At 41.7% G+C, this 288,358-nt stretch overlaps 3 protein-coding genes across 8 annotated transcripts in view; 1 reads left to right on the top strand and 2 right to left on the bottom strand.

Moving 5' to 3' along the window:
* Positions 1–42,852, bottom strand: part of LOC134537420 (glycerol kinase 3) — a 65,381-nt gene extending 22,529 nt beyond the window's left edge. The window contains exon 1 of one of the 3 annotated variants that reach the window (XM_063377823.1): positions 42,574–42,852. The gene's annotated coding sequence lies outside the window, so the exon portion shown is untranslated. Of the gene's footprint in view, positions 1–39,744; positions 39,832–42,573 lie in introns of those variants that run through there. The other 2 variants (XM_063377822.1, XM_063377824.1) reach the window with 2 other exon arrangements.
* Positions 42,853–50,645: 7,793 nt separating this feature from the next.
* On the bottom strand, positions 50,646–238,925 carry LOC134537418 (B-cell receptor CD22-like). 3 transcript variants are annotated; one of them, XM_063377818.1, is made up of 15 exons: positions 238,753–238,925; positions 108,677–108,809; positions 95,603–95,811; positions 90,559–90,672; positions 81,822–82,025; positions 79,685–79,830; positions 73,645–73,795; positions 70,671–70,801; positions 62,328–62,487; positions 60,436–60,726; positions 58,970–59,290; positions 55,638–55,898; positions 53,527–53,757; positions 52,533–52,763; positions 50,646–51,185 (listed from the first exon to the last, which is right to left on the bottom strand). In XM_063377818.1, the coding sequence occupies exons 1-13, from the start codon at positions 238,835–238,837 to the stop codon at positions 53,708–53,710; spliced, it is 2,256 nt and encodes a 751-aa protein (XP_063233888.1). In that variant the 5' UTR covers positions 238,838–238,925; the 3' UTR covers positions 50,646–51,185; positions 52,533–52,763; positions 53,527–53,707. The 3 variants fall into 3 exon arrangements, with proteins under 3 accessions (XP_063233888.1, XP_063233887.1, XP_063233886.1); XM_063377817.1 differs by having other exon boundaries at positions 50,646–51,140; XM_063377816.1 differs by lacking the exons at positions 50,646–51,185; positions 52,533–52,763; positions 53,527–53,757 and having other exon boundaries at positions 55,472–55,898.
* Positions 168,009–185,279, top strand: LOC134537416 (lysosomal acid glucosylceramidase-like). Of its 2 annotated transcripts, none has more exons than XM_063377814.1 (11): positions 168,009–168,090; positions 170,412–170,484; positions 174,365–174,568; positions 177,599–177,749; positions 178,309–178,465; positions 179,926–180,086; positions 180,410–180,641; positions 181,492–181,636; positions 182,752–182,828; positions 184,097–184,377; positions 185,011–185,279. In XM_063377814.1, the coding sequence occupies exons 2-11, from the start codon at positions 170,442–170,444 to the stop codon at positions 185,108–185,110; spliced, it is 1,551 nt and encodes a 516-aa protein (XP_063233884.1). In that variant the 5' UTR covers positions 168,009–168,090; positions 170,412–170,441; the 3' UTR covers positions 185,111–185,279. The 2 variants fall into 2 exon arrangements, with proteins under 2 accessions (XP_063233884.1, XP_063233885.1); XM_063377815.1 differs by lacking the exon at positions 168,009–168,090 and adding an exon at positions 168,197–168,370.
* Positions 238,926–288,358: the final 49,433 nt, after the last annotated feature.

The following is a 288,358-nucleotide window of genomic DNA, read 5'->3' as shown; positions in this document are numbered from 1 at the left end:
TTAAGATCTTTCAAATGTACGTTGTTTTTTAAACCAAATATTTTGAAGCTGCCAATCCTCACAAAAATGTTTTATGCCAACATAGTATGCAAACCACTGTCGCCTGTCACATATAACAACTATGTTTACTTATTGAAGTTATGTTTATGCAAATCAAGTACGTTCAACGATGCAGCAGGTACGTTATTACAGATCCTGTCCAGTGCGAAATTAGCTTCGCCCCGGTTCAATTAAGTGAAGAAACAAGTATCTCAAATAATGAACCATACATCCCAGTAAATAGAGGCAAATATGTTTTACAGTGATGTGCTATCTCAAACTATAGTTAAGTGTAAACAATTTTGTAACTTAAACTCTTTAAATAGATGGAGGTGTACTAAACATTATCGCTATTAAATGTTTCAGAGTAATAAAATACAGTAAAAAATTATTTTTAAATTATTTTAAGTTATTTTTATTTTTGAAATGGTTTTCAGTGTTTTACTTTTTAAAAGTCGGTATCAATGCATGCATTTCATATGCATTCAATAAAACGTATCGTTATTATATAATGTACCTAAAATAAAGTATGATACGTGTAATAACTTCATACTCAAACAAAATGTAAGTACAAATATAGTCTTCCGTTACTCAGTATACTTCTTCCTTTGTAACGGTTCTTGTTAAGAAAATAAAAAAAATTAATTTGAATATTTAACCTGAAATTAATTAATTATACTTAGTACACTTTAAATTACGATAACAACTTTAGATTGTACTGAATTACACTACGATAATACTATGTTAAACACTGTGAAAATACGTTCACCTATCCAAAAAGTAGCTTATGTAAAAAACATAACAATAAAATATTCATTGTTTATGTTATAACAGGAGTACATGTCATAGCCTAAGTATGTTTGGGATATGTGTGGTAGACAGATAAAATCTACATTATTTATCATCTTGTGCGCTCATATCATCAATATTGTCCTACATAAATGAATGAAAATCTTTACGCAAAACAACAATTTTATCATTGCTATGCATTGACTATCACTCAATATACACGGTGTAATGCTAAATACCATTGCAATTAAAAATAAAGTAAGAAATTAAACAATTCATATTCACTGCAAGCGCATTAGTTTATTTCAGTTAGTTCAAATTAATTTCAATTTAGTTTCGCCCTTTTGTTTTGAGATTATGTTAACTAAAATTATCACAGGAGTGATTAAATTGAATAATATTATTACTAATAACTTTTAATTATGCTTTAATCTCAGGTTTAATGGTAGTCAGTCAATCGGAAAGCTTAATAGGTAGCATACCTTCGCCATATCTAGTTTTATATCGCTCGGTTTTCTTACATTTCTGGCTTCCCCGTATACTCAAAATTTAAACTGAGTTTTTTTTTGTTTTTGTATTTTTTTCTTGTCTTTGCGCAGAACCCACGGGAAGGAAACCATCTGTGTCAGAGCCAGAGATACTCCAAGCCGTTCTCAAGTACAAGTCGTCATTTCAGCAAGGGGTACCAACCCCTTCAGACAGTTTGTGGTCGGCACTAAGCATTGATTTAAAAAATAGAATCTCAGCGAAAGCAATTTACAATTGTGTTAAATGTAACAGGTACAATATCCATAGTATTCTTGGCATTGCATCCATAGAAAAAATAAAAGACCAAGTTAGTCGCTATGACCAGGGTAGTTCCGATTTAGATTACGATCATAAAGAAAAAAATAGCAAGGTTAGTGGCAAGTATGAAGAATTCTCATTTAAAATATCACGTGAGAATTGGAAAGCTATAGAACCAGTTTCTAACTTTTACGTGGGAAGCAAAGGCACGCGAAATAGGGAACGCAAAGTTTTACCAAAGAGATCATGGACACACATAATTAATTCTGATGTTTGGTATTCAATCCGTAAACCGTGCACATGGGTATACAAGCAAGGCTGGATAAAACTCACAACAGAAACAATTTTTATCTCTGCTGCGTGTAAACAATGTAATGCAAAATTGCAACTAAATATAAGTATTTCACATGAGATGGAAGATGGCAGTAAGCTTTGTGAGGGATTTATTGTAGATTTTGAAGAAAATTTTAAGCATAAACCATTAAAGAGACCAGTTTCTGGGTCGTTGAGAAATGAACTGGCAACCCAGTTGAAATACACGTCGGCTATCGGTCTAAAACGTAAAATTGCAGATAACGTAATTAATTACGGTGAAGCTGAGGCCAGTCACGTCCCTTCAGAACACGTTTTGCGACAAGTTCACTATGAGGATGAAATGAAACACAGTCGTCACAAAGACCCCATAATATCTTTGAAATTAATTAAATATTTACCTCCTTACTATGGAGCTATTCATGATATCGGAGCAGATCCCCTTTTCGTTCACTATTGGAACACCATTCAAGTGAATATGTACAAAGAATTCTGTCTCAATGAAGTATCATCTGTAACTATAGATGCTACTGGAAGTCTTGCAAGAGTTCCAAAACTAAATCTACCCCCTGGGCTGACTTATAAGGTAAAGCCTCTCTTCTTATATCAGATGATGGCAAAACCTGTCAAAGATACATCATTTCCGGTTACACAGATGCTGACACAGAGACATGATGCGTTTTCGATACAGCGTTGGCTAGAAGACTGGATGAGATGCAATGCCCCTGTACCAAAAGAAGCGATTTGTGACGACTCCGGAGCTATTTTATTAGCTATGTCAAGAGCTTTTTGTGGGTATGACAACACAAGATGTTACTTGGAAGCATGTTTTCAAGTATTAAATGGCAATGATCATCAACTTCCTAGAACATTTTTTAAGACTTGATGTTGCTCATTTTATCAATAGAATTTCTAAATGGACGTGTTTCCGCCATCGGGATATCAAGCTTAAAGAGTTCTATATTAGATGCATAGGTGTAGCAGTGAATACTACTTCATTTGAAGAGTTAAAAAATATTTTTGAATATATGATTACATTGGCATTATCAGATATGGTTGGTTGGAACAATGGAAATGTTGTGTTAGCTGAGATAGCATTACAGACTCTGAAATGCAAAATAGCAGGTGAGAATACAGATGATGTAGTTGGTTACAGTATTACAGAGTTTGATGTTACGGACGTAGCAGAAATTCCAAATGATGAATGTGAGTCTACATGGTTCCATACGTTAAAGACTGCAGTTACAGAGAAGTTAAAGAAATCGCCATATGGTGACAGAGAAAATTTTTTCTTTCTCCCAGACTTTGTCAAAGAACTCTCACGATTGTCACTGAAGATAGCACTGTGGTCTGGGATTATGCAGCCATTTTTTGGATATGGAGCAAAAAGAGCTTCTTCAGCATGCGTCGAGAGCTATTTCAAGGACCTGAAATGTCTTACATTTAAAAGTGATAAAAAGAAAATGAGAGTTGATCATTTTGTTACAAAACATTTAGACTCCTTACGAGGGCATATCAAACTTGCAGCAGCTGAAGTTATTCAGAAAAAAGAAAATTCCTACTCGCACATAACAAGATGGCAAGGAAATGTAAATGATGGGAAAGAGACAGAAGATCAGAATGATTTTAAAACCTGGCACTCTAAAGTTGAAGGTAATTCCGGTGTTGTGATCAAAGTTACTGAAGAATACAAGGACAAGTCTAAAGAAACTGTTATATCACCCGATTACTTGAAAAATGTTTCTAAACAACATTTTGAAGACAACATAAGTAGTGCAACATCTTCAGCAGCACCAAAAAAGCAGTTCTTAAAGAGGTATCAGATTTTTCCTCGCATAGACTGTAACGTACAATATGAAGAAACAGCAAGTTCAAAAAACTCAAAGGCCGCTGTGGGGGAGGAAGATAGTAACTGGTGTATAGTGACCGAAGAAGACCTTGAAGAAGAGAATTGGCGTGGACAAAATTCGAAGAAAAGACAACTGCGGTATTCGTACCTTTACCCGAAGAGTGACTGGCTAACATTAAGTCCCAAAAAACTTGGTAGCAAAAGAAGTGCGAAACTTGGGATTCTCAAGAATGGGAGTATGTGCCCACCTTTACTTCTGAAAAAACAGAAATATATGTTTATAAACACGTGTTCTTTTGATTCTGTTATTCAGGCAATGTCGGTATGTTACTGTGATAGTAAGATAGTCAAAAATGCGTTTCATGAGAAAACAGACGTCGAAGAAATTACCCTTGCTATGTGTCTAGCTGAAGGACCTGTATCGAAACCCGCATACGAACTACGTGGCAAATGTCTTCTCGAAAAATTTAATTTTCAGATAGATACAAAATGTAACATACATTTAGTAAACTGCGAGACAAGCATATGGACTATAGTAAGCCTAACTGTTGGTAAGCATTATCCAACAGCCACAGAAATTATAAGGTGTTCTTCTAATAATTGTACATCCCATTATATAAAAAGAAATCTTCCAGTATTATCTGTTGTAGTCGACGATGGTGAAATAGGGGCCTTACAAAATACAATCCTAGAGAAAATCCAAACATCTGTTACTGTATGCAAAATACGAAGAATGAAAAGAGAAAATAAAGAAGACAATCAACTCATGAGTAGAGAGAAAGACTGGGACTGCAATGGAACGAAAACCATATCTTGTATTATGGAAGGGCCTTTTATTTTTATTGAAGTAACGTCCATAAACCAAAATGAACATTATGATGTTGATTTAGTACCTATACATATAACACTCCGAGGGATTAACTTTGAGCTAAAAAGTATACTACATTTCATCGCACCAAAAAATGGTGGCTTAGGGCACTTTATTACTTTGTGCCGTCGTCCACTGGGAAAGTGGGAAGTTTACGACGACTTGTCCAGAGACTCACGACCATCAAATATAGTAAGCGTGTGTCCGCATTTATTGCTTTACGTTAAAAGTAACTGATTTTGTTCATTCCTAATTTTGATAAATCCACGTACCATGCAATTACTGTATTGAAATATTATTTTAATGAAATGCTCTTTGAATATGTAAAAGTTCCAATGTAATTGGACGGTCTCCGGGTAAAAGGTAACAAGTCAAGAATTCACTTCTTGCAGGAGAAACAAAAAACTCTTAGATAAAAATTGAATGTAAATACTTAAATTTTTCTTGCATTATTCTTTTATTTACCAACATATTTACCAACATAGTTGCAAATGATTTAAAATGTATTACATATTCTAAGTATACTTAAGAGTTTAAGTGACTAGTTGACTAAAAATCACCAAAATGTGACTTGTTATCTTTTACCCGGAGACCGTCCAATTGTGATTCTGGAATTACAATGTCATTATTTTATGTTTTTTTTAAAATGATTATGTAATATACTATGGAGCCAATAGTCTTAGGTTGTTTTTGAGGACTGAGTAAAAATAAAGAAAGTGGTTTCGTGTACACAAACAATATTTGAAAGTACGTGTTGTCATTAACTCTTTAATAATAAGGGTAATCTAGCATTATCAAGTATATTTTTTAGAAAAATATGTTACCAGCTATAACTAACCATTCCATAATATTTTAAAATTAAATAATTGTACCAATATACTGAAGAAATAAAATACCTACAATTTTGTGATGTAAAAAATTTTACTCACAATTTTAAAAACATTGTAAAAGAAAAACATAATGCATAAAAATAACATTTTGCTGAAGCCTAAACGAAGCCAAAATTAATACACTAATTTTATGCTCTTGTAGACCTTTTTTAAGCAAAACTCTACCTCATAATTTCGCACAATAGCTTTGGAAATGAAGTACTTTTTAAAAGGTTTGAATAAATCTCACTTTATGTACGCCCTGTTATTGAGAAAAATTTAAATTATTGCTGAAAACATTGTTTACACGAATTTTTGGCTTGTGAATGTAATACCATTTTTTTCCGGCTGCTGTATTTCCATAAGATATAACAATATAACACAAATGTAGCTCTCACCATCAGTATGATAATATCCATTTAGTTGAACATTATTCACTTACAAAGCCATGCAGTATTTTGTGACTGAACGTCACTCAGCTTGTAAAAATTTTTATTTGAAAAATAATATACTACTCCATTGGTTTAATGTTTTGATACATCCTCTGGGTGTATTAAAGTAACAATATTTTTAATGCAACAAAATAACACTTTTAGTAAGTCCTCGGGGTAACAGTAATTCAGTTAGACTTCTTTGGTTCAAGCGATTCTCACTTGTAACCCTCGTCACCAAGTGTAATGTGTGTGACTATTTCATTAGTTAAAAATGAAGCTAGTAAAAATTCGTTCATTGGCTTAACGCAGACCGTTTTGAATTCGACTGTAGATATTTAAGCTAGAAACTAAAAACATCGTAATTTTTCGTCTTCCACACACTTCAGGATTATTCTTAGGTAGATGAGAGTGATTTCTCAGGAATATTTTACAAGAATTCATTCAAGAAACCACTCTCAAAATTTTTCTAATGACATACTTACTACATGGCCTTCGTGTTGCCTTTCAGTTATCTATTGCGACCCTAAATCACAAAATTTTTAAATAATTCATAAATGACGCGAGCCAAATATCAGTTCAGAGATACACAAATGCTTTATTGATTAAGTTCGTATTATTAACAAATACCTGACATAAGTATAAAATGTGTTGGTTTTAGATCTAAACAGTTAACGCTGATCTTAAATTTAACTTTCATAAAAAATTTGAATTAATAATTTAGTTCAATCGTTACTCTTCTACATATGAAGAAATTGAAATACTTATTAATGTAGCATAATTGTTGAACATTTCATATTCTTGGTCCTAATGTTCACACTTTTTTTAAATTTATTTTGCTCAAAGTAGATTCGAAGACAGTTCAAATATTTTAAGGCAATAAAAGGAAACCATTTTAATATCATTGGTAAAATTATACTTCGAACATTGACCTGAATTGTCATTTATCCGTATCATTAGATATTTTTTACGCTTAAACTGGATTTATGCATTTTGCTTCCACTGCAATATGTATCCTTCAGTAATTTGTAAGTAAAGTAAGAACAGATTTACTTTTTTACTAATTTCTAAACAAAAATATGTATATAAAATTCCAATGTCAGAACGTCTGTAGGTAGTATTAAAATATTTAGAAATTTCAATTCACGTAAGGAGGAATGAAAGGATTTATTTAGCATAAAGCAAGTACAAGTCGTATTATTATTAATGTAAGGTACCTAAAACAGATTAATGATGCCCCAATACATTTTGATTGGATTTCTTAACCATATTATACTGCAAAATATTTTTTAAAATAGTTTATTTCCTTACCATACCAAAAAAATATATGTGGTATGTTAAAAACAAATTAAAGGTGAAGGAAAATATATCACATTACTCATTTAATTACTCTATTATTAATTTTAATGAGTGAATGCATTGTTTAGTTTACATTATTCGCTCAAATACACAGTTTGTATGGTTCATATTAAGTATATTGTTGTATTAGGGTTAATTTTAAGTAAAGATATTATAAATGTTTATGTTATATGAAATAATACTTTGTGAGTACAGCATGTAATGTGGCATGTCAGTGAGATGTGCAAAGTACAATGATTGTTATCAATTTCACATTACGCACTGTGTATTGTAAGAACAATATGTATACCAAATATGTTTTAAATGCTTAAAATTAATGAAAATTAAATATTATATGAATCGAAAATATTATCTTTCATTAAAAATGCCTGCGCGTTATAAGGTATGTTAAAAGTATTCTAATGATTTTATTATAATTTCATTCTCTCTGTATACTTTGCATTTTCATTAACTGATTAGAAAATTTGTTGTAATTATGACTACTTTTCATAGTTCGGGAAGTATCTGGTAATATTTATTTACATTTGTAGAAATTTAAACATATTTTATTGTACCCATGTATCTTTATTTTTATTACAATGTTATATTTTAATTGAGTTGTTTTATTTAAATTGAAAAAAAATATCATGTATTCATTAACCAGAACCTGCAAAATAAAAAATCTTATAAATAATGCTTGTGTGAATATTAATATATTGAACGTACCTTTTGTACCTAGTAGTTAGATGCTATCAGGCTTTCAATATATTGTTTTAATTCAAATGTTTTAATGATTTTTTCTTTCCTAATCTAATTGATAATATTTTAATAGTAAATAGTTTTTATTACTATGTCGATGTAAACACTTTATACATTAAATTCCAAGATACCTACATTAAAATCAGAGTTCAGGACCACAAAAATTCTCTGAAATAAATTTATTTTTATTTTTATACTTATTTTTCATTTAAAATATAAATTTATGCAACCATATAATACCTGGCGAAGGGTGGCGATCTGGAAATAGTGAATTGGTGAAATGAATGGATCGAATAATCTGTATAACAGAGTAAACACAGTAATCACGGTAACATACACAAAGTTTCCCATATGCTGAATTCCCGGGTTCGACACCCTTAGTAATTCAACCTGATTCTTCTTAGTGTGAAGTTAGTGACCTGCTGACCACTCGAATAATCGAATAACGCGTTACTGCAAGCATTAAGGTGTCAGATTCAGTGGTCGTTTATCGTAGACACACAAATAACCTGAAAACTTTACAGTAGTGCTTATAAACACAGAAAAATGTCCTTAAATGTTTGAAACACATTTTTCCATGATAAATATATACAATTGTGTAGTTTTAAATACAGAAAGCAGATTGTGATCACGATTATCTGTCTCCTCTTTTATCATTATAATTAATTTGACATATTTTTTAGATATTTTTTGCCTGTTTGTTCCTCATAACGTTGGTTAAATTAATGACTTGGCTACATACTATTACAAAGTGTAACCCATAATGTAGTACATTTTATTTCTACATTAACTAATATATCTATGAAGTAAATTAACACTGGTAAAGACGATAGTTATACATGTTAAAAATTCCGAAAAAAAAAAAAAAAATTTGAAAATTTCTTTCGTAAGGAGTGTAAAGGGACTAGGTCTGACAAATGAAGAGAATTTTATATTTCCTGATTTACTACAACGAGAGGTAAGAATTTGAGCAGGAGAGACATGCATTCATTACAAAAAGTTATTTTGCGACATTTTAACTTTTGTCTTTATATAAAAATTTGATAGCTCAGATCATAAATTGAAGGGTAAGATAATAGAACAAAATAAACTACGAAGCACTAGTACCATTTCTTTTTACAGTTAGCGAAATTCCACAGCTAACGGTGTAAACAGTCACCAGTTTACAGGTTGATTTCATTATCTCATGTTTATTTTAAATCAATTATTATATATAAATATGTATTTGTATTATAAGTTGTACCAGCAATTACGCTAATAGGGATAGCTAATAGTCCATTGAAAAGTTACATTTGGGGTTGCGTTTTTTAGAGGACGCAATTTTATTTTTTTGATGTGTAGGGGGGGGTCAGTGTAAAGCTAAAACCAAGTTTGTGGGGTCGCCAACCTTGTCCCACGGCCGCCATCTTGAAAATAGGGGTTGAAATGGTTTTTTCGATATATCTCTTAAAATATTTATTTATTAAAAAAAAACATTTCTTAACATTTCTTGTTGCAAATTAAATTCTCTACAACGTTGGTCCAGTAACGTTTTGTCGTAGAACTATAAATAAAAAAGTTATAAGCGAAAATCTTGAGAAATTCGAAAAAAAAAATTTATATTTTTCGATATAACTTTTTTTTATTATTTTACGAAAAAAACGATATCTGACCATTTTTGTAGATCGCTTTTTGAGGAACAACTTTTATTCGCATCATTTTTTCATTAAGTCAATAGATAAGGTTTTACAGCGCTCCGAAGTGAGTACTATTTTTCAGTACTCTTAAATATACCTATATTATACGTGTGTACTAATAATATGTCATCAGTTATTGTATTTTTTTAAATTTTGTTATTATAACTTTTTTAATTACAAATTTTTAATATTATTAATCATTAATTATTGACTCTTTTTAACTCCATAACAGGATTTAACAATTATTGATTTTTAAAATAATTTTAAATCTGATGGCCGTTACCGAGAATACTGTTCAGGTAGAAAATACCCAAGTGACCAAGGATACAACTACAAAATTCGTCAAATATGTACAAGAACACTTCGGGCTCTCTGAAAGCATTGTGTTTGACGGTTACTCAGACGACCCTGATGTCGCAGGAACAAAGTCTTGAAAACGTTTGCGCCGCACGAAAAAACACCAGTCGACAGAAGTAAAATTTGACAAGACCACCATACCGACATTATCACAAGAGAAATTTCTTGGTAATGAGAAGAACAAATCTAACTTTATTATACTTCTTAAAACTGTATTCTCGGAAACGGGTTTCACTGTTGACCAAGCAGAATCAGCCGCAGACGCTCTTATCGTTCGCACTGCTCTTGCTGCATCTCCATTATTTAATACTGTTACTATTGTAGCTGAAGATATTGACTTACTGATATTGCTCACATCACTTGGCAGAGAACAAGCAAATGTATTTATTTTTAAAACCATCAAAAAGACGAACAGCAGAACAATTATATTGTGCGTCAGGTTTTATGTACGGAAATGTCATTGCGGATAACTTGCTGTTTCTTCATGCTTTTTCCGGATGTGACACAACTTCAGCTCCTTACAATATCGGTAAAATGAAATTTGTGAAAAACCTGGAAAAACATTTAGAGTTTGCAAGTGGAACGGCTTTGTTTCTCAACAAGAGAGTTGACCCTGCTTTGCGCACTGTAATTGGTGAACGTTTTTTTATCTCTTTATACGGTGGTAATAAAGATGATAATTCTCTTGACAGGCTACGATACAAACAATTCGCCAAGGCAGTGACAAAAAGTACATTTAACTTATCTTCACTTCCTCCAACACAAGACACAGCTCACTTTCATACTTTCCGAGTCTACCATCAGGTCCAGTCGTGGCTTGGTAATTATAATGATCCTGAAGACTGGGGCTGGAAAAAATGTGTAAAATTATTGATGCCAGTGCAGAACTCTAAACCTCCAGCACCCCCTGAGCTTCTAAAATTGATCTTTTGCAAATGCAAAGGAAACTGTGGAGCGATGTGTGGATGTCGAAAAGCAGGGCTGAAATGTTCTGCAGTGTGCTTCCATTGTTCTGGAGAGACTTGCAGCAACTTAATGGAACTCTCAGAATTAATAAATGAAAGTGACTTTGATGATGAACCGCCGACATTAACACCCCTTCCTTCTCCAGTTCTCTTACTGGTATTTAATTCAGAAAGCCGATCAGATGCTGAGCCGCAGCCTGGTCCATCGAAACGACTGAGGACGGAGTAGTTCTAATTTAGAAAATCACCGTGGATTATGCCTATTGGGGATACCACGTAAAAAAAAACGCGCCTCTAGACTCTACCTCGTGGGTGGTGGGGAAAAGAGCCAATAATTAATGATTAATAATATTCCAAAATTTGTAATTAAAGAAGGTATAATAACAAAAAAGAACAATAACTGATGACATATTATTAGTGCACACGTATAATATAGGTATAGTTAAGAGTACTGAAAAATAGTACTCACTTCGGAGCACTGTAAAACCTTAGCTATTGACTTAATGAAAAAATGATCCGAATAAAAGTTGTTCCTCAAAAAACGATCTACAAAAATGGCCAGATATAATTTTTTCGTAAAATGATAAAAAGAAAGTTATATCGAAAAATATTAATTTTTTTCTCGAATTTCTGAAGATTTTTGCTTATAACTTTGTTATTTATAGTTCTACGAAAAAAAGTTACTGGATCAAAGTTGTAGATAATTTAATTTGCAACAAAAAATAAAAACAATTTTTTTTATCAAATAAATAGTTGAAGAGATATATCGTAAAAACCATTTCAACCCCTATTTTCAAGATGGCGGCCGTGGGACTAGGGTGGCGACCCCACAAACTTGGTTTTAGCTTTACACTGACCCCCCCCCCCCCTTACACATCAAAAAAATAAAATTGCGTCCTCTAAAAAACGCAAGCCCAAATGTAACTTTTCAATGGACTAGATTGCTCGCTTTATTTATTGTGCTTGTGTTCGCAAGGGCTCAGAGACTGTGGGCTGTCGCAATTTAACACGAAGTTCGCGGTAAATTTGTGCGGTGAATTGCCTGTCGCAGGGCTGTATATTAGGCTGGAAAGCTGTTTCCAGTGTGTCGGCGAAGGCCTGTGCCTTGTGTTGGGGCTGAAAAACTACGCCGTTTGTTTCGAGAGGCGGGATTTTATCCGTTTTGTTTAGAATTCGTTTAGTCAGGGCCCAGGCACTGCCGTCCTGGGTCTAGGATGACTTGATCATGTATATGCAGTATGAGTTGGCTCCATTTCATTTAGCTCTCTTTGACGAAGCTGGGATACGCAAAACCAAGAAAGCAACCCCGTACATGTTTCATGTGACAAGGGAGAATTTGGACTTGGAGAACGCTGACTTTGTTCTTAATGGTGGATTCTTACTACACAGTCATAGCCGACAAGTGCTACTGATTCATCTATTTGCCCAAAATATGTCAATTACATTATCATTTCCTATTTATCATGACTGTTGATGTGACATTCCGTGCAGACCACTGAACAACTGTAACACAAAATCATAAACATCGGATTGAATTTGAGCACATGATTTACTTTGACTGGGCTAGTGTCTTCCATGCTAATTTTTTTTCTGTATACATAATAAAATATTTTGGAATTTAAATTGTTCATAACTTAGGTAACAACAGTAGAATTAAGCATTTTAAACAGTTTTAGCTACTTAAAAAAAGTACTATAGTGGTTGTGTGGACCAATTTTTACCACGTTTTTGTTTTTATTTTTGTATAAAACTAAAGTTCGAACTTATGTTTTTCTTACACTAATCCATTTACAAAGTACGTTCTGTGGTAAATAAACGCAAAATTTTTCACCTGACCTATTTTAACAGCGATCATTAAGCTACTATAATCTTAATATTGTAAAGTAAAAACAAAAAAAATGCTAATGCAGCTGCAGTCTATCTACTCACAAATAATTATTGTTTAGTCATTTCTTAAGCACATTTTGCAATCAATCTTAAATTTTTTTTTGAAACGCTTGCCAAACAAATGCATTTTATGTGAAACAGACGACGTGTGTAATACTTGGCTAAAACTTTGCGTTCATTAAAATTTACATCGAAAATTAAGTAGCGTTCACTCGGTTTTAGTCAAAATGATGTAATAAAAATATGTGTTTTTTGTAATCTAATTAGTTTTTTTAAAGTAATTAAAACGTGGATATTTTAAATATAAAAGAAAATAATTCTATACTAATTCATATTAAATAATTAGGACCTTCCTCGCATACTTGCGTCAACTTTATCTTTACACAGTATCTAACTGATACATAATGTAAAACAAAATTGGCAAGTTATAATTCACAACTTCCCTGTCATTTTTAACTGGAAAACGGAACGTTGATGTGCCTCGTGAACTGATCCTCGTATTCTGACAGCCCGTGTACGCACATTTCTTACCCGTCAAAATGTTTGACACTATAAAATTATCAATGCGAAATGAAGTTAAAATAAGTATGTATTTAACTTTTAAATTAAATAATATTTTAAACTCAACACTGACTGTAGGCCTGATACAAAGTTCTTAGGAGCTAATTTTCACGTTACTAGGGTACACAATCCCTCCATACAGTGATCCCAGTGACTTGTCTTCTCCCGTGGTTCCGTGGCTCTCAAAGACAGTAGTGGTAAGGAATACTTATCGTCAAAGTCACCGAACTGTGCTGATACCAGCTTCCCGTATATGGGAGGGTGACTGGCTGGTTAACCTAGTACGCCCTAAGACCGCTAGGGGCGTGCGCTGTCGATACCCAGCGATTGAAGCGTTCGCAGCGGCGGAGCTTGGAACTACAACAATTCTTCTGAGAAACCGGGCAGAAAAATTAACCTGGGCTCGCGACTTCTATACATTATATATATTCAATGCTAAAGCTCAAATACCCCTATCAGCACAGAGTTGTTTCTTCTTCTCGTACCGACATAGAAAGCATAATACCCAGCTGTTTAACTCGTGGGAAAATAATGGGAATATGGCTTTTATCAAATATACGCTTATTGTTTTAGCACAATAATTATTATTACATTTATGACAATCTTGCTGTATATAAAGTTTACGTTAAGTTTAATTTTGACTGTGATTAGCATTAATTGAGCACTAACTCGTAACAAAGAATTTTTCAAAATAATTGATATTTATAACGGCTGGTCCCAAATTGACGAACGTACTATACGCTATAACGTTTTATATAATGCAGTCGAAATTATGAAATTTTGTCTATTATCAGCAACATTTGAGCACTAATTCGAGATATAAAATTGATTTCAGAATATTAATATTTTTAAGAGTGTAGCCAAAATGAAGTTATGTTGGAAGGTTACATACTATATGCTATAACTTTTTATGTAATATTGCTCAAATTCTGTTCATTACGGCACAAATAAGCACAAATTGAGCACTAATTGTGGACAGATATTGAACGCAAAATTCAAAAGTGTGGTCGCCATATTAACATTCGTGTCGCACGCTGTTTGTTTCCTATAAACATATCAAAGGCTATATCTCCTTTGTTTACATAGCACAAACTTTGAAATTGTAACAGTAAGCTCCTTAAATTGAGGACTAATTCGTGATATAAACTTAATTCAAAAAATTGATATTTTCCTTGGGTGGTCGCCAACTTGACGTCAAGTTGGCGACCAACTTACTATATGCTATAACTTTTTACGTAATGCAGCACAAATTCTCATTTCGACGGCACAAATTAGCACAAATTGAGCACTAATTCGTGATGTAAAATTCATTCCGAAAAATTGATATTTTCCTTGGGTGGTCGCCAACTTGACGTCAAGTTGGCGACCAACTTACTGTATGCTATAACTTTTTACGTAATGCAGCACAAACTCTGATTTCTACGGCACAAATTAGCACAAATGGAGCACTAATTCGTGACAAATTTTGACCTTGAAATTCCAATGTGTGGTCGCCAGCTGTCAATTCGCTTCAAACATATCAAGGGCTATAACTTTTTAGTTTACGTTGCGATAAGCTCGAAATTTTGGCATCTGGCAGCACAAATTGAGCACTAATTCGTGATGTAAAATTCATTCCGAAAAATTGATATTTTCCTTGGGTGGTCGCCAACTTGACGTCAAGTTGGCGACCAACTTACTATATGCTATAACTTTTTACGTAATGCAGCACAAACTCTGATTTTCACGGCACAAATTAGCACAAATGGAGCACTAATTCGTGACAAATTTTGACCTTGAAATTCCAATGTGTGGTCGCCAGCTGTCAATTCGCTTCAAACATATCAAGGGCTATAACTTTTTAGTTTACGTTGCGATAAGCTCGAAATTTTGGCATCTGGCAGCACAAATTGAGCACTAATTCGTGATGTAAAATTCATTCCGAAAAATTGATATTTTCCTTGGGTGGTCGCCAACTTGACGTCAAGTTGGCGACCAACTTACTATATGCTATAACTTTTTACGTAATGCAGCACAAACTCTGATTTCTACGGCACAAATTAGCACAAATGGAGCACTAATTCGTGACAAATTTTGACCTTGAAATTCCAATGTGTGGTCGCCAGCTGTCAATTCGCTTCAAACATATCAAGGGCTATAACTTTTTAGTTTACGTTGCGATAAGCTCGAAATTTTGGCATCTGGCAGCACAAATTGAGCACTAATTCGTGATACAAAATTCATTCCGAAAAATTGATATTTTCACTGGGTGGTCGCCAACTTGACGTCAAGTTGGCGACCAACTTACTATATGCTATAACTTTTTACGTAATGCAGCACAAACTCTGATTTCTACGGCACAAATTAGCACAAATGGAGCACTAATTCGTGACAAATTTTGACCTTGAAATTCCAATGTGTGGTCGCCAGCTGTCAATTCGCTTCAAACATATCAAGGGCTATAACTTTTTAGTTTACGTTGCGATAAGCTCGAAATTTTGGCATCTGGCAGCACAAATTGAGCACTAATTCGTGATATAAAATTCATTCCGAAAAATTGATATTTTCCTTGGGTGGTCGCCAACTTGACGTCAAGTTGGCGACCACCTTAATATATGCTATAACTTTTTACGTAATGCAGCACAAATTCTGATTTCTACGGCACAAATTAGCACAAATTGAGCACTAATTCGTGACATAAAATTCATTCCAAAAAATTGATATTTTCCTTGGGTGGTCGCCAACTTGACGTCAAGTTGGCGACCACCTTAATATATGCTATAACTTTTTACGTAATGCAGCACAAATTCTGATTTCTACGGCACTAATTAGCACAAATTGAGCACTAATTCGTGATATAAAATTCATTCCAAAAAATTGATATTTTCCTTGGGTGGTCGCCAACTTGACGTCAAGTTGGCGACCACCTTAATATTTGCTATAACTTTTTACGTAATGCAGCACAAATTCTGATTTCTACGGCACAAATTAGCACAAATTGAGCACTAATTCGTGTCAAATTTTGACCTTGAAATTCCAATGTGTGGTCGCCAACTTGACACACGTACACCAGTGCTGCTGAAGTGCAAGGTAAGCATGAAGCGGAGACCAGTAGCGGCAGAAACAGCGGGCTTTGCAATTCCCGGCTCGCGAGAGCTCTCCAACAACGCTGCGTTGCCAAACAACCCGCCGGCAGCGATCCGGTGTTGCCGCAGGCAGCGAACCGACCAATCAGCCGCGGTGAACACGGCAAGGTATATTTGCATAAATTTATCCAATATATATTTTATAAATAAAATCAAAATATACATTTATTATTAGCTTTGGTATATATTTGTTGTACGGTCGAAATTTTGTTTCTATTTAATGTTATTTTTAAGCTGTATAAGATGGCAGTGATGCCAATTATGAATACTTGGGTGTCTTTTTTTTTTTTACCACATCTGGGGAAAAAAAGTATTGTGGCCAAACAACAAATTAAAAATATCTACTATTATAAATTTCTAGAAATAGCCCTTAAGGTGCCCACCTAGTCAGAGGTGTGTGTCTCTGTAAGTGTGACGCTCGCCGGTGCCTCTAGCACGGTATCGCCTCTAAGCGCAAGGCTCTGAACTGGCGCGCAGTTCGTGCGCTGGGCAAGCATGATGTATCTGAGCGGTGGCCATTACATCACACGGCAAAGAAATGAAGATGAGGGTGTAATTCACATCCCTTGAGTGCTTTTAAGAACATGCACCGGATGAATCACGTCCACAAATTAGTCTGAAAACAATACGTCTCTCTGAAATCCTCACTCTCCTAAAAAAATATATATATGTACATATATTTCAGTCATCAAGTAGCTTGGCTTCTGGGTTGTAGCCGCGTCCTTGGCGAATAATTCACCGACGTTTCGGTCGACATTGCAGTCGCCATCATCAGGGAGCAGTTAGCTATATTATGTTCTCAACAAATCTTACGCCAAAGCTATATATATATATGTGTATGTATGTATGTATGTATGTATATATATATATGTGTGTGTATGTGTATATATGTATGTGTGTGTGTGTTTGAAAACGAGGAACGGAAACAGGTCTCTGGTCCGCCACGCCGCTTGAAACCACGTGGTGTGAGCCCGGGTGAGGCGAGGCGCGGTGTCGCAGGAGAGATGCGAGGGGGAGGAGGGGAGGGTAAGCACGCGACGCCGCGGCGGCTGACGTCAGCACACGGCGGGTCTAATTCCGGCGATCGAGGGGCTACTCGCTACTGGTATTCGCGAGGCGGCGGCGCACCGGCTCCAACGGGAAGCAGTGGGCGCCGGCTAGGAATAGCGAGCGGTCGGACTGCCAGACCGCTGTTGCTTTACACACGTACACACACTCCACACCACACCACGCACACAAACATACTGCTTGATAGTAGTGTCACGATTTATGATGTACACGCTACATTAATTACTAATATTTACATTTTTAATAAATAATTGTACTTAATAATGTCCCATCGCAAATCACTGACACTTAAAAAAGTTTACTCGTAAGTCACTCGATGTCTGTCAAGTCCCACAGTTCGCACTCCTCACTGGAGCCGGGCTCGACAGTGGTTTGCCCCTTCACCTCGCGCCTGTCCGCACACACGCAGTCTCGCGCCACTCTCGAGGGGGTCTCTCGCCCTCTTCGCCGATGTCGCACTTCCCTTCGCCCACGGAGTCCGGCGTCGCTGCTTGAATACCTGTGGCGCCCTTCTCGAGCCGACGAGAACGGCTGTGAAGAGTCGCGTCATTCTGGGCTGACCCGACGCCCGAAACATCGAGAACGACGACGCTCATTCACGCCACTACACGCGGCGGCCTCTGAAAACCCGGGATTGCAAGGCCGCTAGAGGTGACAATGGCCCGAGGCGGGACGACACGAGGGGATCGGAGGGGGGAGGGTGTAGCGACGACCCTTGTGATCCGGCCAGGCACGCGTGACATGCCTCACGTCAATGGACGGCGCGTGACGTCAGTGGAAGTGCGTGGCCGCCAGCCAGCTCCGAAACTGGCGCGCCTGGATCACGGACGGAAAGTAACATCAGAGAGTTTTTTTTTAAATGGCACCATTAATCTGAATTTTTTATTTGGTGTTCCACTTTAAAATATACCGACGTTCGATAATCCAGCATGTCCAAGGTCTCAGACGAGCCGAATTAAAGACATTTCGCTCTACCTGGATAAGACTTGTAACCTAGCGTCCTTACTGACTAAAAAAAAAATACATTGTAAGAATAAAACAAAATGTAATAGCTGGATACAGCACAGTTTAGTTGTTTACGGCGCCAGGGACGTATATCTCTCACTCCGCCGAGCGCATTTACGACCAGACGACACTCAAGGTTTCCTCAAAAAGATTCTAAAAAGAAAAATCTTGACGCTTCAGTGCTTATCGTTGATTTTTTTTACCGTCATTAATACCAAACCTTACAGCTACTGGTGCTTTGGCTGGTAGAGCAACCGCCATTTATAATTCAGTGAAAAAATAACACAGAATTAGAAGAACAAAACCGACATTATTTAGCAACAGAAAATAAATCCGAACGCATTGCTGGCGCTGAAAGTGGTTTAATCGCTAAGAGGAAGGCAAAAAAAGATAATGAACTTATCATTATCTAATTTCGATACCAAAAATTAGTAAAAAAAAATTAAGGTTAATTATCGCGGAAGTGTTTGTATAGTTGGTGAATTACCAAATAGAACGAATAAAAATGATAGCGCTATTGTTCATTTATACATTGTGTCAAGTGCCGGTGTTGTTTGAAGGAAAACCAATGCTATTTATTACTTAGATACATCTGAGAAAGCCTTCTTTTCACAGACGAGAGAGCCAAACGCCCGATCGTGCATCTTCGTTTTTTTTTGTTCATTGTAAAAGGTTAGGTTAGCTACATTATAAATAATTTAAACATTTTGGACGGTTGATTTGGTTAGGATAGCTACATTTAAGATACTGTGAAATCATGTAAACGGTTTCCTAGCCCTGGATAGCTACATATTAAAAAGGTTATTTGCTAAGCAACCATAAAAAGATTTTACAGTATTTTTAATGTAGCTATACTTACCTAATATAAATAACCAACCATCCACAATGTTTTAAAGTATTTATAATGTAGCTAACCTATCCTAATCGACCGCAAAATTTAATGCCACGCCGGTTTATACAATGAGATAGAACGGGGGGAAAAAAGCGAGCATGAACTTCGGGGAACTTGGTTTGTGTCTCTCTCGTCTGTGAAATGAAGGCTTCCCTGAGGAGTGAGGAGTGAGGAGTGAGGAGTGAGGCTTGCAGACGCGCGGGCAGCCTCCTTGTCCGAGGTCAGCTCCAAGGACGACCTCTGGCTCGCGACGTCACACTGCAGCCGACTTGCAAGCCACGTCCACCTCTCTGCAGTGACGCTCGCTCAACGCATCGATGTATCGTTTGAAATTATATCGATACCGATTAGCGATCGGCCTGAAAATATCGATATTTTCAATACACCAGTCTGTTATAGTACATATACAAACCTATACCCACGATCAAATTATTATTATTATTTAAGCTAATATAAAGGAATTGCGTAATACAAGTTAAGCTCTTTCCAGCAAAAAGTGAATGCAACTTTTTTTTTTCCACCTTTTAATTGTTCATTTTACCGTGCACCGACGTTTCGGTGACATTGCAGTCGCCATCATCAGGGAGCAGTTACCTATGTTATGTCCTCAACAAATCTTACGCCAAAGTTTTATATATATATGTAACTATTATTTGCGTTTTCCATTGTCTATTTCAGTTCTGAATTAAACTTTTTATGTTCTCAACCAATCTTACGCCAAAGCTCTAAAGCAACAACACTATTCCGAATGAAATCGATGAAGGGACGCATCACTGGATGCGAGTGTCGCATCCCTAGAAACCACGTAGGGATGCATCGGCATCCCTCGTGAGAATTCGGAAGCAACGCAAATATTACCGCGTCCACTACGATGCACTCCAACTGGATCTATTGGGCTAGTTATTCGGAAGCAGCATATGTTTAAAAAAAAGATTGGTTGTCTGGTTTACGGACAATAGTTTAACGTGAAAACGTCATAACAACACATTGATGTAATGATTGCATACTTTTATGAATAAAATTGAATCATTTTTATTGAATATTAACTATTTTGTATGGATACAAAGGAGTGAAATGAAATCTATAATTTTACTTTTATTTGCACTCATTAATTCAAATATGTTTATTACTTTAACGAAGAGATTATTTTAACTATAACTTTTATACATGTTTGCTATTTAACTTCTTCCAATCTGTGTTATTCTGTTAAGGATAGGACGATGATAGGAAAAGGAGGAAACGAATGGGAGTGTTTCAAGTTTAATGTGCCTCGAAAAAGTAAAATATTTGGTTGTTCCAATCGAGTGGAAGAGAGATAGATGCGGCGCAAGCGTACAATGAGCGTAACGGGACACAGCGTAACGAGACAATGTGCGTTACGGGACACTTTTTCGTGCATACAGTCGGCGTTCATCGATTTATTAGACGTTGTCACGTCAAAAATCATATGTCATCCTTCAACATGCAGACGGTAGATTGTAGTGAGGTGCCTTTGCAAAACTTACAATGCCATTTATCTCAATCAGATAAGATTACGCCATTACGTCTTTTTTATTAGGCAACCGCTGATCTCACTTTTCCAGTCTCATAAAGCACGTCACGTGTGCTGAAGTATTTATAACGAACTGTTACGTAAGACCTAGGCTACAAGGTATGCACTTCACACTGAACATGCATAACAATTATTATTATTATTTTTTAAATCTTATCAAAACATATCTACCTAGAATTCTCGCAAAAACGGACACAAGTCAGTGCGTTTAATTCTTTGACGGAAGGTCTAACATTAAGTTACCAAAATATTTAATACCTTTTAAACATAATTTTGGCCAGTTGTTTGTAAAATATGTATCATAACGTTAAAGTGTGCTTTTTTTTTTTTTTTTTTAGTTTTAAAATAAAACCAATTCTAAAATCACTTCAGAAATCTGTAACGCCGCTACAAAATAATAGCGAATAGATTATAATTATACAGTAAGTAAACCATTAGTTTCTGGTAACAGACAAAAACTGTGTCTCGGTGAAAAAAAAAGTGATTTGTTAAAAATAGTTTGCTATTTCGCTACCAAGTTATTTTGATTACCGCTAAACAGCTTGCAGTTCGAATTACTATCACGAAATGTTTTGTGGCAGACACGAAACTATTATTCAAACACAGTCATGAATGACTATAGCGTCCCAGAGGGGTGGCACAGGGGTGGAACATGATTCGCACGCACGTATCGCACGAGTCCATCTTTAATGCACTCGTATTCGAAGATAGATCAGACCAAAACAAACAAACAGAAAATCATTACATACAGACATGTTTACTTCGTGCATGTTTTTCACTATGGGTTAGACTCGAACATCATATACATATAGCTAGCTGCACGATGTATAGCGAACTTCAAAAATCACCATTATTACATGTATTTATTACGACAATTGGCGCACAATTTTATATGTTAATAGATGGTTGATTCAAGCAATTTTTTTTAAACCACGGAGAAGATAATTTAATATTCAACAATTTGCAGAGACAGAATCTAAAGAGTCCCACGTAATAGTTACAAAACTGTAGAGTGTTTACCTCGAGAATATTCTCCAGCGAGTGAGAAAAACAGAATTTACCATATAAATCTGGACATTAATACAATTAGCTGGGTAAGCTCGATAAGGGCGCCAGAACAACACTAATTGAAAATCATCCGAAATAATTCAAGAGCTGAATTCGTATGATTATCATACACTTGACAAATTCCGTGAACAACGAACCTTAAACACGAATCTTGACATATTTTAAAAACAATCAAAATTAATTAAACATGTTTCACAGTTAAACTAACAAGCAAGTTAGGTAAAGATGATCCTAACCGTTGCTTATTTGTGATCATTTGTGATTCAAAATGTGGTATTCAAAAAAATTATATAGTATTAAGTTGAGCTTGATATTATTTAATATACGTATGCTAGAAACTAGAATTCAGTTCTTGAAGAGCAGGACTTCTGAGTAAAAGGTAACTCGAGTTTAATTATTATGACATACTATCAAGTCAGTGATCAATTAATTAGGGAAAACTAAAATGCCATGAAGTTAAAATATTGAATCACTTCAATTGCAATGGTACGAATCAAAATATTCTTGATTAAACTAATGTTGTACCAAGGTACGATTATTTGAATATAAACCGCTAGAACTAATGTAGTTTACGTAAGGATGTTGATGCAAAAAAATTAGCAACAACGAATTAGTCAATCCAAAAAAAAAATGATGTCACAAACTACTACAGACTTACTTGTATTCCTCAAGACAATTCGAAGTGAAAATCGGCTCTCATCCTGACGACAATTAGCATTACGCATTACTCGGCACTAGGGACCGGAAAAATTCGCGGGTTCAATGACCTCTAGGATGAACTCTATAGTTCTAAGTACACTCGGTCAAATGTCACCCTCTCATTGGCTGAGCTGTCTTGTGAAGGTGTCCCAATGTAGCGGCCTGTGATTCGACACAGCTTCGGTCGGGTGTTTCTCACTGGCCCAGAGTCATCCAGGTGAGCTGTGAGCCAATAGCAGAGGCAGCACTGAGGTATAACTATATGAATTTTAGGCTGTCGTGAAATTAATCCGCGAATTTTTTCCGGTCTCTACTCGGCACTCGCCGTCTCGGAACTCCGTCGCCGAAACTCTCGCCTCTTAAGTACCTGCGCGCCCTTCTCGAACCGACGAGAGCGACTGTGGCGAGTCCCGTCATGCCGAGCCGACAACTCGACGCCCGAACAGTCCAGAAGGGTGGGCCGCGGAATTCTCAAGGTCGCTCAGCGACAGGTAGCGGCGCCGAGGCAGGACGATGCGCGCGGAGAAGTAAAAGGCGGGGAAGGAAAGGAGGGTAGCGACGACCCCTTGCAATCCGGCAGGCGCGCGTGGCCTACCTTACATCAGCGGACCGCGGGCCAGCTCCGAAACTGGCATAGCGGTCTGGTCTCTCGCATTCGCCCTGCACACCACACGTACTCCAGTCACGTTTTTCGAGCACGAGGAAACTGCCACTGCCGCATTCCTCCAGCAGGTTCACCCGCCGCGGGCCTTATACGACTGCCCGCACCGCGACTCAAGGACGAGGGAGCTGTGCTTCGAAAAAACATCAATTATGCCATTTAATGGAAGTTATTACACGGAACTAGAAATTCTTGGACATGCACCATTGCAGTTTTGCACCGTTTGTGATGGGAAAAATTCATAAATGCAAAATAAGAAAACCCAAAGTACATTTTACTGCCCAGAATTATCATTTTGAAAGCAAACCAGACTAAATAGTTAAAAATAAACCTAATCAGCAACAGTTGCTACTTACATAATTGTTAATTGATCTTAGTCCCTGAAGCAATTTAGAGGAGAAGAGGAATTCCTAAGCTTGAGTCTGGCGCGAAATTAATCAGCGGTAGTTGCGATACGTGATAATGACTGGTATTCGTCGTCCGCACGGGAACAGGCGTGCCCAGGTTGTGACGGGTGCCGGCGCCCGGGCAGTAACTCCAGACGTCGAGGGTCGCCACCTCGCTGAACCGCGCTGCCTCGTGGACGTGTGCCAACACGCAGTCATTGATCGCCGAGTGACACTGTGGACAGTGGTCCGAATTGGGGACGCACCACAACGCCGAAATACTACAACGCCGAAAACCATAACGCCAAATGCCAAATTGACTACAACACCGACAGCTAGAAAACTGCTGTGTACCACAACGCCAAAATACATTAACCCCGAAAAATGTCATTACAGGACTGCCACAAAGGTTAGGTTGGGTAATGTTAGCACACAAATTCATTCAGTTGATTTTCATTTTGCTCCTGTGCGCCCCCCCCCCCCCCTCCCCTCCCCGCAGCAACATTTTTCGGCGTTACTGTATTTCGGCGTTGTGGTACACAGCAGTTTTCTAGCTGTCGGCGTTGCGGTCAATTTGGCATTCGGCGTTACGGTCTTCGGCGTTATTGTACGTTCGGCGTTGTGGTAAAGACCCGTCCGAATTCCCCTGGTCCGAATATGTTGATCAACTTGAACATTTTGTCCCAATCTGCGTCCTTTGGTAGAATACAAGGACACTCATAATTTTTTTTAAAATTATTTTCCGGTTCGCGTTTCAAAAAAAGCTCTTAAAAATAAAGGAAATTACTAAATATTGTTGAACTCCCACAACTTTCACAAGTTAAATGACTATTCAAAACATAGCTGCGTACTCGTTTACAGTATATGAAAATTTTAAACAAAAACAATTTTAAAAAAACACTTATTTTGGTGCTATATTTACTGCGCTCTGGTGACTACTTTAGAAATCAGCATATTCGGACATCGCGATTGTAGACAGGGCAGTTTTCCGTGCGACAGCACGATGCCTTTCATATAAAGATAAGGGCACGGACCGCCCACAGGTTCGGACGGTTATAAATAGGCCCCAATATAGTCATATCTTACATGGTACGTGGTACTAACTTCCCATGAAAATAATGCTATGTCCGAACTATCTTGTACAGAAGTCAGGACTGCTGGCCAGAGATAAGTAGAGCAAAATATCTGTTTCTGCACGAGAGAGTGACATGAGGCGGAAGATGTAAAATAAAGGGACAGGAAGTGAAATTCAAGTGCCAATGGCTAAGATCTGGAATTCGAGAGTACAGTGGAAATGAAAAAAGTCTTGTATTTTATTGTTATTTTGTATTCAAAAAATAATTTGTTCAAGATATATTTCATATGTCGTGTTTCCCCAAACTCTCACTATCTTACTGCATCAAAATGCTAATAATTACAAATGTACCTACTGAAGCTAAAACAAGTCCAACTGCATCACTTGAAAGAGCATTAGATTTTCTGTCAGCTAATCCTATTTTTAATTTTCAAAGTCTGTTTTAAAAGGGCCAGTAGGCTATCAGTTCAAACAATAAAAAAATTCCAAAAATTGTAATTCCCAAACAATTTTTGTTTTTTTGTTCCTTCTTTCTAAATTCGGAGTCCTGCTAAAACTTACATTTTTTTTAATCACAGAATCAGGAATTAAAGCCGATAGAGCTCTAGTACAAAGCACAACAATCGCTAACAGTGCATCATCATGTGAAGCCATCACACTGGGTAATATAGTCACTACCAACTTATTTCAAAATGATTAAAAATTTTTACGTTATAAGTAGTCCAAAGTTCCAAACAGTTCAATGCTAGTGGTTGTAGCCAGTAACTCGCCATAGGATAGCGATGAAAGAAGCCAGCGACTCTGTCTAAAGCAGAATCGTGTAAACCACCCCCAAGATTACACAGGATCATCCGCGTGGCAACTCACCGCGTGGCGGGGCGGGCCTACTCGGGGTCGGTGGGAGGAACATCGCAGACCACTACTGTCGACGAGTTGCCGTCCGCGAAACTGTGGAAGCAGGGCCTAAAGCCTAGCAGCATCCTCGGACCTGAACCTTGAACCTGAGCGCTGACCTCCGCTATCTGCGTGGCCAGCCAAGCGAGAGAAAACCACGCTCTGCTACCACTGTCGCCTGTACTTCGGACTCAGCATAGCATTGTTAATTGGAGATGACCTCTGATATTTTCGATTAAACATTTTACTACCAAATGTGTATAAAAAATCTTGTCGCCAGTATGATCGCCATAAATAACTTACAAAACCTGAGTGAGGTAGAGTAGTGGACACCAGACCGCATTCAGGATGAACAAGCTCAATTTCCGGTCAAGCACTCGTTATCAGTTGAGAGAGTTTCCCCGTAATTACACCACTCATACCCTATAGCAGTTAATTAATAAATGCCAGAACTGATTCCTCATCAAATTTTCCTGAATTAAATTTTTGGATGTCTCCATTTCTATTGACCTAGCTGTCGACGAATCACAGAGCCACATGAAATAACATTTATTTCCCAGATTGATCAAGTTTCAAACAATGACATCTAATAATATATATTTTTACTTGTAACAACCAGTACAAAATTGGGCAGTGGCAATAGCAATAACTGTAACATAAAACAATATCTGCATAAAAAATTACTATAAAATACAATGCAGAAAGTAGTTTAGAGAAGTATAGAAAGTCAAGAAGGTTAGGAACAGCCATAGGACGTTTGAAAGGGGCACCTACCTGCTTCCACTCTCACATTTAAGTCAAATCGGTGAGCCCCGACTCGGACCCTTCCCTCATTAGATTAAAAATTATTACTGGATTAAAAATTATTACTGGATTAAAAATTCACATTTGAAAGAATGACATTTACTCGAAGATTAAATTATATAGCAAACGAAAATTCTTGCTTTAAATAAGTACTTAAAATTCAAAACATGCTTTTTTATGGTGGATCCCGGTTTGTGTCCCCAACACTCCAACTTTTAACTGCAACTGCGGCAAAGTTACAAGTTATTGCAATGCATTTAACCCCGAAAAATCTCCAAAATAGATTTAAAATGCTAAACTGTAACCGATATTTAAAACTTAACAGAATTTAAAAAAATTCCCACTTTTATAAGAAACCACGATTTAACACAATGTTAATAATCATGGGTTCAACTACTACTAGCGCCGTTAGTTCGCAGACCGCCGCGAGCTTCATTGAGACGTGTCTGCATGACCGTGGTCATAGACACACAAACACAGAGTTTACGTCATTTCTCATGTCCGCCACACGGTCATAAAGTAAGGTCTAGCAAGTTCATATCCTTCCCCTTGGAGAAACCAATCCGCTTAGCGAATCTCGTGACTGCTAGCGAACTAAAGGCGCTAATAACACTTCAGTTTATAACTTCGTCTATGGATGGCGTTCCCTTGAATTTGTAATCTTTCGGTGCGTCCCGGTTTTGCTGATGCTTAGCTTTGATGCACCGAGACTGTGTAATTAATTGGACTTTAAAATCATAAGTGATTTTTTTTTTTAAAGTTTTAAGTTCTACAGCCTTGAAACACGCCAGTGATGTTCCTTACCTTATGTGTTTAGCCCGGGCAACGCCAGGTACTTCAGCTGAGATCACCATTGAGAGGCACTAATGGATTTCACTCAAGCGCGGCTCCAGAAGGGGGGCGGTGGGGGCGATAGCCCCTCCCGAGACCAATTTCATTGATTAGTGTACATTTATGTTTACTTAAATATTTAATTTCATATGTTAAAACTTTTATCTCATCAAAAGTTGCATGGAGTTACTAAGGTTCTGTATTTGAAACCTGTAATTTGTAAATAATATTCCAAGGCCAATATCTGACCACTTTCATTTTTTTTTTTGCAACTACCGACACTTTCTTTGTGCGATAGCCCCTCCCGAAAAGTCATCCTGAAGCCGCCATTGATTTTCACTAAAATGTATACAGTATCTATCGCGCAGGTAGTTGAGAATGCGTGGACGAGGGCGGACAGGCGACCTGGCAAATATTGACCCCCCGCGGGTCGCGACCTCCACTGTCGGCGCTGTCAGTCCGTGATGAATGGGCGGCGTGTTTGCGCAGAGCAGCACAGCTGCGTCGACATACCACCGGCGCCATGCCCCGTCACCGAGAGTCTATACACCATATATGGATGGTGTTATGCACAAATCAGTTACCAAAAAAAAAAAAAAAGTATTGAAATAATTGTGTAGGTAAAATGACACTTTTAATTGAGCTAAAAAAATTTTTAACCCCATTCAACGCACTGCCACAATAATGGTTACTGTGTGTTCAACTTTGAGCTCAATTTACTCAGTTGAAAATGTTCGTGGGTTGAACCATTTTTACATAACACCGTCCATATGTAACCGGTACACACAAAACAAGGCTATCTAAAAGCCCCGTCTCGCACGCTACGTCGATATCTCACACGCTGATGTCATCGCTTTGCTGTGGGGGGGGGGGGGGGGGGGGGGGTTGTGCCTTGCTGTTTGTGTACATTTGAACACGACAACCTCTCTTACATCTGTTGTTCCGCCACACACATCTTCACCAGACATCATACTTAGTAAACATTCGTTACAAATATTTTTGTGGCAGATCAGCAGACGCAAGCGAGGTGTCGTGTAGAGTGTACAGGAGCAACTAATTATGGGAAAAAAAAAAGTATGCGATGTAATAATAAAATTTTTTTCCCCCACGGAACCACTGAAAACGTATGCGTGTTTACCAGCGTTTCACTTGAACAAAACACAATGTACTAAAATGAGACGCTCTGGCGGACCGCCAAGGACAATAATACAGTGTGCAGGAGGGGGAGAGAGATGAAGAAGGGAGAGAGAGCGAGAGAAAGAGAGAGGAAGAAGAGGAAGGGAGAGGGGGGAGCCACGCCCCCACTCCCGCCGACAGCGGTCAAGGCCGGCGTAACGGCCGAGATCCACGTCGAGTCCAGCGTGAGTCGCCATTCAGTCCTCAACCCCCCTCCCACGACCACCACAAGGGCGGGTCCAACTCTTCTTCCAGATACATCCTTCTGTTTTCCCGTAAGCCTCCTGCTTTATATTAATGCATGAAATTTTGCATCCCGCATGTCAGAGCCCAGGGTTTTCCCTGTGTCTGTGCAGGTTTTACCTGGGCTCAACTTATCTAGTTCTAGTCTAGTATAGTCAGTGGCCATGGCTGGCCAATTCCCCCCCTCCCCCCCCTAGCACATGATGCATGCTAACACCCTGCATGATTAGAGCGTATGGGCTGCGGGCTGAGACGCACTTAGTCTAACCCGGAACCCTCCCCAACACACTTAGTTTTAATTTACGTTAGGAAAAAAATCACAAGGGTGGGGCTGGGTGGACCAGCCTAATTGTATTTTACTGTAACTATTTTCATTTTCATCTCAAGTGTGTGAAATAAATATACACACTAGCTGTGGTTATTTTCAAGTAAAATAATTTTATAAATAAAGCTTAGCATGGACTTATAAAATAGTAACCATAATCATACCCTGTATTTTCAGGTTAAATAACATTATAAAAAAAGAATGTAGGTAAGAAGTAACCATGCAATTATAATGTAGCACTTGACTGTAAAATTGTGGATGGGGGGGGGGGGGGGGGGGTTGTCTCTGATCCTGGGTCCAGGGCCCGTAATCGGTTCTCTGGGGTAGATGGCTCCACAGCAAATACTACACAATACTCACGACCAACTGCAAAACAACCGGCCAACTCAACAGACAGCACTGGCAATAAGAGCGCCGAACAGGCAGCACTGCCGAAGCTGCTTCCGTTCAGATCCCAACACATGTTCTCGAATATCATTCTTTGATTTACCCCCCCCCCCCCCCCCCCCAATACAAACACATTATTCTTTAACTTCTTCTTCTGTAGGCGCGTTGTGTCAAAAAAAAAAAAAAAGATGAGAGTAAATTTCTACATGCGCGCGCACCCTGCAGCGAAATTTTCACAGGATAAAAAAAAAGCTACAAGTAAAAATTATACATGTGCATTTAAATTTTATATTTTAGTGATTGATATTGAAAATTTGTCCCGATCATTACAAAAAAAAATTATTTATTGTTTACATTAGTGATAGAAATGGTGTTTATAACTTTTTCAAGTGTATTTACATAAGTGAGGTTATGTTCCCGTATACATATAATTTATTTACACTATAAATTATCACATTATTTTTAAAAAATAAAATTAATAAATAAGAATTAACTTTCAGAATATTTATTTACTTTCGTTATTAATTAAAAATACTTTAGATTATATTACTAAATTAAATAATTAATTTAATTTTATACACGTGTTGATATTAATACAATTGTATTTGTATGCATCCAGTTTTTTTTTAATTATTTTATTTCTATTCATTATTCGCATGCAAAATTAAAGTTGTGTTTTTATTCCGCCAAGTAAGTATGACTTGTAAGGCGCGCCACCTGCATCTGGCACTAGCTGATGCACCAGTGCTTCGCTGCAGAGAGAGAGCTGCTGCTAACACTGTCCTGCTAGTGGGTACGACTTACAATTTTGAAAATAAACTTACGAAAAAAAAAAATGGATAGAACTAAGAAAAACGGGCAGAAATATAAACTATTTTAAAAATCATTCAAATTTACATTCATTTTAGCAATACAGCGCCAAATTGACGGCGCAGCTGACTACAGAGAGACTGTATTAAGCTCCTAAAGCGAATAAAGCACAACAATGTAATAACCGTTGCCATGATTATTGGGAAAATGTGGCCAATAATCGCTATTTTTTTTGTTGAAAATACAAAATTTTGAAAGAAAAAAAAATCTTCCCTCACCCTGGAGAACTCACGTACCAAATTTCGAGGCTCAGCTCCGCGCTACGCGAACTACAGACAGACAAACTCTCTATTTATTAACTTCGATGCAACAAACTATAACACAGTTAATTAAAATATTTTCATCGCCACCTACTTGGAAACATATTTTCTGCATTTCGTACACAGAGGCACAGAATTGCAATCGAATCCGTCCCATTCGGGCCACGAGGCCTTCAATAAACTATCACTGTAAACTATAACAAGTGTATTTTACCCATTAATATGCTGTAAAATTTACAGCATTTTTTGCGTACTTGTACAAAAAATAAAGGGTGCATGTATTTATGTACGCGCGTTAGAATTTATAATCACTTGACGCGATAAAAAAAATTAATTTAATTTTGCATGCAAATTATTAATATGAATAAAATAATAATAATAAAAGGACTGGACTGATATTTTAAATACAGTTGGTAAAGTATAAATTCGTCAAATTAAAATATATAAATAATGAGAGTTCAATATTAATATAAACATGCGTAAAAATCAATTAAATAATTTTAATTATATATTAAATTATAATGTGCCAAATAAATTATTCATACACACTTATACACATATACTTGAAAAAGTTTATAAATACAATTTCTATCACTAATATGCACAGTAAACAAATGTTTTTGATGATATGGTCAGTATTCAATATCAAATCACTAAAGTATGAGATTTAAAAGCACCTGTATAATTTTTTTACTAGTATTTAGCCATTTTTTCCATCCTGTCTGGTTTTTGTTGACTGCTACGCGCGCATCGTGAAAATTCATTCTCGTAATTTTTTTTTGACGTGAAAACGTCTAATAAATTTATGAACGCCGGCTGCACGCACGAAAAAGTGTCCCGTTACGCACATTGTCCCGTTACGCGGTGTCCCGTTACGCTCATTGTACGCTTGCGCCGCATCTATCTCTCTTCCACTCGATTGGAACAACCACCGATTTGACTTTTTCGAGGCACATTAAACTTGAAACACTCCCATTCGTTTGCTACTTGTCCTATCATCGTGCTATCCTTAACAGAAATAACACAGATTGGAAGAAGTTAAATAGCAAACATGTATAAAAGTTATAGTTAAAATAATCTCTTCGTTAAAGCAATAAACATATTTGAATTAATGAGTGCAAATAAAACTAAATTTATCAATTAAATTGTAGATTTCATTTCACTCCTTCTTTGTATCCATACAAAATAGTGTTAATTCAATAAAAAATGATTCAATTTTAATTCATAAAAGTATGCAATCATTTCATCAATGTTTAGTTATGACGTTGTCAAGTTAAACTATCGTCCGTGAACCGACTTTACAGACAACCAATTTATTTTCCTCCCATAACGCGCTTAGAGAAGTAGTAGTTCAGTTAAAAGGTTACGCAGCGGTCGTGCCTGGGCGGCCGGCCAGGTAGCAGGCGTGGCGCGCCCTCTTCATGGCGCCCGGAGGTCTCCGAACCACACGGCGTCCGCGGGCCGGCGTCCACGGGCACTGGCGTCCCGACGCCCCTCGCGGGGAGACGTGGCGCCAAGGTCGGACCCAACCCCCCCTCCCCCCTCCCCAATCCCCCCCAGGGCACTCTTCCCGCGGCGATATCATCCGCAAATAAACTCTTGTGTACTCCCGCTCTTCAACAGGCTCCAGCTCTCTCGCCAACTAGAACTATTTTTCTTCTTCTTATTCTTCTTCTTCTTATTCGTGTCAATACTGTTATTCAAGATCTTCTTTTAAAAAAAAAATTAACTCGATACCTCACTGAAATTCGTTATTCTGCCACATATTTTTTTTTCCCAACAGATTACCTCATGGGTGCCCAAAAGGTCCCCAAGTCTTCGTAATCTTCGTCTCACTTGCGCCAATTTTTATCACCCACCACTACATCACACACCGCGTGAACATTTGTTCGAGAAAATATTTTGCGGCAGATCCACAAAGTAAAGGGCGGTATAAATAGCAGTTTAAAGTAGAAACGTGTGAGAGCACCCAGACAGAGGTGCTTCTGTGTCGTTAATGATCGGGGCGAGCCACACGTTTTCAGGGACGAACTTCGCAACCGAGAAATTCTGTATCTTGTGTCAGACCGTGGTATTGGATAAACGGTAGTCACCCATCTTTATATATATATATATATATATATATATATATAAAACTTTATTTAAAACTATTCACAGGAAACACAACTCTCACAAAGGGGTATTATGAATGTTTGCAGTAAGAATTAATTTATTCTTGTGTAAATGAAGGTGTTAAGGTTCCTATTCTGAGAATATTACTAAAAAGTTCAACATCCCTTAATGTACTTTCGGATTGCGTAGCCCAGAGGTGTTGGAAGAGCAAATAACGACTACTACCTTATCAGACAAGAGTCTTCCTTCCACATTGCCAAGGTCGTGACACCCTTCACAGACTGTGATTAACAGACGCCTGTTAACTCGCTAACTGGTCCGCTTGCATTAATTACAGCGAACATCATAAAACCCGGGCACACGCAACTCTCATTTAAGCAAACAACTCGCTAAGTTAGCATAGCATTTTTTTTACAATATGGATAGACAAAGTTATCAGATTAATTTTTTTTTTCCCCGCGTTTGTCGTGCAAAGAATTTGCTCCCACAAAAGTATAATAGCATGTTTGATTTTATTTTAAATTATCAACAACAAGGTTATTCGTGATAGGGTAGCAAAAATTTGTAGACACAATACCTAATAATTGAGAGCAAGGTGAGATTTTTAAAAACTTAGAAAAAATGTCTATACCTCAAAACTACGAAACTTTTTTTTTAAATTTTGGTTTTCTGATTCAGAAACGTAATTAGTTGGGCTGTAACTGTTCTCGACTGGATTTTTAGTTCTGAAGCACTCTGTGTATAGTTCACCTAAGCATGGCATATTTGACCAATTTCGCACCGAATATAGTCTATGAGTTATAAACTATTTGCAAAAAGGCCAAGCAAATATTCAGAATAAAATATTTTTTTCTTGACAACTTACGTCATGGCCACTCAATGGGAATTAATTCCTTGTTCTTTCACAGCTAAGTAAATAGACGCAAGTTTACTTCTACAGTCCCAATTTCGAAATATTTTCGACATAAAACGTCTTTAAAATAAGACCGAAACATACGGGTACCTGCAAGGATAGAAATTTCGACCGTAACTAAAAAACGTTTGTACCGCCTCGCCTTAACTTCTTAAAGTTTAGCTCTGAAGAAGCAAGTTAACTAATACAATATATTAAATTTACCACTCTCGGTCCTTCCCGTTTACCTTAAAACATAGGGCGGTGATTAAGGCGTATCCGCACATTGACGATATAGTAGTAATAAGCGTGCTTTGGACAACATTTTGGACGCGTCAACATCTAGCTTTCGGTATACAACATTTGGTTAGAGTAATTTCGTGAAAATGAAACGGAAGGCAATGAACGGAAATACAACACAAAGATGACGTACCCGCGTGTAGCAACAAAAACCCGTATATAGTCACGTTCGTGAACATCAGGGTACATACCAAACGTACTGGTGTTCCAAATGAAACTTTTATGACAGTGAAACTACCCCGAATATATTTTGTAAACTAAAATAGTCATAATCAAAAGTAATCTCAAGTTTTAAAATACTTAAGAAAACTGGAATTAAAATGATTCCTAATATTCCAGATTCCTAAAAGGCTTAGTAGCGCATGCAGTAGAACGCGCGCTAGGTAATCTCAAGGGGCGTGGTTCCCATCTCGTTACAGGATTTTTTTTTTTACTTTTTAAATTTCATATAAACATAATTTTCAATCAGCTCAATAAGGTTAAAGTTTGTTTTTAGGAAGTATTTACCATTTAAAATGTTTCAGGTTAATATTTTAGTAATGACATAAAAAAGTAATAACGTGTGCGGAAACTTTATAGTATTAACTGTTTGGTGAATTTTAAAAAAAGATGGGCAGTATTTTAATCATAGGCATGTCTGCACGTCAAAGTTCCGCACAATACGAGATTAAATATATCAAATGTGTCATTCATTCAGTCAGCAGAATTTTTTTTTTCGTATTTATGCAAATAAATAAGTTGCTTGGATCAGATTATATACAATAACATGTGCAACCCTAGCGTCTGGGCGACGAAGCAAATTCGTTACCTCCTAGGCCGCCGCATCATTAACTTGCATTTAACTGTGCTCAAATTATCACAGGCTTTTTCTCGGAATTGGCTGGCCAGTGCGCTTTATTACTTTGATGTGGATGTCGTGCCCTCCCCCCTTCCCCTTGTCAGCCCCGCACGAGGTCACGACGGAACACCAGGCCTCGGGGCAGTCCTTGTCGCGCGACCTGAAGGACAGGCAACACGTGGTTGTCGCGCGCAACGCGGAAAGCCTACCTTCCAGGCGCAACCCGAAGGACAGGCAACACGTGGTTGTCGCGCGCAACGCGGAAAGCCTACCTTCCAGGCGCGACCCGAAGGACAGGCACAAAAGGTTGTCGCGCGCAACGCGGAAAGCCTACCTTCCAGGCGCGACCCGAAGGACAGGCAACACGTGGTTGTCGCGCGCAACGCGGAAAGCCTACCTTCCAGGCGCGACCCGAAGGACAGGCAACATGTGGTTGTTGCACGCAACGCGGAAAGCCTACCTTCCAGGCGCGACCCGAAGGACAGGCACAAAAGGTTGTCGCGCGCAACGCGGAAAGCCTACCTTCCAGGCGCGACCCGAAGGACAGGCAACACGTGGTTGTCGCGCGCAACGCGGAAAGCCTACCTTCCAGGCGCGACCCGAAGGACAGGCAACACGTGGTTGTCGCGCGCAACGCGGAAAGCCTACCTTCCAGGCGCGACCCGAAGGACAGGCACAAAAGGTTGTCGCGCGCAACGCGGAAAGCCTACCTTCCAGGCGCGACCCGAAGGACAGGCAACACGTGGTTGTCGCGCGCAACGCGGAAAGCCTACCTTCCAGGCGCGACCCGAAGGACAGGCAACACGTGGTTGTCGCGCGCAACGCGGAAAGCCTACCTTCCAGGCGCGACCCGAAGGACAGGCACAAAAGGTTGTCGCGCGCAACGCGGAAAGCCTACCTTCCAGGCGCGACCCGAAGGACAGGCAACACGTGGTTGTCGCGCGCAACGCGGAAAGCCTACCTTCCAGGCGCGACCCGAAGGACAGGCAACACGTGGTTGTCGCGCGCAACGCGGAAAGCCTACCTTCCAGGCGCGACCTGAAGGACAGGCAACATGTGGTTGTTGCACGCAACGCGGAAAGCCTACCTTCCAGGCGCGACCCGAAGAACAGGCAACACGTGGTTGTCGCGCGCAACGCGGAAAGCCTACCTTCCAGGCGCGCCTGTCCGTCTCCGGGAACGGCGGCAACTCTTGAGGATTCACCACTCAGGAGTGCTTGTGCTCAAGGGTGGAGGGTGACATGGGAAGGGAGGTGGGGATAACGAATAAAGCAGTCAAACAAGTGAACGACTCTGTGCGTGTTCCTCGTCACCATGTCTGTTACAACTATGTCTGTCGCACATGCCAGTAACATTTGTGACACAAGTTCATTACACATGCATTGCTTTTTCTGCACTTAAAAAAAATATACTTTTTTCTTAAAACATTCTCTCAGCGTATGTTTTGACAGCAAAAAAAAAAAAGTAAAAACTATACATTTAGCCAAGAGTAACTATAACACTGACATGAAGTAAGCAGTGGCGATAACTTTCAACGTGAAAGTTTTAGTTCTGTGATAAGATCAGTTCTCCTTGCAGGTGGTTATCAAACACATTAAAAACAAGCGAAGGGGCGCCGCCAGGGCGTGGACGATTATTCAATTCCCTTTTCTTGTATCGTTTGTGTCCGTCTCGTATGACCCCGTTGTCCACGAAGCGTAGAAAACCAAATTAAAAAAACAACTGTAAACAGGACAACTATCTATGCAGAAAAAAATTGTAACTGGTTCTATTTTACACGCTTTATATTAGCTTCACCTGTATGTTTGTTTGTTAGTATGTTTGTAACCGACTCCTTTGGGTGCGATTTTGACCCCCACTTTAAACGGCCAGATTTCATTCAAACTTTGTAGATTTATCGAGGACCGATGACAATACACTAATTTGATAAGATTATTCCATTATTCAATTTGCAAAATAAGATTTTTTTAACTCAACGACTATTTGTAATTGAAAAAAGAAATCTACGAGTGCTACAATGATTCGTGGTAATTTTTGATAACGAGATAACACGTATCTTAACGGATCTAAACCGCGGGCCAAGCACTCACCTCAAGAGATGCTGCAACGTCGACCAGCAACGTTCAGCGACGGAGTCTAAAAACTAGTTTAACTCGGCGTGCGCCTAGCGGGGCGTCACTCCCGGAAAAAAAACCAACCCACCCCCCACCCCTTGAATCTGGACCTAAAACATCTGATTACGAGGCGACTGTGACGCCGACTTCATCGAATTATACCCTCTCCCCCCCCTAACCCTCACACACGTCACTTGTTTACACTTCCCACACACACACACACACACGCGTGGTATGTATAGTGTCACGAACTACGGACCCGGCATGCACTTTGATTCCCCCGACGTAAACACATCTTCGGGGGTTTCCCGCCAAGCGTCACCGCACTTGTTTACTTCATTCACAATCTCCAGATTTTATTTATTATTTTTTTATTTCTGCGGTTCAGGTCCGACTGTTCCGTCCAGGCCACACCGTCAACCAACTGTCAGTCCCCAGCCGGGGACACACCACGACGCCGAATCTCAAAATTGACTACAACGCCGACAGCTCTAAAACTGCTGTGTATACCACAACGCCGAATCACCACAACGCCGAAATACACTAACGCCGAAAAATGTCATTGCAGGACTGCTACAAAGGTTAGGTTAGGTTAGACTAGGTTAGGTTAGACTAGGTTAGGTTAGGCTAGGATAGGTTAGGTTATATTACGCTAGGTTAGATTAGGTTAGGTTAGGTTAGGTTTGATTGTGGTATTCCGGCGTTAAGGTATATTTAAGAAACACGCACAAATTCATTCAGTTGTTATTTCGGCGTTGTGGTACACAGCAGCTTTCTAGCTGTCGGCGTTGTGGTCAATTTTGACATTCGGCGTTATGATTGTATTTCGGCGTTGTGATAACGACCCCCCGGTCCCAGCCCGCCTGCCGCGCAGCCCTTGGCCGGTATTCCCAGACACGACAATGAGGGTGCAGGTGTTGAATATGCTACACCTGCACCTTAACCGTGTCCCTAGTGCACGGCAGGACACGGTCAGTCCCTTACTTCTAGGGAACAGGTTTTGGAGTCCCTCACGTTGCTGATAAGTTTCCCAGATGCCGCGCATGCGCAGAGCTCACTTTCCCGATGATTTCCTCCAGATGTCGCACCCGCGTCTGGCGCCATTAACTCGTATATACATGTATTCGATTCCGGGAATATCGAGGGACGTACCAAACACGTGTTTGTGTGCAAACTGACACTTAATTACAGCGAAATTATACTGGAACTTAACATTTTATACTCTTAGAAAGTCATGACAAAAAAAAACACAACTTAAAAAGTACCTTCAGAAAATTAGAATAACACGATGTAATTCGTGCGACGGTGCTGCTATGAGGTTTTTTTTTCCGTAACAATTGTATCGTGCATTTTTTTTTTTAAGAAAGAAAATTTGAAAGCATGAATTTAAGTGAACATAGATATACCCTTCAAAATAAAATTAATTTTGGCGTATTGACAACCCCCCGTCCCCCACCGGGCTCAATCGCCAACCAGAGTGGCTTCAACTTTACAACAGTGACCCTCTCGGCGACGAATACCTCCATGGATCTGGAGTCCGTCCAGAGCAGCCCGTGGACCGTGGACCGTGGACCGTGGACCGAGAAGGGCAACATCCGCTAGGCCGGGGCGACCTCGGATTACCCCCTCCCTCCCTTCCTTCACCAGACCCAATCCTCCTTCCCTCCCGTGCCGCGATTGGTCCAGGGACGCACGTGCGAATCCTTGGCTCAACGACCACCTGGGCCCCGGACCACACTAGGACGTCATTATGTTCCATGTTTTCACAACTCGCATCACCGTTACCGTAATTTACAAAGTGCGAGAAAGCGCACGCTTCACGCCAGCCACGAAAACAATTTTTGGAACTAACCGAGTTCAGAAACTTATATCTTACTTCATTGCTATTTTTGTTAACCCGCAACCCTTATTTTTCCCCTCATTCTCTTCCTGCCTGCAAACCACAGGCTCCATACGTTCTTTGAATAATTCTTGCAGTGGAGAAGAATAATGATTTACCACGCCACTGCTGATTTGTGACATTCTCCAGGAATGGGCAAAAAAAAAAAAAAAAACGAATCTATTAACACACGGAAAACAAGCCAACATCATTAGATGATGGATGCTTGAACAACTCAAAGGATTTTGTTGAAAGAATTAAATCAGACGCCTTCGTGTCGTCTGTTTATCTGTTTAGGTTCATCGCTGGGTCGTTGTGCTCTCCCGGGTTGTCGTTTTTCTGTATTCACTGTTCTTGTTGCAACTTTATCTTCGATGTCAGCACTGTGTTCATCAGTGCTGTCATTTTTTTTTCTGACTAAATCCCTTCCACGGAACTGTGTTGTCAACCATGCAACGTTCGACGCAAGCTAATACAGGCATATTTCCCGTGTGTTTGTGTGTCCATCTTTCTTGTCGATTCCTGAGGTTCTTCTACCATGACAACCATTAATATATATATATATATATATATATATATATATATATATCTCCATCCCTTTTTTAACTCATCCGAAAGTTAGTTTTATAGAACCAAAACCAAAAATCAGGGGGTCCAGGCAATTCTGAAATAAACTTTCCCTGGTGGTGTTATTTTCTGATCAAAATTTGAAAATACCTTAATAGTTGTAAAAAAATAATTCACCTGTTTGCAATTTTTATGAAATAAATAAATAAATAACTAAACAAAGATTGGTCCTCACCGTGCTCGCGCGAGGAAGCGACGCGCGGGACACACCTCCGGAGACGTGGCGGCGGCTACTGGCGCGCACACCGCCCCGCCGCGACCTTGGGGCAGGCCGCCGCGTCATCACCGCGTCACGGCGCGCCGCGCACAGGGGGGTCAGACCACGCCCACACGCCACCGAGGGGGAGTACCCGCCGAGCCGCGGTGGGATCAAGGTGGACCGCCGTGAACCCTCCCGCAACCACCCGACGAGGAAAAGTGCGTGTACTACAACGAGGAAAAAATGTGTGTAGGCCTACTACACGACGAGGAAAAATGTGCGTATCGGTTTTGAAAGGCCACTTATAAAAAAAAAGAAGTAACATACAATAATTAAGTTTATTTTCCTGGAATCCGTATTAAGCCCCCCCCCCCTTTTTTTTTAAATCAAGTTCTGAATATCGTATCAGGAAGATCGTGCCATCATCAGCGATTTCCTCCCGAATTTTGCATCTCCAGTTCTTCCAAGGTGTGAGGACGATTTTTTGCAAACTTTTTTCCTTGGAAGAGGTGACGTGGGCTGGCCTGTGCGCTCGAGAGAAAGAGAGAGAGAGAGAGAGAGAGAGAGAGAGAGAGAGAGTGAAGGGGCTCGCCGGAAACCAAGCCAAAACATACTGGCGGCTAGCCCAACCGTAACCCCCCCTCCACTACCGCCAACCCTCAAGGGTTGAACGTAAGAACAGCAAAGATCATTGTTAAGTAGTTCACGCTCGGAATAACTCACGGGTTTTTGAAGTGAAACTTCTTTAGGCGCGATGAGAATAAAATATCAAGGCCGAATTTAAATGCATCGTTTTCGTGAAACATTGTGAAACGTTTCCGACGCGAAAGGGACGGGCAATAGGTTGTGGACGGTGCTAGCTCGAGAGAGCTCCACGTGGCGGCGTGTGGTATAATGTTAATTTAACTGCTTGACGACTAATTACTTAGTAATAGAAATTTCAACTGTGCGAGAAAAACTTAATGCGGTATTGTAATAAAACATCATGCTATGTATAAATTTGTAGAAAATGCAAAACTTCTGGTATGCCACACCACAAAATGTGTGGCTACAAAAATAAAGTGAATTAATTTCCACTGGTGTGTTGGCCTGATAATAGCATATGCGTAACTTCTCACAATCAATGTAGCTATGTTAGTAATATATTATGAAAGCTACTATCTAGCGGATGAGCCCAAAACTACTTATAAAAACTAGGTCTCAGTCTCGGCAGTTAAGAGTTTCTCCCCCATGATGGTCTGCTCGATATGGCGCAACAAGCTGTATTCACCTACTCGCCTAGTTCAACCCCCAACGATTCGAGTCTTATGATCCAGCTTTATGCTACCTCTGTATCCTACCTGGACTAAACAACCTTTATCTTCAGTAAAATAGGGACCCTGGGGGAAAATATAATATAAACCTAACACTGGATTTGAACATCCGTCCATGTTTTATTTTGATAGTTATGGGCCCACCCAACAGATAGCGTCACATGGTTTTAGTTTCTACTGTAAGTGTCACACTACTATGTCTCCCTCGATGTTCTATGCTTCGACTGCCATATTGTAAAGAGGAATTTTCTGGCCGTTGCCTGGCAACCGTGCAGTTTGTCTGGCTTCACTTTAGCTAGCACATGATCCATTTGGGCTCTTCTAAATGGGTTAGTCATTTTAAATGAATGTTAAAAGCACTAAAAAAAATTAGCTACAGAAAGTCTGGTAAAAGTGAGTTTTAACTTAAATAAAAATAACTCGCTAGGCGTGAATAACTATAAAGAAAATAAAATTGTGCACTTTGGTATATATAAAATAAAATAAGTAAATGTAATTGGAAAAATCTTAAATTTGCTATAGTTAAAACATTCCAGGAAATATCTTTTAAGTACCCATAGAAAGGAATAAAACCTGCAGCAATGTCATAATATTAGTAACTGGACTACATTATAATTTTTTTCAGTCATTTAATTAATTCAGTGTATGTATCTAGGTTTTTTTTATTATAGTGACTTTAATACATTAAGTAATTATCTAAAAATTGGGCGCATCCGAAATAAAAACAGCATACAACATTTATGAAAATAATTTTTTTTGTACTTGTTTTTTTCGTATCACACATCCAAGTTTATTCCGTGATACTCATGGCATGATCCTGTCCATATTGATACTGCGGTATTTTTATGAATGCTGTTTTAAGAAGTACCTGATAAAAGCCTGGACATAAAAACGCGAATATCACAATACAAACATATTAAGTCAGGTCTTGTAGAAATCCTTTCTTTAGTATGCAATAATAATTCACTCTTATAGTCACAAGTTTTTGTTATGTCTACGATCTTTCGACAGAACATACTAAATTAAAGTAGCAAACAACACGTAACACAGTAACGTAACAATGTATGTACAGGAAAATCAACATTTACACGTGGTACTAATTCTTGCAAAAAAAAACGTCATTCATGTAGCTGATCTAACCTAACCAACCGTTCACACGCTTTTACACAGTTTTATAGCAACTCACCTAACTTACCATAGTCAAACGTTCATAAAGTAAACTAACCGTTAACTTCTTGAAATACCGCAATGCTAATTTGAAGAACCCTCAAGGATAATTAATTATAGAAACTCAATAATACTATTTTCGATTTTTTTTTTTTACGCCGGAGCCGCTCAAATAACTAACTACCAACATTAATAATACTCAAAGTGCGATTTTTTAATTAAAAAATAACTTAACCCTTAAACTTACAAAAATAGTACCCTTCATTAACAACATGGGCCAGATCAAAGTCGGTCAACATAAAAACAGAAAAATAAGAAACAATACCTTACTGTCGCTTCAATTTCCCATTGTGATTTGTAGTCCAAACTTCTTTGAATTGTAGTTGTACACAAAACACTACTCAACAATTTCTGGTAGATGTTTTAGCAACACGAACAATGGTTCATTGCACCATATATAATACTTTTTTAACATGTCAGACATTTTAACTATTCATATCTTATTCAAAAAATAATAAGCACGTTTCCAAACAATAATTACAAACATTGTCACACGAACATTTTTCAAAACACCACAGCTAAAATTCAAAACAAAATATTTCTTAGATTGCCTTTCAATATACCATACAGCCATAACAAAAACCATTAAAACAATTAATTAAATGAGATTCTTTTGATCAGATTCCAAAAAAAGTTTAAATGATATTAACAACACTTAAAAGTAGTTTAATAACGAAAAGCGTTTCACTAAATATTTTATTAGGTTTAACATAATTAACAAAAGCTTAACTTTAAACATTAAATTTAATTCGTTTTTTAGCACACACCAAAATGGCCGTATGTGAGTGTCAGCTAATACTTGAAAACTAAAACAAGACACAAAATTAACTTAAATTTTTTAGCAAGAAAAATTAGTTAAACACAATAATGATTTGAAATGTGTTTTTTTTTAGCCAAATAAAGAATGTGCAAAAGAAAATATATCTTTTGTTTGTATTTCCAGCTAACAAATGTAACATAATGTAATTTTTATGAAAAAATATTTTCAAATACAATTTTATGTGATAGTTTGACGCCGTCCCCGCTACCTCTGACTATTTAGACGTGATTTTTGCTCGGGTTCGTGATCTCAGGGAAGGTCCGGCCTTGTGGCTAGAGGTAGGGGTTAACGCAGTAGGGCCCCCCGAGCTGTTATGGCCACTCGGGACGCCTGAAGAATAACACAAAGTTTCTGGAAGATAGTTGGTGAATTTAATACAGCACAGCCCAATACATGGTGCTGCCCGTTCTGGCCGTAACGGTTTGCCCGACGCGACTAGTCACACGCGCAGCTCACTTCCTCAGTGGCGGCTCACGATTTTAATGCGCGTGAGGGGCGGATTTGTACACGTGATGCGATAGTTACAAAAATATACTCTGACATGGCGCACGATATCTTGACGAACAATACACTTCACTAATACCTAACACTTAATAAACTGGGCTAGTGGCACGTAGGCCCGTGTCTCCGGCGACTCTACGTGATATCTAGATGTGTCCCAGGGACTGAATCGTTATTATGTTCGACGGCACGCGTCGCCTGCTGGCTGCCCCGTGCGGGCCAAAACTAAGTAGCCTGTAGGCTAAGTTGGGGCGTGAAGCGCCGACGTAGATTCATGTAAACTTCCCACAGTACTTACGTATGACGTAGAACACTCATCTTGGAGCACTGATTTAATTAAGTTAAATACCCATGGTAAAGTGAGGCCGACCGCGGAACTGTACGTAAAAGTTTGAAATGATATTACACTATTGAAAACTACATGTCGGTGAAAGCAAAGGGTGATGGTTCCGCGTTGCGCGCAGGCTGCCGGCCTGGTTGAGCTCTCGAAGGACACTGCCAGTGTCGCCGCGCGCCACCCCCCTCCCCCGCCGGCCCTCCCGCGGAAACGTGTGAATTTCGCGGGAAACTAAACCGGCCAGGTTCGGGACAAAACGCACAGTGAGACATAATTTTGACAGGACTGAATTATTAATTAATGAAAAATAATGTTTAATAAAACCCCGTGGAAAAATACAATTAAAATAATTTGTTGTAGTGCGGCGGAAGGATATGCCACACCCGGCCGGATCCTTCCGCCGGCGCAGCACTCGCATGGCGTTCGCCTCGTCGCACACACTACCCTTTGCTGCGCGCACGGGCGCGTTCGGTGCACACGCTTTTGCGAGACGTTGATGAGGCATAGCGGTCTATGCGACAGAGGAGCATTGGCGGTCGGCATCAAGTTTTAAAATAAATAAGTACAAATTTTAATTTTTAAATAAATAATTTAGTTTTTGGCTGTGATAAGAATTATATATAACCATTTACACTTAATGTGGCTATCATTATTTCATTTTCATCGGGTTGAAACCCTCCCTCTCTTTTCTATGGTTGAAACAAACCCGAGCCTTATGGGGGTGCGGAAAAGTACCATACTGGAAAAGTATCATACTTGAAAAAGGACGAGGCGGAATTGTGCCATATTTTTTTACACACTCCATGGAATGACTGCAACGCCTCTGTTCTCAGAATAGTGTGGCGAATTCGCCTGTAGACAGCGCTGTCAACTCCAACAGTGTCTTCGGTTAACTCAAATGACGCCAGATAGCAGCACGTACTTTTTAAAGTATGGCACTTTTCCGGTATGGTACTTTTCCGTCAAAAGGCGAGGCGGAATTGTGCCATACGGAAAACTATCATATTTTACTACAAGATTCAAAAACATTTGTAGCAGCTATAAATTATATATTTAAGTATAGTACTTTTCCAGTATGGTACTTTTCCGTCTGTTTCGAAGAGGTGAGGCGGAATTGTGCCATACGGAAAACTACCATATTTTACTACCAGATTCAATAATATTCGGGCCAGCGATAGATTGGCTATGATTTTTCATTATTTTTTTAGTATTCATACTAAAAATTTAAATTTATTATATATTGCATAAACTAAGAGAAAATGAATGAAATATCTACACCATTATAGAACAACGATTTTTACTTCCTAATTTCTCATTTATTCATCAGTATTGCAAATACCCTTTTATTTATACAACAAATATTATTGCAAAATGCATGAGCATCTTTATGAGTAGAATATTTCTTTCATCTCTAACATATTTAATTACTATGAATAAAGAGTTACATATTTATTGAAAATATTATTTCACAATTCAACCTAAGCAAGAAAGTTCAAAGGCAATAATTATATTTCATATATTACATATCACTTCCATCTAAATTTTACATGCACATGTTGACGCCGTCCCCGTTGCCTGATCTGAATTTTACGTGAATTAGAAATGTTTTGATTAATTTTGATCTCAAGGGCGGGGTTCCTGGCCTCGTGGCTGCAGGCAGGGACGCGTCGACAAAGGACTCCCCGGGCTGTTATGGCCTCCCAGGACGCCTTATTAATAAAAACACACACGTACTTTTAGCTGGTTTATTCCGTCGCACACTTTACACGTTACACGCTCACGTAACTGGCCGCTTCATCGTCGACATAAGCTCCACGCACGCCACCCTCTATTGGCGGACTTGTTACGGCCACACGGTAACCCGGTGGCAAGTACGTTGATAGGGGTTGTTCCCAGCGAGTTGCGAGTGGGATGCTCGGGCGAACGGTAAGTATGTTCCTACCTACGTGAAAGTCTGCGGAACGCAACGTGAAATGCGTGGGCGACTGGTCATACAAAATTACTTAATACAAAACACTACACTACAGTCACTGTGGTTAGTCCCGGGTTCGGACCAGGTCCGGGTGTCCCACACAGGTGGTTATACAATGGCGGCTACTCCGCGTGGTGGCTGGGGCCACGTTACGCTGGGTACGGACGCGGCGGAATCCGGCAGGATATCGCACTCGCGACCGTGGCACGTCCCAGTTAATGACTCGTCTTAACACTTAGGTTCGCGTTTGGCGCAGTGCCGCCCTGCATGGGCGAAGAACTATTTCCTGAGGTGGGATTTCACTAGCATGAGGCGCAGGTGCCACGAGGGGTCACCTAATTGATTACGTAGCACACGAAAAGCCCGGTATCGGGCTACACATTATATTAAAGGACCGTGCGAAATCTCGAACGGCCGATTCGGGCCGACCGGGGAGCTGAATTAAACGGTTTGACTATATTTACCTATTGTAGTGACTGGTGAAGTTGGCGCGAAAGTTGAGAGCTCCCCGTGCGTGGGCTGCCGGCCCTGGCGAGTGCTGGATGGCGACTGACTAACCTCCCTGGCCGCCGGGACCAGGGAGGGGAGAAATTCCGCGGGAAACTGCGGAGCGCGGGAAGATGATTTCGGCCAGTTTTGTGAATGATCCCAGTTTACAAAATGATTATTAAATTAACATTAATTATTAGTTATTTTACAAGTATTAGATTTTGTTTGTCTTATCAAATGCATGAACAAATTATTTAGTTGTGCAGTGCCACACCCGGCTGGGCGCTTTGCACACGTAGGGGGCCGTGACTGACGTCACGCCGTTCGGGGCACTGCACTATGTTGCACGCACGGGCGCGTTCGAGGCGCGGCACTGATCAGGTGTTGAGGACACATAACGGCCTGTGCTCTCAGAGGGAGCACTGACGGCGGCGTCAAAGTGAACACATCATTTAAAAATTTTCGTAATTTTATTACTGATTGGTACCATTTTCATTTAACAAAAATAACCTAACCTTAAAATAATATTTGATGTGGGTTAAAAACTTGTTTGTAAAATTAATATAATAAATGTTTAGTTAGTTGAATTATTTTTCATTCTTTACCAACTATATTTCTTTACAAACATAACTTCAAGAGTGGACCCAGAATTGACTTCTTTCGTCGGAGGAGGTGGCATTGGTAGTCTGGACCTAGTATCATAGTTTTATGTAACTTCAGAAGTCGTTTAACCAGTGTATATATTATCCGTCTGGGTGGGGTACATGGTCCTGTTACTTCCAATGAATCCTTTACTGGTTTATTTGATTTGACCCAAAAATGAACAAAACGAACAAAATAGAATGACCATCGCTTGTAATTGAATTTCCAACAAACCTAAAAAAAATAAATAAACACTGCTTAGCTGCAAGAAGTTAGGGAAAAAACAAGGAATTTATGGTAAGTAAAAAATCTTAACTGCAGTTTAAAAAGTATAGGTAACTTTATCCGAACCTGGTTTAAACAACTGTTAACGACAGCATGTTGAAATTGGCCCTAAATTAAACAATTTATCTCAAACCATCAATTTTTTTTTAAAAATTTCTTATTTCATTTCGCGATGCCATGAACAAATGCCACAACTGGTGCCACAGGTGGCTGTCGATCAGGATTAAGGCCAGTATTTCAAGACACAAAAATAAGGGTTTAGGTGTTGAAACTGCTACACTTGCACTTGAACCCTAACCATATGCCTGTATCACCATGCATTATCTTTTCCCAAATAAACAGTGGGCAACGCTACTTGCCAGGTATCATCGGATAACCTGCCCACAGCTGTAGGACCTGGTGATGCACTGCCCCACTCACCTGGAATTAATGGGGCTGACCCACATCATCATGCACCATCTCACCCTGGAGTTTAGGCGAGCGATGCTGCCCACTAGGTGTTATCGGCGACCTGCACACAGCTGTGGGACCATGTGTCGTGCTACTCCGACTAGGGCACCTGTAGTCTGACAATTACAAGCTCCTATGGATCTCGGTCCGGCTGAATGGTTAACCCATTGAGGCGCTGGTGGACACTGCGGCAAGCCACACTTAAATTAAGGCCCACCTAGTTCTGAGGCGGAGTTGACACCAGAAATCGGCACTGTGCAGCTGGCCACCATGGATCTGGCATGTCCACAACTGGGCATGTCCATTTAAAAATCAGCATCAGGGACCATATTAGCTATATGTACACCCTCATAGTGCAGGATCTTTAGGATGGGCTCATCCTGGGTTTGCACAGGAAGGTTACATGTGGGCACCCAAGGGCACTGGATGGTATATGGGCTCAATCATCCAGTTTTCCTGTCCCATCAGCTGTCATTGGATTGGCTTACCTACACCATGACATTCCCCATGAATACGCCACCCTAATGGATGGGGTACTAAGACAACACACACAGGTGTTCTCTGCAGCAGACTGGCTCCGACGTACCATCATAATGAAACGCTGCATTCTTTGATACCCCATAATCTTCCATTCAAGAAAGTACATATTTGGTTTTGGGCTCTTTGAGTAGGTAGGTAGTGATTAGGAAGAAGATTGAGGTAATTCTGAGCGATGGTTTCATTGAGCCGAGCAGTTCGCCGTATAAATGTTGGATTATCATGGCCAGTAAAAAGAATGGCTCGCTCAGGTTCTGTGTTAATTTCAAGTCCATTAACAGCATCACTGTCGCAGCATCCCCACCAGTTATCAATATCAATGTGGTCCTCATTGGGCTGGATGTTGCCAGAATCTCACCTCGCTAGACCTCAAGTCCGGATATTGGCAAGTTCCAGTACACCCTGAAGACCACCCAAGAAAACATTCACTTTTCCCGATAACCAAGGCTTCCAGTTCTTCGCTGTTCAGGCTGATAGACACCTGTGACCTTCCAGGCTATGATGGTCAGCATCCTGGATCGCTACATCGACAAGTTTTCCACTGCCTACCAAGACGACATGATCATCTGTTACAGAAATGGGTGGATCATTCACACCATCTTGCCCTAGTCTTCCAACGGCTCCCCAGACTTAGCCTCGTGTGCACTGTGCAACTGCCACATATGTACTGGGGAGCTCGAGTTCTTGGGCCACACTGTCAATGTTGAGGTATCGCATCCTATCCCAGAACAGTTGATGCCCACTGATAAGCAGTTCCCACACACTCGTAAACAGCTACAAAAACTGATGGGTCTGCTCATTTGGTTACAATCTTTCATTTTCATTCCTTACTTTGCCTTCATCACCACACATATGACAGACCTTCTCTCCCCTAAGATCAAGTTCCGGTGGATGGAGGCAGCAGAGCAAACCCTCAACATGATGAAATGGCGGTTTCGGGAGTGCCATATTCTGGTCCCATACGAGCCAATATTTGTCCAGTCCGAAGCTAGCCAGGAGGGGATGGGTGCTGTCCTCTTACAGCTGGGGGGAAGGGGGCAATAGGCAGGTCATGAGTATGCCAGCGCCAAGTTTGGCCCTGTGGAAAAGCACTACCAGGTAAAGGAGCAGGAATGTCTTGCATTGGCGAGGGCGCTCAAATGCTACCGGCACCACCTCAAAGGGTTTACCATCTCGAGTGTGTGTGTGAGGCTGTCTGCTCTTGGGTGGTTGGCTCCAGTCGAATGGTGCATGGGTGTATCACTCTATGTCTGGTGGATACATCTCCTCAAATCAATGAAGCTGTTGGTGGGAGGGTGCTGAGGGAAGGCGTAGTGTGTTGGCAGGCTGTGGCTTACTCACGCCAGGCTTCAACTGCGTTGGCAGTCTCTCGCTCTCGCACACGGCTTGGTCAGGATAGCGTGTCTTTATATTGCTCTTAGTATTGTTATTAGTGTAGGGTAATTAGTACTTCATGTTGTGAACAGGTCTCTTACTGCAGCATTATTTTGTGCTGCAAGCGAGAAAACAACAAAGTACTATTCGCACTTTTTAATTGTGACTTAAAACCAACACTCACTCTACAATCCTTTCTGTTGATACTACCTATTTAACTTTATAACTGAGACGTTCTTTTATGGAAATTCTGTATTAAACTGTGCTTAAACGTGTCTGTTATGGAATAGCAATTGATAGAAATTACTCTTTTTATTTATTTGTTTCATTATCAACATATATTTTTTTGTAAATTGTGTTAAAAAGGCTCAAATTAAGTGATTTACCGTAGTGGGATTTTTTTTAGGTATAAAAATCTCATTACATAGTAATGCAAATATGAATAATATGATAGGTACATGCAGAGAATCTATATCTGTAAATATCACACCTTTAAATATTTGGATCACAAAGGCATGTTATTGACAAGAAGAGTGCACTCAAGCGTAAACGTAGTGGATAGAGGCGAAGATTCACGTGATGTAGGTATGAGCTATTGTCAACCATAGCGCTCCAACACTTGTAGATTTCAGGTTCCCAATCAGGAGGCCTCCTTAACATTCTGTATTTAATGTTATTTTTATATGCATATTTAGGATTTGAAAGCATACTTTGTAAACTTTCCTTCGTGGTAGGTACATATATATTGCATTGCAGATCCTTGCTTAGTGTTACCTTTTTTTAAGCAAATAAAAATGTAACGTAGGTGTTATACTATTCATCTTCACTTCGTGCAGTTGTGGACACAGACAAACATCAAGAGCTCATTAAAAAATTGTACTGAAGAATAAAAAATAAAGGTTAAAAGTTGGGATAGAAAAACTCCACATGTTCAGGTAAGAATTTATTTTCTCTTCCGACACTTTGAAGTAAAATATTTTAAAATGTTTAATCTCAAACATGTTAGAATATTTCCCGAGCAAACAGTTATAGCACTGCAAACCTTTTCACCAGGTGGCATGTCCTCAGAAGCAAGAGTAGAAAACTATATCTCCCAAATAAAATTTTCACCAACAGACAACTACAATAGGTAACCACTGCAGTCACGAAGTATTTTTGACATTTAGGTCTTTTGCGGAAATTAAGTTTATTCACGACACAGTATTTTGTATTTGCTTTCTTATATCCATGAAGTTCTCTGCGAAAAGTACAGACCACATTAATGGCTACCACAGCTCCACCACAGCACCTAGTAGTTCTTCTGTATCCCCGGAGCATTGCAATGGCCACAGAAACCAAGTTGGGGCGAGGCTGGCAGATTAGTCGTGGTTGGGCATGAGACGTCAATATGTAGATTCAATTGAATTGTCTTGCTGTCTGTTGAAACTGGAAAGTGGCAGAAATTTCCTAGTTTAGAATAGTTCTCAATACCTGAAATATCACAAAAAACAAAACAACATATATAGCATAAAATTACATTTTTATTTTTATGGAAACAGCTATTGTAATGGCCAGACATCAGTTAAAGTAATAATTTTGTGGAATACAATAGTTCAATGGTAGGAATACAAAGAACAATATATTTGCGATTGGATTGAAATTTCTTTGTCTCATTTTCGAAAAACTTTCACAGCTAATGAGTAATGAGTAAAAACTAAGTTCTTTTTTGATTATTATGTTGTTTTTGCAATATCACATTTTTGTTGTTATATTGTAGATTCTGCGAACAATAGAAAATAAAGACTATTTATGATTTGCGAGTTAAACCAATAATGACATGAAAAAGATGGTTAGATGATAATATACTGTGGCCGACACACTGGTATTTTCGTTTGATAGCATGACTCGCAGCGGTCGGTGGTTGCTGGAGGACCACACAGCTGGAATAGACGTTACTACACCAGAGAATTTTGTTTTCATGTCATTACGACGAACTAGTTGGCCCCCCAACAGGACCCACAGTGTTTTTTCTGCAACACTTTCCTGGGTTTTGAGGGAATCGAACCCAGGGTCTTGACAAATTCCCTTGACAAGCTCCCCAAATCCTCGAGAAAAGACATTTATAAATAAAAAACAGACAGAGACAAGAAACTTTCACAATTTCTTTTTACAGTATACAGTATATTCGATTATATGCCTTCCGATTAATTGGACATTCAGTTAACCGGGATCGCAATTAAAAATTAAACAATTTTTTTCTGAAGGGGGGTGGAGGGTTTACCAAGGCCGCAAAGTGTAGTTTATTAGGGAATCTACAAGAGAAAAGAAAAACTATATATTATTAATTAGTAATAATCATAATTGTTGGTAATACTGGTAGGCCTACATTTGTTTTGTATAAATTACTTTCAAATTTTTTTTTTTGTATTGTATAACCATTTGAAATAGACCCTTCGTGATTTTTGCTTATTTGTGCTGACCTTCCCTTTCCCTAACACCCTTCCCCCCCTCACAATTACCACAGTGTTAATCAAGGTTCTGCTGAAATTATCTCTGTACATTTAATGAACTGGAAACACTTAACTTTATTGGTTAAAATTCATTTATGTATTTATAGACTTTTTCAGCACATAGCTCGATCAAATTTTTCAGTGTCTTTCACACAAACATGTGTGTTTTAAGGTGGATGTTTGAATATCTCTAAAAAACAAAGTTCTTAAAGGTAATTTCCTAGTAATTGCAAAAAATTGGAGGTATTTGCAAACTGACAAAAATAACTTAAAAACAAACAAAAAAACCTAAAAGAATTTCCTTACCGCTCACAATAGGACCACTTACACATGATAATAAATAATGATTTATTTATTTTCCCCAGGTATTTGTGATTACTTGGTCACACTGCATTTGTGATACTTAAGGCATCTTTCTGGTTAATACTAGAGAGATGTTTGCCAGCAGCTGTTATCCTCATGACCAGAGGAAGAAGTGATCCAGAACGTTCGTGTCAGATATTGCTGTGCCGACTTCAATGTGAAGTATTGTAGATCATCGCAGCTGATGGCACTTTCCCTGTAATAAAATCAATTGGAACACAATCTGTTTGTTATGAATTTTCCTTTGTGGTGCCTACCTGAAAACACATGTTATCTAAGGAACGTATTTTAGTTTTGTACAATTCAATTTACAAATCAGAATACATTCGAAAATTAATTAATTTTCCAAGAAAATAATTAAAAGGGTTGTGAGTAGCCTTGATCACTAAGGCAAAACTCCAAATAGTATGAAAAAACGATTGTTAAATCCCCACCCATTGTAAAATTAAAATTTATTTATTTGACCACCTAGTTGGTCCTTTGACAGTTGTTAAGTACAATTTATAGGTTTTTTCTAAAATATTATAGAGCAGTTGCCTGAATGCTTACTGTTGATAATTGATTTGATGAACAATATAATTGCTTTTTTAAAGTGGTAACGTCTTAAAAATCGATGAACGCCGGCTGCACGCACAAAAAATTGTCACGTCCCGCCTGAGTCAAGCGTGCAAGAACCGGCCAACCACCGTGCGAAAAAATCTTCTATAATATCAAACAGGTTAAGGCGGACTTTTTAACAAATTGTTCGTGATTATATTTAAGCAAATTATTTAAATTAAATTTGCTAAAACTGTAAATAATATTTGAAAATTAAAAAGTATGCAATTTTTCATCAATGTTTTCTTATGACGTTATCACGTAAAATTATCGTCCGTAAACTGACTTTACAGACAACCCCCCCCCCCCTTTTTTTTGTTAACTATAGATAGGCTATAAATATATATCTAAGAATAAGTTACCGAGTGGCTTGTGCCTGCTGAAGATGCTTGTCTCCCTGTCCAGGCTTCCAGGCAGGCAGAAACGGAACTGAAGCAGAGATGTTGCTAGCGCCAGGCGATTGTTCTTGGTCCCTATCCGACGACACTCCGCATCATGACACCTTCCTAGCGTTAGCTGCTCTCTGGTCCAGTTTTACAAGTACTAGAGCTGGGGCGTGGTGGCTTGGGCGTCTATCCTCTGTTCGCTCGTGTCTGAGAACACGAGGCAGAAGAAATCAATTACGGTTCTTTATAATTTGAAAACAAAAAAAAAGACTTAACTTTGCACTAGTGGTTCAGTGGCGGATCCAGAGGTTCACCTCGGAGGGGGGCACTCTAGGATTTCAGAACAGCCAGAAAAAATATGTCTTAAAATTACTAAATTTGTATTTAATCTACTCACACTACACATAACATCCAACCACCAGGTTTTATGATTCTACAAGAAATTCATTAATTATATTAAAATATTTTATTGGTTTCAGAAACAATAATTTTTTTCAACAATATTAATGTAGCAGACAACTAGTTTTTAGGATGGGGGGGGGGGGGGCACTTGCCCCTGGTGCCCCCCCTTGGATCCGCCACTGTAGTGGTTACTGCTGTGTACTGTTACTGAACTGTGTGATTCCCCATTGCCAAGATATTTAGATTTAGTCACTATACATGCAACAATAAGTCTAGAAATGTATCTACAAATTTTGTGCTCTATGCCTTGAATTCTATATTTATATTTTACAATAGCTGTAAATAAATTCATCATTTTCCTTTAGACTCTTGCAACTCCTGGGAGAGAAAAGTGAAACCTAACTGAACAAAACTATAATACTATAATATTCTTACACTTAATTAAAAATGAAGAACAGATTCACAAACAGATGAACAATTGCAAATGAATTTGAATGTACTTAATTTATCAGACTTAAAATGATGGTAAATTATTAAATTTGGGGGGAAAAAAATACATTACCAATTTTACCTATTAATTGATATTTTTTTTTCACAAGTGTTCCTTCATCTCTTAATTTTATGACAGGTTTTTAAAAAATATTATGTCATTGGTGATATATTACCAATTTAATTCAAAATTTCAACTTAGGGCAGCATTTTTTTTATTATTTATTTTCTGATAAAATTCTCTAACATAGTAGATACCATACAATGGTACAGAAATATTAGAAAAATGCAAATGATACAACCAGCATGCATCGATACAGAACAAACTTTTGTAAACAATTTCACAATACTGCAGATACATTACAATGCTTTAAGTAAATTAATGTTGCAATTTTTTCGAAATGTACCTATCTGAAACATTGTGAGTAGTTGAGAAGGGGGCAAGGGTTTCCACATGATCGTCAGTATTATTGCTAGAATATTGGAATGCTTCGCAAAAAAAAAATTAAATTCAAGTTAATTTGAAAAATCATGAATTTGTTTAAGTATATTCATTATGTCAGTAAAAGAGTGAAAGACAAATTAAGTGTACTGATTGTATATATATTCCTACCTACCTACTTCTATTAAATTTCAGGTGGATGTTAACATGTCATTCGAGCAGTACAAATTTTTTTTTGTCAAATTGGTCGTTATTAATACTTCTTTGTTTCATTTTGGGCATTTTTTTTTTTTTTAACTTAATTCAATGATTTGTGGTTTGTGCAGGAAGTGAAATCTCTACTAATTTCTATACTCCTTTGGATAAGCGGAATATGGCCACCACAGTTTTACATATGAACAAATCCTACAAAAATGTTTTAAACGTTATGACTTAAATAAAAAAAATAGTTTCACAAACATCCTTAGTTTTTTTTTTTGTGAGTTTAAACAGTTGTAAGGCAGGCTTGTGCGTTCATTGACAAAACCCGGTTCCAAAGTGTAAATTCAAGTTAATTTGAACAATTATGAATTTGTTTAAGTATTTTCATTAAGTCAGTAAATTAGTGAAAGACAAATCAAGTGTACTGATGTGTCGTGAGTTTAAATAGTTGTAAGGCAGGCTTGTGCATTCATTGACAAAACTCGGTTCCAAAGTGTTTTCAGGTGAGGCGGGTGGTGTGGAACACCAAGTGTGCTGGTAGCGTGCGAGGCACCTCTCGAGGGGTTGAGGATGTCGGGCTTGCGCTCGCACTCGGCGGCCGGCTTCACCACGTACGACGTGACGCAGCCCCGGGGGCCGTGGGCCACAACGAGGCCCGCCGGCTTGGAGCCGTGCTCGTGGCGGCAGCGCCTCCTGCGCAGCGCCAGCACGGCCGCCAGCAGCGTGGCCAGGCTCGCGGCGAGCACGGCCCCCGTGAGCAGCGCGGCGAGGGGCACCAGCCCCAGGCCCCCGGTGCCCGGCGTGCCGGTGGCATCTGCAACACCACGGCACGCCGCGTTTCATCATCTCTGCTAGTTAACCCTTTGTTTCGCAGAGGCATTTCCATGATACCACTTCGAAAAAATGTTACTATTTGCAATGTTTCAGTGGAATCTTTGAATATATATATACTGTATAGAAGTCGCCAGCCCAGGTTAAAATTTCTAATACTGTTTTGAGGTAGTTGGTTAATTCACCGCCGCAATCGCCACCATCTCTAGGGCATCGACTTGTGGTGGTCCCTAGCGGACAAGTGTCGAACTCTCAAACACCCCTTCCCCCTCCCGTTGAACTACCTTGAGCTGCAGTGAATGATAGATGGGGGGTGCGGGGAATGACAGCGGGCGACAGTGCTGCACTTTAACGTGTAAATAAGAACTAAGACGATACAGGGCGTTACGGCAGCGCACTGCAGCGGTGAAGTTCCCAAGCTGCTCATCATACGCTTCTGAAAAACGTAGTGTAAATCCTATCCACTCGCGACTTCTATACAGTATATATATTCAAAGGTGGTATTGCCGAAATACCTCGCGTGGTGCTATCTGGCGATCCTGACAAGAACAAGCAACATTGGCTGCTTTAATTTTTCCTTCCGCCACGTCTGCTGAAAAGTTACGCAATGGATTCTAATTTATTTTTAATATATTTCTGTGTGCCTCAAAGGGTTAAGGGCTGTTTATGTAAATTTAATACTATAACTTTCTCGCATTTGCCTTTCCTGTCACACATATTTTCCACAGATATTTAGTGACTGTGATATAATTGCTGCAAAAAACATATTTTCCACGGATATTTAGTAATTATGATATAATTGCTGTAAGAAGTCGCGCAATGTTAATTAAAAACACTTGCGCGACATTTTACACCTATTGTACAACACTTACTAACATATTGTGAAAACATTTGTGAAAGAATAACGAGAGCAAAAGATGTATGCTGTTAAATTTACAGAAATAGCCCTTAACTTTTCGTGATAACGAAAGAATGAAATAAACTAACATGGTATTTGAGATCCCACCTGAATCCGTGATACATGAAGGGATAGAAATGAGCTATCTTGGTTTCAGAAATTATTAGGACCACATATTTGTAATATTTTATCTTTTTAGAAATATATAATACAATTTCTTTTACTGCAAAATAATGAATATTAGTAAAATTAAAATAGTTTAGTTTTTAAAATGTAATATTTATTCTGCTAATTCATAAAATAAATAATGGTTATATCATAAACATTGATAATATATTTTATTTGTCTAGTCCAATTGTCACAAAAAAAGCCAGATCTAGGGGCCAAATGGATACAAAATTCCCGATGGATAATATTTTGATATGATGACTGGGATTATTTCGTGAATTATTTCTGTCATTTTGTCAACCAAACTTTTCCTGTTAGAGCTGCCATCTTGAAAACAACCTCAAATATTGTGTGAACTTTGTTTTGCCCATTATCTACCAAAAAATGCATCTGACAAAACTATTTGTGCTTTTCTTTCTCAAAGTGAACTAAATTTGCTACATTTTGAGACCAAATTGAGTTTTCTACCTTGAATATTTTCGGGGATACAATTTTCCAAATTGCAGCAACATTTTGCAAAGTAATCATAATGGAAAAATCTTAGCTTTCAGCCAGTTTTTGCCCAGTAGCTTTTAACGATAATTTACTTCAGTAAAATCCAGAGGAAAACTTTTAAACTAGACAAGAGGCCTTATAGTATAGCCCGAGGTTTGGTCCTTTAAAAACTACCAAGCAAGTAATTGGTGAAAAGTTCAAATTTTTCTTCTTTATCACAAAATTTTCTGTAATTCTGAGAGCTGTATCTCAAACTATTCAAGGTAAAAAAAAAACTCAATGTAGTCTCAAAATGTAGCAAATTTATTTCACTTTTCACTTTCAGAATGAAAAGTACATAATATTTTGTTAAATACCTACTGGGAAAAAAACAAGAAAGAACACACAATTTTTGAGTATTCTTTCAAGATAGTGGCTCCAGCACAAAATGTTTTTTTTTTTTTTTTTTTTTTGGCAAAATTTCAGAAATCACTCACAATATTATCTATGCATCATATAAAAAAAATAGCTCTACCGGCAAATTTGCATTCATTCTTGACTATTTGACTTGTTTATATGTTGCACAGATACATCTAATTATCTAATAACATTTAGGGTCTTCAGTGTTAAGGATCGCTGCTGAGATTTGAGAGCACATTTTCAAAGTAATGAAGCATAGAAAGTTCATATTGCTTAAGTTTTCAGAGTTAATGCTTAGTTTACACTGCATGATATTATAATTTTTTTTAAAACATGTAGCGTTAAAAAGTTTTTGACGTGATAATGTCTTATAAATCGATGAACGCCAGCTGCACGCACAAAAACGCATGACTCGTCACGTTCCGCCTGAGCCGAGCGTGCAAGAACCGGCTAACCACCGTGCGAGAAAATCCTCTATGATATCAAACAGGTTAAGGCGGGCTTTTTAACTAATTGTTCGTGATTATATTTAAACAAATTATTTAAATTAAATTTGCAAAAACTGTAAATAATATTTAAAAATTAAAAAAAGTATGCAATTTTTCATCAATGTTTTGTTATGACGTTATCGCGTAAAATTATCGTCCGTAAACCGACTTTACAGCAGGGGCGTAGGAACCGGGGGGGGGGGGGGGGACAGGGAGGACGTATCCCCCTGAACTTTTTGGGTGGAGGGGACTGTCCCCCCCAACTTTCTAGACCGTGATATTTTTATTTTATAACATTATTCTGCCCAACTTTATTTGTAATTTCTTCACTCATAAAATTTTTATCTTAAGGAAACAATAATAATTTTTAACATCAATGTATCCAATGGTTAGATACAAAAACCTGCTTAAAAAGCGCTATTTTGCACCCCCCCCGTTTTAGTAAGAGGGGAATGGGTTTACGTGACATCAGAATCATTATTTGTCCCCCCCCCCCAAATTTATGAACACAGCTACGCCAATGGACTTTACAGACAACCACCTTTTTTTTTTTTAAAGTAATTGACACCCGGATCATAAAAAAATGAACCGATGCAAGAACAGCACCTGTCCTCTTCTCGGCGTCCCCCAGCGTGATGTCCTCGATGATGGCCACCTCGCTGCGGCCGCGGGCGTTGACGGCGTACAGCACCAGGTGCAGCGTGGGCGTCTGCGCGGGCGCCAGGTCGCCCAGGGACACGCGGAAGGCCGGCTGGTCCGCGGCGGACGTGTTCAGGCGCAGCTTCATGGTGCGCGACTCGTAGGCCTCGAGCGCGAAGCGCTGGGGCAGGCCGCCGTCGAAGCCCGCCACGCAGTCCACCTGCAGCCCGGCGCCGGTCCCGTTGCCCGCCGGCCGCAGCGTGCAGTTCTGTAGCGGGCTCGGCCGCACTGCGAGGCCCGGCACGAGACACAACGCTTCGCTCTGCATCCTCGTTGCTACTACCAGGACTTACACTAGTTCACCCGAGGTTTAAAAATGGATTCAATTAATTACTCCTTTATGTTCCAACATCAAATAATTGATGGGAGTTTAAAATTATGATGTTTTTACATGTCAACATAATACATACTAGAAATGACATACTATTTAGGGTGCTCAGATAACAATCGAATTTCGTGAAGCCAGTAATCTTAAAATTAAAAAAAAAAAAAAACTCAGTATTTGTTAGAGGATATTTTGGAGAGCTGTGGTAAATCAATATTAGGATGACAGAACTTAAGACTGGAACCTGAGACTTTACCTAGGTCCTCCCGAATGTAGGCTCAATGTTTTTTTACCATTGTACTGATTCCCTAGGTTAAACAAATCTCTGTATTCAGCATACCGATGCATTGGCTTCAGTACTCAGTGACATTACTACAAGTCAAATCAGGGACGTCGGAACGTTTTCATGAGTGGGGGGGCCAAAAGATGTATCACACTTACCACAGTCCTAGAGCGGGGCGTGGCCCTCCCCCGGAAAAATTTGGAATTTTAGATGCAAAATTGTGCTATTTAATGAGTTTCCGAACCAAAATAATAAATATACCATTCCAAGAATTTGATGACGTAGTATGTAATAAATATTAACGCTCATTCCTAGATCTTGACCTCTCGACAAATCGCCTCTCTCTTGTTCTGGGCCATGGAATGGCTTGATACTCTGACAGTAGATGTAGTACAATTGAAATATAATACCATCCAGGAGTTTTCAATCATTTTACAGTATATATTGACAATCATAAATTTGATTTTATAATCCATGTGATCACCAATGCAACGTTTGTAACTACTGGTTGAGAAAAATGCTACTAGGACCGAACATTTATTCTGGGAAAAGGAGGGGGGCGAAATGCTACTCACACCCCCCTCCCCCCCCCGTGCATAACGGCACGGGGGCGACTCGCCCCTGCTGCCCCCCCTGTTCCGACGTCCCTGAGTCAAATGTAGTTCTTCAATGTCTTAGAGGCTTTGTACATCACAAATTGTTGAATGAACAGTGACCGTCTTCCTGGAAACAGCGTGGGAGATGTGGGAGCCGTGGGAGCGGTACCTGCGGGCAGCACCTGGAAGACGCAGGGCTCCGCCTGCCGCCCCACGGCGTTGCTGGCCCAGCACGCCAGCGTGCCGTAGTCGCGCTCCGAGGCGGGCGTGTAGCCGAGCGTGCCGGCGCCGCCCGGCCGGTGCCGTGCGCGCGGCACGCTCACGCTCTCCCCGCTGTGGTTGAACTGCCAGTCGAAGCGCAGGTCGTCCGGGTCGGCGCTCACCTCGCAGCGCACGCGCACCGTCTCGTCCAGGGACGCCCCCACCAGCTGCACCTCGTCCGAGCGGCACACGGGCGCGTCTGGCGGGGCCGTCACAACATGGCTGCTGCACACTAGCTGATGTACCCGGCGTTGCCCGGGCTGAACACACGGAGCTTTTCGTCTGGGATAGCGCTATGTGACAGTGTGTTGGACGTAGAGAAATGTCACACAATTACTGTTTGTATGTCTATCGGTTATTTATTATTTATTATTAATTATAAATTATAAATTAAGACCATTAATCAAAATAAAAAACCATCCTATCTCTCAAGTAGGAAAAAATTACACATAAATGCCAATTTTCATCGAAATTGGTTGACTTGGTGAAGAGTTCACTGGAAACAAACATCAGGACACTGGATTTATATATATATATTAAGATTGTAACATAAACTTATGTTAACGGTGAAATTTTAAAACACCAGAAATGGAAATGTAATAACATTTTTGCGTGTAATCGGAATAATCTGACAGTTGTTATTTTGTAGACCCGTTAACAGCAGAAGTTTAAAACACATCTGTGGATGCCAGCAGATTCAGCCCATTCACTACTTACGGCACACCTTCACAGACAATTGAGGATGCCTTTGGTAAACAGGCCCTGGCGCCACGAGAAGGCAAGGGGTTTGCCGCAAGTGTCGAGAGTCTTTGTGTTCGCATCGCACACCCTTTCCACGGTTCTGGAGTAACCTGTCTCAGGTACTGGAGCCAGCAACAGCTCCGACACCTCGAGCAATGTTAATCTTCCGCTAGACCACTCATGAAGCTGATGATCACACCGAGTGGACAAGGGAGATGAAGCAGTTTGATTAACTACCGGTGCATGAAACTCACAAGGGGAAGTCAAAAATTTCTCCTGTCTACTGGCATGCATAAAATGTTCTACAAAATAGGGTTTGTAACCATTCTTGGTTCATTTTTCGCACCACTAAGACAAGAATTCAAAACGAATTTCATATTAGAGTCATAGGCGTGCCTACAGGGGGGGCCAGGTGGGCCATGGCCCCCCCTATTGTAATCACTCAGATCGGCATTTTCTCTAATGCCTTCGTTAATATTCGTATATTCCTGGCACTGTGACACTCAAACTGTGTTTTAGTGTTGCAGTGTGATAATTAACAATATTTTTAAACATTTTATCGTTCTGGAAATACAGCCGCCTTAGTTTATTTAAAACACGAGGTCCCTTAAAATGGCCAAGCAAAAAAAAATTAAGAGGTTTGTTAAAGTCCCGTTGTCTGAATTGCTGTGTTTGCATTCACTAAAAAGAAGTTAATTTCAAGGTAGATCTGGACCAAGCTATTGGAAAATTCGAGAGGGGAAAATGTGTAAGTACCCTTTCAACATTATCTATGGAAAAAAAAAAACATATTTTCAAGATTGCTAAAATTATACGGATATAAATATTAACTAGTAAACATATCTTGTCGATACTGCACAAAAATATAAACACGCAATGAGTGAATGTATTTAGACTATTTAACATTCTAAATTCAGCTTCTGATTTAAGAATTTAGCAGGGCCCCCCCTAATGGAAATGTCTGGGCACGCCTATGATTAGAGTGTTGTGTTTTGAGTTGTTTGAGTGGAAGCTCGGGCGACCCTCCTATCGGAACATGTCGTGGTGTAGAGTACTCACACTGCACGCGGAGCAGCACTGGCCGGCTGGCGGTCTCTCCACGCGTGTTGGCTGCGACACAGACATAGCTGCCGGAGGCGTGCCTCGTCACGCCCTGCAGCACCAGGCTGTTCTGGCTCAGGATCACCCCCGACGACATGTTCTGGGTCACCACCAAGCCCTGCGCGCACGCCCCATCTCACGCCACTCCTTCTCCATTACCCTTCTCTAAGTCCCCAGCTGCAGAGTGCATTAATTACATGCTCTATGTTCTAGCACATGTATCTCATAGGAAAGAAATAAAGATTTTAGACTAATTTATTAATTTTTTTTTGATGTCAGACAAAACATTCAGAACAAAGCAAACCATACCTACTATATTAATGGTAACCGAACCTTTTTCAACCACAGTTGGAAATATCAGGATATTCTAAAAAAAAAAAAAAAAAAAAAAAACAATTTAATTAAGTTTGTATGGATATGAGTCAGGGCTTTAGTAATGTATATTAAAAATTTACCCATTATATTTGTTTATATAAGTAGAAGCTATTGTCAAAAAATCCAAAACAAAAAAAAATTCATACACAGTAACTTTCTAAATATACACTAGCACTAATGAAATTGTGCATACAAATATGTACAGTTCTGACGTAAATTTTAAAGTGATAACTCCTTGTTATTTCCAAAGGTAATGTGTCACTTCACTAATGCTTGCCCAAGAGTGAGGACTGGATTGCTTAATACTATTTCCATCCTCATCTCCATCAAATCAAATTCAAATTCAATAAGTTTATATTGACAAGGTCGGGGGATTCGGTAGTATTTATAACGTACTTTTAGTGGGCGCCACCGTGTCTAGGGGGCACGGACCCGGCGAGAAGACTCTGTCTCAGGCGTGACGTAGCCCGTGTGGCGGCGTGACTCGTTTCCCCCTTTCGCAATTACCTTAACCACGCAGTGGGATCTCAGGGCGCCCCACACGCCGACAAACAACACTCGAAGCACGCAAACACAATGTCTCTATGAAAACGCCTTCCTCGGAGAGCCGGAACGGAGCGTCTCTCTTCAGCTGGCGACGGGAAGCGACTGCGCGAGCAATGGCCGCAGAGGTAGCGTGGTGAAGAGGGGGGGGGGGGGGTGTTTGGCGCCAAGCGCCCTGAACAGTTACCCTGTCTCCCGTCGTGCCGCGGACGTGGTTAAAATGCATAAAAATTACAATAAATTTTAATATAAAAACATATGGCACTTGGGGAACAAAACAAAAGATTGCACAGTATTATTATATCTTGGGGAGCGAAGCACTGATTCTACAGCGCCCTCTTGCGGCGGCGCGCTATTTAAAACACGTCAGCCGGGAGGATTAACAGGAAGGGAGGGAGGTGGTGGCACATCGGGCTCAGATGGGCGTAGCCCTGGACGACGTCAATTGCCCCCTCCTAAAGTAGGCCGATGTGATGACATCTCCCGACCTTGAGTGGGCGTGGCATTGTTTACCTCGCGCTCCCTGTGGCAATGTTTACATTTCGCCAGCTGAGCAGCAGCTCCGTGCCCTTGGATGTCTCCTGGGTCGTAGGTTGTACCTTGGAGCGGGCTCGGGTGCTTCTCTCTCTCCTTCACCTGCCTCGGATTCTGCGGGTTCTTCCACGAAGACCCGAAAGTCTGAGTCCTCTATGGAATAGTGGAATGGCCACATCATCTCATGGCTGTCCGGCGACTCTGGTCGTTCGTCCGCTTCGTCTGGCGTCCATATCAGAGGCAAGGGCATACCGTCTCCTCTCGTCGACAGTTCGTCTGTTTCCGCGAACCCGCGGAAGGGAGAGTCCTCTCCGTCTGTCTCTGTGAACAGCTGTCTTGTCAGGCCCGTTCTGCGTGGGGCTGGAACTGGCGACTCCACTTCCACTCCTGGAAACCCGTGGAATCCTGCGCCCTCGTTCTCCATAGGGGTTGATGTCGCAGCATTGGCGTGATGTTGGTCCTCGGTAACTGTGGGGGTCACGGGTTCGCTTCCCTCTCCCTCAGGGCCTCCTTCCCTGCCTCCGTGCGCGATTCGTACATCATCCCGATGGTACTTCGCGGCACGACCACTCGGAAGTGTGACTACGACCGCGGTGGGACCTGGTATGCGCAACACTGCTATGGGGCCGATCCACTTGGGTGCAAGCCCCGCACAGAAGTTTTTGTTTCCAGCTGAGAGTGGATGTAGACGCGCGTACACCATCTGCCCAGGCGTCAGTGGCGGCGGTGGTCGTGTGGTGACGGGTGTGTGTTGCGCCTGGTAGGCCGCCTGCCTGCGACGAGCCTCTTCATGCGTCATAGCGATGTTCCGCCCGCGCTCCTCTGGGGATTCTTCCCTGTCCTCCGCGCATCTCTCTTGCACCCGGTACTGGCCGGGCAGGGGTAGGTTACGTCCTTGCACGAGTGTGGCTGGAGATTCGCCGGTAACTGTGTTCACACGGCGCCGCAGGCAATAAGTGATTTCCGGGATGTGCGTGTCCCACAGGGTGTGGTCTTCAGCCAGCCGGAGTCTCAGCTGCGCCTTTATCTCCTGGTTGCGCCTCTCGGTGGGGTTAGCGCGGGGGTGGTACAATGGCGTGGTATGCGTCGTGACTCGCCACGCCTCGCATAGCTCCCTCCACTTCCGTCCCGAGAACTGTGACGCGTTATCCGTCAACACAACGCGTGGGTAGCCCCAGCGCGGGAAAAATTCTGTGTCCATGGTGCGTGCAATGGTGCCAGCGCGGCAGTTTGACAGCGGAAAGGCCTCGACCCAGCGCGTGAAGCAATCCGTCACAACCAACAGGAATCTCTTCCCGCGTGCTGACCTTGGGTACGGCCCCATCAAATCCAGAGCGACCGTGTGAAATGGCTCGGATGGTCGCCGGGGTCTTTGTTGTTCTCGCCCATCGGCTCGCCGCACCTTTCGCCGTTGGCAGTGTCGGCATCCTCGCACGCCGTCCCTCACATACTTGTTAACCCCGGGCCAAAAGAAGAGGTCTCGTACTGCACGTACAGTCTGATCCGTACCCGGGTGTCCGGCTAGTCTGTTCACATGTAACATTGTGAATATTTCGCGTCGCGTCACTGCGGGTGCAAATGTCCGCCATGGTTGTTGAGTGCCTGCGGTGCGTGCCTGTAACAATCCCTCGAGCACACGGTACCCCTCGCACGCAGCCTCCCCGCACTGACGTATTAGCCCTTGCGTGTGTTCGTCTCTGCGTTGTGCCGCGCGCACGAATGCGTCTAGATCGTCTAGTTCCGCCCCTGGCGGTAGGGTGGGGGTATTGTTTACATCTGTGATCGCACACAGCGCCGCCGCCTGACTAAGTGTGTGTGGCCTAGGTGTCGGTGTGCCGCTCGTGGGTGGGAGGAGCTCGTCCCAGTCCGCGTCGTCCCGCGCCTCTACCGTGTCGTCTGGGTTACGCGACAGCTCGTCGGCCAGCTCGTTCTGTTTGCCAGCGACGTGTTCCACAGTAAAGTCGAGTGCTTGCAGGACCATAGCCCACCGCGTCAATTTTGACCGCCGCCCCTGCATAGTGGCAAGCCATTTCAGGCACTGGCTGTCTGTCCGCAGTATGAAATGCTGGCCCTCTAGGTGTGGCCTGTACCTCCTCAGGGCCCACACCACGCCCAAACACTCCCTCTCATTCACACTGTAGCGTTGCTCTACTGCCCCGAACTTGGCGCTCGCATACTCAATTATGCGAGGCTCGCCAGCATCTCCAAGCTGTAACAATATGGCTCCTATTCCCTGTTGGCTTGCGTCCGTTTGTACAATTATCTGCTTCCCTGGATCTAGTCGGGCCAGCAAGTGACATTGCCGGAAACGCTGTTTCAATTCCTCGAAAGCTGCTTGCATTTCCGTGGTCCACCGGTAGGACTTTTTTGGTGACAGCTGTTCCGTTAGTGGTGCGGCGATGACAGAGAACTCTGGTATGAACGCACGTAGCCAATTGGCCAGTCCGATGAACCGTTGCAGCTGCTTACGAGTGTTTGGGATAGGCTTGTTTACAATGACAGATAGTTGTTGTGACGTTGGCCGATTCCCCTCCGCATTCACGACCAGGCCCAAAAAATCTAGTTCCGTTGTACCTACGTGACATTTCTCGGGGTTACATGTAAGCCCGTGGGCGGCTAGTCGCTCTAGGATCAACGCGAGGTGGTGCGCGTGTTCGTTCCATGTCTGTGACCAAATGATAATGTCATCAAGATATGCGGCCGCGAACTTGCCCGCGTAGTCCCCTAATACACGCGTCATCATGTTCTGGAACGTGGCGGGTGCATCCTGCAATCCAAAGGGCATGGCGCAAAACTGAAACCGTCTGCCGTCCGGAGTCGTAAAAGCGGTTTTAGGGCGGTCCTCTGGGCGTATGGGTACTTGCCAGTAACCCGCTTTTAGATCTAACGAGGAAAAAATCTTTGCATTACCCAACCCCGTGATTGTATCTGCGATGTTCAACAGTGGAGGTGGTGCGTTTACTGTTACCTTGTTAATTGGTTTAAAATTAACGCAGAAACGTAAAGTGCCATCTTTTTTTTCTGCTAGTACGACCTGGAAGTTGTATGGGCTCTCGCTGGGCTCGATAATGCCATCTCGCAACATTTCCCTCACTTGATTCAGGATGGTCTGTTTCCCCGTGTGCCCGTAGCTGCCAGGAGGGATGAACATAGGGGTGTGGGGGTGAGTAGGAATAGAGTGCTCTGCGACCGTCGTACGTCTCAGCGGATCGGCAGTCGCGAACACGTCACTGCGGGGTACAATTACACTCTGGATAGCTGCCTGGTGCTCACGGGGCACCCCATGCTTGAAAGTAGCGAGACTGACCTGGTGTTTGGTTGGTGGCGGTGAGCGTCCGAGGCCATACACTGTACGGCGGCCCTGGTTGCCGACATGTACGCACCCATCGCGTACCTCGATCATGGCACCTTGGTCGTACAGCCACGGATGTCCCAGGATAACGTCGTCTCGGAGGTCGTCGACCACCAACGCCGTGGTGCTCGAACGTTGGTCGCGCACGTCCACGTGCAGCGTTACGACGCCCCTGGTGTGGCAGGCGTTCCCAGTGGTCGCCAGCTGGAGTTGGCCCGGCCAGGCCTCGAAGGGCGTCCCTTCGGCGAACTGCGATGACACACAGTTGTGGCTGGCGGCGGTGTCAATGAGGGCACTGACTGCCCGCCCGTTGACCACGACCGGGATGCGAAGTAGCACGCACTCCTCCACGCTCACGTGCCCCAGGCTTGGTCCAGCTGTTGTTGTTGTGATAGCCGGTTGCGTGGGGGTGGCGGGCCGTGTTAGCGCGTCGCCCCCGGCTGCCCGTTTCCCGACGGATCGTTCCGTTGGGCTGCTGGTCAATATCGGTTGCGCACTGGGCAGTCCTCATGCCAGTGGAAGGTGCCACTCGGGCACGAGTGGCATTGCGGTGGCGGCCCCACGCCAATCTCGCGTCTACGCCACGCCGGTGGCGGGCGTTCTTGCCGACTGTTGTTGGCGGATGGGAAGTACGGCACCACAGCCGTTGCGTCAGCGGCTGTCACGGTCTCTGCTCGTACTGTCGATTTGGATGACCGTACCGACTTCAGGTCATACTCAACGGCGCGCGCGTGTTGCGTGAACTCCTCGGCCATCTGGCGGGTTGCATGTCGTAGATGCGGGCGTAGCTCCGGACGCATCAGCTCGACGATGCGCTCCAACAATCCCTCCGGGCCGCTCGCCGGGAACAGCCGTCTATGTAGCCGGAGCTTCTTGACAATGAACGCCTCCGCCGATTCATTCAGACTCTGTTCCAGACAGTACAACTCCGTCCTGACCTTCATCTCCGCTTTCACGTCCGCGAACCGCGCCTCGAATCGCCGTGTGAACTCCGACCAGGGCATGTCGAATTCACTGACGATGCTCCACCACGTCTTCGCCTCCCCTCTTAGCGCGCCTCCCACGCGCTCTGCCCACTCCACGTCCGGCACGCCGTACCGATTCAGTCTCTCATGACACACTCGCACGAACTTCCCCGGGTCGTCACACGTCCGTCCAGAAAATTCGGGCAGCTCAATGTGACCCACAGGCGTAGGTCGCGCGCACGCATTTGTTGGCTCGACATAGACTCGCGTCCCCGTGGCGAACGCCGCCCCGCGTGTTGCGAACTTCACCTCCCGACATTCGGTGCAGTCGTACCAACTGTCGCGTGAAGAAGCCTGCTCGGTCTGGTCCATACACCGCACGTGTTTGAAGGCCCGGTAGTTTCGGCACCAAGCGTCCTTGCCCGCCTCTCCAGTACAGGTTGCCACAGTACACTTCAAACGTTCTATCCCGACTGAATTCATTCGCCCCGCAAAACCGTCCAGGCGTGGTTCGCAGCGTTCCAGACACACGCATGTGTCCATCCACGAGGCCCCCGTGACGCCCCCCACGTGCCTCGGACGTGCGCACGTGACGCAATACATACTGTTTATGTTAAACACGAGCTCTGGTTTAATTAAGCCCACTCCAGCTGCCGGTCGTCTATCGTCTGCCATGCTCGCATTAGTTCAACTCACATAAGCACTGCAACAAAATTACCGCTACCGGGATGCGGAATGCCTCTGCTGCGCCTGGATTCCTGGAAGCGCGCTAGTGGTCACTGGATCGGTCGCGACGGAGTACCGTTAGGCGCGCTGCACGGACAATGGCTGCTCGGCTCCGACGGAGTACCGTTAGGCGCGCTGCACGGACAATGGCTGCTCGGCTCCGCGCACTCCGGTTAACAATCGCACAACTCCCGCGCATCCGGTCTTGGTGGTTAAGGCAGCTTTTTGTCACGCCCCACGCTCTTGGGAGCCAATTGACAAGGTCGGGGGATTCGGTAGTATTTATAACGTACTTTTAGTGGGCGCCACCGTGTCTAGGGGGCACGGACCCGGCGAGAAGACTCTGTCTCAGGCGTGACGTAGCCCGTGTGGCGGCGTGACTCGTTTCCCCCTTTCGCAATTACCTTAACCACGCAGTGGGATCTCAGGGCGCCCCACACGCCGACAAACAACACTCGAAGCACGCAAACACAATGTCTCTATGAAAACGCCTTCCTCGGAGAGCCGGAACGGAGCGTCTCTCTTCAGCTGGCGACGGGAAGCGACTGCGCGAGCAATGGCCGCAGAGGTAGCGTGGTGAAGAGGGGGGGGGGGGGGTGTTTGGCGCCAAGCGCCCTGAACAGTTACCCTGTCTCCCGTCGTGCCGCGGACGTGGTTAAAATGCATAAAAATTACAATAAATTTTAATATAAAAACATATGGCACTTGGGGAACAAAACAAAAGATTGCACAGTATTATTATATCTTGGGGAGCGAAGCACTGATTCTACAGCGCCCTCTTGCGGCGGCGCGCTATTTAAAACACGTCAGCCGGGAGGATTAACAGGAAGGGAGGGAGGTGGTGGCACATCGGGCTCAGATGGGCGTAGCCCTGGACGACGTCAATATTAATCACAAATTTTTCTCTTTACAGTTTTGGTATTTACAACAAGACACTCCAGCACTCAGTGCTCTTTTGCCTGATCTAAGTTTACATATATATATATGATATGGTAATTGTACAAAACATAGCATTACACTTTTCGTTATGTTCTGATGAGTCATCACTTCAACTTACCCTACTGGCTTTAATAAGTTTCTTTTTTTTTATAATTTTAACTCGTGTAGTTTGTGATCAGGAAAGGGCTCTTCCTCTTTCTAAATCTTGAGAGACTACTTCAAGAACCCTTCCCCTGGAACACTCCTGGAGCTTCCGCTGGATTACAGTGGTGGATCGGAGGGTGGGCGCCAGCTAGCACCTGAGCGGTGGCTAAATCATGGGCACCAGCTAACACACGAATGCCAGCTAAAGCATGGGGTGTCAATTAACACGTCAGTGCTAGGGAAAGCAGGGGTGTCAGCAGGGGCATATCAAGGAGTGACTTTGGAGGAGCAGGCCCACCGGTAGTCTGGACATAGCATGATATCCTGTTTATTACTTCAGAACAGGGGCGCAACAACTAAATTTCCAAAAGGGGGGGGGGGGGGGGCGGCAATATACCTTTTTATAAAGAATCACCGATCCCCCCCCCCCCTATTGAAGCGGGGGGTCCGGGTGTCCTCCCCCGGGAAAATTTGTATTTCAAGGTGGAAAATGGTGCTATTTAAGCAGTTTTATTATCTAAAAATTGATTACACAGCACTTTATTTGCCCCCGTTTGCCCCCACTTCAAGGTATCAGAAGGGGGGGGGGGCAAAATACCCTTGCCCCCCTTCCTGTTGTTGCGCCCCTGCTTCAGAAGTCGTATTATCCGGGGAATATTTGACCCTTCTGGGGGGTAACATGCCCCCGTGCTCCCCTCTGAATGGGCGGGACGGCGCACTCACGTCGTGCAGCCACACGATGCGGTGCTCCCGGGGGTTGGCGCGGATGTCGCACTCGAAGTACACGTCGTCGCCCTCCTTGATGCTGTCCGGCACCATCTTGCTGCCCAGCTGCAGCTCCACCTGCGGCGGGTCTGCAACAGCGCCGTCACGCCGTGTGTGCTGGAGCACCCCTGGGTACGAAACTAGAGCCGAGAGTGGACACACGCAATGAGTAGGGTGGTGAAAGTAAGAAAAATTGAAAGCTAAGCGAAGAAAGAAATAGTAACTATATCAGTATTAACATAAAATTTTATCTTTGGTTTTTGGTTTGCTAGCCAACAATTTGGCACTTATTTCTGGCCACTGGGTATAGGATAGGAAATGTATATAATGAATAAACAGTCATCTGTAGTGAGGGTACAAAAGAAAAATTAGAAGAAAACCACCCTCTATACTGATGGTTGGAATTGAAACCACGACCTCCCAACATGAATCAAACATGCTATAACAAGACCATTGACTAATAACAATTGAAAAAAAATTAATTTTGCATTTTTTTATAATATTTTTTCTATAATTTTCATATTACCATAAGAATACGAAACTATTAACAATAAAATGATCACTTGACCAGACTTTGAAATCCGGTCAAAATTGTGTGATTGTGTTGTTGTTGCTACGGTTGGCCCGTTGACAGTTGTCATCACACTATCCTTTGCCAGAAAAATAAGTCTGATTTTACCTGTAAAACTAGAGTGTGTGAGAAGGCATTCGAAAGCCAGTTATTAATACAAACGGAATTATAAATTAATAAGTAGTAAATTAAGCACTAGTGCTAGAATGCGGGTGGCATTAGACTCCACTTGTTCGAAGTTTGGAACCCACCCGGCGGCAATGGGCCATGTTCCCTCCTCCTTGTTCTTCCTCTCCCTCTCTGCTGAGCGGTGAAACAACCGTGTTCTCGACAGAGCCTGGGGCAGCTCTGAGTATGGTCGGATTCTAGTTTAAGGCAGAGTGAGGTTTCTCTCTCCCTCCCTCCCTCTCATTGTTGTCGTTTTCTCTGTGATACTAGCCTGGCTGAGACAGTGCATTCTTCGCTGTGTCGATCATGGGTACGTAGTAAGTTTGTGATACACGAGCACACACTACCGTATCAGGAAAAGGGGGGTGGGCGGGGAAAGGAGGTGTTTGCCCCTTCCGAAGTGGAATTTTTTTTTTTTTTAAAAAGGAGCAAGGCTCTGTAATTAGAGAAAATGTGTAACTAATCCTCAATGCTATTCAAAATGTTTTAAATAAATATTTTGGCCCCATAAACTCTCCCTTCTCTATGAAAGAGGTTGAATTCCGGATTATGCAAACCCTCCTCTTTCTGGCGGATTCCGAAAAATTCCCTTCCGACTATTTTGAGCTATATACGCCCTTGTGGCACACAAACCCATAAAACTGCCTTGACGGTTTTTCAAAAATTAAATTACATTTATTTTTATAATCTAACTTAACCTAAATGTGTCTCATGCATGTTCTTAAGGGGTATTATCCCCCCCCCCCCCCCAATCTAGGATTGTTCCATATTCCTACTATAATTCTAATTTTGAACTATTAACCCAATTTTTGGCACGCCATAGGTACAAACCATATCTCCCAGATCTTCTGAACATTTACTAACCGGCTGTAGTCTGAATGTATTTCATGCGGGCGATTACAACTACAGTTCACGAGTGTTGGCTTCAACAAGCAGCCTAAGCCTCATGCCACGTCAGACCATAAGGAAAAAAAAATTGCACGGAAGCTTTATTGCACACGGTGTCCAAATATGGCAAAAATGGCGAGGCCTAATACTTCTTAAATCGGAGACTAGCCGTCAATGGCAGCGAATGTCTTATAGCGTTAAAGCTGTAACTAGTCAAGAACACCCAGCACAGCGAGTCTCCTCAAGAGAAGTAAGGGGGCGACACTTGACGTGTCCTGTTTCGGGCAACGTGACGTACCAGAAAAAAAAAATTGGGGCGGGGTCTGTGGTGATCTGAAAAATAGATGAGTTGTTAAGAATACACGTCGCGTCTCGGGCATAGAGCGAGGTGTTTGTTCGTCGGGAGAAAGACGCCGAATAGACACGTGGTTAATTCAGGACGTCCGGCGGGAAGGGAAGCAGTGGGAGGACAGGAGGAGGAACAGTCGAGGTCCTTTACGACCCGCCGCTGCAGGACGCGGCCGACGACAGCGCTGTTTCATTAATCTCCCTCCCCCCTCCTTATCCTTGCAGATCCGCCCTCGTCATGGCGTCTGTGCAGTCACCGAGTGCCTCGTCCCACAGCTACACCGTGCAGGGAAACCTCAGTAGACCACATTTAAACTATACACAGTAGAACCTCGATTATCCGAGACCCAATTAACCGGGTTCTCAATTAAAAAATACACATGGGGGGGGGGGGGGAGGGACCAAGCCCGCGAAGTGTATGTAATTAAAGAAGGAATAAGAAAAGAGTAAAACTAATAACCACGCATTAAAAAATGGACACGAACGGACAAAGAAACTGACTAGAATTGCCGCAGTGAGAAGAAATACTCGTCTCAAAAGTCGTTTTGCCTTAGAAAGAACTCAAAAATCCAAAAAAACCGGCTTAAAAGTACTTAAGAGCTGGCCGCTTTCAGCCCGCCGAGGTCATGACCTTGAAAACTAGGATGCCATGGCGACCATTTTGAATCATGACGTCACCGTTGCAACTTCCGTCACGTCCGCCATCTTGAAAATCTTTATTTATTATCCGATTTAAATGAAATATTTTTTAAAATTTATAAAAAAAAATTAATTAATAAAATTTAAATAAAAAATATTTAAAAAAAACATACTTTTTCGGTTAGGCCGCTATAGCCCTTCGGGGCCCCTCACGTGGGCGGTGTGTCTGTGGTACCGGCTACCACGTCGCGGGGACTCTGACGCCACGGAGAGGAGCATTGTTGGCTCGCGGGCGACTGGTCGGGGGAGCGCACTCACAGAAGACGCTGAGCAGCAGCGAGTCGTCGAGCTGGGAGCCGGGCACGCTGGGGTTCTCGGCGTGGCACTTGAGCAGGCGGCCGTCGTCCTCTGGGCCCGGCGCGAACACCAGCCGGCTCCACGACACCGTCTGGTTGTCCCCGGAGGTCAGCTGCAACAGCCCAGCTCCTCCACCTGCTCCCCAGTCCTCGGTCCCGTGGCAGGGAAGCCTGAGATGCACATCAAGCTCTGTCCCTGCCCGAACACGCCCGAATATTCGCCTTCGGCCAACCTCTGCTTTATTTATATTTCTCTGTTTATTTTGCGCCAGCAGTTCGAGCCGGTTTACTGGCTCGTCAGCCCACTTCTGTCTTAACTGTGGCTGCCTGGACAGCTGTGGCTGGGCCGACGAGTGAAGTCGCCCGCCCCTGGGGACGCATGCGCCCCTGGTTAATAATAACCCAGGAGTTCCCAACCTTTAAATGCTGGCCGCAAGGCCCAAGCACCCAACTCCAGCATGGTTGATTTTTCAGCCCCTCCAACTCTTCTTACCTGGACCCTTCTTCCATCTTGTCCAGTAGTTACCTGCTTGCTTAATGCATGATATTTGATCCCCGCATGAACCGGCCCAGGGTTTTCCCTGTGTCTATGCAGGTTTTACCTGGGTCACATTAGCTAGCTTTTAAGCTAGGCGACCAATGGGGCGTCAGTCATGGCGCCAATCGCAGCCATGGCTGGCCAGTAAACCTCAATAGCACACGATGCACGCGCCCTTGTCCTGCATGGTTAAAAACCCGCATGGTAGAGTGTATAGGCTTCGGCCTGAGACACACCTAGGTCCTCCCCTAACCTGGACCCTCCCCTACACACTTAGAATTAACTTAGGCTAGGAAAAAAAATCTGTTTATTTTAACGTAGCTATACTAACCTAACCAACCGTCCATAGTGTTTTAAAGTGTTTTAATGCAGCTAACCTAACCGACCACTTTCAATATTTGAATTCATTTTTCCTGCGCAAAAATAAAACAAATCCCGAGGTTGGCCGAAGGTGAATATTCGGGCGTGTTCGGGCAGGGACAGAACTTGATGGACATCTTAGGCTTCTCGTTTCAATCACAGATATCGTTGATAAAATATTTTCACAAATATCATAGATATCACTGAAAAAAAATCATCAAATATATCGTTGAAAAAATATCATCACAGATATCGTTGGAAAAAATGTCATCACAGATATCATTGAAAAAATGATCATGTTTAAGCCAAAACATAAATAAGATTTTTTTTAAAGCTTCCTAAGGTTACTTCTGCGATGGTCAGAAAGACGAAAAAAAAGTGGTTCGTGGTCTCACATTCACAAAGTTTGCCAGTACATTCTTGAAGCCTCATACACGATGTAAATAACAATAAGTCCAACACTTATTCAAAAGTTGTGAACTTTTCGGGAGGAAAAAGAGTACATTTTGTAAAAATAAAAACTATCCTAAGATGGAGATGTGCTATAATTAATCATAATAATTAAAACCACAAGTTATGTTGCACAAACGAAATAAATAAAAAAAAAATTAGAATTCAGACAGAAGACTGGAATTATAAAAACATTAAATCATCTACAAAACCTGTGGAGACAAAGTCCTCTATGTCTGGGTCCAGAAACATTAATTCTGTAGTGCAGCTTCTTAAAAATATGTATTTTTTTTTCTTAAAGAAATGGTTGTGATACAAACAATATTATTTAACAAAATATAAACTATGCGTGCTGTTAAATAACGCTTGTATGTATCAAAACGTACTGAAATGTATTCATGAACTCATACGTTTGCCCATGTGGCGTGTACATTTAGTAATGAAGGCATCGCTGTGCAGCTTCATACATGAAATATAATGGATGAGTTGCGTAGTTTCGACAGCTCAGTACAACTTACATCTTCAGAGTCTGGATTAGCTCCAAAAGTAAGGAAAACGAGAGATCTCTTAACAAAACAATTCATTATTTAATCTGTGTAACATATAACCTTGGTAACAGCAAATCTTCACGTTTAAAAAACTTATAATACGAAACTCGGAGACGAAAATTAATGTATAATTCTTCAAAATAATGCGTAAATATACGCATATTGTGTTTTAAATCACATTTCATGCTAAGGTTATGTTGTACAAAAATAATTTTTTTTTTTTTTGCAAAACTCCGTTCCCCCGGAGAAACCCCCGGAATGGCCACCGCATGGGGAGCCCAAGAAAAGAAACGGGCTCCCCATTTGGAAGCCATCTGGAAGGTTTTTTTTTCTGTTCCACCCACCGTTTCTTTTGGTAGCCTGACTTGTTACAAGGGATTGTATTCCTACCAGAGAAAATGTCACCATTTTGTCTGGGCAATCCGCCTTGGAGGAGCCGGGGCGCGAACCCGGGTCCTACAAGTCACAAGGCAGGCGCTCTACCCCAGAACCAGAGCGGTAGAGCGACAACATGTGAAGTCTTCTTAACACTTACACGATGCTATCACACGTGTTTACTTCTGGCAGTTGATTTGGGAAGCAACCACGTACCAACCGGCGTTCCTCACGAAGGAACACAATTAAAAAAATTGGTTGTCTGTAAAGTCGGTTTACGGACGATAGTTTAACGCGACACCGTCATAACAAAACAATGATGAAATGATTGCATACTTTTATGAATAAAATTGAATCATTTTTATTGAATTATCACTATTTTGTATGGCTACAAAGAAGGAGTGAAATGAAATCTACAATTTAATTGATAAATTTACTTTTATTTGCACTCATTAATTCAAATATGTTTATTACTTTAACGAAGAGATTATTTTAACTATAACTTTTATACATGTTTGCTATTTAACTTCTTCCAATCCGTGTTATTCTGTTAAGGATAGGACGATTGTAGGAAAAGTAGGAAACGAATGGGAGTGTTTCAAGTTTAATGTGCCTCGAAAAAGTCAAATCGATGGTTGTTCCAATCGAGTGGAATAGAGTTAGATGCGGCGCAAGCGTACAATGAGCGTAACGGGACACAGCGTAACGGGACAATATGCGCAACGGGACACTTTTTCGTGCGTGCAGGCGGCATTCATCGTTTTATTAGACATTGTCACGTCAAAAAAAAACACTCGCCAGAGATGTGTAACATCTAACCTCGGTAAACGAGCAAATTCACGTGTTATCACGTTCCAAATACAAAGCTATAACAGGAAATGTAACGAAGGATTGTTATAAATAATGCCGAGCGTCTTATATACACGCAAAACGTGTTTTCACGTGAATTTCTGGACGCGCGGCACCCGCTGACGAAGCTACCTCTCCTTTCGAGCCGTTACACTCGCAGACCGCAATTTTAAACTGTAGAATAAAACGGCCGCGATAAACGCGAACGAGACTTGAAAATATACTAAACCCCGGGTCTATGGACCTGATATTCGACAAGGAATTTCAACGGGATACAGCCCATCTCATTAAAAATTTCTCCCCGTGTTAAAAGTATAAATCCATGACATTTAAAAAAAACATATAATAGCACTAATAATACGTTTGTATACTAGTTTTTGCTTAAATGACTGTGATCAGTCTGTAAATACTTCCTACAAACAAACTTTAACTTTACTGAGCTAATTCAAAATTTTATAATATAAAAAAAAAATAATTATTACATCGACGAGATTCGAACCACGCCCCCTGAAAATACCAAGCGCGCCCTCTTCCACTGTGCTTCTAACCCTATTGGTAAATTGAAAGAAAATGTATTTATAATTATTGTAATGCCAATTTTCTTAACTAATTTAAAGTATCGTGATTCCTTTTTACTAAGACTATTTTAGTCTACCAAATATAATTCAGGGTTGTTTCACCATCACAAAGTTTCATTTGGCACACCAATAAGTTTTGATCATGTCCCCTAATATTCACGAAAGCGGCTACATACATGTTTAATTTGCTATTGAAACTTTTTGCTTCCGACAAACCTGGTAAACAAGGGAAGACTTCTTTTCACAGACGAGAGAGCCAAACTCCCGATCGTGCAACTTCGGTTTTTTTTTGTTCATTGTAAATAAATATGGCGGTGTTGATAAAAGGATACTAATGGTCAATTAGGTTAGGTTAGCTACATTATAAATACTTTAAAACATTGTGGACGGTTGATTTGGTTAGGATAGCTACATTAAAGATACGGAAGAAAAAAACCATGAACTTCGGGGGAACTTCGGGTTTCGGCTCTCTCGTCTGTGAAAAGAAGGCTTCCCGTCAAACAATGCTGGAAAGTGTCACACCGACACCATAGCGCAGCCGAAGTGCGGTTTTTTTTTGTAAAGTTGGACGACTCGAACAGATACTTTGTGCGCGTAAAAGGGCAGAACGTCGGAGGTTCGGGAGGGATGAACCATAGTCCGGGCAACCACCTTCGGGAGTTTTGAAATACGACAGTGAATCCCAGGAAGCGACGTGGTGGTGGTGGTGGTGGGGGTGGGGGGCAGGAAGACCCATCCAGATGTCGCCGCTGGGACCTCGCCCCATTTCCCGCCTTGTCCCGAGGGAAACACTTCTTTTCCTGCCGTTTGCCCGCTTTGTGAACTGCTCGGTCGTCATTCGGGAAGCATTCCGTTCCTTCCCCTTTTCCCCTTTCCCACATCCCCCCTCCTGCACCGCAGCCACCGCAGCCGGGGTCGTTGTCGCTGGCGGCGCTCGTATCCGGGACTACCAAAATGGCGGGCGATAACGAAGAAGTAAAAAAAAAAAACCCTTCTGTAACTCGAAGGCATAAGGCACTAGTAACATAAACCATATATTCACGAGAGCGGCTTAAAAAACTTTAAATAGTACCTCACTTACTTACTTAAATATTTTATACCCAAAATAAGTGATTTTTTTTTTACATACATGGTAGATATTAGTATTGTATGCCACTTGAAAGAACGTCAAACGGCGTGTCAACGTTTATGGTTAAAATTCAATTTTGCCCAACAAAAAAAAAAGGGACATAGTGTCATATGCCTCTGAGGTACCAAATATACGACTATGAAAAGCAACGCGCATATCTTCCACAACAAACCTTCGAAACTACCCCCCCCCCCCCCCCCACGGCAGACTTCAACTGCCGACAGTCCCGACCCACCCATGCACCCATGACGTTTCCGGTCACGCCATTTCCCGACGCAACCGTCTCTTCACCCACTACATATTTTTTTTCGAACACGTACAAAGCCAGTGTTACCTGGGCACATTAATAAACATAATAAAATAAAATAAAGTACAATTATTGAATGTTCGATTATAATTTTCATTGTTTTAAAAAAAAATTGAGTTAGTCTTTCAGTTCTCGTTGGAATCTCCTTGCACGAGAGTGGTTGAACGTGGAAGTTCCTGACCGTTGGATTGGTTGTAATGGCGGAGACGACAGAGCTCCACGTTCACATGACATAAACAACGGCATGCGATTTTCTTTTTGACGTGACAACGTCTAATAAATCGATGAAAGCCGGCTGCACAAACGAAAAAATGTTCCGTAACGCACATTGTTCCGTTACGCTGTGTCCTGTTACGCTCATTGTACGCTTGCGCCTCATCTATCTCTCTTCCACTCGATTGGAACAACCATCGATTTTACTTTTTCGAGGCACATTAAACTTGAAACACTCCCATTCGTTTCCTACTTTTCCTATCATCGTCCTATCCTTAACAGAATAACACAGATTGGAAGAAGTTAAATAGCAAACGTGTACAAAAGTTATAGTTAAAATAATCTCTTCGTTAAAGTAATAAACATATTTGAATTAATGAGTGCAAATGAAAGTAAATTTATCAATTAAATTGTATATTTCATTTCACTCGTTCTTTGTATCCATACAAAATAGTGATAATTCAATGAAAATGATTCAATTTTATTCATACAAGTATGCAATCGTTTCATCAATGTTTTGTTATGACGTTGTCACGTTAAACTATCGTCCGTAAACCGACTTAACAGACAACCAATTTCTATTTTATTTCGGGGGTTTGTAAAAGTTGGTGTGTACGTGAGGCTACCGGACGCCCCTCCAGACACGCGGCCTCACCTCGCCGCGGTGGAACCTCCTGTTGTCCTGCCACCAGGTGAGCGCCGCCGCCGGGCGAGACCCCGCCGCCTCGCAGGTCAGCGCCGCCTCCGCCCCCGCCTCCAGGGAGCGCGGCTTGCTCGCCAGCCGCACTGACAGCGGCCTCACTGCCGGCACAAACCCCCGCCCCCGTATCCCTCCGCGCTCGCTCGGGCAGACCTTTGAATATATATATATATATACTGTATAGAAGTCGCCAGCCCAGGTTAACATTTCTAATACGGTTTTGAGGTAATTGGTTAATTCACCGCCGCAATCGCCACCATCTCTAGGGCATCGACTTGTGGTGGTCCCTGGCGGACAAGTGTCGAACTCTTCAAACACCCCTTCCCCCTCCCGTTGAACGACCTTGAGCTGCAGTGAATGATGGGTGAGGGGTGCGGGGGAATGACAGCGGGCGACAGCGCTGCGCTCTAACGTGTAAATAACAACTAAGACGATGCAGGGCGTCACGGCAGCGCACTGCAGCGGTGAAGTTCCCAAGCTGCTCATCATACGCTTCTGTAAAAAGTAGAGTAAATCCTATCCACTCGCGACTTCTATACAGTATATATATTCAAAGGGCAGACACAACCCACCAGCGCACACACAGGCCCGTGTGCCAAACCCATCCCACGAGACACGCACCCCCGCTGTCTACACCAGTGTGTGGGGTGCGCCTGAACTACCATGCACTTGGCGAGTTACAGAAACTTCGGTTTCTGGCCTCGCCCACGCTTGCCGCCCCGGATGGCAATATGATGAATCGGCGGCGGCACAGGCAGCCTTCTTTTCACAGACGAGAGAGCCCAAAACCCGAAGTTCCCCGAAGTTCATGGTTTTTTTCCCCCGTATCTTTAATGTAGCTATCCTAACCAAATCAATCGTCCACGGTGTTTTAAAGTATATTTACAATGTAGCTAACTTAACCTAATTCATAGAGACCTGAAAAATTCGCGGGTTCATTTCTCGATAGGCTAGAATCCAAATACATTTTGCCTTTTTTTTGCTGCTTCAGTGATTGGGCAACAGTTTATCTGAAGGACTCTGGACCAATGGAAAAACGTTCGACAGAAGAAGTATCGAATCACAAGCTTCCCCGTTAACACGTGTCACGAGTCAGTAGCCAATCAGCAGGTGCAATCTGCACAAGTACATAAGAGGATCATGGAGTCTATCCTAGAGGTCATTGAAAACGCGAATTTTTCCGGTCCCTACTAATTTATCAACACCGCCATATTTATTTACAATGAACAAAAAGAAAACCCGAAGATGCACGATCGGTCGTTTGGCTCACTCGTCTGTGAAAAGAAGGCTTCCCCCACTCGCACGCTCTCCCTCCCAGCAGACACATGTCCAGCCACCGCAGTCGACCAACTGCTGGGGGCGCGAAACAAACACAACACTGAAGTATAGCTTTGGCTCCTGGGTTGTAGCCGTGTCCTTGGCGGTCGACACTGCAGTCGCCATCTGGTAGGTAAACTGCTTCCTGATGATGGCGACTGCAATGTCGACCGAAACATCGGTGAATTATCCCAGCAAAGGACACGGCTACAAATCCAGAAGCCAAAGCTACTTCATAACACAAATTGTTTATCAATAATCAAACTGTATCTTTTAAAAAAAAGAATATATATATATTGATGGTAAATGATATATACATAAGGAAAGGGATACGATACAAATAAGTTTTTTTTTACTCCAGCATGGACCGATGGACCGATGGATCGTGGAGGTATTCCTATAAGGCAATGGCGGCTTCAGGATGACTTTTCGGGAGGGGCTTATTGCAGCACAAAGACAGGTCGTAGTTGCAAAAAAAAATGAAAGTGGTCAGATATTGGCCTTGGAATATTATTTACAAATTACAGGTTTCAAATACAGATACTTAGTAGCCCCATGCAACTTTTGATGAGATAAAAGTTTAACACGTGAAATTAAATATTTAAGTAAACATAAACGTACACTAATCAATAAAACTGGTCTCGGGAGGGGCTATCGCCCCCACCGCCCCCCCTTCTGGAGCCGCGCTTGCGTACAAGGAAAGGTGGGTCGCCAGTTTGAAAAGGTTGGGGAGCACTGTGTGGTTGGCGGCAGTGCGGCTGCGGCTGGTACTCACGGTACATCTCGAGGCGCGCCGACTTCTCCAGGGCCGGCAGCAGCTGCGTGTTGCGCGCGCGGCACGTGAAGGCAGAGTGCAGGTGTCGCCGGCGCACCCGCCCCACCTCCAGGCGGCTCACCACCACCCCGCGCAGCCCCGGGGCCAGCTGCCCCTCCGCCGGCTGCTCGTCCCAGTGCCACGTCACCCGGGGCGGCGGCTTGCCTGCCACCCGCGCACACACACTCACACACTACAACCCTCACACTCGGACAGCCTTCATGTCACACACGAGAGAGCCAAAACCCCAAGTTACCCCCAAGTTCATGCTCGCTTTTTTTTCCCCGTACCGCAACAGCTGTATTTATTTGGTGGGGGAAAAAAAAAAAAAAACATTCGCGGGCATTTATTTTCCAAATGCGCGCGTTTAACTACTAAGATGTCATTCTTAAAATTAGCAAGAAGTAATTTAAAGAATTATTCAGTAGGTTAGCTACATTATAAATACTTTAAAACATTTTGGATGGTTGGTTATATTAGGTAAGTATAGCTACATTAAAAATACTGTAAAATCATTTTATGGTTGCTTAGCAAATAACTTTTTAATATGTAGCTATCCAGGGCTAGGAAACCGTTTACATGATTTCACAGTATCTTTAATGTAGCTATCCTATCCAAATAAACCGTCCACAATGTTTTAAAGTATTTATGTATAATGCAGATAACCTAACCTAATTGACCATTAGTTATCATGAGTTGTCAAAAATAAACATTTTTAATATTATTTACAATGAACAAAAAAAAACCCGAAGGTGCACGATCGGGAGTTTGGTTCTCTCGTCTGTGAAAAGAAGGCTTTCCACAACCCTCGGGCCCGCCGGGCGATACACACTAGATAGAGAGGGAGAGCACAGCATTGAGCCCTTTCCAGGTTGGCTCTGTTACGACACACCCCTTGTCGAGAGGCCCCCACTCATTCCCGCCAGAGTGCCTGGTACCACTCCACCGCGAGCACCTTTAACTAACAACAATTACAATCTTGGAAGAGAGTCCTTCTATTAGATAATTACTGGGGTAAAAAAAAAAAAAAAACACTGCCGATTGATTAGGTGAGGATTTTTTTTTTTTTTTAAGGAGCGGCGAACTGAGATCGGAGCCGTGGGCTCTGAGAGCGCTCAGTCCGAATTGCCGTGTGTGGGAAACACGTATCGCCTGTCCAAACTGTCGAGTCCAAACAATCAGTCCATAAGCTGAGAGAATAGTGGCAGACATATTTGTTCGTACTCTAAAAGAGCAGCATGAAAAGTTTTCTTCCGCATTCTAACGATGAAACCATGCATCCAACAGTGACAGCAACACCAAGACTGATCATGTGTGTGTGTTTGTGTGTGTTTGGGGGGGGGGGGGGAGGGGGAAGAATTTCGGCCGTTATTCCAAGACGTTCGGGTGAGGTAATGAATATGCACTGCCTTGGTTGGGTCACAACCGTAACCTGACTCGAGGGCCGTATTCCAGAATTTGTACAAACCGCATCCCCGCATCGCCGTTTCAATAAACGGTCAAGGAACTTTTTTTTATTAAAATACTACTCAGCCACAGATGGACAGCACAGTGGTTACAAATTTCCGTTCCATGCGACTTCCAGTCCGTTCGCGAAAATTACTCCTACAAAATACCTGTACCGAGAGCTAAGGGGTTTGTCTGTAAAGTCGGTTTACGGACGATAATTTTACGTGATAACGTCATAAGAAAACATTGATGAAAAATTGAATACTTTTTTTAATTTTCAAATATTATTTACAGTTTTTGCAAAATTTAATTTAAATAATTTGTTTGAATATAATCACGAACAATTAGTTATAGAAATAAACTGAAATCAAATCAATGTCAATAAATTGTTCATTTGAAATGACGAAATTGGACAATTTAAATAAAAAAAATTTAAATTGCTGCTTTTAAAAAGCCCGCTTTAACTTGTTTGATATTATAGAAGATTTTCTCGCACGGTGGTTGGCCGGCTCTTGCACGCTCGGCTCAGGCGGGAACGTGACAATGAGTCATGCTTTTTCGTGCGTGCAGCCGGCGTTCATCGATTCAATAAGACGTTATCGCGTCAAAAAAAAACCTATTTTAACTTACGGTGGTCTCAAAGTAATATTTCAAATGTTGACGAGCCGGGTGGAGTAAGGGGAAGCCTACGATTCACGCCGAGTATTCGACATGCCCGAACATTACCGAATACCTGCCTTCGGGTGACTTCGGAATTCTTTTGTTTAGGTGAAAAAACTCATTTTTTATTTTGCCATGTGTTCGTGAATGCCTAATTAATTAAAATGGTCGAACAGGTCAGGTCAGTTACATTATAAATACTTTCAAACTAAGCGGACATTAAAAATAATATGAATTATTGTTAATGGTTGTTTAGTTTTAAAATATTTATAATGTAACTGACCTGACCTAACAAACCGGGACAAAAGATGAACAGTAGGATCTCACATATATTTTTTTACTTATTACTTGCGCAACAATATCCAAACAACAAATAAATCTTAAGTTAATTACATACCTAGCATTTTAATTTGATGACATTGCAAGACGGAATCTAAAAGATAAGAATGTTCGTATATTTACTCAAATATTAGTCTTGGTTTTAATGGCTTAATTTGTATTGTTATGTAACTTCCTACCTTTATTTGTTTATGTCCGGCATTTAAAACAGACGTTTTTTTTCACCTAAACGAAAGAATTCCGAAGACACCCGAAGGCAAGTATTCGGTAATGTTCGGGCATGTCGAATACTCGGCGTGAATCTTTGAATATATATACTGTATAGAAGTCGCGAGTGGATAGGATTTACTCTACGTTTTTCAGAAGCGTATGATGAGCAGCTTGGGAACTTCACCGCTGCAGTGCACTGCCGTAACGCCCTGTATCGTCTTAGGTTGTTATTTACGCGTTAGAGCGCAGCACTGTCGCCCGCTGTCATTCCCCGCACCCCCAATCCATCATTCACTGCAGCTCAAGGTCGTTCAACGGGAAGGGAAGGGGTGTTTGAAGAGTTGGACACTTGTCCGCTAGGGACCACCACAAGTCGATGCCCTAGAGATGGTGGCGATTGCGGCGGTGAATTAACCAACTACCTCAAAACCGTATTAGAAATTTTAACCTGGGCTGGCGACTTCTATACAGTATATATATTCAAAGCCTGGAGTAAGCGCGGCAACACTGCGAACTACGCGAGCAGGAGCAGCGTGCGAGACGCGGCGGCTGCTGAATGGCCTCGGTAACGTCCCAGCAGTTCGGCGCGTCGCCGCCAGGGGCGCCAGCAGTCCCTCGGCGACAAAGTCCTCGCCGCCGCCGTCATACATTATACATGAAGGGGCCCAGCCTCTCCTGAGTGGCCGAAATTGATTTTCCTTAAAAGCAGAGGAAATTCCTCGCGAACACCTGCGTAAGAAAAAGTGACGTGGGGGGGGGGGGGGGGGGGGGCATAGAGCAGTTTTGTAAAAAAGAAAAAAGTTCGCGGGCTTAATAAAAAAAAAGGCAAGGGAGCTGTTGTGAAGATATGGCTTCAAAGAACTTCCACCATGTCTGGCCACAGGATGTTTTTACTTTACATGCCCTGAAAGCATGTTTAAACAACGGAAGATCGTGGACAAAAAAAACTTTATGTTCTTCAGACACTTTTGATGTTTGCATTCATCGAATTTTACCGCTTGTGATAAAAACTACAACTACTATTTAACACGCCCGCCTTGTCCTGGGTGTATCTGTGTCAGTGAGGCGGGATGATAAGTGTGTCTCCCCTGAACTGGCGCGCAGTCTTCTCGTCGTACGAGATCTGAGTAGTAACTGTAGCACTAGCACTACATATATGGCGGAGAAATGAAGGTAAAGGTGTGATGCAAGTTCCTTTTAGTTATTTCCAGCGCCGGTTGTTTTAAACTTTACGGTTGGAAAAATTTTACGTCAATGCTCGGGTCTCACTCGCCATGTTGATTTTTTTGTCTCTCCTTTTTTTTTAACGGCTATTCATAAAGTTTTAACTCGATACCTCGCATTCGATACTCTGTCGCAAATATTTTCAACACACATTACACTAAGTGAGAATCTGTTTGAAATATCAGTGGCGGTGGCAGAGCCAAAAATCCAAGGGAGGTATCGATGTACAATTTTTAGAAATAGTCCTTAAATAAAAGTAACGAGAAGAAAAATAGCAACGTGAGGGAAGAACGCCCGAGCGTCCCTTAGCTTCTCCGGGCGGCCCCGGAGTGCGGATAAGGCAAAGACTGAGCCCACCAGAACGTGGGAAGCCTTCATTTCACAGACGAGAGAGCCAAAACCCGAAGTTCCCCGAAGTTCATGGTTTTTTTTCCCCCGTATCTTTAATGTAGCTATCCTAACCAAATCAACCGTCCACAATGTTTTAAAGTATTTATAATGTAGCTAACCTAACCTAATTGACCATTAGTATCCTTTTATCAACACCGCCATATTTATTTACAATGAACAAAAAAAATCGAAGATGCACGATCGGGCGTTTGGCTCTCTCGTCTGTGAAAAGAAGGCTTACCACCAGAACATGTCCAGATGGAATCACAACAAGATGGCGGATCGGCAGCCGCTTTGACAAACGTTGCCTTGCGTGGGGCTGGAATCAGTTGTACCTACACGGCAAGACCACTCGGCGTGGGGAAGCCTGCTGTTCATTTAAGTCTGTTCAACACGCCCGTATAATTACTTTAGTGTAACTTTTTTTGAAGTTACAAAAAAAAAAAGAACGCGTGTAACTCAGTACACGTGATAGAAGTGAAATTTCTTTGGCAATTCATACCTGGACTCGTAAGTTGTTCTCTTTTTATTTCTTTGGCGTCAGAAACGTGCCAAAAAATGTTTCTCTAAATCGTTGCGTTAAAATTCGGCCTTGTAATATTACTCTCATCGCGCCCAAAAAAGGTTTCACTTCAACAATGCGGGGGAATCAACCATTTAAAAAAAAAGAGAGAAAAAAAATTGATAATTGCAGCAGGAATCTTAGTTACGTCACTTGGTACCTGACAGGTAAACAGTAATGCGGGGATTAGCAACTAACTATCAACCAAGCCACCAGGCTGAAACAGACGCCATTATGCTACTGGATATGCTTCAAAGGACAAAAAAAAAAAATCAAGTATGTGAAAATGCGAGTACGATCGAAATATAGAAAAAAAAAGGTAAAAAGTAAAATTTGTTTATACCTTTTATTTTAATCAAAAAGGGGAGAAAAAAAACCAAGCTGTCGTCAAAAGGGCGCTCTGATCATTGATAAACAAAAACAGGGCCGTCCTTTGAATTCCCGTTTTCAAGAAAAATACTTTTTTTTTTTTTTTTTGTAATATCCTTTCCGAGGGCAGATTAGCGTGGAAGTCTCTCAGAATCTGGTTAATATGACATCGCACGCACGGACCGTAAAGCAGTAATCTTCGCGGAAGGAGAAATCTGGCGAAGGGCCGCGAAGAGAGAGAGAAAAAAAAAATACCCGTTGCGCGTGTCGGACACGGGATTGCACTACTCGTAATTAGCCGCGTCCCTTTAAACCCTGGCGAACGCTAGCTCGGCGCAGCTTAGGCGCCGGTAAATAAGGGCTCGCGCAGGATTAACTGCGCCGGTTGAACGAGACCTACAGACCCGAAGGCGAGCGCGGCCCCGGAGAGAGGATAAAAAACCCGCGCCTGTCGCGCTGCCCGCTGGGTTGGTGCCACTGCGTTATTTCCGCGTTCGCAGTGTTACCGCTCAAACAAAAAAAATTTCTCCTCTTCTTAATTTCACACACCGCATTAAAAACATTTTGTAAAATGAGTTTAAATACACCTATATTTTTTTTTTCCTCGCTATCACATAAACGTTACCTGACTTACGAAAATGTTTTATTTATACTTTTTATATTTTTATGTTACAGAGATATTGCGAGATTAATCAAGGTACAGGGTAGGTAACCGTCAACAATGAAACAATCTGGTCATTTTGCACGTAGGTTTGGAGCATATTTTGTCGAATGTGATGCGAGGCGAAAACGATCTTTATTTAGTTAAAAATATGACACAAACAAAAAGCCAAGTTCTTTAAAACCAACGAATTAAGACACCACCACAAAGCAGAACGCATTTTCGTAACAAGAATAACCAAATCGGGAATTTGTAATTTGTTTCTACCTTATTGCAGATAAAATGTAATGACACTAATTATTTTTTTCAAGCAGTTAAAAAAAAATGTTCCGTTAGCATATATATTGCCTGCGAGTGGAGCGCAGTACATTAACGCCACACGCCTAATCCGATTAGAAACGGCGCCTCATTACATCCTTTCCTCCCGCTCACCCCTTTCCACGGCGCTTTACCGTTGATATCGGAGAACTCTCGGCGACTCTGCAGGGTTCGGAACATTCCCTGCGGGAAAGTGGCGTAATTAGAACTCTAATGTTCTGGGAGCTTCGGGTGTCAAGTTCAACCTCGATGGCGCGACGCTTCGAAGGGGTACGAGACCATTCCAGAAGTAGGCCGAGGGGTGTAAAAACGGCGACGCCAGCCTCCGAGGCAGAGGAGTGACCCCTTTGGTGAGCTATGATGGACGACGGGCGACGGGCTTCGAAGACAGAAAGATCCGGGACTGTGGTGGGTGTGCGGCGGTTGAGTGAGCAGTGCGATGCAGTGTGCTGGGTCAGAGGTTAGAGGTAAGAGACGAGCAGCCGTAAGAGCCATTGTCGAGCCGAGCTCCATTGGGGGGAGAGCGAACTGTGGACCTTATGAAAGAGCGATACATTTGTGGATGGACCATATCATTGCTAATAATGTTCGCAGGCTTCCACGGCCATTGTCTGAAGTAGCTTGGCTTCTGGGTTGTAGCCCGTGTCCTTGGCGAATACATAATTCAACAATTATTTGCTAAGGACACAACTACAACCCAGAAGCCAAGCTACTTCTATATCATTACTATAAGTTAATAGTGTAAACATTACGTGCTATATAAAACTGTATTTAATTAATTGGGCTATACTTTTCAAAACCTGATTTTCCACTCGTAACTATATATATATATATATATATATATATATATAGAAATATAGATATATACACATATACACACACAGTAACAAGATACATAGGTCTTCAGCAGAATTGTAGAGTCATTCGCTCTAGTCACCTATTAAGTTTTTAAGGTTGGGCTTCAAAGGTAATGATTTTGAGGTTTTTCATTATCTCGTTAGTAGTATTAACTAAGAGCTATGTCTGTCAGCTTTACACTACGCCTCTATTGCATTTGTGGTTTCTTTCACAAATATTTTAAACGCATTATACTAAGTGTAACTACGACACAGAGCATTACAAGAATTCTGCGTGTTACGGGTACAGTTATGTGTGGACATCTAAGGTAGACTCCACAGTATTGTACATATGCTTGGGCAAATGTACCCTGTTCATTGCCTGCTCACTGCACATTCAATACTTACTTGGTCGAGGATTCCCCACTGCACCAGAGTTCTCAACATTAACTTGTCAGATCACAGAAACAGGCCGAAGGTGAGATTGTTTGAATTTTTGCCCAGTGTGAAATGTTAAGGTGAGTTTTTCCATTTTATAGTTATGAGGGACCTCAACATAGCTGATACAGTAAAATCTTGCGAGGTTCCTCATTGCAAGAGGGATCCATGCTTTACTTAGATAATAAAATTCAGAACTTAGAACAGTCATAACATAAAATCAACGTAAGTTAAAAATGTCATAACTTAGAAACAAACACGTTACAACAATCGTAACTTATACACTCAAAAATTAAAAACTTAGTTAGAAAAACATCATTAGAACTCCCACAGCTTATAAACACACAATTTATAACGGTTGTAAGTTTGAAATTTTTAATTGAAAAACAAACAAATCCGAATCATAAAACTTAGACACATCACCTTAGAAAATCACAACTAACAACTACTATAAATTAGAAACACACAACATAGAAGTCTTCTAATTTTAATGTTGTACATAATTAAAAACAACAAACAACGCCTAATTACAAATTTTAGAAACGTCAATTTAGAAAATCTTAACTAAGCACTATCGCAACTTAGAAACGCACAAAGTAGAACCTACATAGCTTATAAACACACAGCTAAGGGCTATCACGAGTTAGAACAACATAACTAAGAACTGGAAATTCCATCGTGTGTGTTTATTAAGTCTTGTGCGTTCATATTCAGTCGTGCGTTTTTATTAAGTCGTGTGTGTTTATTAAGTCTTGTGTATTTATACTCAGGCGTGCGTGTTTATTAAGTCGTGTGTGTTTATTAAGTCTTGTGTATTTATATTCAGGCGTGCGTGTTTATTAAGTCGTGTGTGTTTATTAAGTCTTGTGTATTTATACTCAGGCGTGCGTGTTTATTAAGTCGTGTGTGTTTATTAAGTCTTGTGTATTTATATTCAGGCGTGCGTGTTTATTAAGTCGTGTGTGTTTATTAAGTCGTGTGTGTTTATATTCAGTCGTGCGTGTTTATTAAGTCGTGCGTGTTTATTAAGTCGTGTGTGCTTATATTCAGCTGTGTGTGTTTATTAAGTCGTGCGTGTTTATTAAGTCGTGTGTGTTTCCTAGTCGCGTGTGTCCTAGTCACGTGTTTCCTAGTTGCGTGTTTCTAAGCGGCGCGGTTCTAAGTCACGTGTTTCTAAGCGGCGCGTGTGCCCTAGTCGTGTGTTTCTGAGTGGCGTGTCTGCTGGGGCTGGACGGCACGTACCTCCCCTGACCTCGCAGGTGAGGGTCAGCTCCGCGCCCTCCGTGAGCGGACCAATCACCTCCGAGCTGACGGGGCGGCCCGAGTTGGCGTACACCAGCATCTGGTGCGGCGGAACTGCGCACCCGGAGGAAACCCCGGTCACACGCCGCCCCCTGCACACCTCTCCCCGGAGCCCACAGAGCGTCTCCCTCTTAGCAGCTCGGGGACATTGCTCAACCATGTGGATGTCTGCTTAACTGTCTGTCGATGTCTGTCAAATTTGAGACAGGTTACAAGTACAGACTACCTTAGCTGGGGGAGAACCCATCAATAAATTGCCTATCCTTCGTGACATAGTCGGTTGCAACACTAGCATCGGTGCGAAGGGGTTTCTGAATTCGAATTCCGTGAAAGCAGTGAGTGCCCTGATGAGCTCAAACCAGCATAAAGGCAGGGCATTGATGAGGCCAAACAAATATATTTCAAAGGGAAAACACAAGTTCTAAGCAGTGAAGACAATTCACCGGGAATGTACGATAACATTAAAACGGGGTCGTTACCACAACGCAGAAATACCATAACGCCGAATGTCAAAATTGACCACAAAGCCGACAGCTAGAAAACTGCTGTGAAGGTACCACAACGCCGAAATAACAACTGAATGAATTTTGTGTGTGTTTATTAAATGTACCTTAACGCCGAAATATCACAATCAAACCTAACCTAACCTAGCGTAATATATCATAACCTAACAACCTAGCCTATCCTAGCCTAGCCTAACCTAACCTAGTCTAACCTAACCTAGTCTAACCTAACCTAACCTTTGTGGCAGTCCTGCAATGACATTTTTCGGCGTTAGTGTATTTCGGCGTTGTGGTAAATCGGCGTTGTGGTACACAGCAGTTTTCTAGCTGTCGGCATTGTGGTCAATTTGGCATTTCGGCGTTGTGGTATTTCAGCGTTGTGGTGCGTCCCCATTAAAAGGCACCGAGTACATAGGCTAGCGGTTCAGAGCCTTCTGAAAACTTTAAGTTACCTTAAGGGGCCCAATTTTTCAATGCAGATTTGTGAAACCAAAAAATGTTCTGGTCCTGGCATGACGCTAGGCCCTAGTGCTGATGCCGTCAGCTACACACGTCGCGCCGACGTCACCCTCCGTGTAGCCGAGCGACGCCGCGGAGAGGCTGCACGGCATTAGGTCGAGGTTCGCGTGCCCGAGAACACAGTCGTCCGGGTGTCGGGAATGCGAGGGAGAGAAAGGAGGGGGGGAAAGCCCTCGAACCGCGCCGAGGCGAGAATGCCTGCTCAAGTATGCCCCGCTGCTCATATCGGCGCGAGATATTGCCAGCCCATCTCCGCGGTGCCGCCGCAGCATTATGAAATTCTTGGATGAAGTTTCATTAATACCCTCTCTCGTTCCGAAACCCGAACCCCCCCTTTCCCCTCCTCCTCCTCACCAAAACGCTTGGCTATCTCCGCACCTCTTTCGGCGGTGATATAACCGCACTGCGTGCGGAGGTGGGTCTTGTACTTCCACCCCTCCTTTCCCTTCTCTCGACCCCATAGCCGCGGGTGGCTAAATGACCCGCGCTTTTATCCGCTTCTTGCCAATGACCTAGCAAATTTTCTCCCACCTTTCTGCAACATCTTCGCTTCTTTTATCCGCGATGATCATCCGACCCTTCTTGGTGCAAGGCCGGCTGCAGTGTCATGCATCTTTCGGCGAGAGAAGACTGCATTGACTGGAGTCTTAAAATGAACATCTGTGACTCGCCCTCTCGCGCACAGTTATACCAACCACAAGAACAACGAGCTACTGTATCTAGAGAATACAAATTCCCCTTCTACTGATACAGGGATACATCACTTTTGAAGGTGTAACCAGATTTGCACAGTCAGAGGCGGAAAAAAAAAGAAAGCCGAATCACACGTGTTCGGGATCGATGATAGAAAATAAAGAACCAACCTCAAATTATCTAAAAAAAAAAGAGACGATGGTTGAGATAGGTCACTCTCATATTTTCACAGGATGAATAATTGAAGAAGTAAGGTCAGCATCAAATGTTGCGGAACAGGTTATGGAGGACGAATAACTAACTCCCTAACATCACGGGTGATTAACAAAATGACGCCTAACGAGGTCACAGGATGGATGATGGAGGAAGTAAGTTCATCTACACAATGTTTTGGGACGAGTGTTGGAGGATGAAGAACTATCACCGGATGGACGAAGCAGGAGATAAGAAAGACATCACCAGATCACACTAGTGGGGATGGAGAAAGTGAGGTCAGCATGAACTGTTATGGGAAGGTCTACGAAGGCCTCACCTGTGGTCACACGATGATTGATGTAGGAAGTAAGGTCAGCATCACACTCTCATAGAACGACTGATGGAGGATGGAGAACTAGCACCACAAAATCATGGAAGGATGATTAACGAAATAAGGACAATCTAACGAGGTCACAGGATGGATGATGGATAGGACCCTGAAAAAATTCGCGCTTTCGATGGCCTTCAGGATAGTCTACGCATTCCCCTGTGCACTTGGGCAAATAACGCAAGTTATTTTGGCTGCTGACTTGTAGTCGTCTCATCTGGTTTTTCAGTGATTCGATCCTTCTTTGGCTGAGAGTTTTTAATTGGTTGAGATTCGTCCAGATGAACAGTAAGCCAATGGCAAAATCATCTAAAAGGTATATGCATTTGAATTTTAACCTATCGTCAAATAAATCCGCGAATTTTTCCGGTCCATAATGATGGAGGAACTAAGGTCAGCATCACACTCTCATGGGATGACTGATGGAGGATGAAGAACTAGCACCACAACATCATGGGAAGGATGAATAACGAAATAAGGACAATCTAACGGGGTCTCAGGATGGATGATGGAGGAACTAAGGTCAGCATCACACTCTCATGGGACGACTGATGGAGGATGAAGAACTAGCACCACAACATCATAGAAGAATGACTAACGAAATAAGGACAATCTAACGGGGTCACAGGATAGATGATGATGGAGGAACTAAGGTCAGCACCACACTCTCATGGGACGACTGATGGAGGATGAAGAACTAGCACCACAAAATCATGGAAGGATGATTAACGAAATAAGGACAATCTAACGAGGTCACAGGATGGATGATGGATAGGACCCTGAAAAAATTCGCGCTTTCGATGGCCTTCAGGATAGTCTACACATTCCCCTGTGCACTTGGGCAAATAACGCAAGTTATTTTGGCTGCTGACTTGTAGTCGTCTCATCTGGTTTTTCAGTGATTCGATCCTTCTTTGGTTGAGAGTTTTTAATTGGTTGAGATTCGTCCAGATGAACAGTAAGCCAATGGCAAAATCATCTAAAAGGTATATGCATTTGAATTTTAACCTATCGTCAAATAAATCCGCGAATTTTTCCGGTCCATAATGATGGAGGAACTAAGGTCAGCATCACACTCTCATGGGATGACTGATGGAGGATGAAGAACTAGCACCACAACATCATGGGAAGGATGATTAACGAAATAAGGACAATCTAACGAGGTCTCAGGATGTATGATGGAGGAACTAAGGTCAGCACCACACTCTCATGGGACGACTGATGGAGGATGAAGAACTGGCACCACAACATCACGGGAAGAATGATTAACGAAATATGGACAATCTAACGAGGTCACAGGATGGATGATAGAAGAACTAATGTCAGCATCACACTCTCATGGGACGACTGATGGAGGATGAAGAACTGGCACCACAACATCACGGGAAGAATGATTAACGAAATATGGACAATCTAACGAGGTCACAGGATGGATGATAGAAGAACTAATGTCAGCATCACACTCTCATGGGACGACTGATGGAGGATGAAGAACTGGCACCACAACATCACGGGAAGAATGATTAACGAAATATGGACAATCTAACGAGGTCACAGGATGGATGATAGAAGAACTAATGTCAGCATCACACTCTCATGGGACGACTGATGGAGGATGAAGAACTGGCACCACAACATCACGGGAAGAATGATTAACGAAATATGGACAATCTAACGAGGTCACAGGATGGATGATAGAAGAACTAATGTCAGCATCACACTCTCATGGGACGACTGATGGAGGATGAAGAACTGGCACCACAACATCACGGGAAGAATGATTAACGAAATATGGACAATCTAACGAGGTCACAGGATGGATGATAGAAGAACTAATGTCAGCATCACACTCTCATGGGACGACTGATGGAGGATGAAGAACTGGCACCACAACATCACGGGAAGAATGATTAACGAAATATGGACAATCTAACGAGGTCACAGGATGGATGATAGAAGAACTAATGTCAGCATCACACTCTCATGGGACGACTGATGGAGGATGAAGAACTGGCACCACAACATCACGGGAAGAATGATTAACGAAATATGGACAATCTAACGAGGTCACAGGATGGATGATAGAGAACTAATGTCAGCATCACACTCTCATGGGACGACTGATGGAGGATGAAGAACTGGCACCACAACATCACGGGAAGAATGATTAACGAAATATGGACAATCTAACGAGGTCACAGGATGGATGATAGAAGAACTAATGTCAGCATCACACTCTCATGGGACGACTGATGGAGGATGAAGAACTGGCACCACAACATCACGGGAAGAATGATTAACGAAATAAGGACAATCTAACGAGGTCACAGAATGGATGATGGAGGAACTAAGGTCAGCATCACACTCTCATGGGACACCTGTATTTTTGCGAATACATTTCGTGTCATGGTATTTCACAAAACACTGTAGCTTTTCTCCTGTGGTTATTGGCTGAGGTCGGTGAGAGGTGTCGTCCCGCTCTTGACGGGGCCAATGAGAATGTGGTCACCGTACTGCTGCACCCTCACAATTTGCCGTGACTCTTAGAAAAAGCTACAGTGTTTTGTGAAATACCTTGAAATGAAATGAAATTGCGAAAAACAGGTGTCCTTACTGATGGAGGGTGAAGAACCAGCTCCACACAGTCATGGAAGGGTGACGACGTCCCGATGGCCCACGCACTCACCCACGACGACGAGGTTGACCTGGTAGTTCCTGGTGGGCGAGTTGCGGAAGTCGACGCGGCAGCGGTAGGTGCCCTCGTCGTCCAGCTGCAGGGCGTCGACGGCCAGGCCCTGGGGCGCGCCGCGCGGCTCGAAGTGCGCGCGGGGCCCGAAGGCGGCGGCGTCGGACCAGTGCAGCGCCTTGGCGAGCGGTCGGCCGCGCACGTCGAACCTGCAACCAGGGTCCGCGCCCCCAGGGCTGGTGCTCTAGCTCTAACCTTTGAATACATATACTGTATAGAAGTCGCGAGTGGATAGGATTTACTCTACGTTTTTCAGAAGCGTATAATGAGCAGCTGGGGAACTTCACTGCTGCAGTGCGCTGCCGTAACGCCCTGTATCGTCTTAGTTGTTATTTACACGTTAGAGCGCAGCGCTGTCGCCCGCTGTCATTCCCCGCACCCCTCATCCATCATTCACTGCATCTCAACGTCGTTCCACAGGAGGGGGAAGGGGTGTTTGAAGAGTTCGACACTTGTCCGCTAGGGACCACCACAAGTCGATGCCCTAGAGATGGTGGCGATTGCGGCGGTGAATTAACCAACTACTTCAAAACCGTATTAGAAATTTTAACCTGGGCTGGCGACTTCTATACAGTATATATATTCAAAGCTCTAACTGTGGGTACTCGGCGGTAACCATGACATTATACAGCGTAATGCTAGTCCCTTGGGTGCTTTCGAGAATCTTTACCAGCCATTTTAACCTTCCAGAAATACAGTTTGAATTCAAAAAAAGGCAACATACCCTCAGCTTATTCACAAACGCTTTTCGTAACCAGATCCCTTTTCGGATATCTCGATCAGTTTTCAAATAGCGTGGTTTCTTGTGAAGCTCTGCACACCGTGTGCGTCATCTTGTTTGAATTATCACTAGAGACCTGAAAAATTCGCGGGTTCATTTCGTGTTATGCTAAAAATTCAAATAATTATACCTTAGTTCTGCTTCTGTCATTGGTTCTTAGTTAATCTGGAGGACTGAGGGTCAATTAGAGACCCTCACTCATAGAAGTGTCGAATCACAGGCCACCCAGTCGAGACGACTCACAAGTCAGCAGCCAATGAACAGTTGGCATTTGCCCGAGTGTGTAGAGGATATTGGAGTCTATCCTGAAGGTCATTTAACCCACGATTTTTTTCCGGTCTCTAATAATAGTGTAATGCTAGTCCCTTGGGTGCTTTCGAGAATATTTACAAGCCATTTCAACCTTCCAGAAATACAGTTTAAAATTAAACATGGCAACATTATAACTCACCCACCCTCAGCGTATTCATAAACACCTAACCAGACCCCCCCCCCCCCCCCGGCACTCTAATCTCGAGCAGTTTTAAAATAACGAATGGTTTCTTCTGAAGCTCAGCACACCGTGTTATAGACCGCTTAAATAGACGCTATTATCTAGTGAAATTATAGCACGGAAATGTTCGTACAATGAATGACACTAAACACCAGTAAAAAAATTGGTTGTCTGTAAAGTCGGTTTACGGACGATAGTTTAACGTGACGTCATAACAAAACATTGATGAAATGATTGCATACTTTATGAATAAAATTGAATCATTTTTATTTTAATAATAAAAGAATAATTACTTAAAATTATACTAGTATTCATATTTTTAAAATGCAAGAATATTTAACCTTTATTGCCGAAATTGTTGTTGTAATAAGCAATGAAAACCACATTAACTTTTTTCACTTCACTTTATAAACAGTCGACGAAACAGTTCACGTGTACATGTAAGTTGTGTGCTGCCGCTGTCTTTCTTCTCCTCGGACGCATACACCAATCGAGTGGAAGAGAGATAGATGCGGCGCAAGCGTACAATGAGCGTAACGGGACACAGCGTAACGGGACACTTTTTCGTACGTGCAGCCGGCGTTCATCGATTTATTAGACGTTGTCACGTCAAAAAAAGTTTGCTGAAACACGTTTCGGTCTCCTTCCGTGCTCTTCGCCGTTCGCTGATGTTCAGCATGCCGTGTTGCGCACGAGTTGCACCACGTGACTGCACACGGCTGTCTTTGGTTCCTGTAGCGGCTCCAGTGATTAGTGCTTGTGCAGTCCATCAAATGAACAATGTCCTTTTCGTTGTAATGCATTTTTTTTTAATTCGTCAAATTACTGGGGACTGGAAAAAAATTCACAATTTCAATAATCTCTAACATGGACTTCACAAAAACCCCAAACGCCACCTTTTTGTAGGAAAGACTCAGTTATGCCTCGATAAACCGTATTTCAGATGTGCAAAAATAACCAAAGCTATGTGGTGTACAAAGTTATAATATCTTTCTTTTAGTATTGCAAACTATTCCATGTCAACTGTTTTCCAATATAATCTTCTGTAAAAGTACTGAAAAAAAAAAATTCTGTGAGTTGTCCAAAGTAATTATCATCTTTATTTTCTGTTCTTGTTGCTAAGGTCTCATCGTTGTTAGCCTATTGTGTTCTACGTAATTTTCTGTCTATGTTTTAAATGTTTTGATGTTACCTGAGTTTCGCTTGTTTTCTGTATGTTTCCTTGTCTGTATTGAGGTTTCTTATGACATAAATTATAATCAGCAATGGTGTGTGTCCTAAATTATATATAATCAATCTCACCAATTGCAAGAACCATTAAAAAAAGAAAAAATATATTGTATTTATTTTGTATTTCAAACCCGTACGTTTGCAAAAAAATATATATATTTGAAATAAAATGTTATATTATTTCGTAATAATCTCAAAATATCAAGTGCAATAGCTTTCCAGTATTAGCTGCACATATTAAGCACGGTAAAGCAAAAAAAAAAAAAAATTGGTTGACTGTAAAGACGGTTTACGGACGATAGTTTAACGTGACGTCATAACAAAACATTGATGAAATTATTGATCCAGAAGAAAATGAAATATCATATTCGGTCTGAGACTGAGCCGTAATAGGTTTTTGCAACCAAACCATTTAGGCATTAAAAATATTATATTCTTTGAGGAAGATTTTTTTTTTAATTTTTCTATCTTTTGTATGATAAAATATACCTCTGCATACTTTAATGAATAAAATTGAATCATTTTTATTGAATTATCACTATTTTGTTTGGATACAAAGGAGTGAAATGAAATCTACAATTTAATTAATAAATTTACTTTTATTTGCATTCATTAATTCAAATATGTTTATTACTTAGTGTCGCGCGCGCCGTATTTATTTTTACAAGTACAAAAAAAAAATTGCCACGGCCGGGATTCGATCCGGTAACCTTTCAAATGGGAGTCAGCGATGCTCACCGCATGGCCACGAGGGTATATATATCAAAATTTGAAAATAATTGTTTCAGATGTATTTGAATATTCAACATTACTTTTAAATAACCATACCGATTGTGCTGAAAATCGGCGGACGATCGTTAAATTACATAATATTAATAATTCAAACGACGAAAATGTGATTGAAAAGTCAAATCGATGGTTCCAATCGAGTGGAAGAGAGATTCCACGCATGCGTACAATGAGCATAACAGGACACATCCGTAGTGGGACAATGTGCGTTACGGGACACTTTTTCGTGCGTGCAGCCGGCGTTCATCGATTTATTAGACGTTGTCACATCAAAAAAAAAAAAAGAAGAAGCCAAAAGTGAATAACAAGGTTAACTTTTCTGTGGCTTTAAAACCAAATAAATAAAATGTTATACAATAACTTCATGCTTGTAGGCACACACATATTTTAACTAAACACACTCTTTTAATATCTAACATTTATTTCAAAATAACTTTACCATTGACATACATAAATTTGTTCGTTACCGAGGTTAGATGTTACTTCACGCATTGCACATGTTATTGACACACGAAACTGCAGTGAACGCGAGTGAATGACATGATGTCAGTGTTAAGAAGACTGCAAGTATCCGCTCTACCACTCTGGTTCTGGGGTAGAGCGCCTGCCTTGTGACTTGTAGGACCCGGGTTCGCGCCCCGGCTCCTCCAAGGCGGATTGCCCAGACGAAATGGTGGCATTTTCTCTGGTATGAACACAATCCCTTGCAACAAGTCAGGCTACCAAAAGAAACGGTGGGTGGAACAGAAAAAAACCTTCCAGGTGGCTTCCAAATGGGGAGCCCGTTTCTTTTCTTGGGCTCCCCATGCGGTGGCCATTCCGGGGGTTTCTCCGGGGGAACGGAGTTTTGTAACTTTTTTTTAGTTTTGTGGCGTTTTAGGTTTTAGTAACTGTAGCATTATCATGTTATAATCCTTTTCTACATAAAATATTTGAATTAAATGTGTATCAGTCAGTGAGTTGTATACCATTTATCGGTATATATTTTCTTAAAGTATTATTGACAAATTTTAGTCACAAACTATTGACAAATACCTCTGTTATGTAGTTTCTTTTTAGACTTTTTGACAAAAAAATATTTATAGGCACATGAATTTTAACCCTAAAAATATTTTTTTCTGAAAAATGTAGTTTTCAATCAGGAAGATCGTCTTTAACACACACAGTATTACGTATATATATATATATATATATATATATATATATATATGTGTGTGTGTGTTTTATTTATCTTACAAATAGACGCTTTGCATATGCGATTTTAATTTCATGATATTAGGTGTTCCGCGAAGTAGTAGTTTATATCAACTACTCTTTAATATTTAATAAATGATATTCAAACTTTAATAGGAATTGATCAAGAAAATATCAAAGCAGTCATGAGGACTGCCGACAGAAGTAAAAACATTTTCGCTATTTTTACGAAAAATTTTGTTTTATCAAGTTAGTAAAAATAACTCCTAAATTGCTATAAAATACGCATTCATAGTAATTGTAGGTATTAAAACAATAAATTATGATGTTCTTAATTTTTAGGAAATATTGCTTTAAAGACTCCGTTATTCAAACTTTATAGCTGTATCCAATATTTTGTGTGGGTCTTCTTGGCTTCCTGTTCCTACCACAGCTTTTGTTATTTGATTTATTTATTTATGTTTTGACATTTTTAAAACGGAGTCAGGAAAAAATCACGAGTGTTGTTCTCCTGCGCTAACAGAGAACAAAAGATTGAGACAAAAAAAGTTCAAGTTGGCACCACCCGATGACGTCAAGACGGTCACGCGGGCCAATCAGCGATCCGATGTCCTGCGGACGCAATTTAAGGACGTTACAATTATTGTATGCGGGCCTTGGTGCGCCATGACCCGCAGGGCCAGAACGAAGGGAAAGGAGTAGCACTGACAGGAGTGCCAACTAAAAGTAAAATAATAAAGCTGCTGGCTGATGCGACGGGATGCTTCAGTGTTTCGGGCGGGGGAAGGTGTTAGAGGGGGGAGGGAGCCTTGCGCGTGTCGGCCGTAAATCGCGCGCGGACAAATCGCCCAAGCGAGCGGCAGAAGCAATTAATTTTCCTCGCTCGATCGCCGTCAAAGCTGCTGCGCGCACACACGCGTTGAGCCAGGGACATTTTTTTTTGTCCCTACGCGTCGGCCCGGGCGGCGGAAACATCCCCCCCCCTTACCTACCCCCCCCCCCCCCCCCCCCCCCCCCCGCGCGAAACGAGGCATCTCCAGCCGGTGACCGGTAAATGCCAGAACATTTAAGAGAATTTCAATATGAAATTGTCAAATAACTTGTAGGCTATCGTTCCTTTTTTTTTTTGTTTTTAAAAATTGATAGGCCATTTTTTTGACTCTCGCTCTGTGATCCAACTTAAACGAAAACTCCCGTAAATAGTTGTAAAAAATTAAACGTAACTTTGCTACCCAAACGACCAAAGAGCGACTAAAACATCCAGGTTTAAAAATGTGTGTTGGGCCCCAAAACAAACTGTAAAATATTAGCAGCTAATGGAGCAGCTAATTACCAAGCTAATGGAAAACTGAAATTCTACCAACTGTAACAAAAAACCAAACAAAAGTGGTCTAATGGACCACAAACTTAAGTACTATAACTGGGGACCAGAAAAATTCTCGTTGTCAATTTCTAGGATAGACTCCACAGTACTCTGAACACTCGGGAAAATGTCACCCGTCAATTGTCTGCCGACTGGCAGGACTTCTCACAATTCTTTGCCGTAATCGGCATTCCTACTGATATTTGAATTTTGATCTGCAAACAAACGAGTTTTATTTATTTATATGTGATACCACCTACGATATAATTGAATTTTTTTTAAAACTTGGCAGTTAATAAAAAAACAAAGATGCATAAAAATGTAAATATCCGAACCTTAGTTTTGCAATCGAAAAAACACCGAAAGTATATTTTTAATTAGGTGCATATTTTTTAAGATGCATATAAAATCGTCTCGTACTAAACTGTAAATATCTAAAGAGTCGTTGGTTTAGAGATACTCGTATGTTCCTTGGTGAGTTTCAGTATTAATTTATTTTCCAAGCTTTTGGTGGATAACATTAAAATCCTAGTAAAAATAATCTCTACTTTCCATGTAAACTGAATTTGACTTAAGCCGATGTGAGAACACTTAACCAGTAACGTACGAATTTAAAACACGGTTTCAGGGCTATCAAACTGTTCTTAATTGCCAAACTTGAAGAGCTCCTAAAAAAATAATAATCTACATTAACCAAGAAGCCGTAATAAGTCGTGATCATCTTTTAATGGTAGGTCGGAAAATAATTAAAAGTTGTTACCGAAGTTTGTTCCCACCCTTTGTTATCTCGTGGAGGAATTATTAAGTTACCAAATGGATTCCGCCAGCAGATTTCTTCTACGCTGTAAAAATAAATTGAAAAGGAATATTAGCCAACGTGGCCGAAATCACCAAGGCAGTGGAGGAAAAGTTTTTCGTGGAAAAAACTAGAGCTCACGATAGATTTCAGTACTGTTTTAACTCAATTCAGTGTCTTCTGTCTACGTGAGGATTAATTGGCTTACTTGACCTGGCCACTGAAAATGCATAGCTTCAAAATTAAATGGTGTTGCCAAAATTGAATCCGCCTTGTCAATCTTATCTATTTATTGCAAGAGTCATTCAAAGAAAGTAGGTACATAGTTTTTTTTCCATCTCGTAAATTACTTGTATGAATTATTCTGTCCTCGCGAGCATAAATATTACAAACATTTATTTAATTTATAGTACATACATTTTTTTGAATTCACTCTATATTTTTTGTTGCGATTTACATTAAATCCTTGGTCTAATAACTATTTCAATCAATTTCTTTTCAGCTGAAGAAGTTTTCGAAGTACCCGTGAAGAAAAGAAACTACCTTTTGCGGTTTCGTGTAATATAATTTTATGTAAGAGTATACGTTTCAGTGTTTTTTTTTATAGCTAAATGGAAGCTGTATTAGCTGGAATGCGTTCCGCCACCATGTGGAAGTTAACTGATATTTATCATGCAAAACATTTTCCATATAATATAAGTGCAAATCAAATCTCCAGACTTGCAATGAATTATTTTTAAATTATCAGTTACAGAACGAAAATATAATTATTTTTTTCCACGTTTCAACAAAGTACAAAATAACTTAACACCGAACATGTTACAACAAACTTCTGTAAAACGTTATTATAAAGATTACAGTTCTAAAAACGAAATTACCTTCAAAATTGTTCCGTATAATAAAAATACACAATGTGTTTTAAACGAAATTCACTTTATAACCATAAACTTGACCACCATTTGACGTCAAAAATTCACATATTTTGTATAGAAAATAGTTGAGTAAATAAGTTAGGCAGTATTTAAAATTCTTTAAACTGCTCTCGTGAGAAATATGGCTTATGTGACATTTGTAGTCCTACGAGGTACAGATATACCATACTTACTGCTTGTTTTTTATAAACGAGTTTTTGTTTGTTCTTGTTAATCATCAATTTTTAGAGGAACGATTATTTTACTGATTCATTTCACTCCAATATAAAAAGCCTTTATAGGATGGGTCGATAATAAAGACACATCCTTTGGCATAATTAGGGAACAACTTCTCCTTGTTTCTAACTGGGCCAGGGTCATCATTGGGTCAAGAGCATTGTATTCCAATCATTAAGGTGAAGCTGATATATGATGAATGAATACACGAAAGATTAGATATCCCATGATAGTAAATTGCCCAGAAAATATTGCGCGCAGTATTAAACGAAAGAGTTATTAGAAGAAAACAGAAAACTTCGCGATATGCTTAAAATTGAGACAAGTCAGCAGCAAATGAGCACTTACTAAAAATTACCCCTAGAAACTTTGTACAACATATGGCTATGATTATTTTCCATATTAGAGTCGATGTTTATATAGGCATATATAATTTAATATTCAATTACTGGAAATTATTTTATTTTATTGTGTTTATTAATGAATACAACTAATAATGGAAAGTCATTCAGGGAACAGTTAAAAAATAACTTTAATTAAAGTATACAAAAAGCATCCGAATCCAGTGTTACAAATATCAGTTTCATTTATAAAAAAAATAAAATACCTTGCAGGAGACTTTTTCCCGAAGTCTTAGAGGAATTTGGGGTCCATCACGGGGTAACGCAACCTGGTGCCTTTTTTACTGCGTGGTTGGCCATCCTGCGGCGGCCTCCTCGAGACCTCGGCAGCGGACTTGGAGAGCAAATCCGAGCAGATCCGAGCAGATCCAAGCGCTGCCGGCCGGACGGTGGATCCGGATTTTATAAAGTCGGCGCTCTTCAATCGAGTGCACTCTATCCCCTCTTCAATTCCCCCTCCCCCTTTTTCGCTGACCAAAGAACGGGGTTGGCCGGAGGGGTGAAGAGGGGTGGGGGCAACAAAAGAATCGCGGCCCGGTCGGACAAGGGGCAGGGCGGGAAACATGACGGAAAGTGACAACAAAAACGGGAATAAACGCAAAAAGGGGAGAAAGTTTCCCTCTTCTCCGAAATCGCTGGCGTCTGCGGTACAGGCGGAGAGAAGACCCGGGCATTGGTTCGCTCAATATCACTCGAAAAGCCGTCATATAACTTCTCCCGTAGAGAATTCCTTTCCATTGTGCCAGAGGCATTGCGCAGTTTTCGCAGAATTGCGTGTTTAATCCTTTTTTTTCCCCCTTTCCCATTTTTTTTTTCAATGGCGGACTTTTCGTCAGTCACGAACGCTAACTTTACGACTTTGTAAGGGTGGTGTTGGAGGAGGTAGGGGAAGAAATATATATAAAAAAATAAATACAGGAACAAGAACTGAGGAATGACAGATTCCGCAACGCCGGTCTGAACTTTCTGCTTTTCACACGATCTCCAGAGGAAAGAAGAAGAAAAATAAAAAGTCGTTTTCCAACCGCAACGGTGACAAAGAAAAGTTACAGGTAGAGACCAGCTAATTACGCGTTAGTTCTTTTTTTTTTTTTTGTAAATTGAATAAAAATAATCATTTCTAATTACAGATATTTGTATATTTACAAGAAAACAACTGTACCACTACAAAAAAGTGATCGCAGTAATACTGGATTTGATTCTTAAACGGGCATTAATGCTTTTTATTGTCCCAGTTCCTCCAATAGTTAAATTTGTGTAAACCTTTCCCTAAATAGTTTTTTAATATTAACTTCGCACATTAATAAGCACTATAGAACAAAATAAAGCCCAAATAATGAATGTTCGAGTACCTTTTCGTGGTTTAAAAAATGATTCTTGAATGAAAAACATTAATCAAAATATAAAATCATGCACCAATTTTACGTAATAAATAATGTTTTTTATCTCCAAAAACGTTTATTATATAAGTAAGGGCAGGCACTTTTCGCGAACAAATCTGAACGCCTATTAGACTGCAACAAGGTATACCCGCACCTGTGGTTTCTTCCTTGTGATTGGCAGCCGTCTGCTAGAGAAGTCGTTGCCTTATTTGACCGGGCCACTCAGGACGCGTTTGCTTCCGCACTGAATCACTGTGATTGGTGGTTGTAACAATCGATATGAACCTGAAAGAAACTCACACAATCACGGCGCACAGACGATGCTATAGTGTTTTAACTTATAACAAATCTCGGAATCTTTTCGCGAAATATGCATGGCCCTATATATAAGCAAAAATAACCATATCCCCCACGCAATTAGAGCTCTTACAACCAGGCCAGAGAGCAGGCACCTTCGAAATACGCTCATTACGTTTGCCAATACACGACGTGAGAGAAAATATTGCTAGAACCGGACTATGGTTTGGGGTTGCTAGGCTTCTTTGTTGCAGCCGCGTCGAATGCGAAGATACCACAGGCAGTTTCCCCTCAATAGTGCAGCGGGTGACTGCTACCCTGAAGATGGCGACTGCGATGTCGACCGAAACGTCGGTGAAATCTTCCGTCTTCGACGCGGCTACAACCCATGAAGACGAGCAACTCCGGACGATGCCTGTGTAGAGAGGCCTGCGATCTTTATGGACTAAAGTTTGTCTGCTTGTTTGTCTCTCCGAGGAACTGAGGGTTTAATGGCGCAACCTTATACCAATCTGCGTCAAACCGCTTGGGATTTGTATGGTGGTGGCGGGGAAGGGAGGGGGTAAACGGGGGTTAAAAAGGGGTAAACGGGGGTTAAAAAGGGGAAGGGGGGGGGGTGGATTGTTATTTCCTTCAATTTCCATTCTCCCGTCGGGCGGTGAAGTATTCGATTGCCGCGTGGTTTAATTTCGTTCCCTGGCCTTCAGAAATGAAAATCACAGCTGCGGCCCCGCACGGAAAAAGATGGAGGGGGGGGGGGCGAACTAAGTTCGTAATTAATATTTACGATAAAATCTGGGGCGGCGCGCTGTAATTAAAGGCGGTCGCTTTGCGAGAGGGGAAGGCTGTGTTCGGCAAAAGGAAGGGGGGGGGGGGGGTGGTTTACCCCATGCAGCCTCGTGTCGTTGTTTCTCTGCGGGAATTCCGGCTGTGAATGGGCGGCATTCGACGGCGGAGTTGAGGCACCGCCAGCCACGAGGCGCACGGCGCGGACTGCTCTAAGTCGTTCGAAGTTAAACACTGTTTGAAATTACAGTAAAATTATGGATTTTCCCAACGAGGAATCAATAGGGACCGGAAAAATTCGCGTTTTCAATTACCTCTAGGATAGACTCCATGACCCTCTATGTACTTGTGCAGATTACACCTGCTGATTGGCTACTGACTCGTGACACGTGTTAACGGGGAAGCTTGTGATTCGATACTTCTTCTGTCGAACGTTTTTCATTGGTCCAGAGTCCTTCAGATAAACTTTGTTACGAATCAAGTTCCGAGCACTTTTATATTTACATTACTGAAATGTACTGTATGTTAATTATTCAGTATTTTAGCATCATTTAAAATTTTTTACTGTTAATTGTAACTTTTACTGTACATAAATTTTTAGATTTTAAATTTGAAATTCATGTTTTCTTTTTTGTTTCCCATTTTCGGCTCTTTTGCGGATTATCCGCGATTTTCACCATCCGCGGTGGCCCTGCCACTTAATTTCGCGGATAATCGGGAGTGTACTGTACATTCTTTTGATAGTCTTTGGGATTCGTGTTAAAAGAAAGTGGACTCAAGTGTCCGCAGATAGTCGTAAATTAACGAAGATGTTTGGATAGTTTGTAACCACTGTTCTTCGTAAATTAATTTTGAAAAATCTTTAACAGATGCTTCTTTGATTTAGTGTTTTCAATTGGCCAGTGACCTGCAGATTAAATGTGAGCCAATAGCAGAAACAGTACAACAGTATAAGTATTTGAATTTTAGCTAACCTATCGCGAAACGAAACCGCGAGTTTTTCCCGTCTCTAATCATAATGGACCGGGAAAGATTAATATTTCAATGATCTCCAAGATGGACTCCACAGTCTATGTAGCTTGGGAGACGTCAAAAAATGGGTGGCTTGCAATCAAGTACTTCTTTAGTTGAAAGTCTGCCATTGCCCCAAAGTCCTCAATAGCCCCAGAGTCCTCCATAGCAAAACCAGCATATCGGCATAGGTAGTTTAATTTTCATTTAGGATCTCTCTTTGGACATCCGCCATTGCTGGTTGTACTGTATTTCACAAGAAACTTCTAAAAAAGAACCTAAAAAATTACAAATAATGAATATGCAAACACACAAAAAACAAGTCGGAATCAGCCAATGTCAAAAGTTAAAAATCATAGACAGTACCTAAAATTCTGTGGAAGAAATTAAACGGGAAAAAAATATTAGAGGACAGACGGACACACTGAGCTGAGGACGAGATATCTGCAGCTAGAACAGTAAATAAAGACAAAAATTAAACATCCTATATAAGTCTTACTCCGTTTCAGTGCCCATTCAAAGAACATAGTTGAATTTTATCTTACCGCGAAATGTAATCGATAATTTTTCCATTGTAGCTGCTAAGGAATAATATAGAGATGCTATCGTTTCGCGATGAAATTTTCTCGAGGATGTAGAAGATTGTGTTGTCTATCCTAGAAGGCCATGTTCAGACCCTAATATAATAATTTAAAGGGAAGGCAATGAAAAAAAAAAAATTAAGAAGGGCGATAAGGCGGGAGGTAATGAGGAGAAGGTAAGTAAGGAAGTAAGGAGGAGGGAGAATGTGCTGGAAAGTAAAGAGTGTAGTGAAAGGGGATGCAAGGAGAAACGTAAGGAGGGATGAAATGAAGGAAGTAATGTGGAATGTCGTGAGAAAAGAGGTAAGAAAGAAGGTAAAGAGAAGAAAGTTGAGAAGGGCGATAGGAGTGAGCTAGTGAGCGGGAAGGGAAGTAAGGCAGCAAGGAGGAGGGAAGTTATGAATAGAGACCTGTAAAATTCGCGGATTCATTTCGCGATAGGATATAGAGTCCAAAAAATACTTTTGACATTATTTTGCTTCAGCGATGGGGCCACAGTTTATCTGAAAAGGATTTTGGGCCAACGAAAAATCTATTTAACGGAAGAATTAGCGAATCACGATCGTTTCAGTCAACAGGTGTTACGAGTCGGTAACCAATCAGCAGATGTAATTTTGCACGAGTGCGTGGAGGATCATGGAGTCTCTGGACTTTAGGGATTTGAAATTGCGAATTTTACAGGTGTCCAGTTATGGAAGGTAAGTGATGCTTGGAGAAGGGCAACTGGCACGAGGGGACGAGACAAGGAGGAAGGCACAGCACCTGTAGAGTGGCCTGCCAGCGCCCTGCCGGAACCACAGCACCATGTAGACCCGGTCCTCCCTGGTGGCTGGCTGCACGTCGCAGGGCAGAGTGGTTCCGCGACCCAGCACCGCCTCCACGTCCACCGTCGACACTGCAACAACCACCACGCACCCACCCGTCAGCCCCTCCCTTACACTGGCTCCCACCCATACCGGCTCACGCCGCTGCAGTTCATCATGCGTAGAGACCCGTGAATTTCGCGGGTTCAATGACCTCCGGGATAGACTCCCATATCCTCTACACACTCGGGCAAATGCCACCTGTTCATTGGCTGCTGACTTGTGAGTCGTCTCGACTGGGTGGCCTGTGATTCGACACTTCTATGAGTGAGGGTCTCTAATTGGCCCTCAGTCCTCCAGATTAACAGTGGACCAACGGCAGAAGCAGCACTAAGGTACAATTATTTGAATTTTTAGCATAACACGAAATGAATCCGCGAAATTCACGGGTCTCTAATCATGCAGAATGTATGTATGCACTGAATATTCTGTCTCGTCTTGCTGAAGTCCGGCCACTCCCAAAAAAATCTACAAGTTTTAACAAGTGCTCAACGTAAATATAAAAATTACGACCCGGGACAGGACATAGGTATCACCTCACGGACGCCAGGGGAAGGTATTGGAAAAAAGTTTCACTGTTATATAATTTTGTAGATAGAAAAGAAAGTAATTGTTGCCAAAAAAGGTTTCTATTTTTTTTTTTTTTCGAAATTCGCGAAGCCATTGTGCCTGTTTATTCTTGCGGACTGACGCCGAGGGCTGCGGAAGAAGTCCCTGAGGTCGCATGTACGTGTGTGTGTGTGTGTGTGTGTATGTGTGCGTGCGAGCACGCATGTGCGCTGCGTCTTGGAGTTTCGGTTCACGTAGAGGGCGGAGAGGAGTAGAGGCCGGGAGGAGGTAGGAGACGCACCCCGCACCCCGCACAGGGGCCTCGTGATTGCGAGGGACTCTTCCTCCCCCCCCCCCCACACACCACGACAATCAGCCCACCGGCACTGGGAGGGGCTGCTGAATATCGCTCGCTTCCGTCACCCGCACTTCCCGGGCCGCAGAGCGCGCGTGAGTCACTCGGTCCACAGATGTGTTGCGTGGTTTGGCAACAACAAATAAATAACACATTTATTCTTAACGAATTCATCTTACAAGGTGTGATAAAAAAAATAACGGCCAACAATTTTATTACGAACAAAGAAATAAGCTTACATCATATTTGCACTTATCTCCTTCAGATAATCTCTTTGGCTAGCCATGCGCACTTATCGCAATGTTGATGCCATGGTTGAAGAAGCATCTCTGGATGTGCATTCGGAAGCGAGGCGTGACACGGCGCGTTGACGTGATGTCTCCGTTTCGCAAGCAAACCTTAATTTTAACGCGTTGTTCGATATACGTGAACATGACGCGCGACAGACACGGAAAACACATCTGTTTCCCGGCTCTGGAAGCCGACTGACAAGTCACAACTTGTTCAAACTTGACACTGTCTATCTCAACGGATCAGGCTATCGGGTTTGTCAGCAGTTGCTGTTATAAAAATACATTCTTTTTTTTTTTTTTTAATATCATTCGTATACACTGATTAGTTTTGCAGTTTTTGTAGATCTCTGGTCAGTTAAATATTATCCAGACGCACTTCCTGTATTATTTTGCAGTGAAGCAGTTGTTCATCTCTAGCTTCAAAGTAGATAACGAAAAAAACAAAAACAATGTGCGTACAGCCTTTTTTGTTTTCTCCCGCGAAAAATGCCGGTCCCTAGTGAAAGGTTAATAGTTCAAATGTGAGATATGTATACCTCTAAGCTACTTCCACTTTTGGCACACAGTTCAAAGGGAATGGAGGAACCATCAATAGAGGCCCGGAAATTTCGCGGATTCATTTAGTCGCAAGCTAGAATGCAAACCTTCACACTCTCGCACTGTGTTCATGATTGGCACGCAGTTGTTTGGACACGCCCGTCTACGACCGTGAGCCAATGATGTCCAGCTAGGAGAGAAGTAAGCGAATCAGGTAGTGCCAAATAACAAGGATAAAAATGTTCTCGCTAAGAAATCAACCAATGGGAAAGTAAACATGGGTCGAGCACACCTATAACTTGGAATTCTATCCTGAGGCCAGAGGAATCCGCGAAATTTCCGGGACTCTAACCATCAACTATAGGATTGTCGAATCGCCAGGACGAGACGTCTCACCAGCCGGCAGCCAATGAACAGGTGACATTCGCTCGAGTGTGTGGAGGACTGTCTATCCTAGTCCGTGCTAGAGGTCGTTGCAAACAGCGCATATTCTCCGGTAGCGCAGGCAGCGCAGGTAGCGCCTGCCACGTGTAGGCGCGCGGGTCGAACACCCTCCCACCAGCCCTGGATCCGTCGAGCGCCTCATGAGAAATACACGCGTGTCGCCGGGCCTGGGAGGGCCTTGTTGGGGGGGGGGGAGGTGAGGTGGTGGTGGTGGGGGTAATATTACACTCGGCAGCTGCTGCAGTCTGCCAGACTCTGCGTCTCTGCGTCTCTGCGTCTGCCGGCGCGGCCCCGTTCAATTATTACAGCACCGCCCCCCTCCCCCCCCATCCACCCACTTGCGAGCCATTTTCCCTGGAAGGGCAGGGGTTCCCAAACCCTTCAAGACTCGCAGCTACTTCACTCCACACATTGTTGGACACTGGAGAAGTTCGCAAGTTCGATGACCTACCCGGGCAAATGTCCCCTGTTCATTGGCTGCTGACTTGTGCACTGTTAGAAATTTGCGGTAAATTTCCTCGATGAATTTAACTCAGATAAACCAAAACGTCTTCGTAATAAAAAAAAACGGAATATTCGTATAAACTACGCCGAATTTCGACTTTCGAGTTGTGTGTTTCGTTTGAAATAACGGTGGGATAAAGAATAGAGCTCTTGCTGCAGACTTAACCATTTTTTTTTGATGTCTTGCTAATATACCAAGAAAAATCATTCGGAATTAATGTTCAAAGTAAGTTAACTCGGTGAATGTAACCGTTAGTTTACGAAGATCCTTGGATAATTTGTAACCATCTTTCTTTGAAGGTGAAATTTTTGAACAATGTGAGACATATGAACTGGGCAGCTAGTGATTCAACGCGTCTTTGATTGAGGGTTTCTAGATTTACAGCGAATCGATAGTATACGCAGAACAAAGATATAGTTATTTCAATTATAGCATATCACGAAAATAATCCGGAAATTTTTTCGGTCTGTAACACATTATTGAGGGCAGATATTGGACACAAGTGTTAACCAATTTTAATCAAGTATAATTATTTTCGGCATGAAATAGTGAAATATTTTAAAAAGTTTAAGATATAGCAAATGTGAGGTGAAATTATGAAGAATATTTGTAAATGTTACAATGTCAAGGCATATGGCGAACTTACACTATGGGAATGGCAATAAACGAAGGTTAGAAGAAGGAACAGCCTTTAGGAGACATCAAGACGCCGAACATACCAGACTCTGCAAGGAAGGGAAGAAAGCTAAGATGGCGGACGTCACCCAGCCTAGTTTTAAATTAGTTTCGAACGTATTCATAGAGACCTGTAAAATTCGCGATTTCAAATCCCTAAAGGATAGACTCCATGATCCTCTATGCACTCGTGCAAATTACATCTGCTGATTGGTTACCGACTCGTAACACCTGTTGACTGGAATGAAAGTGATTCGCTAATTCTTCTGTTAAAGATTTTTCATTCGCCCAGCGTCCTTCAGATAAACTGTGGCCCAATAACTGAAGCAAAATAATGTCAAAAGTATTTGGACTCTATCCTATCGCGAAATGAATCCGCGAATTCTACAGGTCTCTACGGTATTCACTTAAAAAAATAAGAACTTACGGCCGTTATCCGACACAGCCACCCAAGTTTGATTTGAACACCGCGCTAGTCTAGAACTATTTTCGCAAGAAAGAAAATGTCCGCGCCCCTAGAGATGCGCAGCAGCCAGTAACGCCGTGGCGACGCAGTGCGATCATTCTTCCTTTTGCCGAGCGAGACCGGAGCTTCGACGTGCACGGAGGGGGGATGGGGAGTGGCGGTTGGGGCGTCGAGCGATGTCAAACCACGGCCCGAAACGGCGGGCCCCCCCCCCCCCCCCCCCGAGAAATTGAAAAAGCCGCAAAATGAATGACACGTCACGGCACCGGGAGACGGATAAAAAAAAAAAAATGAAACAAATGAAAGAGTCGGCGATGCGGCGGAAGCAGGGGAAAGGGCCAATGAAACCACGTGTGTGGCTGGAATTTGACGTGGAGGCTGTCGTTCGTGAATAATTGTCACTGTCGAGGGGGCAGAGTGCGTGGTTCCCCCTTTCCTCCCCTTCATCACCCACCGCTACTTGTGACATTTGACAGGCGCTCAGGTACGCCGCGGTGAGTGGAAATTGCTAACCCCTCCCCCCCTTCACACAACTTTAGTCGTTTTATTTTTCATCACTTTATCCTCCCACCTTTGACGTTATCGATTTTTATCGCTTGTTTGACTTGCGAAGTGTTTGGTGCCTCCCCGACAGCCGACGGTTAAAGTTGGCTATATCGCACAACGTGTTGGGAACGACCGCAAACGCGACAACGTCGCGTGACCGAAATGCGCGTGTACGCGGACGGGACACGTTGCAACGTTGCGTGTCGAGACTTGACGCGGAGACGCGGTCTTCCGCCGGCACATCAAAGGAAGTCGCGGCTCGACGCAAGAACACGTGTGGACGGGCGGCAAAGCTTGTCTTTCTACTTTCATTTTTTTTTCGGCCCGACTGAACACAGAAAAAAGAAATAAAAAAAATGGTTGTCTGTAAAGTCGGTTTACGGACGATAGTTTAAAGTGACAACGTCATAACAAAACATTAATGAAATGATGGCATACTTTTAAAATAAAATTGAATCATTTTTATTGAATTATCACTATTTTGTATGGATACAAAGAAGGAGTGAAATGAAATCTACAATTTAATTGATAAATTTACTTTTATTTGCACTCATTAATTAAAATATGTTTATTACTTTAACGAACAGATTATTTTAACTATAACTTTTATACATGTTTGCTATTTAACTTCTTCCAATCTGTGTTATTCTGTTAAGGATAGGACGATGATAGGAAAAGTAGGAAACGAATGGGAGTGTTTCAAGTTTAATGTGCCTCTCGAAAAAGTCTAATCGATGATTGTTCCAATCGAGTGAAAGAGAGATAGATGCGGCGCAAGCGTACAATGAGCGTAACGGTACAATGGGCGTAACGGGACAATGAGTCAACCTTTTTCGTGCGTGCAGCCGGCGTTCATCGATTTATTAGACGTCACGTCAAAAAAAATTCGAATTCCCTCGGACGCGTTCTCGGAAAGTTCTCGTACAGTCCACTCACAGCCTAAAACTTGGGATCAGCCATCAAACTCGAATAATCGTACAGCTCTCTATTTGAGAATTACTTTTCACATCCACCGACGAGGTGAAATTACTCTCCTTTCTACATTTGAGCGAGAAGTGTGTAAAAATGTTGGCGGCCACTGCAAGTGAAACCTGTATGTAATCTGGACGGTGTAATTTACTGATTGGCTGCTGCATTGCAATGGGTGGTTTATGCGTTGTATTGTTTACATATGACTAGAGACCTGTAAAATTCGCGATTTCAAATCCCTAAAGGATAGACTCCATGATCCTTTATGCACTCGTGCAAATTACATCTGCTGATTGGTTACCGACTCGTAACACCTGTTGACTGGAATGATCGTGATTCGCTAATTCTTCTGTTAAGGTTTTTCATTGGCCCAGAGTCCTTCAGATAAACTGTGGCCCAATCACTGAAGCAAAATAATGTCAAACGTATTTGGACTCTATCCTATCGCGAAATGAATCCGCGAATTTTACAGGTCTCTACATATGACTATGAGCAGGTCAGCTTTATATATTAGGGTTCGTTATTGGCTTGAAATCCTTTAGGGCGTGTCAAACAACACAGGGACCAATGATAAGAGGTGGTCATCCATTAACACAGCAGATTGAATTCTATTCTCTTTGCCGAATAAACTAACGCGGATTTGGCAAGTTTCCCTACAATCGACCTAAGTTTTTGTAAGGCGACGCCTTAGCCGATACACGGCCACCGATAACTCTCCAGAAAAAGGCTCCGCGCGGAGTCAAATCACTGATAAATATTTCATGCCAGATCGACGCAGCCATTGCTTTATCGCAACAAAAAAAAAAAAAAAAACCAGACCTGGCGAATAAATGGCTACCCGTGCACAGCTCCCTCCACTACCAGATTTATTTTTTTCCCTTTCGAAATATGGTCCGCTGCCGAATAAATAATGCGAAATTTGCATGCCAGTAATTTCGACGTCCCTCTTCGAAATCACGTCACGTCGAAGCTCTCTCGCCCCCCCCCCCCCCCCTTCCCCCCCTCCCCCCTCACTCATTGTGTGCAAATGTGAAAAATCCACCAATGGCCCCCACGTACACAGACCTTTCGAGCTCATCTAAACATTTTGGAATCGAATCCCGAAAGCCATCACTGCAAATATGTCCACAGATTAACTTGACTTAAACATTTCCCTAACTGAAAACATTCAATCTAAGTGTCAGGAAATGCAATTTATTATTTTTAACGCGATTTGGACTGAAATAAAACATTTGGAAAATTTTCAAAACTTTATAGAGTATCAACTGTAGATATGGTGAATTTAGCAGGAATTATTATTTTTTTTAGTTATTAATACGTAGAGACCTACAAAATTCGCGGATTCATTTCGTGATATGCTACAATTCAAATAATTATACCTTAGCGCTGCTTCTGCAATTGGTTCACTGTTAATCTGGAGTAATGAGGGCCAATTAGAGACCCTCGCTCAAAGAAGTGTCGAATCACAGATACTCGGTCGAGACGACTCACAAGTCAGCAGCCAATGAACAGGTGGCATTTGCCCAAGTGTGTGGAGTGTAGTAGAGTCTATCCTGGAGGTCATTGAATCCGCGAATTTTGCATGTCTCTATTAATACGTTTCACGTCTTTTTTAGTATTTGAGAAATTTCTTTCTGTTGCCCTGAACACCGTATGTACGTGTGCCAGGACAGGCGGGGCCCTTAAAGGACGTTATCGTCGGCGAAGTCAAGACGAGGTCCCTAGAGACGACTCTCTGTCCTGCAAGGCGCGACGGTTCACGCCAGAGAGGACAATAATATTTTTTTTAATGAAACTTCTTTGGGCACGAGGAGAGAAAAATTCCAATTCCAATTTCAAGGCCTAATTTTAATGCAAAGTTTTCGTTAAACATTGCCGTGAAACGTTTCCGACGCGAAAAGGTCAGAGAGTACCTAGGTACTTGGCCAAAGAGACGTAAAAAAGAACACTATGCTATTACCTACACGTTGCTTGGCTCGTTTACGTTCTCCTCTTTATGCGTTGATTCGTCACACGCAAAAAAAAAAAGAGAGAACAGAACCGAGAGAGATAGATGAACGAAAGAAAAAGATAGCGAGTGTTCACATGCGCGTTTTTTCCCCCCAGAAAATAGATATAGGTATCCTATACAGTCAGATGTAAATGAACTTGAATTCTATATTTGCGACCAGCACAATCGCGTTCTTCCTTGTTCAACCAGCAGCGTAGAGAGCGCTGTTGAGACAGTCCCTGCATTTCCCGCATATATAGCACTACCTATTATGAATTTCATATTTCCCCCCCCCCCCCCCCCCCCCAGAGATTTGGCGTGCTCCAAATGGCAGAATTGTTTGAAGAAACAGTAACACGCACAATTTAATTCTTTATGGTGTGAGAATTTCATCAGCGAGTTATATTTATTTGGAAAATTGTCATATTTTTTTCTCTTTCTCTCTCTCTCTCTCTCGGCCGTTTTACCCCTTACAGTATTCTCACGAGTCGCTGCTTGAATTGCCAAAGAAGTTTCGCTTCCATCGCGTGTTCTGGGTTACACGCGCTTTTTTTTTCTTCTTCTTCACAACACGGAGGTATGACGGCGAGAGGTCGATTAGGGATTCCGCGGCGTTATTCGAAACGCGAAAGAGCCCGCGGGGGAGGGGGGGAAAGGAAAGGAAGGAATCGGTGAAGGAGGGGTTGGAGACGGAAGGGCAGAGGAAAAAGGAAGAAAGGGAGGGGGAGCAATGCCTGCAATCCAGCAAGTTCCAGGGGGGCTGTGCATATTTCCGAGTTTTGGTGGGGGCACAGGGGGCCCCCCAGGCCGCGGCTGGATCAGCGCGAAGTATCGGGATCGGCCCCAAGGGAGCGTCGAAGGAGTTGGAGGGTAAGGGGGCTGGAAGAGCTCCCTTGGGAACAGCAGGAGGGTGTTGAGGAGGGGAGGGAGGAGAAAACTTGCTAAATCTCCCGGCTCTGCGCCCGCAATACGCTGCTCATGAATACGATAATTCATGTTTACCTGCGCGCGGGGTCGCAGAAGGCGCGCATGCGCCGCGGGAAACCCGACCTAAAGAGCGACCGAAACAACGAGTCCAGGCTCTCCGGCCCCGTGCGTGGTGGCCTGCTCTGCCCAGACCTGCTCTTCTCCTGCTCAGATAAGAAATACAGCTGACAAGAAATAGTTTGTAACACTATAAGAAATATATAGAGACCGGAAAAATTCGCTGATTCATTTCACGACACGCTAAAATGCAAATAATTGTATTTTTATGCGACTTCTGCTATTGGTTCACTGTTAACCTGGAGGACTGTGGGCCAATTACAGACCCTCGGTCAAAGCAGTGTCAAATCACGAGTCTCCCAATTGAGACGCCTCACACGTCAGTACCCAAAATGAACAGGTGACGTTTGCCCGAGTATGCACAGGATCTTGAGGTCTATCCTGGAGCTCATTCAACCCGCGAATTTTTCCAGTCCCTAGAAATATATCGTGTCTTTATAAAATCACATGGGTACTGAGTTATTTCTTACAAAAATTGGCTCACAAAATTACATATTCATTGACGTATCATTCATTCATATTATTTTTTCAAACATGGATAATACAACCAAATATTCAACTTAATGGTTGTTTTTGTGCAAATGTACAAATTTACAAATACGTGTAATTTTACAGTATGGACTACACTCTTATTTCCTGTATTTTTAACTTTCCTGCTCGGTGCTTGCCACATGACTGTGCCCAGGGTTTTCCGTGTGCCCACGCAGGTTTCACACGGGGACCAACTTAACCAGTTACAGTCTAGAGTTTAAGACAGGGGAGTTAGTCATGACATCAATCGGAATCGCTGCCACGACTAGCCAATCCCCCCCCCCCCATACAAAGCACACGGTGCGTGCTGCCCTTTCTGCACGGCAGAATCCTCGCTTGACCAGGCGTACCAACTTCGGCCTGGGATGCACACAGTCTCCCCAACCCGGACCACTTCCAACTCAGTATGCTCACACTGAGTTAGGTTATGAAACAAAAAAGTTGTTTCTACTTATGTACGCGCATTTTAAGTTATACTCACTTGGCATAGTAAAAAAAATTTTTTTTATTATGTATGCAAATAATTAATATAAATAAAATAATGAAAGGAATGTACGGTTTTTATAAATACAGTTGTTAAAGTATTAATTCCACCAACACGTGTATAAAATTAATTAGCCTATTTACCTTAATAAAATAAACTAGATAAATAAATTATTGATTGAAGATCAATAAACATGATTAATGTTTATTCTACTTTCTTATTACTATTTGTAACATCAGCACAATGTTAGGTCATGCCTACAGACCGGAAAAATTCGCGATTTCAATGACCTGTAGGATATACTCCATGATCCTCTATGCACTCGGGAAAATTACATCTGCTCATTGGCTACTCATGACACCTGTTAACTGGGACGCTAGTGATTTGATACTTCTTTTGGTTAAGGTTTTTCATTGGCCGAGTATCATTTGGATAAACTGTGGCCCAATCACTAATGCAGTAAAAAGGCAAACGTTTTTGGATTCTAGACTATCACGAAATGAATCCGCGAATTTTTCAGGTCTCTAGCTCATGGCCTAAAATGCCATCAAAATGTAGTACAACTGTCCTGTGTATAACCTGGTTAGGTAGGGACTATTATTAGAGCCAAGATTATTTCGCGAATTAAAGTGCATATGTATGCATGCTCAAACATTTCTAGAATAGTTATTGGTGGATACAACCGTTGCCAAGTTACTCTTGATTTACTAACCACTCCTTGTTTATAACTGGCTGAGGGTCGCACTGCAGTCCATGAAGCAGATACAAGTATGCGATATTTGCTACCGAATGAATCCACGTAATATTCATTAATTTAAATATAATTATATTCTTCAACTTCCCGCAAGAAACGTTTCCGTATCTTCTTTCATAACCTGAATGCATGTCAGCAGTGTGCGTATTGAAAAAAAGATGTGAAAGGTGATACTTTTACCGAATGGTTACCACTCTGATAGTCCTCCGTGTAAGCAAATGATGATGAAAGATATACTAAAAATACATTAAAAAAAAAACAAGCAAAAATTATTTTCACCCGCTATTCGGTGTTTTTATGCACGCCACCCTGTCAAAGAGATGATCTTCGTAACTTTCCTGTTACTAATCTATTTTAAAAAAAACGCGAAAAAAAAAAACTTGAATAACGTTATCTCATCGACGAGCAAAGTAAAAACTCCATTATCCACAGTGGTGCCAAACCACGATGGTGAAAAAAAAAAAAAAAAAAACAACCTTCAACTCTTTCCGTTTCGGCGGAACCCAAACGAACGCGGGAGTAAACTCGATGTGTTTATCAGCCCTGAGCGAATTGCCGTCCGATCCCCGGTGTGTTCGAAGCGGAATTTAAAAAAAAAAAAGAAGAAAAAAACGTCCCCGAACGACATTAAAATAAAATAATAGAACAAAATAATGTTTATTCATGCAGCCGTGAGTCCGTGGGGTGGCGTGACGAACCCGTCGGGTCGTAAATAAAGAGTTGATAATTGCGCCGCGTGGGCGGCAGATGGCAGCAGCGGCGCATGTGTAATGAAGGGGGGGGGGGAAGAAGGGATTGAAGGGAGGGGAGGAGAGAAAGGAGGGGTGGAGTGGTTAGTATGAGGAGGGAGGGGAGGAAACGCAATTACCTGGCGGAATACGGGAGCGAACTGTATGTAGGCTCGCGGAATAAAAACCGCCGGTGAACGCGGTTCCGCGCTTGACAGAGAAGCCATGGGAGGTCGAAGAGTTTCACAGAGTGACGCGACGGCCCATTTTGTTTTCCGCGCGCACCTGGCGGGCGGAAGTGGGAACCGACGCCAATTATCGAAAACAATTGCCGGGAGGGACTTCCCGAAGAGCGGAACATTGCACGACGTAATCACCGGGGAAAAAAAAAAGCTGACCGTTTAACTCCGGCGCGGTCCCGCGCTCACAACGAAGCGACATCGTCGTACCTCCCAGAAGGACTCACAACGATCAATTTTTTTTTTTTTTTCAATTAGTGAGTTAGCCCTGCTAGGTTTCCGATCTGTTCCCAAACTTTCTTTTCCACGGGCAATTCACTGTAGGTTTTTTTTTTCTTTTGACGTGACAACGTCTAATAAATCGATGAACGCCGGCTGCACGCACGGAAAAGTGTCCCGTTACGCTGTGTCCCGTTACGCTCATTGTACGCTTGCGTCGCATCTATCTCTCTTCCACTCGATTGGCCTATGCGTCCGAGGAGAAGAAAGACAGCGGCAGCACACAACTTGCGTACATCTACACGTGAACTGTTTCGTCAACTGCTTATAAAGTGAAGTGAAAAGTTAATGTGGTTTTCATTCCTTATTACAACAACAATTTCGGCAATAAAGGTTAATTATTCTTGCATTAAATAAATCTGATCACTAGTATAATTTCAAGAATTTATTACTTTATTATTAAAATAAAAATGATACAATTTTATTCATAAAAGTATGCAATAATTTCATCAATGTTTTGTTATGACGTTGTCACGTTAAACTATCGTCCGTAAACCGACTTTACAGACAACCAATTATTTTTTTTTTGTTAATGAAACAGAAATATTCATGAAATATTACAGATATTTGTACATTTACATTAAGACAAGCTGTGTTCGCAGTAATGCTGGGTTCGGATTCTTACCCGGGAATTTATGCCATGTGTTGCCCCAGTACCTCCAATAGTTATAGTTGTATTTGTAAACCGTTTCCTGAATAGCTTTCCAGTAATAACTGGGCACATTAATAAGCATAAAGAAACAAAATAAAGCCCAATTATTGAATATTCGATTATATTTTCCATGGTTTAAAAAAAATATATGCTTGAATGAAACATCAATTAAAATATAAGATTATGCGCCAATTTACGCAAGAAATACTCAGTATTATCTCAAAAAACATGTTACATTAATGAAAAAATATCCTTAGCCATGTGTTGTTTTAAGTTACAATATCTTTCTTGTAACGTTACAAACTTTCTTGAAAACTGGTTTCAAAAGGAATCGTTTGTAAAAGTACAGAAAATTTTTTTCAATGTTCCCAGACCCCCGCAGAATTGGCGTTATTTTTTTTGTAACAAGCTATATCGCATAACCTTGTATATTTGAATGACCATTATCATTTGATACCGGTAAATTTCACACTCCCATAAGTAGGGGCATGCGTTTGTCGCGAAATAATCTGCTCGCTCATTAGACTGCAACAAGGTATGCCCTCTCTAGCGATTTCTCCCTTGTGATTGGCGGCCGTCTGCGAGAGAAGACATCGCCCTGTCTGGCCGGGCCATTCAGGACGAGTTTGCCTTCCGCACTGGATAGCTGTGATTGTTGCGCCGACAGTAGACATGCACCTGAGATAAACCCAGCCAACCACGAGAAACAGAAAATGCTACAGAGTTTTAACACACAGCTGGTCGGAATATCTTTTCGCGAAAATTGTAATGGCCCTATCCATAAGTAATATATAGAGACCTGCAAAATTCGCGGATTCATTTCGTGATATGCTACAATTCAAATAATTATACCTTAGCGCTGCTTCTGCAATTGGTTCACTGTTAATCTGGAGTAATGAGGGCCAATTAGAGACCCTCCCTCAAAGAAGTGTCGAATTACAGACACTCGGTCGAGACGACTCACAAGTCAGCAGCCAATGAACAGGTGGCATTTGCCCGAGTGTGTATAGTGTAGTAGAGTCTATCCTGGAGGTCATTGAATACGCGAATTTTGCAGGTCTCTAGTAATAGAAGCTAGTAACAAATTCAAAGGCGCCGTCTGCCCGGGCACACACACGGTGCTTCAGGAAAAACAACGTGATTTTAAAACCGCTCAAGATATCCCAGTGGGGTCTGTTTTCTAAAAGCATTTAAGAGGTCCGAAAAAGTACTTTTGATTTTGATCACAGACAACCAAGTTGAGACGTCTCACAAATCAGCAGCCAACGAACACGTGATTTTTTTTCCCCCAAGTGTGTATAGGATTGTGGAGTGCATCCTCGTGGTCTTTGGAAACGCGAATATTTCAGGTCTTGTTGTTACTTCGACAATGGACGAATGTGATAGATAATGGGAAGATAGTTAACGTCACCAGTCAGGAATTACTAGAGAATGGAAAAATTCGCGGATTCATTTCGCGATACGCTAAAATCCTATTACTTAGTATACCTTTAAACTGCTTTTGTTATTGGTTCACTGTTCATCTGGATGACTCTGGGCCAATGGGAAACATTCAACCAAAGAAGTATCGTGTGAGACGACTCACAAGTCAGCAGCCAATGAAAAGGCGTTATTTCCCCGAGCATACTGAGGACTGTGTAGTCTATCCTGAAGGCCATCGAAAACGCGAATTTTTCCAGTCCCTAGGAATTACGGACGAATCTACAGCATTTTGAAGTACAGCTGGAGACAAGAAATCTTTTCGCGAACGAACTCCAGACTTTCTAGTGTAGCGTGAATATTGGAAGATCGGTTAGTTTTCTAAAGTAGACACTCATTAAAATTTTCACAAATTTATGTAGACCTATGTATAAATTTTCACAAATTTATGTATAACTTATATAAATTTTCATTAATTTATATATATAATTAAAGCACCTAGTCTAGAAAATTACGGAGGACCAATGAAAATTGCAAATAACTCATATGACAATGACGGTGAAAAAAAAAGGGGGGGGGGGGCATTTCCCTTGTGACGGGTTCGCTTCGCAGCGCAGGTGCTACTCATTCGTAACAACACAGCGCATTGCTGCCAACTGCGTCCTGCGCCAGATAATCGATTGCTTTTCAATCGAGTCATTGGGTGTGAAATGAATGCATTAAACTCCATATACACATTTCCCACTGACAGACGGTGTGCAGTGAGTGTAGTCCAGCCAGGAAGTGTCCACACTGTACAGTCCCTGTCAAATGTAGTTTGAAAGGAGTTTCGGTTGTAACTGAACTTTTGATAGTGTAAAGCTTACTGTTTTTTTGTCTTAAACTGCGAAAATTCAAGTAAAGTTGAAAAAAAGAATCTTTTTGTCCTATTTCTATCTACCAGGTAATATAATTACGAGAAAGGAAAATAAATATTTACAAAAATGTACAATGTGGTTTACTGGATTTTGTACAAAATGTATTCCTCCTAGAAAAACATTAAAAAAAAAGGAACATAATTTTATGCCCGGCAACAACAAAATTCGTATAAACAATTTGAAACAGCAAGTATATAAACAGGTAATAAACTAAATATATATTTAGAAAATATATTCCCTTTATGGTGACGCAAGAGTCCTTTTAAAATCTGGTTTAAAATTTAATGATGTGTATTGTTTGAAATAGGGAAAACGTTTTTATATAAACAACTAAATATTAATATAATGTTTGTCACTTTTGAGACAATATGACACTGCTGCTAACTGTTGTCACTGCCATGAACTACATGTTTATACAATTTTTTTTTTATTTTGTAGCCTTACAAGTAGAGACAGGAAAAATTCGCGGGTTCAATGACCTCTAGGATAGCCTCCAAAATCCTCTGTACATTCAGGCAAATGTCACCTGTTCATTGGCTGCTGACTTGTGAGTCGTCTCGACTGGGTGGCCTGTGATTCGACACTTCTATGGCTGAGTGTCTCTAATTGGCCCTCAGTCCTCCAGATCAACAGTGAACCAATGACAGAAACAGCACTAAGGTATAATTATTTGAATTTTAGCATAACGCGAAATGAACCCGCGAATTTTTCAGGTTTCTATCTAAAGTGCATCCCAAATCTGGCATAAGTTTTGAACTAGTTATAAACAATTTTTTTATATAAATAATTAATAAAGTACTTTTAATGGGTCGTTGACCGTCTGAATTACGTTTAATTTAACGAAGTTCTACAACCACCGCAGATTTTGTCACCGTAGCAGAATCATTTCACTGAAATAATTGGGGATAGTATCACGCTACAAATACTCGTGGAAAATAAGGCGTTATCCCGAATTATTTCAATTAAATAATTTTGCTGCAGCGAAAAAAAAATCGCGGTGATTGTAGAATTTCGTTAAATTAAACATAATTCGGATATCATAAATACTTTCTCTGTTATTAAAAATAAAAAAAAAATGATTTACCCTACAGCCTTAACTCAAAGACGTATATCAGCCTTGGGCAGCAGTCGTATGTGTGTTTTTCCAACTTATTTTTGTCGTGATGAAACCGCAGGCGAAGCTTGACGGTCGAATTCAGACTCAGACTGTACATTACAAAAAAAATTGGTTGTCTGTAAAGTCGGTTTACGGACGATAGTTTAACGTGACAACGTCATAACAAAACATTGATGAAATGATTGCATACTTTTATTAATAAAATTGAATCATTTTTATTGAATTATAACTATTTTGTATGGATACAAAGAAGTAGTGAAATGAAATCTACAATTTAATTGATACATTTACTTTTATTTGCACTCATTAATTCAAATATGTTTATTACTTTAACGAAGAGATTATTTTAACTATAACTTTTATACATGTTTGCTATTTAACTTCTTCCAATCTGTGTTATTCTGTTGAGGATAGGACGATGATAGGAGAAGTAGGAAACGAATGGGAGTGTTTCAAGTTTGATGTGCCTCGAAAAAGTCAAATCGATGGTTGTTCCAATCGAGTGGAAGAGAGATAGATGCGGTGCAAGCGTACAATGAGCGTAACGGGACACAGCGTAACGAGATAATGTGCGTAACGGGACAATGAGTCATCCTTTTTCGTGCGTGCAGCCGGCGTTCATCGATTTATTAGACGTCACGTCAAAAAAAAAAAAACAAGAGGGAGTTATTGGTTTTGCGCTGACGCGTGGCTAATTTCCGGCAACGCACCGTGAAACACGGTCGCAGTGAGGGAATGCGTCCGGGAACGCACACAGCCGTGTGGGTGAACTCCATCGTGCAGAGCGGTCACGCGCCGCCAATTGATTAAGGCGGGACCGCGGTACGGCCATTAGAATGTGCGTCGCATTTGCCGAAAGAGGAGGGGAGGGGGCTAGGAACGTGTTAGCCTGAATTCGCAACCATACGTGCATGTCAGGTGACGTTATGTTACCTTCGTCCGCTGCCCTTCCCTTTCCCTTTCAAACCCAACGACCCTCCCCCTTTTTGTCAAGAGCCATCCGGGTTGAAGGGCGGACAAGGGCGGAGCGACAAATTTGTACGCGGGCACGTCTGTGTTCGGTCCGCGTTCAATTTTATTTCCCCCTCTACTCCTCCTATTCCGCGTCGCTGGGGTGCCTAGATCTTCATTACCTCGAGAGGTCCCCGATCCAAGATCTAGGTCCAACACAGACGGCCACGGCGACGCTTGCGGCCAGAGACTGGTCGGGAGCTTCGCGCGTGCTCGGAATACAGACAATAGGACAGACACGCGCGACGATAATGGGGGACGACGAGATCTCGCGGATTAATTCGGGCGAAAGGCTCATTTGCGGGCTGCGCCAGCGAGAGGACCGCTGTTTGCGTGACGGCCCCAGGGAACTAAAAACCCCCAGCAATAAAACAAGGAGTTGGGTTGCCAAATGGCGAGCACAATTTCGGGTCTTACAGCGAAATTTACAAAATCACATTATATTTTTTAAGTTATACTTCTTTAGGCACGTTTAAAAAAAAAAGACGTGAGTGAATATTTATTATGCGTGCGCGCGCCATGCAACGAAATTTTCACAGGATGGAAAAAAGTCTGCATGCAAATAAAAATTATATATGTGCTTTTAAATCTTACAATTTAGTGCTTGATACTGAATACTGGTACATATAATTAAAACATTTATTTATTGGGAATATTGGTGATGGTAATTGTGTTCATAAACCTTTGAAGTGAAATTTCTTGTTGTGCGATGGGAGTAAAATTCCAAGGCCGAATTTTAATGCAACGTTTTCGTGAAACTTGATTTTGAAACGTTTCTGACGCCAAAGAAATACAAAGAGAGTCGAGGTATGAATTGTCAAAGAAATTTTTTCTTCTATCGCGTGTACTGAGTACGAGCTACATGCGCTCTTTCATGTACATTTCACAAAAATACTATATATTGTAGCCGTTACCATGGTGCGACTATCGGAAATTTTTTTTACACAGATTCTGATTCTTGGTCCATAGACCCCAAAACCATCGTCAAATCAAACGTTTGTTAAATATATATATATATATATATATATATATATATAAAACTGCCGCAATTTTTCACGAATCACTTCCAAACTGATACATAAAATCTAGTAGTAGTGGAAAACCACGGTCGAGTTCGTTAATAGGCAATATACGACCAAAAGGGGTGGAAATGGGGAAGGTTTTTTGATGAAAAACAGAAAAAACGTTGTAACTCCCATAATACTGAAAATATCACACCAGTTTGTAAAAACAAAAAAATTTGATAATTTTTATCATTTGATGGAGCAAGTTGCTTCTGAGGACGAAAACAAATTCATGGATTATTTCAGGGTAAATTCAACTCAGTTTGATTGCATTACCTTGGAATCAAATCCCAGGCATATTCTGCCTTGTATATTCTTCCACGAACATGGATATTTACGTAATATTTCAAATAACCTTTTTTTTCCCCCGTAGATTTGACTATTTAAAGCACAATAGGCCTACAGAGAGAAAATAAACTTCATAAAAAGCAAACTCAGAAGTTACAGCCGCACAGCCGCGAGAAAACACATGTTTATTGTTTATCTGCGCATGCGCGAAGTCAGCGACGTTAAAAAAGAAAACAATAGCCGGCGACGTCGCCAACATAGCGAACGTAACGAACACAGCTTGGTGTGGCCGGTGGCACCCGAGGTGCAGTGTAACGAACATCGCGAACACAGTGAACGTAGCGCCCCGCGTGCTGGCCGTGGCTTTAAATGCACTCAAATCTGCGTTGTAAAATTTAATCTGGGCCTTCTCCTGATCATCGTACAGCATCCGCCCCTTGCGGCCATGTCCACAACAGCTCGGGGGGCCTGGATTTATGACCGCGTCGCTTGTTTTCCCCCTCCTGCCCCCTTGTGGCCAAATCAATTCGCAGGAGTTTCCGGGTGCGTGATGATGATTGGCCAATTATTCCGCCGCCGCTCGGAGCCACTGTCCGGGGGATTGTCCCGAGGGGCAATAACGGCCGGGGAGTTCCGCTGCGCGAAGCAAAGCTGTGGCCACTAAATCCTCACCCTCCCTACCTCCCCCCCGACCCAGGAGGCCACAAGTCCCGCGGCAGTAACGTTCTGTGTTTTCATTTGTTAATGAAGCGCCGGCCACACAACGCTACACCCCCCTCCACCCGCCTTCTCTTGTCCGGCCACGTGGTGTGGATCCCTGGGGAGGGGGGAGGGGGAACAGCTGACCGCGTCTGACGCGCGGAAAGGAATCTCCACTGGGGGCGACTGAAATGCTGCCCCTTGGAAGGGCAGCCTTTTCAGGATTTTTCTGACAGTGGTTTAGTTTGTAAAGTGACCTAACCTAACCACTGTCAGAAAAATCCTGAAGGGCTGCCCATCCAAGGGGCAAAAATTCAGACAACCTTTCAAAAACACTACTGTCAGAAAAATCTTAATGGGCTGCCCTTCCAAGGGGCAACAATTCAGCTCACCCCTCCGCTCGACGGGAGAAGTCGCCAAAGACGCGAACTCTCTTGACACCTCTTCAACAATTTCAAAAAACTACCCTAGAAAAGTGGCGGCCCCAGGCTTTCCGGGGCCCTGTTATATTTATACTTTTACGGACGACCTTCCGTTAGGAAAAAAAAACTGTTCCAAAAACATTTTTTTTTAAAAGAAAACTTGGAACTTAGGTTTCAACGTTTGTTTCTCTAATTCGTTCCCGGATAAAATATAATCAGGTCATTTTTATAAATACGGTTGACTTGCGTTATTACACGTGGCAATAACATATTTCTTAATTTTCTTTAGTATGATATTTATCAGAAATATATGTAGCGTCCGTATTTTTGCTATAAAAAAAATTCATTCACAGTATTTTTTTTGACGTGACAACGTCTTATAAATCGATGAACGCCGGCTGCACGCACGAAAAATTGATTGTCACGTTCCGCCTCAGCCGAGTGTACAAGAACCGGCCAACCGCCGTGCGAGAAAATCTTCTATAATATCAAACAGGTTAAGGCGGGCTTTTTAACTAATTGTTCGTGATTATATTTAAACAAATTATTGAAATTAAATTTGCAAAAAATGTAAATAATATTTTAAAAATAAAAAGTATGCAATTTTTCATGAATGTTTTCTTATGATGTTATCACGTAAAATTATCGTTAGAGTCCCGGAAATTTCGCGGATTCTTCTGGCCTCAGGAAAGAATTCAAAGTTATAGGTGTGCTCGACCCATGTTTACTTATCCATTGGTTGATTTCTTAGCGAGAATATTTTTATCCTTGTTATTTGGCACTACCTGATTCGCTTAATTCTCTCCTAGCTGGGCATCATTGGCTCACGGTCGTAGAGGGGCGTGTCCAAACAACTGCGTGCCAATCATGAACACAGTGCGAGAGTGTGAAGGTTTGCATTCTAGCTTGCGACTAAATGAATCCGCGAAATTTCCGGGCCTCTAATTATCGTCCGTAAACCGACTTTACAGACAAAACCCCTTTTTTTTTATTGCACTTCGTATCGTTTAGTAATTTAACTTTCGCGCAGACACGCGTCGACAGAACACGCGGCGGCGAAAGGCTGTCGGCGGATCAGCGGGGAAGTCCTTGACGAATCGGCCCACGTCGCTGGACGAGGAGGAAAAACCTCGGTCCTCTTACCGGCGATGGATCGGCTCGTGTCACGTGGGCCGCCATCACTCATCCGGAAATTAAATTGTACGAATTCCCCCACCACCTCCACCTCTGAAACCGGTCGCCACGCCCTCGACCACGGGAACACTTTCACTTTTTTTACCCCCTCCACCGGCCTGTACCCCCAGACAGGAGGGGATTAACTTCTTTCATTCGTACAGTCCATGCACGCTGTAAGTTGAGCATTCCAACTTCATCTCTATAAAGCCACATCTACAATAGCAGTATTACAAACTGTTAGGGGCAGGCATTTTTCGCTAATAAATCTGAACGCCTATTAGTTTGCAACCAGGTAAACCCACACCAGCGGTTTTTTTCCGTGTGATTGGCGGTCGTTTGCGAGAGAAGTTGTTGCCCTATTTGATGGGGTCACTCAGGACGAGTTTGCTTCAATGGGTGGGTGACATTCGACCGAGAGTACGTATAACTATGGAGTTCATCCTACAGGTCATTGAACCCGCGAATTTTTCCGGTCCCTATTCATGACCGAATTGTGTCCGACGGACACTGAACGCTAATTGGCAGGGTCTGGAAAATTCACAGGTTCAATGACCTCCAGGATAGACCCTAGAATTCTCTTCATACTCGGGGAAAATATCAGTAGGCCTATATCACCTGTTCTTTGGCTGCTGACTTGTGAGGCGTGTTAAATGTGATTCTAAACTTCTTTGATCGAATGCCTCTTTTTGTCCCACAATCCTTTAGATTAACAGTGAACCAATAGCAGTATCTGCACAAAAGATATTATTATTGGAGTTTAGCATAATCATCAAATTAATACGTGAATTTTTCCAGTCTCTATTTATTAGTCCATGCTCATCGTCTCTAATGAACTGGGATGTCGACGAGACGTTAAGTACAAATTAATGAATTCACTAATTAATTAATTTAGTAAACTTTTATACCGACAGAATCCTTGTGCTTCCGTGTGCTGGGAGGAACCTCGTCGACCATAATCGTTGTGGCGCGGATTTTACTTGGCGAGGGGTCGTGACTTCGACCTTAATGCAACCGGCATGACACAAGCAGATGAGCTCAGAGTCTGTACTCGAGCAGTTAGACTAGACTTTGGTAGCCCAGCCGCCTTAAAGAGGCAGTGCCCTTAATTGTCCTGTTTCTAATATTTGTGATTCACGCATGAATTTCAAACAAACTTATATTACACCCCTATTTAGAGACCGGAAAAATTCGCGCATTCATTTCGTGATAGGCTGAAATTCAAACATGTGTATAATTATGCTGGTTCTGCTATTGGCTCGCAGTTTAACTGGAGCTCTCTGGGCCAATGAGAGACTATCGACCAAAGAAGCGTCGAATCACAAGCTACCCAGTGGAGACGACTCACGATTTAGTAACCAATGAACACGCGTGTTTACTTGAGAAGTGCAGAGGATAATGGAAGCTATCCTAGAGGTCATTGAATCCGCGAATTTTTCCGGTCCCTACCCATATTCAACTGTTCATAAAAAATTCTACCAAACAAGTTATTTATTTAACAGTTTTTATTAACTTCGAGGCGCGGAAGCACATCAAAACATCGCGGGCTTTTCAACGAAGGACGCTCCTCAAAAGAACGGAGACATCTTGGTTCCTCCAGACAGCTGGATCTTTGTAGGAACTACGCTATAACTAGAGACCGGAAAAATTAGCGAATTCATTTCGCGATAGGCTAAAATACAAATAATTATACCTCAGTGCTGCCTCTGCTATTGGCTCACAACTCACCTGGATGACTCTGGGCCAATGAGAAACACCCGACCAAAGCTTTATCGAATCACAGGCTGCTACGTTGGGACGTCTCACAAGACAGCAGCCAATGAGTGGATGACATTTGACCGAGTGTACGTAGAACTATGGAGTTCATCCTACAGGCCATTGAACCCGCCAATGTTTCCGGTCTCTAGCTATAACTGACTAACGGGTCCTGTGCTTCTCTGGGATCAGGGCGAACGTGAAAGCGGAACGAGAAAGTGTGTTCTCGTCCCAGACATAAAACAAAACGTTATTATTTCCAAATGCTTCGAGATGATTCTTCTACCTTCCTGATGCCCACAGTTTGTTGACTCGGTGCATGGTGTTTCAAGAAAGATCCCTGGTCGAATTTTGACGGCGTAGCACACGGAGCAGGTCGTTAGTCGGGACAACCGGACAAATGTACCCCCGCAGGTGTCCCAGGGGAGGGGCTGGAGAGGAGGGAAGGGGGTGGACTTGCTGCGTGCAGGAGGCAAGGGACCGGCCCACTCCATCAATCTTCGGGAGCGACCCTGTAGGCAGTTTTTTTCTCCCCCTCTGCTCAGGGGATGGCTTCGCCCCTGGTCGCCCCACCTGAGTCACCCCTCCAGTTCCCATCTGCGCACCCTCCGTGTATTTTTTTTTGTTTTGTTTGGTTTGCATATATATTTTTTGTATATTTTTTTTTACCTTAAGGCAATTACTAGAGACCCGGAAATTTCGCGGATTCATTTAGTCGCAAGCTAGAATGCAAACCTCCACACTGTCGCACTGTGTTCATGATTGGACCGCAGTTGTTTGGACACGCCCCTCTACGACCGTGAGCCAACGATGCCCGGCCAGGAGAGAAGCAAGCGAATCAGGTAGTGCCAATTAACAAGGATAAACATGTTCTCGCTAAGACATCAACCAATGGGAAAGTAAACATGGGTCGAGCACACCTTTAACTTTGAATTCTACCCTGAGGTCAAAAGAATCCGCGAAATTTCTGGGTCTCTAGCAATTACTTAGTGACTTCGGCTTGGATACTGACATACAACACTCCAACTGCTGGTATAGTGATAGTAGTAATAGATAGGGACCGGAAAAATTCGCGGGTTCAATGACCTGCAGGATGAACTCCATTTTTCTACGTACACTCGGTCAAATGCCACCCACTCATTGGCTGCTCTCTTGTGAGACATCCCAACGTAGCAGCTTGTGATTTGATAAAGCTTTGGTCGGGTGTTTCTCATTGGCCCAGAGTCATTCAGGTGAGTTGTAAGCCAATAGCAGAGGCAGCAGTGAGGTATAACGATTTGCATTTCAGCATATCGCGAAATGAAGTTGCGAATTTTTCCGGTCTCTGGTAATAGAGACTGATAACTAGGGCCTGGAAAAATTCGTGGTTTCGATGACCTCCAGGATAGACACCACGATACTCTATGCACTCGGGAACATTACACCAGCTCATTGGCTACTGACTCGTGACACCTGTTAACTGGGACGTTTGTGATTCGATACTTCTTACGTTGAGGGTCATTCATTGGCTCACAGTCCTTCAGACAAACTGTAGTCCAATCACTGAAGCGGCAATAAGTTTACACGCACTTGGATTCTAGCCTATCGCGAAATGAAACCGCGAATTTTTTCGGTCTCTACTGATAACTCCACCAGTCGAGTCTGTCCGCAGAACATCGTCGCAGGACCAGAGACGTCGCCGTCGAATATTTCAGAATTAAAGGCGCAGCTGAAGCACGGTTGTAAAAAAAAACAGCTTCATGACATGAGTAAAAAATACGGCATTCCAGAGCGCACATTTAGCGAATTACGGGCGTAAAAGATGGAGCTGAAATGAAAAGCGGGGGGGAGCCGGGGGTAGTCATAAAAGCAGACTGAAGCGAAGGGGTGAGGGTGTTTTTGTTGGCGGGGTTTTTTTCGGGAGTGGGGTGTAGTTAAATATACGACCTGCAGTTAAATTAAAAATAATTACAAAGCGCCGCAGAATAAGCAAGCAAACGAGTCACTGTCAAGTCTGCGGAGGGGAGGAAGAGAATGTGGGTTTATGGAGGGGGGGGGGGAGTTTCTCGTAGCTGGACCTAACGGGTAGATGACGAAGGACGAAGGACGAAGGACGAAGGAAGCTGGTTGCTCCTGGGGGATAATGAATGGCTGCCACTAGGGTTCCATGGTAGGGGGGTGGGGGGGCTATTCTTTTGGTCCTTTTTCTGCGGGAGTAGTTTTATGGGGTCCTACAGGGTCGGGTTAATTGGAAGGAGTGGCTCTTGGGGGGCCTCGTGCAAGGGGGTTTGGAGGGCTGGAAGAAATCCCTCCCCCTACTTCCTCTCCCGTCAAGAAAATCACGCATCCACCGCTCCCCAAAGCCTCGCCATAGCGGGGAAGGGGGAGGGGGTTGTGGATCCACACATAATATCAAAAACATACAACTTAGAACAGTAATAACAGAGAATTCTCGAAAAAAATCCAAATAACTTACAACTGTACTTAGAACGACCATAACTAAGAATCGTCGTAGTTTTTAAAAAAAAATCTTTGCTCGTAAACACACAACTAAGCACTATCTTAAATTATAAACACACAAATTATCACTGTCATAACTAAGAAACACATTACTTAAAAACATACAGCGACGAACCACAATAGCTTATAATCGTCCCAACTTGGGAACACGCAACGTAGAACACGCATAACTGAGAAAATTCTGTATTGTACGATTGCGATAAGTTTTGAAATAACTGTGTAACTACATCGAACCAAACATTATCCAAGCCATTTTAAATTTACATTTTTTTTAAATTATACCCGATAAAATAATTGTTCGGATCCAACTTCAAAGGCATATACCAGCATTTGGAGGCACTTCAAAGCAGGAGTCGTATATGCTTTTAAAATAAATATATATGCATATGTAAATATATTTATTTATTTCAAAGTGCACCTCGAACCGAACGTTGTCGGTCGAATCCTGACAAATTCTGTATATAAAATGTTGCGAGCATGCTGGAGACGGGACGGCGGGGGAGGCCGGTCGGCCTGCTGGCTGTCAACTGTACCGTTGGCCCCCCGGGTGGCGCGCGAACTATTAGCGCGACATATTCCTTGTCGGATAAGCGGCGGTCATCGTTATCCCCCTCTCCTCCCCCCCCTCCACCGAGATTACATTTTCCACGACGCTTTGTCATCGAACTCTCCATCCTTCTGGAGGATTCCACAGGCTACCAAGAGCGCGGAGTGGCGTAACTAGAACGCCATCTTTCTGGGAGCTTCGGGTGTAAAAACGAAACCTGTTGACGCCACACTTCCAAGGAGGTGCGAGACAAGGGTTGCTGAGGAGGTACAGAAACAAGTGACGGGGCGACCTCCTTGGCGAGCGGAGTCGAACGACAAGGGACGGGTCTCGGCGTGCCGAGACCAGTGCCGCGGAGGGGTCGCTACCACAACGCCGAACGTACAATAACGCCGAATACCATAACGCCGAATGCCAAATGGACCGCAACGCCGACAGCTAGATAAACTGATGTGTACCACAACGCCGAAATACAGTAACGCCGAAAAATGTACCACAACCTAACCTAACCTTACCTAACCTAACCTTACCTAACCTAACCTAACCTTTGTAGCATGAATGAATGACATTTTTCGGCGTTAAAGTATTACGTCATTGTGGTAATTCGGCGTTGTGGTACACAGCAGTTTTCTAGCTGTCGGCGTTGTAGTCAATTTGGCATTCGGCGTTGTGGTATTTCGGCGTTGTGGTAACGACCCCGCGTCGGAGCCGTGTTGCGAGCTACGGACGAGGCGGTGTGTCGGGACAGAGCTGCGAGCAGGGGGCGGAGCCACCGTCCAGCCGAGCTCCAGTGGGCGGAGTGAACCGCGGGCTGAATGAGCGAGTGGCATAATTACGTGGACAGACTTTTTTAAGTTCTGTAACACAATTACTAGTACTTATAAAAAAATACCGTATTTTGTTAACTTGGCTATCCTTTCCGAGCATTGTTTTACCCAGTAGTAATTTTCTAAAAAAAAAAAAAAAAAAAAAAAAAAGAGGGGGGGTTGTCCGTAAAGTCTTGTTTACGGACGATAACTTTACGTGATAACGTGAGTGGAAGAGAGATGGATGCGTCAAAAATCCGAACGCTTAGGCTGGATTCGTTCGTGCCTCTCTATCGCTTGTTCCGCGCTCTCGCTTGCACGCTCGGCTCAGGCGGAACGTGACAATGAGTCATGCTTTTTTTCGTGCGTGCAGCCAGGCGTTCATCGATTTATAAGACGTTATCACGTCAAAAAAGTAGAGCCCTGGTAAATAAGATAGCTCATTTTTAAATTTATGCGAGGGGGAGAAAAAATTTTTTTTTTCCTCGTTATAAAATATTATTAAACGAGATGAAATGTTCGGGAAAAGAGTGATGAGGGTGGGTGGTCTGAGGATGGGAGTATGGTGTGGGTGGGGGTGAAGGGGGGAGGGGAAGCGGCGGGTTTTCGTAAACACAGCCGCGCCGCGCGGGAACAATGGAGAAAATCAACACCCGGCCCCGAAAACTGATGGAACACAAACAGACGGCAGTTATCACAGGTACAGCAAGCGGCGGCCTCTAATAAATTACCATCTTGTTTGTACACACGGTTCCGGTCGCAAGTAGACGAGTGTAAGCGAGAACGGCGCGAGTTGGAGAATTACATCAGCGAATTTTTTTTTCTGTACTTTTACAAAATATTTTCTAGAGACCTAAAAAATTCGCGGATTCATTTCGTGATAGTCTAGAATCCAAAAACGTTTGCCTTTTTGCTGCATCAGTGATTAATTCACAGTTTATCTGAATGATACTCGGCCAATGAAAAACCTTAAACAAAAGAAGTATCGAATCACTAGCGTCCCAGTTAACAGGTGTCACAAGTCAGTAGCCAATGAGCAGATGTAATTTTCCCGAGTGCATAGAGGATCATGGAGTATATCCTACAGGCCATTGAAATCGCGAATTTTTCCGGTCTCTAGATATTACTATGGAAACCATTTGCCAAGAAATAGTTTGTGACACCACAATAAAGATATTGTGAATTTAGCCAACACATAGCTATAATTATTTTTGCGTATATGAAATTAATTTTTTTCGAGATAGTACTGAGATTTTCTTACGAACATTTCTTGGCATATTCTAATTGATTTTTCATTCAAAGCGTAATTTTTTTAAACCACGGAAAAGATAATTGAATATTCAATAATTAAATTTTATTTTGTTTTGTTGTAGGCTACATATTAATGTTCGCAGTTAATATTGGAAAGCTATAATGGCTTATCAGCTTTTGAAATTTTTTTCGGTCACTCTTAAACCAACCTCAAAAATGTAGTTGGTTCAGAAATATAAAATTTCTAACTTTTAAAGTTGACAGGATCATTAACATCTAAGAAGAAAAAAATAGCACTGCTAATGAATATCTCATTTTCAGGCCTTCGGGAATATTAGTTTTTTAGTTTAGCTGGAACTGAAATTCAAATATAAAAATATTCTCGAAATGGAATATAGAATATGAATAGCAAAAGGGCAGGAAAAAATATTTAAGAATTTATTTCTTACAATATTTTCTAAAACGTAATATAACCAATGCTTGTACATGGTTTCGTGCAATGGCATTGGATATTTCAGGTTTTTTTTAACCTTAGGTTTATTTTTGCATTAGTTGAAAACTGCTTATTGCTTGCTTCTATTTTATTTCGGTTTACAAATAATTTTAACTACTGGAGGTACTAGGAAAATCCATTGCATAAATGCCCTGGTAAGAATTCGAACACAGTATTACTGCGAACGTTATTTTTTTTTAATTTTTACAGTTGTTTTCATGTAAATGAACAAAATCACAAATATCAGGAATTTTACACGACTAATTCTGTTCTATTTAGAAACAAAAAAAAAAAACCAGTGCAAGCGAGATCCCAAACACTTGCATCACTCGTGCGAATGGCACAAGGTTTTTTCTGTTTACAAACTCGTGGGAAAAAAATCGCTTAACCAATAATAAAACTCGTGAAGGTAGGTGTCAAAAGCCAGAGACCGGGAAACATTCCCGGATACGTTAAAAATCAAACACTAGTTTTCGCGCTACTTCTGCTGTTGGCTATAAGGATGACTCTGGGGCAATCAAAGAAGCATCGACCAGCCACTGGCGAAGCTTCCACAGTCGGCAGCCAATGAGCAGGCGGCGTTTGTCTGAGTATGCAGAGGCCAATGAACCCCCACGAATATTTCCTGTCCTTAGCAACGATCGATTGAATCACTGAAGCTGCGAAAAAGGCAAATGTATTTGGATTCTAGCCTATCGAGAAATGAACCCGCGAACTTTTCAGGTCTCTATAGATTGATCGATGATATGTTAAAATTTTGGTCAGGCTTTGATACACTTGTTCGTTTACTGCCAGGACTAGTTTTGTTAGTGTGCTTCTTGTGCGGGACACCATATACAACATATACCTTGTAGATGATTTTGCTATTGGCTTACTGTTAATCTGGACGAATCTCGACCAATTATAAACCCTCAACCAAAGATGGATCGAATCACAGTCAAACCAGCTGGGACGACTCACAAGTCGGCAGCCAATGAACTTGCGTTACTTGCCCGAGTGTACAGGGGAATGCGTAGACTATCCTAAAGGCCATCGAAACCGCGAATTTTTCCGGTCCCTACAAACTAGTGACGGTCCAATCACACGAGGAGAAGAAACCCACAGCAAGTTTAATTCAAGTCAGTGTTAAATCTTGACGGAAGCCAAAATGCTATGCAAGTAGGGCTAACGGTAGCCGTGACAGCGTGTGTGGATTCCTAGCACGGAGTCAGATGCATCAAGGACCAAGTTTTATAGTATCTAGAGACTGTATGGAGGCGTATTTGCAGAGGGAAAACATCATTTTTCCTTCTGTCCGTCATGCGAGATAAAAAAATAATATTTTCTTCTCTCCTGTTTTGTGTTGTTCCTCGTCAACTCTTGACAAACAAATTTCGCGCGTAAACAAGAGAGTAACAACACAGAACCAGTTGTATTTTTTACGCACGGGGCTTAAAAAAAAACTGGCAAGCCTTTTTCGGCTGTTCACGTCCTCTATAACTACACAAGCGTATTTCACGCGTTTTTTTTACAGCAGCAAAAAATTCTTGCACAGAGCTATACGCTAAAGCAATAACGCGATTAAAAATTCTGTGGGATGGAGCATCAGATAAGATTCTTGTTCCTAAACCGTAAAAATATTTTATAAATGGAACAGCAAGAATAATTTAAAATTATAGATGTATGTAAATTTGTACATTTACTTGAAACAAACTGCATCGCTACAAAAAAAAATGTTCGCTGTAATACAGGACGGGTCAAAAACACCGGAGTCCAGAAGCAGATGTGTATGTGCTTCAACACTACTTTGCTATCCAATGCATCCATGATATATTCGTGGCTCTAATTATCCTGTGGAAGCCGGTCGCTTAGTTTGCAGTCACCCTGTCGTCTCGCGGTAGGTACATTTTAGCGCCATGATAGACTGAGAGAAATTATAGTAAATTCTCGAAATTTTAAACGAAAAAATTAACCTGAAATAAACGAAGAGATTTTCGTAATCTCAGATAAATATATCTTAGTAGAAACTGCGCGTGGATCTACTTCCTGGTTGTGTGTTACGTTGAAAACAAGGTAAAACACACACGCTGAAAAGACAATAGGGATTTTGATGAAGAATCAAAGTTTCGAACGTTTTGTTAATACAATATAAAATATATAACAAAATAATGTGTAAGTAAAGACTGATAAAAGTTTAAGAAAATAATATGATTTGTTTGTTTAAATTATATATTTTTTTGTTTTCTAATGAAAATATTATTTATAATACTAAGTCTAAATTTTTTTAATCTATTACTAGGGACTGGAAAAATACGCGGTTTGAATGACCTCTAGGATGGACTCCACGATCCTCTATGTACTCGGGGCAACTATCACCTGGTCATTGGCTACCGACTCGGGACACCTGTTTACTGCGATTCTTATGATTCGATACTTCTTTTGTTGAGTGTTTGCCATTGGCTCAGTCCTTCAGGTAAATTGCGGTCCAATCACTGACGCAGCATTAAGCTAAACGAGTTTGGATTCTAGCCTGTCTCGAAAGGAATTTGCGAATTTTTCCGGTCTCTAATGATAAAACACGAGGAACTTAAAATCAAAGATGGCGAAATCCAATATGGCGAAATCTAAGATGGTGAAATCCAAGATGGCGAAATCCAAACTGGCTAAGGGGGGGGGGGTAAATGATCAAGGTAATCTAAGATGGCGACAGGGTCAAGGATCTCCAAGATGGCGGTGGTTCCTAGCTCCTGTCCCCGAACACATGCTATCTCTCTACTACGATGGTCCGGTATCTGAAGGAGAGGAAACACACGCGCATGTTGGAAGGGTAGCACGTCGCAAAGCGCAGAAGGATATCTGAGACCAAGTGTAGCGAGATGCGGGCTCTGCCCTCAGGGCTTCGGGCCAGCAACAAAGTTCCCCGAGAACAATGGCAACTCTTAGCCGAGTGCCTGCAGGCGCTCCTTGTGTGGGCGGGGTCGGGGTAGCGCGTCGTTCCCTCGGCGAGATCTTTCGCTAGGCCGAGAGTCACTTCAACCACATTTCGTTATAGTGCCTGTCAGCCCAGTGCACAAATAGGGTAAGTCCGGGGTAGATGGCCATAGTTTTTTTAAATGCCCAAATTAAATAAATATATTAGGTAAAATTCCTGATTTAATTGGTAAAGCATTCATTGTATACTAAATTTATGAAGTAATATTTTTATGATAGTCCCAATTGTATAGTTTAGAAGAAAGTTCATTAAAATATTTTTAGACAACCTGGGCCATCTCACCCATAGTACCGGTAGAGATGGCCATATGCTTCAGGGACAGATGGCCAACCAAAGAGTCTGCCGAAATAATCTGTAAAGAACAATACATACACATGTTTAAAGACATAAATCAAGTGGAACCCTTTTGCTAAGTTATGAAATGAAGTGTGCTGATTGGTAACATAAAACATGGACGAAAATTAAACTTAAAAAACACCTACAGGTTCATTACACAAAATAAAACGAAACTAGTCTTTCACTGCTTTGTTATAGCTTTTCCACAGTTGTTGCACACATCAGTAAAGTTAGTACAGTTTTCGTGTAACCAACGACGACAGCGAACACATTTTATCCAGTCACATGTCAGTACTGTAAGGTTGTAGTCTTCACCACAACCGATGCACTCCTCGTCTTCTTGATCAAGATCGTCACTAGATTCATCCTGCAATGTTACTTCCGATTCTGAACTGCTACTTGACGAAGTATTTCTTCTGGGTCGAAGTACTTTCCTCTGCTTTGATTTTGTGTTATATGCCTGCATAGGCATAGCCTTCTTTTGCTTCCCTAGAAATATTTTGTCCATCTTCTTTCTTTTCGTTTTCAATTGTGCAATATTTTCAGGAGATGTTAGAAGAGTAGCTTTCTGTTTTTTACGTTTCGGCGTCTGTTTTGATGTTTTTGGAATGGGCAAAATCTCAGTCAGGACTTTGGTAGGCGAGATAGCATCGGCACCACAAGTAGACGGTGAAGTAACGTTTGTAGTCATGATGCGATCTACAGTTGTGCTAAATAAGCATTTGTCTGCAGTCTGACATGATGTACCGGGATCTTCAATGGCTGGGTAAGTGTCAATCTGTTCTATCTCCATGTTACTTACACCGGAAGGCGAATTTTCCTCGGTATCTTCGTTGGGAACACCAGAAGAATTTCTGGAACAGCCAGGTTCTTCTAAATTAGTTTCAAGCAAACTATGTGTTGCATGTTCACGATTTTCATTGTCTCTAGACCTGGAGTTTACAACAAAAGCATAGTCTGGAATAGCATCTACGTTGAAAGGGTAGATTCCAGTGGCTCTGAAACCTGCTATCGCATTTTCAGGTGTTGCTGCTTTTCCCCAAGTTTCACTCAGAAGCTCACCAAACTGTATCCTAGTTATCTTTCGGTTCGGATGGTTTGTTAGCCACTTAGAACAAGCAGTGTAGAAGTGATGTTTCAGAGATTTAAATACAGCACGGTCTAGTGGCTGTAAATAATGTGTTGTATGGCTAGGGAGACACAGTAATATGATATCATTCTCGTCTGCGAATTCAAGAACTTCCACAGAATTGCAGTGAGAAGAATGGCCATCCATAATCAACAATACTTTCCCTGCAGGTTTGCGAGGAAAAAAATGGTTTTTAAGCCAATTAAAAAAAATAACTGTGTTAACATAGGCATATTTTACAGACATCATTACAATGCTGCCTGGTGGCATGTTATCCTCCCATTCTGGTTTTTTGTTTTTCCCCTTCATTACCGAAACTGGAGGGAGGAACACGCCCTCTGCATTACAGCATGCTATGACTGTTATTGTCTCTCCTTTTTCTCCTGAAGTAATAGTGTGAACTACTTTGGAACCTCTCTCAGCTAGAACTTCACCAGGGCGGTTATTCAGCTGCAAGCCTGTTTCGTCCATATTGAATATCGCTGATGGCTTATTAATAAGTTGGTTTTCCTCCAAGATAATTTTCAAAAGAGAAAAATATTCTGCCACTTCATTACGGTCCATACCTTGAACTCTAGCAAGTGAAACACCCTCAGACTTGCGCACAGATATATCTGGATGTCTCGAAAGAAATAGTTGCAACCAGTCATATCCGGCCTTCTCGTTTTCATTATTGAATCTATGATGGATTCCTAACTGAGTAGCAAAATTGTATGCTAAACTACGAACATCGTCTCTAGTCAGAGGGAAGCCACTCATTTGCATTTTTTTTATGTGACGCACAAGTCTTTCTTCATTGTCTTTGCCGAAACAAGAACTCGGTCCCATTGACCCTTTTGTTATATTTCCTTGTTTTATTCTTCTTTCAAGAGTTTTTCTGGGTATATTAAACATTGCAGATGCTTTGCGGACAGATGTACCACTTTCGACGGCTTCGAAAGCGTGTTTTAAATCCTCTGCTTTCCATCTACCACGAGTACTCCCCACCTTAGGAGTGTATTTATTTGGCATCTAGAAAGAAAGAACAAAAAGAAATTGCAATAATTACACGACCCTTCCTTGTTTACCAGAGTATACTCGGCCACTACCGACTTGGTGGAATATAACTACCCAAGTTATTTCGCGTGAAATATTTTTCTGTTACATACTTTTTTAGCAGAGCTAAATCGTTCTTTTAAAGTAGTTCAGTATTTCCACGACAGATTGGGCTGCAAGACAGTACCACGGCGCAGTTTGCCTTTATATTCTACACTACATCATAGATAGCACCACGTTCAAAGATGACGAGTGAGCAATCACATAGACTACATCTCGACTAGGTATCTCGGTGGCAAGAGTAACGAATTTCGTTGCTTTTAAGTATGTAGGTAGATTTGTTACACCCTACTCTATCTGTAAACTATTTACAGCATTTTGTGTTTTAAAAAATGTTTCTTTGGTGAAAATATTTTAAGTGATGATGTGCGTGCACGGATTTTCAAATAGCCTATATTATAAGCAAGAAAATTCTTTTAAGAAATAACATATTTTCATTATTATAATTGTTAAAATTTGTATTGTTTTTCCTTACATTTTAAATTTTTTGTTAAACAGTTTTTAACATCAACAAAAGTATTTTTACACAAAATTAATAAATTAATATAATAAAACAATTGTATTAAAATATATGGGTGGCCAAGTATACTTTGGTAAGAAAACCATTTCAGTAAAATAAAGATTTCATAAATTTTAAAAATGTAAGTTTTTCGTTATTCCATTAGACAGATTAAAAATTTATTTTCATAATAGAAAACGCAAGAGGTTAATGGGTGGCCAACTATCCCGAATAAAACATGGCCATCTATCCCGATTGTACGGGTGAGAGGGCGAAGGAGCATAAAAATAATGGCGAATGATGCTTGGAACCTTCAATGATTACATATGTCCGGGAAGGTATAAAAATACCTACAAACAAGTTTATCCCTTTTTTTTACTTATTATCTTTAATTTTCAGGCCAAAATGGTGACTAGGAGAATTATTTTAGACAGAAAGTAAAAAGAAAAAGGCAAAAATACTCACAATTATAGCGCTTTTCCGATGCGTAAACAACACCTTCCACGTAACTCATCACCAACTCAACACACAGTGAATTGGGATGCATTCTAGCGCCCGGTTGCCGAACTATGACGATTGGCCATCTCTACCGTATGGCCATCTACCCCGGACTTACCCTATGTAATTTTACGTGAATATGTCTGTTCCAATTACAAAAAAAAGTGTTAGTATTATATATATATATATGTATGTATATAGACCTGAAAAATTCGCGCATTCATATCGTGATAGTCTAGAATCCAAAAACGTTTGCCTTTTTACTGCATCAGTGAATGGGCCACAGTTTATCTGAATGATATTCGGCCAATGAAAAACCTTAAACAAAAGAAGTATCGAATCACTAGCGTCCCAGTTAACAGGTGTCACGAGTCAGTAGCCAATGAGCAGATGTAATTTTCCCGAGTGCATAGAGGATCATGGAGTATATTCTACAAGTTATTGAAATCGCGAATTTTTCCGGTCTCTATATATAGTATAATATAATATAAAGTATAATATATTATTAATAGTATATATAGTATAATATATTTCCACGATGAATCACCATCTTTACTCCGGGTGTCGCGACGTCTGCAATGGTTGGTTGCGCTTCTACGCGCTCAGGTACTCTATGGCGCAGCGCCGACAGGGCAGCTGACTAAACAAGAAAGTGGTAGGGGAATGAGGTTCAGGGGGGGGGGGGGAAGTGGTGGTCGTGGTTGATAAGGGGGGGGGGCGGAGATGATTTCTGGAGATTTCCTGCCAGAACCAGGATGTAACCCCCCCCCCCCCCTCCTTTTCAAACCCCTTCCCGCACAACCTTGCGCCAGAAACGAACTGGAGTTCCGCGCGTCTGTTTCAGGCATCCATCCCCCCTACCCCACACACCCTCTACCCGTGGGTCCATTCCCTAAACTTTACGTGCAAACTTCAACGCAACCTGAGATTAATGGTGCATGCAATAAACTCATTCTGCCCCACCCCCTCTTTTCCTTTTCAACCCTTTTCACCCTACCCAATCCTTCCAGAATCCTCGGCCGTGACGTAGCTGGCTATCAGGGCAGATGTTCGTGAGAGCTGCATTTATTTTCGGTAAGCGAAAAGTTTGGTTAACGTCTTCACAGCCTTGCATTATTGTTTGTCAAGAAAAAAAGTATCACATGCTCTATTTCGGTCACTCTTCTGTCGATTGGTTTTCTTCGAATCAATTGATAATGAAGAGAGAGAAAAAATCGTGGTCTTGTTCGGCGAGAGCATAAAATCCAAACACCTGTAACCAAAACAGTAGGTATTACAAATATCAAGGTTTTCACTACTTCTGAAGTCAGTTAATTAATTGATTTTGTTCATTCATTCACGGCACTATCAGTAGAGACCGGAAAAATTCGCGGGTTCAATGACCTCCAGGATAGACTCCAATATCCTCTACACACTCGGGCAAATGCCAACTGTTCATTGGCTGCTGACTTGTGAGTCGTCTCGACTGGGTGGCCTGTGATTCGACACTTCTATGAGTGAGGGTCTCTAATTGGCCCTCAGTCCTCCAGATTTACAGTGAACCAATGACAGAAGCAGCACTAAGGTATAATTATTTGAATTTTAGCATAACACGAAATGAAACCGCGAATTTTTCATGTCTATAGTGTTAAGGTAACAAAACGATTTACATGACACAAAGAAAACTTTAACAAAATGTACAGAAACAAAAATGATTACAAAATGTTACTAATATATCAGCTGACAAGCACAAAAAAGGAAAATCATTTAGATAACTGCAAAAATTTTGTATTTTTATTGGACGCCACGCCAGGACGGACAACACCACACATTTGAATGACGTCATCGGGTTTGTTTGATGTGCTCTGAAGGGTGAAAAGAAATTCAGTAACAGCAACAAAAGATTCACATGACACAATCATACACAATTCGGACAGAGGGCAACAACCAATGAACAGAACACACCGAATTATTATTGCACCATCGTGGCGTTTAGCCTGACGGCAGAAGAAAAAAAAAAACACGCAAATCCGGCCAATGATTTCCATACCACTTTTAATAACCCCGGCTTTGAAGTAGCGATGACTAGGAACTGGAAAAATTCGCGGTTTCAATGACCTCTAGGACAGACTCCACGATCCTATTATGTACTCGGAAAAATCACATCTGCTCATTGGCTACTGACGCGTGAGAACTGTCAACTGGGAGGCTTGTGATTTGAAACTTCTTTCGTCAAGGGTTGTTCATTGGCTAAGAGTCCTGCAGGCAAATTGAGGTCCAATTTCTAAGCAGCAGAAAGTTAAACGTATTTGGATTCTAGACTGTCACGAAATGAATCCGCGAATTTTTCCGGTCTCTAGCGATGACTCCAGCCCACTCCTCAGTCAAAACGCTAAAAAGCTAGCCTTACCACAAGCGCTGCTTCTGTTAGTTAAACTAGTCCCCGCGAGGAAACGTATATTTTTTAATTTTTGTAGCCGCTCTGATCCCTGTAGGGCTTCCGGGGGGTGGGGGGGGGGGGGGGGGGAGCCCTTTAACTTCTTATCCCCATCTTTTCCTCTAACTCCTGTGTCCTGATGAGCTTTTACCCCCACAGCATCTTTCTCCGGAGCCGGAGTTGCATGGGAGTGACGCTAAAAGCTTCAATGTGATAAATATTTCAGAAACATTAGGCAGACTTGAGCTTCCTCCCGATGAACACCAGGATTCTAGCGACGTGTTGTCGAAACAGTTGAAAACAAAAATGTAAATTATTGAATTAAAGTTTTAACTCACACCTTAATTCCATTTAAGCTACGAGGTGATATAAAAAAAAATATTGTGAAAAATTGTATTACGAACAAAGTAATAAGTAGAGACCGGAAAAATTCGCGTTTTCAATGACCTGTAGGATATACTCCATGATCCTCTATGCACTCGGGAAAATTACATCTGCTCATTGGCTACTGACTCGTGACACCTGTTAACTGGGACGCTAGTGATTCGATACTTCTTTTGTTTAAGGTTTTTCATTGGCCGAGTATCATTCAGATAAACTGTGGCCCAATCACTGATGCAGTAAAAAGGCAAACGTTTTTTGATTATAGACTATCACGAAATGAATCCGTGAATATTTCAGGTCTCTAGTAATAAGTAGAGACCTGAAAAATTCGCGGGTTCATTTCTCGATAGGCTAGAATCCAAATACATTTGCCTTTTTTTGCTGCTTCAGTGATTGGGCAACAGTTAATCTGAAGAACTCTGGACCAATGAAAAACGTTCGGCAAAAGAAGTATCGAATCACAAGCTTCCCCGTTAACACGTGTCACGAGTCAGTAGCCAATCAGCAGGTGTAATCGGCACAAGTACATAGAGGATCATGGAGTCTATCCTGGAGGTCATTGAAAAACGCGAATTTTTCCGGTCCCTATTCATACCTCGTATATCTTAACTTGTGCCACGCTAAACAGTAAGTAGTTACTGGAAACATTCGCTTGTTCAATGACCTCCAGGATAGACTGCACAGTCCACCACATGCTTACGAAACACCACCTGCTCATTGGCTGTTGACTTGTGAGGAGGCTCGTTTGGTTTTCCCGTGATTCGCTACTTCTCTGGTTGAGGGTTTCTCATTGGCCCAGAGTTCTTCAGACGATCTGCAAGCCAACAGCAGAAACATCACAAAAGTCTAAGTCTATCAAGGAAATGAATATGCGAATTTTTCTTTTCTCTAACAATAAGTGAAGTTTCTTTGTTTTATTTACATATAGGTATGTTATTTCACGATAAGTAGAGACCTGAAAAATTCGCGGGTTCATTTCGTGTTATGCTAAAATTCAAATAATTATACCTTAGTTCTGCTTCTGTCATTGGTTCACTGTTAATCTGGAGGACTGAGGGCCAATTAGAGACCCTCACTCATAGAAGTGTCGAATCACAGGCCATCCAGTCGAGACGACTCACAAGTCAGCAGCCAATGAACAGTTGGCATTTGCCCGAGTGCATAGAGGATATTGGAGTCTGTCCCGGGGGTCATTGAACCCGCGAATTTTTCCGGTCTCTAACGATAAGTGGTTACACCACGAAAAATAAAAATCGGCGTCTTTACATTGGGAAGAGGGAAAGGGGGGGGGGGATGTTTTCCCCACACTTGCACGGCTTTAATTTTCCGCGGGATATTAAACCCTCGACGAAGGGTGTACATGTGGCTGTTATTGGTCCGGGTGTTGAAGGAGCAGGGTTGCGGAGCCTCTGATCGCTGGCTGGAGGATGTGCCGCCGGCAGCGCGGGGGGTGCAGCAATCCCCCAGATGCCAAAGGGTTGTGTGTGCGGTTTGTTTTGAGACGGGTTGGAACGCGCGGAGTTATTGCGCGCCTACACACATCCCGCCCCTCCCCCTGCTGAGCAAACATCCCCCCCCCCCCCCGGCCAGGGCCATGCTCCTGGTGGCTCATTACACGCCAACCGCGCGTTCACGTCGCTGCCTCGCCGAGGTGCCGCGTTCAGCGGGCTGCGACTCCAACGAGAAGCCTGAGATGTCCATCAAGTTCTGTCCCTGCCCGAACACGCCCGAATATCCTCCTTCGACCAACCTCGGGATTTGTTTTATTTTTGCGCAGGAAAAATGAATTCAAATATTAAAAGTATAGAGACCGGAAAAATTCGCGATTTCAATGACCCGTAGGATATACTCCATGATCCTCTATGCACTCGGGAAAATTACATCTGCTCATTTGGCTACTGACTCGTGACACCTGTTAACTGGGACGCTAGTGATTCGATACTTCTTTTGTTTGAGGTTTTTACATTGGCCGAGTATCATTCAGATAAACTGTGGCCCAATCACTGATGTTATAAAAAATGCAAACGTTTTTGGATTCTAGACTATCACGAAATGAATCCGCGAATTTTTCAGGTCCCTAATTAAAAGTGGTCGGTTAGGTCTCACTTTAAAACACTATGGATGGTTAGTTGGGTTAGTATAGCTACATTAAAATAAACAGAGAAATATAAATATATATAAATGAACCCGAGGTTGGCCGAAGGTGAATATTCGGGCGTGTTCGGGCAGGGACAGAGCTTGATGTACATCTTAGGCTTCCCGACTCCAACAGCCCGATATGTAACCACGTAGTGTTTCAAATCGACACGATGAATAGCGCTACTGTAGCTGGCTGGTTATTTCGTAAACTCATAGAGAGCGTTCATACTTATAACTAGTTATTAATTTAAATGTTTATTGCCGAATCAAATGTATTAATTAAATAAATATTATAAAAATATATATATTATTTATTTTAATTGCTTGTTAAATGTGTTTTTCTTACTGGAAGTGTGTCACCATCTGATCAATTCTATAATAACTGAAGAAAATGAAGTTGGCAAGCATAATTTAGTCCATAATGTAAAGAAGAATGGTTATTATGACTGATTTTGTTACTGTAGCAAAAAATTTAATGGAAATAATTTTAGGCAACACCTTTACTTTCAACATATTTTTGTAGCGTTTTACTACACCCAATTTATTTAAATTAAATAAATTTGCGACAGTGAACAAATTAAACTAAACTTAATAAGACACTCCGTTGACTTATCTTTATTTATATTCAAATTATTTACAATAAAAATGATGTTCAGCCCCAACTTCAAAGACGTATACCAACTTTGGGAAGCATTTTAAACCATAAGTGGTACATTGTTTTCAACTTATTTTGTCGTGTTGTACCTCCAGTCGGAAGTCAGTCGAATTTAGACTCAACCCACATGTCACCAAAATAGCAGCGGAGAATGTTTAATTCAGCATTGTCTATGAACTAAGTAGAGACCGGAAAAATTCGCGAATTCATTTCGCGATAGGCTAAAATACAAATCGTAATACCTCAGTGCTGCCTCTGCTATTGACTCACAACTCACCTGGTTAACTCTGGGCCAATGAGAAACACCCAAGCAAAGCTTTATCGAATCACAGGCTGCTACGCTGGAACGTCTCACAAGACAGCAGCCAATGAGTGAGTGGCATTTGTCTGAGTGTGCGTAGAACTTAGGAGTTCATCCTACAGTTCATTGAACCCGCGAATTTTTCCGGTCCCTAGAAATAAGTCTTTTGAGAATGTATTCGAACCCCCAAGATCAGTCTGGAAATGTTTACAAAAATTATATTTTGCGGTCTTCCTGTAATTTTAGGCAAATTGTTTCTTAATGTTTTGAATTGCCAAAGCACGTCAGGTTCAATCTCGCAGTGTGTGGGTACGTTTTGGAATTCTTTTGTCGCCCAAAGGAACAAATTTTCCGATACATGAGCCTATCAAAATGTCCGTCGACGAAGAGGATTACGATTACAGGTCGAAAAATAATCCTAGCTGTTATCGTCTGCATTGGGAAGGAAATTAACTTCCGAGAGTCTGTGGCGCAGTAAAGTAACTTAAATGTAAAGAGTTGACTGCGAGACAAGTCAGAGCTCCTTCCCTACAACCAAACAAATCCGAAGTTCAACGAACTCTTTTTTTTTTTTTTTACTGTGCACGACTATACATGTCAGCAAAATTTTTTTTCTCCCAGTTATCAGGAGATTGGATACGGGTCGTAAATCGGAGGAATAGCTACCTGCACCACTCCACGCTACTGATGGGTTTGTTTGTTTGTTTGTTTGTTCTCGTCCTCCGGGCGAAAGGGATATGTTGGTGGTTGGTTTTGTGAAACCCATCCCCGGAGGCGCTTAGCCGCGCCTTACGAGGGGAAGGGGAGGTTGGTTTATTTGCTCGCGGCAGATTCAATCCCCTGCGTACACACAGAATGATTCTGAAGTCGACCGACAAATTTCGGCTTCAGGTTCGTCACGACAAAAACAAGTTGAAAACATAAATATAATGTTTAAGGGTCTAAACTGCTTGCCAAGACTGGTATACGTATGTATACGTTTTTGAAGTTGGGTCAGAACAACATCTTAATTGTGCACACCCTAGTAGCTACCCTCTTTATGAGGTGTTGGTGTGCATGTCACAACTGTAATAAATAAATAATAAATAAATAACTAGGGACTTGAAAAAATTGCGTTTTCGATTACCTGCATGATAGACTACACAGTCGTCAGTATACTCAGGAAAATAACGCATTTTCATTGGCTGCTGACTTATGAGTCGTCTCAACTAGTTTGCTTGTGATACGATACTTCTTTGAGTATTTCCCATTGGGCCAGAGTCGTCCGGATGAACAGTGAACCAATAACAGAAGCAGCTTAAAGGTATATGTATTTGAATTTTAGCGTATCGCGAAATGAATCCGCGAATTTTTCCGGTCTCTAAAAATAACATATTTAAGATAAAACGCCGAGCGTCTGAATGAAGTTAAATTGAACAAAGTTCTATAACCACAGTAAAATGATTTAAATAATTGAGGCTAACATATATATTTTCCACATATTTTTACGTTGTGTTACTACACCCAATTATTTCAATGAAATAATGTTTATTCAGCCAACAAATCAGCGGTGGTTGTAGAATTTCATTAAATTTAACATAATTGAGATGCTCAGGGTTCTATCTCGAAAACTTTATCTATGATGAGAGACATGAAAAATTCGCGGGTTCATTTCGTGTTATGCTAAAATTCAAATAATTATACCTTAGTGCTGCTTCTGTCATTGGTTCACTGTTAATCTGGAGTAATGAGGGCCAATTATAGAGACCCTCACTCATAGAAGTGTCGAATCACAGGCCACCCAGTCGAGACGACTCACAAGTCAGCAGCCAATGAACAGTTGGCATTTGCCCGAGTGTGTAGAGGATATTGGAGTCTATCCTGGAGGTCATTGAACCCGCGCCTCATGGTTTTCCCAACCGGGGGTACGCGAACTATGTACTAGTTGCACGTGGCAACACTGCAGGTAGTACGAAATAAAACGCTGTCGAGATAAGTTATATCGACCCTGATATTGAAAGTGTGATAATGGACAAAGAGCAACTTTAAATGATTGTCTTAGATTGTTTATTTGTTATGGTTGTTTATCTGAATTTATATATAAGTATGTATTACACATAAATCTTCCATTCTGCAATAGACATTATATTTTTCCTGAATTTCAAAACCAACCATAGCTTATATATAGGGGCATGTTTTTTTTCGTTAAAAGATCTTAACACTCGTTAGACTGCAACAAGGTGTACCCGCACCTGTGGTTTCTTCCTTGTGATTGGCGGCCGTCTAGCGAGAGAAGTCGTTGCCTTATTTGACCGGGCCACTCAGGACGCGTTTGCTTCCGCGATGAATCACTGTGATTGGTGTTGTTACAATCGATATGCGCCTGAAAGAAACTCACCCAATCACGAAACACAGACGATGCTATAATTTTTTAACTTTCATCTAGTCTCAAAATCTTTTCGCGAAATCTGCATGCCCCTAGTGGTCAGATATTGGCCTTGGAATATTATTTACAAATTACAGGTTTCAAATACAGAAACCTCAGTAGCTCCATGGAACTTTTGATGAGATAAAAGTTTAACATATGAAATTAAATATTTAAGTAAACATAAACATACACTAATCAATAAAATTGGTCTCGGGAGGGGCTATCGCCCCCACCGCCCCCCTTCTGGAGCAGCGCTTGAATGTCGGGGACCCCTGCTGCAGACCACAAGTGGTGCGGAAGTGTGTCGGTGTAGTTGGGACCGAGCCTGCTCACGCAGTACCTGGGGCGGGCTCCGCGGGGGCCGATAAACATGACGACCCCCATGCACCCCCCAGGCCCCCACTACTAGCCCCCCCGGGGCGAAACACAGTCGACCATCGAGCGCCTGCGAGGCGGCGAGACATCTGCTGCTCGCTGCGGCAGAGCGGCGCAGGGCTTGGATGGCGTCCGGGAAGCTACCACATCCTAGCTGCGCTTTTTTGAAGCATAGCGGTTTATTTATAATAGTCGCGTTAGAAGTTATATATACTTGGCGCAATAAAAAAAAATTGGTTGTCTGTAAAGTCGGTTTACGGACGATAGTTTAACGTGACGTCATAACAAAACATTGATGAAATGATTGCATACTTTTATGAATAAAATTGAATAATTTTTATTGAATTATCACTATTTTGTATGGACACAAAGAAGGAGTGAAATTAAATCAACAATTTAATTGATAAATTTACTTCTATTTGCACTCATTAATTCAAATGTGTTTATTACTTTAACGAAGAGATTATTTTAACTATAGCTTTTATACATGTTCGCTATTTAACTTCTTCCAATCTGTGTTATTCTGTTAAGGATAGGACGATGATAGGAAAAGTAGGAAACGAATGGGAGTGTTTCAAGTTTAATGTGGCTCGAAAAAGTAAAATCGATGGCTGTTCCAATCGAGTGGAAGAGAAATAGATGCAGCGCAAGCGTACAATGAGCGTAACGGGACAAAGCGCAACGGGACAATGTGCGTAACAGGACTATGAGTCATCCTTTTTCGTGCGTGCAGCCGGCGTTCATCGATTTATTAGACGTTGTCTCGTCAAAAAAAGGTCAATTTAATTTCAGTGCGCACAAGCCTCGGCTGTGAGCTGTGCGTATCATAGAAACTAATTATTCTTGACATGAGTCTAGTGTGTAAGTTTGTCTGCTTTTCTTTCTTCTCTGGTAGTAGTTGCTGACTGGCTGCTGCGAGCGCATCTGGTCATGAATACAGCATTGTATGCAACACATGAAAGCGGACCACCAGTCCAAGTTCCCAAACCCTCTGCGTGGTAGACTCTTTTATATACTCTGTCCAAACTTTAACTTCTGAATCCTGTACAGGCATGCCCTTCCATCACCTATGTCTGTCCCTGTGTCTGCGCAGGAACTTGCCATAGTCTTGAGCTAGTTTGAAGATAGGGGAGTTAGTCATGGCGCCAATCGCTGCCATGGCTGGCCATTCCCCGCACAGAGCAACTCTCCCAGCATGGCTGATCCCTGCATGGCCAGACGAACAGGCTTTGGTCTGAGATGCACCTGGGTCCCTCCCTGACCTGGATCCAGGGTGTCCACAGTTAGTACTTTCCTACTAGATCTAGTACTGTTATAAGTTTTTTTTAGTGGTCCAGTGCATTTACGCTCAGATCTAGTACTTTTTTCTTTAATATAATAATATTACAGTAACTACAATATGTTTTATTATTAAGCGTGATTATTTTTAAAAACTGCGGAACGTATGTGTGTGTGGTGTGATATTTAAGTTAGAGCGTCGCAATGTCATAATAACTGCCTAAATTGTTAAAACCATAACAAATTATAATTTAGTACATTTTTTTTTTCAAATCTAGTACTTTTTTCTCGCCTAAATTGGTACGAAATTTTTTTTTCCTTGTGGACACCCTGCCCAGACTGCTCCCAAATACACTTAGTTTTTAGTTAGGTTAAGATGAAAATAGATCTGTCATGGCTGTGACGGGAGTGCTTCGTGAGTTAGCCGCTGTCTCTGAAGCTGGGGGCCGGAGCGCCGATGATGTATATTTAATTTGTTATAGAAGCGGATTTACAACTGTCCCGGAATGTAGAAGAAATCATAAGAAAACGACCATAAATCTCGAGGGACCGGGGTGGGTTGACAAGGAGGGGGGATAAGGGGTAAAAAGGGTGGTAATCGCCAAACTGTCTCCCTCGCATGGACTTCCGCCCGAACACGCGACGTATACGAGTCATATGATCGTTCATAAAACATCACACGCTTCTCCTTTTTTTGAATATCATTCGATGGGCCGTTCAATAAAACTCCCGGATGGGACCGGGGGCGATATCGCGCGGTATTACCGCGATATTGCGACGGGAAAGCAGCTGCGGGATATATTGCAACTGAGGAGGAGGTCGTGGCAGGAGGATTAGAAAGGACGAACATCCTTTTTGTCCTTTTTTTTGGGAGACGCAAAACTGTACAGCCTCATTTCTAGATATTTATAGTTCTCACTGCGGGGGGGGGGGGGGGGAATCCAATACAAAGAGCCCGTTTGTGTGTGTCTCCTCTCCGCTGAGTTCTCCCTTTACGCCCTTTCCTTTCCACGTCAGCGTTTTCCCTTCTGTTTTCCTTTGGCCCCTGTCCTGCCGCAAGTCTCTCCAGGGCGTCTCGTGTCTCCTCGGGTCATGTCTCTATCGCGAGGGAAACAAAGCCCGAAGGACGTAAAAGGACGCACCCCCTCCCTCCCCGCACAAAGGAACACTGTTGTGTCTGCAACCCGGGCGGGCGCTGAGCTGTTTCCCGCCGCCATTTTGTGCGGGAACGTCCATTTTACCTTCGTCACGGGGGAAAAATAATTGGTTGTCTGTAAAGTCGGTATACGGACGATAGTTTTACGTGACAACGTCATAACAAAACATTGACGAAATGATTGCATACATTTTTGAATTAAAATTTAATCATTTGTATTGAATTATCTCTATTTTGTATGGATACAAAGAAGGAGTGAAATGAAATCTACAATTTAATTGATAAATTTACTTTTATTTGCAATCATTAATTCAAATATGTTTCTTACTTAACGAAGAGATTATTTTAACTATAACTTTTATACATGTTTGCTATTTAACTTCTTCCAATCTGTGTTATTCAGTTAAGGATAGGACGATGATAGGAAAAGTAGGAAACGAATGGGAGTGTTTCAAGTTTAATGTGCCTCGAAAAAGTAAAATCGATGGTTGTTCCAATCGAGTGGAAGATAAATAGATGCGGCGCAAGCGTACAATGAGCGTAACGGGACACAGCGTAACGGGACAATGTGTGTTACGGAACACTTTTTCTTGCGTGCAACCGGCGTTTATCGATTTATTAGACGTTGTCACGTCAAAAATTAATTAATGCGCCTTTTAAGATTTATCACTGGCTCAGTCTTACACGCAATTTTGATTCACCACCCCTTTTTTTTTGGTCATTGCGTTTTTTTATTTAAGAGCTACCTATTTCTAAAACTTTAACCCGACACCTTCCTTATATTTGCTGTACTGCCACAAATATTTCCAGCACATATTCGCTCAGTGTGATATATCGTGCGCACGAGTCCCCGGGCATACACGCAGTGTGCAGAACTTTACAATATAAAAACCACGTGATTTGAAAAACTGTTCAAGATATCCAAATGGTTTATGTTTAAGTAAAGCTTATAAGGATACGCCGAGGGCGGACGAATAGTCCTGCTTCCGGATTTCGTTTTGGAATTATATTTTTGGAAGAGTGAAAAATGGCTAGAACGCATTTTTTTTTCTTCTTCTTCTCTCGATACACTCGTACAGATTCTTGAAAAATTTCAAGGGAATCGCATTATGCATTTATCTTTATTTCTCCGCCATGTAATGGCGTGGTTACCAACGAGATCTCATAGGTGTCCTGCACGCGGGATCCACACATAACTTAGAAACTTCGTAAATTAGAAAATCATAACTTATAATAAACTCGTGATCGAAACATATCAAAACTTAGAACTGCAATAACTTAGATTTCCCACAACGCAGAACCACATGACTTAGAACTATCACAGCTTAGAAACACACAACTTAGAACTGTCATAACCTAGTAACAAGTAACTTGGAATCGTAACAACGTGTAAACACACAACATGGAAAACAGGCATAACTTAGTCAGTTATATCTTTGTGTGTTTCTAAGTTGTCACACTGCGCGCCGGTTCGCAGCCTTGCGCTTGCTGCCAACACAAACGCGCCCCAGACTACTACGTCACGGCGGGGGAGCGGGATGTGGAGGGGAGGGGGAGGTATGTATTTCTTTCCTGTCTCGCCGACTCGCGCGGGAACACTCTCGCAGGTATGACTCCGCTCGGTTCGAGGAAACACGCCCGCCATTTCCCCGAAGGGAAGAGGCACAGTCAAATCCTGTCCAAGTCGAGAGTGGTCGCCGCCTCTAGGTCTATCTGTCCGCTGAGCCCCGGTGGCTGGACGATGAAGAAGGGGGGGGGGGGGGGGGGCTCTCTGAGCGAGGCCTCTTGCCCCGTTCTCGCCGACTGCACGTTCCTTGCAAGAGACGGGACTACACGTACTCATGCTCTCGTTTTGACACCGAGATTATGAGGTAACAAAGTATTCCAACACACGATACCGTCAGAATCTCTTTTCAAGGTGATTCCAGTCTGAAATTTCGAATAGAAATTACTACGACGGTTAACATTTTGAAAAAAAAAAATCTGAACCGAGAAAGCGAATATATATATATAATATTATATATTTTTATTTTAAAGTTAATTTTCCTTCAGTAAAAAAAGGAATGGAAGGCAAGGCAAGAGTAACCAACCACCAGGCGTGTGTGTTATTGTGTATGTATGTATGTATGTATGTATGTATGTATGTATGTATGTACATACATACATATACATATGTAAATATTGCCACGAAGACGCAGAAGGCATCAACAATGCAATAGCGATCAGAAAGTATTACAATTCGACTTCAACGTGTGGTTTACTCGAAATCTCACGTAGACAGTGATCTTTCTCGTGTTTTTAAAATAAAAGTATAAAAAAAAATTTACACGAGATTGGAGTAGAAAAGTGTATTTGTATAAGAAACAAACAAACAATCAAACAAACGGAAACAAATATATATATATATATATATATATATATATATATATATATAAATTTTTTTCGGTCGAACTCAGACTCAGCCCGTGTGTATTGATAAGTTATATTTAGAGACCTGAAAAATTCGCGGGTTCATTCCTCGATAGGCTAGAATCCAAATACATTTGCCTTTTTTTTCTGCTTCAGTGATTGGGCAACAGTTTATCTGAAGGACTCTGGACCAATGAAAAACGTTCGTTCGACAAAAGAAGTATCGAATCACAAGCTTCCCCGTTAACACGTGTCACGAGTCAGTAGCCAATCAGCAGGTGTAATCTGCACAAGTACATAGAGGATCATGGAGTCTATCCTAGAGGTCATTGAAAACGCAAATTTTTCCGGTCCCTAGTTATATTAATATTAAGAACTAAGGAGCCCCGCCAATGATTCATGCATATCTCGATACACGGCAGATATCGACTGCAGCGCTTTCTACACGTTTACGGCCGTTAAACAGAGGGCACTGGTGTCGCGGGATTGCATTTGCACGCGGGGGGGGGGGGGGGCAGAGGGAACTTCTGCGGCTGCGGAAATGAACGTCTTCTGGTTACGTGTTTGCCGGGAGAGGGGTTCGGGGAAAGGAGAGGTTTTTTTTTCTTTCTTTTTTTTTGAAGAGGAAGCACTTAATGATTATCATTTCTGCCCTCGCGATCCATCCCCGTGTCGTTGCCGGCGCGGTTCTCTTCGCCGGCGAAAAGGAGTTTTATTGGAATCCGCGCAGGATGCTCTCTTTCCCTCTCGCGCGCTCCACCTTATGTCCTCCCATCTCGCGAGGATTGCATTCATTCAGGGCGGGGCGGTCTGGAGGGCTTGGCGTAATGGATTTCCGGCACCGCGAGAGAGAGAGAGAGAGAGAGAGAGAGCGCTGTACAGATAACAAGCACAATTTCATTCCTTCCTCTCCTTCCTTCCCCTTCCCCCCTCCGCAAAACACTTCACCCCGCTCGCTCCCACGAACCTGCCGCAGCGGCGCGGCGGGACGATAAAAATGATCGCGGTCGACGGTCGTATTCCCCCCTTCCGCCCTCCTCTAAGACCGGGGGTCGGGATTCGGGCACAGGCGTCCCGCGAGCAAGCGCGTTCAAGATGGCGCCGTGTTCCGTGGGGCGTCCGACTGGACTAGCGCGACCCTCGCGGGGTCCTCGGAAGATCACCCGGGGTGGGGGGACCCTCTTCGACTTTTGATTCCGAGCGATGTTCGGTAAGCACGCAGACCGAGATGCTCGTGTAGCGCGTGATTTTTTTTTTAAAGAAGTTATACCTAGAGACCGGAAAAATTCGCGGATTCATTTCGCGATACGCTGAAATTCAAACATGTGTACAATTCTGCTGGTTATGCTATTGGCTCGCAGTTTAACTGGAGCTCTATGGGCCAATGAGATACTATCGACCAAAGAAGCGTCGAATCACAAGCTACCCAGTGGAGACGCCTCGCAAATTAGTACCCAATGAACAGGCGTGTTTACTTGAGAAATGCAGAGGATATCGTAGATGTCATCGAACCCGCGAATTTTTCCGGTCTCTAGTTATACTTCTTTGGGCGCGTCTTGAAAAAAAATTATGAAAAAAAATTATGAGAGTGAATTTATACGATGCGCGAGCACCATGCATGAAATAAAGGCTACACACACATAAACATAATCTATGTGCTTTTAAATTATTTATATTTAATACTGTTCCATATCATTAAATATATATATTTTTTTTTGAGAATATTAGAGATAGAAAATTTTGTTTATAAGCTTAAAAAAATGTATTTAAAAGTGTATTCAAACAAGTGAGGTTACGTTTCCGTATGCATACAGATGTCAGGTTGCTTGGTAGCTTCCACGATCGCTGGCAGCTTTGAATATATATACTGTATAGAAGTCGCCAGCCCAGGTTAAAATTTCTAATACGGTTTTGAGGTAGTTGGTTAATTCACCGCCGCAATCGCCACCATCTCTAGGGCATCGACTTGTGGTGGTCCCTAGCGGACAAGTGTCGAACTCTTAAAACACCCCTTCCCCCTCCCGTTGAACAACGTTGAGCTGCAGTGAATGATGGATTGGGGGTGCGGGGAATGACAGCGGGCGACAGTGCTGCGCTCTAACGTGTAAATAACAACTAAGACGATACAGGGCGTTACGGCAGCGCACTGCAGCGGTGAAGTTCCCAAGCTGCTCATCATAAGCTTCTGAAAAACGTAGAGTAAATCCTATCCACTCGCGACTTCTATACAGTATATATATATTCAAAGCTGGCAGGGAGTGTATGTGGAAGGTTAGTATTGTGGGAGTGTTTGTGAGGTTATGTTCCCGTATGTATAGTTTATTTGCATTATAAATTATTACACCATTAAATAAATAATTAAAATTAATTAGAATAAACATTCAGCATATATACAGATTTTCATTATTTTATTTACTATAACTGTTTGGATTTTAGCCTATCACGAAATGATTTCTTGAGTTTCTCCGGTCTCTAATAATCGTCGCTCTATTAAATGACTATGCTCTTTTTTGTGCCTATTTTGCTATTGTCTCGCGGCTGATGTGGACGACTCATTGCCAATCAAAAAAAAAAAATCTCAACCAAAATAGTATCGAATCACCAGTTACTCAATTGAGACGTTTCACAAGTGAACAGCCGATGAGCGGTGACATTTGCCCGGGTATGTAGATGGTTGTGAAGTCTATTCTTAATGTCATTGATAGGGACTGGAAAAATTCGCGGTTTCGATTACCTTCAGGATAGACTAGACAGTCCTCAGTATACTTGGGAAAATAACGCATGTTCATTGGCTGCTGACTTGTGAGTCGTCTAAACTAGTTTGCTTGTGATACGATACTTCTTTGGTTGAGTGTTTCCCATCGGCCCAGAGTCGTCCGGATGAACAGTGAAACAATAACAAAAGCAGCTTAAAGGTATATGTATTTGAATTTTAGCGTAACGCGAAATGAATCCACGAATTTTTCCGGCCTCTAGTCATTGAACGCGCGAATTTTTCCGGTCCCTACTTATAGATAGGGCCTGGTTCTGAGACCTCCAGGATAGACTGCACAGTCCTCCAGATGCTTAGGAACCAACTGCTCATTGGCTGCTGGTGAGGAGTCTCGTCTGGTTTGCCCGTGGCTCGCCACTTCTTTGGTTGAGGGTTTCTCATTGGCCCAGAGTCCTTCAGATGCCCGTCAGCCAATAGCATAAGCGGCACAAAGGTCTAAGTATTTGTATTCTAGCCTTTCGTGAAATGAAACCACGAATTTTTACGATTTCTAAATATGACATATTGTGCGTAGTAAACTTGGTTTTATATTGTTTAAAAAAATGTTTAAGACTTATATTTTATTTTGAAAATTGATAATAAAATAAATTTTAATATAATTATCTAGGCTAACGTGAGAACATGATTAGATGGTGTAAGTTGAATTAGTTTGTCAAAAGTTTTAAAATTCGTAATTTGGTTTGCAAATAACTAAATAACATATTTTTGTCAAATGGTCAATCTAAAATATCCCTCTTAAAGAGAGTTGTGAAAATAGCCTCCTTCACCTTCTACACCACGAGTTAACTCTAGTATTTTCCAGCATTTTTTTTTTCTTTTCAAGTCTTCCTGCACCTGATACAAGGTTCGCAAACTGCGTCCCGAGATTGCTTCTTTCTTTCAAGCAATTCCTGGCTTTCCCCGGGGGAATCCTTCCCGTTTACTCTTCCGTGGATCTCCCAACCACTTCTGATCCTCCGGCCATTCCTCTGTCGCTCCTTCTTCTGCAGTCTGGCGGTGGACTTGTCCTCGCCGTCTGGGCTATCGTCCCAGACTTGTTCGTGCGTTTGTTCGTAGCGTTTGTTCGTAGCGATCTACGTCACGAGACCGCGCGCACGGAGCCCGGACATTCCGCGAGTTCATCGAGCGTACGACCTGTGTGTACTGTGCCTACATGTGGTTTTCTATTTCGGCTGATTTCTTACCGCAGAACGTTCCCTTTCTTGACGTGAAAACGTCTTATATATAGGGACCGGAAAAATTCGCGTTTTCAACGACCTCTAGGATAGACTCCATGATCCTCTATGTACTTGTGCAGATTACACCTGCTGATTGGCTACTGACTCGTGACACGTGTTAACGGGGAAGCTTGTGATTCGATACTTCTTTTGTCGATTGTTTTTCATTGGTCCAGAGTCCTTCAGATAAACTGTTGCCCAATCACTGAAGCAGCAAAAAAGGCAAATGTATTTGGATTCTAGCCTATCAATTTTTCAGGTGTCTACTTGTAAATCGATGAACGCCGGCTGCACGCACGAAAAATTGTCACGTTCCGCCTGAGCCGAGTGTGCAAGAACCGGCCAACCACCGTGCGAGAAAATCTTCCATAATATCAAACAGGTTAAGGCTGGCTTTTTTAAAACTTATTGTTCGTGATTATATTTAAACAAATTTTTTAAATTAAATTTGCAAAAAACTGTAAATAATATTTGAAAATTAAAAAAAGTATGTAATTTTTCATCAATGTTTTCTTACGACGTTATCACGTAAAATTATCGTCCGTAAACCGACTTTACAGACAACCCCCTTTTTTTTAAATACTAGATCGATGTGATTCGCTCACTTCACCGCTAGCTGTAGAGGGGAATGTCCAAACAAACATTGGCAAAAATATATCAAGGAAGATAAAAGTAGGTCATATATGATCATTTTTTTTAGTAACTTTTGATTTATGATGACAAAATATTTTCTTACAATTTTTTTTAAATTTTATTTATATGCATATTTAGGATAGGCAATACATATTTTATACATTGAAATAAAAAAAAGTTAAAAAAAATTGGTACATGGCCGCAAAAGGCGATACAAGTGAAACTTCACACTTCTATAATACAGCTGAAAGAAGGAAAACATGTTAAATAATTTAATTGAGGGTTAAAACTAAACAACAAAGTAGACGTTTGTAACAAACATGGCGCAGAAAAACATCCATAGAGTCCTACAGTTGCCTATTTTATTTGTTTTTTTTTTTTTACCCTCCCTACCCCTCTTCTCGATCAATCACCACCCTACTCATGAGCGTTGCACTTTTCGTTACGCTCTCATGAGTCATCGCGTCGGCTTACCCTACCGGCTGTAAAGAAGTTTCACTTCAAAAAATGTATTAAAAAAACCGATGTTGTCGAGTTCGGCACGAAAAGATAAATAAAGACATTGAATACAGTCAACACACATAAATTAAGTACCAAGCCAAGAAAAATATCACTGTAACATCACACAACATGAATACATACAGACTACATACTATGGCTTTGCCTACAACATACAATATTCCAATTAATTGACTATAGTTTAAAATTATTTTTTATATACCTATGGTAACAAACAGAAACAAAATTTAAATTCACATTTATTTTTAAGCTGCTGTAGTTTCAAAACTTTTGAGAATGTCCTATGCCTGTTCGGAAGCTACTTATTCAACCCAATATCAGGGTTAAATCGAGTTGACTCTGCGTGCAAGGTTTTCTTTAGCATTTATGGGGGATGGAAGATTCCTTCTTTAAAAGAAAAAAATAATCGGGTTCGATCACCGCTCTTTTCTTTCTTTTACGTCAGCGGCGACCGAAGATATTCCCCGCTGGCTCTCTTTGTGCTCCGAGATTAAGCTCGACTTCGTCCGGTGGACTGCTGTACCTTCCCAGCGCTAACAGAATCCGTCCGCCTTTCGCCGTCCCATCTAAATGCATTAATTCCCCCCCCCTCCTCCTCGCGCCGCGGGAGAACAGCTTACATCAGCCAACCCGGTCACGTGTGTGCACTCGCCCAAGTTACGCTGGTCGGGGGGAATTTTAATAACTTACTTCTCGAAAAAGAAAAAAAAAAAAAAATTTGCAAATGCAGTCACTCGCGTCTGCATCCCCGATAAACTGCAAATTGGGTTATGTTAATTTGCCCTCCTTTCTTCGGTCGTTAACTTGCGCGCAAGTCTGTGCGACGTAAGCGCCCGTTACCTGTTCGAGCAATTTTCTCCGCGCCCCTCTTGGCTTGGCTGTCTCCCCGCTGTTCAGCTTCGTAAAGTAAAAATTTTTTTTTCATGCCTGGAATTTTCAAAGTGTTTTTCCATTTCTTTTTTACCCCTCAATAATCACCTGCAAAGTTCGCGTAGGTTATTATTATTATTTTTTTGCGTTTGAACGACATTTGTCATTAGATAATGGGTAGGGACCGGAAAAATTCGCGGTTTCGATGGCCTTCAGGATAGTCCACGCAATCTCCTGTACACTCGGGCAAGTAGCGCCAAGTTCATTGGCTGCCGACTTGTAAGTCGTCCCAGCTGGTTTGACTGTGATTCGATCCTTCTTTGGTTGAGGGTTTATGACTGGTTGAGATTCGTCCAGATTAACAGTAAGCCAATAGCAAAATCATCTACAAGGTGTATGTATTTGAATTTTAGCCTATCGCCGAATGAATCAGCGAATTTCCCGCGGTCTGTAGCGATGCAGTTGTTTTCGTGTGCAGAGAAACAGATGTGCAGTCGGGTCTCGGGAGGAAGGGCTGGTCTCCCGGCGGTCTGGCCGACCGCTTCCGCCGACAAGACACCGCGGCGGCGCGCCGAGACGGCAGGAAGTGTGTCCGCCCATCGGCGACAAGGTAGTCCCGCGCGCAGCTTCCAGCCCCGGGCGCCGACAGTTCTGCCCCACGCCTGGACTGCAGTGCGCTGTTGCCAGATTCACACCACCGGGCTTGAAAGTAGAGACCGTAAAATTTCGCGCGTTCACATCGTGATATGCTAAAATTCAAATAATTATACCGTTGTGCTGCTTCTGCTATTGGTTCACTGTTAATATATGTAGGACTCTTGGCCAATTAGAGACAATCAATCAAAGAGGTATCCAACCACAAGTTACCCACTTGAGACGCCTCATAATTCAGTACCCAATGAAAGGGCACCGTTTGCCCAAGTAGGCAGATAATCGTGGAATCTATCCTGGAGGTCATTGAACTCGCGAATTTTTCCAGTCTCTACTTAAAAGATGTGTTCCGAATACTATCGGCAATGATAACTAGAGACCCGTGAATTTCGCGGATTCATTTCGTGTTATGCTAAAATTCAAATAATTATACCTTAGTGCTGCTTCTGTCATTGGTTCACTGTTAATCTGGAGGACTGAGGGCCAATTAGAGACCTTCACTCATAGAAGTGTCGAATCACAGGCCACCCAGTCCAGACAACTCACAAGTCAACAGCCAATGAACAGTTGGCATTTGCCCGAGTGTGTAGAGGATATTGGAGTCTATCCTGGATGTCATTGAATCCGCTAAATTCACGGGTCTCTAATGATAACACATTTTCATAATTTTTATTTTCACCAAGGGGTAGAGGGTAGGTATTTTTCGCGTAAAGAGATAAACACTTATTAGACTGCAACTAGGTATACCCGCGTTTGTGGTATCTTCCTTGTGATTGGCGGCCGTCTGCGAGAGAAGTCGTCGTCTCACCCACTCAGGACGCGTCTACTTCCGCACTGAATCACTGTGATTGGTGTCATGACAATCTACATGCGCCTGAAATAAACTCACCCAATCACGAAACACAGACGGTGCTACAGTGTTTTAACTTATAAATAGAGACCTGTAAAATTCGCGATTTCAAATCCCTTAAAGGATAGACTCCATGATCCTCTATGCACTCTTGCAAATTACATCTGCTGATTGGTTACCGACTCGTAACACCTGTTGACTGGAATGATCGTGATTCGCTAATTCTTCTGTTAAAGATTTTTCATTGGCCCAGAGTCCTTCAGATAAACTGTGGCCCTATCACTGAAGCAAAATAATGTCAAAAGTATTTGGACCTTATCCTATCGCGAAATGAATCCGCGAATTTTACAGGTATCTACTAATAGAGAAAGTATTAAAATGGAACACTGGACGTCTGGATTATGTTAAAATGAACATAAAGTTCTACAACCACCGCAGAATTTTTGGCTGTGACAAAATTATTTCATTGAAGAATTGGGAGTACCATATTTACTTTCAAACATTTTTTTTTGATGTGTTACTTATCCGCAAATATTTCCATGTTTTTAATTACGAAATTAACATTTATTTGTTTAGATACTCGTAATGTTGTTTGTCCTGAAATTTCAAAAAGTCTACCATATCCGCTCAATTCAACTGTTATTAAATAATAATTAACAAAGCCCGACCACTGGTGTGTTATACTGATTTAAGGAAAAAAAAAAAAAAGGATTACACTATCACGCAAATGCAACAACAAATGAATAGTGAGTAATGAAAGAATAAATGACTGTGCGACGATCTGGAATGACCGTTAATGAGGAAAATAATTATCGGAGCGGCCGCCGCTGGTAATGAAGTCGCTACAAAGGGCGAATGGGAATCCGCGGCGCCGCGATAACGCATTGGCTTCGTCGGTTGTTTTAATTCCGCGCCCCCGCGACTCCAGCCGCGATAGCAGATATCTCCTCTGGGGGGGAGTCCCTCGCAGAGGTCACCTGTGCGGGGCGCGACCCCTCGCTGACGACAGACTTGTGTCACAGGTCACAGGTCAGCGACCCAGAGGCCGCTGGTTTACAAGCTGGCGCTCTTGTCCGTCTGCGACCAGGGCGAACGTTTATGCAACACGTTGATTGGTAGGGACCGGAAAAATTCGCGCATTCATAGGGGCAGGCATTTTTTCGCGAAAAGATCTGAACACATATTAGACTACAACTAGGTATACCCTCAGTAGTAAGTAGTAGCTTGGCTTTTGGGTTGTAGCCGTGTCCTTGGCGAATAATTCATAGGTAGAGACCGGACAAATTCGCGGATTCAATAACCTCTAGGATAGCCTCCATTATTCTCTGCATTTCTCAAGTAAACACGCGTGTTCATTGGGTACTAATTTGTGAGGCGTCTCCACTGGGTAGCTTGTGATTCGACGCTTCTTTGGTCGATAGTCTCTCATTGGCCCAGAGAGCTCCAGTTAAACTGCGAGCCAATAGCAGAACCAGCAGAATTGTACACATGTTTGAATTTCAGCCTATCACGAAATGAATCCGCGAATTTTCCAGTCTCTTTTCATAGGAACCGGAAAAATTCGAGGTTTCGATTGCCTTCAGGATAGTCTACGCATTCCCCTGTACACTCGGGCAAGTAACGCAAGTTCATGGGCTGCCGACTTGTAAGTCGTCCCAGCTGGTTTGACTGTGACTCGATCCTTCTTTGGTCGAGGGTTTATAATTGGTTAGGATTCGTCCAGATGAACAGTAAGCCAATAGCAAAATCATCTACAAGGTATATGTATTTGGATTTTAGCCTATCGCCGAATGAATCCGCGAATTTTTCCTGTCTCTAATAATTCACCGACGTTTCGGTCAACATTGCAGTCGCCATCATCAGGGAGCAGTTACCTACTGAGGTTCTTACCAGTTACCTCACTAGGTAACTGCTCCCTGATGATGGCGACTGCAATGTCGACCGAAACGTCGGTGAATTATTCGCCAATAACACGGCTACAACCCAGAAGCCAACCTGCTTCAGACAATGGCCGTGAAAACCTGCGAACATTATTAAGGTATACCCGCACCTGTGGTTTCTTCCCTGTGATTGGCGGTCGTCTAGCGAGAGAAGTCGTTTCCTTATTTGACCGGGGCCACACAGGACGCGTTTGCTTCCGCACTGAATCACTGTGATTGGTGTTGTAACAATCGATATGTACCCGGGAGAAACTCGTCCAATCACGAAACACAGACGATGCTATAGTGTTTTAACTTTCATCTGGTCTCAAATTTTTTTTCGCGAAATCTGCATGCCCATACGCATTCATTTCGTGATAGGCTGACCTCCAAGTACCTATAACATTGTGCTGCCCCTATCCGGACATTTCGCGGATTCGTCTGGCCTCAGGGTAGAATTCAAAGTGTGCTCAACCTATGTTTACTTTCACAGTGGTTAATTTCTTAGCGAGAACATTTTTTTTATCCTTGTTATTTGGAACTACCTGATTCCCACTTACGTCTCTCCTGGCTGGGCCTCGTTGGCTCGCGGTCGAAGAGGGGCGTGTCCAGATAACTGCGGCCCAATCACGAACGGAGTGGGAGAGTGTGGTTTGCATTATAACTTGCGGACTTAATGAAAGCGCGAAATTTCCGTATCTCCACTCACAGCTAACGTGGAGGACTCCCTACACTCAAGGATAAGGCCACGCTATCTTGCAATTTCAAATATTTTGATACTGCTTGCAAAAATACTTCTGTGCTAATTTTTTTTTAGTTTGACATAGCTAGGGACCGGAAAAATTCGCGGGCTCAATGAATTGTAGGATGAACTCCATAGTTCTACGTACACTCGGACAAATGCCACCCACTCATTGGCTGCTGTCTTGTGAGACGACCCAATTTAGCAGCTTGTGATTCGCTACTTTTTTGGTTGTGGGTTTCTCATTGGCCCAGAGTCCTCCAGATGAGTTGTGAGCCAACAGCAGACACTAAGGTATAACTGTTTGAATTTCAGCCTATCGCGAAATTAATCAGCGATTTGTTTTTCTGTCCCTGCGAATCACATGTTTGTCCAGTTGAAACAACTCGGCAGCCAATATGGAGTTGACGTTTGCCCGAGTTCTTAAACCGTTAGAAAAATTTCACCTTAAATTTACGTAGAAAGCTGATTACTAGAGACCGGAAAAATTTCGCGATTTCAATGACCTTTAGGATATACTCCATGATCCTCTATGCACTCGGGAAAATTACATCTGATCATTGGCTACTGACTCGTGACACCTGTTAACTGGGACGCTAGTGATTCGATACTTCTTTTGTTTAAGGTTTTTCATTGGCCGAGTATCATTCAGATAAACTGTGGCCCAATCACTGATGCAGTGAAAAGGCAAACGTTTTTGGATTCTAGACTATCATGAAATGAATCCCCGAATTTTTCAGGTCTCTACTGATTACAAATTATCCTGGTATCTTCATTGATATACCGTTAAGTATGTACGTTTACGGGTTATGAGTTCACCCACTTTGGACATGAAACAACAATAATAATCTTATAATAGAAACAAAACATTAATAACTTTTTGAGTCCAAGCAAAAATATGTAATTTTTTTTTCGACGTAACACATAACTAGAGACCGGAAAAATTCGAAATTTAATTTCGCGATAGGCTAAAATACAAATCGTTATACCTTAGTGCTGCCACTGCAATTGGCTCACAACTCACCTGGATGACCCTGGGCCAATGAGAAACACCCAAGCAAAGCTTTATCGAATCACAGGCTGCTACGCTGGAACGTCTTACAAGACAGCAGCCAATGAGTGGGTGGCATTTGTCCGAGTGTACGTAGAACTATGGAGTTCATCCTACAGTTCATTGAACCCGCGAATTTTTCCGGTCCCTACACATAATTCTTTAGTCGGAACTCGGTGTAGTAACCAAGAAAATCTAGTTATCAGATATCATGAAAAACTCTTCGTTTATTTCGGATATAATTCTTCGTAGTGTTAATATTATCCCGTAAATTTGCTGTAATTTCCGACAGAGTAGAGGTCACAGAAACAGCGAATTCGAGCGGTCCCTACGCGTGAGTATTTCTCCCGACCCTTGCACGCGGTTGAAGGAGCGCGCGAGGTAATGGCTCGCAGGGGAAGCACCGCGCTACTCTCGCTCCTCGCCTGCCATTGGCTGCCGCCGCGCTGACGTCACGGGCTCGCGAGGCGCGGGTATACCTCGCCCCGTCGACCGCCGCCGGGAGTCAACTCCGGGCGACAGCGAGCGAGCCGTCAGCGGTGAGTGCCGCCACACACGCCAGGGCGCAGGTCTGCGGGATTAGCAAGGACCGCCGTGGAATATCGCAAGAAGGGCTTGTGAAATATCGCAAGGAGGGCCGGGTAATATCGCAAGAGAGCCCGTGGAATATCGCAAGGAGGGCCGTGGAATATCGCAAGAAGGGCTTGTGAAATATCGCAAGGAGGGCCGGGTAATATCGCAAGAGAGCCCGTGGAATATCGCAAGGAGGGCCGTGGAATATCGCAAGAAGGGCTTGTGAAATATCGCAAGGAGGGCCGGGTAATATCGCAAGAGAGCCCGTGGAATATCGCAAGGAGGGCCGTGGAATATCGCTAGGGGGCCGTGGAATATCGCAATGGGGCCGTGGAATATCGCAATGGGGCCGGGGAATATCGCAAGGGGGACCCGAGGAATACAGCAAGGAGGGCCTGTGAAATATTGCAAGGGGGGTCGGGGAATATCGCAAGGGGGGTCGGGGAATATCGCAAGGGGGGTCGGGGAATATCGCAAGGGGGGCCGTGGAATATCGGCAAGAGGGGCCCGCTAGGCCCGATATTTTTGCCCGTGGGTGCTTGTATGTTGAATTCTGCCAATATTTTGGCCTACATGTATGCAATAAGCAGAAAACTTTAAAATATACAGAAAGTTATCCATAAAACATAGTTTTGACAACAAGCGTGATGTTGGCAGTGTTAGTAACTACATTAACTAGGTACCAAATGAATTATAATCTCGTGACATCTGATCAGCAATTTGTGAGCTCAGTTTTTTTACAATATATAAATAAATAAGGATATACAAAAATTTTATTTAACCATTATAACAACGTCACTTTTTTTTAAAAATTTTTTTTTATAAGTAATAGCATTAATAATTTTTTGAAGCAGGAATCACACCTGAGCATTGTAATATCACGAAAATTTCTTGCTACAATGTGATTGATAAATAGAAACGCGCGTAACGTATGTAAAGTATTTTGCTCAATGGCGCGGGTATTTTCTCCCCTAAAGGTTTTGAATTGAAACATATTTACAGCCGGTTACTATAGGGAATCAGTTGCACATGATTTCGTATTCTTTTGTAAACGTATACCTACATAATATCTGATACTTTTGCATGCATTGCATTTTTTTATATAGTTCTTGTACATTTTTGCATACTTTTACATACATTTTACGTACATATTTATAATACTTTCGCATACTTTTGCAGCTCGTAATAAGCAAGTCCAAACTTTCAACTCAGAGGTACGATCCTGTGTTAGCATCATAATTGTGACAATTTGTAAAGATATTTCCGATGGGTTTGTGCATCATATTTTAGCTATCATAAACCGCAACAATTCATTCTTATTAGATTCCATTGAAGGCTTGGAAAGACAGTAGACAATAAAGGTATGTTTTTAACGCATGATTACGGTGTTTGAAATATTAGATCGGCCAAAAAAAATTTATATCCCTCTTGTCTGTGAATTTTCACTACTAAAGCGCGTGATGTCTACGTAACAATGATTTTTTTTGCTTGTGTGAGGGCTACAGTTTTTTTTAAGGACTCTGAGCCAATGAGAATCGTCCTATTATTAGAGACCGGAAAAATTCGCGATTTCGATGACCTGTAGGATATACTCCATGATCCTCTATGGACTCGGGAAAATTACATCTGCTGATAGGCTACTGACTCGTGACACCTGTTAACTGGGACGCCAATGATTCGATACTTCTTTTGTTTAAGGTTTTTCATTGGCCGAGTATCATTCAGATAAACTGTGGCCCAATCACTGATTCAGTAAAAAGGCAAACGTTTTTGGATTCTAGACTATCACGAAATGAATCCGCGAATTTTTCAGGTCTCTACCTATTATACTGTATATAGTCATTTCGGTTTATACACATTCCGAACGGTCAGCCTGTGAACAACTTCGGCGTTTATCCTACAGGCAATCTTAACTCTTGAATCACCCAGAGCCTTACTTCTCAAAAAACTTAAGCATATTCTTCCTCTTCTGGCCGGGAGGAATTTTACTTGACGTGGTGCGGTCACCATCAAGCGAGTCACGAACGTTGTACAACCACCGACTGAAAAAAATTTTTTCGTGCGTTCGTAGACTTCAAAGCGTTTAATAGGACGTCTTGCGAACATGTACTTAGCCACAAAACCTTGAGGGCGATGTTTTTCCTCCTTCGAATTTTTCCTCCGCGCGGAGGGATTTGCACTTGCAAGAAACACTGACTCACACGCGGAATACAGGTTCGTGAAAGTGAAGCCCCAGCCGTTGACTGCCTGACCTCGAACGTGTTTCTTTTTTTTTTTTGCCCTCCAGGAAGAAGGCGCGTATCAACCGGGAGCGAAGATGTGGCGGACGATGCTTCTGCTCGCTGCGATGTGCGCCGCAGGTAACCTCTACCATGTTCCACTGCACCATTGCTAGAGACCTGAAAAATTCGCGGGTTCATTTCGTGTTATGTTAAAATTCAAAAATATATATACCTTAGTGCTGCTTCTGTCATTGGTCCACTGTTAATCTTAGAGGACTGAGGGCCAATCAGAGACCCTCACTAATAGAAGTGTCGAATCACAGGCCACCCAGTCGAGACGACTCACAAGTCAGCAGTCAATGAACAGTTGGCATTTTCCCGAGTGTGTAGAGGATATTGGAGTCTATCCCGGAGGTCATTGAACCCGCGAATTTTTCCGGTCTCTAGCTATCGCACGTGCTATGAGAATAGTTTTAAAATTGCAAAATAACCATAATAATATGACGTATATGTGTCTTTAATATAAGCCCTTTCCATTCGTACCGAATAATATAGTATAAAAAAATTTAAATCGCATTTGAAATAAAAATATATATATTTATAATTTTGTGACCTATGCGGTTTTCATTTGTACCGTATCTGATAAAATTTATAAAAAAATTAGTGTTTTATAAAACATACGTAACTAGATTTATAATTTTATCGCATAGGTATGTCTTAAACATGCATTCCTTTACCCATACCATTTATCATAATTTTTCTAAAAAAAATTACATTTTTAAAATAAAATATTGAAATACATTATTAATTCAAAAGTAAGTATGCACCGACAAGATGGATTGTTGGAACCTCACAGAGGCGGTGGGTGGACTATTAGAACCAGGATTGGGAACCGTTAGTAAACCCGCCTAAACCCCACGACACCCGGCGAATCACGGGCCTGCGAAGGTTTCTAATAAGGTTTCTAATTTAGAATCCCGGAACTATAGCATTTTAAATTATATGTTAAATTTAGTATGCAAACACTACCTCCACCAACCCCCGTAACACCGTCAAAAGATAAACATTTAATCTACGAGTATACTCCCAAGATTGTTGCAAAGTAAAATTTATCCTGTAATTATGCAATATTTTGCTGCAAACGAAAAACATATTTTTTTTGCAGTACCGAGAAAGAACAGTATGAATTATAAAGCTGGAACACCTTACACTAAAATTCATTAAAGAAAAAAAAATAATTATCAATGTTTATGATAACTAAGCAAGAAGAAACAATATAATAATTATTGTGTTTAATTTGTAATGTTAAGTCAACCGAAATGTGAAATGTGGAAATGTTTGCGTGCACTGTCGAAAACATTTTTATTGCGAGTTTCTCACTATAATTTATTTGGTTTTGTAAAACTTAATACTAACTTATGAGAAAAATTATACATTTGTTCTGTCATGGTACATGCAATTCGAACAAATTTGCAACGAAGTCTCTATTGTATTAGCTCAGCTTGTGGGTTTCAGCGTCAACTTGAAGCAGCTTAAGCCTGCAAGACAAGGCAGTTGAGACAATGCCCTTGTAAGCCTGCCAACTTTATAAAAAAAATGTTTCGTTGACGCATCTTAGATGTACACACAGGTGTTCCCATGCTGGCGTCGTGACTCAGAGCGCCGGTGCAATTGGCGGAACGAGTGTGTTCAAGTCTTTCATTGTTATCCAACGTCTGACAATAATATGTATATTTTTATGGCACGGGCGGAAAAAAAGTATAATCAGGAAATACCTGTGACGCCAAAAGTGGGGTCGTTACCACAACGCCGAAATACCACAACGCCGAACGTACAATAACGCCGAATGCCAAATTGACCGCAACGCAGAAAGCTAGAAAACTGTTGTGTACCACAACGCCGAAATAAAGTAACGCCGAATAATGTTTCTGCGGGAAGGGGGGGCCACAGGAACAAAATGAAAAACAACTGAATGCAATTGTGTGTGTTTCTTAAATGAATCTTAACGCCGAAATACCACAACCTAACATAACCTAGGCTAGCCTAACCTAACCTAACCTTTGTGGCAGTCCTGCAATTACATTTTTCGGCGTTAATGTATTTCTGCGTTGTGGTAATTCGGCGTTGTGGTACACAGCAGTTTTCCAGCTGTCGGCGTTGTAGTCAATTTGGCATTTCGCGTTATGGTTTTCGGCGTTATTGTACGTTCGGCGTTGTGGTGCATCCCCCCAAAAGTGGCGTGCAAAAAAAAAAATACGCTCTATTCGATGAATGAGGTTCTGACATCACACGAGGCACGAGCTGCATAATTAATGTCGAAGTGGAATTCCTGGATGTCAACCACGTGAACATCTGGTCTGTAAATACCCGGCAGTTGTGTGACAGTCGGAATGTGTAACACCCCCCCCCCCCCCCAAACACTAACTTTCCAAATATTGCGTTTCCATGGTGAAACAAGTTTGTGGGCCAGTGCATTACTCTGTTGTCGCCACAAAACCTTTCGTATGAGGATTTCACGCATAGAAAGTTTCCAGTTGTTTGGATACTTTTTTTTAAGTAGATGAAGTATCCCGTACCATGCAGGATGTGCCCATGTTCGCTGTAGTGCTTGTGAAGAAAATAGTTTTGAGCCAAACCATGAATTCATAATAAATGTTTGTACGAACAAGGAAAGATAAAGCTATGTTGGACTGTGACTCAACATTTCTTCCACATTACGAATAGCTTTTTTTTTTGGAGTTCCTCAACCGCATTTCTCACAAAATTCAGTATCGGAAAACATATTCACTGAAGACACATATCAACTGTCTATTGACTCTCTTACGAGCTGTCATTCTTTCAGGAATATAATCAGAGAATAAGTCGTACAAGCAATTCCACTTACCTACATCAAATAAATATAAATTTATTTAAGATAAATAAATTAAAATTTTAATTTGACGTAGCAACAGAATTTTTAAAATTGTAGAATATTTAAGTTCTCTAACTAATTTAGTCTGCTAAAGGGTACGTCACTAAAATGTTTAGAATTAGATATTGATTTTAAGTATGTAAAATAAAAAGGCGCAGTTTTTCTAATACAAAATCACTGTAAAACTTTCTTTAACATTGAGGTTCAAATTTTTTTTCTCACAAAACAATACACACAAGGTAAAATACTTCCGCCTCTGGTCTGTGTGGGAGGGTAAGTTCAAACCTACTTTGCAGATGTTAGTTCAATGTATGTACTAATGTAATATTACATGATTAAAAGTGCTAAAATACATTAGGAAGTGTGTGCATGATATTGTTTATCGAGACATTTCGTCCGGTGTGCTTGGCCGAGTCGTGTGGACCCCGACTCTTGAGGCAGCCACGCGAGAAGGGAATCACAGACGGGTAGACCCGGTGATATCGCGGGGGGGGGGGGGGGGGGGGAAGGGGGGGGGGGGGTGAAGCAATGTCACCGAATCTCGAGATGTCACGGTGACCAAGCTGCAGCCAGGTTGCCGAGTGGCTGCGTGTCTGTGTGGCTGTGTGTCTGTGTGGCTGTGGGACTGTGTGACTGTGACTGTGTGACTGTGACTGTGTGTCTGAGTTACCTCGCGCGACGAGGCTGTACCAACCTCGGGGATTAGTACAAGTATTTACCAAGTATTCACGCATGCGCAGAGAAAAGACTGGAGTAGGGGAAAAGGGAGGGAAGGCAGACCACCAGGGAGGGGGCAATAAGAAGGAAGATATAATAAAATGGAAGATTCTTGTTTATCGATGACGTGACACTCATAAATTAATGTCTTCTTGCTGCCGGCACAAGGTTTGTAGGTTATGTTACGATTGCGCTGGTCGGAAGAATGCGACATCTATTATTTCCCGCGCATGCGCAGATGTGAGTATGCGCCGCTGCGGTTACAGCCTCGCTGCCGCTCACCACGCGCACCTCTGCGCGGGAAGCCTACAATTCACGTAGTTATAAGACCCTCCCGAGCAGTAGCAATATTACTTTTAGTGTAAAAAAACACGTGTGTGTGCCCGGCAGGTCGCGCGGGAGGGAAGGACTGCGTGGCCAGGCGCTTCGGGCACGGCAGCGCCGTGTGCGTGTGCAACGCCACCTACTGCGACACGGCGGGCGGCGGGCTGGGGCGGCTGCCCCCGGGGGCCGCGCGCCGCTTCGCCTCCACCAAGGACGGCGGCCGGCTGGTCGCGTCCGTCTCCCGCTTCTACGCCACCCCACACGTCGCCCGTGAGTGCCCCTCCGCCGTTTCCACCCCTCTTTCTTTTGTGTGCACGGAACAGAAATGCGGAATTAGTGGAGACCGGAAAAATTCGCGGATTCATTTCGCGATACGCTAAAATCCAAATACATATACCTTTAAACTACTTTTGTTATTGGTTCACTGTTCATCCGGACGACTCTGGGCCAATGGGAAACACTCAAACCAAAGAAGTATCGTATCACAGGCAGACCAGTCGAGACGACTCACACAAGTCAGCAGCCAATGAACTGGCGTTATTCTCCCGAGTATACTGAGGACCGTGTGGTCTATCCTGAAAGTCATCGAAAACGCGAATTTTTCCAGTCCCTATGAATTAGCTAGGGGCAGGAATTTTTCGCGAAAAGATCTGAACACTTATTAGACTGCAACAAGGTATACCCGCGCCTGTGTTTCCTTTCCTTGTGATTGGCTGTTGTCTGCAGAGAGAAGTCGTTGCCCTATTTGACCAAGCCACTCAGGACGCGTTTGCACTTCCGTGATGAATCACTGTGATTGGTGTTGTTACAATCAATATGTAGGGACCTGAAAAATTCGCGGATTCAATGAACTCTAGCATAGCCTCCATTATCCTCTGCATTTCTCAAGTAAAAACGCATGTTCATTGGGTACTAAATTGTGAGGTGTCTCCACTGGATAGCTTGTGATTCGACGCTTCTTTGGTCGATAGTCTCTCATTGGCCCAGAGAGCTCCAGTTAAACTGCGAGCCAATAGCAGAACCAACAGAATTGTACACATGTTTGAATTTCAGCCTATCACGAAATGAATCCGCAAATATTTCCGGTCTCTATCGATATGTAATTACCTGGGAGAAACTCACCTAATCACGAAACACAGACGGTGCTACAGTGTTTTAACTTTCATCTAGTCTCGAAATCTTTACGCGAAATCTTGATGCCCCTAGCGAATTACGGATAACGTGACAAATTCCTGGAATGCTTTGTGATGCCACAGTACCTACGATAGCTTTCCAGAATCAGCTGCGCTTATAATTAGCACGGTAGAACCGAAATAAAGTCAGATTCGAGTATTTTTTTTCCGCGATTTAATTTAAAAAAAAAATATGTTTGAATGTAAAATCAAATAAAATATTAAATTAAATGAAAAAAAACGTGTCTCGAAAACTGCATTACTCATATGAAAATAAATGCCACAGCCACATGTGGTACATGTGGTACAAAGATACAATATCTTTCTTGTAGTGCATGGTGTCCATAAAATAGTGCCCCAGGTTCAATGGTATATTATAAATATTTAATTGAGACTATTTATAACAAATCATTCATCAATCTGAAGTATAACTAACTTTTTTTTTTTACAAATGTCCAATATGTGCACCATTAGTTATACGTTATACGGCACACATCACTATAAAGTCCCATTCTTCCCACACTTTGGTTAACACGTCCAGAGTAATGGAAGCAATGACCACTTCAATTCTATGTCTCAACTCTGAAAAATCATTAGGTAGCGGCGGAACGTAGACACGATCTTTTATAAAGCCCTAAAGGAAAAAAAAATATCATTGTGTTATCTCAGATGAACGTGGAGGCCAGTGAAAAAGAGCTCTGTCATCGCGACCAACGGTGGATGTTTTTGTCACACTAAATATCACTTTTAAACTTTAAAATAAACGAACGTTGAAATGTAATTACATCTCCACTCTTAGCGAATTTCAGAACACAAAACGCTTTGCGCTCAGGAGTCGCCATTTTGCGTAGGTGGCGCTGCGAGCGAGAAAACAAGAAAGCAGTTCTCGCACATGCGCTTATCTAACACTGTTCGAGTTCTCTATAATTGTGACCATGTAATCAAAGCTCTACAATTCTTGCAGTTTACACTATTAAAATCTATTATCAGTATAGACCTGAAAAATTCGTGGGTTCATTTCTCGATAGGCTAGAATCCAAATACATTTGCCTTTTTTGCTGCTTCAGTGATTGGGCAACAGTTTATCTGAAGGACTCTGGACCAATGAAAAACGTTCGACAAAAGAAGTATCGAATCACAAGCTTCCCAGTTAACACGTGTCACGAGTCAGTAGCCAATCAGCAGGTGTAATCTGCACAAGTACATAGAGGATCATGGAGTCTATCCTAGAGGTAATTGAAAACGCGAATTTTTCCGGTCTCTAATTATCAGGACATTTTTATGGACATACTGTATTGCAAACTATTTCTGGGCGACTGATTTCCAAAATAATCGTCACAATCCGACCCAACTACAGATCAGAAACTCCGCGACTTCAACTCGCGATGTGCTAACAATGCGTGGCTGTGGGAACTAGACATCTCACTCGAGACGTCATTGATTCGGTACTTATTTAGTTGAGTATTTTTTTAAAATTGGCTTCCTTCAGGTAAACCGCGAATCAACCCCAGAAGTAGTACTTAGGTAAACATTTCTGATATTCAGCTTACCATGAAACCAATTTTTAAAATCACATTACCACCATTGCTCCCTGGCACACATACGTTGTGAAGCGTTTCAGAACAACCCACGTGATTTAGAAATCAGTTTTTAAGTATACACTGAGGGCGGATGAGTAGTTAATATATTTCCGCATTTAGATTTTAAACTGTATTATTAGAAACATTGAACATGGCTTAAATGCATGTTTTCAGAATATTTTTTTAGGCACGTAACTACCTCTACAGATTCTTGAAAGCTATCGTAGGATTGTAGTGTTAGAGTAAAAACAACTGTTGGAGGGCAAATGAACTTATATTTTTCGTGTACTATCTAACTTGCGATGAATTAAAAATTAAATGGTTGTAAATTATTCTATCTGTGCGTCATCTAAGTTGAATATAAAATATCTGTAATAGTGTAATTAATACGCGGTGGCGATAGGAGGTGTTGTCGAGAAAGTTTTTGGTTTGAAAAATAAAGTGGAAGCCAAAATGAGCTCTTTGCCCGGGTGGAAACTAGTGTAGTTGCGTCCATGGGAGTCTGGCGGACAGCGTCCACGAGGTGAGTGATTGTTCGGCGGTTCCAGGGGTGCGCAGGAAGCCCGTGGCCGGGGCGGCCTTCAAGGTCAACCAGCGGCAGAGGTACCAGCAGATCATCGGGTTCGGGGGCGCGGCGACAGATGCCGCCACCATCAACACGTACTCGCTCAGCGCGCGCACCTCCGAGCAGCTCATCAGGTGAAAGAGCCCCTTCTTTATAAGTCCAGATGTTTGAAGAAATACACGAAAAACTTCTTTTTCCAAAATATGACTCCTGCACCTGGTTTCAATTTCTAAAATTGCCAAGAAAGAATGCTAGTGCAAATTAGAATATTACATTTATACAATATACATGTAAAAGGCCTTGAATATTTTTTGTTGTCAGAGCAATCCATCCCATTATTCAGCCTTCTTACTCCCATAAATATTAATGCTGATGCGGGAATATTAACTCAAATTCACGTGTTTCTCAGGTGAATCTGTAAAATTGTTAAATTGTTAGAATCCCATCTTTATTTAATTATAACAAAACATTCCTGTGGCCCATTGTTTTAATATTGTTCGTACAATCATATACTGCATAAAAAATGTGGGACTTTTTTTTTCTTTGGTCTATACTAACCAAACTAGATGTGTACAGGAAAGTACGTGTGTTTAATAACATACCATAACCCGAAGCGCTATTCTCAAACCTTGTTTAGGATTGTTTACTGTTCAGCGCGAATGCACTATAGGTGTTTGCCGGTGCTTCCCCCAGGGCGTACTTCGGGGAGGAGGGGATAGGCTACACCCTGATCCGAGTGCCCGTGGGCAGCTCGGACTTCTCCGCCCACTACTACGGCTACACCGACGACTACCCAGAAGACACCTCTCTTCGACACTTCAACCTCTCCAGGGAAGACTTCGAGTACAAGGTACAGCGAGGGTCTCCTAAGGCAGATCATTGTAGCCCTACATACGCTTTCTTGCCTGGGAGGAGGCTAGTGACTCATTCCCCCCTTCACAAACCCTCGAACTAGCTCTAGTGGCATGCCCGTGCTGATGGTTTGTTCTTGGTCAAAGTTTTAACAGTCTTGGCCCCAGTGTACCCAAAGATGGGGTGGTGGGAAAGATGCATGGTAAATGTTAGTTTACTTATAAAATATGATGCTTTCAAACATATTCTTAAGTTGAGAGTGTTGTACACACATTTTCCATAATAAAAAAAAAAAGGTACCTGCCCCAATACAAATAAAATAAAAACTCACACACACACACACACACACATATATATATATTCCTAGGAATGGTGGTAGCACAAATGGACGATGTTATGTAAAAATATGCGAGCCAACAAATATTTAGAACTGAGTAAATTAAAGTTAAACACACAACTGCCTGCATTGTGGCAGTGGGTTCAATGTTTTGTCGCTAGATGGCACAGTAAAATGGAATGTCAGTTAAAATGTTTTTACTTAATATAGAGGGTAATTATACCTACAAAGCTATGTCAATAACTAACTTTTTTACTTTTGTTGGTTAACTCGTTTTTGCATAACACCATCCAACTTTCACATTCAGAGAACCAGAAACCTGTACCCATGCCTTAAATGCTTCTGCTGTGGCATATGAGATGATAATAGAACAATGGGTGGGTGAAATGTAATCACCCAGAGAAAAACCTACCAGCTCACTGCAACGACCATCACATTTACCACCTGTGAAAAATCCAGTAGTGACCCAATGGGAGTCCAACCCGAGTCATTTGATCACTCACCGTGGTCCTTGCCCCAAATGAATCTCCTTTGAAAACTGGAATTTTGTGTGAGTTATCATCTTGGGCGCAAACCTATATTATGATTCCCAGGGACAGACGACGGGATAATATTATCATCCTCATTTCACAGTTACAATTTTGCAAGCTCAAGCACGCCCCCTCAGTGAGGAGTTTTTTGATTCCTAGGAGGGCTTGGTCACCCTTCCCTCCTTCCAGAATCCACACCCATGGTTATGACTCACAATCTTTTGAACGAGTGCGATCACACAATTAAAATGGAAGAACACTTATGAAATGTTTGTAATGATACCAAAAAAATATCAGGATAGTCTAGGTATCTTGATATCAACTATAAAAAAAACTGATGGGTCTGCTGATATATTCTCTCAGTTTAGAGTTTGACAAGAGTTAAGGATATACATTGAAGCAGTAATGTAATTCACCAGCGGAGTAAACTAGATGGTCTAAAAATGTAAATGAAATAACTCCCGAAAACATAGGAAGGATCACCTTGGTATTCAGTTCACATAATTGAATGGCTAACATTTCACTAAGGAACAATTTTCCTTTTGAGTCTATAACTGTTCCATTCAGTTCCAAATGTGTTTGTATTTTCAGATACCTTTCATCTCGCGGGCGAAGCAAGTCAGTCCCTCTCCATTGAAGCTGATATCAACTCCTTGGAGTGCCCCAGACTGGATGAAGGTCATCAACCCCAAAACCAACGTAAATTGGCTGAGGAAGGATTTATACAAAGTTTACGCCAACTTGTATCTCAAGTAAGTTGAAAAAAAAACATGCATGGTCTTTTAAAAGAGTCATCATCACGTATAGGTAGCGAAGTAAAATCTCCCCTCTTGAAGTCATATTAATTGATTAGCGCTGGATAGTTACCCAAAAGTGTTTTATCGTGGTGTTTAATTGTAGTTGTTACGGCACATTTTGTTACTCAGCGTGGTAATGGAGTAAATTAGATTAATGTTCTCATTGCACAGTTTTAGTGTATTTGTCTAGTTCATTGGTTGGTAGTTGGCACAAGGCATGGTTGTTAAGCCAGTGGGAGCAGCGTGCTGGTGTTAGGGAAGCACTCTCGCTGCGCTAGGTTCCTGGAAGGCTACGCGGCGAAGGGGCTGCGCTTCTGGGGTCTCACGCCGCAGAACGAGCCGAGCGAGGGCCTGGCCACCGGCAAGTTCAACAAGATGGGCTGGACCACGGACGACATGGTCTCCTTCCTCGTGCGCGACCTCTGCCCCTTGCTCAAGGAGAAGGGACACGGCGGGGTCAAGGTCATGATCAACGACGACCAGAGGAGGGACGTCGCCGAGTGGCTCAAGGTGACTGCTCCGGAACTGCACAATCCCTTCATTTATGACCAATGAAAAATTAATTGTTAATAAATAAAACAATTGCACTAATAAATTATTTTATACAGTAAAGTATCTAATCTAAGGATGTTGGTATGCATGTATGTACGTATCTATGTATGACATTGATAAACTCCGACACCATTATTCCCATCGCAATGAAAGTGGGCACATCGAAGGTTTTTTTTTCATGGATAAGGTTTTTATGCTATCCATTTTTTGTTACTCGTACCGATCCTCATAAAAATTTGTAAAATAAATTTTTGAACGCGGAGAATATTTTCGCGATATCCATTTTGCTATAACTCACCACTAGATGGCGATGCAGCGCACCAACTTCTAATATGTTCAACCGATCTCCATGAGTAAACAGGAAACCATAGGTCATATACATGCAACCAGCAATTGTGTGTCATTTCTCTATGCCCACCACACTATCATATAGCACTATATTTATATTTTTTATCTGTGACCTCAGCCAAAGCCCTATACCTAATAATATAATAAGCAAGAAGTTTCACTTCTGTCATGCGTGAATTGCAGATGTTTGTAAATTTATACATTTACAAAAAATCTGCTCTCTTGGTCCCTTAAAACAGATCAATGCTGCTCTGCCTGTGGTCTCTTTCCTGAGAGGAGACTTGTGACATGGAGCGGTCCTACCTCATTCCCATCTCACACAAGTGTAGGCCTTGTTACAACAGTCAAGACTCCATAGTTACTGTATATATGAGCTGTGTATTGGTGGATTTACAAATTATTTGAGTACTTTTTTTCCAGGCATTGTAATATAAAAGGACCTACTTGATCCCTGTTGCAGACCTACTCCGACAAAGAGCTGTACGAATGTGCAGCTGGCATGGCCGTTCACTGGTACAAGGACCAGGAAACCCCAGCTGCCATCCTGTCCAAAGCTCATCACTTGTACCCTGAGAAGTTCTTGCTGTACACCGAGGCTTGCTTTGGTAAGTGTTCACTGGTGAAATGAACACACAAATATGCATTATATCATTATGTGTTTGTAGAGCAGATACACCACTCAGGAGGAATCCCGAAGGGATGATGGACCGTAAGGAATTAAATCTCTCAGAAATAGAAATAAAATTTTAACATCAATTCAAATAGCCAAATGTAAAGCAGTCTAAAATCTTCTCTCTATCTAACTATTCTTACATTGTCTGTATAAATTCTTTTACGCAATAATTACATTGCACATGCCTACATAATATTTCTTTCTGAATGCTTTGTTGTGTGTGAGCATGTTTTGTACACACATGTGTTTACAGTCACATATATCTATATTTTTTTTGTCTCATAGTTTCCTTTAACCCATTCAAGTTTTACCAAATAATCTCCCAGGACATTGCACAATTTTTTATCTCTGGTTTGTGTTTTAATTACATCAATTATTGTATAATACTCTTCTGGTTATGCAGCTAATTTACAAATACATCGGAATCATTATTATGTATAAATGTGGTGCTTAAAACATACTTTTATAGAGTGTAGAATTTTTCTATTACTTGAAGTCTGTTTTCTAGCCTGTGCGAATTTAGTATCTCTCAGATAAATAATTACTATATAAAAAGTAAATAATTAATATATTTTAATTTGAAAATGCCATAGTCATTATTTAAAAAACATTTAATAAACTAACAAAAATAAGAATAATTTTCTGTGTTTGCATAAAAGAAAAAAAGGAAGATGGAAGTGAATCCTAAAATGAGGCACTGATCCCTATACTTCAAAACTGAGATCATTTAGGCTTAACTTACCAGCGGGCAGATGGCCTTATGCTGTACTCATCAGTGTCCATTTTCACTTGTCAACTTTCTCGAGTACAACAAATTAACCAGGTATAGTTTCGATAATAACTCTGAAAACCCAGTACTATTCCGCTAGAAAGAGTTTAAAATTCTAATATCTGCTGATGGAAAATGCCACCCTAAAGTCTGAACAAGAGGACCAGGAATCCATGCCCATCCCTATGGAGCCATCAGTAGATCATAGGTTCCCTGGCCATGATATATGTTACCTAGTTACTGTGTAAATCATTTGACGGATTTTTACTCATTTGCAGAGCACGAAAAAAAGGATCCTGCAGTCACATTAGGGAAGTGGGAGAAAGGTGCACTCTATATGGCTGATATTATCGAGGTAAGTAACTACGATATAAACATAGTAATAAAGAAACACAAATAAAGATACCACTCATTACATAATTTTCACAAATATCTACCCTAAATATCTGTACAGAGTAGTTATAAGTATAGTTATTAAACATTAATGGTCTCGTTCATTAATAATTGTTTAACTTGATTTATTTAAATGTCTTACAGATTAAGTCTAATTGATGTGGGTTCAATTATTTGATTCGAGAATTATTCCCAAAGTCATGGGGATCAATAAGAAAACATTACATATCATACCTTTACATTTTACCAAATTATTCTAACTGTAAATTTTTACAGGAATAAGTTTTTATTTATTTTCTAATGCACATGCATGCAAATAATTAATCATGTAAATGTGGCCAACTATAAAATAAATTTCATTTTAGGAATATGAGAGTAGCTGTATGTGGATGGCATATACACCGTGGAAAAGTAACATAGAAAGAACGAAGAAACAGTTAAATTATAGACTTACAAGGGAGAAGTAATCAAACATCAGTGCCAGCAAGAGAATGATTCATATAATGATAAACCAATATTCATAAATGTGTAACGAGTTGTCAGAACAGTCAAGTGTTCTAACACACAGCTTACTTTTGTCACTACATTTACAGTCGGTAAATTTTGGGAACAGAATTTTGGTTCCAACAACAATAAAATGTTCTCATTATATGTGCAATGCACATATAATATGTACAACAGCTTGGTACAATCTCCATTTGACAATAAAATACAATTCTATTTTTTTAACCTTCATGCAAATATTCTTTAGGACAAAAGGATTTTATTATTTATAAAAATATTTTAAGCATTCAGGAAGCTCCCAGAGAAATATTATTTGAATAAATTTACCTTAACTTAAGGAGGCAACCAATAAATAATTCGAGTGTATACAAAGTATTATGAGTCCTATAGTATGCAGAATTTAGATTTGCATGAATATACCACCACAATTAATTAAGCTATTAAAATAGGTATTATGGCCCATTGAAAATAGTAAAAAATTTTTTTTTACAGGGCTTAGTAATTTTTAAATCAATCACAGATGTAATGTAGTACTTCAGCCACAATTTAATTAAACGATATTATTGTGTGAAAAGCACTCTGCTCACAAAACAATTTATAAAAGTAACACATTGTTAAACATGAATTTAAAGATTCTAAGTCTAACAATCAAATTGTTTCATGAATTAAAACTGTATCTGAAACCACTGTTCGGTGAATGTTACTGATAGAGTCTCACTCGGGCAGGTTATCAACAACTGGGTGACTGGCTGGATGAACTGGAACCTGGCTCTGGACGCGGATGGCGGCCCCAACTGGGCGGACAACACCGTCGACTCCCCCATCATAGTGAACGCCACCGCGGACGAGTTCTACAAGCAGCCCATGTTCTATGCCATCGCGCACTTCTCCAAGTTCGTGCCACCGGGCTCAGTGCGTGTCGGCCTCGAGCTGCAGTGGGGAGGAGGCATAGAAGGCGTGGCTTTCCTCACGCCTGCCAACGTTACTGTCCTCGTGCTCCAGAACAGGTATGTTCTTTTTACTAACTCACATGACTGGCTTACTCTTGCCCACGTCACCCTTGTTGGGCTAGGCATTAGGGTTGGTAGGGGTAAGGGTTAAGAGCATGGCCATCACCACTCTTACTACATTACTGTCCTCGTGCTCCAGAACCAGTATGTTCCCTCTACTAGCTCCCATGACTGGCTTACTCCTGCCCACGTCATCCTAGTCGGGCCTGGCGTTAGGGTGGGTAGGGATAAGGGTTAAGAGTGTGGCCATCCTCACTCTTACCACAAAACTGTCCTCGTGCTCCAGAACCTGTATGTTCCCTCTACTAACTCGCACGATTCGTTTACTCGTGCCACATCGCCCTAGCTAGGCCTGACATGGGGTGGGTAGGTTTAAGGCTTGGGAGCTTAGCCTTTCTCGCTCTTGCCATGTTTAGTTATCTATTCTAGCGCTCCAGAATCGTCTAATTACTGTACTAATGAAATGCTCTGCTGACATAAATAAACTGTATCGAAACTTGATAGTGATGAGCGATTAACATACTAATTATGTATGCGATAAATCATCTTCACCCACTAAGCATTGAATTGTAATTTTTTCATTGTAATTTTGGTCTAATTATGTTTTTTTTTTTATTTCTTTTGACGCAGGCAAGACACAAGCTCGCTGACCTCGATAAGTGATCCGGTCAGGGGAACAATGTACCTGAAACTGGAAGCGAACAGCATGAACACTGTTCTCTACAGATAAGAAGCACTGTGATAGCGCTCTCTAGACGTCCTGTCATCTCAGCTTGAGAACTGGACGACTGTGTTTGTTGCCAAATAAATATATTTATAATTAATCTCACCATCTCAGTTCGTGAACACGACGAACGAGTTTGTTGCCAAATATATATATTTATTATTTTTCTCACTTATTGAAAGCGTTTACTTTCTCTTCCTGTATCTCCTTTTCACTCTGAGTAAAATTTATTTATTTGTCCTTTTTTTTTACATGTGGAGAAGTTAAGGCGTGGACTTCACATTCGACAAGGGCTCGGCTCGCCACAGTTTACCTTAAAACATGTGAGCGAATCGGAGAAGCCGCCTTATGTTTAATCATGTTTGACTTTTGGTACGTCACGAGATGAATTCGCGAACTTTTTTCTATCTCTGCTGCCAGGCAAAGGTCACATTTATTTAGGCAAACAGTATGGCCTCGGCCTTAAATAGTAAGGTCATCGGGGGTGAGGGGGTCAGGTCAGCAGCGTCTCACCAAAAGGGCGATCCAGTTTCGAAAAGAAAAGGAAACTGTCCCCTTCAGAAGTGAAAAATAAATCAAAGAGCAATGAGCTGTAGGTAAAAAAAAAACAACTAATCTTCACAAACTTTTGTTCAAAAAATTCTATAAATAAATTAATGATTAATAGGAACAGGGAGCTTATCGCAAAAAAAAAAATTGAACGGTGACTTGACTCAATGAGGCATAACCGCGCCACAAGTTTCTTCTTTGTGATTGGCCGAGCCAATCAGGACGCTTTTGCTTCTACACAGAAGGGCTGTGGTTCGTGTACATACAGTAGAACATTAATCTGGAAGGAATTCCGCCAATCACGAGGCGGCAGTCTTCTCGTCGTGCATAAGGACAATAAAAAAACTTGAGCGGTGACCGTAACATTATACGGCGGAGGAGTGAAGTTGGAGGTGTAAGGCAGATCCCTTTAAGTGATTTCAAATATATTATATACCGATTGTTTTATACTTAAAAATTACTACTCTGGAAACACGAATTTTTAACTATTTTAACTCTCTTAAAAATACAGGTTAAAAACTTAATCCGGAAACAAAAACTATATTTACGCTCTCAGCGCACTCTTAAATGCTTTTCGTAAACAGTTTTCAAATCGCGTAGTTTTTCCTGAATCTCTGCACACCGTGTGTGTTTGTGTGCCCGGGTAGGTGGGGCTCTTAAGGAGTGCATCCCAGAGGTCACTGAACCCAGGAATGTGTGTGTGAGAGATTGTTCTGAAGCAGAGAGTGGACACTTCTCTCGCTGTGCCATCAAGGCGTTATGGGAGTCGATAAGCAGAGAGGATCTGAATCTCTGAAGTGTTTCGGGGTCGATCAAAGATGGTGCGGGTGCTATTCGGGATCTACTTCGGCCCTCCAGCGCCCATTCTTACCAACCCACTCTTTTGGAAATACTTCATTAACTGCACTTTCAAAAACTTACATGATTTAACGAAATCGTTACTGAAATGTGGCACTTACACCCATAAGTGCGTAGAGACAGGTAATATTCGCGAATTCACTCTGTGATAGGCTAAAATCCAAATAGTTATACCTTAGTGCTGCCTCAACCTACCTGGACTCTTGGCCAATGAGAAAACCTCAACCAAAGCTGTGTCGAATCACAGGCTGCTACGCTGGGACGTCTCACAAGACAGCAGCCAATGAGTGGGCGACATCTGCCCAAGTGTACGTAGGATTGAGGAGTCTATCCTGGAGGTCATTGAACCCGTGAATTCGTCAATTATGGCAGACGTATTTAAAATTTTTGCTTCCATAACATGATTTTAAAATTTTAGATCTGCATAATAGAATAGAATGATTTTTACATGGATAGTAAAACATTTGGGAAGGGAGAATTTAATTCGAAGAAGATTTTATTGAAAAAAAAAGTACATTGTAGATGTTTAAACACAGTACATCGAGTTCTCTAATCGATTACACAAAAACACTTTGAATATTACACTGAGAACATGATTTTACAGAATGGATTCATAGTACTCTTTTCCTTCCAAATTATGGACAGAGCAGTTCTCTATATAGCGCGACGAGAGTTGTATTCCCTCCTACTCAATTTTTTTTCTCACTCCTCTGTATCATTTGCATTACAACACCCTCCCCCCCCCCCCCCAATCCTTACCAAACCCGCCAGGTACGTCGCAATTAGCCACCGAAAGCGTTGACAAGTTGACGAAAAGTTCAGCTTAAAAAAAAAGCGAGGAAGGGCATAAAGTTGTGACGCCGTATCGTGCCTTTCCTGGAATAAATGTTTCCCGTCTCTCCACCCGGCGCGGCGTATCTCGCGGATGTATTTCGGATACAGCACAGACGTCTCGCGCCCCTCCCACCCAACCCCTTCTGGGTATGGTGGGGTTTTTTTTCGTGTGCGGGGGCGCCGGGTATGAAATCGGCAAGCGCGACCGTAATTTTACTTCACGACGCAGCGAACTTTTCATTTCTGACCTTTTGCCCCCCCCCCCTCCCGTTTCTGTCCCTGAAGTGAAGCGGTGTGTTTCCGGGAATTTATATTTAACATTCCGTCGCACGAGGCCAATATTAATTTACACGAGAGAGAGAGAGAGAGAGAGAGAGAGAGAGAGAGAGAGAGAGAGAATTCCTCTTCATACCAAATAAGAATGTTCCAAGGGAAACAGCGAAAAAGCTCCAAAGGAAAAAAAAATTGCTAAAGACGTTTGAAATTCGCGGAACTTTGGAGGCACACATAAGCGAAGTGTACGAGCGTACAATATTCTTAACTTTCCAAAATGGAATATGATGAGTTTGTTGCAATGACATTGTCTCAACTACCCATGAAATACCAGCTTCAACTGACCGGCACGATTACGAAGAAATTTGTACTGACTGAATTAATGACTCATTTGGTCTAATTTAGCTTAACTTTGACGGGACGGCGCTTAGCCTAACTTTAAAATACTGCCTATTTTGTTCAAATTCACTAAAATAATAATACTATAAAGTTTCCGCACACGTTAGAAGTTATACTTCTACAGCATTACTAAAATAGTAACCTGAAACATTTTAAAACTTATTATAACACTACTAAGTAGGCCTATATGTTTGCTTAACCGACTGAAATCAGTCTGTAAATACTTCCGAAAAACAAACTTAAACTTTATTGACCTGATTCGACATTATTAGATAATATTTATCCCGAATTGTTCTACATTTTTTAATACATTTAAATCAATTCACAAATTAACCGCCGTTTATATTTTATAAATATTTTTATTAATTCAATGAGTGTTTATTTATGTTTTCTAGAATAACAAAGACCAATTTGTATTACAAAACTAGCATGGATTGAGAGGATGGAGGTGTGTAGTCGTATAACTCTAAATAAATTAATGTTTTCTGCAACGTGTTTTACTATTGGCTGTGATGAGCGAGAGGTGCTTTCCGCACTTGACTGGACCAATGAGAACGCAGTTACTCTGCTGCTGAACGTCCATGAGAAGAAAGAGCTACAGTTTTTTTAGAAACATCTTGACACGAAATATTTTTCGCAAAATATAAGTTTCCCTACTACTCAGAGCTTATATGATCATAAATTTTGCAGACATACACAAAATATATTGTAGCATAATAATCTACTAATTTTTTCTGTGATATATGAACTATAACCAGAGTAAAAAATTTTTTTGAGATCAGTGACATCTAGGATGGACTCCACAGTATTCTACATCCTTGGGCAAATGTATCCTCTTCATTGGCTGCTCATTGGAGATATGTGTGTATACTGGGTTGCTACGTGATTCGATGGTAATTTTGTTGATGGTTTCCCTTTGGTTCAAAGTCAAAGGTGAAATTGTTCGAAATAGAACATCCTGCGAAAGGAACCCAGAATATTTCCTGTATACACCTGTACAACAATAACTATAGCTATCAGTAACCGAGTGCAATTACGATTTATGAACGCCTGTTTATATTTTGCCGGGGTAAATATTTGAAATATTGCCTTTCATAATGAAACGAATCACGAAAACTACAATTTATTCAGTTTTTTTTTAAAGTAGCCTACTCTTTGGAGAATGCTTCGAGAGTTCAGAAGAATAAAATACTATTTAATTTTTTTTCTCCGAAATAATAGATCATGTGTTAAAATCCTTTGCTCGTGACCATACGTGTTTTATTTTTCAAAACCCGGTGGACAATCTTTATTCTGAAAAAAAAAAAATTGACAGAAGAGCGGCAAATAGATGACGCGAGGCTCAAACAGACACACGCCGAGCTGAAATGCTTTATTGGGGCGCGAGGGAGCAAATCTGTTCGGTTTTATTTTCGAGTGGATGTGGAGGAGGAGATGGAGGGGGAGGGGGGGTTGGGAAAGGGTGTGGGAGTGTGCATGGGGAGTTTGAATGGAAGTGGGTTCTGCCGCTCGTATGGAAATATCAGATCTGCCGGAACCCCTGGGAGGTAGGCACCACGTTCCTCTCTCGCCCATTTACCCCCCCTTCAACCCCCCAAAACCTAATCGATGAATTCACAGCGTGCCGCCAACTTTAATAACGGAATGCACCGACCCCTTTCCTCTCCCGACCAATCCCCCCTTCTTCACCACCCCCCTACGCCCCCCCCCCCCCCCCCATCCTTCACAAATAAACGCGTGCAAGCGCGAACGAGAGGTGTCATAAATTTTTCTCACCTTCTCTCTCTCTCTCTCTCTCTCTATCTGCGGCGTCTCTCAAATCGCACGGAAAGTGTAATAAATAACGTGATTTCACGTTCGGGCGTGTGATCCTATTTTTGAGAGCAGCGAACAACCCTGCAAACCCCTCCACCCCCTCCCCCCTTCCACGAACACTTTTTTTTTTTAAATTGCCTCGACCGCGAGAGAGTTTTCTCTCTACGCCTGGCTCGCGTAGCTGCAACTGGCGTCCGGAGACCCCGAACCTACCTGCTCCCTCTACTTACGTGAGACCGGACCAACTTTTGTTTGACACGTCTTACGACAACGTCGAGGATTTCAATGAAAAACTAAATTGCAGGTTTACGTGGTTTACTTGTGGCTGTACTTGAAAACGTCCATGTTGAGAACTACAGAACATTTGTGTGGTAATAGAATAGGTTTGCAGCAAACCCCACAAACCAATTTACCTTAATTCTCCGTGTTTTTTTTTAAAATTATAAATGTCTGCTTATCCAAACACGTAATATTCCAATAGAAAACAATCAGTAACATTTTTTTCGATTCTTTCTTATAGATAACCTCATAATTACAACCCACTAACTGTTTCTTAAATGACGTAACAAAACTATTTACAAACTAACAAAAATCCTCGGAACTGTGCAAAAATTCAAGCTACTTGCTTCACACTTCGACGAGGCATCAGATCATAAAGAATTCAGGCTCCCATTAAAAAAAAAACTTGATACACCACCGTTGCAGCAAGGACTGACTCAAATACAATATGCGTAAAGCATAGTTGATGATTAGCGATATATTATTTGCAAGCGTGTAACCATTTCCGTTGAATTCCCTGACCTGACATACATTTCCCCGACCATTCTCCGAAATTTTCCCCAGAGATTCGTAATTGCTAGAGATATGCAAAATTCGCGGATTCATTTCGCGATAGGCTAGCATCAAAACAACTATACCTTCGTACCGCTTCTGCGATTGGCCCACATTTTATACGGGGAACTGTGAGCCAATGGGAAACACTAAACCAAGAAAGTGCCGAATTACGGACAGCCTAGTTGAGATGTCTCACGCGTCAGTAGCCAATGAACAGGTGTCATTTACGCGAGTATTTAAAAGACTGGAGTCTATCCTAGAGGTCAATGAATCCGCGAATTTTGCAGGTCTCTAGTAATTGCTATACTACTTCGGGTTTTCTTTTTTATTTCCCGTGATGTTGGACACCCTGACTCACAAATTCAAGGATCGCAGGCTTTCGCAGACATTATCAAAGTTTTCTTGGCTTGTGTGTTTTAGCCGCGTTAAAAGTGAAGAGTTTTCCAACGTTTCGGGTGACATTGCAGTTGCCATCACCAGGGTAACAGTATTCTGATATTTGGCGAACTCTTCAGTTTTGACGCGGCTATAACACACAAGCCAAGAAACCACAATTAAAATATAAACCACTGGACACACAATTTGATCACTAAATTAATAACGATGAAATAAGAAAGAACATATACTATAACAAATTATGCTATACAATAAAAAAATGAAAGTTATAGCCAAAAAATAACGTAGTGAAGGAAAAAATTGCTATTTTGGGGGATATAAGAGAGAGTTTTTTTTTGCCGAAGATTAGATTACTATAAACTTTTTTTTCTTTTAAGTGCACCTCAGACAGCGGCAAAGAATCCAGAGGTCAAATTCTACAAGTGATGCAAGCTAAAATGAAGTATTTGTGGGGCGTTCCTATTTTCAGTAATCACCGTTTGAGAGTAGCTAGAAGAATACAAGGGTAGCCGTTTATCTCTAAGCCAGGAACAGACGTCGAAATAATTATTACAATGTAAATACGGCTGAGAAAGGTTTTAAAAGTACAACAATGAATCGCTGCCATTCGAGTACTTTATTTTACATCACAGTAGAATAAATGGGAAATATAATAACTCAGGAATATAACTTTACGATCCATATTTTAGTTTCAGTTTTTACTTTGCTTTCTTAGTAAATAAATATTTATTTTTAACTAAAACAAATATATGCGACTTTTAAATTTACCATGAGTAGTATGTAATTTGAAATATTGTATTTTTTATTTTGATTACAAAAAAATTGTTTTAATATATTTTTTTTCGGAAATGCGCCATTGCAGTTTTGCGCTGCTTGTCATGGAACAATTTCAATAATGCAAAATAATAAATGCAAATGAAAACATAAACCCACAGCTTACATCAGCTGATGTCGAAGCGATGGGTCCAACGACGAAACTGAAACAGGTATTATGTACAACACAGAAACGACAGTACAGACAAAACACATTCAGTCTTAAAATATCAGGCAGCACAACGATCCCGTGAAAGGAATTTAGTCATTGAAAAATAACAGCACCGGCGAACACAGTGGGCCAACAACTACGAGACAGTTTCAACAAGAACAGTAAATGCAGACACACAACAAACCTTTGACAACGCAGCAAACATTCGAACACAGCGATGAAAATACACGTGTATTACAGACAAATGGTGTGCACTTTTTTATTTCAGTGTAATCAATTATTTAGGCAAATTATTATTTTTTTACGATATTAAAATTTTAGGGTTTATCGTACTTGCCATCTGCTCAGAAGACAGATTATCTTATAGCTTATATAAAGAAATTTATTATAGGTTATAGATATTACTTAAAACTACTTTGGATATAATCCTTTTTAAAGGTTTGCAAGAGTAGTATATTTTAATTATAGTACACAAATTATAATAGACACACACAAGATTGTATATATTATATAATATGATACAGTTTATATTATATAATAAATAAATCGGTTCCTTTTATCTGACTTATTCAAGTTTCCAGGGTATAGCTTTCCGTCATCATTTTATTCCTTGTTTTTTTTTAGAGAGATCAGGTTTATATTGCTTTTTTAATACTACTTATACATTGAGTTTCGGCCTCCGTGGCGCTGTATATAACGCACCGGGCTACGGTGCGGGGGCTCTGGGTTCGAATCCCGGGTAAGACATGGATGTAATTTGTGATGTCTTAATACGCCAACAATCACAACTCCAATTTCACAGTGCTCAGAAGACAACCAGCGCACGGTAGCTGTTCCGTTTTCCCAACCTCCACGCGTCGACCACGCGCGCTCCTAGAGGCGAACGGAACAACACCGTGCAAGCGTGTAATCTCTATGTAAATACGTCGTAAGTCGAGGAAAGAAGAGGTGAATCTACGTCGGGGAGGGAGGGAGGGTTTTTTTTTTAGGAGGCGGCCATCAGGACCGAAGAGGACCCAGGGCAAGACTTGCTCGCACATGGGAGTTTTCCCACGGGGGGGGGGGGGGACGAGTGGACGGGATGATGGTCACAGGGTTGGAAGAAGTAGGAGGAGAGGGGATGTTGTATAAAACGCGCTCGACAAGAGTTCTCCAGGGACGGGAGAAACCTCTCTCTCTCTCTCTCTCTCTCTCTCTCTCGGCCGACAGACTTCCGCGCGGCCCACTGCCTCCCCCCCTCCTTGCTGCATTAGGACACACCGCCATCACCACCACCACCACCCCTCTCTTCAACTCCTGCGGCAGCCACTTTCCGGACACGTCCAGCATCCTCTCTCTCTCTCTTACTCTCTGCCCTGTCTCTCGTCCCCCTACCGCCCCTGGCCACACCCTTGTCGCGGTAATTCCCCGAGTGGCTGCCACCTCCTCCCGGCAGGAAGCAGCTCCCCTCCCCCCTCACCCCTCACCCATTCCCAACAGCTGCTTCCTTGTTTCGTCTTCATTCACAGTCGCATTACCGCCGCTAACGTCCGCTGCTTTCCAACAGGACAATTGACACATCCGCGGGATCGTCGCTCACGTAACTACATCGCCCAAGTGACATTTTTCCCCCCAATATGAATCGGCACGCGCTAAAAGGGTCTCTGTCACAAAAAAAAATGGCAAAGTGAGTTTAAGCATGATAATCGCGTGTTATAGGATAGCTAGAGACCGGAAAAATTCGCGGGTTCATTTCGTGATATGCTAACATTCAACTAATTATGCCTTTGTGCTGCTTCTGCCATTGGTTCACTTTTAAACTGGAGGACCGTGGGCCAATAAGAGACCAAGTATCGAATCCATAGGCTACTCAGCCGAGACGACTCACAAGGCAGCAGCCAATCAACAGGTGGCATTCGCCAGAGCAAAAACAGGATTGTGGACGCTATCGTAGAGGTCATTCAATCCGCGAATTTTTCCGGTCTCTAAGGATAGCTTCAACTGTCTATGCTAAAAGATATTGAGTCGCACGCGCGGGTTAGCTAACGTCAGCTAGGGAAATTCTTAACGTAAGCTGAAAGGGTTGCTTAGACAGATTTTTTTTTATGAAAACTGGGTTTCTTGGACTGTGGCCCTTTTAGCATATGCCGATTCATATGGAAACGTGAGCATTTAGCATCTTCTCACGGGGTGAATTCGCATAAAATCAAACACAATGCGCTGCTGTGTTCTTTTCTCTTAACACCGGCGCGATGCGATGGGCCGAATTTGTCGCGGTTTGATGTCGGAATTTTTTTTTTGTCACCTGCCAAACTCTCAACAAAGAGAGACACGTGAGACAATAAAAGAAAGTCTGGTAGATTTATTCCGCAAAATAAAAAAAAAAAAACTAACAAACCATTCTATAAGCCTTCGAGGCCTCTTTCCAGAGTTTTGCAGACATTCGGAAATATATCGTTTACAAACAAATTTTTCTGGCGTGGCCGCCCGACTGTTTAGCAGGACGTCAATCGAATTCACGTCATAAATATTGCAACAATTTTTTAATAAAATATTTTATTTATTTCATACACAACATTCAAGTCCGTCGATCGCGATGGGAATTCAAGAAACAAACCCTTGGTGGCTGTAGTTCAAAATACAGCCTACAAAAAAAATGTTTAGTATTTTATTCAAAGACTATTTCTGACATTTTTAGCTCGAGACCACCTTAGAATTTGCTGTTCCACCACGAATATTTTACAGATATTCACTTAAGGTGATATATAATGTGCGTAAAAATTCGTGTGACAATAAACCATGAAGTTTTCGCGACTTTTTTCATTCATTATATTATACTTGGTGAATATATGTTGAAGATTAGAAGAAAAAAGCAAAAAAGGTATCGATTTAGAAATTTTAGAAATAGCCCTTTAATAAAGCTAACCACGAAAAGATCAAGAAAAAAATTGGCTGTCTGTAAAGTCGGTTTACGGGCGATAGTTTAACGTGACGTCATAACAAAACATTGATTAAATGATTGCATACTTTTATGAATAAAATTGAATCATTTTTATTGAATTATCACTATTTTGTATGGATACAAAGGAGTGAAATTAAATCTACAATTTAATTGATAAATTTACTTTTATTTGCACTCATTAATTCAAATATTTTAATTATAAATTTAACGAAGAGATTATTTTAACTATAACTTTTATACATGTTTGGTATTTAACTTCTTCCAATATGTGTTATTCTGTTAAGGATAGGACGATGATAGGAAAAGTAGGAAACGAATGGGATTGTTTCAAGTTTAATGTGCCTCGAAAAAGTCAAATCGATGGTTGTTCCAATCGAGTGGAAGAGAGATAGATGCGGCCCAAGCGTACAATAAACGTAACGGGACACAGTGTAACGGAAAAATGTGCGCAACGGGACACTTTTTCGTGCGTGCAGCCGGCGTTCATCGATTTATTAGACGTTGTCACGTCAATAACAACATGGCGCGTGAGACCGAGAATTGTGTTCTTTCCGCGAACGAAGGCTCTCGGACATCTGGAGCAGTTGTTGTTGGATGACACACGTCGCTAGTGCGAGCAAGAAGCGCCAGCGAAGCGCACACACACACAGAAACTTACACAGCGTCACGAGATGAAACGAAATAAAAATTCTGCGAATTTATTTCGCGAGATGCCCAGATCTTTTTCTTCTGCTACCAGCTCTCTGTCCACAAGGAGGGCTCTGGGCCAATGAAAAACCCTCGCCCAAAAAAGAAAGTATCGAATCACAGGCTGTCAACGCAAGACTTCTCAACACAAGAAAAGCAGACATTGAACATGTATTCACGAATTCCCTATCTTATCTTCCCTGTGTATAAAATTACCACATATGAAATGATCGAAAATGACAGTGAAAGTAGACCGAGACCGGAAATATTCGCGGATTAATTTCGCGTTATGCCAGAATCCAAAGAGCCGCACCTTCATATAGCTTCTGTAATTGGCTCACAGTTTATCTGAAGGACTCTGAGCCAATGAACAACCTTCAACCAAAGGAGTACCGAATCACAAGAATCCCAATTGACAGGTCTCACAAGCAGGTGGCATTCGCCAGAGTAGGTAGGGGATTGTGGAGTCTATCTCAAAGGTCATTCGTTCATTCTCTAGGTAGAACTACAGATATGTATTGTGCCGGAAATTAGGCATTTCGTCACTTTTTTAATTTATTCTATAATTTTAAATTTTTTTTGGGGTTTCCATTTTTTTAATTTGTCTGGTGGTTAATGGGGGTGATTTACTTTTTGTTAGGCCGGTGTACGCCACCGATTTAAACTTGGTGCCAGTGGACCGAAGCCCCTTCCCAGGGGGCCAATCTGATATTTTGCTGTCTAATGTGGACATGGTCAGCCCGGTTGAAATTTCTCTCGCCTGCAGTCACGCCCCGAGTTTGTAATTTTAATTCCCTGCATGACCAAAACTGCTTTGAGCAGCTCCTGGGCTGCAAGCTGCTACCTTGTAGAGGCCTGCTGAGAAAAGCATGTCTCGTCACGAAGCAGTCTCCAGTGGAGCTGCGTTCCCACCTTAGTGGCTATTTCTGCCCCCCCTTCCTCTCTCTCCTCCTCACTTTAGTTCTGAGAAATTAAGCTAAGAGCAGTGACCGGACGGGACGATGACCTGATGCAAAAACCTTCTCCCGGGTCCGACAGACACATCCCTGACATCTAGCGGCAAAAAAAGTAACCGCGGGCCTGGTCGCCAGCGTGCAGAGCTTACCCTCATGACACCTGGTGGCAAGTCTGCTCACCACCTCAAGTAGTTCCCCCTTACGCCGCTAGAAGGCAGCGTCGCGGTGCCATAAGGCACTATGCTTTCCTCTCGCGGCCCGGAGAAGTCGATTGTTCTTTGTTTTCGTTTCGGTCCGGTAGAGAGCGCGCATGTCGTGTTGTTGCCACGACCGCCTCGGACTCCTTCGGAAATTTTCGGCTTAGAACCGAACCTACCCCCTCCTTTGACCCGGGGCCTTACCGCCCGATTTAATTAGGGGTTTTGGCCGATTGCGGGGCACTCAGCCCTCTGACCTCGGCTACTGACCTCGTCTCACCTACGTCCTCTGCGCTAAGAGGCTTTTTGCGGGAACGGTGATTTTCGCGTGCACGAGAATGTAGTCAGTTTGCTTAAGGGATGTGATCCCGTTTGTACAGTAGCCAGGCAGAGGTAGTTTTTAGAAAAGTCATGCGTAGTTAAATTTTTATTTATTCTTATTTAATTCTAAAAATTCCGGTTTCGTCCGCGCATCCTGATTTCTCGGTCCGCGGCATCCTGATGTCGGCGCGAGACACCTAGTGAGCTCCGAACTCTACACCCTGGTTGACAGGGTCGAAGTGCTGGAGAGAGAAATCGCTCCCAGCTCGGGGTCCTGCACCTCCACTGCGGGTCACGTTAGAAGAGAGGTTTCCGCGACCCGACGTTATTTTTTGAAGACCCGGGTGGTAATGTGAAATCAACATCCCCCCCCCCCCCCCCCCCACTTTCTAGCTACGAACTACATAAATCAAATGAATAGCCTACCAGCGAACAGTGCTTTCCTCAAGAATATGTAGAATCAACAAAACTAATCAGCGATGTAATTGTTGGGACATTCAAATTTGGTGCAATTTTTAAATTTTAATTATGTAATAATTTTTGCTAAGGTGTAACATGTACTGTTTTAATTACTCCTGGGGCGCCCCCTTTAACTTTGTTATTTACTAAGATTTTTATTGTCAGGTTTGAATAATACGAACACAAAATTCCTTAATAATAAACCAGGGAACCTATAGACCAAGCTACTTGTGTAGTGTTAATTTATTAAGATATACCTTCTTCCCTTAAAAGATCCATACTCCTCCCAAGTTGCTTGTGTCAGGGAGATCCAAATTATTTTGTTCTCCACCTCGTGCCACCTCTGGTCAATTACTTAATTTTCTTATTTTTCTTACCCAGCAAGTTTCCAAGGCTCTTTTTAATTAATTTAAAATAATTCAACTTTGAGGCACGAGGGGCGTTACAATTGGTAGCAGAGCGTGGTTTGGTCTATAGGCATACCTAAATAAAGTAGGCATACCTAAAATAAAATATAAAAAAAAAATTTAAAAATTAAATTAATTAATTTTTGTGATAGCAATTTTGTAATAATAACATTGTGAACTGATCGCTGGTACACCCGGTAGTTATATTGCTTTTCTATTTTAAAGTTATGATTGAGTTTTAAAGTCCCGTGCGGACTTAGTCTGCGCGCAGCGCAAGAAGTCGCGGCGTCCGGTCCGCTAGCAGGCCGGCAGCGAGACGTGTCTTATCTCTCGCCTCAGCTGGCGTCCCCCCCCCCCCCCCCCCTCCACATCACCCCGCTTGAGCCAGCGACACGCCCGTTATCTGAGGGCGACGACACGGCCCTGTTCCTCCCGCACACCCCTCTCCCTTGTCCATCGTGGGAGACGACCTTGCGAGCGGCAGGTCAATCCCCTTGTGGACATATACAGGTGGTGCAGGTCAACCTGACAGGGGACGTTCGCGCAGTTGTCTGAGTAGTACAGCGACTCTTTACGCAAATAAGTTTGGGCACATACCCCCCCACCTTGAAAGTGTGACTTACTCCCCGCGCATTGGGGTTAGTTGGTAGTTTATATTAATATAGGAAGCCTTAGGAGGTATTTAAAATTAAGATAGTTGTTAAGAGAGGAGTATTTATGGTGTACGTTTGAATCGTACATGTGTGTTAAATTTTTGTTTTAATTAGCAGTAATTTACGTCCGAGCAGTATGTTTAAGCCGGAGTTATTGCTGTCAGATGAGCTGACCTATGAGTTACAGCTACGCAATTTGCCCTCCAGTGGCAATGTCCAAGTCCTCAGGAAGAGGCTCAGGGCCGCCCTTCATGATGGTGTGCCCACTAGTGTAGCGAATTTGGATTTAGATGTAACTGAAGAATTCAACCTTGTTTGCGCCAAGTTTTATGATATATCGGCTTTCGTAAGCTATCTAGATGTGGAGGAAAATTTACCCAATGTCGAGCGACATATAGTCAGGCTAAAACATGTTACCCGACGTTTGCAAAACCTGAAACAGCTTTCGGCAGACCTTCTCCATGGAATTTATATAAAAGAGGTAGAACGATGTTTGCAACAGACGGCAGGTTTCCATTCAAAATTGGCGGCGAGAGCAGCCGTTTTGGAAGACACACGACGCAGTCAGCATTATGTGGCTGGGGCACAGGCTTTAGGCATCGATTGTCCCGCCTTCCCGGAAGGGGACGCTCCTAGCTTGCCCCTGGGAGTAGAGCAACCCGACACGCGACAATCAGAAGTACGGGCGACGGTAAACAGACAGGAGACGGAAACGAGCAGATTACCAGACGCAGCCCCTGACTCACAGCCACTAACGTCGCTTCCAAACCAACCGATACACGTATCTACCACTCATTCAGAGCCGCTTGTGCAGTCGACGACAGCGGCGACAAACATTACAACGAGTCATGTGACAACCCACCCCGTCACTAGCGTGACATTTTCACAGGGATTACCAACCTTGGCACACCAAATGACGCAACCATACCCACCAAACATGTTTTTCCCGTATCCGATCGCTCAGGGCTATTTTAACCCTTATGCTCAATTTCAGCCACAGTTTCCTTCATGGCAAACCACCCCACTTCCGAGTGCTGGTATTCTGCAGCCGCCACTCACAACGCCCCAGCTCACTCCACCACAAATCAGCCCCTTGGGTGCGACTCGGGAACAGACTCAGTCGCACCCGGTGTCACACCAGCCTTCACCTCAGCCGGCAGGAGCCGCGGCTCAGCCCCACGACTCAGTATTGCGGAGCACGACAGCCCCAGAAACTGGCTACAGTTTCTATGGAAAAATCACCCATCCTGTAGAAAGGCTACTCAAGGAATTGCCAGAGGCGTCGGGTCTGGACGCACACAAACTGATTGATTTCCTTCGAGTCTTGTTAAAGCTACGACAAAAGGGAGGGATTCCCGACAAACAAATTTTTGAAATTGTTTACCCGTACACCCAAGCTCCCCTAAGTGAGAGGATCATGGCAGCCATTGAGAATGACCTCACTTTCGACGAGTTTCATGAAGACGTGTTAAATTTTTGTATACCGAGTAGGCTACTCACAAACATCCGGTTGGAGTGGTTTAACCGACTGCAGCAGCGTAATGAAGCCTTGCCAAATTACGTGGCTGACATACGCGAAGCCAACCAGGTACTCAGGCTAAAGGTTTCCGAGAGAGAGGTCGTGAGTACGATTCTAGACGGTTTGAACCCAGCGGAGCGCTCGCGCTCAGTGTTCCAGGCACGCCCCCAAAATTATGCTGAGCTTGACAAACTTTGCGTACACGCCACAAACATAGAATACGCTGATTTTCAGCGAAATAAACAAGCCACATTCGCTAGTCAACAAGGTAGCAGCGCGGGAACGGAGCGCAGTAATTCGCAACATAAGAATGCAGCACAGAAACATCAGGGCAATACATTTTTCTCTTCAAGGCCACAAGGGAGATATCAACAAAATGCACATTGTACTTTCTGTAAAAGAGACGGGCATTCCCTGGCCCAGTGTTACCACAAAAACAACAAACAAAATGGCGACACTCCAAAAAACGCATAACGCGGTGGCCTGAACAACCTTATTCAGGGCCACCGAAAAATTCAAGTGTTAAAAATTTTTCTTATAAGTGGGAAGTTCAACTTGCGCCAAGTAATGGCAGTACACAAGAAACACCATTACACAAAAACAATAATCCTAACAACAAGGAGTCCAGGAATAAAAGTAACAAGCGAGGTCACAAACATAAAGAAAGAAAGCACAATAGCAGGAGAAATAACAAAAATAAGGGATATGGTAATTCAACGCACACGTACTCATGTAAAACGTGTGTTGATCCTACAAATAAGGGCAAGAGAAAGTGCCACCAAATTTTTGGTAATATTCCTACAGTAATTCCGTATGCAGTAACAACGATTGGCGAACACACTGTACCGGGACTAATTGATACAGGATCAGCGCGCAGCCTGATTTCTGGGCAGTTATTTAACAAGTTAAAACAGAGCAAATTAATTCTAAAGACTGAGACCACTAAGTTACAATGTTTCACAGCTTCAGAGCAGCCATTAAATATTATGTTAGCAGTTGTGATCAAGGTGAAGATTGATTTATATTCATGGAATTTCCCATTTTTGGTGTCTGATCAACTTGCCACAGACCTAATCTACGGGTCTGATTTCATTGCCAAGACAGGTCTAATCATTAATCTTCAGGCGAAGAATTTCGTTTTCAAATTCAACATGGGTAATCCTATTCCTTGTGGGACCCCTGAACAAATAGTTTCAGCTCCGGCCGAGCCAACGGCAGCCATCTTGGATCAGGGTAACACCACTTCACACGAGCACCTTAATACACAGCAGCGGGCCGCCATTGATAAATTATGCAGAACTTTTCCAGATGTCTTGACTAGTAAATTAGGTCGCACAAAATTAGTCGAGTACCAAATTGAGTTAGCGGATAAAATACCAGTGAAATCTCACCCTTATCAATTTTTAGGCCCTAAGATGCAGACGATGCGCAATCATGTTCAGGAGCTTTTGGAAAAAGGGGTAATCGAACCCTCGACCTCCGCCTACAGTTCCCCAGCTTTTCTGGTGCCTAAGGGCAAGGATCAACAACGATGTGTAATTGATTATAGAAAAGTTAATGAGAAAATAGTGATACAAAACATACCTTTGCCAGACCTAAACACTGCTTTTCATTGGTTCAGTAAAGCCAAATATTTTAGTGTGTTTGATCTAAATTCTGCCTACCACCAAATTCCCCTTACTGCGGATTCAAAACCCATCACAGCCTTCTGTGTCCCTTGGAACTTGTACCAATACACAGTAGTACCTTTCGGACTTGCCACGGGAGCCCAAGTACTAACTCGACTCCTGGATCAGATACTAGGAGATCTAAAATTCAAAACAGTGTACAACTACCTAGACGATGTCGTCGTATATTCAGAAACATTTGAAGAACACATCAAACATTTAGAGGAAGTCCTAAGTAGATTTCGTAAAGCGGGGTTAACTGTCAACACAAAAAAGGTTAAGTTTGCAGTCCAAGAACTGTCTTTTCTAGGACACCTGGTTTCTAGCAAGGGAGTCACCATTGATCCTTCACGTACTCAAGCTATTCGTGATTTTCCGCCTCCCACAAACCCTAAGGGTATTTCACGTTTTATTGGTATGGCAAATTTTTACTCAAAATATATTCCTAATTTCGCTGAGCACGCAGCACCACTAAATACGTTGCGTAAGAAAAACACACCTTTCACATGGGGTCCGGAACAAGAAAAAGCTTTTAATTTCCTGAAACAGGCGATTTCTTCCCCGCCTGTACTCCGCATGGCAGACTTCACCAAACCTTTCATTTTACAGACTGATGCGTCCAGTGTGGCTATAGGCGCAGTACTGTCACAGGAAGTCGAAGGCTGTAGACAGCCCATTGCGTTTGCGTCGCGGACACTTACCCACGCCGAGAGGAAAGCCTCCTCGATCTACGAATTAGAATGCCTCGCCGTGGTATTTGGCATTGACAAATTCCGCCAATTTATAGAACACAGGGAATTCCTGTTAGAGACAGATAATCAGGCATTAGCCTGGCTTTTGGCACACCCGAAACAATTAGGGAAACTCGGGCGATGGATTGCAAAAATTTCCTCTTTGAAGTTCAAAATCCAACATATTCGGGGCACACAGAATATAGTAGCGGACACACTGTCTCGCATGTTCGAAAACCCAACTCAGACTCCGCCCGAAGGAACACCACTCTTATGTCAAGCCCTATTGACAGACTTTCCGTTGGCATTTCAGGATTTACAGAGCCAGCAGGAAGCTGACCCACACATTTCCAGTATTATTAAACGTTTTAGTTCAGGAACGGCGCCAAAATACTTTAGGATGTCTAAGGGGCTGTTGCAAAAACGCACCCCCCAATCAAAAACATACAAAATCGTGCTCCCGCAAAATCTACGTAATATGATATTCCATTATTATCACACCTCGCCGGTGGGCGCACACCTCGGTATATATAAGACCATTCAGGGTATCCGACGTCATTTCGTGTGGGACGGCATGCACAAGGACATCACCGAGCAGGTGAAACTATGCAAAATCTGTGCGCTGAGTAAGCCAGCGCAGAACACTCGTTTCGGTTATTTAACTTCAGATGTGGCTGAGCGCCCCATGCAAAAGATGTTTATCGACTTTGTCGGGCCTTTCCCGCGCTCAAAGACAGGAAACACTATGCTGCTGGTGTGTATTGACGCCTTCACAAAATTTGTCTGGCTCATCCCCATGCGAAAAGCCACCGCAGAAAACACTGTATCTGCGCTACGTAATCAGATCTTCAAGACGTCGGGAGTCCCGTCTATAGTAGTGTCAGATAATGCAACCCAGTTCACGGCTAGGATTTTTAAGAACATGTGCTTCTCACATGGCATTCTGCACGTCACAACCTCGCCTTATTATCCACAGCCCTCGCATGCTGAGAGATTCAACCGCAATCTCCGGTCTGCTCTAATAGCTTACCATGCGCAGGAGCAGGATAAATGGGATTCGAATTTGGTGTGGCTGCAAATGGCCTTTAATTATGCACATCATGAAGGACACAAAAGTACTCCTTTCGAACTCATGTTCACTTACCGACCTAATACCCCTCTTTCAAATCTTTGGTCTTTGAATGACCTATTGCCCGATGATCCGAGAGACATCAGGGAGATTTGGAGACGAGCTCGTAAAAATCTCAACCTGGCTCATGAGAGCAGAAAAAAGAAATACAACGAAAACAGATCTCCTAACCCTTATAGGGTAGGCGATTTTGTGCTTTGTAAGGCACACCCACTCAGCAAGGCAGTGGATAAGTTTTCCGCCAAGCTGGCGTACCGCTGGAGAGGTCCTTTTCAAATACAGCGATTTTTAACGCCAGTTACGGTTAGCCTAGCTGACCCCAGTTCAGGAGAATTCGTGACCAGAGCGCACATCTCCCATCTAAAGAAAACACATGCTGACTTAAAGTAGATGCGTTTAATTTCTTTACCCTAACATAGGGAACTCTCTAATATTAGGCGTGCCAGAAATCCTCGAGGTCTTAAAAATCCATGGTACTAGAAATAAGAATGCTAGCTTTACGTTGTATTAGTTTTAAGTGGCCACTTAGTTAATAAGCTCTTAGTTAATAAGTTTGTTTAAGGGTTATCGATATGTTGTGCCTGAGAGGCGGACGCGTCTCAAAGGTGTTAGAATATAAGTAGAAGGATACAGGCGAACCTGGTACTAGTTTTACTGAGCAGTGTAAGTGTTGTTTTTTTTTCTTCCCTATATGCTCCGCATTCAAGCGGGGGAGTATGTGCCGGAAATTAGGCATTTCGTCACTTTTTTAATTTATTCTATAATTTTAAATTTTTTTTGGGGTTTCCATTTTTTTTAATTTGTCTGGTGGTTAATGGGGGTGATTTACTTTTTGTTAGGCCGGTGTACGCCACCGATTTAAACTTGGTGCCAGTGGACCGAAGCCCCTTCCCAGGGGGCCAATCTGATATTTTGCTGTCTAATGTGGACATGGTCAGCCCGGTTGAAATTTCTCTCGCCTGCAGTCACGCCCCGAGTTTGTAATTTTAATTCCCTGCATGACCAAAACTGCTTTGAGCAGCTCCTGGGCTGCAAGCTGCTACCTTGTAGAGGCCTGCTGAGAAAAGCATGTCTCGTCACGAAGCAGTCTCCAGTGGAGCTGCGTTCCCACCTTAGTGGCTATTTCTGCCCCCCCTTCCTCTCTCTCCTCCTCACTTTAGTTCTGAGAAATTAAGCTAAGAGCAGTGACCGGACGGGACGATGACCTGATGCAAAAACCTTCTCCCGGGTCCGACAGACACATCCCTGACATCTAGCGGCAAAAAAAGTAACCGCGGGCCTGGTCGCCAGCGTGCAGAGCTTACCCTCATGACACCTGGTGGCAAGTCTGCTCACCACCTCAAGTAGTTCCCCCTTACGCCGCTAGAAGGCAGCGTCGCGGTGCCATAAGGCACTATGCTTTCCTCTCGCGGCCCGGAGAAGTCGATTGTTCTTTGTTTTCGTTTCGGTCCGGTAGAGAGCGCGCATGTCGTGTTGTTGCCACGACCGCCTCGGACTCCTTCGGAAATTTTCGGCTTAGAACCGAACCTACCCCCTCCTTTGACCCGGGGCCTTACCGCCCGATTTAATTAGGGGTTTTGGCCGATTGCGGGGCACTCAGCCCTCTGACCTCGGCTACTGACCTCGTCTCACCTACGTCCTCTGCGCTAAGAGGCTTTTTGCGGGAACGGTGATTTTCGCGTGCACGAGAATGTAGTCAGTTTGCTTAAGGGATGTGATCCCGTTTGTACAGTAGCCAGGCAGAGGTAGTTTTTAGAAAAGTCATGCGTAGTTAAATTTTTATTTATTCTTATTTAATTCTAAAAATTCCGGTTTCGTCCGCGCATCCTGATTTCTCGGTCCGCGGCATCCTGATGTCGGCGCGAGACACCTAGTGAGCTCCGAACTCTACACCCTGGTTGACAGGGTCGAAGTGCTGGAGAGAGAAATCGCTCCCAGCTCGGGGTCCTGCACCTCCACTGCGGGTCACGTTAGAAGAGAGGTTTCCGCGACCCGACGTTATTTTTTGAAGACCCGGGTGGTAATGTGAAATCAACATCCCCCCCCCCCCCCCACTTTCTAGCTACGAACTACATAAATCAAATGAATAGCCTACCAGCGAACAGTGCTTTCCTCAAGAATATGTAGAATCAACAAAACTAATCAGCGATGTAATTGTTGGGACATTCAAATTTGGTGCAATTTTTAAATTTTAATTATGTAATAATTTTTGCTAAGGTGTAACATGTACTGTTTTAATTACTCCTGGGGCGCCCCCTTTAACTTTGTTATTTACTAAGATTTTTATTGTCAGGTTTGAATAATACGAACACAAAATTCCTTAATAATAAACCAGGGAACCTATAGACCAAGCTACTTGTGTAGTGTTAATTTATTAAGATATACCTTCTTCCCTTAAAAGATCCATACTCCTCCCAAGTTGCTTGTGTCAGGGAGATCCAAATTATTTTGTTCTCCACCTCGTGCCACCTCTGGTCAATTACTTAATTTTCTTATTTTTCTTACCCAGCAAGTTTCCAAGGCTCTTTTTAATTAATTTAAAATAATTCAACTTTGAGGCACGAGGGGCGTTACAGTATTTGTAAATTTGAACATTTAAATAAAAACAACTGTATCACTACAAAATAGTGTTCGCAGTGATACCTACTGGGTTCGGATTCTTACCCGGGCATTTATTTAAGCTTTGTGTTGTCACAGTATCTCCAGTAGTTAAAGTTATTAGTTTACCGATCCATGAATAGCTAAATAAAACAAAATAAAGTCAAATGATTGAGTATTCGATTATCTTATCCATGGTTTTAAAAAAATGCTTGAACGAAACACAAATTATAATAGAAAACTATGCACTAATTTTCGTAAGAAATACTCAGTAGTATTAGTACATGCAAAAATAACCATAGTCATATGTCGTACAAAGTTACAATATATTTCTTGTATATTAAAAACTATTTCTTGGCAAATGGATTCCAAAGGAATCTTTTTTTAAAGTACAGAAAGTTTTTTTACGTATTATGTTTATGTTCAAGATGCAAACATTCATGTATTGTTGTTATGTGCTCAGTTGTCACAGATGTGATGCACACAAAGTGAACAATAACCTTCCTTTTAATCCCATTGATGGAATAAGAATTATGCTCTAAAAAAATCAGTTTTTTTAATTTTTCTGATTATTTTCAGAATAAGTGAGTTATTTTTCTTATTTTTTATCTTCTAAACAGAGTATTGTTTTCTTATGCGTCACACGAAATAGGCGATATGGCTGGAGAATGTAATGATTTAAAACACATGCTAGCGTCAGCTTACTTCTAAAACCTCGTAACTCCATTTCAGTCAAGTTTACAGGAGAACTTATGAGCTTTTGGAGCACGGTTTCGACTGAGAAAGATATGGGTTTTTATAATTTGTGAATAGAAAAGAGACTAAGTAGAGTTGACTTACGAGGTTTTATCAGCATATGCATTATGAAAAAATGAAAAAATACACCAAACACATCCGGAATATAAAACTGGGAAAAACGGACTTACGAGGTTTTAGAAGTAAGCCGACACTAGGCTCCTTTTTATGTATATATTATGTATCAATAAGCTAACGTACAGAATGTGTTTTCTATGCGCGCTTACTCTGTGTTGCAGAGCGAAGAGGGAGGCTCAAACTTGTTGCTCGATCAGGCAACACCGCCGCAGGGCTAGCTGCCACTGTACTGTCATCACAGCCATTGCAGGCCTCGAGGTCCGAGTGCCAAATCCGGGCATCGAACCACAGGCCCCCGCGTAGAGTTCCAGGCCACGGATTGCCGCCCGCTGCCTCTAGTTGTGAAGATAGATGTTAGGTTTCAACGGTGATGTAGATAACGGATGTTTGGTGACCCTGAGGTGTTGTGAGTTGGGGTGGTTTGGCGGGGTTGCAGTCAGGACTCGAACCCGCGCTGTGCTGAGGGCGATTTCAGGAGCGACACGTGGCAGCGAGAGAGGCTAGTTCCCGGCGTGCAGACAGGGGCTTGTCCCGGGGAGGGGGGGGGGGGAGGCGGATGACTGATGGACACCTTCCTTCCCATGCGTCGCCGTCACTCCTCCCCCCCCCCCCTCCATCACCCGAGTACCTCGCGCACGTCTACACGTCCTCTAGTTCACCTCGTCACCCAGTGACTCCACGAAATGGTACAGAGGCACTACATACCAAGTGTTTGGTTCTGTATACTAATTTAATTTTTTTTTGACGTGACAAACTCTAATAAATCAATGAACGCTGGCTGCACGCTCGAAAAAGTGTCCCGTTACGCACATTGTCCCGTTACGCTCATTGTACGCTCATTTCACTCCTTCTTTGTATCCATACAAAATAGTGATGATTCAATTTTATTCATAAAAGTATGCAATAATTTCATCAATGTTTTGTTATGACGTCACGTTAAACTATCGTCCGTAAACCGACTTTACAGACAACCAATTAATTTTTTTACAGGGTTTTTAGGTTCACAGCAAAAAAACAAAAATTACAAATTCATGAAACAAACCCTTGGTGGCTGTAGACCAAAATACAGCCTACCTAAAAAAAAAACTTTTCTTTATTTCTATTATTCAAGAGCTATTTCTGAAATTCTATCTCGAGACCCCCTTAGAATTTGCTGTTCTGCCACGAATATTTTGCAGATATTCACTTAAGGTGATATGTGTAAAAATTCGTGTAAGGGACAATAAATCATTAACTTTTTGCGACTTTTTTTCATTCCTTATATTATACTTGGTGAATATGTAGGATGTTGAAGATTAGGAGAAAATACTTTGTTTTGCCCGCGAGCTACAATAGCACACTGTTTGCTACCGTCAGTCTGTTCGTGCCTGATGACTAGAGACCGGAAAAATTCGTGGATTCATTTCACGACACGCTAAACTGCAAATAATTGTATTTTTATGCCACTTCTGCTATTGGCTCACTGTTAACCTGGAGGACTGGGGGCCAATTACAGATCCTCAGTCAAAGCAGTGTCGAATCACGAGTCTCCCATTTGAGACGCCTCACACGTCAGTAGCCAATGAACAGGTGACGTTTGCCCGAGTGTGCACAGGATCGTGGAGTCTATCCTGGAGGTGCTTGAATACGCGAATTTTTCCAGTCCCTACTGATGACGGGAACAGACGCCAGTTCCCGAGACGTCGCAACTGTTTTGTCATAGGAGACCTTCTGCGGCCGTCGGTGCTGTCCATAATATCTGTCCATCTTCATTGCTTTGTGTTTCGTATATTTGCTGCGTTGGCCAGGTTTTGTTCTGTCTGCATTTATTATTGTTGTTGTTGAAACTGTCTCGTCAATATTTTTTTTTCTTCATGACAAATTTCCTTCCACGGAATTATTGTATTTTCTGACATTTAATTTGAATGTGTTTTCAGTGCTGTCGTCGTTGTGTTGTCCGTAACACCCGTTTAGGTTCATCGTTGACTTTTTCTGTTTGACATCAGCTGATTTAGGCTTTTTTTCCCCTGTGTTTCTTACTTCTTATTTTCATTTACGATTTTTTTCCCCACGACAAACTGTGCGACAAAACAAAACAATTCTTCCAACCTAAACCACGCGTTCCCTGCTCTCGGGGAAATTTTTTTTTTTACATCGTCACGCGCGGGTCTCGAGTTCGCCGCGGCCCGCGGCGGTTGTAATTGCGAACAACGAGCGAGGGTGCGAAGAGGGGTGGCAGTTTGGCACCGGGGGAGGAGGGTGGGAGGTAGAGCCCGCTAAACGCGATGCGCTAGCGCTAATGTGCGGTGCAGGCAGAACGTCATATCCCACATCCCCCCCCCCCTTCTTTATTTTTTTAAATTACGTTTCCCCCCCACCCCCACCACCACCAACTCAAAAGCAGGGCACGAGGCCGTCGCGAGCCGTACGTTAGCTGCTGCACGCGCTAAGTGCTCCCTCCCGCGGTCACGTTATGGCTGGCCGGGCGAACGTGACCCTTGTCGCTGCGCGGGGAAGCTAGAACCCTCCAGCCGGGCGTCGCTGAATTATTGTCGGCGGTAAAAAAATTTCGTGTTTTCAATTATTGACCTGCGGAAGAGACTTCACCGCCCTCCGTACACTCGGGAATACGTCATCTGTAGAGACCGGAAAAATTCGCGGATTCATTCGGCGGTAGGCTATAATTCAAATGCATATACCTTGCAGATGATTTTGCTATTGGCTTACTGTTAATCTGGACGAATCTCAACCAATTGTAAACCCTCAACCAAAGAAGGATCGAATCACAGTCAAACCAGCTGGGACGACTCACAAGTCGGCAGCCAATGAACTTGCGTTACTTGCCCGAGTGTACAGGGGAATGCGTAGACTATCCTGAAGGCCATCGAAACCGCGAATTCCGGTCCCTAGTCATCTGTTCATTGGCTGCTACTGTGTGCCAATAGTGGAAGCATGCTTAGAGGTACACTGTTAGAAATAACAGTGAATTTAAGGACTTATCAACGAGAGATTTAACTGAAATAAACAAAGAGACTGGCAGAGGTGTGAGCCACTGTGGATACGAGCTCTGGTTGGGACATGGTTAGTGTTTGATAGGGACCGGAATAATTCGCGTTTTCAATGACCTCTAGTATAGACTCCATGATCCTCTATGTATGTACTTGTGCAGATTACACCTGCTGATTGGCTACTGACTCGTGACACGTGTTAACTTGGGAAGCTTGTGATTCGATACTTCTTTTGTCGAACGTTTTTCATTGGTCCAGAGTCCTTCAGATAAACTGTTGCCCAATCTCTGAAGCAGCAAAAAAGGCAAATGTATTTGGATTCTAGCCTATCGAGAAATGAACCCGCGATTTTTTCAGGTCTCTAGTGTTTGATAATTGGTGTGAGGTGATAGCTGCGGACAGAGATTAGGCTGTATGTTCTTATTTAAATTTAAGGTGTAAACAGTAGTTGACAAATAAAGCTGTATTTGATTGACTTGGCTATCCTATTCGAACATGCTTTTTCCACGCTTAATAGTATTATCCCCGTATTTAGGCTATACATGAGTAAATGGGGATAAATGCACTGGTTACCACGAAATTGTGCGACTGTTGTAAATATGACACATTCGTAAAGTTGAAAACCAGATTTAAATGGCAATGCAACATATATATTCTGAGATGATAATAAATTAAACATACACGCAATCATTTGAAATCAATTATATTGAATACACAAAAATTAATAAAAAAAATTGTTATTAAAATGCGTTATTTTTCCTCACTGCAATATTAACAGCTTGGTTACCGATGATTTAGTTAACGTGTTTGATTTCAGCCTGCAGATACTTTTTCACGGTTTTAGAAAAATATTTTCCCTTCTTCAGTTTAAAAATGGGGAAATAATTTATTTAGCGTCTGCGTGGTTCTGATAGGATTCAACATGGTTTTCAAATACATGTGTGTTTGTAAAGTGAAACATGCGTAGATAAGATATTTTTTGATGTACACAGTTTGTAATGCGTGCACAGAGCTACTATCGGGGAAAATGAGAACCAGAAACAAAACAAAAATACCTAAATGTTATCAGTAGTTCCGGTGAATAGCGAAACACTGAATGCCACGCAACGCTGATACTATTCAAAACCAGCTGGCTTTTACATATTTTTTTTACAAACAGCGCGCCCTTATACCGCAATGCTCAGCGCATCATCAATTTTGCCGTTAGCGAACAAGAGCCATGTTTAAAACACCGGTGGGCGAAAGTAGGGGGTGTGGGATAATGAAGTTGGTTCGAAGGTGATTCTAATGGAGGATGGCAGGGGGTGATTTTTCAAACATTGACCGCGACCAGGGTGGGAGGGAGGGGGGGATGTTGCAGAGTTGTCACGTTTCGCGAGACAAGCCATATCGCAGTGTAGCAGCATCGCGATGAATATATCTCATATGTAGAGACGTCACGTGGTGCGATAATGGGATAACGGCGACACCATTGACCCAACATGACAGGCACCATCACATTTCGATACTTGCATGAAGTACCAGGGCACATTCAGTTGCGATCGATAACGATAATCATCGACTACTTTGTCGACTCCTGGGTTCCAGCCTAGTGTCCGACTTTTCAGAATGCCTTGTTGCAACCATCTTCAAGCGTGATAATTAGGGACTGGAAAATTCGCGTTTTCGATGACCTTCAGGATATACTACACAATCCTCAGTATACTCGGGGAGAATAACGGCTGTTCATTGGCTGCTGACTTGTGAGTCGTCTCAACTGGTTTGCCTGTGATACGATACTTCTTTTGTTGAGTGTTTCCCATTGGCCCAGAGTCGTCCAGACGAACAGTGAACCAATAACTAGAGACATGCAAAATTCGCGGATTCATTCGGTGATAGGCAAGAATTCAAACACATATATCTCTTAGATAATTTGGCTATTGGCTTACTGTTCATCTAGACGAATCTCAACCAGTTATAAACCCTCGACTAAAGAAGGATCGAATCACAGTCAAACCAGTTGAGACGACCTACAAATCGGCAGCCAATGAACTTTCGTTACTTTCCCGAGCGTACAGGGGAATGTGCAGTCTATCCTGAAGGCCATCGAAACCGCGAATTTTGCAGGTCTCTACCAATAACAAAAGCAGCTTAAAGGTATATGTGATTGAATTTTAGCGTATCGCGAAATGAATACGCGAATTCTCTCAGTCTCCAGGCATGGCTTCCACTGGGTCGCGCGGGAATTAGTGATGGGTCGTTCGTGAACGATTCGTTCAAAAAGAACGAATCTTTGAGAGAACTAAATATTGCGATTCGTTCTCGATGTAAAGAACCGGCTCTTTGAGAGCCGGTACCTTGAAAGATTCGGAAGAACGAAAACGCGGAGAGAACGAGAGAACGAGATGAGAGAACCGGCCACGCGCCCGGTCTGATTCGTTCGTGAAATGATTCATGACGTCAGGAGTCTGAAGAATTAGTAATCACAGCGTGCGCATGTTCACAAGAGCAAACGATAACTGATCAAATAAAACAGGGTAACATGAAAAGTATCTATACCTGAAAATGTCAACTGTTAAGTAGTGGTTTAAAAATGCTTTTTCCCATTCACATACACAAATTTGTAAATAAAAAAAAAACTAAAAAAAACCGTATGAATGAAAAATAACAGGGAAAGTAACTACAAATGTTCACACTTACCATTTTTGGGTTAATTAATGTACTTCATTTGTCTCTCTTCATACTGAATCGCAGTAGTAGTATTAAATTTTTGTCTTTTTTTCTCTAAATGTGTTGGTCTACATGTAAACACTTTACTGTCACTAGAGTGTAAATAGCCTGTATATTAATATTTGTAACTTAAAAAGTGGTGCAGCTATGTTCGGACACGATTATATAGGAATAATCATCAATACGATCATATTTGCAAATGCTCCAGTATTATAGAGAATCACTGCAGGAAGCATTTGCAGCGATCATCAGTCAATATTTCTGTAACAGTCAGTATACAACTAGACGTTTGAAATTTCATTTACCCATGCAGAGTAGATAAAGATAACCACCCACGCGATCCAGCCTCCTCTCGTTATCGGGTCACGCGATAACGAGGGGAGGCTGGAAGCATGTATACGTATATGTATATGCATATTCAATGCTGGAAGCAAACACGTAGCTAATACTCTAAAGGATGAACGAGTTACGACACCTGATAAAAGAGCCAGATCCCATACACAGAAAAGAACGAAATGAACGAGATGAACGAATCATTTCACGGAACTGATCCAAAAGAACCGAATCGGTCAAAAGAACCGTTCTGCCCATCACTAGCGGGAGAGCGGAGTCCCTCGGGAGCTGGGCACACCATACTGCAGCCCGTCCTTCCACCGGAAGTCGTCAGAGAGGCCTATTTCCGGCGCCGGGCAAGGGTCTCCGGCGTCTTGCACGACCGCTCCTGCAGCACCTGGTCTCAAGGAAGGGGGAGGAGATGGTGGGGCAGTCTCATTTCCCGCCGCGCCATGAATCATGGTTCACGTGACGTCAGCTGTCGTCCTGCGGGGCTTCTTCCCCCCTTCAAGAGGACCAGCCCGAGGTAGCCGTCAAGACACCTCGGCGGTGCGCGCACGACGCCATTTCCTGTACTTTTTACAAATGACTCCTGTGGTAATCCAGTCACCGAGGAAGAGTTAGCAACACTACAAGAACACACATTTTAACTTTCTGGAACACATGGCTATGAATAGGGGCAGGCATTTTTCGCGAAAAGATCTGAACGCCTATTCGACTGCAACAAGGTATACCCGCACTTGTGGTTTCCTCCTTGTGATTGGCGGCCGTCTAGCGAGAGAGAAGTCGTTCCCTTGTTGTTGACCGAGTCGCTCAGGACGCGTTTGCTTCCGCACTGACTTAACTGTGTTTGGTGTTGTTGCAATCGATATGCAGCTGGGGGAAACTCACCCGATCACGAAACACAGACGATGCTACCGTGTTTTAACTTTCAGCTGGTCTCAAAATCTTTTCGCGAAAACTGCATGCCCCTGGCTATGAATTAGAGACCTGAAAAATTCGCGGGTTCATTTGCCGATAGGCTAGAATCCAAATACATTTGCCTTTTTTTGCTGCTTCAGTGGTTGGGCAACAGTTTATCTGAAGGACTCTGGACCAATGAAAAACGTTCGACAAAAGAAGTATCCAATCACAAGCTTCCCCGTTAACACGTGTCACGAGTCAGTAGCCAATCAGCAGGTGTAATCTGCACAAGTACATAGAGGATCATTGAGTCTATCCTATAGAGGTCATTGAAAACTCGAATTTTTCCGGTCCCTACCAATTAACAGGTTGATATTTGCCCGGGTGTACAGAGGACTGTGGAGTCTATCCTGGAGGTCACTGAAAACACGAATATTGTTTTTTTTCACCCCGGTCCCTACCAATCAAATCACGCGTTGGGCCGTACAAAGGGATGACGCGTGTAACATCGATATCGAGCGATGAGCTATATGAAAAGGTTTCAGCACACGGGGGAGCTGAGTAGCCTGGAGGGAAATGCATCCGCGATCATGTTCCGTCACGGGACGTGGGGGAAAAAAAAATTTTTTTTTTCCACCGAGCACGGGAAACACACTCGCGCCCTCCGGCGAGCAAGGAGAACATTTGCGAACAGCAGCGAACAGTGGCGAACAGCAGCGAACAGCAGTGAACAGCTAGTACCACAAAATAAAAATTTTTCGCCAGCGGCTGATGGGCACATCCCTTCCCCAGCCCGTTCCAGCAATCAGTGTTAAATAATTATATGCAGTCTCGCAATTGCATCAGGCGACACGAAAAAAAAAAGGATTCATTTGTACTGCCAAAAGCAAAGAATAATAAAAAAAACTAATGTTTTCTGCCCTGCGGAGTATGATTTTTTGATACGTCACGCTTCCATGCGGAGCTCTCTGCGGTGGAGCAGAACTGCGACGGACAACAAATTTCACAGGACAAAAAAAAACAAAAAACAATCACACAAACAACCGCTTCCCAGGGGGAATCTGCACATTCGGAGCACATTTGATTGCGTCGAATTGTCCAATAATGATCGGAATAAAAATAAATGAATCCCTCTCATCTCTCTAATAGAAAGTCAACTTTCCCTCTCCCCATTACCGCTCATGATTGTAATTATGTCTGAAATTTTAACGTCCTTTGAAGTTGTGTGTGTGTATATATATATATTAGTGCAAACCCGTTGAGAATTATTATTAGAGGCCCGGAAATTTCGCGGATTCATTTAGTCGCATGCTAGAATGCAAACCTTCACACTCTCGCACTGTGCTCATGATTGGCCCGCAGTTGTTTGGACACGCCCGTCTACGACCGTGAGCCAATGATGCCCAGTTAGGAGAGAAGTAAGCGAATCAGGTAGTGCCGAATAACAAGGATAAAAATGTTCTCGCTAAGAAATCAACCAATGGGAAAGTAAATATGGGTCGAGCACACCTATAACTTTGAATTCTATCCTGAGGCCAAAAGAATCCGCGAAATTTCCGGGACTCTAATTATTATATCTACAATCGTTTTACGTGAGGCGAACGACATAAGTTGTGACACACACGGTATCATAATTTTTCTACTCTTGGTACAACTGCGTAGGTACATAGTTACTTGTTGCGTTTAGCATGTAGATTTAAATATTTAGTCATATAGCCCAACATTTAATTCCCTGTAAGAAACATATTTAATTCTGCACGCGAACAGTTAGCATAAATAAAATAATAAAAGGACTGGAGTCATATTATAAATACGGTAGGTAAAGTATCAATTAAATCAAATTAAAAAAAAATCCTTATATACTCACTATTTATTATTAATATAAACCCGTATATATACTTAATTATTTTATTTAGTAAAATAAGCGAGATGAAATTAAATTAATAGTGAAATCAATAAATATGTTGAATGTTTATACTAACCTATTAATTTTAATTATTCATGAAAAAATAATATAATAATTTATAATGCAAACAAATAGTACTGACGGAAACATAACCTCACTTTAATAAACACACTTGAAAAATTTTATAAACACAATTTCTATCAATAATGTTTACTTTTTATTTTTATTTATATGGACCAGCATTCAATATCAATCAGTAGAGCATAAGACTTTAAAGCATAAATATAATTTTTATTTGTATGTAGCCTTTTTTTATGTATCCGTTTTTTCATCCTGTCAAAATTTTGTTGCATGGTGCGCGCGCATCGTTAAAATTCACTATCATCATTTATTTCAAAACACGCTTAAATAAGTATAACTCCAAAAATAATTTTATGTGTGACAGTGTCCTAGATTTAGGGCCAGGTATTTTTCTCGGGAAAAAATTGGTTGTCTGTAAAGTCGGTTTACGGACTATAGAGTTCAAAGTGACAACGTCATAACAAAACATTGATGAAATGATTGCATACTTTATGAATAAAATTGAATCATTTTTATTTTAATAATAAAAGAATAAATACTTGAAATTATACTAGTAATCAGATTTTTAAAATGCAAGAATAATTAACCTTTATTGCCGAAATTGTTGTTGTAATAAGCAATGAAAAACACATTAACTTTTCACTTCACTTTATAAAAAGTTGAGCGTAAGAGAGATAGATGCGGCGCAAGCGTACAATGAGCGCAACGGGACACAGCGTAACGGAACAATGTGCGTAACGGGACACTTTTTCGTGCGTGCAGCCGGCGTTCATCGATTTATTAGACGTTGTCACGTTAAAAAAAATCACTGAACTTTCATTAGACTGCAGTGAGATGTGCCGTCTTTGGCGGTTTCTTCTGTACATTGGCTGCCGTCTGCAAGGGAAACCATTGCCTTATTCGGCGAGGACGAGTTAGCTTCCGCACTGAGTGGCTGTGATTGGGCTGCCGACAGTTGACTCCAACTTGACAGAAACTTAAATCCCTTGGACTTCGCAGTATACTGCACTTGCTTAAGGGGCCCGCCTACCTGGGCACACATACGGTGTGCAGAGCTTCAGGAAAAACAACGCGATTTCAAAACTACTCAAGATATCCGAGTGGGGCCTATTTACGAATAGCATTTAAGAGTTCGCTGAGGGCCGAAAAGTACTTTTAATTTCGGATTAAGTTTTTAAACTGTATTTTTAGAAGCGCTAAAATGCCTAAAACGCGTGTTTTCAGAGTAATTTTTAGGCATAAAACAATCAGTACAGATTCTTGAAAGCACTTAAGGGGCTTGCATAACATCTTTATCTTCATTTCTTCGCCATATAATGTTACGGTCACCGCTCAAATTTCACAGTTATCCTGTGACGACGAGACGAATGCGCGCCAGTTCAGAGACTTGCGCTTAGAGGCTATACCGCGCTGGAAGCACCAGCGAGCGTCGCGCTTATCATCCCGCCTCACTAACACACATACACCCCTGACGAGGCGGGCCCCTTAAGACGTAAGAGCTTTCCATTTGCTGTTGACTCGTGTTTTGTCGCCTCTTCAGTTGAGGATATCTCACAGGGCCACAGTACTCCAGAGGGCATGTGAGCCAACAGCAGAAGCAACACACGAGGTCTAGGTATTTTTGTTCTAGCCTATCACGAAACGAATACGCGAATTCATTTTTCCGATCAATGCCGATTAGCTAGGGACAGGCATTTTTCGCGAATAAATCTGAACGCCTATAAGACCGCAACAAGGTATACCCGCACCAGGGATTTCTTCCTTGTGATTGGCGGCCGTCTGGCGAGAGAAGTCGTTGCCTTATTTCACCGGGCCACTCAAGACGCGTTTACTTCCGCACTGAATCACTGTGATCGGTGTTGTAACAATCGGCATGCGCCTGAAAGAAACTCATCCAGTCACGAAACACAGACGGTACTACAGTGTTTTAACTTATAACTAGGGACCGGAAAAATTCGCGTTTTCAATGACCTCTAGGACGAACTCCATGATCCTCTATGTACTTGTGCAGATTACGCCTGCTGATTGGCTACTGACTCGTGACACGTGTTAACGGGGAAGCTTGTGATTCGATACTTCTTTTTTCAAACATTTTTCATTGATCCAGAGTCCTTCAGATAAACTGTTGCCCAATCACTGAAGCAGCAAAAAAGGCAAATGTATTTGGATTCTAGCCTATCGAGAAATGAACCCGCGAATTTTTCCGGTCTCTACTTATAACTAAACTCGGAATCTTTTCGCGAAATATGCATGGCCCTACCGATTACGATACCAAAATCTCTTCGACACGCTGTCTCGTGGGCCTGCTCGGAGCGCTTCCACGCGAACGGAGAGGTACCTAAGTGTAGACGCGTGGACTCGAGACCTGGAATATTCGCCGACCCCGCACGCGCTGCGCTTGTAACTCGCTCCCTGCGCGCCGGGAACAAATGGCCGCCTGGGCCTGCTCGGGGCGGAGGGGGTGAGGGGTGCAGGGGGGCCACGCAATATCCGACACCTTGCGCTGCTGGGACCTGCCCCGTTATTGGCTGCCGGGGAGACTAATGGCACGACGCCAGGCACCTAGGGCCGGCGCGGCGCCCGCCTGCAGACAGCGCTACCCTTCGAGTGCGCTGGACAGCGGTGACCGTCACCACCCCCCCCCCCCCCCCAACACCCACAGGGGCTGTCACTATATAGGGCCTGTGATTGGAGACCGGAAAAAATTTGCTGGTTCATTTCGCGATAGGCTAAAATACAAATCGTTATACCTCAGTGCTGCCTCTGCTATTGGCTCACAACTCACCTGGATGACTCTGTGCCAATGATAAACACCCGACCAAAGCTTTATCGAATCACAGGCTGCTACGCTGGAACGTCTCACAAGACAGCAGCCAATGAGTCGGTGGCATTTGTCCGAGTGTACGTAGAACTATGGAGTTCATCCTGCAGTTCATTGAACCCGCGAATTTTTCCGGTCCCTACCTATGATTAGAGACAGGAAATATTCGCGGGTTCAACGACCTCCAGGACAGACTCCAATATCCTCTACACACTCGGGCAAATGCCAACTGTTCATTGGCTGCTGACTTGTGAGTCGTCTCGACTGGGTGGCCTGTGATTCGACACTTCTATGAGTGAGTGTCTCTAATTGGCCCTCAGTTCTCCAGATTAACAGAGAACCAATGACAGAAGCAGCACTAAGGTATAATTATTTGAATTTTAGCATAACACTAACCCACGAATTTTTCAGGTCTTTACCTATGATGTGCTCATTGTAGACTAACGATTCACCTGTGCCGACATCAGAACGTCTTTCATATTACAGCTGAATTATAAATAGGTATATATATTATTTAAATAAAGTTATTTGTGAAAAAAAACTGTAATTAATTTTATCTTCTTATCATGATTAATTTGACTCATAAAACATTTAATTGTTGAGGAAAACGTTTTTTTTTTTTAATAAAGGTGTGAATAAGCAAAGGTTACACCGTCAGGTTGGGGGCCTTGCGTTTTGAAATAGCGGTCGTTAAAAGAGCGTGGTGTTTTGTACATGCCTGTCTGATGAGTAGAGACCGGAAAAATTCGCGGATTCATTTCGTGATAGGCTGAAATTCAAACATGTGTATAATTCTGCTGGTTCTGCTATTGGCTCGCGGTTTAACTTGAGCTCTCTGGGCCAATGAGAGACTATCGACCAAAGAAGCGTCGAATCACAAGCTACCCAGTGGAGACGACTCAGAATTTAGTAACCAATGAACACGCGTGTTTACTTGAGAAGTGCAGAGGATAATGGAAGCTATCCTAGAGGTCATTGAATCCGCGAATTTTTCCGGTTCCTACTGATGAGTTTAAAATAATTTTTTTTTTTTACATTTGATTGATTTTATCAAACATATTTCCAATATCATTCCAGTCCTTTTTATTATTTTATATAGGCTACATAAATTATTTCCAGGGAAAACCAAAGTCACGCCGAGCAAGTACAGCGCGCGCGCCGCCCGCAGGAACCAATAACCGCGCGAGCGGCGGGGGGCAGGAGAGGGGGTAAAGATGGCCGCCGCGGGGCTCGTTAAGCCGGGGGAAGAGCGGCCCGCCGCGTCTTGGCGCGCGCGGCACCGCAGATAACGTCGCTCTAACGGTTATCGCCCCGGGGCTCAGCGCCGCGTCTGCGCCGCTCCGACTGAAGGTCGTAACAATGATTCATGGCCGCCGCCCGCCCCGGCCGCTTAGCTCCGCTCCTGAACATTTGCATCAGCTACACACAACCACCCATATTCGTAACGTAAGGTTTCTTCCCATAAAAATAAAATAAATAAATAAAAAAAGCACGTGTAACCGTGCACCCCGACATTCATGCTCGCTTTTTTTTCCCCGTTCTATCTCATTGTATAAACCGGTGTGGCATTAAATTTTGCGGTCGATTAGGATAGGTTAGCTACATTATAAATACTTTAAAACATTGTGGATGGTTATTTATGGTTGCTTAGCAAATAACTTTTTAATATGTAGCTATCCAGGGCTAGGAAACCGTTTACATGATTTCACGGTATCTTTAATGTAGCTATCCTAACCAAATCAACCGTCCACAATGTTTTGAAGTATTTATAATGTAGCTAACCTAACCTTTTACAATGAACAAAAAAAAAAGAAGATGCACGATCGGGCGTTTGGCTCTCTCCTCTGTGAAAAGAAGGATTCCCGTAACAGATTACACGTCATAGAAGTGAAACTTTATTGGTAATTAAAACCTCGACTCGCAAGTTATATCTCTTTGGCCAAGTACGTATTCTCTGGCCAGTTTTCGCGTCAGAAACGATTCACAAAAACGTTGCATTAAATTTCTGCCTTGAAATTTTACACTCATCGCAGCCAGAATCGTGGAAATAATTTTTTTTTAAGTTAAACTTATTTGAAATTTCAATGGCCAATTTTAATGCAACATTTTTGTGAAACATTTTTGAGATACGTTTCTGACGCGAAAATGACAGTGAATAGGTACTTGACCAAAGATATATAAATAGGGCACTACGTTGTTTACGTTGCTGAGCTCGTTTTCGTTCTCCTCTTTGTGCGGAGATTCGTCCGCACAAAAAAAAATAGAACTGAGAGAGATAGATGAACGAAATAATAAGACAAAGAGTGTGCGCATTCGCTTGTTTAAAAAAAAATAGATATAGGTATCCTGTGCAGTCAGCTGTGAATGCCTTGGATTCTATATTTGTTACCAGCGAGGTTGCGTTCCTCCTTGTTCAACCAGCAGCGTAGAGAGCGCTGTTGAGACAGTTCCTGCATTTCCCGTATATATAGCGCTACCTGTTATGAATTTCATATTTCGTTCATAGATTTGGCGTGTTCCAAATGGCAGAATTGTTTGAAGAAACAGTAACACGCACAGTTTTACTTTATGGTGTATTTCAACACTGAGCAATATTTATTTTTAATTAAACGTTATTGATTGGTCACTAATTATTGATATCCTGAGCAGTAATTATGAAGTGATTAGTAATTTTGTCAGTTCATGTTTATTGAATTATTTTTATTTTAATCTAATTTCTAGTAAATACAAAAAAAGATTAAGATTCTTAAATTTTTGAAACATAAATGAAAAACCAAAAATTCTTCGATGTGTTATTTTTAGAAAATTCTCTCTCTCTCTCTCTCTCTCTCTCTCTCTCTCTCTCTATGAAGTTTTACACCATATGATTTACTTTCGAGTCGAGGTTTGAATTGCCAACAAAGTTTCCCTTCTTTCACGTGTATTAAGTTACACGAGCTATTTTTTTTAATGACGAGTTTTGAGGTGGAAATGGATCTTTATTCAGTTAAACATTATACAGACCCATAGTGTCCGATCTTAAATACATTCTCTATTATTTACAGTAAAACTGTTGTTCCGCTCCATATTCACAGACGTTCACCAGCCTTAGAAAACACTGTATAAAGTCGTATAGGGGTTTCCAACTAATTTATGTCGTGACGAACTCGCAGAAGAAGTCTGTCCATCGAATTCAGATTCATCATTTATATCTAGAGACCGGAAAAATTCGTGGATTCATTTCACGACATGCTAAAATGCAAAAAAATTGTATTTTGATGCATCTTCTGCTATTGGTTCACTGTTAACCTGGAGGACTGTGGGCCAGTTATAGACCCTCAGTCAAAGCAGTATCGAATCACGAATCTCCCAATTGAGACGCTTCACAAGTCAGTAGCCAATGAGCAGGTGACGTCTGCCCGAGTATGCACAGGATCGTGGAGTCTATCCTGGAGGTCATTGAACACGCGAATTTTTCCAGTCCCTATTTATATCTGAATTGAAATCGCAAGTTTAGATTATATGAGAGACTCGATTTGCCTACAGTTTAAAAAAAAAAAAAAAAAAAAAGAATGCTTGTTAACTTTAATTTGGAATGTTGCTCACCAATCATTTCAAAAGCAGAATTGATAACGTGACGGTTACATTCGGCGGCCTTTCATGCGCTGGGATCCGAGCGTCGGACCATTGTTGTCTCGCCGGTCGCCTCGTGTTTGCGCGGGATCTGATTTCCCCTCGGGAGACGGCCAGTCGAACACGGCGAATATTAGCCGGGAATTCCCCGCGGGGCCGTGTCGAACAAACCGCGGGACAATCACGTTGCAAAACAATCCAACCAACTTACTTTTTTTTTTAAATTACCACGACTGACGTTTTGTCGAGAGAGAGAGAGAGAGAGAGAGACATAAAAAATAATACGGCTAAATAGAAGCGATAATGAAAACCCGGGGAAATGTTTGTGACGGGAATCAGGATACAATTAAATAATCGGGAAGCCATCGCGACGTGACGCTCATGTGTGTGTGTGTGAGTGTTATTTTTTCCGCGTTTGCGGTTCTCGCACATGCGTCGCCTGTTGTCGCAAGGGGGGAATTTGGGGGGGGGGGGGGGAAGCTGAGAGAACACACCAACAAAAGACTCCGCGCAAAAATCGCACGAAACACCAATAGCGTTTGCGTGACTGCGCGAAAGGAAGCCAACATCGACAATATCGCCGGAGCGCGTGCGGCAGAGCGAAGTTGCTCAGTGGCGTAGCAGCTGAGAGACCTCCTAGTTCCAAAAAACCTTCTTTTTTTTAAATGTGTGTAAACATCTTATCTCTCGATATGCGGAGTAATTTCGTGAATGGAACGAAACTCGAATGAACGGAAATGAGTAACCACTAGAGACCTGAAACATTCGCGGATTCATTTCTCGATAGGCCAGAATCCAAATACATTTGCCTTTTTTTTTTTTTGCTGCTTCAGTGATTGGGCAACAATTTATCTGAAGGACCCTGGACCAATGAAAAACGTTCGTTCGACAAAAGAAGTATCGAATCACAAGCTTCCCCGTTAACACGTGTCACGAGTCAGAAGCCAATCAGCAGGCGTAATCTGCACAAGTACATAGAGGATCATGGGGTCTATCCTAGAGGTCATTGAAAACGCGAATTTTTCCGGTCCCTAGTTATATAACTAGACACCTGAAAAATTCGCGGGTTCATTTCGTGTTATGCTAAAATTCAAATTCAAATAATTATACCTTAGTGCTGCTTCTGCCATTGGTTCACTGTTAATCTTGGAGGACTCATTGAAGTGTCGAATCACTGGCCACCCAGTCGAGACGACGCACAAGTCAGCAGCCAATGAACAGTTGGCATTTGCCCGAGTGTGTAGAGGATATTGGAGTCTATCCTGGAGGTTATTTAATCCGCGAATTTTCCCGGTCTCTATCAATAGGAAAGCAACAAACTGTAACAATTCATTCAATATTGGCGTGTCACGCGGTGTTGGAAGGACATTGTTGATTCCTGCGCCCCAGTCACTAGCGCGATGGAAAAAGAGTAATGTGTTGCAGTCTAGCTCTGCGGGGTCCTTGTCTGTACCTGGGGGTCGTGGGATTCCTGGCAGCGCCGCCGGACAAAAATAGAAGGAATCGCCGTCGACATTTCCGGCCACGTGTGTGTGTGTGTGTGTGTGTGTTTCGCACGAGTCCCTAGAGGGGAGGGGGAGGGAGAAGGGCATAAATACCAGGCCCGGGGGGGCCCGCACACGCCCCCAACTGCCGGAAACATAAAGTTTCATGACTGCGGGGTGTGTGGGTGCCCCAATCCTACCATCCCCGTCATGGGCTGTTGCCCCTACTACCCCCCCCCCCCCCCCAGGGACTTCTCCGTAGCCCGGTCACGTGCGCGCTGCTACGCAACCCTTCCTCCCCGATACGTCTGTCCGGGGGGGTGGCACTTTACAAGCCCTCTTAATTGCGCCCATAGCTCGCCGAGGGTTGAAAACTGTCCGGATTGGTTACCGTCATATGTGTTTGCAAACCAATATTGATGGTTCCGTTCGAAAACATTATTGAAGATGAGGATCGCGAGCTTCCGCGGCCGTAGTCTGAAGTCGCCATCTTCAGTATGTATCTGAAGATGGTGACTGCATGGCTGACCGAAACGCTTCTCCTTCGACGTGGCTATAACGCAAAAGCCAAGCAAATTCATTTTTTAAGATGATGATTAGGGGCAAGTATTTTTCGCGAAAAGATCTGAACCCTTATTAGGCTGCAACAAGGTATACCCGCACCTGATGTGGTTTCTCCCTTGTGATTGGCGGCCGTCTAGCGAGAGAAGTCGTTGCCTTATTTGACTGGGCCATTCAGGATGCATTCGCTTCCGCACTGGATCACTGTGATTGGTTTGCTGACAGTAGACACGTGCCTAAAAGAAACTCTCCCAATCATGAAGTATTGAAGACGATACAGTGTTTTAACTCTTATCTATTCTTGATTTTTTTTTTCGCGAAAAATACATGTCCCTAGTAATTACAGAAACAAGTCGGAAAGAATTTGCTTGATTATTTTGTCTACCTAATTTTTTGCCCATTATTTTGCAAAATTACAGATTAATACATTTGTACATTTTTTTTAATGTGTAACTATCTTATCTATCTGTATACGGCATTTGATAGAAATAATTCCGTGAAAATAGAACAGAAGTCGATTAACGTAAATATGTCATAAAGATGGAGGACCCACGTGTAGCGACATAAACCCGTTTATAGTCACTTTCGTAAACATTAGAGAACATACTTAACGTATTAGTGTGCCAAATGAATCTTTATAATAGTGAAACTACCTGGAATATATTTGTTTAACTAAAATATTCATAGTGAAAATAAATAACAATTACAATATTTTAAAATATATATATTATTTTTTCTCCTTATAAATTTCCAAGAGGCTTAGTTCGTAACCCCAAGGGTCATGGCTAGAATTTCGTTACTGGAAATATTGTTTTTTTTTTTTTTACTTTTCTTAATAACATAATAATATATAAATGATGTTTGATCAGATCAATAAGGTTAAGGTTTAATTGTAGAAAATATTTTCAGACTGATATCAATCGTTTAAGCACAAACAAATATACAAACATATTTTTAGTTTTATAAAAACTGTCTTAAATGCCTCTGGATAATATTTTAGTTATTCCATAGAAGTATAACTTCTAACGTGTGCGGAAAATTCAACTTACCTACTCAGTGAATTTTAACAAAATATTTAAATAAAAATTCCTAGTCGAAAATCAGGTCCAAAACCGGGGTTTTATCATAGAGTCGTTTCTAATAGTTAGAGACCTGTAAAATTCGCGATTTCAAATCCCTAAAGGATAGACTCCATGATCCTCTATGCACTCGTGCAAATTACATCTGCTGATTGGTTACCGACTCGTAACACCTGTTGACTGGAATGATCGTGATTCGCGAATTCTTCTGTTAAAGATTTTTCATTCGCCCAGGGTCCTTCAGATAAACTGTGGCCCAATCACTGAAGCAAAATAATGTCAAAAGTATTTGGACTCTATCCTATCGCAAATATACAGGTCTCTACTAATAGTTTAAAATTTCCGAGTGTTTCGTGCTGCTATCTGCGTTTGATGGTGGCAAGCAACGTTTACGATTCAGGCAGCGAATTCTGGCGGCGGCCGCAGGAAGTATGTGCGTGATGCGCACCCAGTAATTTTGGTATTTGAAAAGCGACTATTTTATTTATATGTTCATTTATCACGCTCGGAATTATTTTAAAGAATGTTTCGTAAAATATCGTGTCCGAATTTCGTATTATTAGAGACCTGAAAAATTCGCGGGTTCATTTATCTATAGACTAGAATCCAAATACATTTGCATTTTTTTGCTGCTTCAGTGATTGGGCAACAGTTTATCTGAAGGACTCTGGACCAATGAAAAACGTTCGACAAAAGAAGTATCGAATCGCAAGCTTCCCCGTTAACACGTGTCACGAGTCAGTAGCCAATCAGCAGGTGTAATCTGCACAAGTACATAGAGGATCATGGAGTCTATCCTAGAGGTCATTGAAAACGCGATTTTTTCCGGTTCCTACGTATTATGTTTTTATTTGCAACATGGAACAACATCACACGTGTTTGCTCGTTACCGATGTTAAATGTTTATACATCACTGGCTAGTACTGAAAGACTCACTCACTTTTTTTTTTTTTCACGAAACAAGCTAAGCACACGCATGTTGAAAAACCAGCTAAACGTTCAGAAAAGTAATTTACAGCTTGGTGCTATTTACACGAGTATATTTTTTGAGGCTTTTTTAAAAAAAAAAATCTCTTTTTTTCCGAGCCTAAACTCGTACGGAACAAACGAAGGAAAAGAAAGAATACCGAACCTGTTTGCCGCGATGCGTTGAAAACAGCGCTCGGAGAATCGCTCGTACAAAAAGAGAATGATCGAGAGCTGCCGACGTAATGACAACAGTGTTTACAGAGATTTATTCGGACGGGAGTCGGTAACACGGATTTAAAAAAGAAAAAAGAAAAGAGGAACAAAAGACGGTTGCGTGAGCCGCGGAATGATTAAGGTATCGCGGCGCGGAACGAGGCGATGATGGCAGGGGAATAATGACGATCGCCAGTTACCTTTTCCTCGCGCGAGCGCGTTCCAAGTTCCGACGAACCGTGTTTTGTAATTCCATGCGAGCGCGGGCTTACGTATTTTTTTTTTTTAAAGAGGATTATTTCCGGGAAGAGTTTTCGTTCTGGCCGGCGGGGGGGGGGGGGGGGGGGGGCTGGGTCGGAAAGGGGCGGGCTTCGCTGTTTAATGCTTCAATTGTTCCGTCGAATGAGCGAGGGAGTGGGGCAGCAGAGAGGTGGTGTGTTTCTGGCGAGGGTTGGAGCAAACAAGCCCCCAGAAGTCCGTGTGTTTGCGGCGGCCAGCAACTCCGCGCGTGTCCGCTCGGGCAGAAATTATTCTTCAGAAAGCCCCAGAAAGCACACACGTGCAGTGAAACGTAATTTTTTTTTGTATCTGTGCATGGTAAGTAACGCACTGATAGGTTTCGGTTTCCAATTCCTTGGCAAACAACTCCCCGCTGCCCGAATGTGTGAAAGCAAAAGTATGTTTTTTTTTTTATCGGAAGTCATACTGGTCCAATTCTTTTTTTTTTTTTTTTTTTTTTTTTAGATTTTCCCCCTCCCCGCCAAAACACCGGCCATTTGGTAAGAATGGTACCCAAATTATATCTTTATAACGCTACAAGTGGTGAGGTGTAAATTTCACAGTAAATCTCTTAACAATGTTTAACACTTATGCGCAGAGAATTTCTAATTTTGGGGTTTCTAATGTACGTATGCCATTACTAGGGACTGGAAAAAATTCACGTGTTCAATGAACTCTAGGACAGACTCCACAATCCTCTACATACGCGAGAAAATGTCGCTTTTCCATCAGATGGTAACTTGTGAGACGTCTTAATCGGATTGCATGTGATTATACACTTCTTTGTTTCTCACAGATCATCAGCGATACATAGAGGAATGCAGATTTAGCGAAAAGATTTTGAGATTAGATGAAAGTTAAAACACTATAACACCGTCTGTGTTTCGTGATTGGGTGAGTTTCTCCCAGGTACATATCGATTGTTACAACACCACAGTGATTCAGTGCGGAAGTAAACGCGTCCTGAGTGGCCCCGGTCAAACAAGGCAACGACTTCTCTCGCAGACGGCCGCCAATCACAAGGAAGAAACCGAAGGTGCGGGTATACTTTGTTGCAGTCTAATAACTGTTTAGATATTTTCGAGAAAAATGCCTGTCCCTAGCGATACAATAGCAATAGCAGCACAAAGGTATAGGTTTTTGGATTTTAACCTGTCACGAAATGCATCCTAGAATTTTTCCTGTCTCTAACCATTAGTAGCGAGACCGGAAAAATTCGCGTATTCCTTTGGCTATAGGCTGAACTTGAAATACACATATACTACCTGAGCACTGCTTTTACTAGGCTCTCGTATTATGTGGAGAACTACGGGCCAATGAGAGAACCCTCAACTACCGGCTATTTAGTTAAAGACACCTGGTAAGTCAGCAGCCAATGAGCAGCGGACATTTGCTAGAGTATACAATGGTGCGTGGTGTCAATCCTCGAGGTGACTGAAATTGCACATTTTTTCAGTCTCCGATTGCTAGGAACGGGAAAATTTCGCGGGTATAATGACGTCTAGGATGGAATCCACAGACCCTTGTATTCTTGGGTAAAACCAAACTGTTCATTGCCTGCTGACCCGTGAGACGCATAAAATGGGGAAGTCTTTAATTGAATACTTCTTTCGCTGAGTATTTATCATTGGTAGGGACTGGAAAAATTCGCGGTTTCGATGACTTTCAGGATAAACTACACAGTCCTCAGTATACTCGGGAAAATAACGCCTTTTTATTGGCTGCTGACTTGTGAGTCGTCTCAACTAGTTTGCTTGTGATACGATACTTCTTTGGTTGAGTATTTCCCATTGGCCCAGAGTCGTCCAGATGAACAGTGAACCAATAACAAAAGCAGATTAAAGGTATATGTATTTGAATTTTAGCGTATCGCGAAATGAATCCGCGAATATTTCCGGTCTCTAATGATTGATAGCTTTGCTTTCATTGATACATTAACTAAAGTATAACTAGGGACACCTGTATTTCGCGAATACATTTCGTGTCAAGGTATTTCACAAAATACTGTAGCTTTTCTCCTGTGGTTATTGGCTGAGGTCGGGGAGAGGTGTCGTCCTGCTCTTGACGGGGCCAATGAGAATGTGGTCACCGTACTGCTGCACCCTCACAATTTGCCATGACTCTTAGAAAAACTACAGTGTTTTGTGAAATACCTTGGCATGAAATGAAATCGCGAAATACAGGTGTCTCTACGTATAACATATATCACACAACATACATTAAATAACACACGTGTTACTTTTATCATGAGTACATCGGCTGGGATTTATGCATGATTGTGAATTCTACCCTACACATTACTTAGACATTTCGTTATTTCACCACGAGACAAACTAACGACTACGACAGACTTTGTAAACACAGCTGCTGGATTGAGTTAAGTCTAGAAACAGAGCGTAAACGTAGCTGGTGGGCGGAAAGTTACAAGATTCAGTCATTTTGCACAAAAAAAAAACAAAGTTGTGATGTGAAATTAATCATCTTCAAAGAAAACAGGGAAGGAGAAAAAAAAATTCCCGACAGCGGCTGGAAAGAAGCTGCTGAAGAAGAAAAGTGACGCAGCGATAAGAAAGATTAGCGAAGGGATAAAAAAAAATATTGCGGAAGGGGGAAGTAAACGAAGGCAAGGTCCAACGCGGAATGCGTGGGAGAGAAACAGTAAATAAGTAACTCGGCGCAAAAGAGAAAGAGAGTGCGAAAACTTGTAACGGGAGGATTATCCAAACACGAAAATGCGTTCCACGAGAGAGAAAAAAAAACCATTCCCCGGAGATCACTTTCAGAAACTAATTAGGCATACGTGTGCTGAGTTTCGGGGAGATTCGAAAAGCTGGCAAGGGAATTTTTGTAAAATCGGATTTGTAGAGAGAGATATAAAAAATTAGATTTATATTTTCTATCCGCTCAAACCTGGTGTAAATTTATTATTTTGTTGACAATCTCTCGTTTGGGGGGGGGGGGATGGGGGGGGTGTAAGGGCCACATTTGTCCGCGTGAAAATTTGTAATGATTAGGGACCGGAAAAATTCGCGAATTCATTTCGCGATAGGCTAAAACACAAATAGTTATACCTCAGTGCTGCTTACTCTGGGCCAATGAGAAACACCCAACCAAAGCTTTATCGAATCACAGACTGCTACTCACAAGACAGCAGCCAATGAGTGGGTGGCATTTGACCGAGTGTACGTAGAACTATGGAGTTCATCCTACAGGTCATTGAACCCGCGAATTTTTCCGGTCCCTAGTAATGATTAAGAAAACAATCACGATTTAAATTATATCTAGTATAGACTCTAAATTTGCATACTTTTAAACGTCACCTGTTCATTGGCTCCTGACTGGTGAGACGTCTCATAAGTAGAGACAAATTTTTTTTAGCGAATTTGCTTCACGATATGCTAAAATTTGAAAATATTATACCTAAGGGCAGGTATTTTTCGCGAAAAAAATCTGAACGCTTATTAGACTGCAATAAGGTATACCCACACCAGCTGTTTCTTCCTTGAGATTGGCGGCCGTCTTTTGGGGAAGTCGCTGCTTTATTTGACCGAGCCAATCAGGACGCGTTTGTTTTCTCGCTGTATTACTGTGATTGGTGTTCACCCAGACACGAAACACACAGACGATGCTACAGTGTTTTAACTTTCAGCTAGTCTCGGAATCTTTTCGCGAACTATACATACACCTACATATATACCTCATCTGCTGCTGCTCCTGTTATTGATAGAGGCCCGGAAATTTCGCGGACTCATTTAGTCGCAAGCTAGAATGCAAACCTCCACACTGTCGCGCTGTGTTCATGATTGGACCGCAGTTATCTAGACACGCCCCTCTACGACCGAAAGCCAACGATGTCCAGCTAGGAGAGAAGTAAGCGAATCAGGTAGTGCCAATTAACAAGGATAAAAATGTTCTCGCTAAGAAATCAACCAATGGGAAAGTAAGTATGGGTAGAGCACACCTATAACTTTGAATTCTATCCTGAGGCCAAAAGAATCCGCGAAATTTCCGGGACTCTAGTTATTGACTCACGGCCAATACGTTGGACTCTGGGTCAATGGGAATCCCTCAAACAAGCAAGTACCGAATCGCATGTTACCCAGTTGAGACGCCTCACAAGTCAGCAACCCCTGAGAAAGTGATGATTGCCTGAGTATGCAGGAGGTTGTGGAGTACATCCTAAAGGCTACTTAACTCGATAATTTTTTTCGATCCCTACACATGGGTAGCCTGTGATTCGATATTTATTTTGTTAAATTTTTTTCTAATCGCCCACAGTGAACTCCAGATGCGCGGTAAGCCAAAAGCATAAGAAGCAAAAAAAGTACACATGTTTTATTTTCAGCTTATTTTTAGGGACTGGAACAATTTGCGTTTTCAATGACCACTAAGATAGACTCCATGATCCTATATGTATTCTGGGATATTACATCTGCTCTTTGGCTAATTACACTTTACGCCTGTTAAATGGGATGCTTGTGACTAGATGATTCTTATACTGAGAGTGTACTTCATTGGCTCAGAGTCCTTCAGACAAGCTAGGGTCTAATAACTGAAAAATTTTACAACATCATTATTACTTGATATTTTATTTTTATTGTTTCATGAAGTTACACATGCTATATTACCATTTATTATAGTGTAAAAGTACATCATATGTCAGTCAAAAAAACAATGTTTTGGTGAATTAGTATCAATGAATAAGTAAGCTACGTATTTGTTGAGAAAAGTGCAATCTTTATGAATAAAAAAAGTTAATAAAAATAAAATACAAAAAAATTATTAACATAGGCGAGTCGAGTCTACCCTGGAGTGAAACGAATACGTAGAGACCTGAAAAATTCGCGAGTTCATTTCGTGTTATGCTAAAATTCAAATAATTATACCTTAGTGCTGCTTCTGTCATTGGTCCACTGTTAATCTGGAGGACTGAGGGCCAATTAGAGACCCTCACTCATGGAAGTGTCGAATCACAGGCCACCCAGTCGAGACGACTCACAAGTCAGCAGCCAATGAACAGTTGGCATTTGCCCGAGTGTGTAGAGGATATGGGAGTCTATCCTGGAGGTCATTGAACCCGCGAATTTTTCCGGTCTCTACTAATAACTGAAACATTTTACAATAACATTAATATTTAATATTTTATTTTGATTGTTTCCAGAAGTTACACATGCTTATTACAAATTATTATAGTGTAAAAGTGTATCATGTGTCAGTCAAAATGACAATGTTTTGATGAATTAAGTATCAGTGAACCAGTAAGAGTCGTATTTGTTAATAAAAAAAAGTGCTAAATTTATGAATAAAAAGAGTTAATAATATTTAAAAAAAACATTGATATATTAAAAAAAACAACGAAGTTAGCCTAAATATAAAACCATAAAACATTGTCTCTATTGATTAACATAGGCGAGTGGAGTCTACCCTGGAGTGAAAGGAATTCGCGAAAAAATAGTGACTGTAGGGCTTTACTGCAACGGCCGCCGCGTGGTTCCGACGACCACGCCTGCTCTCACCGAGACCCGCGCAGGCGGCTTCGCCCAGCGCCTGTTCTCCGCGCCACATAAATCCCAGAGATAAGGGAGAAAGACGCAGACGCCAGGCGTTAAATTCAATGTTCCGGGAGCCTTATTTTTTTTCCCTTCCACCGCGTCCCTCACCGACCCGCGTCACAACTCTTCTTTAAGTACGACGGCGCTCACCTTGATGGTGAGGAGTGTGGTGGGGGTGGGTCCTTAAGTAGAGACCCCGGAAATTTCCCCGAATCATTTAGCGTCAGGCTGAAATTTACATTCCTATACATTACATTCTCTACCCACGTTTGTAACCCTATTGGTTGATTTCTTACAGCGGAACCACCAGTGTGTAGACGTGATTGGGTAACTCCACCGCTATCTGGTAATTGACTGGCCCACGGTCCAAGAAATAAAAAGCTGTAAATGTTTATAGTCCACCTCGTGACCAAATGAATGTCAAATGTCTAGTTCCCAAGTCTTAAGTAGAGACCAGAAAAATTCGCGGATACGTTTAGTGATATCTTAGAACTCATAATATTATACAATTTTGCTGCAGTTGCTATTGGTTCGCTGATAATATGGTGGACTCTGGGCCAATTAGAGACCTCCATCCAAAGACGTGTCGAATCACAAGTAGAGACCTGAAAAATACGCGGGTTCATTTCGTAATTATGCTAAACTTCAAATAATTATACTTTAGTGCTGCATCTGTCATTGGTAGAGACCTGAAAAATTCGCGGGTTCATTTCGTGTTATGCTAAAATTCAAATAATTATACCTTAGTGCTTCTTCTGTCATTGGTCACTGTTAATCTGGAGGACTGGGGGCCAATTAGAGACAATCGCTCATGGAAGTGTCGAATCACAGGCCACTCAGTCGAGACGACTCACAAGTCAGCAGCCAATGAACAGTTGGCATTTGCCCGAGTGTGTAGAGTATATTGGAGTCTATCCTGGAGGTCACTGAACCCGCGAATTTTTCCGGTCTCTAGTCATTGGTTCACTGTTAATCTGGAATATCAGATTTTTTTTTCTCTCGCAAAAAATGACTGTCCCTATGTATAAGTAGCTACATTGCTATTATTGTTTTATTTTCTTCACTTTTTTTTAATCCTGGAGGGGAGGAGTCCAGACCCCACGGACCTCCCCCTATTAGACTGCAACAAGGTATACCCGCACCACCGGTTTTTTGCTTGTGATTGGCGGCCGTCTGCGAGAGAAGTCGTTGCCCTATTTCACCGAGCCACTCAGGACGCGTTTGCTTCCTCATAGAATCACTGTGATTGGTGTTGTAACAGTAGACATGTACCCGAAAGAAACTCACCCAATTAACGAAACACAGACGATGATACAGTGTTTTAACTTTCAGCTAGTCTGGGAATTTTTTTCGCGAAATATGAATGCCCCTAATTATCGATTATTTTATAAGTAGGGACACCTGTATTTCGCGAATACATTTCGTGTCAAGGTATTTCACAAAATAATGTCTCTTTTCTCCTGTGGTTATTGGCTGAGGTCGGTGAGAGGTGTCGTCCCGCTCTTGACGGGGCCAATGAGAATGTGGTCACCGTACTGCTGCACCCTCACAATTTGCCATGACTAGAGACCCGGAAATTTCGCGGATTCTTCTGGTCTCAGGATAGAATTCAAAGTTATAGTTGTGCTCCACCCATGTTTACTTTCCCATTGATTGATTTCTTAGCGAGAACATTTTTATCCTTGTTATTTGGCACTATCTGATTCGCTTACTTCTCTCCTAGCTGGGCATCATTGGCTCGCGGTCGTAGAGGGGCGTGTCCAAACAACTGCTGTCCAATCATGAACACAGTGCGAGAGTGTGAAGGTTTGCATTCTAGCTTGCGACAGAATGAATCCGCGAAATTTCTGGGACTCTAGCCATGACTCTTAGAAAAAGCTACAGTGTTTTGTGAAATACCTTGACATGAAATGAAATCGCGAAATACAGGTGTCCCTATTTTAAGGATTATTTCAATGCTACGTGGGCTACAATAATGTACTTCCTCTCCATTATAACCTGACATCGTGTTAATGTAAGCACGTCTTTCATGCAATGACATGTGTGTTTCATTCATTCAATGACATTAGTTTATATATTTTTATGATTTGTTTTAAAGAAATAATCAAATAACTGACTTAAGAAAATAATTATTAAAAACAATTAAATAAAAACCAAAGTATAAAATAATTCATTTCTGCAGCAAAATCATAACTTAAATTTCTGTTTTAAAGGTTGGAGCTCTAAATGTTTGTTATTACCTGAAACTAAATTTTCTTTTAAAATTCAGTTATAAAAGAAATTGATATGATGGCTACGGCCCTGCCCACACTTTTTGAAATTACAGTAAATTTACGGCTTTTCAACAAGAATCAACCTCAAATAAACGGAATGTTCTTCGTAATTTCAAATAACTTAATCTTCTTATAAACTATGTCTAGAGACCTGCAAAATTCGCGGATTCATTGACCTCTAGGATAGACTCCACAGTCCTTTAAATACTCGCGGAAATTACACCTGTCCATTGGCTACTGACGCGTGAGATGTCTCAACTAGGCTGTCCGTAATTCGGCACTTTCTTTGTTTAGTGTTTCCCATTGGCTCACAGTTCCTCGGATAAAATGTGGGCCAATCGCAGAAGCGGTACGAAGGTATAGTTGTTTTGATGCTAGCCTATCGCGAAATTAATCCGCGAATATTGCATGTCTCTAACTATGTTGTATTTTTATTTCCAAGTAGTGTGCTATGTTCTAAGCAAAGATAAATTTACACATGTACAAAAGAAGGTTATTCTTAGCAAGGTTTGAAAGGTTTTGGTTAATATACCAAGAATATTCTTTTGACTTTTGTACTCATGTTCAAAGAAAGTAAATCAAGTTCCCGTAAATTGACGAATATCATTTGGCTAATTTGAAAACAGTGTTTTTCGTTAATTGAAGGTGAACATTTTTTAACACTGCAGAGTAGAGACATGCAAAATTCGCGGATTCATTCGGTGATAGGCTAGAATTCAAACACATATGTATATCTCTTATATAATTTTGCTATTGGCTTACTGTTCATCTGGACGAATCTCAACCAGTTATAAACCCTCAACCAAAGAACGATCGAATCACAGACAAATCAGCTGAGACGACTTACAAGTCGGCAGCCAATGAACTTGCGTTATTTTCCCGAGTGTACAGGGGTATGTGCAGTCTATCCTGAAGGCCATCGAAACCGCGAATTTTGCAGGTCTCGACTGCAGAGTTCTCCAGACAAACAGCGAGCCAATAGCGGAAGTAGCACAAAGGTATAGGTATTTTGATTTTAGCCCGTCACGAAATTAATCCGCAAAGTTTTTTCCCGTTTTCTTAGCTCGCGTAGCACGCCGGAAGGACACACTAATAAAATATTTTCACGCTTAAATTGAGGAATATCACGGGATTACCAATTATTATTAGGGTCAGACATTTTTAGCGATAAGGTTTTGAGACTAGCAGTAATGGTTGAACACTGTATGATCGTCTATGTTTCGTAATTGGCGCGAGCTTCTCTCGGGCTACATGATTGTCTACTGCAGGCACACGTATCACAGCTATTAAGGGTGAGAGCAAGCATCGTGCACGGCTGCCAATCCCGAGGAAGAATCTTATGGCGTGGGCATAATATTTTACATTGTAGTGGCCGTTTAGATATTTTCGCAAAAAAATACATTCCCTAACAAATTATTATTAGAGACCTGAAAAATTCGTGGGTTCATATCTCGTTAGGCTAAAATCCAAATACATTTGCCTTTTTTGCTGATTCAGTGATTGGGCAACAGTTTATCTGAAGGACTCTGGACCAATGAAAAAGTTCGACAAAAGAAGAATCGAATCACAAGCTTCCCCGTTAACACGTGTCACGAGTCAGTAGCCAATCAGCAGGTGTGATCTGCACAAGTACATAGAGGATCATGGAGTCTATCCTAGAGGTCATTGAAAACGCGAATTTTTCCGGTCCCTAATTATTAGAGACCGGAAAAATTCGCGAGTTCAATGACCTCCAGGATAGACTCCAATATCCTCTACACACTCGGGCAAATGCCACCTGAACATTGGCTGCTGACTTGTGAGTCGTCTCGACTGGGTGGCCTGTGATTCGACACTTCTATGAGTGAGGGTCTCTAATTGGCCATTAGCCCTCCAGATTAACAGTGAACCAATGACAGAAGCAGCACTAAGGTATAATTATTTGAATTTCAGCATAACACGAAATGAACCCGCGAATTTTTCAGGTCTCTACTAATTATTATAGACCAGAAAAATTCGCAGAACCGTTTGGCAAGAGGTTATAATCCAAATACGTTTATCGTTTTGCTCTTTCAGTGATTGAGGCCAAAGTTTATCTTACGTACACCAACCGTCAATAAAAAAAAGTGCCGAATCACAGGTTTGGTGGGGGGGGGGGGGGGGGGGGACGTCAAATCTGTATTTTTGGGGAGTGAGGAACGTGGCAGACGTTTCCATTAGCTGGTAGGTTTTCTCGGAGGACGCCCGTGTTATTCAACATTACTTCAAACAACAGTTTCATCTCACAGATTCCTCCTTCATTCATAGAGTTAAACCTGACTTAAATCCCTCTAGCTCATTCCTTCTTAGCAGCAAGACGAGACTCTATACTTGGTTCGAGAAATACTTGCAAAGTACAACCATATTCTTAAATAATCGTACGGTGTTCGGAATCTTGATCATTTAATATTTACCTTTGGATCATTGTCTACTGCGTGGTGTCAAATAAATGTATACATGTGTGGAGTTCATATTTTAAACTGTTATACAAATTTAAAAAAAAAAAACGAAATTCCAGTGATTAAGTGTAACTGGGAACATCTAAATTCGCTATCTCTAAGTTAGCCTTCTGACAACTCTATGGAGAAAAAAAAATGTTAGGCAGAGATTCACGTCAAGCGACCATGAAATGAAATCGAAATTTAAAAAACAAAAAATGTATTCAGATTGCTGTAAAATTCATGCCGGTATTCACCTTGCAAAATAGTTTTTTTTTTTATGACCACGAACCTGTACGTTTTTTTTTGTCAAATAATAGTTTTCACTAGTAGGTTTAATTGCATCATGTCTGATTTGCATATTACGGTTTTCATCTCAAGTTGATTTGGAAGGGCGAATATTCGCAAAGTCTTACCAGGGAAAATAGGTAAACCACATGGCTACGAGCCGTGAGTTCGTTTGATGGATCAGGCCTCGACATCTTGTTCCCCCCCCCCCCCCCCCTTCATTTTTGCTATATTTCAAATTTTTAACTATTTATCCCAAGGCATAATTCATATCAATGGAGCCTTCTATGATTTTTTTTTGCAAACACGTATTTAACAAGAGGCTCTATGTCTGTAAGCGCCCCGAGTAAATAACTTGTTATTTCACGCGGGCGACTACAACTGCAGTTCGCAAAGAGTTGTCTACGACAATATTAGCCATAGCTAGGGACACCTGTATTTCGCGAATACATTTCGTGTCAGGGTATTTCACAAAATACTGTAGCTTTTCTCCTGTGGTTATTGGCTGAGGTCGGTGAGAGGTGTCGTCCCGCTCTTGACGGGGCCAATGAGAATGTGGTCACCGTACTGCTGCACCCTCACAATTTGCCATAGATCTTAGAAAAAGCTACAGTGTTTTGTGAAATACCTTGACACGAAATTAAATCGCGAAATACAGGCGTCCCTAGCCATAGCTCAGTCTTGTTGCCATGTCAGAAGATTTAGCACGGAAGCAAGCCGTGTCGGAGTATTGAAAACTGCAAGGCGGAGACAGGGGCGCAACAACTAAATTTCCAGGGGGGGGGGGGGGCAATATACCTTTTTATAAAGAATCTTCGATCCCCCCTATTGAAGTGGGGGGTCCGGGGGTCCTCCCCCGGGAAAATTTGTATTTGAAGGTGGAAAATGGTGCTATTTAAGCAGTTTTATCATCTAAAAATTGATTACACAGCACTTTCTTTGCCCCCGTTTGCCCCCACTTCAAGGTTTCAGAGGGGGGGGGGGGGCAAAATACCCTTGCCACTTCCCCCCTGTTGTTGCGCCCCTGGGCGGAGAGGCTGGAAGCAGAGGAGCGGACTCACGTGGGTCGTCGTCGGCGTCCCAGCTGGCCAGCGCCGCGCCGAGCAGGCACAGCAGCAGCAGCGCCGCAGTCTGCGGGCGGCCCATCGCCCAGGTGCTCGCTCAGGCTGCCCGCCGGCGGTCTACTGCTGCGCCGCCTCGCGGCCCGTCCGGCGGCACCTTCTTCCCCGGCGAGCCCGCGCCGTGCTCGCGACTGTGCGCCCCATCAGACCCCTCCCCCCCTCTCCTGTAGCACCCCGAGGTCAGCCTCTCTCCCCCCGCGCAGCAGAGCTCCGACCCGCCGGGCGCTGGATCCGCGACTGGCCCCGGCGGCCCGCCCGCGCGTCCCTCCCCCGCCCGGAGTCGCCGGTACCGCGCTCGGGCGTCTCCGGCCGTCATCGGCCGTCCTCGCCCTTCCGAGCGCGCGCCAAGTCGTCACCACCAGGGGCGCTTGCGTCCCTGGTCACTAAATCCAGTCCTGGATAAAAAGCAAAGCGGACTACGAGTCCAAGTTCCCAACCCCCGCATGGTAGACTCTTTTCTACTCTGTCCAACACTTCATCCAGACCATCCTCTGTCTCCTGTAAACTCCTACACGTAATGAATGCCAATTTGCATCCCGCATGAATGTGCCCAGGGTTTTCCCTGTGTCTATGCAGGTTTTACCTGGGCCCAACCTATCTCTAGTTATAGTCTAGATTTAAGAGTGAGGGGAGTTAGTCATGGCGCCAATCGCTGCCATGGCTGGCCAATCCCCTCCTAGCACATGCATGCGACCCTCTCCCTGCATGGCTAATCCCAGCATGACTAGGCGTATAGGCTTCGGCCTGAGACGCACCTAGGTCCCTCCCTAACCCGGACCCCTCCAAAATACACTTAGTTTTAGTTAGGTTAGGAAAAAAAAAAGAAATCAATCAAGTCGTCTCCTATACCAAAATGCGAGCAGGTCTTTACTTAATTCACCTGTAACTTTATACGCCGACAGTTCCTCTATATTTAACTAGTAGTATAGTAGTAGATATTAGAGTTTTGTAAATTTGTAATAAGTCCTAGCTACTAAGTAATAGTCATCAACAATGTATATTTCTAAAATAATAATTATAAAATTAAAAAACAAAATCAAAAAATAATATTTATAGTTATTATTTTACTTTTATCTTAAGCACTGCACGTCCATCCCTGAGTTGGGTGTTTGCATATTTCGTAACGAAATGCCTAGTTCGTAATTCATTTATCTTTTCTTTTTTTTTCTGTCTTAGTTTCTTAGTTTTTTAGGTGCTGAATGTCGGTGGAGTGAGTGGTCAGTGTAACCACTCACCACCAGGGGCGCTTGAGTCCCCGGTCAAATATTCCAGATACAAATAAAATACAAAGCGGACCACGAGTCCAAGTGCCCAATCCCCGCATGGTAGACTCTTTTATACTCTGTCCAATTCTTCATTTCTGTATCCTGTACACTCGTACTATATTAACGCATGCCCATGTCTGCCCCTGTGTCTGTGCAGGAACTTACCATAGTCTTGAGCTAGTTTGAAGATAGGGGAGTTAGTCATGGCGCCAATCGCAGCCATGGCTGGCCAATCCCCGCACAGAGCAACTCTCCCAGCATGGCTGACCCCAGCATGCCTGGGCGTACAGGCATTCGGCCTGAGACGCACCTGGTTCCCTCCCTAAAACCAGACCGGTTTCCACAAGCACACTTGGTTTTTTATTAGGTTAGAACAAGAATAAATGTTCTTTCTTTATGTTGGAGCTTGGTGCGTGTTGGTTTACGAACCAACTAATCTTAACTTGATGTAAGTTTTTGGACATACGCCATTGCTAAGCACTTTTTCTGTTGAAGAAAAATTAAAAAATAAAATAAATAAATAAATAAATTTTAAAAAAATACCCAAAAAAGACAAAAAACACACAATATTAAGCAAACAATTGCTGTTGTCAACAAGGATATGAACACCACAAAATACTCCGTAACAGGAATATGGTCAACAAACAAAGAAAAACAAAGAAAAATGTACTAATAGAACGAAAAGAAAAAGAAAAAAAACCCACAAATGATGACAATACAAAAATATTGAACCCAAAATAATTCAGCACAATAGTTGAAACGAGACAAAAACACAACAAAACGAAAAGACAAACGAACACAATAGTTTTACCAAAACAGAAACAAGCGACGTTTCGGGAACTGCTATCTGCTCCCGTCCTCAGGCAGAGACGCACATGGTACGAAAACACCTGTGTCTGCCTGAGGACGGGAGCAGATAGCAGTTCCCGAAACGTCGCTTGTTTCTGTTTTAGAAAAACTATTGTGTTCGTTTGTCTTTTCGTTTTGTTGTGTTTTTGTCTCGTTTCAACTGTTGAGCTTAATTATTTTGGGTTCAATATTTTTGTATTGTCATCATTTGTGGGTTTTTTTCTTTTTCTTTTCGTTCTATTAGTACATTTTTCTTTGTTTTTCTTTGTTTGTTGACCATATTCCCGTTACGGAGTATTTTGTGGTGTTCATATCCTTGTTGACAACAGCAATTGTTTGCTTAATATTGTGTGTTTTTTGTCTTTTTTGGGTATTTTTTTTAAATTTATTTATTTATTTATTTTATTTTTTAATTTTTCTTCAACAGAAAAAGTGCTTAGCAATGGCGTATGTCCAAAAACTTACATCAAGTCATGCACTCCCATTGCACAAATCTTTTAAAGATAACAACTTATCTTAAATTACAGGTCCCACCTAACATTTAAGACAAAGTTTTGTTTCTAAGCTAGTCTTTGAAACTGAGGTTGATAAATGTGAAACAAAGTTTAGAGTTTTATAAAATCTTTACTATAGTAAAAATTTCTATTTGTAATGGTTAGGGACTGGAAAAATTCGCATTTTCGATCACCTTCAGGATAGACTACACAGTCCTCAGTATACTCGGGGAAAATAACGCCTTTTTCATTGGCTGCTGACTTGTGAGTCGTCTCAACTGGTTTGCCTGCGATACGATACTTCTTTGGTTGAGTGTTTCCCATTGGCCCAGAGTCGTCCGGACGAACAGTGAACCAATAACAAAAGCAACTTAAAGGTATATTTATTTGAATTTTAGCCTATCTCTAAATGAATCTGCGAATTCTCCCGGTCTCTAGTACCTAATGGTTCTGCATGGACACAAGGGGAAACCCTGGGCTCATTCACGCGGAGTTAGCTAGTGCAAGCACTGAGCAGGCCGGCTCAGAACAGGACGAGCAGGATGGTCCGGGAAGAAGAGTTGGAGCAGAGAACAGAAAGTCCCGACCACGCTGGTGTCGGGAGCTTGGGCATTTCGACCCGCACTGGTCCCGCGGGGGTGGGATGGTGCAGGGAAGCAGGGAAGGGGTCGAATAGCCTCCCTCCCCCACCCGGGGGGGTGGGGAGGTTGTTCTGCCCTCTGGCGTGACGACGGGCCATCGGCCGGGGATAACGACGCGGCCCCACGCACTCTGCTCCTCCCCCCCCCCCCCAGGGGCACTCGAGGTCTGTCAGCGCGGCGCGGCGAGCAAGCAGAACACAGGAGGTCCCGCCGCGCTCATGTCTTAGAGACACCGCCGTTTAGTACAGATCGGCAAAATATTCATCCGGTTCGTTTTACTATGTACCAGAATAAAACTACTTATACCTCTGTGCTGCTTCTGCTATAGGCTCATAGAGGCAGAGACCGGAAAAATTCGCGGATTCCTTTCGAGACAGGCTGGAATCCAAACTCGTTCAGCTTAATGCTGCGTCAGTGGTTGAACCGCAATCCACCTGAAGGACTCTGAGCCAATGGCAAACACTCAACAAAAGAAGTATAAGAATCGCAGTAAACAAGTGTCCCGAGTCGGTAGCCAATGACCAGGTAATAGTTGCCCGAGTACATAGAGAATCGTGGAGTCTATCCTAGTGGTCATTGAACCGCGAATTTTTCCAGTTCCTACTCATAGGCAGGGACTGGAAATATTCGCGTTTTCGATGACCTTCAGGATAGACTACACAGTCCTCAGTATGCTCGGGGAAATAACGCCTTTTCATTGGCTGCTGACTTGTGAGTCGTCTCAACTGGTTTGCCTGTGATACGATACTTCTTTGGTTGAGTGTTTCCCATTGGCCCAGAGTCATCCAGATTAACAGTATACCAATAAGAAAAGCAGTTTAAAGGTATATGTATTTGCATTTTAGCGTATCGCGAAATGAATCCACGAGTTTTTCTGGTCTCTACTCAAAGGGTTGTCTGGAGGACTGTGGGCCAATGAGAAACCCTCGACCAAAGGACGTAGTGAATCACAGCAAATGAGACGAGACTCCTCGCAAGTAAGCAGCCAATTAACAGGGGTTATTTTTCAAAGTACGTGGAGGACTGTGCAGTCTATCCTGGAGGTCAATGTCCCTACCATTAAGCCATTTTGAGGTATGTTTGACGCACAATCCTGAAAACGTTATCGTATTAATTCATGGATAGGCTAAAATTAAAATCATGTATAAATTTGGCTGCGTATGCTATCAGCTCACATTTTACCCGAATGACATCGCGTGAAACGTGATTGGTTGAGTAACTTCAGATACAATGTAATTTTTTTATAAAGGAAACAGAAATATTTCTGTAAAATTACACACACATATATAATTTGAACATTTACATGAAAATTAATGTATTACTACAAAATATTGTTCGCAGTAAGGCTGGGTTCAGATTCTTACACGGGCATTTATGCTTTGTGTTGTCCCAGTACCTCCAATAGTTAAAGTTATTTCTAGATCTTCCCCGAATAGCTCTCCTGTATTAACTGCGCACATTAATAGGCATAATAAAACAAAATAAAGCCCGATTGTTGAATATTATATCATATTTTCCTTGGTTTAAAAAAATTGCTAGAATGAAACATTGATTGAAATATAAAATTATACGTCAATTTCGTTAAAAATACTTAGTAATATCTCGAAAGCCGTATTTCATATATGGAACAATAACAATAGCCATGAGTTGTACAAAGTTAAATAACTTTTTTGTTGTAGGCCTATTAAAAACTATTTCTTGGTAACCGGTTTCCAAAGGAATATTTAGTAAAAGTACAGTTTTTTTTGCACCCCTTCCTGCAGGAACGAATAGGCTACGTCCTGAATGGCCCGGCCAAACAAGACAAATGCTTATCTCGCAGACGATCACCAATCACGAGGAAAGAAACCCGGTGGTGCGGGCAAACCTTGTTGCAGTCTAATGGGCGTTTGGATTTTTTTCCGCGGAAAATACCTGTCCCTAACCACATGGGATTTGCACACCTGAGAACTTCTTGTTTATCATTCCAACATTAAACATGTGTTCAATACTCTATTTTTTCCCAGATTACTTTGCGCTTTAAATATTGAAAAAGCCAATAAAATTCAAGCTAGTTTTACAAGTGGATGCCGTACAAATTATTTACAAATGAAATACGAATTATTTATAAAAATATTTTGAAGGAAAAGGTTGTCTGTTATTTTAAATTACGGTTGAGGGGAATTAAGTTGAGAATGCTTTCCTCGTTCACTGCTACAACCCTGGAATAGTTTTTGACGTGACCACGTCTAATAAATCGATGAACGCCGGCTGCATGCACGAAAAAGTGTCCCGTAACGCACATTGTCCCGTTACGCTGTGTCCCGTTACGCTCATTGTACGCTTGCGCCGCATCTATCTCTCTTCCATTCGATTGGAACAACCATCGATTTGACTTTTTCGAGGCACATTAAACTTGAAACACTCCCATTCGTTTCCTACTTTTCCTATCATCGTCCTATCCTTAACAGAATAACACAGATTGGAACAAGTTAAATAGCAAATATGTATAAAATTTATAGTTAAAATAATCTCTTCGTTAAAGTAATAAGCATATTTGAATTAATGAGTGCAAATAAAAGTAAATTTATCAATTAAATTGTAGATTTCATTTCACTCCATCTTTGTATCCATAGAAAATAGTGATAATTCAATAAAAATGATTAAATTTTATTCATAAAAGTATGCAATCATTTCATCGGTGTTTTGTTATGACGTTGTCACGTTAAACTATCGTCCGTAAACCGACTTTACAGATAACCAATTTTTTTTATATTATTATTCCTGAATGCGGACGAGACCAGCCTCGAGATTGCCTCTGCGGGAGAGGGGAGAGACGAACAGGCGGGTGTTCGCCCCGAGTGCAGCGCCCCGAACAGCGGCGAGGAGGAGACCCGCTAAGAGAAATGGCGCCCCCGCCCAGACGCGATATTACGAGCGGCTAATATCGCGCCGGCCGCCTGCTTTACGACGCGCATCAGACTATGTCGCTGGCGTTCGTCGCCTCTCGGCGCTCCGGCGATGCTGTTGATGTGTCCTTCGAGGACCCGCACCCGGCGAACAGAACAGTAGCTTCCAGAAACACCGTCCTTGTGACTTGATGTAGACTTTTGGACATACGCCATTGCTTAGCACATGTATGTCTGCAGAGGAAAACTACAAAAAAACACAAATGACAAAAAACACAGATTAAGCAAAAATTGCTGTTGTCAGGATTTTAACGCCACACAATATACCACAACAGGAATATGGTCAACAAACAACGAAAAAACAAAGAAAAATTGACTAACAGAATTAAAAAAAAACCACAAATTATGACAGCACAAAAATTCCGAACCCAAAAAAATTCAACACAACAGTTGAAACGAGACAAAAAACACAGCAAAACGAAAAGACGAAACAAACACAATAGTTTTCCAAAACGTCTTATGTCCTAAAGTCTACATCAAGTCATGCACTCCCATTGCACAAATCTTTTAAAGATAATACCGTCCTTGTGATATGTCAATGTTGTCTTGAATGCCCCACAGATCTTCAGGGGGAAAAAAATAACACATTTATAGGGACACCTGTATTTCGCGAATACATTTAGTGTCAAGGTATTTCACAAAATACTGTATCTTTTCTCCTGTGGTTATTGGCTGAGGTCGGTGAGAGGTGTCGTCCCGCTCTTGACGGGGCCAATGAGAATGTGGTCACCGTACTGCTGCACCCTCACAATTCGCCATGGCTCTTAGAAAAAGCTACAGTGTTTTGTGAAATACTTTGACACGAAATGTATTCGCGAAATACAGGTGTCCCTACACATGTAATTTGAAAACTGCTCAAGATATCACTGTAGAGACCTGAAAAATTCGCGGATTCATTTCGTGATAGTCTAGAATCCAAAAACGTTTTGCCTTTTTACTGCATCAGTGATTGGGCCACAATTTATCTTAATGATACTCGGCCAACGAAAAACCTTAAACGAAAGATCGAATCACTAGCGTCCCAGTTAACAGGTGTCACGAGTCAGTAGCTAATGAGCAGATGTAATTTTCCCCAGTGCATAGAGGATCATGGAGTATATCCTATACAGGTCATTGAAATCGCGAATTTTTCCGGTCTCTAGATATCAGTTTGGTGTCTGTTTACGGAAAAAAACACTTAATGATAAGTTGAGGCTTGGGCGAAGCCATGTTTTGTGGGATTTAGTTATATTAATATATTTCGGCTGAACCTGTTACTTCTGTATTGCAGTGTGGAGGCTGGAGGGGAGGTGGGTTTCTCTCCGGGAAATATTTCAAAAAGATGATGCTTCAAAACTCATTTTTAGGCTATCTGATGATCCTTCAGTGCTTCTTCGAAACCTGAATACACTAAGATAAAAAAAAAAAGGTCCACGTACGAAAGGTAGATATTTACACTATGTTCCATTACTTATGGTTTTTAAGTCATAATACGTTTGGGTAAACATTTTTCACGAAAAAATATGGACGCCTATTAGACTGGAATACGGAATGCCTGTGCCAGTGTTTTCTTCCTTGTAATTGGCGGCCGTCTGCAAGAGAAGTCATCGCCTTATTTGACCGGGCCATTCAGAACACGTCTAATTTAATAATAATAATTAATGAACGAAACGGAATTCTTCGTCATAGGCATCACGGACTTCGAATGCGCAATGCGTGTAGCCTAATTGCAGGCGCTTAGTAGACATCTCCGAATATTCTCTAGCCAAAAAAAAATTATGCAAAATGGTATTGGTTGATTCCATGAAACGTGTTCAACAATTACAGCAAACATTACAAAATTACGATTGTCAACTGGTTTAGTTTCCAGGCGGCGAACTTCTGTGCAGAGGGGTTACAGAAACACAGCGTTGCGAAAAGTGTTCGGAACTGAATAGCGATAACGCGGAAATTTAAAATAGATCTGTAGAAAACTAAAACTGCCAATAAAAACTTTTTCTCGCGAGTCAATTTATTTTTTAAAACTTCCACAGCACAAAAAAAAATTTTTATAAATATATATACAACATCTGAAACTATTATTTCCAATATGGCCTCGTGGCCGTGCGGTTAGCATCAATAAACATATTTGAATTAATGAGTGCAAATTTAAGTAAATTTATTAATTATATTGTAGATTTCATTTCAGTCCTTCGTGGAACAATACAAAATAGTGATAATTCAATAAAAATGATTCAATTTTATTCATAAAAGTATGCAGAGGTAGATTTTATCATACAAAAGAGAAAAAAATTTAAAAAAATTACTTCCTCAAAGAATAACATATTTTTAATGCCTAAATAATTTGGTTGCAAAAACCTATTACGGCTCAGTCTCAGGCCAAATTGGATATTTCATTTTCTTCTGGATCAATCATTTCATCAATGTTTTGTTATGACGTTGTCACGTTAAACTATCGTCCGTAAACTGACTTTACAGACAACCAATTTTTTAATGCGAGTATTTATTTTTAATTATTAAGCGACCAATCGAGCTTTCTTTAAGAATATCCATCGTACATTTCCCATGCACAAAAAACTAATCCTCGACTGTGGTGCCCTAGCCATCAAAAGCCACCGAGAGCAACACGAATGAAAAAGAAAAAAGAAAAAAAGAAATGTTGCGTATAATCCACGCTTCATATCGCTTCGCCGGCTCCCGCGATGCGGCGTCTCTCTCGATCTCTCTCTCTCTCTCTCTCTCTCTCTCTCTCTTCCTCTCCCTTTCACCTCGCGGTCCGCCGAAGAAATGCCCGCCGAGAAGAGGCTTGCGGCGCGCAAAGATTTAATATCGCCGGCTCGTTTTAATCGCAGCGCGCAAGCCCTTCCTCCCGCGCGGCGCCTTAGCGGCGGCTCATTTCGCGGAATTACCCTCCCCCTTCCACCCCTAACCCCCTCCCCCTGGTTGTTGTGTGTCTCGGGGACATGATGCTCGCTGCCAGAGACATGTGCAGGTTGGTTCCACCATACAGGCATTCCTCACGGGGGGAAAAAATAATTGGTTGTCTGTAAAGTCGGTTTACGGACGATAGTTTAACGTGACAACGTCATAACAAAACATTGATGAAATTATTGCATACTTTCATGAATAAAATTGAATAATTTTTATTTTAATAATAAAAGAATAAATACTTGAAATTATACTAGTAATCAGATTTTTAAAATGCAAGAATAATTAACCTTTATTGCCGAAATTGTTGTTGTAATAAGCAATGAAAACCACATTAACTTTTCACTTCACTTTATAAACAGTCGACGAAACAGTTCACGTGTAGATGACTTGTAAATAATTTTAAAAACTGGCGTTTAGTTATAAAGTTTAAATATAATTATGAACAAGTTTTCATATAAATAAACTGTAATCAATATTTATCATCAATTATATGAATCACCATAATTTTTTAGTCAATTGTAACATAACCTATTATTACTGCACTCGACGACAGCATAACGGAACACAGCGTAACGGGACACAGCGTAACGGGACACAGCGTAACGGTACACAGCGTAACGGGACAACGAGCGTAACGGGACACAGCGTAACGGAACAATGAGCGTAACGGGACACTTTTTCGTGCGTGCAGCCGACGTTCATCGATTTATTAGACGTTGTCACGTCAAAAAAGGCTCGTGTAACGCAGTACACGTGATAGACGTGAAACTTCCTTGTCAATTCAAACCTCGACTCGTAAGTAGCCTATATTGGAAGGGGTAAAACGGCAGATAAAGAGAAAAGGAGAAATGAGACATTTTTTAAATAAAAATTAATAAATAAAATTAGTATTCACTTCAAAATAACTTCTCATGATATCAATAATTAATTGATAAATCTTAAATGATTAATTAACAATAAATATTACTCACTGTTGAATACTCACACAGTAAAGAAAAACTGTACATTTTACTGTTTCTTCAAGCAATTCTGCCGTTTGGAACACGCCAAATCTCTGAACGAAATATGAAATTCATAACAGGTAGCGCTATATATGCGGGAAATGCAGGAACTGTCTCAACAGCGCTCTCTACGCTGCTGGTTGAACAAGGAAGAACGCGATTGTGCTGGTCGCAAATATAAAATTTAAGGCACTCACAGCTGACTGCACAGGATACCTATATCCATTCTCAGAAAAAAATCCCATGCGCACACACTGTCTTCTTCTTTCGTTTCTCTATTTCTCTCAGTTCTTTATTTTTGGGAGGGGGACGAATCATCGCACAAAGAGGAGAATGAAAACGTGCCTAGCAGCGTATATATTATAGTGTTATTCTTTATATCTCTGTCCTTTCGCGCCAGAAACGTTTGAAAAACATTTTTTTTCACAAAAGAGTTGCATTAAAATTTGACCTTGAAATTTAACTCTCATCGCTCCCAAAGAAGTTTTACTTCAAAAATACACATGCCATGTGAGACGAAGCCTTGTGGACCACACCCGTCCGGGCACGCATACGGTGTGTATAGCTTCAGGAAAAAAATACTCGTGATTTTAAAACTGCTCATATGTCCGAGTGGTGTCTGTTTACGGAAAGCATGTCAGAACACCCTGAGAGCGGATGTCTGATCCTGTTTCCGTCTTTCATTTTTAAATTGTAATTTTTTTAGACTATGTATTGTAAATGGTTAAGATGTGTTTTAAGAATAATTTCTGGAATAAAAATTCTGTTACAGATTCCTGAAAGCACTCAGGGTACTTGCAATATGCCTTTATCTTAATTTCTCCGCCACATCATGGTACGGTTACCAATCAAATCTCACAGTTGTCCTGTGCACGACGAGAAGACGACGAGCCAGTCCACAGCCTTGCGCTTAGAGGCGACACCGCGTCAGAAGCACCAGCGAGCGTCGCACTTACATACCATCCCGTCTTACTAACAAAAGTAACCCATGAACATGTTGGTCCCTTGAAGTGAATACTTAGAAAAAGAAGTTTTGTAAATAAAATTCTAGAATACTTTTGGTTTTATTCAATATTGGAAATTATTTGCTGCCAAAAAACAACGGTTGACTACACAGAGAAAAAGGTTTGTTTGAATCAAACAAATTTTTGTTTATAGGCTATATGGCGAAACAAATATTTACTTGCTGTAACAAAATATTTTGTTAGCTTTACCAAACTTGGTACGTAACAAAAATTATTTATTACACCTAACCAAATATACAGTTGAGTTGAAAAAAACATTTTGTTAGATCAACAGAATCTTTCCCACTACAAAATATTTGTTTGAATTAACAAATTATATTTATTTCGCCATATACAAATAAATATTTTGGTGAGGCAAACAATCCTTTCTCTCAGTGTATATCATTCCCTTCATTATTAAAATAATGGTGGGTTAGTTGTATACAATTACATGAAAATAAAGGGTGTACATATGTTCAAGGACGTGGTATTATACAAGGAAGCTGATCTTGTGTAATAGATCACTGACACGAGGGACAGTGCTATTGAGGCTGGCAGACTGGTGCTGCTACCTCACAGTGAGATCTGAAGACGTCACAGCCCCTGTGTCTATACGCGACCCACACTGAGTCCTTGTAGCACCTTTACTTCTTTTGAGAAAATATAAAGGGAATGAAACTTTTAGCATTAGTGAATTGTGAGGAAAATTACCCATCAGCGTTACAATAAATAAATTTCTGCCGTGAACATTCGGAAGTGTATTTACTAGAGTTACGACTGGTCAGCGATAAACTTTTCAATTTTTGCAACATTTATTTCATCTTACAGGAGTCAAAATATAATTAAAATACCATTATTCCCAAAGCTAACAAATCGTTAGAATATTCTGAAGGTAATTTTTACATCATATTATTCGTATAGTTAAAGTTAAGGTTGTCATACTGGCATCTAACATTTAAAAATAATGAATAGGGACCCAGGGAAGATAAGATAAATTTAGCTTTTTTTACTATGATCCATTTAGTGAAAGACCCACAACATAAAATTTGAAATGTAGAATAACAAACATCTTGGGAATGAAAAATATGTATAAACAAATTTATAAAAATAAGCGATTTGGTAAAACGATAAAAATAAATAATATAGGAAGAAAGACTTTCTTGAATACTGCAAAAATACTGCCTAGACAATATCTGGGGTAAAATCAATTATGAAAGTTGTAAAAAAAAACATTAATGAGAAATTTCAACAATTTTCAAAAGATTCCCGGGAAATAACAAAATGACGAAGATAATGAGTGTTCCGAATTTCACTCGCTTAGAAGCAATTTTTTTCCTTACGTACATAATTAACTTCTGTCACGTGTTCCACACAATGGTGCGGCAGTTGTCACAGGGAACGACCGGGAACACACATTCGCGAAAGCCCGAGAGTGTTGTTTGCAGTCGACGTCCGGAGAGTTGTCGCGAGGGGGCGACGCGCCGCAGAACACGCTACTCCAGCGAGCGCTAACAAGCGCGCCTCGCCTCTGGAAGGGGCGGGAGGGGGGAGTGCTTGTGCGTGGTCCGCTCTGTCTCCGTCTCTGTCTCCTGTCTCTTTGTCTCCTGTCTCCGTCTCTCCGGCCTCTGTCCGCGGGCCCGGTGACGCGAGAATGAAATGATTTGACAATGGCTTCCCGATCCCACAGCGCGCTGCCAGGATGCTGGTCGACCCGGAGTCGATGCTCTATACAAACCCCCTCTCCCTCCCACCGCCCTTGCCATGCCCCACCTCCGCCCCCCCCCCCCCCCCACCCCTGGGTGCATTAGCGAGGCGAAGCGGAGTGTTTTAATCCGGCGCCGACTCACCCCCTGCATCTACCCCGCTCCTTTTCCCTCACCTTCGTCCCACCTGGCGACAATGGGCGTTGCGATTGGCCCGCCGCCAGAACTCGCAAAGGGGGCGCGAGGACGAAGAGTGGTGGTGGGATGGTAAGGGGGGGGGGCAGGAAGTCATCAGGTGAATTAGAAGAGTGGAAGTTTCCAGGACGCGGAGGAGGCTGCAGGGCGTCCCATCTCCGGGCCGGAGCACTCGGGGCGGGGGAGGGAGAGGGTGGTAATCTGGTGAGCCAGAACCACCACTCTCCCCCTACTAACTCGCCGTGCCCGGTCCGAGCCGTCCCAGCATCTCCCCTGGGAGAAGTTCCAAAAAAGAACTTTTCTTTTTTTTTCGGGTAGGCGTTGCTTTGTGCTAGTGAAATAGTAATGGCACCAACGAAATTAATTAAACTCGTAATGGGCTTATTTTTTTTCTACCCCCCCCCCCCCTTCAGATTCTTATTTTGTGTTGGATTGTTCGAAGAGCAGGAAGAAAGGAAGTATAAGCCTTTGCTGCACAAATCTTCTTGTTTACACTTGAATACATAAACCAGGATTTTACAGAAAATAATCATTTAAAATATGACATAGTAAAATCGCTTGGAATTTTAACAAAATATTAGATCGTAATTATAGCATACTCACTGAATGCGCAGTAATTTCAAAAACAGAAATAAAATGGTATTCACGTAGGCTACCATAAAAAATTTGATAGAGGCTAACAGCATATTAATACAACAATTACAGCCTCAGATGATATTCTCAGTCCCGTTAAAAACATATCAAATGCAAAAAAAAATCGCCCGTAACTTTTCTGGGTTATAATAATTTATTTATTTTTTTTAGTTCTGTGATTTAAAATCTTTGTTCGTTTGAAAATTATTGGTATCCATTAAACGCTAAGCGCATGTTAGTGTACAAACTGGTTGGTCTGTCAGTAGCAACTTGTAAGCGTTCACTCACTGAAGACACTGGTTAAGTCTAGAAATAGCACGCGAAATGCATGACGTACACGCTCAGGACAGATTTCAAAGCTACAGTCGCACACAACAGAGGGTTAGAATAATTCCAACGATTTATTTCTCCTCTACTTTTGTGGAGATGATTTATTTTCAAATATTACAATTTTGTCATCTATTATTACATCAAGCAGTTGAATAACTAAATTCAATCATTTGTCTTCGTCATTCAGTCTTGAACGACTAGGACTACAAAGCTGTTTCCTAGCAAATAAACACCACGTTTCAATTAATTTCGCTTGTTATCTTTGAAATGCACGCATCAAAACAATCGCTAGCTACTCTGTGCCACTGACGCAGTGTTTATCTTTGACGTGTTGTGTGCTGATTGGTCGCGCACTAAAATCAGGCGCACGTTTTGAGTGCTTCTTTGATGCGCGTGTGCTATTTTCCAGTGTAGCAGTTGCGATCTGTTCGTGGGCAATCAGCTTCTGTGCGCTGTGCTGTTGCCTGCCTCGTCAGGGGCGTATCTGTGTCAGCGAGGCGGGATGATAAGCGCGACGCTCGCTGGTGCTTCTAGCGCGGTGTCTCCTCTGGACTGGCACGCATTCTTCTCGTCGTGCACAGGACAACTGTGGAATTTTAGCGGTGACCGTAACATTACATGGCGGAGAAATGAAGATAAAGGGGTAATGCAAGTCTCTTAAGTGCTTTCAAGAATCTGTACCGGTTGTTTTACGCCTAAAAATTACTCTGAAAACATGCGTTTCAGCTATTTTAACTCTTCTAGAAATACAGTTTAAAAGCTTAACCCGTGCTTTTCGGCCCTCAGCAAACTCTTAAAAGCTTTTTGTTAGCAGACCCCACTCGGATATCTCGAGTAGTTTTTGAAATCGCGTTGTTTTTCCTGAAGCTCTGCGCACCGTGTGTGTGCCCGGGTGGGCGGGGGGCCTTAAGGTGTCTGTGCGGTGAACTTTCAGCTTCTGTGCAACCGTCTCCTCCGTGTATCCGTGTCTCCGTGTCTCCGTGTCTCTCGAGCGACGTCTGCGCGCGAGAATCACGCTTGTAGAAGGAGGGGCAAGGTGGAATCAAGAAACCCCTCTCTGAAAGGGCCCGCTTCAACTAGCAAAATCGCAACCGTGAAATGGGAATGACAATCGTTATTTCGCGGATTCCCCTCCGGAAATACCTGAACATTTCCGCCCGCGGCGGGAAGCGAGGCAGAAACACACGTGACAAGCCAATATTGCAGCCCGATGAGGAAAACGCATTAAGCCCGTGTTGCTGCCTGCAACTAGGGAAAAAATATTGTCTAAAGAACTTACAGTGCTCGCTTTTGTTCGTCTTAGGGTACTTTTTTTTTTTTTATCTCTCTTGAGATCTGTTGAGTGGTTTTGTGATTTGAAACCACAAGTTGGCGCCGTCGGATGCGCTATCTAAAGTCTCTCATCTGAAAATGGACAAGTGATGGCGTTGTCATCGCCATTGTGGAAACTTTTCCGGACACCTATTTCGACACACACGCTGCCGAGATCAAAAATTGTTGATCTCATTCCGTTGAGTGTATGAGGAAGCGGTGGTAGAATCTATATCTCTCCCGTGCCACACGTTTTTCAATGCTGGCAGTTCACCCAGCCCCACCCTTTTTTTTTCTCACGCCAAGAAACACATCTCCTTCGTGTTTGAACTTTCCCGCGACCCCACCTTTCGCCGACGCCACTGGAAAATATTCCCCGCTCGATCCCAATACACTCCGACCCCCGCCCCCCCTCTCCCAGGAGTGTGTGTACTCAGCGCGGCCTGCGTATCCACATCTATCACCCCTCCCCCCTCCACCCTACCCGCGCAGGCTTTATGCGCGCGCCCGGGCGAACTACTTGCCGCTGCGGCGGAGGACTACCTGTCCGCACACTCTCTCACGTCAACTTGGCAGGGGAACCAACTGCTAACGAAATATTTATTTAACTATTTTATTGATAGGGACCGGAAAAATTCGCGTTTTCAATGACCTCCAGTATAGACTCCATGATCCTCTATATACTTGTGCAGATTAAACCTGCTGATTGGCTACTGACTCGTGACACGTGTTAACGGGGAAGCTTGTGAATCGATACTTCTTTTGTCGAACGTTTTTCATTGGTCCAGAGTCCTTCAGATAAACTGTTGCCCAATCACTGAAGCAGCAAGAAAGGCAAATGTATTTGGATTCTAGCCTATCGAGAAATGAACCCGCGAATTTTTCAGGTCTCTATTTATTTATTTAAAAAAACGTGGCGGAGTTAAGGCTTGCCACCTTTTCATACAATTAACCCCATAAATCTTTACAAAGTACAGGATGTCCATAAGAGAATGTTTTAGTTTAAATGGTACATGGAAAATAAAACTTTATGATGCTTATTTCAGAAAAATCGCACCCACGATTTTATCCAAATAGGAAGGGAAAAAACTTTCCATTCGGGGAAAAATGTCGCGTCCCCCATTTTTTCGCAATTAAGTCGCAGTTATGAAGAGGTATGTAAAATTCACGGTTTCATTTCGCGATGCTAGAATCCAAATACGTTTTCCTTTTTGCTGCTTTAGTGATTAGGCCACAGTTAATCTGAATGAGTCTGAGAAGTAGCGAATCACGAGCATCCCAGTTAGCAGGTGTCGCGAGTCAGTAGTCAATGAGCAAATGTAATTTTCCCGAGTGCATATAGGGTCATAGAGTCTATCCTGTAGATAATTAAAATCGTGAATTTTTCCTGTCCCTTACTGGTGGGCCTATGTCGAACGTGATTGGTTGGAAAAATTATTTCGCGTCGCGTCGTATGCATGGTGCTCATCTCTGTATTGTTATTCCAACATGAGACTTATATACATATCTTTAAAAAAATAACGCATTCTGTGACACTGACTGATATATCTCGGTACCCGACTCAAAATCATTACTTTATTTTATTATGTTTTGAACATAAATATTTGCTTAAAACTTTACTTCATAACCCATTGAGTAAATTAATTATTCGTAATAAAAAACCTTAACAACATATTTCAGTAATTTGTTTTTTTGACCTAGGCGTAGAAATACATGTCAGTTGTAGCAGCATTTCGCATAACCAGCAATATGAAAAATTCTATCACAGATTGGTGAGCCTATCAATTTTCGGGTGGAAAATCTTCACAAAATAACATAGGAAGATAGGCTAAGGATCATGAAAGATAATACTATTCCATACAAAAGAAATTGTATTTGATGGAATTGAATATTGACATTTATTATTCATTTCGAATGTTGCTCCAGGTTATTCCTTCAAAAGAAGTTTTCTGTCTCACGAGAGAAATTGAAATATAATAATAACAATAAATATGTATTTGTTTCAAGCTAACAAGGTATCTGGTTTTTTAAAAAAAAAGTGAGGGAGAAAACTTTTTAAATTTAATAGAAGAAGGGCAAAAAAAAATGCTGGTGCTAATATTTACGAAGGAGGGGATGAAGAGGGGATCGCTTGATAATTCCTGCGACGGTGTAAAAGAGGAACTGCGTGGAGAATCCCGACCGCCAGTGAGTTGTCATACTTTGTGACAACAGTTCATCCCGGGCGGATGTATGCGGAGGATTATAAGGGAGGGGGGGAGGGAACAATGGGATCTGTTGGAATTCGGCGGAGGAAGGGTTCGGTAATAAAATAGACTTGGGTCGATGTGCTATGGTCGGGAGGAACGAGCGATAAAAGAGTTGGTTGGAAAAGGGATGGAGGAGGGAGGGGAGGTTTAGAGATGCCTGATCACAAAGCGAGCAATTTGGCTGCGTTCGTAATCTTATGTCGGGATGATCTTTGAATGGAACAAGATGCCAGCGGCGGAGAAAAGCCCGAAAGGAGTTTAAGAAAAAAAAAGGAGGAGGGCGGGGGGTTGTGAATTGAAGGCGGAAGATCTCGAAGATCAAGGTGCGGGGGAGGTAGAGACGAGAAAATGAAGGGTTGGGGGTGGGGGGTGGGGTTGACTTCATGGAACAGAAAATGAGAAGGGAAAGTCTCACGAGCCATTTCCTAATTATGAGCCCCATTCACGGGGCGAGACTTTCCAGCCATTACTTCCATTCCACATTCCCACGCGCGCATCCAGACGTCGGGAGCGAAAACAGACACAAGCCAACTCCTGGCACTGGATCCTCGAGTTGATTCGACACGACAATCTTGGCTTGATGACTAGAGACCTGAAAAATTCGCGGGTTCATTTCGTGTAATGCAAAAATTCAAATGATTATACCTCAGTGCTGCTTCTGCCATTGGTCCACTGTTAATCTGGAGGCCTGGGGGGACAATTAGAGACCCTCACTCGTAGAAGTGCCGAATAACAGGCCACCCAGTCGAGACGACTCACAAGTCAGCAGCCAATGTTCAGTTGGCATTTGCCCGAGTGTGTGGAGGATATTGGAGTCTATATTGGAGGTCATCGAACCCGCGAATTTTTCCGGTCTCTATTGATGACGAGACAGCGGTGCAAGCAGGTAGTTGTGCTTTACAACTTTTGGCATGGCGATAAATGCAGTTCCATTCAACGATACGTATTATTATTATTATTATTATTATTATTATTATTATTATTATTATTATTTACCTTCAGCGTTACGTTTACATTTGACCGACAAAATTCATCTGCAGTTAAATATGTAGGAAAAAATATTTTAATTATAACCAGAATTGCTTCCCAAAGCTGGCATATGCTTTTGAAGTTGCCCAAAAAAGTAATCTCACTTAATAGTTAAAAATGTACTTTTTTTATGTTAAATAAAAAACTCATGATTTTTAGATACTACAAAACGTAATAAAAAAAGATGTCCCAGAACTCAACACTGAAAAGATAACAGTTTATATGCCAGTGTTTATAAATAATAAAAAATAAAAAATCGAAGTTTTCTAGTTTCCAAGTTTTAGTATACGATTTTTTTCCCCAAATATTTTAATTTGGAGCTGAAAAACTGGTTTATTACAAATATTAAATATTTTAAAATTAAATATCAAGAAAAAAGATAATGTTTAGCCAAACAAAACGTATCTAGTCACCTTCCGTTTTCATCGTTAGTTCTACTGTTTCCGGGAGATTATTAAAGAATAAAAATTTTAAAACCATGGAAAAGATAATTCAATATCCAATAATTTGAATTTATTTTGTTTTGTTATTTTTTTTATTATTCACAGTTAATACAGGAAAGCCATTCAGGGAATGGTTTACAAATAACTTGAACTATTAGCGGTACTGGGGCAACACGAAGCATAAATGCCTGGGTAAGAATCCGAACCCAGTATTACTGCGAACAACATTTTGTAGTGATTCGGTTGTTTTCATGTAAATGTACAAATTTACAAATATTTGTCAATTTTCATGAATATTTCAGTTCCATTTATAAAAATAGAAAATAAAGTGTAGGAAAGTTGAGCTCAGCGTGAAGCGAAAATATCGTGCCATAAGTTATCCCTCAGTTATTCAGGTCAGCGAACCACCGAGGTAATTTTAGCAGGATTGTTATATATTAACACCTCACCAACGAACAACCATGTGCAAAATGAACTGCGTCAGCCTTTTTTTGTTTTTGCAAAAAAAAAAAATTCTCAAGGCGAAACAATATTGCAAATGATTCCGCGCTTCGGTAGCGGAAATATCTTGACCAAATTTATGTCGCTATTTTGCGATAATGTTTTTTTTTTCCTAACTGTGTATGATGCGGATGGACTGTAAATTAAAAGTTCGGTACCTACAGCACTCCCTCCCCCCCCCCCCCCAAATCCAAATTCGTTTCTCTCCAGAACCGAAAGAGTTTTGATTGATGCGCTCGGACGACGTAATCAGCGCACGTAAACTAACGAAGTGATAGGGGGAAAAAAGCACGCGCGCTATCGTCAGATCTCAGAGCGATGCAGTCGATAGCAGCGGTCGTCACCTGATGTCGCACATTGTCGCAGAGAGCTGGCCTGGTCACGCGATGGTCGACTCTCTGCAGCCCGGAGGCTCACCAGGGCGTAACGAAGAGTGCAACTCACAGGAGTGGGGCGCTCGACGGCGGAGCAGGGAGAGTGGAGTGGGAACAGGGACGTAGCAAGGACTTAAATTAAAAAAAATATATTGGTTGTCTGTAAAGTCGGTTTACGGACGATAGTTTAACGTAACAACGTCATAAACAAAACATTGATGAAATGATTGCATACTTTTATGAATAAAATTTAATCATTTTTATCGAATTATCACAAATTTGTATGGATACAAAGATGGAGTGAAATAAAATATACAATTTAATTGATAAATTTACTTTTATTTGCACTCATTAATTCAAATATGTTTATTACTTTAACGAAGAGATATTTTAACTATAAATTTAATGCATATTTGCTATTTAACTTGTTCCAATCTGTGTTATTCTGTTAAGGATATGACGATGATAGGAAATGTAGGAAACGAATGGGAGTGTTTCAAGTTTAATGTGCCTCGAAAAAGTAAAATCGATGGTTGTTCCAATCGAGTGGAAGAGAGATAGAAGCGGCGCAAGCGTACAATGAGCGTAACGGGACACAGTGTAACGGGACAATGTGCGTAACGGGACACTTTTTCGTGCGTGCAGCCGGCGTTCATCGATTTATTAGACGTTGTCACGTCAAAAGTGTTTGACAACGAATGGCAGTTAATAGCACTGCATTTGTCCACACAAGTTTCGTCCCATGGTTTCCTTTATAGTACATAGGCCTACTTTCAGGACAGCGAAAAAGGTTAAAGCGGGTGTTTCTTTCGCGAAAGTTTTCAGAAATGAAAATTCTACACACAATGTATGGGTAAGTCCATGGAACCTTTGTAATGATATTCCAGTAAGAACTCAAGGGCTCCGCCCACCCGGGCACACACACACGGTGTGCAGAGCTTCAGGAAAAACAACGCGATTTCAAAACTTCTCAAGATATCCGAATGCGGTCTGTTACCGAAAAGCATTTAAGAGTTCACTGAGGGCCAGAAAATACTTTAGATTTTGGATTAAGTTTTTAAACTTTATTTTTACAAGAGTTAAAATGGCTAAAAAGCACGTTTTCAGAGTAATTTTTAGGGTGTAAAAACAACCCGTACAGATTCTTGAAAGCACTTAAGGGACTTGCGTTACACCCTTATCTTCATTTCTCGGCCATATGATGTTACGGTCACCGCTCAAATTTCACAGTTGTCCTGTGACGACGAGAAGACTGCGCGCCAGTCCAGAGGAGACACCGCGCTAGAAGCACCAGCGAGCGTCGCGCTTATCATCCCGCCTCGCCAGCACAGATACACCACTGACGAGGCGGGACCTTGAAAGTCCCGTAGAAGACTGCACGCTCCATCGGCAGTCATCAGAAACTGACTGTCTCCTCCTCCTGTGGAAGGTGCGTGAAGATCCACTCCAAGCAAACAACAACCCCATCTTCGTCCGTCGCAACTGGTCGGACGTCTTCGCTGTTGAACTTTCTTCCCCGGAGCTCCCTCGCGGCACACGGCGTGTCCGTGCGACGCGACGCGCTGATCCAATTACGGGGCGACTCCAGAGGACAATGAGGGGATTGTCTGATGCGGGAAGGACACGGGAGCCCTGACGACGGGCATAAATATACACCCCGGCTCTCGGGAGTCGCGCTGATGAATTCATTAGCAGCATTGTTTATGTTTGATTACAGTCTTGTCTGCGAATTCCATCGTCATGGCGTCTCCTGCTCGAATCTCTCCCCCCCCCCCTCCTTCTTTTCCCAAACCCTCCCTTTTGGATCCGGTCCGCCGCTGTCGTCCGCGAAATACTAATGAACCCGAGTGTTTTTCTTTCCCCCGTCCCGAAAAGGGTTGGGGGGGGGGGGGGGGGGGGGGCGTCGTTTTGAGAGTCTCCGTGGATTCCGCGACCGACACTCCAAAACTAAACATCCTCCGATGAAGAAGGCCTCGTCGTCACAACCAGAGCAGGAAAGCTTCCATCTGTCGGTGTTCAAACACCTCTCCCGTTTGTCCGCGGAGTGCTTTACGGACCCATGAACTTCGCAGATTCGTTTGGCGGAAGGTACGAACTTCCGTGCTCTCTGTTGCACGGGAGCGAACTACATTTCAGTTCAGCTGATCCCATTGGGGGAAAAAAACATTTATTCCTCTGATCACCGGGCTGTGGAGGATTACAGTCATACCCAGGCATTTATTACCGCTCCAGAGATATCGTTGTGTCGAACACAATTTATACTTTTACGCGTAAAAAATCTACATTTTTTCACATTAATAAAACTAAATAAGAAAAGATCCACAACTTTTTTTTTTGGGCTGGAAGAAATAATGTTAAAACCACGGTGTCTGGTGTAATGGCCAACTGCATATGTTTTCCTATAGTTTTTTACATGCGACATACTATGAATGAAATCTTTTAATTCCACTGTTTTCTATAAAATAAAATCCAATAAAATTGCATAAATGTCATCTGAAATTCAAGATAAGAGGTACATTCATTTGAAATATACAATATGTACCTTAATTATTTCTTGACTGTGGATCATCAAACTAGGTTCATAATTGTGTGACTTGCACACAGAATAAAATTAACTTCCGCGCATTATCGTGAAACGATATTTTCCAAATATTAGCAAAAATAAATTTAAACGCACCTAATTAAATATAACGAAATCCTTTTTTAAATTTATGTCTCAGCAACAATATTCCCCACTGCCTTATCACACACGTAGCATGCAGTTATGTATTTACTAATTGATTAAGTGGGAAGGGGGTGTATGGTGTGATGCATGAGCTAATTCGCCAGTCCCCTGCTCAAATAAAATTTTGAAAACTAGCTTTATATAGATTGAAATGGAAACGAATAAGATCGGAAAATTATGAAGCATAAGCGGTTCAACATTATACAGTGGACAAGTTGTTTAACAAAAGGTTACATGCAACAAGGTTGCAAATTGCACTGGAAATATTTTTTGACAGATAAATTAATTAATGAATAAAAGCGAAAGCATGATTTGTAGATTCTCTGTAGAGTGTAAATCAGCTGTATCAGTTAGTTACCTATCACTAAAATGATTGAAAATTCATTATCTTAAAATGTATCATTAACAAATGAACAAGTGAAATTTAAACATTTCAGGTGCCGAAAGCACCATAGCCAACTTCTCGCCTGATTAGAAATTATAAAAAATTTAAGATCAAATATGTACCCTATGTCGTGTTTCTTATTCAATGTACAATAATACATTTGACTTTTCCAAATGTACCTAAGAAAAGCTATCATTAATAGAATAAAATCATCTAAACTTCAAAAGAGTTTCAAACCCAGAAAGAAGTTAGCATTGTAATAAACCGTATATCATAGTCAACGGAAGAAAAACGACATAATGAGAAAAATTGTCGGCATGAGAATCTTAAAAAAAAATGTTCTGGTAAAGTTTTTTTATTTACCTTGCTCAGTTTTGTATGACTGTTTTTAAACTGCGAGTAAATTCCAATTCATCTTCTATTAAAGTTGGTCACTAACTCGTTTTCGAAAACGTTACCTGCTAGCGACAGTTTGGAAATTAGCGCGCCCTCCTGTCACAGCGGGGTAACTCCACCCCCCCCCCCCCCCCCCCCCAACTTCTCCCTTCTCGCAACCCACGGCATCTTCTGTCTCTTTCCTTCTCCCTCGGGACGCTCACTGTGCCCATCTCCGTCTCTCTCTTACTCGCAGCAGCGCGTCGCGTCTTCTCTCTCCTGCGTCGCTCTCCCCCACTCCGCCGCTATCACCTGAACTCCTTCCTCACCCGCCCCTTCTCGCACTCCTTTCGTCCTCTCCACCTCCTGTGCGGCCTACAGCTGTCTCCGTCCGCCGCGCGGTGCGCCCTATGCTCCGTCTCTCTCCACCCGCATCTCACTCACCCTCCCCCCTCCTTTCAGCCTCACCCAGCCTCACCCAGCCTCACCCCAGCCTCACCCACCCCCCACCACCCAGCAAGACTTCTTGCATCGCCGGTTGCCCGCCGGGCAGGGGCTGTCTTTCGTCTCCGGGATCGCACAAGTAGTCACTAAATTAATCGCTACGGGGGATCTCCCCAGCCCGGGCCGAGCCTGGCGCCGCGACTCCAGCTACGAACCTGGGTCGTGTTGGTGCGTTGAGAAGGAGTGGGGGAAGTCGCCTGCTCCCTTGAAAGTTTCTAATTTGCTAACTTATTTACGGGGACTGTTTGCGCCGGCCTTCCAGCGCCGTCGCCTGCCGTTAACCAAATTCTCGCATCTCACGGACCGGTGGACATTTCAGCAGGCGAGGCATGGTGGTTGTGAAGGAAATCTCTAAGATGACTGAGCACATAAGGTATATGGCCCAAAATATTTTTTTTTCCCGGCCAACTCCTCTATTTTTAGTAATTTCATCTGGTGTAAACCCTACGAGTGTTAAAAAAAATTGAGTTATCATAGAAAAGAACTTTTAAGTTATACATTATTTTCCTTTCAATTACATGTAACAATGTAAGAGGTTGCCCAGGCAGACATTTTAAAACATTTTTTTAATGGATTCGACTACTGTATGTAGTTATGATTTTGAAATGAAGGTATATTAAAGACTAGTACTGTATGAAAAACAAACACAAAAATAATGACTACTGCTGGATTACAATCACAGTAATCCCAGTAAGTGGCGAGGGTTTGAAAGCTGCAGTGTTCATGATATTTCACGGTACTGTGATTCTGCAGTGTGGAGAGGAAGACAACACAACAGCCAATTGTTAATCCAGACTCAGATGAAAATTAAAACTGGGACTTCTGGCCATGAGTAGAGCCGCAATTATTTCGCAATTAATTTCTTTATTATGTTTTATTGAATGATGTCCTAAAACCACAGCAAATTTTGTCACTGTTACAAAATTATTTATTTGAAATATTTGGGGGTAACACCTTTATTTTCCATGTGTTTTTGTGACTTGTTATCACCCTCCATCATTCCAATTAAAATTATTTTGCTACAGTCACAAAATTCGCGGTGGTTGTAGAAAATCATTCAATTAAACATAATTCAGATGCTTAGTATTCCATCTTAAATAACGAACATGGGCCGGTTGTAAACAACGAGAAGTGGTTACTTAGTCACGTGTAGCAAAATTATGTGATCTTGTTATCGAACAATGAACATTATAAAAAGCTTTATTATATATGTGCATTTTGACACTACCGTGGAGAGAAACGAATCCACGAAATGAAAGTGGTTCTACCCATCAGTCACATCTGTACCACTATACCAAAAGATTCGATGTAGATCGAAATTTATGTGAGTAATTATTGGTTCGTGAGTCCGACTCATAATCTCCCAGTTGACCAAAAAATTTTCACGAGGTGGAATCAATGAGTAACCATCGTGCATGAACGTAGCTACAGCGAGTGATGATGCAACGGGTCACAGTGTTGGTACAAATGGTGCCTCATTGGAAAATCCAATCACCGACAGCATATAAAATGTTTCACTTAATGGCTATTCAAACGAAAGTCCACACAAACTCGTGATCGAACCCTGACGACCCAGGCGAGATATGTTGGCCGCTGAGACCATCACGAAAGCTGAAGAGAGTCACTATTTTATGCTTTTACTCTCCTTTTTTTTTTGTTCATCGCTAAGATAGCACTAAAGAATTTGAGATGCACGAATGAGAAGCTCTCGTATTAAAACATTCATGAAATCGGAACAACTGAGGGAATGGGATTGCCCGAGTAGAGTTTGCTACCTTTCTTTCTTTCTTTTTTTCCTTCCTCCTCTGCGTACAAAACGTTTGGAACAAAGAGATGCACGAGCCAGTGCTTCACAAAGGTCTTTGTGCAACCCCTCCACTGCTGCTCGCTGGAGCGACGGCTTGGGCTCCGGCCTGCGGCAAAGGAGCTGAGTCACGATGGCTCGGGCTCCGGCCTGCGGCAAAGGAGCTGAGTCACGACGGCTCGGGCTCCGGCCTGCGGCAAAGGAGCTGAGTCACGACGGCTCGGGCTCCGGCCTGCGGCAAAGGAGCTGAGTCACGACGGCTCGGGCTCCGGCCTGCGGCAAAGGAGCTGAGTCACGACGGCTCGGGCTCCGGCCTGCGGCAAAGGAGCTGAGTCACGATGGCTCGGGCTCCGGCCTGCGGCAAAGGAGCTGAGTCACGACGGCTCGGGCTCCGGCCTGCGGCAAAGGAGCTGAGTCACGACGGCTCGGGCTCCGGCCTGCGGCAAAGGAGCTGAGTCACGATGGCTCGGGCTCCGGCCTGCGGCAAAGGAGCTGAGTCACGACGGCTCGGGCTCCGGCCTGCGGCAAAGGAGCTGAGTCACGACGGCTCGGGCTCCGGCCTGCGGCAAAGGAGCTGAGTCACGACGGCTCGGGCTCCGGCCTGCGGCAAAGGAGCTGAGTCCAATATCGGCAAATCATTTATTTTCACTATGTATTCAAATGAACATACATAATGGTATTTTGGTAATTTGTAGCTCCAAAGCTGATAAAACTTAAAACATAAATTACAAAAACTCATGTCACAGATGTCGTGCGCACCCTTTGATGCAAATAATCGGCGTAGTGATACAAGACACCCGGTACTCGTCAACGTTATTTTTGTCATAAGGCGGAAGGATGCATGGCATTTCAAAGAGGGCTATGGTACATGTCTCCATGAATCCCTTACTGCCACATTCACATTTTCTAGACTGTCAAATGGCACGCAGGACTTTATTTGATAAATCGGGGAAGTGCCAATTGTAAAATTGTAGAACATAGATTTATGGACTACTAAGTATGTAATGACTGAGGATAGATTTCAGAATATTTTTTTTGTCTCTTATGCAAGGTTTAATATCTTATTTGTTCATTTGGCATTGAAACATTTTTACAAACAAGATTTTTCCCCCGTTACTTCTAGGTATTATATCCATTATTAACTTTGGTCATCTCGACACCTACACACAACAAATACTGCCTCTAAACATCGCCCGTTTTTGGCAGTGACAGTTCTAGGGTTGGCAGTAAAAGCAAATACGTCAAAATATCTTATTTTACAGGAAATAATTATATTTACTTAGTGGCTTTTAATAATCACATAAGTTTTGGATGTGTGAATAAACGGAATTTATTTCGAAGACCATATAAATCCATAATAATGTTAAATATATTGCATATGAATTAATAAAAGAACATTACTTATTTGATAATACCCAAAAGAAAATTTGACTAATGTGATTTTCCCGCCGACCCTATAATTTATTTATTAGATTCTAGATCTTAATAGCGTAAAGTTAAAACAAGTTAGCTAGTAATGATTTTATAAATCATGGACGTGCCACAGTAAAACTTAAAAACATTGTAACTGTCGAGGTTGAACGATAATCGATCAGTAAGGCCAATTTAAGCGAAACGAGACACTTACGGATAAGCACTATGGTCGATTACATTCGAAGTTGTATATAGGCGTGAAACATGCCGTCTTCTTTATGCGGGCTGCAATAAAATGACATCGTTTCATACAATAAACTCCACAGTCCGTTTGGTTATGTCACCGAGGAAAATAACTTTATGGCTTCATTGCACCGTAACGATAAAGGGCCATATAGCAAGCGTGTGCCGTTCGCCAGGGGTTCTCTATGGTCGTGATACCTATCTATGGCGTGGTGATATCTATGGCGTGACGTTCTCGCGACGAGGGTCGTGTGTTCGATGCCGCTACCCAGACGTGACTCCAGATTTACGAGTGCAGAGCCGGCATCAAATCGGTTAAGGACCAGCAATAATCTCGGAGGTCCCTCTAGACGTTAAACCACTAGACGTTAAGGCCTGTAAACAAACCACCAGCAGCTTGTCGCGTGCAGCGGAATTATACGGTTCCCGTTGATATCCCCGCGGCATTGTGCGGCCGGACGGTAAGACTGCACGCCGACCAGTTAGTGCCCTGCGTGTGGCACTTCCACGCGCTGGCGTCGCCCTTATGGGTCCATCGCTCTCGTGTCCTTAAAGTCATTCTCTCAGTGTCTGTAAGGTGAAACAGACCGGTTGCTAGTGTGTGCGGCTGAATGCTACACATCTATACACATTCTTCGCTCTATCTATCCATATATCTGTATATATCCCTCTGTCTATCCCTGTGTACTCTCTCTGTATCTTTATCCCTCTATGTCTATATCTTCCTATCTATATATTTATCTTTACAAAACAGAAGACGCACAAAGAAACATTCATTTATATATATTTATATTTTACCTATCTAAATATTTACCTGTCGGTTTATAAAAATACGCGCGTTTTAGAATGGAACTGTTTTTGTCAATATTTCAAAGAATATGGTAGAACGTTAGGCTATTTGAGATTTTGAACTAACGAACTTTTATAACATTCAGAAACTGGTTAAAAACGGCTGTAGAAAAAAAACACTTACTTCTTCCACGTGTATTCATAACGGGAAACAAAATTCCGAAAGTTTAAATACGGCGTTGCTTCCACGAAGGCGCAGTTATCTGAAGTTACGAAGCACACTTCTCCGAGGGGCAGTCCACGAACTGACAGGCCGGAGGCGGTCAGCTGCCAATGACACGGCGACAGGAGCGGAGGCCTAGCGGGCGTCGTTAGGAGAGTTAGCGCCGGAGATACTTCCGAGACGTCCAAGTGGCCCCTTCTCCCGGGGTCACGCCTCCCTGCCTGGCGACACTTGTCCCCCTTGGTCCGGACAGCTGGCAGAGCTTGGACAGGCCTCCACCGGACCACGGGTTCACCCGGTGATCGAGGGGTCCCAGCAGTGCTGATAACTAGAGACCTGAAAAATTCGCGGGTTCATTTCTCGATAGGCTAGAATCCAAATACATTTGCCCTTTTTTTTTACTGCTTCAGTGATTGGGCAACAGTTTATCTGAAGGACTCTGGACCAATGAAAAACGTTCCACAAAAGAAGTATCGAATCACAAGTTTCCCCGTTAACGCGTGTCACGAGTCAGTATCCAATCAGCAGGTGTAATCTGCACAAGTACATAGAGGATCGTGGAGTCTATCCTAGAGGTCATTGAAAACGCGAATTTTTCCGGTCCCTGCTGATAACGTCTAATGAGCTCACGACGCAGCCACTTGTCTGGTCAGCTGAGCGAGGCAGGGGGTGAAGGTGGTGTCTATGCTGGGACGGGTAGCCCCAGCCCCTGGACACAGCCGGATCACTAACACCTCTCCTGTCTCGCGTGTACGGCGTGTTCCGTGGGGGTGCCAGGCCGGTAGGGTCGGGCTAACAAAACAAAAGGGGGAGCAATCCCTACGACAGTCGTGTCCTCGCCTCCCTTGGTCCGGGGCTGTGGGCCCAGGAGTCTCACTTGCTGCCTGCTCGAGCAGACAGACACTAATGTTCACGCCCAGGACAGCGCAAAGCTCGCTTCATTTCCATGTCGTGTCCCTGTCTGCATTTCTGTGAAGGAAACCCGTACACGATATCTTGTGGAGTTGGGAACCTGGCTAGTCATATATATATATATATATATATATATATATATTAAATGAATACACTGTAAAATTTGTTTTTGACGTGATAACGTCTTATAAATCGATGAACGCCGGCTGCACGCACGAAAAATCATGACTCATTGTCAAGTTCCGCCTGAGACGAGCGTGCAAGAACCGGCCAACCACCGTGCGAGAAAAATCTTCTATAATATCAAACAGGTTAAGTCGGGCTTTTTTTTTAACTAATTGTTCGTGATTATATTTAAAACAAATTATTTTAATTAAATTTGCAAAATCTGTAAATAATATTTGAAAATTAAAAAGTATGCAATTTTTCATCAATGTTTTCTTATGACGTTATCACGTAAAATTATCGTCCGTAAACCGACTTTACAAACGACCCCCTTTTTTTTTTGTTCTTTCACTTTGGAAACTGTTGGCAACGATATCACTTGGAAAATTACAAGGCAGTGCTTTGTACCACGTGTAATTTTACAAAGCTCTGATATCGTTGGCAATTGAGTTTCCTCAAGAACGTTCTTTTGTAAAAAGTACAATTTTTTACAGAGTAGTAATGTTACTCAAGGAAATTGTACGTACACTAGCATCTTCTCTATTCAAATTATTTACTTTTTGAGTTGTTCATGTATATTTGTCATACTTAACATAACATAATGTTATTTACTTAAAAATATTATTCTTTTCAAGCTTTGCATGAATACATCATGAAAATTTTTTTTTCATAAAATAATTATATTATTTTTTTCAATATTGATCGAGAATAAATTGCGTTGTTTTAGCTAGAGATAAAACTGATATTTTCTTTCTAATTTTTGATGGTAGATATATAACCAAGTATATTTCCGCTGTACAACAGAGAATGAAATGCAAACTTGCTGTATTCTACACCCAGTCACACGGAACGAGATGAAGTTGGTCAGGTGTACCAAAACAATGCAGCATAAAGTCCTGGCAAACATTTAGCACGCAACGGAACAAGCAAGTTTCGTTCTTGTTTCTGTGCGCGTAAGGTGATGGGGGGGGGGGGGGGGGGGGGTTGGCGCGCGAACCTGGTAACATTTTCGCCATACCTCCTCTCCCCCTTCCCTCACCCCCACCCCCGAAAACAAATTCATTCTTATACGTTCTACGTGAATTTCCTACCCCGCAAAACGGTGATATTTAAATAAACTTTTTTTTTGGATGTGGGGTGTTTATGGAAAGAAGAAAGAGCGATATAAAAAAAAGTCTTAGCTCCGTTCATTACCGCAGAGTGGCCGCGAATGTTTCCCTGTTCTTTTCGCCGTGTCATTATTCATGCTGCTTGCCTCCCCCTCCCCTGGCCCATGCTTCGCCACGTCTCGCCAGGCCTTAGGGAGACACACGCCGCGAAGGCGGTTATACCGCGCGCCGCTGAATATTTATATTTATGACGAGGGGAAAGTAGCAGCCCTAAACACCTATCACAATTAAGCAGCGCGCCCTCGAATATTTATTTTTTTTCCACTTTCCCTTTCCCCTTGTCCTCCTCTCCCTGTGTGCCTGTGTCCCTTGTTCGTCGCCTCCATGCAGCGCGCGGCCGATAAATATCAACTTCCCGCTTCCGCAGCCGGTCCTGCTAATTTTTTTATTTTTGCGAGCGGGTGTGTGTTTTGTTTTGTTTCCGCTAAACTCATTACCCCTCCCGTTCCTCCTTCCCCCCCATCACCCCCGTGCGGTGAAAACAGTTTTTTCCGGGCGGATCTCCGGGGCGAATCCTATTCCCGGATTGCGCCGGCTGATAAATCCTCGGATGTAACCGCTTGTCAGCAGGGAGTTATTTTGTTTTAAACTGCGTTAGCGTTCGTTCTCTCCCTGGCTCCATCCTTCCTCACCCTCCCCTCTCCTAACCCAGACCCTTCCAATCGACGCCTTATGCCCGAGAGCTTACACCTCGCACTTGTTGTGGACTGCACAAGCAATTCAGACGGATGTTCTTGTTGGCCTCTGTAAATTGTATTAGCCAGATGAACAGGGTTTTAATGGGTTTTTTTCTCTCCCCCCTTCAGAGAAAAATTCTAATACCGGCAAAAATATTAATCTGATGATAGTACGTTTTTACACTCAATTACAAACACGTGAAATTTTTGGCAATCTACTTAAGCTTCTGCCTTTATTTTTCCTTACTTACGATTGTTGTATGTGCATGTGTTATTTATTGTAACTTCTGTGTGAACCTTTTTAATGCTCGGACTCACACACCATTGTTGTAATTTTTTTCATTTTTTTCTTTATATAACTGTTTTTTAAGGACTATTTCTACAATTTCAACTAGATACTTACTTCCCTTGCATTTTTTTTCTATAACGTATACAATGTTGGGAAAAAGGTGTGTATGGGTTTTGAAGGGCTATTAATAAAAAAGGATCAACTTACAGAAATGAGGTTTATTTTATTGGAATCAGTATACATCACCATTTTCAATCAAGTCCTGAAGATGTAGACTTAACTCGCTGTAGACTTAACCAGTTTTTGAATGTTTTGTTAATATAACAAATATATTATTTTTGAGTCGTGTCCAAGTGTTCAAGTGAATTCAGTGTCCGTACGTTATAGACAGCAGTAAATTTACGAGGATCCCTTTATAATTAGTAACAAGCGTTCTTCGTTAATTATAAGGTTTAAATTTTTAACAGTGCATTGACTGATTTCGATGAAGCATTAACTGTAGTCGACGAGGCAGTTCGTGCTGCATTAAAGACCTAGATTACCAAAACATTGAATGTCTTAACCCAATATGTATGTGAAATGTGTGTTATTATTTTTAATCATCATCCTTATGTGTGTCCTTTTCGTTGAATGTGTGTCAAATGTGTGCCCTTTTCGTTGAATGTGCGTAGCCAGTTTGTAGTCAGGTCTGAAGATTTAATTTTTCATAACCTATTGGTAGGGACCGGAAAAATTCGCGGGTTCAATGACCTCCAGGATGAACTCCATAGTTCTACGTACACTCGGTCGAATGCCACCCACTCATTGGCTGCTGTCTTGTGAGACGTCCCAACGTAGCAGCCTGTGATTCGATAAAACTTTGCTTGGGTGTTTCTCATTGGACCAGAGTCATCCAGGTGAGTTGTGAGCCAATAGCAGAGGCAGCACTGAGGTATAACTATTTGTATTTTAGCCTATCGCGAAATGAAGTCGAGAATTTTTCCGGTCTCTACCTATTGGTCTTGTAGTAAGAGTAAAACATGTCTTCAGGAATTTTCGGTCCTCTAGTAAGAGTAAAAATTCTTGGTTAGTTGTTATTTATGCTTGTTATAAGTTAGGTTCATACTGTAGGTCTGGCAGATCGGAGGTTTTGCCTTGTCTGCTTGAGTATGTAATGGCTTGTTTGAAAGGGAAGCTAAGCATTGGAAAATGAAGGCCTCGTGTTTCAGAGATGCTTGGCCTACATGCTCGACATTGGACATCACTTGGTTGAAAGGCATACCAAGTATCGTGGAAAAAGGCCTCGTGGTTCGGAGACGCTTGGCTTATATGCATGTAGTTGGCACTCTAGTAATCAAAAAATGAACTGAATACGGCCTCCATGCTAGGCATAGTAATATTGAGTAACATATTTATTTATTCGGACAGTTATCTTGTATTTAGTCGTTGTTCACAGTAATGCAGATTATTGAACTCGTCAAAATTTAAGACGAAAAAAATTTATATTGATTTTAAGTTGTAATTATTAGCATGACAAATGATCGAACGAAGGACAAAAATCAATCGAATCAAAAATGTTTTAATAAGTAAATTTTTTGATGATTTTAAGAAATTCTCTCTGTGTTAGGTTATTTATTATATATTATAAAGATGGCGACCAATGTCATATCCGCGTCTTACTGGCGGCAGTTTTATAGGGAATTTAAGCTGTTTTAGTGACTTTTCACCATATTTAATTACATAAGTATTTTTTTAAATGATTATTATTTTTATAAATTCCAATTATCGAAGCAAGGATAAGAATTGATCGCATGAATCACTATATTAAAAAGTAGATATTTAATGAGTTTTAGAATGTTTTCCATATTTTTAGGTTTATAATTACAGATTTTCATTATGCGACCAAAATGGCCGACAAGATGTCGAATGCTAAGACTCTGACGGTCTGGTGATTGACACGAATACACTTTGGCGGGAAAACAGCAATATGCGACATTAGCGCTCCTAGTTGCAAGCATTGAAAACAAATATGTCGGCAGTGCACTCATGCAGATGACATGTACAATACGTGACACTAGAGCTTCTAAAAGCAAGTATTTAAAACAAAAAAGGCTGCTTGGCCTCAAACAGTGCTGCTATTATTTCTTCAAATTAAAAAAAATTACGAGTCCGAATATGGGCTATTTTTATACATCCCGTATTATATCTTAGTCTGGCAAATGTCTCGATGGCCGTGTGATCAAAGACATGTATTTTCCATACCAGGGATCAGAGCTGTTGTGGTTCAAACCATCTCACTTCTATAAAATGTTGTATAAAAAACTAATTTAATATTTCTGTAAGAATCACACAACACTGGTAGTTAAAGGAACATCGACCTTACAAGCATGTGACAGGGCGACACTGGCGCAATTTAGGAACAAATCGCAGAAACAATGATAGCGAATATTATGTCATCCAAGATGGTGACCTCCAGCAGAAAAAATATGGCAGATGTGACATAATCAAAGATAGTGGCCTCTAGCAGACGAAAACAAGATGGCGTCTGTTATTCCAGACACTAAGAAAGCATCTGTGATGTCAGAATCCAATATGGTGAATGTTAAATCATAATTCAAAATGGCGGAAAGTTATAGAAAACAAAATGGTGGAATCCAAGATGGCGTAATACAAGATGGCGGACCCTACAATCTCAATCCTCACCCTGCATCCTGCCGCCGGATCGACTATTACATACTACATACGTCCATGTTTTATTCACATGGTTCCACATCTTCACTTCAGAATGTGATTATTCAAATATTTGTGGCTTTATTAAATACATTTATTTGTAACTCGTTGAGAATCGTAGGAGCTTAACTAACTATCGCTCGCGCGAGTGGGGTGTGGAAGAATGTTGTTCTCGTATGGTTGACTGCCATTGGTGAAACGAAGCCTTCAGACGTGCTCGCGATGTGAAGTCATGGTAACAGCAATGTACGCAACGAATCACAACTTCTCGTCATTCTCATGGCCTCACCTTTCCCAATGATCCTCCGAGGACCAACTGTGGCGAAACAGAAGTTCTTTAAAACTATTCTAGTGCAAGAAGACTCCACCAGACTCCCGCGACGCTGCGCATCTATAATCGCGAACTTTGGTGACTTTAACTATTTTAAATCACGTCCCTGAGTCTCTATCCGGGATCAAGAGGAGGGGGACGGGAAGAAAGCGAGATGAAGAGACGGAGAGAGACGGAGACCGACGCAATTGCCTCGCTGAAGTGTAATCCGACGAGTTGATACATCCCCGCGAAGGGATGAAGGCGGAGAGACTAAATGAGGCCTTCAGAACCTCGTGCTTCTCGGCGAAGAAGGAGGGGGGGAGGGAGGAGGCCGTGATAAAGAGAGGGGGGAGAGAGACAAAGAGACCGAGCTCGTCGCGCGTCAAAGTGAAACAGGTGATTGCGAAGTGGGCAGAACAGTGGAAAATGAAGTTGAATGGGTAACGAGGCTCCGAAACGTCGCGCGAGAGCGGATCAACTCTTTGTTAAACTCCCCCTCCCCCCCCCCCTCCTTGGTTTTTTTTACTCGCCGAGCTCGGAGAGAAAGCGATTTTCATTTCGTCGCGAGTCAACAACCCCGCCGTCAATGAAACTCCGGGATATTATATTTGAGAATTTGAGAGAGAGATGCGTCCCTTATCGGTGATTTCCGTTAGAAAAAAAAATACTGTCAAAAAATTACGGAAGCTATTTTATCTGCCTCCGCGAACGATCATTTACTGGATGTATAAGTTACAGTGATTTTATCAAAAATTACTGTTTGTTACCTTAAGGGGGTGGTATCCCAATTTATTTTCCTTCCATTATTTTAAATAAATTCATAATGTTACTCTATGATGTTTTATGAACGTAATAAGTATTTAAAAAATGGTTTCTCTGCATCTACTTAAAGGCTAATTTTTATGTAAACCCTAGAAAAACCAAGATCATACATATAATCGTGTTTTAACATTTTAAAATTAATCATGTGTGTAGCCCCTAAAATAAATTAGTTAATTTTTTGAATATCATTCATTAACAATAAAATGGTTCTTTCCATAATCATGCAAAAAAAAAAATTTGGGAAATTATAATTTTTTATTTATATATGGATTATTTAAATAATATGTAATATATGTCAAAAGTTAGACGCAAACGATTTATTAGAAATGTATAAAACACGACTACATGATATAAGTTCACACTAGGATTGACATAAAAAGTGGCCATTAAGTTTCTAACAACCATCAAATATGAAACATTTTATAAACAATTTTTGTAGTTATATAATGATTTTATTTAAATAAATGAGCAAAAAAAGGAAATTATGCAAGCAAAATAATCTAAGATATTATTCCCTTAAACGATTTAGTCTAAGAACAAATTGAATGCCGTACAAATATTTTTACTTTATTTTCAAAAGGACAGCAAAACTTTTGACAAAGTATTACAGCAATTTTAAAACCCGAGGTGGAATATCGTAGTTTGTGTGTGTAGGTGTGTGTATGTATATAATATTTATTATTTATATTTATTATAATTATTTGAGTGCCTACCAACAGTCAGAGCCTTTAACAGGTGGGCACTTAACAAATATTACAAAAAAAAAAAACAATAACATACACAAAACACAATAATAACTCAACAATAAAATGGGACAACAAAAACATAAACACATGACAAAAGACACTTAAAAAAATTATAATAACTAAAATTGTCTATTTTAAATTAATTCGTTATCAATGAAATAACAATAATACATTATTTGCATCAGAAATTATCTTAACTGCAAGATATATATATATATAAAGTGCTGGAGTTATGTCAGAGTTTGAGGATAGAAATTGCGCAGGTGCCTTGGATCGATCAAAGGGGAGCCTTCGTTCTAGTTGAATGCGTGACAAGTCGAGTTCCACGGTCCCCTGCGAGTCATGTTACCCGTCACGCAGTGGTGTCGTGCTGTTTGCCTATCCGCAGTTTCAACTTTCAATGGTAACCTAATGCATCCAGCATTGAATTTCTTAACGAATTTCATATTAAGCCTACTAAGGAAGTTATGCAATTATTTATATATTCAAACAATATTTTTTTTTCATCCCTTGCGCTAGTACGTGGTCGTATAATTATTTTTGGAGAAAGGTTTAAGGTAACATTAAGATGGTTGTTAATAAATTACGACGAATTAGATACTAATAAAGTTTTAATCTTTTTAAATTTTTAACTCCTGATTTTACGTTAATAATTCGTTTCATCAAAAATTGTTTCAGCCAAAGGTTTAAGTTAAAGTTTAAGGGTTTTAAAATAAATTATATTGGATTTGATAGTATATCTATTAAAAAAAAGTAATGGCATTTTGTCTTTCTACCCTTGTTATTTTAACCCCTTGCAGTAATGGTTTGTATTATCAAAAATTGTTTCAGACAAAAGTTTTAGGTAAAAATTATAAAATTTACTAATAATTGTAACGTATTTGATGGTTTGCCTACCAAAGGAGTTATGATTATTTTTTTTAAATTTTACCTCTCATTTCTTCAACCCCTTGCAGCAATGGTTCCTCTAGTCAAAACTTGTTTCAGACAAAAGTTTTAGATAATTATTATAAGAATAACCAATTATCCGAACTAATTCGATGTTGTCCCTCAGAAGGCAGTTATAATTTTTTTTTTGTCCTCCAACCCTTGTGTATTCCACATCTTGCAGTAATGGTTCCTCTAGTCAAAACTTGTTTCAGACAAAAGTTTTAGATAATTATTATAAGAATAACCAATTATCCGAACTAATTCGATGTTGTCCCTCAGCAGGCAGTTATGATTTTTTTTTTGTCCTCCAACCCTTGTGTATTCCACACCTTGCAGTAATGGTTCCTCTAGTCAAAACTTGTTTCAGACAAAAGTTTTAGATAATTATTATAAGAATAACCAATTATCCGAACTAATTCGATGTTGTCCCTCAGAAGGCAGTTATGATTTTTTCTTGTCCTCCAACCCTTGTGTATTCCACACCTTGCAGTAATGGTTGGTCGTATAAACAATTATTTCAGAAGTAAGTTATAGATAATAATTAGGGTTTTATAATAAAACAGAACGGATCTAACAATGTTCATAATACGAATTTAGGATTTTTTTTTAAATTATTTCCCCTTATTTTTTCAACCCCATGCAACAGTGGTTTGTCTTATCAAACATTGTTCCAGACAAAAGTTTTAGATAAAAATTATAAGATTAATACAAAAATTGTATGAATTTGATGTGCTTACGAAGGGAGTTACAATTTTTTTTGTCCTCTCACAGTTTTTTTTTCTCAACCCTTTGTAGGTATGGTTTATCGTATCAAAAACATTTTTCAAATCAAATATTTTGGCATTACTCCTACGTACAAGCTATAATACGTTCCAATGAATGTGAAATTTTCCATATAATGGGAGTTACAGCGATTGGTCTGTTTTTAAAAAAACCTTCCTCATTTCTACCCCTTTGGTTGGATATTCCCCATTAACGGACTAGACCGAGATTTTCCACTACTACATACTATGCATCAGTTTAAAAGTGATTTATGAAAAATTGCGATAGTTATAGTGTCCATGAAATTGTGATATATATAAAAACTTTTGAGTTGACGATATTTTTGGGGTCTATGGACCATGAAATGAACAGCTATATAACAATTTTCCGAAAGTCGCACCATGGAAACGGCTATAATTTCTATGAAATCTACATTAAAAAAAAGTAATAAATGCATGCAAATTAATGTAAGAGTCAAAACGAAAAAAAAATTTGACTCACGACAAAAGAAGGGTAAATGAAGGTTATATTTGAATGCAGGTTACCTTTTACATCTTGGTAATATACGCAAAACAGCCTCGTTGGTAACGACACACGATGTAAAACACTTCAACACGCAATAATAAATTAAACGCGACAAACTAAAAAAAATAAACATGCAATTTTCCAATAGCTTATGATATACACAAATATACACATACGAAATCGGTTCTTTTTTTCAAACTCTGATGGGCTATAAAAAATACAAATTTACATAACATAATATTTTTTAAAAACAAAAGTTCAAAAGGGTCTTAATTATTTTTCTTCACAATCTCCAAAACGACTGAAGCATTTGTCATATCGTGACACAAGCTTTTCGATGCCTTCTTCGAAGAAGTCAGCCGCCAGTGAATAGAGATACAGGGCCAGCGCCTTGACCTCCCTCTTCCGCAAGACACCGCTGTTAGGCGGGTGGACTAGTCTCGCGGCGCACTGGCTCCCGCGTCAAGACTTACCGCAAGAGATGCGAATAGTGAGGCACAATATATCTTTATATCTCTCTATACACACATATATGTGTGTGTACGTATGGTTATACCTACATCTCGATCAATCTACATATCTATATCACTTTACATATTTCTATTTATCTATATACATCCCTAGCTCTATCTCTATATATCCCTATGTCTATGTTTTTTTCTGTACAAAACAATAATAGACGAACTCACAAACTTTGTAGGTGTGACATAGGTAGGGACCGGAAAAAAATCGTGGTTTCAATGATCTCTAGGATAGCCTCCATTATCCTCTGCATTTCTCAAGTAAACACGCGTGTTCATTGGGTACCAAATTGTGAGGCGTCTCCACTGGGTAGCCTGTGATTCGACGCTTCTTTGGTCGATTGTCTCTCATTGGCCCAGAGAGCTCCAGTTAAACTGCGAGCCAATAGCAGAACCAGCAGAATTGTACACAAGTTTGAATTTCAGCCTATCACGGAATGAATCCGCGAATTTTTTCCGGGTCTCTAGACATAGGTAATTAAAAAAAAAACACGCGTATTCGAATGCAACGTTGTGTAAAAATTTCAAAGCAACAATCTGTGAAGAACTTCCTGAGATTTAAGATATTGAAAGGAACGATACCTCCGCCAGCGAGGCAGCTCGGCTCGTGGAGCGTGGGGAAGAGCCTTAACGCGGCGCCCGGCAGCCGAGGGCAGTGCAAGAAGCGCCCAACTCGCGGCGCGCAGTAAATCAGGCGGACCGGCGCGTGGCGCGGGCGCGATAAGCCCCGCGGGGCGCTAATGAAACCCGCGGCGGGGGGGTGTAGGGGGGGGGTGGAGGCACGCGAGCTCTCCGCGGGCAGATAAAAGCCCCTCGGAGCCCGGGGGGAAGAAGGGCAGCGCCTGAGTTACGACGTCTGGGGAGGCGGTGGCCTGGGAGAGATCGCGCGCGCTAATTAAGAAGCTGCGAGTGTTGCGGTCGACTGCGACGGCTTCGGCGCTGCTGCCTTCGAGGCTTCGAGGCTTCGAGGCTTCGAGGTCGAGACGACCCACTTCCATTCCTCCGTTCCGTAGAGTAATTTAAGAAAGACCCTTGAAATTCATGCTTGCTGCTACGTCCATACGCCAAATGAAAACTAAAAGAAAAAAAAATGATTTACAAATAAAAATAAAGAGCGCGTGTAACTCAGTACACTTCTTTGGCAATTCAAACCTTGGCTCCTAAATATATATATCGTAATCGTTAAAACGGCAGAGAAAGAGAGAGAGAGAGAGAGAGAAGACAATTTTCTAAAAAGAACACAGGATATATATTCATACATAAATATTCATGGAAAATTACAGTTATTTTCTTAGCATGTACATTTGCACGAAAATAACTGTATCGCTACAAAACAGTGTGTGGATTCTTACCCGGACATTTATGCTTTGTGTTGTCCCAGTACAACCAATAGTTAGTTTAAGTCATTTTAAAAAACAGTTTCTTACAAAGTGTTCCAGTATTAACTGCGCAAATTAACTGCGCACATAATAAGCACAATAAAACAAAATAAAATAAACTATGCCTAAATGAAACCTTGATTGAAATATAAAAGTATACGCCAATTTTCGTAAGAAAACTCAGTATCATACCGAAAAAGCAACTTCATGCATGCAAAAACAACCATAGCCATGTGTTGAACAAAGTTGTTACAATATATTTGTCGTAGTATCACAAACTAGTTCTTTGGAAACTGGTTTACAAAGGACTGAATTATTTTTTATTCCTGTGTGTTACAGAAAACACGAGAAGCAATGTGGAAGTAGACGGAGTAGTGAGACATCACTTAATTTTAAGGGGAATCATTTTATTTGACTAGTTAGAATCACGCGAACCCCACAGCACAACAGCTGCGGGTCTTGTTGGGAAACCTCGGTGCTTCCGTCGCACGGCCGCCCGCAGAAGACGGCCTCATCTTGTTTCTCTCCGCAGATCCAACGGCCTTCGACGTGAACTGATTGTTCCTTCTGTGTCGCTTTGCAGGAGAGCGTCACCTGGCTCTTCACCGGCCGGCTGAACGGCGTCTCTTTGAGTTCGTCTAGTTTGCACAAAGGATTGTGAAACATTCTGTGCAAAATAATAAGTAGAGACCGGAAAAAATTCGCGGATTCATTTCGCAAATACGCTAAAATTCAAATACATATACACCTTTTAAGCTGCTTTTTTTTTTTATTGGTTCGCTGTTCATCCGGACGACTCTGGGCCGATGGGAAACACTCGACCAAAGAAATATATCGTATCACAAGCAAACCAGTTGAGACTGCTCACAAGTCAGCAGCCAATGAACAGCCGTTATTTTTTCCCGAGTATACTGAGGACTGTGTAGTCATCGAAACTGCGAATTTTTCCCGTCCCTAATAATAAGGGGGTTAAAAATGGAAAGGGAGGTTGCCTTTGGTGGGAGCTTCTAGCTACCCGAACCCTTCGTTCGAACACTCGGGTATGAACGCGGGTGAAAAACTTTTCGTCGGTGGTGGGGATGGTTGGGAGGGGGGTGGAGTTATTTCTTCTCCCGTGTACGCCCGTGCAGAAGCACCCGGATCCGCGGTCCAATCAGGTAATATTTCATATTTTATCTTCCCTGGAGGAGCGAGGGACGGTTGTGGAGGAGAAGGGGAAGAGGTTCTCGTCGGGAGGAGATACATTTTCCCGGAGCTGCTTTAAAGTTGGCGGGGGAGAGAGTTCCTGCGGTCCGCGGACAAATGTGCCCGAACCAACCCCGTCCTCTCCGGCAGTTCTTCTGTCCCCCCCCCCCCTCACTCCACTGCGACTAACGTGCCTCGGGGCAAACTCCCAGCCAGACTTCCCCCACCCCCGGCGCCCAACGACGGAGGGCCAAGTTTCGACAGCCCCCCCCCCCCCCTTCCCCCGCAGCCCCGCGGATTGCGACGCACGCGAACCCATCCGGCGGAAATCTTTAATAAAGTCCCGCTGGGCTGGAGACAGCGCGCGAAAGAGGGCGACTTTCTGGCGGGCGAATAACAATCTTCCTCCGGCCGCCCGGTGAGAGGCTTGGTAATCGGCGAATGACTAGGGGCCCGTGCATATTTCGCGAAAAAAAAATTCCGAGATCAGTTAGAAGTTAAAAAAAAAAACACTGTAGAACCGTCTGTGTTTCGATGATTTGGTGAGTTTCTTTTTCAGGCGCATGTCGATTGTTACAACACCCGATCACGGTGATTCAGTGTGCGGAAGCAAACGCGTCCTGAGTGGCCCGGTCAAACAAGGCAACGAACGACTTCTCTCGTTAGACGGCCGCCAATCACAAGGAAGAAATCCCTGGTGCGGGTATACCTTGTTGCAGTCTAATAGGCGTTCATATTTATTCGCGGAAAATGCGTGCCCTTACAAATGACCATAGAGAACCCGGGAATTCCGCCGGCCATCCTGAAATTCCCATAGTCCTACACACACTTTATCCTCGCATGCTGGTTGGTGTCCTTGCTCCAGAACATCTTCTACTTCCGAGCAGGTCGATGTGATTCCAGCCGGCCTAGGGCCGCAAAGGAGGGGGGCGAAACTATCGTGAACCCACCGTCGAATCAGTACAGTGCAGTCTAACTCATAACCTGAAAAAAAAAAAAAAAAGGGGGTTGTCTGTAAAGTCGGTTTACGGAAGATAATTTTACGTGATAACGTCATAAGAAAACATTGATGAAAAATTGCATACTTTTTTTAATTTTCGAATATTATTTACAGTTTTGGCAAAATTTAATTTAAATAATTTGTTTAAACATAATCACGAACAAATAGTTAAAAAAAACCGCCTTAACCTGTTTGATATTATATATGATTTTCTCGCACGGTGGTTGGCCGGTTCTTGCACGCTCGGCTCAGGCGGAACGTGACAATTTCTCGTGCGTGCAGCCGGAGTTCATCGATTTATAAGACGTTATCACGTCAAAAATGCGAAGTTTGGAGGTCTCTACAAACGACTCCGATGATTTGCATCGGTGTGAAACAGTGGGTATGCTAAAACCATAAATAGGCTATGTAGTCATTATGCAAATCGCTAGCTATTCTAATTTGTGAAAAGTAAAAACAACATATATCAGTTAAGTGATAAAATACCTTCTCGGCTCCCTGCCAACTAAGCCATGCCTATATGATGGAATTTATACTGTCATTCATCCATATTATATAAACATTTTAGCCTGGACACGCGTGTTTACATGTTACATACATCCAATGACATGGTTAAAAAAAAAAAAGTAACATGTAATTTTAAAACATTATTTGTTGTTTGACTAACAGACAGATTTATATTAATTGAAATAATATAGTGTCACCCTCGGAAATAAGATCAATTACTAAAGGTTTCCATTCAGTTACTAAATGCCATAGTTAGTTGCTGTCTAAAGTGTCGTGAAAATGTGATTGACCTATTATTCCGATTGCACTTAAACCATTTGCTAAATTTTAATCCTCATGATTCTTCACTGCGGAATGTTAGACATAAACATTCTGATATTTAGAACGTTGTTTATATTAGTTAATCAACCATTACTGTAAATCTGGAAATGTTTCGTCATCTACAATGTTATCTACAAAACACCTACCTACCTACATTATGTCATCCAGTATTAATTACCTACATAGTTACCAAAGCCATGACACACGATCCACACGCAACCCAATGCTATCTATCCCAGTGCACTCATTCAATTGTCTTTTGCAACCGTGAGTAGCAGACTCTGGAATAAATTAGACCAAGCGACAAGGCAAACAAAAAATCTAGCTTCCTTTAAGTACAGGCTGAAAAAACATATTTGTAACAACTGCTTACCTTTGACCACTTCGCCGCTACCCGGCTGCTTGAATCTGTGTGTGAATGTGCGAGTGACTGTTTTTAATTTAGTAGCACCTATTTTTTTCCGGTTTTGATACTATTTGCTGTATGTTTAATTACTTTCCTTTTTATGTATGTCTATGCTTAATCTTTAATTACTTTAATTAGTTATGGTTGAATATTTTGTAGTAGTTAATATTTGAACATTAAGTTAAAATTTTAATTTGTTCCCTTAATATTTAGTCAACATCTGCTTCTATCATGCTTAATTTTTAATATTCCACTATTTGATGTAATTGCAGAAAAGTGGTTAAGTGTAAGAAATGGCGTGCTGCCTTAATTTCGCCACCAATAAAGACGATAAATAAATAAACAAGCATTATTACTATTATATTATTTATATAATTATATTTGATAAAAGAGTCAATATCCCTGCTACTCTGGCACAGCATTAGTTTATTATAAAATAGCAATTGATGTTTAATCAACCAGCATTAAGATAAGTACGAAGTTAAAATGACCGTGTTGAACGATTACGGAAGTAATCAAACGAATTATAACAATGGGTCTTGTTTCCGCTCCACCTACTGCTTCTTTATTCCTCCCCCCCCCCCCCCCCCCCCCTCCTTTTCCCGAGCTTCGTCGAGAAATTCCCTTCCATTTCCAGCCCCTACCCCAGACTCCCTCAGAGATAAAAAAGAAATGCCTATAACTAGGCCGGAATATCCTCCAAGAAGTAGGTTGCGATTGATTTTCGTTCCCGGGTCATTTCACGCCTCGTTTGCCGCGCAGAAGGAGCGCCAGAGGGTGGGCGCGTTCCATTATTCTCCTCCTTCGTCGCCGGTTTGCTTTGGGAAGCCTTCTTTTCACAGACGAGAGAGCCGAACGCCCGATCGTGCATCTTCGGGGTTTCTTTTTTGTTCATTGTAACTCATGATAACTAATGGTCAATTAGGTTAGGTTAGCTACATTATAAATACTTTAAAACCTTGTGGACGGTTGATTTGTTTAGGATAGCTACATTAAAGATACTGTGAAATCATGTGAACGGTTCCCAACCCCTGGATGGCTACATATTAAAAAGGTATTTGCTAAGCAACCATAAAATTATTTTACAGTATTTTTAATGTAGCTACAGTATACTTACCTAATATAACCAACCATCCAGAATGTTTTAAAGTATTTATAATGTAGCTAACCTATCCTAATCGACCGCAAAATTTAATGCCACACCGGTTTATACAATGAGATAGAACGGTAAAAAAAGCGAGCATGAACTTCGGGGAACTTCGGTTCTCGTATGTGAAATGAAGGCTTCCCGTTTACTTTGCTTGCTTGCGCGCCGCGCCGCGTGACAAATGAACTGCGGTCGCCAGCGCCAACTGCGGTCGTTCTTCGCGCCTTACAAGAGTCTGCGCGCGCGGGAAACATAATTCCTAGAGACAGGAAAAATTCGCGGATTCATTTCGCGATATGCTGAAATGCAAATAGTTGTACCTTTATGCAACTTCCTGCTATTGGTTCACTGTTAACCTGGAGGAGTGTGGGCCAATTACAGGCCCTCGGTCAAAGCAGTGTCGAATCGCGAGTCTCCAAATTGAGACGCCTCACGAGTCAGTAGCCAATGAGCAGGTGACGTCTGCCCGAGTGTGCGCACAGGATATTGGAGTCTATCCTGGAGGTCATTGAACACGCGAATTTTTCCAGTCCCTAAAATTCCCCTTCGGCCGATGTCGCAGATCAAAAAAAGAAGTCAGTCGTGGGGACTGTCGACAGAAGTGAAAACTTGAAATTTTGTTTAAATTTTTATGTGTAATATATCATTTCTACGTCAAACGTACCAACGCAAGAAAATAATTTTGGTATTATATCACTAGCAAGTCGGTGACGCGAACCCATACCATTACCAATAATAACTTTAAAACTAGAAGAAATGAAATTTTTTCATTAAAAGAATAAAAAATTATTAACTTAAATCTACAAATAATCAACATTAACTCTAATAAATCAATAACCTGACATTTGAAGACATTTATATCGTAAATAAATAAACAAAAGAAAAAACATAACCTCAACTTAACTACCTACTAAAAAAAAACCACTACTCGCAATATGTACCACACAATAACGTTAATATTTCCTTGGAAAATAAAGATAAAATTAATAGCTTGTATCTTTAAAAATAGAATAAATTAAGTTTAATCCTTGAAATATAAAAAAATTAACATGTCACGTGACCATGTCGATGACGACTTACATGAATATACTCCCTATCCAAACCTTCCTATAGAAGTTTTCGAGTATGATGCGTCACTCCCCTGCCTACTCCTCCTCTAACGGTTCCCTCACCTCGTACACAACTATTCCCCTCAAGCGATCGAAATTTTCGTAACTCTCGAAAATTGTAGCCCCTTCAGCAAAGAACAATTACGGAAAACGAATATTATCAAATAACGTGCGTTATTTCAATCAGTACAGTTCGAATTACGTCACAATATGTTTAAGGAAATTTCTCGTGTATAATTAGATTATGTAAGCTATGCGCATATAACTGATTTTTCACTCTGGTATTTATTTCAACATTTTTCAGATTTACAACGCGTAGTTAATTACACTTCTTTGAAGCGGACGATTTTTTTGTTTCAAAACAAAACCTTTAAAATTATTAAAACGATTAAACAAACTTCAAAAAAATTCCAACACAATACAATTTGACACACAAATCCTTGCAGCCATTTTGAGGTTATAATTTCATCCTACCGTTCGGCAAAGCTATGAAGTTACTAAACTTTCGACGGACGAACGGCATTTTTTGGGCCACGTGATTGGCTGCAGGTCTCGTGCTTTAACAGAGATTTATTTTTCCAAGGAAAACTCTTAAATTAATTAGGGTAGCTCCTGCAAACTAAGTGTGATTCGTATCCAGAATAGTAGTTGAAAACACAGTTTACGCATATTTATCACGCTTGAAATTATTTATAAGAATTGTGCGTTAAATTTCGTGTCCGGTTTTTGTATTAAGTGTATTTGCAACCTATGCTCCCATTTTTTTAATACCCTACATAGGTACAAGATTACTTCCCAAAATGTACTGCCAGTTATAAGCACGTGTTAATAACAAACCAAACAGCGAATGACATAATGTCAGTGTTAAGAAGACTGCAAGTACCCGCTCTACCGCTCTGGTTCTGGGGTAGAGCGCCTGCCTTGTGACTTGTAGGACCCGGGTTCGCGCCCCGGCTCCTCCAAGGCGGATTGCCCAGACAAAATGGAGGCATTTTCTCTGGTTGGTATGAATACAATCCCTTGCAACAAGTCAGGCTACCAAAAGAAACGGTGGGTGGAACAGAAAAAAACCTTCCAGGTGGCTTCCAAACGGGGAGCCCGTTTCTTTTCTTGGGCTCCCCATGCGGTGGCCATTCCGGGGGTTTCTCCGGGGGAACGGAGTTTTGCAAAAATATTTTTTTTATTTTTGTGCAAGATAAACTGTACCTTGAAGTTTAATTGGAAACTCAATATGCTTATATTTATTACGCTCGGCATTATTTCGAAGAATTCTATGAATACGTTTTATTTGTGTATTTTAAAATTGAGGTCTCTTCTTAGACATGTCAGAACTACTCCGATACACCCGATAAAAAATTTATACGAGGATACATGCATACTTCATTACTTGGAAGTTTAAACCTCGTTGACTAAGAAACTGACATAGATTTGCGCCTTAAATAATTAAGTCGTGACTAAAGTTCACTTTATACACTTGAGTTTTCATCACGTTTGTCTGCTGTGAATATCGCCTTATATTTCCCAAAGTTTCATTTTTATCAAATGTAAGTTGGGTGGGGCTTTAAGTCTTCAAGCCTTACACAGTATTACCTACTGTTTCTTTTTTCTGTATCCGCATACAGTCATCGACAACACTGCCTCTATGAATCTACAACTGATGTAACGCGATCGAAAGTGGGCATTGAAAAAATCCATTGTCAGTGGTCTAAAGGAGGCATTTACTATCACACTCGCATAGTAGAGTATTAATAATAAACGCCTCAAGACTTGTTTTAGTTGCCAGGTTGCTCAAACTAATGGACTATATTATACCTGATAATTTAATTTTTTTCAGTTATTATAGAAGCGATTAGTTGGTAACACATTACTACTGTTGATTTTTTTAACTCATACATTTAATTCCGTCATAAACATTTCAATTTTTATTTAATTCAAAGAATAAACGCTCTCTATTAATTTACAATAAAGAACTAGAAATGTAGCTATAGTAACGCTATATATCGTGCCGATTTTAAACTCTACCCATATACACATCGGGCTGTCAATAATTGCACTAGAGACTATGGTACGTCAGTCCTATAGATGAGCCCAGTATGTACAATATAGCTGTTTGATACGTATGGTACCAATATTATGACAAGAAAAATAGCTTTCTTAAGTAGTATAGTTTGGTTTCTCCGGGGACAGGGTTCAGGGTGTGGTTTGTGGCGGCTTCTGCTGACTTGGAATCTACATCTCCGATGACGTCAAGGCGGCCATCTTGGATGACCTTGACCTTGAACTTTGACCTTAACCCTCAAAATTTGACTGAAATTCCTCAAAAATCGCCAAAATTTCAATTTTTTTTTTTTGGAAAAATATCCCGCCAAAACATTCTCAAAAAATTCCACAATTCAAAAATTAGGGTTTCGAAAACCTCAAAATATTTTTTGCCTTAGAAAGAACCCAAATTCCTAAAAGAGGCTTAAGCATCCATGTCTAAAGCCTCTGACGTAATCTAGGATTATGACCGCCACATTGAATAATAACGTCAACGTTGCAATTTCCGTTACGGCCGCCATCTTGAAAATCCGTAAATTTTTTGTTATAAATTCGGCAAAATTTTTAACATTTATAAAAAGAATTAAATAATCGAACTAAATAATAAAAATTAAATTAAAAATATATTTTAAAAATTAAATGTAAACTTACGCCATGGAGCTCGGTGTCCTCGGTTCAAACCCGGCGAGGTCAAAAAAAAATCATCGACCGATCCTTCCTACACGTTAGCCGTCGGCAGACTAACCTCCAACCACTAATACCAAGGTATACCTATGTCGCACCGGTGCTACGTTACATACGTTATCAGTTGGTGGTGTGAGACGAACAAGAGGTTAGCGATTTAATTTAACAATAATCAACATTCAAAAAATGTGAAATTTCAATGGCACGAATTTCTTTCCATATCATGTTTATGGACTGTTAAGAATCCAACCTTATTTACAAACGAAGTTTAACGTAAACAATATTTTGAGGTTAGGAACTGTTGCGGTAGTTTGGTTTTATGTTTTGCTATGGCAACACACATTGACGACACAAATTTATCTAACTCCATCTTTAAGTTGAATTATCATCCAAAAAAAAATCACCGATAGTTTAAATGTTCAAAATAAAAAATATCTAAATTTATTAGTGAAACAAAACTTTCATATTTAACTGACGGAAAAAAAAATACACGTTGCTGCACGCCCGCAGGTGGACTCGAACCCGCGACCTCGCGACCACAGGTCCCGGCCGGGGGGGGGGGGGTTATAGAGGGGAGGGGTACCGGTCCCTTTGTTGCGCGGGAGTTCAAGTTTTAATTACGCCGGGCGGCTGCGACTGCGGCGCCGTTGTCTCCTCGCCGGGGGGGAGGGGGGAGGGGTTGGAGGGGGGTTTCCGGGGCATGCCGCAGTGAAAGGCTAAAGTTTTATTGCCAGGAACACATACACGTGCAGTTGGAGAGAGAGAGAGCGTGTGTGCGGCTTCTCTTCGCGACCCCCATTGTATCTCTTAACAAGCTGTGTTGCAAAGAGAGGAGTGGAGGTGGGATCGAGTAGGGGAGGTAGGGGAGGGGAGCCACCAACTTCTCC

Source organism: Bacillus rossius, chromosome 12 (genome assembly GCF_032445375.1).
Source record: "Bacillus rossius redtenbacheri isolate Brsri chromosome 12, Brsri_v3, whole genome shotgun sequence".
Classification (NCBI taxonomy): domain Eukaryota; kingdom Metazoa; phylum Arthropoda; class Insecta; order Phasmatodea; family Bacillidae; genus Bacillus; species Bacillus rossius.
The sequence above is the reverse complement of the archived record's forward strand: the minus strand, read 5'-3'. Positions and strand labels throughout refer to the sequence as shown.

Coding starts and splice junctions, on each gene's coding strand:
- LOC134537416 (XM_063377814.1), top strand. CDS start 170,442: ATGTGGCGGACGATGCTTCTGCTCGCTGCGATGTGCGCCGCAG. Junction 178,466..179,925: donor GGGAAGACTTCGAGTACAAG/GTACAGCGAGGG, acceptor TTGTATTTTCAG/ATACCTTTCATCTCGCGGGC. Junction 180,087..180,409: donor TACGCCAACTTGTATCTCAA/GTAAGTTGAAAA, acceptor TCGCTGCGCTAG/GTTCCTGGAAGGCTACGCGG.
- LOC134537418 (XM_063377816.1), bottom strand. CDS start 238,837: ATGGGCCGCCCGCAGACTGCGGCGCTGCTGCTGCTGTGCCTGCTCGGC. Junction 90,673..95,602: donor GGTCAACCTCGTCGTCGTGG/GTGAGTGCGTGG, acceptor CCGGGTGCGCAG/TTCCGCCGCACCAGATGCTG. Junction 59,291..60,435: donor CTTCCAGGTGCTGCCCGCAG/GTACCGCTCCCA, acceptor CGGGCCTCGCAG/TGCGGCCGAGCCCGCTACAG.